At 47.9% G+C, this 288,358-nt stretch overlaps 1 protein-coding gene across 1 annotated transcript; it reads left to right on the forward strand.

Annotated features, from left to right (window-relative positions):
- The first annotated feature begins 69,292 nt into the window (after nucleotides 1–69,292).
- GALR2 (galanin receptor 2) lies at nucleotides 69,293–196,408 on the forward strand. The gene is made up of 2 exons (XM_078650829.1): nucleotides 69,293–69,633; nucleotides 195,634–196,408. The coding sequence occupies exons 1-2, from the start codon at nucleotides 69,293–69,295 to the stop codon at nucleotides 196,406–196,408; spliced, it is 1,116 nt and encodes a 371-aa protein (XP_078506955.1).
- The last annotated feature ends 91,950 nt before the right edge of the window (nucleotides 196,409–288,358 follow it).

A 288,358-nucleotide genomic window follows, 5' to 3' on the forward strand; every position in this document is an offset into this window, starting at 1 on the left:
GACGTCTGTAGACAGCTTCGAGGGGATGAAATAAACCAGCATGAATGCTGGAAAATTTGTTTTTTTTCGCCTGCGGGTATGAAAACCAGTTTGAAAAACCGGAGGGTCAGATTCTTTTAATCGTAATAGTGACTCAATTAGATTTAACGATGGAAATAGACAAATTGCCATGTCTTGCTGTATAGAAATATAATTTTAAATGATTTCACCAGGTGGGTTGAAAAATAAAATGACCAATGCTCCCAATGTGCAGAGTAGCTCCAGTGTTGTTATAAATGAGATAATTAGAATTGTCTCCCATGTCTAGCTGTCAAGATGAAGCCGGGAATTTGACACTTTTTACAGAATGGAGGGGACATAATTTATTAAAGAGAAGTCAGGGAGATATGCCTCAGGTTTCTTTTGTTGATGGTACTCTACTGGACCCGCCTTGCACCAGAGACAATTTTTTCCACATGTTGTTAAAGTCTGCGACAATTTCATAAGCAAGCTCATAATTTAAACAGTTCAGAGATTTCATTCAATCCTGACACAGCCGTGTCGAATTTTAATATGAGCATAGCTTCTCTTTCGGATAATTTCAGTTAAATATCGCCTCCTCTTGGGTCAAGTTCCACTTTGGAAATTATTGTCCAACGCACATCTCTTTCAGTATGTGACTATTTTATCCAATGGTTTACCTAAGGAGCTGTTTCCACCGACTTTCTAATTCGGGATTTATGTTGGGTGATTCGTTGGCGTATCTTTTGATTCGTTTTGCCTATATATAGCAATCCACATGGACATAGGATTCCATACACGACATATCTTGTTTTGCAATTCGTGAAAACTTCATGTTTCCAATGTATGTTTTTGTGTGAAAATAGCTACCCCTCTATAGTTTGATCGCAACAAACACATGTGCCGCATTTGTGATGTCCCTTTATTAGTAGGAGTCCCATCATGTCACTTAACGATTGTTTAGGAGGTTTTTTGATTGCTGCCCTCACAATATAGTTGGAAATTCTGCTTTCCTTTTTAAAAGCGAAAAGCGGGGCAGCGGTAAAGTTGAGATACAGCACAAGTAGAGAACGTTCAGTCCAGTCCTTTCACTGCCCAAGGCAGAGGCAGCAGCTGCAGGCCAACCCAACAAAGCAAAAACACAGCAAAGGGGCAGTACTCCTCCTGGCAGCTCTTCCAGGTCTTCTTCTTGGCAGGTTCCTTGAGTCCAGCGAGTTCTAAAGTCTTGGGGTCTGGGCCCCAATATTTATACAAGCAATACCTTTGCCTCTGAAGGCAGTGGAGCCTCGACCTAGTTCAAACCAGTTTTGGGTGCATCCTGCCAGTGAGCACCTTCTTCCTTTGTCAGTGTGGGCCAGGGTCCTCAGACACACCACAAAAGGCGGAGCCAGCATTGTAGAAGGCAGGCACAATCCTATTCAGGCCCAGGTGCTACTCCTCCCACCTATCTGTGTGCAGATAGGTCTATTCAGCCCTGTTCTGACTCACCCTGTCTCCTGGAGTCTCCCCCAGTCCCTGTCACTCACAAACCAGACAGACAACACAAGCTAGCAGAGACAGGCTGGATGGTTAGGTCAGAAAATACCCCTTTTCAAAAAGTGGTATTTTCAAACAAAGAATGTTAAAACCAACTTCACTAAAAGCTGTATTTTATCATTCTGAGTTCAGGCATACTAAACTCGAATGTCTACCATGTTCCCTAGGTCAGTTAGGATTATAGGATATTATAATCAAACTGCCCACTCTGGCCTATGGGAAACAGGTAGCCTTGCAATAGTGAAAAACGAAGTAGGCTGTAATTCACTATCAGGACATGCCACACACACCAGGGCATGCCCTACCTTTCTCATACAATGCACCCTGCCCAGGGGGGTGCATTGGGCCTACCTTAGGGGCGACTCACATGTAGAAAAGAGAAGGTTTAGGGACTTGCAAATGTGGGCACTTGCTAAGGCGACATGGGAGCCCCAGGCTGGCCGCAGGCTCTGAAATGGCAGGCCAGAGTTACACGTTATGGGCTGTCTGCGTGGGTGGCACAATCTAGTGCTGCAGCCCACCAACAGCATTTGATTTATAGGCCCTGGCACTTGCAGTGCACTTTACTAGGGACTGACACATAAATCAAATAGGCCAATCATGGAAACACCAATCCATAATACATTTTATACAAGAGCCCTTGCACTCTGCCACTGGATAGCAGTCAGGAAAGTGCACAGAATCATTACACCAGCAAAAACAGAGTAAAAAATGGGAGATCTGAAGGCCAATCATGGAAACACCAATCCATAATACATTTTATACAAGAGCCCTTGCACTCTGCCACTGGATAGCAGTCAGGAAAGTGCACAGAATCATTACACCAGCAAAAACAGAGTAAAAAATGGGAGATCTGAAAGCAAAAACTCAGGGGAAACACGCCAAAAGATGTCAAGTCTAACAATGCTTGTTGTACACCATGGTGCAGTTATCATGTTATGGGACACATCTCATAGCAGTGTAGTCAGACCCTCCAGGATTTCGCGATTTCGCGGTTTGCCGCAAAATCGGCACTCATGTAAAAATGCCGCGATTTTTACAAAAGTGGCAGCGAAATCGGCACTTTTGTAAAAATGGCGGGATTTTTACTAAAGTGCCCGCGAAATCTAGACATCCAGACCCCTTTCAAGGGGGCAGGGCGGGTCTGCGGAGGGTTGGGGGTGGGGGGGCGGGGGTGTGGAAAGAGCCATCTGGTCATCTCACGCCTCTGGAGGCAGTGGCGTTGTATAATCAGAGGTCCAGGCACAACCTCGCACAGGTCATTTGAGAGGGATTTCCATCTCCCTGGTAAGCCTGATGCACAAGGGCTCTATCTGCTGTAGCAATAGCGATGTGCATGATTGTATTGCTGTATCTTCATTGGTTGTCAAGCTAGACCTTGTACGTGTGGCCAAGGGGGGATGGGCGTTGTGTATCAGGCAAGCACGGACGCTAAACGTGATAAGTGTAACTGATTAAGCTGCGCTCATTTCACCCAGGCCTCCATTTATAAACACACACATTATGCAGGCACCTATGCAATGAATTTATACTGAATGTCAACCCATTAACCAGGGATTTTATTAATCATTTAAACAGCCCCATTTTCGGCATGGGTTATTTGGTTTAGCGGTCACTCGGGGCTCCATATTAAGTGAAATCAGTCTTCAGTTTTTCCCTTGACGGATTTTACAACTCCTATGCCTCTGCAATTTGAAATTGAACAAAGGTTGCGATATATATTAACAGGTTTAATAAACAGCTCACCACTTATAATTGTGATCCCTGCACAAAGAGGCGTTTGACTAGAGGACTCAAATTAACGGGTTAGTTGTCATAAGGCCCACGATCCGCAAGCCTGTCTATGTTATAGGATGCAATATATAAAGGAGGGGTTTCTCCTGAAATAAAACTATGCGATTATTACGCTGATCGAGGCAGCAGCCCTGACCCGCTCTTATTCGCTCATATATTGTTTTCATCTGCTGGAAGTTTAATTAGAGAAGAAAACACGACCCACATAGCAGAATTAATGTCACCAGCAGGTCAGGCTGCGCTGCCCTTTGAATATTGGTGTATTACTCCACAGGGTGACCACAACAACAGGCCAGAGTGACCTTTGGCACATGGACAGAAAGAAACAAGCCCTGCAGCCTCCAACCCTGGCTTTCCTATTCATTTTGAACAAACACTTTTACAAACCAGGAGTCAGCAATATACATAGGATCAAAGGTTACATATATATTTTTTGTATTTATTCTTAAAACTGAAGTGCTACATAAATAATGCAACCGTGCCACCGAGGAAAGCACCGTTTAAATACTAATGGAATATAGTGCTATTACTAGCTAAGATTTAGCAATACATGTATAGGATTATAGGTCAAAATAAAACACCAGGGACCAACACACACAGACCACAAACACACACAGACCACAGACAAACCAGGGACCAACACACGCAGACCACAAACACACACAGACCACAGACAAACCAGGGACCAACACACGCAGACCACAAACACACCAGGGACCAACACACACAGACCACAAACACACACAGACCACAAACACACCAGGGACCAACACACGCAGACCACAACCACACCAGGAACCAACACACACAGACCACAAACACAAAAAACTAAGATATCTGTGTTTGTTATAGTAAAAACTGCCAAATAAAATGCCGCTAAATTTCCATATTTGTGCCGCTAAATATCCATTTTTGTGCCGCTAAATTTGCTAATTCATGCCGCTATATCCTGGGGGGTCTGTGTAGTGGAAGATGAGATGTGAGACAAATATACAGTTTATGATTTTCAGTCTGCTGACAGCTTTGGTATTTCTGGTAATTACAGTAGTCTGCTATCAGCCTTAGTTGGTTACTACCGAGGTCAAAATCACACAGTTTGTTGAAGAGAGGAGCTGCAATTGATGCCAGATTTTCTAGTTTTATATTCTACAGTTCACCCACTGGGTAACCCCTTATCCCTGTCAGAACACAGAGTTCAGTCCTTCTGTGATGGGTTCAATGGCTAGGGAAAGGTAATAACCATCTCTGTAGCGGGCAGAGAAATAGGGGTAAGGATGGAAAACATTAACTTGACTGATCAGATATTGCCCTTTCCAATGCATGTATAATAAGCAATATTAATATTTAACAGCAGACGCTTTTGTTTAGGATAAATACATTTGCTCGTCTCTCAGCATGATATGTGTTTACACCGGGTCCAGTTCTGAGCAATAACAACTGATAACTTTTGGGGAAAACAAAAACTGTGAGGCGTGGCAAAACTTGATTCACCTATTCAGTATTGTCCACTTTTGAGAGCTATTCCTCAAAAAAGTGGTGAGAGAGCCACGCTCAGCCCCATCTCCATGTATACAGGCTACCTGCAGCTGCAGTTGTGTGAGTAGGAAGGTGATCGCCGCCCTGGTATCAAGAATGCCAACTTATTCACTAAGATGAAACCCACGGGCTGCACCACTCATGGCAGAAGGTGCTGCAAGTCAAAAGAAGCCCCTTGCTAAATGAGCTGCAATGCAACCTGACTCCTAGTGGATTAAATAAAATAATAAATAATGGTGTTGCCCTCCTTAACATTGGCCTATTATTACACAGACCCTTCTTGGCTCAGCTCTACATCATCCGATATGCATCCGTTGGTGCCCTGTGACTCACAACACTAATAACAGGGCAGCTCTCCTCCAAACGCTGCCACACTATCTCGCCTCTTCCTCAGTCTTATTTCTCTGCCAGAATCGTAGGGTGCAAGGAGCAGCAGGATCTTTCTGGCCAGACCAGCTCTCACCACCTGGTTCGTTTACTGTGTTGTCGTGACTGTCTTGCCATACTACTCCAACACAAGCAGAGGATGATCTTTCAAAACACTTTTAAGGCAAGGCAGCGGCATGTGTGAACAGGGCCGGCTTTAGAGCTGGCGACGCATTGTGCGACAATGTTTGTTGTCACCCCCCAATTACCACCTCCGCCACGGATTCCCTCAGCACCACCCTTTCACAGTGCCCAATTCTCCATAACCAGTGTCTCTCAGATGCATATATAGCACACTCTCTCAGATACATATATAGCCCCACTCATACCAGTGTAGGGTGTCAGAGCACTGCATCACACACACATTACACAAAGACAATCAATCATACTGTGTAACTCAGTGTATAGGAAATGTTTCATAAGACAGACGAATACAAGGTTTAGGAGCCACATGTCATTCATACTGGTAGCCAGAATAGTTTAATAATACTTGGTCTGGAGAAGCACAAACTGGGGGTTCTTTTTAATAATGAGAATAGATTTCTGCCTAAATTTATCCATTTTGCAACATTAATCTTTGCTCAAATCTATACTTTGCAGGGGGCATGCAGTTCTTTGATAAAAGTTGATAGTTCAGTGCAATTACAAAGTGCATAGAATATAAATAGGTCAATGGGTTACTGCTTTTAAAAGAGACATCATTTAGTTTCTTGCAATTGTATAATTCAACTCCTATATTAGGATTTAACCTATAAATTGCAAGTAACAAAATGATGTCTCTTTTAAAACGAGTAACCCACTGACCTATTAACATTCTATGAACTTTGTAATCTGCTCGGTACTTGTTTTCTGCAACAGGCATATTAACCCTCTGCACTACTTTATAGTGGGTCAAACCCCCAATTAAACAAAACTCCGATCTCTCTTCAGAAAGAACATTAATCACAGGATTTATCCTGACATATTTTTGTTGCCTGGAAATTGCTGGAGGAAACGAGCATGGCGCAGGTGCTTTAAAATAACAATTGTTTTTAAGTTTCAAAAAAAGTTTATTGAAATAGAGATTGCCATACATAAACTTATAATACTCTTAATGCAAAAAAAGAATAGCAATCAAGTCAAAGAAATAGCGAAATTACAATATAAAGGGAAAGAGAAAGGAAAAGAAAAAGAAAAGAAGAAGGGAAGGGGGAAAGAGAAAGAGGAAGCGGGAAAAAGAAAAAAGAGGGAAGAGCGAAAGAGGGAGAAATCACAGAACAAACTTCTAATAAAAATGCAGTAAGAATATAAAACATGTAGAAATTATACATAGGCCGGTACATAATAAAAAGAGAATATTAATGTAATATAGGAAACTGGAGGATATAACCACATTATGGGGGTTTAGAAACTTCTTCACGAGAGGGGGTATGTAATGGGTGAGATTTAGCAGATACATTCAAAAACTCAGTAACTGGTAACCATAATAAATCTCGTTTGATGGCAAGTTGAACAGCATATACATATGCTCTGTCAAGTCTATGATTGTAGCAGATACCATACCACCAAGCCTGAAAAGAGACATTTGCTGCATTCTTCCACGACTTAGTGATCTGTTGAAAAGCTACTGCTAAAAGAAGATCAATAATGGAAATATCGAAGGTGTGGGAGGACCATATATCAGCTAAACTACCTAGAAAAATGTGGGAAAGGGAAAACGGAAAGTGAGTAGAAAAAATGGAATTGATTTGATGCCAAACTTTGGACCAAAAAAGATGAATCAAAGGGCATGTAAAAAGCATGTGTTTGAGATCAGCAAATGTATGAGAACAGGACCAACAGGTGGAGGAGGTAGATGAATCAATAGCATGTAATTTGGAAGGGGTGATGAGAAGTCTGTTGTAAACAAAAAATAGCGTTTGAGTAGTGTTGGCTGCTCTAGAAGATTTCCGTAATTTATTCCATATATCATGCCATAAAGGGATATCGAAAGAAACATCCAAATCAGATTCCCAATCAAGTTCAGTTTTAGATTTATCACGGAGAGTAGAAACACTCTCCAATTTAGTATAAATTTGAGAGGCTGAAGAAGAAGATATGAGAAAGGGAATAGTAAGAGAGGAAGACAATGTAGAAGGAAGAGAAGTAGAGAAAGAATTATAACTAGATTGAAGAGTCATACACAATTGGTTATATTTGGGAAGGAAGGAATCAGGAAGAGAAAAACTAGATTGGAGAGATGAAAAAGGAAGACAAATGCCATCCTGAAAGAATTGGTGAACCCAAAAGAGGCCAAGAGAGTGCCAATCATTCCAGAAAATCTTTCTATTGTTGACCTTAATCAGAGGATTATACCAAATGGAGGACTGTAGAAAATGATCTCGGTCATCCAGACCATTGAGAAAAAGAGGAAGGACGAGTTTTCTAGAATTTTTAAGAATAGGAAGAGATAGTTTCGTGGGAATATATGGCAAAGAAATAAATTCCTTAAAAGTGAAGGGATGAAAGAAAGAGGATTCAACTGTAACCCATAGAGGAAAAGAGGAAATATCAGCAGAAGAATGCAGTAGAAAGGAAACAGAATGAGAAAGAAAAAAGGAAGTATGATAAGAAGAAAAATCTGGGAAGTTAACTCCACCTAAACATTTAGGACGTTTGAGCATGGCAAAGGACATTCTAGCTTTTTTATTTTGCCATAAGAATTTTGAGAGAATAGAGTAAAGGGATTTATAACAAGACTTAGGAAGATTAACAGGAAGATTAGAAAGAAAAAATAAAATGATTGGAACTAACATCATTTTGAAAGAGTCTAACCTACCCCACCAAGAGAGAAATAAAGGATGCCATCTAGTAGTGGAATCAGTTAAAGTAGTCTGCAAATTTTTAATATTTAAGGCAACGGTGTCTTTAATAGAAGGAGTAAACCAGAGACCAAAGTATTTTATTTTAGGTGAATTCCAATGAAAATATGAAGTCGAAAAATCAGCCTGAAAACAATATTTATTAAGAGGGAGAATTTCACATTTATCAACGTTAAGCTTATAACCTGAAACTGCTACATAGGACGATACTTCGGATAAAAAGGCTGGGACAGAGGTTTGAGGATGGGAGATAAATAAAAGAATATCATCCGCATAGGCAGACAGCTTCAACTGATATTCCCCGTACGGAAAACCAGAGATATCATTGTTTAATCTAATCCGGGATAAAAAGTGTTCTAACGCTAAAATAAAAAGAAGAGGCGAAAGAGGACAACCCTGCCGAACTCCTCTAAAAGAGGGAAGAAAGAAGAAACTAGACCGTTAGCAAAGATAAAGGATCTGGGAAAGGAATACAATAAAGATATATAAGAAATGAATTTGGGACCAAAACCAAACCAAGATAAAGTAGACAACATAAAAGACCAGTTGACTCTATCAAAAGCTTTCTCAGCATCTAGTGCGATAGCAGCCAAGGAGCGAGAAAAGGAAGGGGATTTACTAAGAACATTAAAGAAAAGGCGAGTGTTGTCCGAAAGATGGCGACCCTTTATGAAACCACATTGTTCTCGACTAATGAGTTGAGGAAGAATTTTATCCAAACGTAAAGCTAAAAGTTTTGCAAAAATTTTATAATCTAAATTAATTAAAGAAATAGGCCGGTAATTTTTGCAAAGAGTGTGATCTTTATTGTCTTTGGGAAGAAGGCAAATTAATGCTTCTTGAAACGAGCCTTCAGATCTCTGAGAGGAAATAAAGTAAGAAAATAACTGATGTAATTTAGGTAATAGAAAAGAAGAAAAATGAGAATAGAATTCGATCGAAAAATCCGTCCGGACCAGGAGCTTTGGCTCTTTTAAGAACTTGAATTGCCTCTAGTATGTCTTTAGGAAGGATATCCTTATCTAGGGGCGAAAAATCAACATCTGACACTGAAGGGGGAGGAATGGACGAAAGGTAAGTGTCAATGTTAGATGGTAAGGGAGGAGATTCAGGAGTATAAAGATTTTGATAAAACTTCGTAAATTCATCTAAAATATCTTCATCTTTATGTAAAGATACATTAGAAGAAGACAGGATTGAATCAATTTTCGTGCGCTCTTTCTTAACTTTAAGATAATTAGTGAGAACATTACCTGCTTTATTTTGTGAAGAGTAATACTTAGCACTAGATTTAAGTAAGACCAAGTTGGCAGAATTGGTAGATAATTTATTAAATGAAAGTTTCGCGTTAATGAGTTGGGTCAGAACGGAAGGTGATTTGGATGAAAAATAAGAATGTTCAAGCCGTTTAATTTGAGATGTTAAAGAGGATAAAGATTTGGAAGCAAGACGACGTTTCTTGGCAACATATGAAATAATGAACTCCCTAGAAGCAGTTTTAAACGTGTCCCAAATTAAATGAGGAGAAGTGTTGGGAGTCTCATTCTCTATAAAAAAGCGTGAAGCAAAATCTGGGAATGCAGCAGTGAAGGATGGATCTAAAAGGAGAGAATTGTTAAATCTCCATCGTCGTGTACCTTTAACAGGAGGGAGTAAATCAAGACCTAGGGATACAGGAGCATGGTTGGAAATTAAAATAGAACCAATGTCTGAGTGAGTAATATGTTGTGTCAAAGCGTTAGAAATAAAGAGATAATCAATTCTAGACTGGGAGGAGTGAACGGGAGAGAAAAATGTGTACTCTTGTAAAGTAGGATTACAAAGCCTCCAGGAATCAACTAGAGCTTGTTGAGAAATAGTGTTTGCAAATTGAGTATGAACTTGAGAGGGAGAAAAACGGGAGGAAGATTTCCTGTCAAGAAACTGGTCCATAATCATGTTGCAATCCCCACCAAGAATAAAATAATCATCAGTATATTGCATGGAGGAGGAAAGAATTTGGGGCCAAAACAATTTGTCAGGAGCAGTGGGAGCATAAATATTAAAAATAGTGAGAGGTATTTTATTAACTAATAATGACACAACCACCCACGACCTTCATTATCGGAGTTTTGAGATATAAGCTGAATATTCAAACGTTTATGACATAAAACTGAAACCCCATTACGTTTACCCGAACCAGGGGAAGCAAAAACATGGCCTACCCAGTTACGTCGCAATTTAGGGATTTCAACATCTTTAACATGAATTTACTGTAACAAAGCTATATCTGCTTTCAAATGAGCTAAATGGGAAAGAACACGTTGTCTCTTAATAGGAGACCCCAAACCTCTAACATTCCAAGAAATTATATTAATCGACATTTAAAATAAAGTGTACACAATATCGAAGATGCAAGAACAAAGAAACAATAATATGAGTATATAAGAACAACTTATCCAAAGTGAGTAGAAACAATATAAGCAAAATAGATAAGAAAAGATATTGAACATGAAGAAGAGAAGAAACTGATAAGAAAAGTTAGAAAAGACTGCAAAATCAAAAAATTGAGAAGGGAGAGAGGCCGAAAGAAGAGAAAGGGAAGGAAGAAAAAAGACAGGAGAAAAGTACAGAAGGACATATGAAAATGAAGAAAATACGCAGAGAGAAAATAGAACATAATAGCAGGAAGCAAAGAGAGAACAATATGTGAAGGATAAATAATGCAACAATAGACATACCAAAAGAAAACGGAGAGAACAGGGGTGGTGGAACCACATGAGGGAAACGGAACGTTGAACAGGAGACTCCAAAACGGGATCGCGAAAACACATACAATAAAAATACAAAAAGACTGGGGATGGAGGAACCATGAAGGAAGGAAGCAAAACTGACCGAAGACTCCACGAAGACGCGGCAAGGGGAGGAACCACCGGGCATTTGAAGAAGAAGAAATGAAAACCAAATCCTAGGGACCACAAGACCAGCAACTAAAAGAATACAAGAAAGAAAAATAACAAATATGTTAAACAAAATATGAGGTTAAGACACAGTAGCCAAATGACAAACATCTTTACAAAACTAGCAACATTAGAACAGTAGAAACAGGGGAGGTACCACAAAGAAAGGCAATAAAGCCAACAATAATCATCATGGTTGCGGAATGTCCATCGTTTCAGCATGACAGGAATCCAGGCACTGCTGCAAGCGAACAGGATCTTCATAAGATGTCGTCTTGTTGTTATAGGTGACCCTAAAGATGCAAGGATGAAATAATCCGTAGCGAGCATTTAGGGCCCGTAAAGCTGGTCTCATGTCCAAAAATCTCTTACGACGGTCTGCAGTAGCCTTGGCATAGTCTTGAGCAAAGAAAAGATTAGAGCCATTATATGAAATTTTCCCTTTTTGTTTGGCTGCATGAAGGACTCGAAGATGATCAGTATACTCCAGAAAGTACAGGATGACACCTCTAGGTTTTATGGAGGAAGAGGAGGATGATGAATGAGACGGTGGACCTAGACGGTGAGCACGCTGAATATTCAGAGGAGGTGAAGCTGGAAGGTTGAGAAGAGTGGGAAGAAAAGATTGAAAAAACAAAATTGAGTTTGACCCCTCAAGATTTTCGGCAAGGCCATAAATACGTAAGTTATTACGTCTATTTCGATTTTCCAAATTTTCAACTTGCTGTTTGAGTGCGGCAATTTCTTTCTGCATAGTAGGAACCTGAACAATGACCGTTTGAGCTGAAGCCAGGGAGTCCTCAAGATCCACCACTCTCTGCTGTGTGTGAGACCAATTATCTTCAAGATTCTGGAGGCGTAAATTAGTCTCTGACATATAGGGTTTAAGGGCTCGAATCTCCTCCAATATAAGCTCCATAGAAATGGTGTTTGACATGCCTGTAGGAGAAGGAGGATTAGCTTTAGACCTCTTGCCTGAGTTAGGATTCGGAGATGGAGAGGAAGCCTTGGAAAGGGGCTTTGTGGAGCGCGAAGTAGAAGAAATAGTAGAACCCTTGGTGGTAACAGTATCGGATTGTGAATCATCAAATGAGTCCTGCAAAACACTGAAAGGGTTATTATCCTCCAAAGGAACATGAGAAACAGAGTGTTGTTGAAGAGTAGCAGCACGGTTGGTGCGTGACGTTGCCATCATACAGAGAAGTCAATTGAAAAATGCACTGCGTCAAAAAGGAGAGACCAGCACAAGTCTGTCACAGTAAGGAGGATAACAGACAGAAAAGCTCTTGAAAGCCAGTAATGGCTCAACAAGAAACGCTTGACTCCAATTAATAAAAATAGGAAGCAGAACTAACCTCTATATGGTAGCAAAAAGAGGTCACTGTAAATATAGCAGGCTATAAATAGGCAATATGAGGTCAAAATGGGGAAAACATCAAAATCAAAATGGCGTCCGTTTCTTGAGGAGAAATAGAAACATGCTATTTAATCAACATGAGAGGCTCAGCAGCACAAAAATGTAGTATCCAACAACCAATTTCCAGAAGTCAGCAAAAAGGGGATAAAGAGGCAGTTTATTAACAAGTGAGAAAGTCCATTAGCGTAAACGCCGCAAAACCGGCAAAAGATGTACTGAAAATGGCGGCCGCGGATCAAACGCAAGCCGTCAGGAATTGGGAGGATCAAAATACCAGTAAGTAGAGCAGCTCGTGGGCTGGAAAATACATGTAGGTGCGCCGCGCACCTTCCGCCGCACTGCAGTACCGGTCCTGTGATCCAAAAGTGAAGAAACCGCCCGGCGGAGCTCCCGTTACCTCACGTCGTAACGGAGCTCTCCGGGTCAGCGGCCATCCTCCTTGGCGCCGTAGACATGCCCCCTTAAAATAACAATTAACTTGCAAACACACACCCCCTGGAAGCCAGCACCCGGTGCAGTGGCACCGGTCGCACCGCCCTAGAGCCAGCCCTGTGTCTGAACTACACAACCAATTAGGATTGCAGAAGTATGTTAAGCACCTAGGATTGGATGCGGTGCTGCCAATGCTCTAATCATAGGTCGACTTACATGTTAATAACCCCACCAGTTCCCACATGACTTCAGCATATGTTTAGCCATGGAATAGGCTTTTATGCGACCCTGACGAACTGACGTTAAGGACAAATTAAGTTGAGCGTGCCGGAAAAACTCTTCTCTTCCTGCGGTTGTGGAGTTTTCGCCGATCTCTACGCTCCAAGCAGAGCGCGGAGTGGCAACACTCAGCAAACTCCGCCGGTGGAGTGGAGTTTGTCGCTCAGCCCTAGATAAGACGCAAGCAGCGTGGTGACAACATAAATCCAAAGTCATTCTTTCAGTGTTTGTAGGGAATTCTAACTATTTTGTTCAAACCACATTATGATCTCCGAAGAAATTAGGCTTAAAGTCAATGAAGCTGGGTGGTCGTTTTGGAAAAATGTGCAAGTTGCTTGGCCTTCAGTAGCTTAGAACACTTTTCACTGATCAGAACTAGCTCTCACTAAAGAAAAGGCTGGAGATACCTGCTTTAATATAATACTAAGCCGTGTGGAGTAATAGTATATTCTTCAAAGCCAACAAATTAATTAGCAAAACGTAAATTATATTTCTTCATCAATTCCCTGAGAGATATGAATCTTCATATACAAACAACATGAAATCAGTGCTAAATCACATCTAAATTTGATCATTCTTAAACTTTTTCTGTGAAACTACTCATAATAAATAATAACAGTCTAATAGTCATCATCAAAACTTGTGCTGATCAACATTTCAAATAATAATCTTATTTTCATGTGATACAATCAACTCTTCAAGTAAAATTATTTGTAAAATCCATTATCCTCAAACAGACAACACATGGGGAGCCAACACGTGTTTTGCAGTAACAACACCGCTTCTTCAGGGCTGAAAAATAACAATTAACAACTTGAATCACAAAAATCTGTTTCATCATTGATACAACAAAAGTTAGACTAATAAATACCATAGTTAAAAAAAATAAAAGAGAAACACAAAGTTAAAATATTCATATGAAAAATAATATCATTATGTTACTATGAAGTGAAATAACATTATTCCATGGTAAAAATGTATTCAATGTTCAAGAAAAGTGAGAGATAAGAGAAACACAGTGAAACACGGAACAGATCTATGACCTTTCTAGGGTACTTAAAATCGAACTTGGCTATATCTATGGACTCTTTGTCTCTGATACAAAGGACATATGGTAAATGGCTGTGCTAAAAAACATGGGCTCTTTCTTAGTGTTTCTCTTTTTTACCTCAAAACACATGTTGGCTGTCCATTTGCTGTCTATTTGAGGATAACAGCTATTACAAATAGTTTTGCATGAGGAGTCGATTATATCATGTGAAAAAAAGATGAATAATAAATTAAGTTTTCTTTCATGGCTGCAGCACTTATTGTGCCAACCTTAGTGTTACAAGGTAAAACATGCCTCCCAAGCTGTCACAGCAAATTGGTAGAGCAGTTTTAAACTGATAACTCGACTTTGCCCTTTAAACTAATGGCAAAGACCATACCTCCTTTTTAGGTCGAGCCTAGCAGCGCGCATGCGCTGGATAGGAAAGGACCTTTAGCTATCGCTTCAGCTGTGCTGCCAAAAACGTGCACGCATTCCATTGCTTTAAAAGGGAATGCGTCACGTGTGGCGATTTCCTTTCGGGAGCGAGCTTTGGCACCATATGTTTGCAATTAACTTGCAAACATATGATGCCCCTGCTCGTTCCCGGAAGGGAAACAGGCGCAGGCCCCCTCCTGTCTTCCATCCCGCTGTTGCCTCCTTCTTGAAAGTTGTGTGAGCGTGTTTGTTTTCTTTGCTTTTTTCTTTACTTTAAGAGCGCGCACCTTGCGCGCTGTATATAATTAAATCTTCTTTATTGCTTTAAATGCATACAGTGCATTGCACAGCAGGGGCTTGGAAACAACACACCCATAAACTGGAAAGCAACGGACGAACGTCACTGACACACAGAAACTACATACTTCCAAGGACTGCCATAGATTGGTTAGTACTCGCCTGCGCACAGTGCGTTGCACAGCAGGGCTTTTAGTCACTTGATCAGGAATTCCACAAATGTGCGTCACTGACACACACTGCGATGATTGTGGCGCTAGAATGCTGCAATACGTTAAAAAAAATACTTTCACGCTGGGGCACACCCAGCAAAATACTCCCAAAACTTCGGAACCCAAAATGGTGTTTCTTTCAGAGAATATGAACTGTGTAAGCACCAGAGATCGCTGTAATAGCCCCATGCAAACTTGGCAATTCACCTTCGCCAGTGGGTGTGAAGAACTGTTGACAAAAGTACAGCAACACCCATGACACACCAAAACTGCCTGCCGGCTCCCTTGAGACAACAAGACTGACTGGCGCCTCATCGCACCCAAAGAAGGAACAGCAAAGGAGTCATGGGTCGCATAGTTTCTGAGCAAAGAGGAACTTGGTGTGTTGTCTTGCTTCATTGCTTCTTAGTATGACCTGCGGTGTGAGAGTTGTGGTTTCTGGTTTACAATTCACTTCTGCTTCACATCATTAGAACGAGGCTTGCAGTGAGGGACTATTTAATGCAATAGTAATAGTTAACCGTTCTTAGCCACAGAGAGAAATAAGACGAGAAGAAGGGCCTGAATGTAGTAATAGCTTCGAGAATAAAAGCCACCTCTGGATTCTCTCTAAGCCAGTTGTCATTTTCTTACCGGTCATGTGACCAAATATTTTTAAGTACACCTTAATTCACCACAGCTTGGCCGCATTCCCAAGCAGTGAAAGGCTTTTTAACAGCAGTTCTCAAAAATATTTGTTACCTTCTACCTGTTACAGGCACTTGTGAACTTTGTCATCATCTATTTTTAAAATGAGTTGTACAAGCAGACTCAGACTGTGGTAATTGTGACCTTCAGCAATAAATCCTTGGATCCATTTCCTCCGCCAAAGAGGAGTTCAGACCCCATTGATTCAATCTTTTATCTGTTTCCTTCTAAGGCGGGCTGTAAGATGTCGCATCCCATCTTAAGCAGAGCCCGCATAAACCAATGCGGCATGCTTTATGTTGGCCACACCAAACCGTTTGCGAGAAGCGTTCTTGATGTAGAAGCCCAAACATCGTGATGCCTGGGACGCACCTGCCCTCCACTCAAACCTTATTGGCTAAAATGTATTTCAAAGAGTTGTTTCTAGCAGTTTTTTTCCACACACAGTGTTGTAGTGACAAGCAGTTTAATGCCTACAGTGTCTTAGCTAAAGACAAGTCTGCAACATAAAACCCTACAGCCAGAGCGAGTTAAGTACTAAATACTCCTGCCACGTGATACGATGTACATTTCCCGAATGTATTTAGTGACTCGGCCAACTCAGCCGTTCATGCGCTGAAGGCTGATAACTGGAGGGCTATTCAATTAAGCAGAATTAACACTTAAGAATAACAGTGTATTGAATATCGAATGGCGTGCAGATCCCTCTGGGCCAACCCTAACGATTGTGGGCGCATACTTGAGCACACTGACATTATAATCCCAAGAGATGAGTGCGCTCCTTCTGGGAACGGGATGGGAGACGCACTTTAGAAATGGGGACGTCGACGGGAGATATACATGACAGGACATACCGCAACACTCTGCTCTGTCCTGACCCTTTCTTGCATACAGTTCCTCCCATGTGAGATGGCACCCACCAACTGGTATGTGACTTAATCGGTTTGTTGGATGTAATCCTATTTGTTTTTCGATAGACCTCAATTATTCCTGGACTTTTAATTTCTCTGGAAAAGGTGCCCTTAACCGAACATTTGCCGGAATTGTATGGTAGGCACTGTTATCTTAGCGAACTGTTGTTGTATATATATAATTGTGCATCGATGATTTCCATTCTTACCATCTAATTCTCTTTTCTTATGTACAAAGGAAGGAATAGGGAAAATACAAGCTTATCCTGTATAGAAATACTGCTTTGTTCTGTAATCTCATATAAAACCTGCAATAAAAGATATTCAAACAAAAAAAAACACTTAAGAATAACAGTGCTTAAAATCAGCAAGTAGTTGTAATATTATGTTGCGCTGTACATTGGGAAGCTTTTCTATCAATGTCCAAGCCAGACCCAGCTTGGCACCTGTAACCTACCCTGTCTCGGTCCTGGCAGGGATTTGCAGAACATCTGTTGTGCAAGCACTACTCTCTGGAGGCTTCCTCCTGGAGGATGCACGGCTTGGCTGAGAGATTTCAATTACCGTTTTTGCTTAATTCACCATCTCCATTTATGCTGATTTTCTGTTGCAGAAGAGTCCCAGTAGGTAGTAGTCAGGTGTTACCTGTGCGGTGATTGCTACTCTTGGTCACCCACTCCTCTAATGTTTCTCTACTATTGTTCAATACTACGCCAGCATCAAGGGATGGTAGTAGGTCTGCTCCTTCCTTTCTTCGTGACTGCCATACCTGAGTGGCTAGTGGTACAAGCTGCAGTGGCGAGAGTCCAACCATATGGAGGGTCATCGTCCGGGTTTTGTAGCCCTTAAATCCACAAATGCTCCCGCATTGTTGCCCAATATTTCCATTCCACGTCAAATGTCGGTAGCATGCTTTTTGACCTAGTTCCAGAGAAGAAAATATATTTGACTGAATTTGTTCTGAAAGATGTGGCATTCCTTTGACCCATACTTGTTTGACAATGTATATTCAGCAGTCAAATATTTCGATGGCTTTGTATGTGCTGCTGCCTTCAAATGAACTGGCAACATGAATTCCAATTTTCCGCATTAATGCTGTGGAGAGTTTGTAGTTTAAACTGAACAAAATCTAAATCATTCACTCCAGTAAAAACATGGAGGATTGTACTGAACTCACTTCTCTGCATGCCCACTCGCATAAGAACATCTGTTTTTCATGATAACAACAACTTGCCCTTAGGAAATGAATGTAGTCGGTAGGTAATTCCAAGCATTTTATTGTACCCTCTGCTCGGGACGAATCTAGAACTGGCTCCACAGAGGTAATTGCAGAAATCCCCTGAGGTGGAGTCGAGAATCCAAGACTTATTCTATACACGTTTATTTATGATACCGTAGAAGCCACTTGCAGAGAATGTGGAAAAACCCTCAGCAGCTGATGTCACAACTATTCCCCAATCCCAGGTTCGATATTGCAAGTGTCCTCACACTACTGTCTGGCTTTCACCAAGACCCGTGAAGTGTAGGGCCCACCTAGTAGTATTAATGGTGAGCCAGCTTGCGTTCCCCACTCACCATGGCATAGGGCACTTGATCTCTGACTGAAAAAGAACCACAATTGAATAACACGTTAACATTGTTGTATAGTGAAAATTGGAAGACATAAACTGTTCAGTTATAACTTCAGCTAAGGTTCAGAAGCAATGCATTTTTGGGAATCACTGTTTGTTTACATTCCATGCCCTTTATATATTATGTTCTTCTAGGACAAGATTGGTAAGTGTTGTCCCGTATGATTTCAGCACCATGGCCAGCCACAGAGCTGTCCTAAGTGCAGGAAGTAACAACCCATTAAATCTTTATAGTGTACTTATGAACAGTGTCTGAACAGTAAAGTCACAGTGAAATCTGTCAATTTTGGTCATGAATACATTTTACAGGTTCTTTTGAGTTACCTGAGCATCTGCCACTGATCTCTCTGGACCTACCAGATTCAGTGGAAAATATCAACCCCGGTATGCCAAGGGGTTCTTGGACTACCCAACCAACCACGTTTAGTGCCCAAAAGCCTTAAACCGCTATCTCTTGAGACACTACTCTGTCATGTAATTCAAATTGTGGATGCTTATGGAAAATAGGGTACGCTTCTAGTTTAGAATCTGTTCACCTGGAAATGTGTAAATGTATTTCTTTGACTCCGGGAATTGCAACCAAGCTGAGAAAATATCTTTAGATTCAGTGGAAAATAATCTTGCAGTCCAATAGGGTCAAGAGATGCTCTGAACTGGAAGTGTTGCGACGCAAAGGTTAGTAAAATTTCTCCCCTTTTAATAGGCTTGAAAAAGGAAGTTGCAATGACTTCTCCATGTTGCCTTAGGAACACACCTGTTGAGTCTACAATGGCGGAGACCATCTTGACTTGGGAAAAACATAGCCTTCCCAGAAATCCTCGGCGAGGGTCCGGATTCTGAGAAGATGGCCAAACCAGATGGGCCCCTGGAGAGGAGCACAGCATCCGAGTATTGCATCCGCGGGCTGGCCAATAGAGGTACGTTTTTTAGAGTTACAGCGGCCACAGGAGCAGTTACAGTTCTGCCTGCTGCACTGGAAGAGCAGTGGGAGTATTGTGTCTCACACATCCCAAGTAGAATCAATAGCAGGCGGGATGGAGGGCGCAGCAGCCCAAATCTTTCCTGTAGCTGCTGCCCAGTGCCCATTCACACTGCCATGTGAGTACTGCTTTTTGGAAGCCTCCATTGGCACTTCGCTCCGGTGCATTTGAGGTTTGGAATTTTTCAGAAGAGGTTTTGGATATAATAATTTTTCACCACAGTACCCAACATTGATTGGTGAGTTGCATGTGATTCTTTTTTGTAGCACTATTGCTTGAAGTTTAAAACATTATGGTTTATTTTAGCCACTGTAACTTTCTTGGGTTGCACCTCTCAAGCACAAGATTGCATTCATCAGATAAAATTGAGAGAGGAGTCGATTATGAAAATAACTAGTTTCTAGAAGTTTACCCGGTAGCTACTTAGAGTATCCAAAACTTGGTCAACAGTAGTCATGTGTGAGAGTTGCTCTTCAAGTGCAAGATTCATTATTTTGCTTTTAATAATGCTGTCCTTTTCTGCGTTGTAAAAAGATGTCACGTCTGGGACTAATACACACCTCTATCGAGTTTGCTGTAGCACTGTATCAGAGAGGCCTTAACTTTGAACAGGAATTGCAAAGGTGCCTGTGTGTTTGAAAAAGCAGGCTGCTCTGGAGCCAAGTGAGAAATTTTCCCTTCAGCATGTTGCTGCGCAGTCAGCTGAGAAGGAGGGGACTGCGGGCACACTGTCTGCAGATGCCGGCCTCGGCTCGCGGACAGGGCACACATTTTCTTCGGAGACAGACAAGAAGATCATCTGGTTGGCCCACTTCCAGAGCATGCTCACAAAGGTGCCTTTGACTGGGCTATTGTTATAATCCATATGTTATTTTACACATGTTACATGTTGCTACATGGTTATATCCACAATGAATTTATATGCTTTTGATAGATTGCTAAACTCCTAATATAAGGTGGGGATATGAGCTACGTATACACAGGTTAAGATATGAGGTTTATACCTGAGGGGATATTGTACTTGGTATCCTCCTCCACCCCTCCCTTTCCTACCCCTTGGTACGTTCCTTATCCCAGTGCCATTATCACCGGTGGCAATCCCGAGTAAACCATGGGACAAACTGGCGCTGGATATCATAGGCCCGATCAACAGACCAGGAATGAGTAAACACTTCATTTTCACTTTGACTGACTTCCATTCACACTGGGTGGTGACTAAAATGGTCAACGACATCACTACCGAATCCTTAATAGAGTTCTTGAGCGAAACATTCTCCAATGAAGGTATTCCTTCAGAACTGGTCACGGATAATGGAGTACAGCTCACGTCATCAGCAATGTCAGAATTCTTGGAAAAGCTCAAGATTAAACATCTTAAAACAGCACTATACTGCCCGCGGGCAAATGGCATGATCGAGAGAGTGAATAGAATGATTAAAGAGAACATCCAGTTAGCATGTGCTAATAAGGTTCCGGTAGAAAAGTCAATCAGAGAGCTATTATGGGTATTTCACACAACTCCAAACACAGTCACTGGAATATCTCTTTTCTGTTCCCTCAGAAGAAGGAAGCCAAGTACCAAATTCTTCCCTTCATGGATAGGAGGTGGAGAATGTTCTTCTCATTCGGTTGAAGAACCAAGAGAAAAAATAGAATCTCATCAAGCCAAATATAAAGAGCAGTACGATAATAGACATGGATACAAAGCACGAAATTGGGCGGTAGGAGAGTTGGTAATAATAAGGAGACCGAACATTACTGGGAATTTTGAATCCAAATACTTAAAGCCCAAAAAGATTGTTGAAGTTAAAAACAACACAGTAACATTGGAGAATGGACAGAACTGGAGCATGGACCGATTGGCAAGGTATCATGAGCCAGGAACCCCTGCACAGGAGAGCTTTAAGAAAACCACCGACCAAAGGGTACACACAAAGAGAGTTACCAAGGCTCCTAACTGGCACAAGGACTATAAGATGTATTAATGTATGTTGTAGTTTATTATATCTCATTGCAATTTTTGTTAGGAAGGAAGATGTGTTATAATCCATATGTTATTTTACACATGTTACATGTTGCTACATGGTTATATCCACAATGAATGTATATGCTTTTGATAGATTGCTAAACTCCTATTATAAGGTGGGGATATGAGCTACGTATACACAGGTTAAGATATGAGGTTTATATCCGAGGGGATATTGTACTTGGTATCCTCCTCCAACCCTCCCTGTCCTACCCCTTGGTACGTTCCTTATCCCTGGAGGCTGCTGTGGAATGTTCACAGTGATGAGACGATCTTGAGGACAGAATGAACGGGAGTGTCCTGTTATCTGTTGGCACTGTGGAGGTCGTGAATAAAGAAGGATTTATCCAGCATCTGGTTTGTTATCTTTCTAACAGCTATCATGGCGGGAAACCGCTGGACAGGTAACGCCTGGCACCTGCTTGCCCTTCAGTCACTCATAGAAAGCAGAGCCAGTCGGTCTCCCTTTAGGGAGGCTGAAGGTGGGTTTGGCCTGGTTTTTGGGGAAACTAGACCATGTGGTAGAGTAAAGCCAAGTGCGGTTCTCTTTACCAATCTATGGTCAGACAGACAACTGATTTATAAGGGAGGGGCCTCTTCATACCTGAAGGTGTACATCCGCACATAAATATGGGAAACATGTTACATACACATCATACGAATAACAGCGCAGCTTGGTTTGAAAGAAAATACTGTTGAAAGAGAATTGAAGATATTTTACATTCAATGTGTATAATTGAGCTCGGCAGTTTTACTTGAGTGGTGTACCTCCTCCCCCAAATCTTCCTTATACATTTTCTCCAACTCTTCTATGCCATCTAATATGCCTTTACTCTCTACCATCTATACATGTGCTTCATCTAAACCATTTATTGAATCTATGGCAGAGATCCCGGCAGTGACAATTGTACTGTCGTGATAGAAGCCCTCCCCCATCCTGGTATAGGAACACATGGTCACTCGTATGCTAGGAAAAGAGACCCTTCAGTACCACCTGGATCATGAAATCGTCTTTCTGCTTTTTTAAGCTACATCGCTTGTTTAAAACACTGTGATACAAAATATATGTAAAATTGTGTAGAAACAAATATTATTCTGAGGGACCACACATCAGAATGTCTTATGACACATTAGGCATTACTGTGTGCTGGTCTCAAAAGTCTCTTACCTTTGGTAATAGGCATGTGATATACTTTGTTAACTTAATTTTGGTGTGTGGGGCCAGGAGACCAAAGTTCAAATCTTGGCTTCTCCACTTTACCAAATTATGCTATTCCCTGTGCCTCAGTTTGCTAATTTGCCGAATTTGGAGCTCTTAGAAACAGGATAAATCTCAGAAAAAGTGTGATATAAAACTGAGCTTAACATTACAATTAAAAAGGAGTAATAGATAGAGTGTATTTCTCGTCATCAGTACCTAGGTTTAAGATAAAGGCAAATATTTTAATATTCAGTAGATAGTATATTTATGTATATAACTATGTATGTGTGTGTATAAAGAAATAAAGCAGTCGGCGATGCTTTAAGCGCAAAGTAAGTGCTTTCATTGACTTATCTATTTCCTCTGCGCTTCCCATCGTATGTCACACTCCACTACCCCCCACCCAGCCCTGCCATCCCACAGTGTAACCTGTGCGAGCTGCCACTGGTGACGCCACTGCTAGCCTTCAGTTTATATGGTGTGTGGAGGATTTCCACACTCCATTTTCACCACAAAAAATAGTATTTGGGGGTGAAGTGTTGAGGAAAATACTCTCATTTTCCAACATGGACATAGCCAGAACAACGAATAAAAGCGCACATTGTTAATATATCACATGGAAGACAAATCATATTTTGTGCACAGAGATGCCAGTCATTTTTAAGTCTTGCATAGGCATCGCGCATGCGCTCCTCTAGGAGGGACTTTAGCCATCGGTCTTCACTTTTTAAGCACTGCACTCGTGCTTGTGGTGGCATCCACCTTGAGGGAGCGAGCAGCGGCGTGCTACAAGCACGAGTGCAGTGCTTGAAAAGTGAAGACTGCTCTCCCAAGCGCGTGTGCATACCGCTCGCGGGCTCACCTCTTGCCCCCCCTCTCTCTCATAACCTCTTCCTCGCCAAAATCACTCCCTCCTCCTGGCACCCAACTTATTTCTCCGTTTGCCACGCTGTTATCTTCTGGCACACGCTGTTCTGGCTTGCGCTCTCTCTCACACACACTAACTCACGCATGCATGCACACTTTCGCTCACACAGATACTCTCGTTCACACATTCTCTCTCACTCGAACACTATCTCACGTCTAAATTGTGCTACCACTGTTGCAGCTTATGAGGTTGGTAACCTCTTAAACGTCCATTTATTTGGTCAACGGTTGCGTATATTTAAAAAATAACAGTTCACAATCGCACCAAAATGAGTGTGAGCCACTTAAAGCACACACAAACTTAAAGGGTGGTTTATGTTACAATAGGATGCGATATCATCTGTGCTTCTTTTCCAGTCAGATCACTTCATGTCTGATTTGAGCATTTTCAAGGGGAGCCATGCCACCTAGCATTCAAACAGCAGAAGTGTAGACGTGCTAAAGATAAGTTTTGCTTTGACTAAGCATGCAGAGGTGAACCAATGGAAGTGTTTTGCATCCCCAGCTTCCACTGCTGACGTGTTGGCCGCAGTGCTGGTGCATTTGCCCCATCCCTGCCGTCTGTATTGCTGCTGTCACCCCCGCTGCCCATGCATGTCTCTGCCTAGACTGCCAGCTGTCTAAGATTTTACACATCTTTAAAATGGTACTGGCCCCCATTCGAAATGCATTGCTGGTTTCGGGTCAGAGTGGATGGTGCTGTATTACTGGAATAGATGCAGGGTTGATTGTCAGAACAGGGATCTGCTACAAGAGAAGCAGTGTTTGTGGTGTAGGTTGCAATTGAGGCACATAACAGTCCTTTTTGGTCTGTGGGTGCCCTTCCGCCAGGCCATCATGTCAGCAGTTACTCTGATTGGGTCAGTATTTGTATGTAGTAAAAAGACCATCAGCATCAATCTCCCTTCATCCGCTCATGATAAAATCTCACATGTAAGGCACTGAAATGTCACACATAAGGGCAGAGGAAATATAAAATTGTCACACAAACTGAAAATCTTAGCAACTGTGCTTTGCTTGATCTTGGTTGCAACGTTGCTGCAAAATTCAACTCACTTGATTATAAAAATCCTGGTATCAGCATGTCACGTAACGTTACAGGATTTCATTATTACAGGCAATGATCTGCTTGTTTTTAGGAACTTATACGGTCCCAAAGGCGAGACCTATTGGCTATGCCAATGCTTGTTAATATATATAAGTCACCCCTACAGTAGGCCTATCAAGTCCTAAGGCAGAGTGCAGTATAAGAAGAAGTAGTACATATGCTTTTATATGACTTAATAGTAAAACCCCCAAATTGCCATTTTTACTATGGAAAGTTTAGTAGCCGCATTGGTGAGTACTCAGCTGTACTAATTCCTAAATAGGACCACTAAAGTTGGTCCTTTAAGGTATCAAAATAATTCTTACATTAAGCCAGGGCTCAAGTCAAAGGGGAAGCTGCCTTTGAAAAGAGCTAATAGTGGACACACACGGGAAAGGCTGCTTTTTTATTCTGGTAGACAGGTTGGTGACAGGGACAGAGAGGAAAAAACAGTTACAAAACTGGTTTTCCTTTGGGTGTGTAGCCCTCAGGAAGCCACACCTCTAGGGTTAGCTAACAAGCTCCACACACTCAGAGAGCGGTCCTGCCATCTTGGGAGAGGGCAGAATGTTGTACTCTGGGATAGCTAGATGCCACACTTCACAGCTGTCATTCATCATCAAGAGGGAAAGGACCATTGGCTAGTGACCGCTGCACACCCTGAGGGCACTTTCTGGCCATAAATATGGCACCCTGACCTCAGAACATGTCTACACTGGAGAGAGGACTAAAGATGAACTGCCCTGCTCTATCCTGAACCTGGCAAGGGAGGCTGCACCATCTGAATGACTGCACCTGCTGATTCTTTGGCTAACAAAGAGAGGACTGTGCCTGTCGTGCCTGGTGCATGGAAAGGTCGCCCCCAAGGCACAAACAGAAGAGGTGAACACCAAGAGTCAGTTGCCTGACTTCCTGTTACAGCTACAGGGCCACAAAAGTTGAAGATGTGTGCTTTGGCAAGTCAGTAGCCACGGTCTCTTGACCCCAATTGGCCGCCGCGAGGGAGACCAAGTTCCAATGCTCAAAAATTGCACCTGAGTCTAGCTGACCTGGGAAGACACTAGCCTTCACCAAAGGAAACCACTGGTTTTGTTGCAGCCCTAGCAACTGGACTTTGCTGGACTAACTATAACTTCAAGAGACATCGACCCCTGTGGCCAAAGTCACCCTACCAAGACCGTGGACCGAAGAGTAGTCCCAGGAAGCCCCCCATTGACCGCACAGCATCCTCAGTACCCTACAGCACAGCATCTTCAGCATTCTGTACCCTTTGCATCTGTACCACTCCATTGGAGTCTATGGTTGTTCGTCCATAGAGCCCTGAACTGGACTGGAGACTGTTTTGGTGACAAAGTAACTGTCCTACAACTCCTTACTGGCCCCCTTGACCTGCTACGTGCTAGAGCTGGTCACCCAAAGGGGACCGGAGTACCTGAACATAACTCCTTAAAAGTGTTACAAAGTTTTCACTAACCTCAGTAGTTACCAGTGCGTGTTTACATTTAAGGTATAAAGAAGTGATTTACGTTTTACTTAAAAATGTATAACTCCGGACACCTATGGTTGATTTTGTTCATTCTGGTGCCTAAAAATTCATAAAAATAAGATCTATTTTTGTAAATTGGTGTTGGATTTAATTTGTGATGCATGACTGTTGGAAATTGGTTTACTGGCTGGGAGGGAGGGTGAAACCTTACTCAAGCAGCTGCCACCATTTTTGTCAGGGCGAAATCACAAGCAAACCCCACATTAACTTGTGTTCAACCCTCTGGTAGCTTGCACAGAGCAGTCAGGCTTAACTTAGAGGCAATGTGTAAAGTATTTATACGACAATTCACAAAGTTATAAAGTGAAACGCAATCTAAGAAAAATCCCAAACCAATTTAGAAATATAGAGTAAAATCTAATAAATTATTTGAGACCCAAAATGACAAACTTCCAATCAGTAGAACCGGAGATATGCACTTTTAAAGATTTAAGTGAAAACAGTGCTTGGAAGCACAACGCACCTACTGTAGGTATCTGATCATGCTGGACCAGGACAAAGTCACAAGTTCAAGCTGACTATGATGGAGTGCAGGCTGGATACAAGGACCCAGTTAGGCCTACTGAACATATTATCCTAAATCCTGTTTGCAGAACGATGTGGAGTCCCACATCGGGGATACATTGTGCGGCAGAGGTGTTGCAAGGTCTTTGTGTGGAGCTGTGTCGCACAGAGGTGGTTCCGGAAAGCTGTGAGGTTGTGATGCAAGATACTGCGGCATCTTCAAGAAGGGAATCTACGAGGGGCTTGCAATACAAATTCCTGTGTCAAACATGGGTTGCGTGCCAACTGATTCCGAAGAAGTTGAGGTGCTTGAGATGCAGAGTCCTGCACCATCATTGTGGATGGCATCGACAAGAGGCGTGCAATAATAAAGCCCACATCAACGATGCGTTGCATAGCAGCAGTTCCGATGAGGCTGCAGAATGCGATGTGAAGTCCTGTGTCGGAGATGCATTGCACAGTGGTTCTGATGCAGAGTTTTGTGAGGCTATGCGTCGCTCTGCGACACTTCTGCTGGAACCACAGCTAAGCTGGCAGAACACCTTCATGCCCACTTCCAAGGGTTCAGGACGGGGTGAACCTATTTGGGAGGGTAGGACTCACAGCAGACAGAGGCCAGGTGCTGGGTTCAAGGTGGTTGGAGCCTTCTGTCCCTGAGGCTCTAGTTAGGAGGCTAGCCAACTAGTCCTTGGAGTCACTCTGGTGTTCCTGGGTTCAAAATGCAGGTCCTTACACTCAGGCAGTAGGGAAGCAGAGTAGCAGCCCTTCTTGCAAAGCAGCACAGCAGTCCTGACTCTTCAACAGGTTCAAAGGTGTACTGGAGAGTTGGGTTTTTGGGTCCTTTATTTATACCTGATACCCCCTTTGAAGCAGGAAAAGGTTCTGGAGTTCCATCCCTCTGAGGGGCCAGCATCCCTTAACTCCCTGCCTTGGCCTTAGCTTGTCTGGGGACACAAAAGAACGGGTACAAATCCTTTGTGAGTGCGCTCATGCAGAGCCTTTGTGATGTGCAAGTGTGGTAGGTGACAGCTCCTCCCCCTAATTAAGTCAGTGAGGCCCATCCTGCCAACACCTAGTCTTCCTTTTTTCTCACTGTGTAGGAGCAATACACAAAGACCAACTGCCAGCTACACCTAGTCATGTGACCCCCAGGACAGGCTGCAGGCACCAAATGGTTAGGACAAGAAAATATCAACTTTCTGAAAAAAAGGCATTTTCAATATTGTGACTTAAAATCAGACTTTACCATTAAGAGTGCGGTAAATTTGAATTCTACAGACACCAAACTCGACATTCCTACTTACACCTAATTGGAAGTTATCACTTATTAAATGTAATAAGGGAACCCAATGTTATCCAATGGGAGAGGTAGGCCTTGCAGTAGTGAAAAACAGATTCAGCAGTTTTTCACTCCCAAGACATGTAAAACTTAAAAGTACATGTCCAACTATTTGAATACACTGCACCCTGTCCTAAGAGCTGTTTAGGGCTTGCCATGGGGCAGCTTATATGTATTAAAAAGGAAGCTTTAGGCAGTGCAAAAGCTTTTTTTGCCTGACCAAAATGGCAGCTTAAACTACAATGAGAAGGTGAAACAGCCACCACAACGCAGCGGTTTCCACGAATACACTAACTACGCATGGATGTATGACGTTACAACGCGAAATATTACAACGCATTCCGTTACAACAAATTTTTTACAACGCAGGATCCATTACATCGCATGCTTTTACAACGCATGACATTACATAGCAGATGCTATTACAACGCATGCCATTACAATGTAAGTATAGGTAAGTATATTATTTTTTTTTTAAATGTAAGTAATTTAAATTTAATTAATTAAATAAATTAAATTATTTTTAAATAATTATTTAGTACATATATTACTTTAAGTTTATTTTTAAAAGAACTTTTAATAATAAAGAACTATTTTTAATAAATAATAAAAATATTAAAATTAATTTTTTTAATTAAAATAAAAGATTGTATTTTAAAACTAAACCCTAAAAAAAACCTGTACCCCAAAACCCAAACCCAGCCCTGAACCCTAAAAATACCCCTGTACCCCAAAACCCAAACCCAGCCCTGAACCCTAAAAATACCCCTGTACCCCAAAACCCAAACCCAACCCTGAAACCTAAAAATACCCCTATTCCCCAAAACCCAAACCCAGCCCTGATACCTAAAAATACCCCTGTACCCCAAAACCCAAACCCAGCCCTGAAACCTAAAAATTCCCATGTACCCCAAAACCCAAACCCAACCCTGAAACCTAAAAATACCCCTGTACCCCAAAACCCAAACCCAGCCCTGAAACCTAAAAATACTCCTGTACCCCAAAACCCAAACCCAACCCTGAAACCTAAAAATACCCCTGTACCCCAAAACCCAAACCCAACCCTGAAACCTAAAAATACCCCTGTACCCCAAAACCCAAACCCAACCCTGAAACCTAAAAATACCCCTGTTCCCCAAAACCCAAACCCAGCCCTGAAACCTAAAAATACCCCTGTACCCCAAAACCCAAACCCAACCCTGAAACCTAAAAATACCCCTGTACCCCAAAACCCAAACCCAACCCTGAAACCTAAAAATACCCCTGTACCCCAAAACCCAAACCCAACCCTGAAAACTAAAAATATCCCTGTTCCCCAAAACCCAAACCCAGCCCTGAAACCTAAATATACCCCTGTACCCCAAAACCCAAACCCAGCCCTGAAACCTAAAAATTCCCCTGTACCCCAAAACCCAAATCCAACCCTGAAACCTAAAAATACCCCTGTACCCCAAAACCCAAACCCAACCCTGAAACCTAAAAATACCCCTGTACCCCAAAACCCAAACCCAACCCTGAAACCTAAAAATACCCCTGTACCCCAAAACCCAAACCCAACCCTGAAACCTAAAAATACCCCTGTACCCCAAAACCCAAACCCAATATAAAAAAAACATAAATTAATATATTTATTTATTTTTAATATTAAATAAAATAATTAAATAATGTTAAATAAAATATAAAATAAAATTATATACTTACCTATACTTACGTTGTAATGGCATGCGTTGTAATAGCATCTGCTATGTAATGTCATGCGTTGTAAAGGCATGGGATGTAATGGATCCAGCGTTGTAAAAGTTGCGTTGTAATAGAAGTGCGTTGTAAAAGTTGCGATGTAACGGCTGTTTCCCACTACGCATGCTTTACAACGCATGCATGGTTACCACGAATAACCTTTACCACGCATTCCTTTACTACGAAATACGTAGTAAAGGAATGTGAGTTAAAGGTCGAATTAAAAAAGGGTGCTTAGAGAGATTGGGGGGTCTCCCCCCAAAAAAAGAGTGGTTTTAAAAAAGAAAAAGTAAACTCTTACCTAATAAACGCTCTTCTGTGCTTCTTGTAATTCATGAGAGCCTCTCTAACGACGTAATTACTTACGTGCATCTACGTAATTCATTGTCAAAAAAATAGAAAAAGGAACAATTAAAACAGTGTTAGAAGAAGGAGGATTCCGTCCACAGAAACTGTGAGTATATATTTTTTTATTATACTAATTTATTAGGTTAGGATTTATTAAAAACATATTTAAAGATTTTAACTAAATAATCAGCCCTGCAGTCGGTTTACCATGAAAATGCCATTATCATGCATACTTATACAACGAAAATTGTTGTAAAGGTATGCGTGGTAAAGCCATTTTCGTGGTAAACCATATGCGTGGTAATGACATTCCCGTTGTAACGCATGCGTGGCAAGGGAATGCGTTGTAACATCATACAACCAATGAGAAGCTGCAATGGTGAGCCTGGCACTTGTTTAAAAGGCTACTTAAGTGGGTGACACAACCAGTACTTCAGGCCCACTAGTAGCATTTAATATACAGGCCATGGGTATATGTAGTACCACTTTACCGGGGACTTTCAAGTAAATTAAATGTGCCTGTTGGAAGTAAGCCAATTGTACCATGTTTAAAGGAGAGAGTACAAGCACTTTGGCAGTAGGTAGCAGTGGTAAAGTGTGCAAAAGCCCAAAAAATTATTTCAGAAAGAAGGAGGGTGAAGGCAAAAAGTCTGAGGAAGACCCAGTAGAAAGGGCCAAGTCCAACAGTGACTTTCCTTAATTTTTGTGGTATTCTGAACACTTTCCCCTTGTCCCTTTGTTTAAGCCTGACTGCTAGTAGCCACAGCTACCTACAGTTGAAACTAAGGTTTGGCACACAAGCCTGACTGGACACAAGTCGATAATTGTGAGTGAATTACACAGTGAGCTCGCACAACCACACCATATAATACACTTTCCTATAACAAGTGATATACCTCTAGAATATGTCTATGCCTCAGACTCTAGGATATTGATAGAACTCTCATATTCCTGGAACTGAAACATAAGTAATATCTGTGTAATTGTCATTGTTTTATCTTGGCTTCACCTTGTTTCTTTCTCTTATAAAGGCTACAACCTTCTGTTTTGTAAATACTCACTATCTGGTGCTGATATTCATTCAGCATTGTTTCTTTAACTGTAATGTATCCAAACATTCTTCAGGATTATAAAGTTTGTGCTGAAACCAATTAATCCTTTTCCTAAGCACATACCACTACCTTAAATGCAATATATGCATCGAGAAAATATAAACAGTCTTTAAACAACATAAGGGTCCTTTTTATTCGTCACATAGCTTAGTATCAAAATATGCAATCAGGGAACACCTGACACAGAGCTTTAAACCATGCAATTTTGTTTTCAAATAAAATGAAATTCTTCGAAATACTTCTTTGTATTCATTCTCAACCTCAAACATGCTTTCAAATGGAAACCAGTCTCCAAAGTTTTCCCAAAGTCTGGTAACAAGGTTATGGCTGCTCCAACAAAGTATCTTGATTGCCAGCAAGGGCTCTCTGCTCTAAGGGAATTGATACTAGATATCTTCAAAATGGCCACCAACATGTCCAAACATCGTGGGAGTTCTGAGGGTTTATGGAAAATGTAGTTTAGTTTTCTGAGTTTGCGTTCAGGTACCCCTGCGTAGTGATGCTAAGCACATGTGAGGTTGGGGTACGGTGCTCGCCAACCAGCTGAGCATAGTCAGGTAAGGCTGCGCCACAGATCCCGAAGCTCAAACCTTTTGGAGCAATCCTCTATCTTCATTTATCAAAGTGATATTGATCATTAAGACCCAAACAATGGGAAATTGCTGCTCAGTTGCAGCCCTGTTCCCGGGAAGGCTAAAGACCACTGAATTCTTATCTTCTCATGATTTGCCTCATCGAGGTGGGTCATTAAGTGCCCATACTCTCTTCTTGGAAGCATATGTGTAACGTCTGCTTTGACAGAAGACCAGACGCAGGGGCAGGTACTTAAATAGAACGTTTATTAAGTTTACTTAACACAGCGACCTCAGCCACAGCACTAATCCCGGCGGGTGGCACTTCACATTCCCCCGAGGCGCTCAGCTTAGAACGCTGGTCGCGGTGACATTCGCATGACGTCACCGCGAGTCGTTCCAATCTAAGCAGATCTGCCGGGGGGAGGAAGTGGTGGGAGATACCACACATCCCCCTCCCTTGTGGAAAACAATGAACAAAAGAACATGGCAACCAGGAATCACAGGAGGATTACATCATTACATACTGTTCAAAATGTCCGGGTGGTCTGGTCATTCTCAAACTAGCTCTCCCACCAGGTTGGGGGTCTGACCCCCGCTTCTTAGGAGGAGGGCCACAGTTCCCCTCAGAGTCGTCCTCCCCCACTCTGCCTCCATCTGAACCTTGACTAGGTGGGTAAAACTTCACTACTCTCCCCAGGTTCCAAATCTTCCCCTCCTGGGTCTTGATGGCATTCCTGAACAATTTTGTGACCTTGGTGGGCCTACTGTACCCTGACCAACTTGCCCTGCCCGTGGGTGTCCTGATCTTAATGTCATCACCAACTTGGAACCCAGCCTCCCGTGTGGAGTTGAGCCTGTCGAATCTTTCTTTCCTCTCCCCCATTGCTCTTTCCTGCCTCATCAACCCTTCCGCTTCTTTGGAGTGGTCTGACCAACCCTTGCGCCAACCCATCCACCCTGGAGACAGTTTAGTGTTGGGAATCCTTCCTCGGAGCATTTCGAACGGGGTAACTCCCGTTGTCTGGTGCGGGGTGAACCTATATGCTTCAATGCGCCTCCATACTTCCTCCTTCCAGTTCATGCCGCTGACCTTGGCTAACTGGATGCTCTCCTTGAGGGTCCTATTGAAACGTTCCACCATGCCATTAGTCTCTGGGTGGTACAAGGCACACCGCTTGTGAGTGATTCCTCTCTCTCCCAGGAAATCCTCCATCTCTTTAGAACACAGTTGCACTCCATTATCTGTGAGTAGACTGCTGGGTAATCCTTCCTTTTCAAACAGCCCTTGAAGGAACTCGATGACGACCCTAGTTGTGATTTCACTCACCAATTTCACCTCTGGCCATCTGGAGTACAGATCCATGAGCACCAGGATATAAGGCGTGCGCACCTCTCCTGTCAAGGGACCAACGATATCTATCGCCAACTCTTCCCAGGGTCCTGATGGCGGTGGTCTGCTCACCATTGGGGGTGTCCATTGCCTCAGCACTTTGTCGCTGCTGCTACACGGGATGCAGTCTCTCACCTTCCTTTCAATCGCCAGGTCCATGCTCGGCCACCAATAGTCTTCTCTCAGCCTTTGTTTGGTCTTGGTGATGCCCAGGTGGCCATCATGAGCCAAGTCAATGAGATTCTCTCTCACCGTCGCGGGAGGTACCAACCTCGTTCCTCTGAACAGACATTCGTCGACCACAGACAACTCATCCTTTACAATCCAGAATGGCCGAAGAGCCTCCACACGTTTATCTTCATGTTTCCATCTGTCCATTACTCTCTTGCACACCTCACCCAAGACACCGTCGTCCTTTAATGCACTCTTCCATGTTTCCTCACCAATTGCTCTCTGGATGGCACAAACATTTTCCATCTGGTGATTATCCAGATCATCTTCCGTTCTGTCGTGCGTTTCATTTTCATCACCTCCTTTCACCAACCTTGATAAGCAGTCCGCCGCCAGATTGCGAGCTCCAGGGACGTACTCGACTTTGAAGGTGTACTCCTGCAGGCCAACAACCCAACGCCTGATCCTACTGGAGATCGCATCCAACCCCTTTTTGCTGAAGACTTCCACCAATGGTTTGTGGTCAGTACGAAGGATGAACGTGGTGCCCCACAGGAAGTCCCTAAATTTGCTCAACGCCCAGAACACTGCTAAGGCTTCTTTTTCGATCACGGAGTAGTTGTTTTCTGACTTTTGGAGGGATCTTGAGGCGAAAGCTATAGTTTCTTCTTCGTCTTTGCCTGCTTGTGTGAGCACCGTCCCTAGCCCCTTGGCACTTGCGTCCGTGGTGACTATTGTCATACGATTAGGTATATAGGACTTCAAACTGGGTGCTTCAGCAAGAGCATTCCTCACGTCTTCGAACTCACTCTGACACTCCCGACTCCAATTGAACACCGTCTCCTTTTTCAACAACAGTCTGATGGCATGAGTTCTCCCTGCGAGGTTCCGTATGAATTTTCCATAAAATTCTAGCATTCCCATGAAGGACCTGATCTCTTCCTTGCTCTTCGGGGGCGCCAGATTTACAATGGTGTCCTGGAGCTCTGCTTTGGGACGGATTCCGTCCGCAGTCACTTTGTGTCCCAAGAAGTCCAGTTCTGCACACCTAAACACACACTTCTCTCTCTTCACCGTCAGTCCTTGTGACCTAAACCTGGCTAGTACTTGTCTCAGTCTCTTGTCATGCTCTTCATGATCTCTGGCAAACACTAGGACGTCATCCTGGTAGCATACAACCCCAGGAATTTCCTTCAGGATGTTTCCCATGAGCCTCTGAAAGACAGCTGCCGCAGAAACCAACCCAAACGGCATTCTTTTGAACTTGTACGCGCCCATGGGTGTCACGAACGCTGTGAGTTCTTGCGACTCTTCATGAAGCTTGATTTGGAAGTACGCTGATGTAAGGTCCAGAGTGGAGAATACTCTTGCACCCTCTAACATGCTCATCATCTGGGTGATATTGGGCAGCGGGAAGCGGTCGACTATCACCTCCTTGTTCAAGGCCCTCAAGTCTATGCACAGTCGAACTGATCCATCCTTTTTCTGTGCAGCCACGATGGGTGCCAACCATTCTGTCGCTTCAACCGGTTCAATTACTCCTGCCTTGCACAATTTCTCAAGTTCAGTCTTCACTGCTTCTTGGATGGCGATAGGCAGCTTCCTGACCTTGGCTACTACTGGTCTCGCATTTTCTTTCAATCTGATCTTGTGGCAGTAGTTCTTCAGGCATCCTAGCTCTTCCTTGAACTCCGACACCAGACCCTCTTCCGGCTCCTGTATCTCCTGTATCAGGATTTGGGGATTGCTGTTCGGATTCAGGTATACTCCCAACTCCTTCTGTGCTTGCCACCCCAGGATGTTATCACCGACAGTGGACACATACACCTTGGACATTGTTGTTCTGCCTTTGTATTCAATTACGTCCCAGAAGTAACCTTTCATGGAGATGGGGCGACCCGCATATCCCCCAGGCCTCACGTCCATTCTCTTCAAGACCACCTTCCCTTTGGATAGACGTGAAAACTCTTTCGCACTGATGATAGTTATCCTTGAACAGGAATCGAATAGTGCCTCCAACTCCGTGCCTTTTACTTTTACGGTGTCTTTAGGGCTGCAGACCAGGCCTTCCTCCACTTGCACAACTATTTCGTCACAAACCGTGCTTGTCCTCTCCTTACCTTGCCTGCTGAATCCCTGTCCGCTTTTGCAATACTGCCTGAAATGGCCCCTCTTTCCGCACTTGTTGCATGTGAACTTGAGGGCGGGGCACTCCTTGTCATTGGCCATGTGACCTTGCTTCCCGCACCTGTAACAGGCACCTTTGAACGACTATCCTGGTTAGTCATCTTTATGTTCTTTGTTCGCTATCTTCTGGCCCTTGATCACAGACACAGCCTCCAACTCAGTCACAACCTCACTTACTTTGGGTTTCTCTTCGCTTCTCCTCTCGCCACTATCCTGTTTAATTTCACTGACGCACTGGAGCATGTGTTCTACCTGTTTGGCTATTATAAGGACCTCTCTTAGGGGTGGGTCATCTTTAAGCCACAATTCCTCCCGTACCCGTTCCATCCTGCATGCCAACACGAACTGGTCCCTGATCCTTTCCTCACTTGCGCCACCAAATTTGCAGGTCGCAGCTAGCTTCCTAAGGTCTGAGACAAAGTCCTCTATTGACTCCCCTTCCTTCTGTGCTCTTTTCCCAAAATGGTAGCGCTCCATTATGGTGCTAGTCTTCGGGAGATAATGTAAATCCAGTTTTTTCAAACTTATTTCTAGTTCATTAAGACCCCTCGCTTCTTGTACCCCTAGGTCTGGGAGGTGATCAAGAACTTCCTCCCCTTCTGCCCCCAGATAATAGGCCAACAGTGCCACTTTCCTCTCCAACCCAAGATTTGGGCCACACACAGTAGCGTAATTTAAGAACACCTTTTTCCACTTTTTCCACTGTATTGCAGGTTCCCCTGGGTTGGTTAAAAAGAATGGTGGGGGCGTTACGCTCTGCATGTTTACAGTAATGCTGGTCCCTCCCAAAGGTACGGTGACAGCTTAGTGGAGGGGGTGAGAGATACACAGAGGAATAGAATGAGAGGGTTTATACAGACTACCACGGTAAATACACCTCGCTTTGCCAGTCTTTGGATGGAGCACTTTACTGTACTTTCACTGTTAATTTAAACCAATCCCCACAACAACCACAGGGTGGCACTGTGGTGTGTGAGACAATCAATTCTGGGGTGAATACTAGCTTGACAACAGTCCAGTCGTCGTACAATGAAAACAGGATGTTGCTACTCTGAGGAAAATCCCTTGCCGATGATATCCTCACCACACCGGAGACTCCAAAAGGTGCTACTTCACAACACAGAGTACAAAAGAGCAACAGGGGAGGGGGCCACAGGTGAGTTGAGCATTGCACGGAGAGTGAGGGCTTCTGCTCCGATGTTGTTTTCGTTGAGGTCTGCCAGTATGCTGTGGGGGTACTCTTGATTCAGCGCGCGCTGGCACCACTAGACGTCTAGATACACAGAGACCGGCTTAGGCTAAAACGCTGAGGAGGGCTCTGTTACGCGCTGCCCTGGCAAAGTCTAAGCTGGAAGGATGCCGAAGCCTAACACGTTGTAGACTCTCCTTTCTTTGCCTCACGATGCTGGCACCTCCAATCATACTTCCTTAAAGCTCTTGCAGGCCTTTCTCGCTAAATAGTCGGCCCCCCTTATTTTCCATTTTTATTCCTCCTCCGGCGCTCCTCCCTGCTGATGCGACCTTCGATCCCCGCACAGGGAATCTTCTCACACGCGACTCTGCCAGCCGGTGCACAGTCCGTCCCACACGCACAGCCCAGCGCACAGGTGCACAGTCCGCCCTCAATCAGCTGGCTCTACTCACGGTGCGGCACTTTCTCCTAATACAGGGTTACGCTGAGGGATATCTGCGCCGAGGGATATCAGCCGTCACTCCTGCCTTGCACAATCCACCCTGCAATCTCTCCTCATCACAGGGTTTTGCCGTGAGTCGTCTGTGCCGTCGCCGGTGTCAGTCAGCCATCGCTCGAGATCCGCAGCTCTTCAGTCTGCATTCTCCGCCTTGGCCATAAACTCCATTCTAAAATACACTTTGCCACAAGCGTGTTGAGGTCGCTGTTGACCGGTTACCCTCGTCGCCAGTGTAACGTCTGCTTTGACAGAAGACCAGACGCAGGGGCAGGTACTTAAATAGAACGTTTATTAAGTTTACTTAACACAGCGACCTCAGCCACAGCACTAATCCCGGCGGGTGGCACTTCACATTCCCCCGAGGCGCTCAGCTTAGAACGCTGGTCGCGGTGACATTCGCATGATGTCACCGCGAGTCGTTCCAATCTAAGCAGATCTGCCGGGGGGAGGAAGTGGTGGGAGATACCACAATATGTCTATAACATAAAGGAGTTATCAATAGGATTGTTCCCTGCATATGTCCACAAAGTTACTTTATTAACTTGTAAGAACTAGAACGGAGCTCACCTGGCCCGTAGTAGTGGGGATCTCCCAATCTGGATAAGCTTGTACCTGGCTCTGAGAGGACAAATCTTCCCACTTTCCACCTGGTGCCCAAGATATACATTAGAAGATTGTCCTTTGTGCCTTTGAATGTGTTGATAGTCAGTTCCACCATCACAAGTATGACCGACACCATTTAAGAGCGTTATCAGTGGTCTTGTCACTGAAGACAGATCTGACATCTAATTAGGTAACACAGGATGCCTCCAAACTAGCCTGCTGCCAGTTACACTGCTAACTGCGCTTTGCTCTGCATGCATGCTCCACGTGATGTGCTTCTCCTAAGTTCCTGTACCTGCATATTTTCAGTAGCAGATGAGGATGCAGAGGTGCACAGAGTGTGGGCACTGCCTGGACAGAAATCTAATGTCTCAGTAGGATGTGCTTCAATATTCACCTGAGTAAAGTTAAAAAGTACTACATGTGCTTTGGCACTATCGGACTCTCACAAGACTTTCCGATGGTGTCAGCCATCTTGAATTCTTGAATAACTCCCTTGTGGTCCATAGCTTCCTTGCTTGCCAATTACTATACTTAGTACTACAAGCTGTATTTCACTGGTTCACTTTCACAAGGTTTCATCCATTCGGATAACAAACTCCTAACTGCACTTGTTACAAGAGTTATCCATGTGAATTGCAAAGTAATCAGTATTGCCAACTTCAATAGAGTAAAGCTGGCTCACAATTAAGGTAGTATTGTGGGCATATATTGTTCATTGCAAATGTATGGTTACCAAGGGTTAGATAAAAATGTAATGTTAAAGAATGTCATGGGTGTTACTGTCATCAATTTGTTACAAAGGCTGTGCACAAACATACGGAAAGCCATTCCTTAATATAGAAGAAAGCCAGCTCAGCAGCCTACATATGATAACCCTGAATGTGAACGCTGTTATAGCAATATTGTATTTCAGCTCAGAACCAATATCAGGTTTCATCTCAAACTAGGGAGTCGAAAATACAGAGTGTGTTAGCAGTTATGTCATGCATAATATCAGAAGGTAAACTCCACAGTCCATGTTATGGTATGTTATGTTAGGAAATGCAGATTTGTGGAGTGTACTGTCACCCGGGAGGGTATCCTGGCGTTGAGCAGGTGAGAGTCTAGGCACACCTAGGGCCTAGAGAGGATACTCTAAAAGCCAGGTCTTCAGCTTCTTGAATTTAAAAAGTGAGGATGAGGCTCTTATGTTTCACGGCAAGTCGTTCCACATTTTAGGAGCGATGTAGTCGAAGGCTCGACTGCGGGATCTGGTTTGCTGTATGCCTGGGATTTGTGCAAGTAGATGTCCAGACAAGTAAAGGTGTTTGGAATGTTTGTGAATGCAGATGCCATTGTTGAGTTATGCTGGGACATTGTTATGTAGTGCCTTGAAAGTCTGGGTGAGGAGATTGAATTGTGCTCATTTGTGAATGGGGAGCCAGTAGAGCTCCTTCAGGTGTGGTGTGATGTAAGTGCAGCATGGGAGGTTGAGAGTGATTCTGGCCACCAAGTTCTGAACAGTCTGCAGCCTTCTGGTGAGATTTTTACTGATCCAGCACAGAGGTTGTGTTCTCATAGTCCTGCTTGCCTGAGAGCAGGGTGTGCATGACCGTTTCCTGGTGCCGATTGGAATCTATTTGAAAACCTTCCTCAGCATCTTCAGGGTATGGAAGCCTGAGGCGGGGATGGCATTGACTTGGGCGGTCATGTTAAGTTTGCTGTAAATGATGATCCAGAGGTTCTTGTTATAGGTGATGGAGTGGGTGTTGGCCCTAACTCTGTTGGCCACCAGGTGGAGTACCATGGTGATGTGCTCTGGTGATGAGAGGCATTTTACAACCTATCTGCCCTAATACTCTCAATAGGAACTATTGGTGATGAATTTGTATGCAATCCAGGCTGTAAAGGAATTTCTGATTCTAATACAAAGGAGGTATTCTTAGTAAAACTGTGCCAACCCCATTATAAGGAATGATTCCTCCTTATAATAAACTCTGCATCGTTTAAAAGTGTTATTTTTATTTTTGGAAACTGAAACTCTATTGAGCTATCGTGAGGGGTGGGGCTAATTAGTTGTTTGTTATGGGAGGTCACAAGGAGGCTACTACCTTTTATGGAACAAATCTATTTTATCAGACATTTGAAAAAGCAACTCTTTAGTTGTTCACAGTCTTCTGCTTACAACTACAGGGGCCGGCGGCTACAAACAATGCTTTTCAAGGTGTACAAGAGATGCTGCAATAAGGCCAACCTCCCGATGGCAGGCTACCAATAGAATCAAGGCTAGAGAGTCCAAGCGGCCTATACCATCTGAGAATCCAGGTGGCACACAACAAGATTCTACATGCAAGAAGAAACAACGATGAAAAAAACCCACACTCCTGCCCACCCACCTCCCAGAAGCAAGAAAGGAAAAAAAAAGGGGGGCGGGGAGGCGGTTCCGTATCTTAGTGACAAGGGCTGTAGGGGAACCCTAACCTGTCTGCCCACCCATGCCCACTCCTCCTATCAGGGATCAGTGCAGTTCTCCGTAGGGGGTATCAAGTGCAGTACTTGCAGAAGTTTGGGGCAGGTGACCTCCCTGAGATCCTTCAATAATAGTGAAATGACTGGTGCCCAAAGTTCAGCATATTTCTTGCTTTTCTGAATTTAGATTAGTGAAAGCCGTTCCATTGCCAAGGTCATCCAAAACCTATGAAGCCAAGCCGAATGATCTGGAACCGTGGCAGTACCCCAGTGCAAAAGGATCACCTGATGCGCTGCAAGGAGAGCTAATGCTATTTGCCTACCACGCATTGACTGCAAAGGGAAGGTGATAGGGTTTGATAGGCCTAACAGGGTGTAAGCTGGAAAGCGGGGAATCTCAGTGTCAAAAGCCTCATCAATGTCATTTAGAACCAATGCCCAGAATCGCTGCAGCTTAGGGCAGTGCCAGAGCAGATGCGCACGGGAGCCTGACATCCCGCCGCCGCGCCAGCACTCTTCGGTGTGGCTTTTGTTCCATTGGTGTATCGTAGCCGGGGTGAGATACCAATATGCCGAAACTTTAAACGCGGACTCAGTCCCTGCTGAATTATAGGCTGTGTGATGCGCTCTATAGTTGATATTATCCCATTCCTTGTCAGTGAGGGCTCTGCCTCGGTCCGCCTCCCATCGGAGTTGCCCCTGAGTACGAGCCCCTGTCTATCGCGGCGTAAGATGCGTATACAATTCCGATATGAGGTGTTCATCGTCAGTTTTATTCGCCACCCACTGTTCATAAGGGGTAAGAGTGCGAGAGGCCTGCGTGAGGCTGGCCCGGGATGTGGCCCAGTGTCGTAGTTGTAGATAATAATATTCATCTGAGCAGGGAAGGTCAAGATCGAGGCAAATACGGCTAAACGGAATGATGCCCTTGAGATCAAAAAGATTGCCCAATCGCTTGCAGCCCACTTCTATCCATATCTGTGCGACAGCGGACTTGACACCAGGAGGGAAGTCCGGGTTGTCTACGAGGGGCGTCATCGGGGAGAGGAATGTAGTGAGAACTTTTGCCAGTGCTACTGTGTCTCAGACTTTCATGGTGGCCGCCGTGACCGGAGAGGAATATAGGCCCCAGGCGCGAAGGCTGCGAGGGAGCCAGAGTTTACACCAGATGTTCGCGCCCGCCACTGCTTGGTCCATGAAGGTCCAGTGCTTCTCAGATATTGGACGATTCCACTCTAGCACGTAACATAAATGCGCTGCCTGCAATTACCTTTGAAGGAGGCGTAGCCTCACTCCGCCCTCATCTCTGGAGCGCAGGAGTTGTGCCACAGTGAGGCGTGCATTCTTGTTTCCCCAAATAAAGTTATTGAAGTGCCAGGCGGCGGTGTCAACGGGAGGGTCTGGAAAAGATATAGGATGCATGGTAAGACCATCATCTTAATCGTTGCTATGGGTCTGAACCAGAACAGAGTGTGTTTAGTCCACTCATCCAGGGCTCTTCACGTTTGCGCCACCAGAGCAGAGTAGTTCAACTCCAGGGTGTGTGGAAGTGAGGCAGTCAGCAGGATGCCCAGGTAAGGAATAGGGTTGCAAGACCAATGCAGGGGAAGAGACCGTTGAAGGTCCTCCTCCTGTAGGTGCGGTAGGGATAGGTTCAGGACCTGTGACTTGTTTAGGTTCACTTTTAAGCCCGATATCTGGCCAAAAGTCTCAAGCTCTTCTACCAGTGCTGGAAGGGAGGTAAGTGGCTGCGCTAGAGAAAGAATGATGTTGTCGGCTTAGAGGCTAACCTTATGGTAATCGCCCCCAATTTTGAGGCCATGGCCCGGATTTTCTGTGCAAGGGGTTCCATGTATAGGGCAAATAAAAGAGGTGAAAGAGGACATCCTTGCCTGGTGCCCCGGGCACTCCTGAAAAGAGTTGAAGAGACCCCATTAGCCCTGACAAACGGACGAGGAGCTTGGTATATGCATTGTACCCAAGTGAGAAAACGAGGGCCAAACCCAAAGCTGCGGAGGGTGTCGAACAAGTATGGCCAGCTAACTCTGTTGACCGCCTTCTCCACGTCGACTGAAAAAGGCACTGCACCCACCCGAGAGTGGTAAACACTATCATTGAGATGTAGAAGGCGTTTGGTGTTGTCACTCCCCTGCCTGGTTGGGATGAATTCCGCTTGATCAGGATCAATGAGACCTGCCATGAGGGGATTCAGCCGCACCGCTAGAATGCCCGTGAACTGTTTTGTGTCTATGTTAAGTAGCGATATTGGGCGTTATGAACCGCATTGGCTTGGGTCTTTATTAGGCTTGAGGATGACAGATATAGCCGCCTCTCCCGTTGATTCTGTAATTGCGCCACTGTCTAGGAAGGAGTTAAATAGACGCATGACGCATGAGAAGGGGGGTCAATTTGTGACAAAACGTTTTATAATAATGCCCTGTCCAGATCTAAAGGCTTGAGTAGTGTCCGTTTCTTTTCCAGCGAGCGCCATACCCGTAAAGCCCCTGTGCATTTGTGTATCGCCTCTAGTTCCGCTACTTCCTGCTGCAGCGCCAGGCGGGCTTCTCTCCGTCTACGGGCCTCCGCAGAGGAAATGGCCATAAACTCTCCTCTCATTACCACTTTAAACGCATCCCACATCGCTGCTAAGGAAGTTGCACCATTGTCATTGAGTTGGAGGTAAGTCACAATCTTATCGCGTACCTCCTTCACAACAGCAGGGGAGTGTAAAAGGCCTACGCGCAGCTGCCATCTAGAAGGAGCGTGCCTAAACCCCTCAGAGCGCAGGGAGAGTGAGACATGTGCATGATCCGATAGGGAGCGCGCTGCTATTAAAGCATCCTGTACCCTTAGGAGAAGCGCATTAGAGACTAAAAATATGTCTAGTCGTGCGTAGGTTTTATATGCAGCCGAATAGTAGGAGTAGTCGCGCACGTCTACCTGGCGCAGGCGCCATACATCATGCAGGCCGTTCTCTGCTAGCCATTGCTTCCTTTCAGGGGAGAGGGCTCCTATCTGTGTATGGCGTTTCCCTGACCGGTCCTTCCCATTATCCATTACTAGGTTGGAGTCTCCCTCTACTACTAATGCTGGCTCAGGAGAGGCCAGCCCTTCCGTTATGTGCCTGCAGAGGGTGAACACTATAGGGCCCCATTGGATCCTAAATGCTAAGGCCCTCCCTTTGGGCTCATAGAAGGTAGATAGAACCTTGCCCTCAAATTTAGCCCCCAGTAGTATAGCCACCCCATTCTTTTTTGTCCCCCCGAGGACCAAAATTGGCATGGGAAGCGTCGAGAGCGCATGCGAGGGGTATCTTTAGCTACTAGATGGCTCTCGTGAAGCATACAGATATCGCCCTCTGTCTGCCCGAGGAGTGAGAGAATTGCTGGGCGCTTCGTGGGGAGGTTCAGGCCTCGGATGTTAAGGCTGATCATTTTCAGGTCCCTAGTCATCTGCACTGGTGGGAAACATGCTTGTTGGTATTCTGGGGCGTTGCGCTTGGGGTGGGCAGGTGCATGCGTGGGCCCCTACAGGGAGGCAATAGTCCCTAAGTGTGATACGGAAGATCCCCACGAAAAAAAGACAAAAACCCCAATAAGAAGACAACGTGAAATGTCCAGCCCGATCGGGTGGAGTCTCAGAGGAGGACAGTCTTCGTAAGTGGCCTACGGAAAGACCACAGAAGCTCCACAAAAGCGTGAGTCAATAAAAAAGAATAGGAGACTAAAGTCTGTCTCGTGTAAAAGATCAGGGGGAATGAGCCTTCCAGGAGTAGAATACCAGGTGGCATGCACGCCACAGAGGGAAGTCTTGGAAGTCTGGGAAAGAGGACCACTTTTGAGCCCCTACTGCTCCGTCACAGTACTACCATTCCCTTCATGTAGATTAGAATGCTTCACGGGGTGCACGATCGTTCTTGGGTCTGAGAAAGGGTAGAGAGCACAGCATTTCGTTCTTTTGCCATTTCTTCTGGGCCTAGCTTTGTGGAGGTCGAGGGTTTGCCAAAGCTCTGCCAGCAGGGAAGTTGTTTCCTTTCACGAGTTGAGGGACTATCATTTGGTGTTGGGGTTGTGTCTGCCGCAAGTCCCATTAGATCCATGGTGTCGGCTAGGGAGCGCATCTACCTCAACTTCCCTTGATGTTTAAAGATGATTTGGAAGGGGTGGCCCCACGAGTACGGTATTCCCTTATCCCGGAGATAGGATGTGACTATTTGGAATTCTCTCCGTTTGGCCAGAGTTGATGCAGCTGGGTATTGGAAGATGGCCGGAGTGTGCCCTCGAAACTGAATCGGTTCGGCCCCCCCCTGACCTTACGCAGGATCAGTTCTTTGAGCTGAAAGTCATGTACGCAAACTAGGACATTGGGCGGGGCAGCCTTGCCGCCTCTCGGCAGACCCACCCGTTGGACACGGTCCATCTTGATCTCTTGCGTGGCATCCTCGCCCAAGATTTGCTGAAAGAGACAATACATAGCCTCGCAGATCCTCTCCCTCCGCCTTCCAGGGAATTGCTCGGATGCGGATGTTATTCCTACGGGATTTGTTTTTGAGATCTTCCGCGTGTGCCTGGAGGTCTAGGTTCTGGTCCCGTAGGCGGAGGACCTCCTGCTGTAGTTGATACATATCGTCTTCTCTCGCCAATTCGTATTCTTCCAGGACGGCAACTCTTTCGCCTACTTCATCAACTTCTCGGCGCACCTCCTTGAGGTCTGATGCCAGCTGGCTCTTCAGCTACTGTATATCCTCCTTGATGGCAGAGAATAGTTCCAGCATGAAGGCCTTTGTTGCTGGGATATCTGCCTTTGTGATCGCATCTGCTTGCCCCTGATTTTTGGAGAGTCCTTGAGATACCTCTGTACTCCCGTGCTGCTTAAGCAAGAGTTCCTTGAAGGATTTCTCCTTTCTTGCGTGGGCTGTAGCCATCGTTGCACACTGATGTGTTGAAGGAGTTACAGGAGTTTGTGCCAGCTAGGAGCGTTGCCGTAGCCCTCGTTATAATATTGCACAAGGAGTCCGGGTCTGGACCTAAGGCAGTGTAGGGCAGGGCGCGTAGGGGGCCGTCGAGGCTCGTGGGCTCTTTAGGGACACTTACACAGTTGGTCTAGGCGGTCAACAGGGCACTAGGCAGGAGAGCGTCTTGGGGCGAAAGCCACACCGGGGGTGCTCCCCTTTTGCGTCTGAGCGGGTTCCTGCGTACTGTTTGGTGTGGGGGGCCAGTCATGCAATACGCCCCTAGGCCGGGCCTCCGCTGCGCCTGTGTGGGAGGGGACCGGTGCCTCACCAACACGCTGCTTTGCCAAGTTCTCCGGCCCCAGGGTCATACAAAGAAGAGCTGCGTGGGCGCGCCAGGAAGTGGAGGCTCTAGTGCCTGGGCAGTGCGCAACTCACGGGCATCATCTGTTGTGGTTGGGCGACCAGGTCCTGCCGCAGCCAGAATGGCCCGCCTGCTCCCACAGCGCAGAAGAAAGGCACCTGCTGTCTATCTCGGGGACTCCACCTTCAACCACCAGTCTTCGGGAGCTGCGCGGGCCCACCCAGGGGGCCACCCTCTGGCGCCTGGACACTGCACTGGACACCAGAGGGCCCATAGATGTTGGGCGTAGGCCGAGTCGTCCGCAGCAGCCGTGCAGCCAAGTCTCCATGCAGCAAAGGTCACTCACCCCAGGTCTTACAGGGGAGGCCAGCGTTGCATCCCACGCAGTCCAGCAGTCCCATGCAACGTAAAATGGTGGCCCAGGGCCCACTCCTCGCCGCGCCCCTGTGTCCCTGTGCGTGCGAGAGAGGGCGCACCCACAGGGGGTCCCACCCACAGGGGGTCCCAGAGCAGGACTGGCCATAGCGGGCCCGGGCAATCCCCCGGTGCGCCGCACGGGTGGAGGGCCGTTTTTGTTACAGGGCCGTTTTTGCAGCATAGCTGAAAAATCGGCCCTGTGACAAAATCGGCCGAAAACCTGCCCTGGCAAAGGGCTCGGCGGCACCCACAACCCCCCTGGGAGGGAAGGGGGGGAAGGGGGGCGACCGAGCACTTTGCCAGGGCCGGCCAGCGTCAGCCCTGACCAAAACGTGGGTGAAGGCAAAATGGTGGTCTCCCGACAAGCCGAAATCTCCGCTCGGCTCACCGTTGCACGAGGCTGTAGGCTCCCGGGTCCTCGGGCAGTGGTGTGAGCGGCTGCCAATGAGGAGCGAGGGATCCGGCGCCCTCCGGGTCCGTGCTGCAACGGTGGGGGTGGGGGCGCGGGCCGTCAATGCGGCGGTCTCACAGCCTCGGCCGCAGGTGCCCCAGCGCCATCCACAGCAATGTCCCACAGATGCGTTCAGGCGCACAGGATTCCGCTTCTGCGAGTGATGGGTGAGATCAGGAGGCGGTATGCTTCAAAGTCCCGTCGATTGCAGCGCAGGGAATGGGGCAAATACAAGGCGAATAGATTGGCAGGGCCGGAGGAGCAGAGTTCCGCGTCCTACCATGCCGCAATCTTGGCCACGGACCCCGGCCGCTACCTTTTAAATGGTGATTATATGTAACCTTGCAGCTAAAATTCTTTTTACTCTATCTCATATGTTTTTTTTAATAAAAATAAGTATGAATAAACAGAGTCTTGGAGCTTGCTGATAGTCAATATTTTGATCACTCAATTCCTAAATTATCATAGTGATAGTTTAATTTTTTGTTGCAGTTTTATATAGTGTGAACTCGACCCGAAGGGATTAGAATGCTTTTCATGAGCACTAGTTACATTACACAAGGACACATTAATTTCTGGTAGGCATGGGGAGATTAAGTGATTTGCCCAGAATGTTGAGCCGATGCCGAGACTTAGTCTGGGTCCCCGCTTCCAAAGTCGGCAGCTCCGGTCATTACACTAATCCACAACGTCACTTAATAGTGAACAATGGCACATCAAATTGCGCTATTTTACTACGAATGCATTCTACTAACCTTAAAATGAATCCAATATCACAAGTGTTCCAAAAAAACAGACTAACAGAGGAAAACTGCACTATCTTTTTAAAGAAGCTGTTAGCAACATGCAAGGAATTCTTGATTTGGAAACATCACTAGGTAGCAACCCACCTCTCAATGATAAATTCCACATTTCACAGGAAGCTGGACTCCAACTTACAGCAGGGGGCAGGAACCAGAGAGAGACTTGATGTACCTTTGTTTCCTCAAGTTTCAGTTTCCAGAAAGCTTTATAAACTGGATCTCAGTATGCTAGGGCTGACCAAATCAGAAGTAGCCCACTGATGGAAAGACAATAATCTGTTGGCTGGAAAAATTCAATGATTCTCACATGAATCCAAACTAGGATTAAATTGAAGACCTAATTCAGTTCTACTATTGCACTTTAGTTCTTTTACATCGTGTGTGCTACTGCTCAGCCTGGAAGGTGATTGGGTATACGGAATGTCAGTGTTTCAGAGTGAAGCTTGAGAATCTGAAATTTGAATTGGAGGTGGAGGAAGAGGGTGAGCAGTTAATTACCAAGCTACTGGTGGGGCATCTGTACCCTACAACTTACTTGTTAATAAAGAAGCTATGTCAATCAATTATTTATTGATTGTTTGAAAGACTGATAAAGCTATGTATGTGAAGATTGACATTTGTAGTGTCCTATGTTTAGGAACAACCACCTTAAGTGAACATTTGGTATAGACCAAGTGTGGCGCAACCAACAATATAAAATACGCATGCACTGGTTGTGGGGGCAGTCAGGGCTGGACCACCTACAAGTGTATGTCTTGTGTTTATACTGCACCCTTTACACCATGTCCCCCATTGCTGCAGGTCTCACATACTTCTAACAAACTGGCAACAAGGATCCTGATGTGCGAGAGGCAAGGTATCTTGCCAAACTACTCACTGCTGCTGTGCCACCTAAGAACCAACCACAGTGTATGGTAAACACACTGTGCTGAAGAGAAGCACTCCTACCCAAGACAGACCTGCATTTTTTTGCTGCACTGATGACCCGATAAGGCTGACACGCTTCTCGCTATCCTGTCTGTCTGACAAGAAAGCTCATCAATGCCCCTACAAGTGCATTCAGAGGAAGATATTTTCATCACCCAGACAGCACCCGCTGGGGATAGTGAAAATTGACAAAACGCCAAAAACAGCTACATGACTATTGATTGCAAAGAGCCAGTAACACAAGGTGTTTTTGAATCATCTCACAGCACTCCCCTAATGGCCTGGACTCTAAAAGACAATAGCAAATGCAACCTGCTTGCTCTACAGCACAGTTAGATAAATCGGGAAGGCATCGCACTACAAAAAAAAGTAATCATGCTGCACAGTGATGCCTGTGCCGTCCAACCGTTTGACTTGTATAGCTTATTGATGTTATGCGCACAAGACTCTTGTGGTTCTGGGGGAGGACTCTGAACAGGAACTACAACATATGCGGGGAGGAGTTAGGGTGTGCTTAATGATGAATATGAGATAATGAGAAGTGTGTGAGTGTATGCTGAGGAATAAAGGAGTATTTGACTGCTTCTCTCTTGTGGCATAATTCATTCACATGCTCCAGGGTTGGGGAAGACACTACATCTGGCAACGAGTAGGGGATAAATGCCCCAAAGAAAACAAAGCTGCTCTCCCTGAGAGTTTGCAACAGTACAGCAAACTGTTTGTGTGTGCCACATATGCCTCAAATCGATAAAAAGCAGTCTGTGACTGGTTCGTGTGGAGTCAAAACCCTGCCACTAATGGGCCAAAGAAGAAGGTGAAGGCCCTGCAGATGAGACCATTCAAAATGCCTGCCAAAAATGTTGGTGCAGCGGTTGATTGTAACGCTGCGCTGGGCCCCGAATACAGTGCAATTACTCAAACAAAGCAAAGAAAAGACAGCGCAGCCAAGTACGAGAAACAGATAATTTACTCACCATCAAATACAAGTGAAGCATTCTTAGACCCCAGATCGGGCGTGGTGGCCCAAGTTCAAGCACCACACATCATCTCGAGCTGGAGGAGAACTGCCGGTACATTACTATCTTTTAGACTAATCTTTCTTTGTTCAGATATAAGAGATTGAATTTTGGAGTTTTTTAATCTGCTGATATATTTCAGGATGTAATTCGCTGAGTAATATATTCTGTTATACAGGCTTTCAATTACAGTGATGACATACTGGTTTTTGGGAGAACACAGAAAGAATACCACAAAGGATCTTACACAAGTGTGCCAGTTGCTGGGCTGATGCAGGTCTCATTCTGAACGCTGCAAAGTGTGATTTTCAGAAAACCAAACTCACGTTTTTTGGAAATATATTCTCTGACTGCGGAATTACTCCAGTTCCAGACAAGGTGCAAGCACTGTCAGCCACTTGCCCCCACCGGGGATGCTACGGTCCTTTCTAAGCATGGCGAGTTATTGCTTGAGATACATTCTCAACTTTGCTACAGTGAGTGCCCCATTGAGAGACCTGAAAAAGTGCAGAGCACTGTTTCATTGGTCTCCGGATGCCACCAGAGTTTCAAAGACATTAAACATGCAATTGAGAATGCAACTGAAATGGCCTACTTTGACTCCAAGTTACGTACTGATCTAACAGTTGCCTTGTGGGGCTGGAGGCAATCCTTGCTCAATACAATGGCCATCCGAATGCTCAGAGACACATCGTGGCCTATGCCAGTCGTAGCCTGTCTGAAACAGAATGTGCCTATTCTCAGCCAGAAAAGGAGAGTCTGGCTGAGGTGTGGGCCTGTGAACATTTTCATGTATTCCTCTATGACAAACGGTTTACTGCCAGAACAGATCGCCAGGCATTGCTTACAGTATTTAGACACCAGAAGGCCAAGATGCACAAACCGGTGAAAGATCAAAATAGGGTAGATTTATTTTCACCAGTGCTACTATCTCATCACTATTTGACTTCAAAGACAGATGAAGTATATCTCAACTTCATGCGAGATCCAGCACTCTAGAGGCTCTGCCCATGGATAAAATAATTTCTGCCACTAATGCAGATAAAGACATGACCGTAATCAAAGAACTCATTACTACAAAATCATGGAGGAGAATTTCCTGACCCCTTGCCGATGATGTTGAATCCCAAAATTTCAAAAATGTACAGGATGAGTTAGCTGCTACACAAGAAACTGTGAGGCTCGAGAATTGTCATATGTGGAAGCCTCAGACAGCGGGTCATTGATCTGGTCCATGAAGGACACTGTGGTATTGTAGCCACCGAGATAGCCATAAAAGATGGAGTGTGGTTCTCTCGGCTAGATGAGCAAGTCGAGAAAGAACTCAAGTCGTGCCACATTTGCAATTGTTTGTCCCCCAAGGTGACACAGCACCCCGTTACAATGTTTGGCTTTCCTGCCCATGCGTGGGAGAGGGTTGCAGTTGACATTTTAGGTAATGGACATCATCTTATTATAGTCAAAGACGAATATTCACACTTTCGTTGGTGGAAGACCTACCTTCGAAAACCCATGACAAAGTCATAGAAGGACTTGATGACTTCTTTGCAATGTGAAGTATCCCCAAAATCCTCAAATCTGACAATGGCCCGCCCTTTAATAGCAATGAATTTAAAATAATTCTTGCCCAACTCAACATCAAACACCGAAAGAGTACACCCTTCTGACCCCAAGCCAATTGTGTAGTTAAAGGATTCATGGGCTCAAGAGAGTCATTCAACGAGCGTCCATGAAGGGAACTGATCTGAAACAATCTTTGTGCCAGGCCCTCCGGGCGTAACGATCAACTTCCTACTCCACAATTGGTGAGAGTCCAGCGTCCTTGCTATTTGGAAAAGCCATCAGAACAAAGCTACTGTAATGGGCACATGATTGATCAGGGAATGCTGACAACGTTCAAGACACCGACTCAGCTCGATAAAGGAAGTTAAAAGCATATGCAGATTAGCGTCACCATGCCCTGGAGACAGTATTTGACAAATTTAGGAATTTAGGAATTGACATCCATTCCTAATCCATGCCAGGTTTTGTGGAAGCCAGACTGGTCATGCTGGAAACTCCATTACCTAGAATCCCCTGCTCACTGCTTTGTCTCCACCCCTGCAGGCCAAGGATGAGTGGAGGAATTCAGCTCACCTGTGGCTGGCTGCTGCAAGCCTGCTCACACCTGATGCATGTAATTACTGTGAGCTCTTTTAAGCCCCAGCTACCTTCAGTCCAGTGTTGGTCATTGTAACTGTATACCGGTGAGACTGATCCTTGTTTCCAGTGTTTCCTGAGCTTTTTTTTTTTTCAGAACAAAATTGTATTGTGTTGTTGAAAAGATACATGGTATGCACAGCACCCCGGAAACCGAAAGAGCTGTGAGCATGAAAGTGTTAAGTACATTGCAGGCGATTCAAACAACCGTTGATGTAAAAGTAACTACCCAATATCCCCCCTCCCCACTCCCTCCCTTCCCCCACCCGAAGTCCCCCCTCCCACCCCCTGCACAGCTACCAGACTGTCCGTAAGTAAAAAGCATAACAAGAAACATTTAGTGTGTACTCCTCATCGCCCGGGGTCAATGTCCAATTGTCTGTCCTCAGGTTCCTCATGAGGCGGCGGTTCCAGCCACAACCCTCTATATTCCGCCCACCGCTTCCAAATCTTATAGTGTTTCCTGGGGCAGCCCCTGGCCTCGAAGTTTGGGCGTTCCAGTCCCATATAAAAGTCCAGTCCCCTTTTCCACACTCCCAACAGGGGGGCCCTGGGGTCCTTCCAGGCGCGGGCCACGTCTCTCTTAGCCACCGTGAGGCCCAACAATAATAAGTGGCGTTTGTAGATATTTCCCCCCACCTGTTCCAGTATATGGAGGAGGCCCAATTGTGGCGTGCGGGGGAGTGCCCAGCCCAACACCTCCGACAAACTCCCGACCAAAACCTCCGTAGACCATCACACGACCACACTGAGGGGTCGATTAGGATCGCGGACGGACTTGAGTCCGTCCGCGACCCCTGAGGAGGAGGGAACGTCCGCATGGGCTGCGGCGTTCCCTCCGATCAAATTAGGATGTGACCGCCAGGGTGGCGGTCACATCCTCTATCTCTAACATTGCGGCGGGTGCAGCTTCAAGCTGCACCCGCCGCAATGTAAAAAATCCATGCACAGCATTTGCGTGCACAAAGCGGCAGGCACCGCGCGGTGCCTGCTGCATTGTGCACGCAAATGCAGGGGGGTACCGTAGGTACCCCCCATGTGCACCCCCACCCCACCTTCACCCAGGGGGCCCGCAACGGGCCCCCGAAGTGAAGGTCCGTATGCTTTTCCACGGCGGTAAAGCCGCCGCGGAAAAGCATATATTTTCAGACATCCTAATATGCCTGGCGGTGTCTGATAGACACCGCCAGACATGTTAGTGCTTTTCCGCCGCGGTCGCCTTCCGACCGCGGCGGAAAAGCGGCGGACAGATTATCAGACCCACCAGCCATCCTGATTTGGCGGTGGGTCTTTGGAGTCTCCGCCGCGGTTTTTCCGCATCCTCCAGGCCGGCGGACACTTCCGCCGGCCCGGAGGATGCGGAAAAACCGCCATCCTAATCGGCCCCTGTATGTGGAAAAGTGCCCATCTCTCTGCCAAATCTCAAGCAATCAGGGGACGCAATCATGTCCGCTCTCCCCAGTCGTTCCCTGGTATAATAGGCCCTATGTAAATATTTAAATTGAATGAATCGCAGGCGTACCGCAATGGCCGCTCCTCTTGGGGCCTCAAGCGCCTCTCTCCAGTCTTCTTCCTCAAATGCACCCAGATCGTTCTCCCACTTGGCCCGCAGAGTGTCTAGGGAAGTTGAACAGTGTGTGACTAGTGTTTGATAGATAGATGATATCTTTTTACTTTCCAGCTCCCCCATAAATACCTTTGCTTCCAGGGGGCTAAATTCGGGCAGAGAGTCCAGGCCCCTCAGGGCGGGTGTGATGGCATGGCGGAGCTGCAAGTATCTAAAGAACTGGGCCCGGGGCATGTCATACTCTTCTTGTATCTCCTGGAACGACTTAAGAGTCGTACCCCTGACGACATGGCCTATGGCCGAGATGCCAATCGCGTCCCAGCCACGGAACCCCTGTAGGGACATCAATGCCGGTAGTTGCCCATTCCGCCACAATGGGGTTTCCCTCGTGAGCCTGTTCCACCACCCCATGCGGCAGAGTGCTCCGCGCCATATTTGAAATACTATTTGAGTGACCACTGGGAGCCTCTTCCTCTTAGCGGCCGAATACAGTATGACGTGGAGCGTGTCGGGGTCCATCAGGTACCGCTCCAGGGCATAGGCCGGATCACCTCCGTCCCCATACCACCATTCGTTCAGTATCAATAGGTGAGAGGCTTGATAATAGGACAGGATGGCTGACGTTGCTAGACCACCACAATAAGTGGATAAAAAACACGTGCGGAGTGCCACTCTCGCCACTCCCCCGGCCCAGAGAAAGTTACCAAGTGCCGAGTTTACCTGCTTGAACCACTGCGGTGGAATAGGGCACGGGTGGTTCTGTAGTTGGTACAAGAGGCGTGGGAGGGCCACCATTTTGAATATGGCCGAGCGGCCGTATACGTTCAGGGGCATGCGGGACCATGTAGTCATGACCGACCAGATGCGCTCCCACACAGGTACAACATCGCGCGTCCAGGAGACCCCATGCAGATCCGTAAGGAACACCCCCAAGTATTTGAAGCCTCCTGTCGCTGCCTGCAACGACGCCGCCCAGGACCGCAGGCCACGGCGCTCCCCCAGCACCCATAGCACTGACTTACGCTTGTTCAGGTGAAGGCCCGACACCTCTCAAAAATTCGCATGATGTCGAGGACCCGCGGCCCCGATCTGTTCAGATCCGTGAGGAAAAAGAGGACATCGTCAGCATAGAGTGCAATTCTATCAGAGGGTCCCGCTCTCCACTCGATGCCCCGCATCTGTGCGTTCATTCGGAGCCACGCTGCCAGCGGCTCCATAGCCAGAGCAAATAGATATGGCGATAGGGGGCATCCTTGCCTGGTGCCCTGACCTATAGGGAAGGAATCAGACACTGCCCCAGCCACTCTCACCGATGCCGTGAGATCTGTATACAGTAGTTGTATGTAAGACATGAAGCGGGGCCCCAGATTCAGGCGGGACAGAAGCGCTCGGAGGTAGACCCAACTTACCGAGTCAAAGGCCTTATCGATAGCGGCCAGCAGAAGAGCCGCAGGAATCCCTGCCACCCGGGCTGCTTCCACTACCACCTGTGCGTGCCTAATATTGTGTCTTGTTGCTCTACGGGGCATGAACCCGGCCTGGTCCGGGTGGACAAGATCAGTAATGTATGGGAGGAGGCGATTGGCCAGCGCTTTCGCCAATATTTTCGCTTCGGTATTCAATAACGATATTGGCCTATAGGACTCGGGATGATCTGGGGGCCTCCCTGGTTTGCAAAAGACCACTATTTCAGCGTGTCGCCAATCCCTCGGAAGACGGCCACACTCCCTGGCTGCCTCTAATGCCCTGCCATAGTACATGCCCAAATGGAGGTGAAATGTTTTGAAAAATTCGCAAGGGAACCCATTGGGTCCGGGGGCCTTGCCCACGTTTAGTTCCCCGAGTGCTGCAGCCAGCTCATCCATCGACAAAGGGAGCTCAAGGCGAGCCCGCCCCTCGTCCGAAATTGACTGTGGCTGAAGATCATCCAGGAATTTGTCAATGTCTTCTGCCGATAGGAGTTCCTGGGGGGCGTATTGGGCCTCATAATACCGTGCAAAGCTGGCTGCTAGGTCCGTCCGGGCCGTCATGGGCGCGCCCGTCTCATCCCGAAGACACGGTAGGGACTGCGCGTGAAAAGTGCTCTGGCAGAGCTTGTAATCGCCCCACTGGTATATCCTACTCTGAGTCGCTAACCACAGCTGTCGAGCCTCATCTAACAGCAAGGAGGCATACAGCTGTTGTGACAGTAGGAGTTGTCCTACGTCTTCCTCACCCCCGTTAGCGTGGCATCTGTTTTCCTGGTCACCGACGCGGTCTGCCGCTCTCACTATGTCTTCCCTGCGTGTCTTGCAGGCGGCCGCACACCAAGCAATGTCCACCCCTCGAAGCGTGGGCTTCAGTGCCTCCCAGAGGGTCATGTCATCTGTATGTGAGTTATCATTATCGCTCCAGTAGTGGGCAATAGCCTCCCTCATGTGGGACTGATAGTTTTCTTGTTGCAAATGCCACGTGGAGAGGCGCCATCTAAACTGCTGCCATCTCCTATCGAGAAGGAGATCCACCACCACCGGGGAGTGGTCCGACAGGCCACGTGGCAGTATCGTCGTGGCATTCACCCTTCCTACCCAGGCATAGGGGACAAATAAGTAGTCGATTCTAGAGAAGGACTTATGCACCGCTGAAACATATGTGTAATCACGTTGTTGGGTGTGCTGGTGTCGCCATGTGTCCACCCACCCCATCCCTCTCACCATGCCATTCAATTTAGTGGGTGTATCCGATGGCACCTCCCCCCTAGTCTGTGACGGTCCATCCGTGCATTCATCACATCATGCCAATCCCCGCCTATCACTGCCATCACATCTGGCATTTCGGCCCACACACCAAATAATTTTTCTATAAGGGCACCTTGTAGCGGGGGCAGGGTGTAAACACTCCCGAAGACTATCGTCTCAGTACCTATCTTGCCCTGCACGAAGACATATCTGCCCTGCGTATCAACCCACTGAGTCTCATGGGTATAGGACAACCTGCGATGAACCAGAATGGCTATCCCTCGAGATCCCCTCACAAATCCAGCATGAAACACTTGCTGAAAGCCATATCGCTGTAAACTAAGGGTCTTGGAACCCATAAGGTGAGTCTCTTGTAGCAGCAGTACATCAGCCCCGTCCCTCTTTCCCTGACGCAGGACTGCCCCTCTCTTTATCCTATCTAGCATCCCCCTTACATTCCAGCTCACAACACACATAGATGCTCTCTGTAGGCCTGATTAGGAGGTTTCAACCGCCATTCATGAATTGAAAATGTAATAGCCCGAGCATCTGAGCCCACACACACACATCTCGCTTCAATAGGACCCGAAAGTGTACTGTGCAAAGTAACACTTACCACCCTCCCCTATCCCCCTGCAACACACACCCAACAGACCCCCCATCCCCCACCCCGTTCCCAATCACCCCTTCAACTTCCCCACCTCCCCCCACCCCATACCTCAGTATCATTGAAGTACCTGTAGCGGTATAGATTATCTCCGACCCCCAACGGGAGGTTAGAGACCCACTATTCCAATGGATCCCCATGAACTACCCACAAAAGTCCCAGCACACCCCCGCTAAACAAACTCCTCTAAACCGAGGGGTTATGACCACCCTCCCGCCTCCGTCCCCCAACCCACGTCTCATGGTTACACAACTACTGATGTCTCTAATGTCGCAGTCAATAGTTCGCAAAGAGAGAAAGTACCACTGCCCAAGGGACGGGCGCCGGCCTCCGATCCCTCTTTAGGGCTTTGTCCGCTGCCTGCTAAGTGTCTTCGGGTCTCATGCATCCGGATCCTGAGATTCTGCAGGTACGGTCGCCTCCGCCGCACCATCGCTGGGAGGAGGGTCCTTCTTGGTGCGTGACCTCCAGTTACTCCTGCTTCGCGATCGCCGGGACTTCCTCGGGGGTACCGCCGTGGATGATGAATCTGAGTCCCGACTCGGAGGGGTGTTGACTCTGATGTGGACCATTTCATCTGTCCAGGCAAAGACTTCCTCCGGAGTATTAAAGAATTGAGTCCGGGACTGGTAGACCACACGCAGGCGGGCCGGATAGAGCAAAGCATATTGGATATTGAGGTCTCTCAACCGCGCCTTAGCCGCAGTGAATGATTGACGTTGTTGCTGGACTAGTCTGGTGTAGTCCGGGAATATTAGGATTTTGTGATTTTCAAACATCAAAGGTTCCTTCACTCGCGCTTGTCGCAGGATTGTGTCGCGGTCGTGATAATTAAGGAGTCTGGCTATCACTGGTCGCGGACGAGCTCCCTCCGGCGGCTTCTGGGTCAGTGCACGGTGCGCGCGTTCAATTATAAAACAGCGTGAAAGGGACTCTGGAGGGAGCCACCCCTCTAACCATTGGGTCAGAAAGGCTTCCATGTCTCCCTTCTCACAGCCCTCCGGAAATCCCAAGAGGCGCAGGTTGTTTCGTCGAGCCCGTCCTTCCGCGTCCTCCACTCGCAGTGCAAGTCCCTTTTGAATCACCTTCTTCTTCAGTGTCACCACATCGTCCTCCACTCCTGTAAGTCTGGTCTCAGTCTCGGTGATGCGGGCCACGGCGTTACGCAGGTCTTGACGCAGCAAGGTAACATCGGCTCCAACTGCCCCTATTTTCGCATCTAGCATGTCTCTGGATTGTGTTATCGCTGCCATGAGGGCCGCGTTGTCCAGGCCAGTTACTTGAGTGCCTCCGGACGCCCCAGCTCCTCTAGTCGGCCCAGTAAATTTATCAATCGTGCCTTGTTTCGAGGTGCCTCCATTGTTGCCGCCCCTCGTCATGGTTGCCACTGGTAATATGCACAGGGTTTAGGGCACCGCGTGGACTGCTGGTCGGTCGCCCCAATCTCCCTAGCCGCAGAGCTGTTACTGGGCCTATCCCGCTTTATGCGCCGTTGGGGAGGATGTCGCTCGCTCCCAGAGCCGCCTGCATGGTCACCAATGGCGCCGCCACTCTCCGCCCCAATGACACGGTGCCCCCTCCAAACTTGCCACAAACAGCTACTCCATGTCCGATGTGGGGGGCAGGTGCGTCTCGGCTTTGTGCAGGTGCTACTCTGGGGGCAACGTCGCCCCCCTTCAATACCTCGGGGGCCTCAAGATGCGTAGGCAGTCTCTGGTCTGCGCCGGATCGTCCGCCTCAGCCACCGGGCCCTCGGCGTCACTGCCAGCATATTTTAATCCAGGGTTTAGGATTCAGCTCCCCAGCGCCACGTGTGCGAGGCAACCAGGTTCAGGCCCAGCCGGGCGCAGTACAGTAAATTTGCGCTCGTTGCAGCGAGCGCCGCCACCTCCATCCCCGACCCGCTGGTGGGCCGGGGGGGGGGAAGACACAGGACGCTGCCCCCGAAGCGATCGCGGCACAACTGTCACCCCCGCGATCCGACACGACCGCCGAGCGAGGCCGACCCGGCCCCTCCCGCACTCCCCACAGTCCACACAGCCTCCAGCTCCCGGGTGCAGCAGCAGCGACAGCGGGTGCTCCGTGTCCTCCGTACAGCCTGGCTTACTCACTGCGGGCCTCCAGTCGTCCGGCGTAGGGTTCCGTCTTCTGCTCCCCGCCGGGCCCGGTCACGTCGCACTTCCGCCCGGATGCACTCGGGCTTGAGGTCCCGGCTTCCGCAGGTCAGGTAGGCCACTTCACCGTAGGTCTCGGATCGCCGTGGAGCGGGCGACCGATGTCCCGCAAATCACCGTCGAGGCTTCCCCGCCACCTCCGACACCAATATACAGATGGTGAGACGTCTCAGGGTTGGGGAGACTCAGGATATATGTCGGATAATTCGTCGGCGGACGGAGCTCTCTTAGGCTGCGTCTGCCATGTTCGCCGCCTCGGCCACGCCCCCCTTTTCCTGAGCTTTTGATATCCTTGTTTCCAGTGATTCCTGAGATTTAGTTAATCCTTGTTCTTGATTCCTGAGCTATAGGTATTCCTTGTGCCTGAAATAGCACTGCCTACAGTGCTGCCTTGTTTCCTGAGTTCCTGAGCTATACTTCTTCTTTGTTCCTGTTCCTGGGCTTCAGCTATTTCTTATTCCTGATTTGCACTGCTTATAGTGCTCTCTTGACTCCTTATTTCCTGAGCTGTAGCAATGTCCTGTTTCCTTGAACCAGTCCTGCCTGCAGTGCTACCTTGGCTCCTGAGCCTTAGCTCAATTCTTGTTCCTGCCCCAGCACTGCCGTCTATGCTACATTGTTTTCTGGATTCCTTTACCTGCACTATTCTAGTATACCCTCATATCCCCCTTCTGTCTATCCTTTTCCAGTCCCTGCCTTTCTTCCCATTTCCTTGGTTCCAGTTCTAGTTTGCTGTCTTTGTATTCTACTGTCTTGCCTCCGTTACCTTGCATGTTTGTTACCTGCTTTATGCCAAGTGTGCCCTGTGATTTCCTTCCTTTCCTGTTAAGCACTCCTCCTTGCTAGTGCCTTGTCTATTGTGCTTGTGTTTAGTTCTACCTCCCTTTGCTGTTACGGCCTGGCGTGTCCCAGTTTGATCGCCAGGATCCGTGGACACAACTGACTACCTAGGTGGTGTTTCTTGTTCACTGTGAGTATTGTCTTTGAGTTACATTTACAACATCACCATAGGTATAAGCTCCACAGACCCTGCCTGTGCATGCATATCCTATATGTGGGTATTTTCAGTCAGTATCTGTAACAGCAATTGTGGGCGAGAAACGTACTCAGCTTCAGTCTTGCCGTGTGGAGCTCCTGAGTGCTTTACCCCACACTCCCCTTTATTGTTAATGTTATTTCATATATATGTCTTGCACATTCATCCTGGGTGTCGTTTTTCTGAATGCTAAATTGCCTCATGAGTGTCCTTCCTTTCTGAGTCGTACCCATCTCATTCACTTGTACAGGCTTCCCCTTGGATCCCATTTTCTCCTCTGACTCGGTGTGATCCTGGGCAGCACCGTACTACTCTTTCTGTGCACTGTACGTTTTCTGCCGAGTTCCCAGCCCTTGCCCAAGCCCCTGACTATGTTATTGACATAGTCCCTGACAGTGTGGAACCTGTAAATGCATCAAACCATCGAACTGTGATCGCATGGATCCTGTAGATGCATCAACCCACCGAACTGTGATCTCATGGAACGTGAAGATGCATCAACCCACGAACTGTGATCATCGAATGCCATCTACAAATGCACCAACCCACTGAGCTCTGATCGCATGGAACCTGTAGATGCATCAACCCACTGAGCTGTGATCGCATGGAACCTGTGAATGCATCAACCCACTGAACTGCGATCACATGGAACCTGCAGATGCATCAACCCACCGAACTGTGATCGCATGGAACCTGTAGATGCATCAACAAACCGAACTGTGATCGCATGTGTTAGAATTTGGGGTCTCTGGGTGGCACAGGTATGTACTTGTGACAAGCAGGGACCCTCTCCTCTAAGTCAGGGCAAAGGACTTACTCTCAGAAATAACCCCTGCTCACCCTCTAGGCGGCGTGGCGCGAGCAGACAAGGCTAAACTCCAGAGTACATACGGCTAAGCATTTAGTATAACACACACAATAGACCATCAACTCACCACACAGAGACACAAAGCTGGTTGTTTTGTAAAAATATATGCTTTATATATAAACTCTCAAGCAGGCTTGTAAATACAGTCTTTAAAGGTTCCATTTACTCTTAGTATGCCACAGTTCTTAATATCACAATGTCCAGTCTTTAAAAAAGGATTGAATAGCTCTCCAAACCACTTCACTGTACTTCAGGCACTGTTTTTAGTGTTAATGCACTGTTCGTTTAAGATCTGGGCCCTCCTTAGCGCTCCTGTGCGCCTCGTACGATCACCGGGAAAGGAGCCTACTGAATCTCATGCATCCCGCGTGAGACGCGTACGCCGCAAGCGAGACAAACAGGGTGTATGAGTCATACCAGACTTGTGCGACTCGTACTACAAGGCGCTCTCAGCACACGCGCTGCACGGACACTGCAGTCCAGAGCGCGGGGTACGGTCAGGCGTACTGGAGGCAGGTCTTTAGAAGAGCGAGGCGGTGCGAGTCGTTGGTTGCAAACGAGACTCGCAGGCGCCCTGTTCGAGGTGCACTAGACACAGTACAAGACGTACCAGACCACAGTACGCGCCTCAGCTGTTTACTTTAACAGCCGCGGAACGTTTCAGCAGTGCGTTGATCAGTGGACAGGGAACAAAGGGAAAAGTCCGTCATTGCTGTGCGAGCTGCGGCTCGGGGCCAGAAGGTCGCGGCACTCGGACCAGACGGGTCTCAGCTTACGTTGCAAGCTACGGCTCGGTTTGGCCACAATCACGATGCTCAGGCCAGCGGGGGGCTGGTCTTTACTGTGCGAAGTGCGGCACGGCCGGGCGGAAGTCGTGTTGCTCGGGGGACACGGGTGCACAAGTTCTCTGAGTGCGTGATGAGTATTCACAGCGCACTTAACCTGCCTAGATCAGCGTTGCAGGCACAGGCAGCACAGTTCTTCCTTCCAGGGGATAGCGCCCAATGTTCCTGGGGCGCAGTTCAGGGGGCAAGTTCACCAGCAAGCCCTTGGAGATTGTCAAGATGCACAAGTTGAATTAAAAGTCCTTTAGTCTTTTCTTCCTCTCTACGTCTTGCAGCAAGGCACCCACCACAGGGCAGTCTCTCAGGAATAGAGACAGTAGTCCTCCATGCAGCTTTCCCAGGTCCTTCTCTTCAGGCAGAGTTTCTTCTTTGCGTCAACAGGATCTGATTTCTTAGGAGCAGGGCTCCTTCTTTTATACACCATTTCTTTTGTTCTCGCAGGCCAGGGGGGCCTTTGCCTAATCCAGTCAGTCTCTGAGCACTTTGCTTTCCAGGCCCTGGCTTCTTCTTTTAGTGTGCAGGGCAGGGACCTCAGACGCTCCGCAGGAGGTGGAGCCAGCATTGTGATGACAAGTACAGTCAGGAGCACTTTGTTGACAGTCTTCCCTCTTCCTGGACCAAGTGTCGGGCAGAGTCATCAGTCGCTCCCCAGGGGGTGGAGCCAGCATTGTGGTGGCAGAGCACAGCCCTATTCAGAGTCAAGGGGCACTCCCACCGCCCACTCTGGTGTAATCCCTCTATTCACCACCTGTCATCCCCAGCCCTGTCACTCACAAAACCCAGACAGCAGATACACATCCTGGCAGAGGCGGGCTGAAATGGTTAGGCAAGCAAATGCTAACTTTCTAAAAGTAGCATTTGCAAACCCAGGATATTAAAATTGACTTTACTAAAAGAAGTGTTTTATTATTCTGAGTTCAGGCATACTAAATTTGACCTTCTACCATGTTCCCTGAGCCTGCTGGGATTATAGGGTGTAATAATTCCAGCAGCCCATCTTGGCCTATGAGAACAGGTAGCCTTACAATAGTGAAAAATGAAAATGGTTGTAATTCACTATTAGGACATGCCACACACATCAGGGCTTATCCTACCTTATGCTTACAATGCACCCTGCCCTTGGGCCTACCATAGGGGTTATTCACATGAAGTAAAGGGAAGGTTTAGAGGCTGGCAAGTGTGTGCACTTGCCCAGCCAGCATGACAGTACCAGACTGCACGCAGGTTCTGCAATGGCAGACCTTAGACATATTTTAAAAGGCTGCTTCTGTGGGTGGCACAACCAGCGCTGCAGGCACACTAGCAGTATTGGTATTTACAAGCCCTGGCACTCCTGGTGTACTTTACTGGGGACTGACAGTAAATCCAATGAACCAATCATGGAAATCAATTACAAATACAGTTTACATTGGGAGCACTTGCACTGTGGCATGGATTGGCCGTGGCGCAGTGCCCTGAGCAGCGAACACCAGCAAAACATCTGAGGCACATCAGCAAAAAGTGGAAGGGAGACTGACGCCAAGGTGCCAGGTCTAACAGCATGGAACCTGTAGATGCATCAACCCATTGAACTGTGATTGCATGGAACCTGTAGAAGCCTCAACCCACCGAACTGTGATCGCATGAAGCCTGTAGATGCATCAACCCACCCAACTGTGATTGCATGGAACCTGTAGATGCATCAACCAACTGAACTGTGATCACATGGAACCTGTGAATGCATCAACCCACTGAACTTTGATCACTTGGAACCTGTAGATGCATCAACCCACTGAACTGTGATCGCATGGAACCTGTGAATGGATCAACCCACTGAACTGTGATCGCATGGAACCTGTGAATGCATCAACCCACCGAACTGTGATCGCATGGAATCTGTGAATGCATCAACCCACCGAACTGTGATCGCATGGAACCTGTAGATGCATCAACCCACTGCACTGTGATCTAAACCTGCAACCAAAAAGACACACAATTGATGGACGGAATGCAGAACAAATAAAAACATTCACCCCCAGTCAAGAGATCTGGGTTAAATCCATCATTATTTTGCTCACCATGCCACCCCAGTCTAGACCTGGCAAATCAGTCTTGACCCTGTGCCTCATGGGAACAGTCCAGCCCGAACTGCTAAGCCAGGTCCTGCCTGGACCGGAAACAAGCATCCTAGGATTGTTCTGCATGCTGTCCATCAACTGTTGTTTTTGCATTTGTCACCCGAGTGCGACGGATATGCTCAGACTTGGGTCCTGTGCTCTCCATGTCACTGGAATCAAGCTATCCTGCCTGAAGAGGGGTAAAACCCTGAAACCGGTCCTAGGATGCTTGTTTACAGTCCAGGGAGGACCTGGCTTGGCAGTTCGGGCTGGACTGTTCCCATGAGGCACAGGGTCAAGACTGATTTGCATATGGCTGGGTTCAAACTGGAATGGAATAGTGAGCAAAACAACGATGGATTTAGACCCAGATCTCTGTACTGCGGTGAATGTATGACATTGTTCTGCATACTGTCCATCAACTGTTGTTTTTGCATTTGTCACCTCAAGTGGGATTGGTATGCTCAGACATCGGTCCCGTGCTCTCCATGCCACTGGAATCAGGCTTTCCTGACTGACAGGGGGTGAAACCCCAAAACCAGTCCTGGGATGCTTGTTTCCAGTGGAGGGAGGACCTGGCTTGGCAGTTCGGGTTGGACTGTTCCCATGAGGCACAGGATCAAGACTGATTTGCATATGGCTGGGTTCAAACTGGAATGGCCTGGTGAGCAAAAAAACTATGGATTTAGGCCCAGATCTCTGTACTGGAGTGAATGTATGACAGTGTTCTGCATTCTGTCCATCAACTGTTGTTTTTGCATTTGCCACTCCGAGTGGGACAGGTATGCTCAGACGTGGGTCCTGTGCTCTCCATGCCACTGGAATCAAGCTATCCTGGCTGAAGAGCTCCTGGGTGAAGAGCTGGCTGATGAGGGGTGTCACCCTGAAACCAGTCCTAGGATGCTTGTTTCCAGTTCATGGAGGGCCTGGCTTGGCAGTTCGTACTGGACTGTTCCCATGAGGCACAGGGTCAAGACTGATTTGCATATGGCTGGGTTCAAACTGGAATGGCCTGGTGAGCAAAAAAACGATTGATTTAAGCCCACATCTCTGTACTGGGGTAAATGTATAACAGTGTTCTGCATTCTGTCAATCAACTGTTGTTTTTGCATTTGTCACTCCGAGTGGGACGGGTATGCTCACACGTGGGTCCCGTGCTCTCCGTGCCACTGGAATCAAGCTATCCTGACTGAAGAGGGGTGAAACTCTGAAACCGGTCCTAGGAGGCTTGTTTCCAGTCCTGGGAGGGCCTGGCTTGGCAGTTTTGGCTGGACTGTTCCCATGAGGCACAGGGCCAAGACTGATTTGCATATGGCTGGGCTCAAACTGGAATGCCATGGTGAGCAAAAAAACGATGAATTTAGGCCCAGGTCTCGGTACTGGGGTGAATGTATGACATTGTTCTGCATTCTGTCCATCAACTGTTGTTTTTGCATTTGTCACCTCGAGTGGGATTGGTATGCTCAGACATGGGTCCTGTGCTCTCCATGCCACTGGAATCAAGCTAACCTGACTGAAGAGGGGTGAAACTCTGAAACCGGTCCTAGGAGGCTTGTTTCCAGTCCTGGGAGGGCCTGGCTTGGCAGTTTGGGCTGGACTGTTCCCATGAGGCACAGGGTCAAGACTGATTTGCATATGGCTGGGCTCAAACTGGAATGCCATGGTGAGCAAAAAAACGATGAATTTAGGCCCAGATCTCTGTACTGGGGTAAATGTATGACATTGCTCTGCAGTCTGTCCATCAACTGTTGTTTTTGCATTTGTCACCTCGAGTGGGATTGGTATGCTCAGACATGGATCCCGTGCTCTCCATGCCACTGAAATCAAGCTATCTTAACTGAAGAGCGGTGAAGCCCTGAAACCGGTCCTAGGAGGCTTGTTTCCAGTCCTGGGAGGGCCTGTCTTGGCATTTTGGGCTGGACTGTTCCCATGAGGCACAGGGTCACGACTGATTTGCATATGGCTGGGTTCAAACTAGAGTAGCATGGTGAGCAAAAAAACGATGAATTTAGGCCCAGATCTTTGTACTGGGGTGAATGTATGACATTGTTTTGCATTCTGTCCATCAACTGTTGTTTTTGCATTTGTCATCCCGAGTGGGACAGGTATGCTCAGACGTGGGTCCCGTGCTCTCCATGCCACTGGAATCAGGCTTTCCTGACTGACAGGGGGTGACACCCCGAAACCGCTCCTAGGATGCTTGTTTCCAGTCCAGGGAGGACCTGGCTTGGCAGTTCGGGCTGGACTGTTTCCATGAGGCACAAGGTCAAGACTGATTTGCTTATGGCTGGGTTCAATGTGTAATGGCCTGGTGAGCAAAAAAACTATGGATTTAGGCCAGATCTCTGTACTGGGGTGAATGCATGACAGTGTTCTGCATTCTGTCCATCAACTGTTGTATTTGCATTTGTCACTCCGAGTGAGATGGGTATGCTCAGACGTGGGTTCCGTGCTCTCCATGCCACTGGAATCAAGCTATCCTGGCTGAAGAGGGGTGATCTCCATGCCACTGGATTCAAGCTATCCTGGTTTATGAGGGGTGAAACCCTGAAACCGGTCCTAGGATGCTTGTTTCCAGTCCAGGGAGGGCCTGGCTTGGCAGTTCGGACTGGACTGTTCCCATGAGGCACAGGGTCAAGACTGATTTGCATATGGCTGGGTTCAAACTTGAATGCCATGGTGAACAAAAAAATGTTGAATTTAGGCCCAGATTTCTGTACTGGGGTGAATGTATGACATTGTTCTGCATTCTGTCCATCAATTGTTGTTTTTTGCACGTGTCATTCCGAGTGGAACGGGAATGCTCAGACGTAGGTCCCGTGCTCTCCATGCCACTGGAATCAGGCTTTCCTGACTGACAGGGGGTATAACCCCGAAACCTGTCCTAGGATGCTTGTTTCCAGTACAGGGAGGACCTGACTTGGCAGTTCGGGCTGGACTGTTCCCATGAGGCACAGGGTCAAGACTGATTTGCTTATGGCTGGGTTCAAACTGGAATGGCCTGGTGACCAAATAAACGATGGATTTAGGCCCAGATCTCTGTACTGGGGTGAATGTATGACAGTGTTCTGCATTCTGTCCATCAACTGTTGTTTTTACATTTGCCACTCAGAGTGGGATGGGTATGCTCAGACGGGTCCCGTGATCTCCATGCCACTGGAATCAAGCTATCCTGGCTGATGAGGGGTGAAACCCTGAAACCGGTCCCAGGATGCTTTATTCCAGTCCATGGAGGACCTGGCTTGGCAGTTTGGGTTGGACTGTTCCCATGAGGCACAGGGTCAAGACTGATTTGCATATGGCTGGGTTTACACAGGAAAGGCATGGTGAGCAAAAAAAATGATGAATTTAGGCCCAGATCTGTGTACTGGGGTGAATGTATGACATTGTTCTGCATTCTGTCCATCAACTGTTGTTTTTGCTACACCTGCTACCAGCACACGGATCTCTTCAGCGGGTGCATCAACTCACTGAGTTATCCCAGTGGTATTGAAACACCCTTACAGTGCAGGGCACAAACAGATGTTCACATACGGTATATATACTAACTGAACTGTGATTAAAATCGGTCAACCGCAGACTGCCCATCGATGTCTGCAGCAGGGGCATCAACCCACTGAACTGAGGTCGAATGCCACCTGTAGATGTTTGAACCCACTGAACTGAGATCGCATACCATCTGCAGATGCATCAACCCACTGAACCATCGCAGTGGAACTGAAACCAGCCACCTGAGGTCGCACACAGATTTCTAAAGCAAGTGCATCGACTCACTGAATTATCATAATGGAATTGAAACTCTTGACACGATTTGTCGACCCGCTGAAGGACCCTGCGAGAAGGTATTTTAATTAACAAATGGAGGGATCTTAGTGTCAGCCTCTGGGCCTGGACTTGTTGACATTTTGAGAAGTTCTGTGCATGATGAGTCGCCTCTCGGCCCCAGCCCTCTGACGCGCGGGAGAGGATATATCGGGGGCCCGTTTCTATGGACACATCCACGCGTCCTCTTTTTGTGCAGTTCTTTCTTCCCTGGAAACTCGGTGGCGTTTAATTTCAGGAGTACTCGGGACAACGGGAAGACGCCTGCAGGGGTCCAGTCTGAAGAAGAACCGAGCGCCTGGAAGCCTGGGCCGTGGAAGAAGGAGCACGGAACATAAGTGTCGGCAACTTCAGCCCGCTCTGAATCCTTAGGGGGCGGGGGTCGGGCTGCAGCCTAGAGAGGGGCGTGCGCGGCCGCGGCGCTCCGGAGAGGAGCGCAAAGCACGACCAGACCGGTGGAGCCGACACTGAGGAAGAGCCGGGAACTGAGAGCAGCCGACGCCCGAGGAGCGCGGGGGCTGACCGGAGGGGCCGGGGCGACACCAGGGCACTGAGCAGGCCAGCGACCTCAGAGAGGGGCACTCACGGGGATTCTGAGTACAGGAGAGGACACTAGCCAGAGGACGACACACTGACCAGAGGAGACACCCTGACCACAGGAGAGGACACTGACCACAGGAGAGGACACTGACCACAAGAGACACCCTGACCACAGGAGAGGACACAGACCACAGGAGAGGACACACTGACCACAGGAGAGGTAATGACCACAGGAGACATACTGACCGCAGGAGACACACTGACCACAGTAGACACACTGACCGCAGGAGACACACTGACCACAGTAGACGCACTCACCACAGGAGCCACACTGACCACAGGAAAGAACACTGATCAGAGGACGACACTAACCACAGGAGCCACACTGACCACAGGAGCCACACTGACCACAGGAGACACACTGACCACAGGAGAGGACACTGACAAGAGGACGACACTGGCCACAGGAGACACACTGACCACAGGAGCCACACTGACCACAGGAGACGCACTCACCACAGAAGAGGACACTGACAGGAGGACGACACTGGCCACAGGAGCCACACTGACCACAGGAGCCACACTGACCACAGGAGAGGACACTGACCCCAGGAGACACAGTGACCAGAGGACTACATTGGCCACAGAAGAGGCCAAACTGACCACATGGGAGTGCACTGACCAGAGGACCACACCGACCACAGGAGAGACGATTACCACAAAAGAGGACACTGACCAGAGGACGACACTGGGGGCACGCGGCGGACACTGACCACCACAGATACACTGACGGCAGAGGAAGAAACTGACCACAGGGGAGGGCACGGACCCCGGAGACGAGGTCCTTAAAGAATGGCACTGTCCACAGAGGGCGCTGTCCAGAGAAGGTGGCTGCCTGCAGGCAGGACTTTGATTTCAAGTGAGAAGAGTGACCAGGACGGAGGGCCCTGCCCACAGAGACCACGGTGACATCCCAGACGCGTGGCGACCAAAGGAGGCCCTGACACCAGTAGAGGAAGAGGCCAGAGGTCATACAATAAGAGCTGACGGAGGAGCCGCGACCTCGGCCTGGAGAGTCCGAGGAACTCACTGAGAACAGATCCGGACGGACAGACGGTAGAGCCCAGAGGAGACTGACCGCAAGCGTGGACACTGGTGCACATGAACTGACCATTCCAGGGGAATCTTAGCCCAGAGGGGAAGCTGGCCACACAGGGGCCCCGCGCCAGCCCTCGTGACGACAGAGGCACTGACCAGAGAGCGTGGATCTGACGTCACTGGTATGGACCGGGCCGCAGACGAAGGCTCGAGCGAGCGTCGTGCACAGAGCACCGGCCCAGCGGTGGGCGCTGTCCCGCGCCGCCCTGCCTGTCCTTGGAGTGAATGCACCGAGCCCGGGGCGCACCGCGGCCTCTGAAACAAACTTCGGGCTGAACGTCCCACCCGGAGCGCTCTCTAGCCTCTCAAGGGTCCGAGCCATCTCTGTGGTCCTGGTGGGTGGGCGGGCACGGGTTCTTCTGCCCCGAACCCCACGCCCAACCCTGTCCGCAGGATGAACCGCTCAGCAATGCCCCTCGGAGAGAGCACCCGCCCCGAGTCCGTCATCATCCCCCTGCTCTTCTCTGCCATCTTTGTGGTGGGCACGGTGGGCAACAGCCTGGTGCTGGCGGTGCTGCTGCGCAACGGGCAGGTGCACAACACCACCAACCTGTTCATCCTGAACCTGGGCGTGGCCGACCTGGCCTTCATCGTCTTCTGCGTGCCCTTCCAGGCCACCATCTACACCCTGGATGGGTGGGTCTTCGGCCCCTTCATGTGCAAGGCCGTGCACTTCTTCATCTTCCTCACCATGCACGCCAGCAGCTTCACCCTGACCACCGTGTCCCTGGACAGGTAAGGGCCGCGCCCGAGCACTGGGCACTGGGTATCTGTGCGGGGTGGACGGCGCCCTAATACCGCGCACTGTGCCTCCGGACAGGTTAATGGCCTCGCCCGCAGTACTGGGCACTGGGGGGCTTAAGCCCCTTGCGCCACTTTTACGTCACTTTTAATATGGGGAAAGTGACGCAAAAGTGGCGCAAGGGGTTTGTAAATCTGCTCTTGGGTGTCTGTGCGGGGAGGGCGGCGCTCAGCACCAGAGGCGCAACTAGAGTCAAATTTCGGGGGGGCTAAGACATTTTTTTCGGGGTGGGGTGAATCTTTAAGCAGTAGGCAGAGTAGGGCTGCAGGGGCTCTTAGAAGGAGCGAAACAACAACAATGCCTAATTAACATGCAAATGGTCCTGCAAAGACATGTGAAGTGATCGGGTGCGGCTGTGTGTGTGCCCTGGAGCTGTCTCAGCCCGGGCTGCCACACACGACGGGGGTGGCTGAAGCCTCTTGAGTCCAATGGGCGTTCCGCGCCTGCTCAGCACTGACCACTGGGTGCCTCGGCACAGAACAGTGGCTTCCCAGTACTGACCACCGTGCCCCGAGTCGAGTATGGGCAGGGCCCTCTGCCCTGGATACTGACCGAAGTGTTCCTGGGCAGGCAAGAGTGGTCCCCCAGTTCTGACTGTAATGGCCAACAGAGCACTCCCTGTACCCGGATAGCCCTAATTATTGCCCCTCCTGGGGCATGAATATGTAAAGCCCCCAGGGACAGAAAGGGGCGCAGCATCCCTAATACTGATCATGAAGGGGAGGGAAGTTTAGGGGCCCAGTACCGAGCACGGTGCATTGAGGAGATGGATTCTTACCCCAATACTCACCACCCTGACTCTTGCAAAATATTAACTGCACCCCAGTACTGCCAGCATCGGTAGGCAAGGGTTACCAGACCACCCCCACCCCCAATACAGCATATTGCTTACATGTCATTTAAGAGCTGTGCCCCCAATACTGCCCATCCTTTAACTGCCAATTAAGGGCAGTGCACCCAATACTGCCCATCCTTTACTCGTTGAAGGGCAGTGCCCCCAATACTGCCCAACCTTTAACTGGCAGTGAAGGGCTCTTCCCGCAACACTGACCGTCATGTTCCAAACTAGTGAAGGGAAGTGCCCCCCCACATTAACCGTAGTGTTCCTTGATAGCCAGGAACCCCCTGGTACTGACCATGCTGGGGTGGTCAAGGACCTCTCCACTTGGCACCGGTTACATATACCAACCTCAACTTCAACCATCAACCTAGCCAGTACTACATTCCTAACCTCAACTCTTCACTCAACTTCACTCATAACTTAAACACCAACTTCCAATCGCAACTCCTGCCACAACCCAAAACTAACTACAAACCCAAAATTCCAAATGTAACTAATCCCAACTTAAACTCTACTCTCCACCCAGCTGAGACCATAAATCAAATCCCCAACCTCTAACCACAACTCCAGACACAGTCCAAAACCTAACGATAAGCCCCAACTTAACCCCAGCAACCTCTTACAGCCATCTTCCAACCATAGCTTCATCCACAGAACAAAACCTAAACACAAGCCCCAACTTAACCTTATCCCTCTAAAATACCCAACTTCCAACCGCAGATTCACACACAGCACAAAACATAACCACAAGCCCCAACTTCACCTCAGCAACTTCTAACAACCAGCTTCCAACCATAGCTTCATCCACAGAACAAAACCTAAACACAAGCCCCAACTTAACCTTATCCCCCTATAATACCCAACTTCCAACTGCAGATTCACCTACAGCACAAAACCTAACCACAAGCCCCAGCTTAACCTAAGCAACCTCTAACACCCAACTTCCAACAGCCGCTTCATCCACAGCACAAAACCTAACCACAAATTCCAACTTGACCTAAGCAACCTCTAACACCCAACTTCCAACTGCCGCTTCATCCACAGCACAACACCTAACCACAAGCTCCAACTTAACCTCAGCAACCTATAACACCCAACTTCCAACGCCGCTTCATCCACAGCACAAAAACGACCCACAGACCTCAACGTAACCTCAGCAATCTCTAACACCCAACTTCCAGCTGCAGCTTCATCCACAGCACAAAAACTAACCACGAATCCCAACTTAACCTCAGCATTCTCTAACACATAACTTCCAACCGCACCTTCATCCAAAGCACAAACCCTAACCACAATCCCCAACTTAACCTAAGTAACCTCTAAACACTTAGGGGCAGATTTATGAGGCTCTTGCGCCTCCTTGCGCCGCAATTGCGTCACGTAATGTGACGCAACGGCGGCGCAAACAATGCGCCCTATTTACAACGTGACGCATCTAGGAGATGCGTCACGTTGGAAACCCCTGCGCCATAAGGAGGCGTTCCTGCACGGGGGGGGGGGGCGTTCCTGCGCAGGAACGCCTCCTAAAAGTGGCTGAGTGAAATCTATGAGATTTCACTCAGTCACTTTCTACGTCAATTCCCTACGCCTGCTTGAAGCAGGCGTAAGGGTGACGCACCATACATTGAACAGGTGGCCCCTGTGCATTGCAGGAGTCATGTCGCACTTGCGACATGACTCCTGCAATGCGCCGCCCGTGCGCCGAGAGATGCGTCGCGCATCTTCACTGCCTTGCACCATGGTGCGCCGCATCATAAATGCGGCGCACCATGGGTGGCGGAGCAGTGGCGCACTGTGGCGCATGTTAACTGGCGCATCCCTGGGGATGCGCCAGTTAACATAAATCTGCCCCTTAACTTTCAGTGGCAGCTTCATCCACGGCACAAACCCTAACCACAATCCCCAACTTAACCTAAGTAACCTCTAAACACTTAACTTTCAGTGGCAGCTTCATCCACAGCACAAAACCTAACCACAAGCCCCAACTTAACCTCAACGACCTTTAGCATACAACTTCCAACCGCATCTTTACGCACAGCACAATACCTAAAGACGTGCCTCAGCAAAACCTCATGAACCACTAGCATACAACTTCTAACCACAGCTTCACACCCAACACACAACTCACCCACAACGACCAAGCCCCAAGCATAACTTCAACCTCAAATCACCAGTGAAATCCAACCTCCAGTACTGTACTGACAACATCGAGGAGGTACTGTGTGCGTGACCCTCACCACTGGATTTCTGGACAGGCTGAAAGTGGGGTCAGGGTCGAATTTCTGAACTCCATGGGGAGGGAAGTGTAGGCCTTCAAGTGCACTGACTCCGTGTCTCCAGTAAAGTACGGAGAGGGCCTTTACACACTGATAGATACTGGCGACGTCCCCAACACACTGGCAACGCTGGAAAGGTAGAGGCAGCTGCCCAAAACACTGGAAGGCAAGGGAGGCTCCCCTAAAGAAAAGCATAAACCAACATTAACGACTGCAGTGACTTCCGTACAAGCGCAGCTCCAGGCTCACTGACCATGAGGGGAGGACAGGCGCAGCTCCAGGTTCACTGACCATGAGGGGAAGACAAGCACAGCTCCAGGTTAATTGACCATGAGGGGAGGACAGGCGCAGCTCCAGGTTCACTGACCATGAGGGGAAGTCAAGCGCAGCTCAGGTTCAGTGACCATGAGGGGAGGACAAGCGCAGCTCAGGTTCACTGACCATGAGGGGAAGTCAAGCGCAGCTCCAGGTTCACTGACCATGAGGGGAAGACAAGCTCAGCTCCAGGTTCATTGACCATGAGGGGAGGACAGGCGCAGCTCCAGGTTCTCTGACCATGATGGGAAGTCAAGCGCAGCTCAGGTTCACTGACCATGAGGGGAAGTCAAGCACAGCTCCAGGTTCACTGACCATGAGGGGGGGACAGGCGCAGCTCAAGGTTCACTGACCATGAGGGGAAGACAAGTGCAGCTCCAGACTCACTGACCATGAGGGGAAGACAAGTGCAGCTCCAGACTCACTGACCATGAGGGGAAGACAAGCGCAGCTCCAGGTTCACTGACCATGAGGGGAGGACAAGCGCAGCTCCAGGTTCACTGACCATGAGGGGAAGACTAGCGCAGCTCCAGACTCACTGACCATGAGGGGAAGACAAGCTCAGCTCCAGTTTCACTGACCATGAGGGGAGGACAAGCGCAGCTCAAGGTTCACTGACCATGAGGGGAGGACAAGCGCAGCTCCTGGTTCACTGACCATGAGGGGAAGACAAGCTCAGCTCCAGGTTCACTGACCATGAGGGGAAGACAAGCTCAGCTCCAGGTTCACTGACCATGAGGGGATGACAAGCACAGCTCCAGGTTCACTTACCATGACGGGAAGACAAGCTGAGCTCCAGGTTCACTGACCATGAGGGGAAGACAAGCGCAGCTCCAGGTTTACTGACCATGAGAGGAGGACACGCGCAGCTCCAGGTTCACTGACCTTGAGGGGAAGGCAAGCTCAGCTCCAGGTTCACTTACCATGAGGGGAAGGCAAGCGCAGCTCCAGGTATACTGACCATGAGGGGAAGAAAAGGGCAGCTCTCAACTCATTGACCATGAGGGGAAGACAAGCGCAGCTCCAGGTTCACTGACCATGAGGGGAAGACAAGCGCATCTCCAGGTTCACTGACCATGACGGGAGGAGAAGTTCAGCTCCAGGTTCACTGACCATGAGGGGAGGACAAGCGCAGCTCCAGGTTCACTGACCATGAGGGGAAGACAAGCGCAGCTCCAGGTTTACTGACCATGAGAGGAGGACACGCGCAGCTCCAGGTTCACTGACCATGAGGGGAAGGCAAGCTCAGCTCCAGGTTCACTTACCATCAGGGGAAGGCAAGCGCATCTCCAGGTTCACTGACCATGACGGGAGGAGAAGTTCAGCTCCATGTTCACTGACCATGAGGGGAGGACAAGCGCAGCTCCAGGTTCACTGACCATGAAGGGAGGACAAGCGCAGCTCCAGGTTCACTGACCATGAGGGGAAGGCAAGCGCAGCTCCAGGTATACTAACCATGAGGGGAAGAAAAGGGCAGCTCTCAACTCATTGACCATGAGGGGAAGACAAGCGCAGCTCCAGGTTCACTGACCATGAGGGGAAGACAAGCGCATCTCCAGGTTCACTGACCATGACGGGAGGAGAAGTTCAGCTCCAGGTTCACTGACCATGAGGGGAGGACAAGCACAGCTCCAGGTTCACTGACCATGAGGGGAAGACAAGCGCAGCCCCAGGTTTACTGACCATGAGAGGAGGACACGCGCAGCTCCAGGTTCACTGACCATGAGGGGAAGGCAAGCTCAGCTCCAGGTTCACTTACCATGAGGGGAAGGCAAGCGCAGCTCCAGGTATACTGACCATGAGGGGAAGAAAAGGGCAGCTCTCAACTCATTGACCATGAGGGGAAGACAAGCGCAGCTCCAGGTTCACTGACCATGAGGGGAAGACAAGCGCATCTCCAGGTTCACTGACCATGACGGGAGGAGAAGTTCAGCTCCAGGTTCACTGACCATGAGGGGAAGACAAGCGCAGCTCCAGGTTCACTGACCATGAGGGGAGGACAAGCGCAGCTCCAGGTTCACTGACCATGAAGGGAGAACAAGCGCAGCTCCAGGTTCACTGACCATGAGGGGAAGACAATGACAGCTCCCGACTTACTGACCATGAGGTGAAGACAAGGGCAACTCCCTGCCTTACTGACCATGAGGGTAGGACATGCGCAGCTCTAGGTTCACTGACCATGAGGGGAGGACAAGCACCGCTACACATTTACTGACCATGAGGGGATGACAAGCACAGCTCCAGGTTCACTGACCATGACGGGAAGACAAGCTGAGCTCCAGGTTCACTGACCATGAGGGGAAGACATGCGCAGCTCCAGGTTTACTGACCATGAGAGGAGGACACGCGCAGCTCCAGGTTCACTGACCTTGAGGGGAAGGCAAGCTCAGCTCCAGGTTCACTTACCATGAGGGGAAGGCAAGCGCAGCTCCAGGTATACTGACCATGAGGGGAAGAAACGGGCAGCTCTCAACTCATTGACCATAAGGGGAAGACAAGCGCAGCTCCAGGTTCACTGACCATGAGGGGAAGACAAGCGCATCTCCAGGTTCACTGACCATGACGGGAGGAGAAGTTCAGCTCCAGGTTCACTGACCATGAGGGGAGGACAAGCGCAGCTCCAGGTTCACTGACCATGAAGGGAGGACAAGTGCAGCTCCAGGTTCACTGACCATGAGGGGAAGGCAAGCGCAGCTCCAGGTATACTGACCATGAGAGGAAGAAAAGGGCAGCTCTCAACTCATTGACCATGAGGGGAAGACAAGCGCAGCTCCAGGTTCACTGACCATGAGGGGAAGACAAGCGCATCTCCAGGTTCACTGACCATGACGGGAGGAGAAGTTCAGCTCCAGGTTCACAGACCATGAGGGGAGGACAAGCGCAGCTCCAGGTTCACTGACCATGAGGGGAAGACAAGCGCAGCTCCAGGTTTACTGACCATGAGAGGAGGACACGCGCAGCTCCAGGTTCACTGACCATGAGGGGAAGGCACGCTCAGCTCCAGGTTCACTTACCATGAGGGGAAGGCAAGCGCAGCTCCAGGTATACTGACCATGAGGGGAAGAAAAGGGCAGCTCCCAACTCATTGACCATGAGGGGAAGACAAGCGCAGCTCCAGGTTCACTGACCATGAGGGGAAGACAAGCGCATCTCCAGGTTCACTGACCATGACGGGAGGAGAAGTTCAGCTCCAGGTTCACTGACCATGAGGGGAAGACAAGCGCAGCTCCAGGTTCACTGACCATGAGGGGAGGACAAGCGCAGCTCCAGGTTCACTGACCATGAAGGGAGGACAAGCGCAGCTCCAGGTTCACTGACCATGAGGGGAAGACAATGACAGCTCCCGACTTACTGACCATGAGGTGAAGACAAGGGCAACTCCCTGCCTTACTGACCATGAGGGTAGGACATGCGCAGCTCTAGGTTCACTGACCATGAGGGGAGGACAAGCACCGCTACACATTTACTGACCATGAGGGGAGGACAAGCGCAGTCCAGACTCACTTACCATGAAGGTAGAACAAGCGCAGCTCTAGGTTCACTGACCATGAGGGGAGTACAAGCGCAGCTCCAGGTTCACTGACCATGAAGGGAGGACAATAGCAGCTCCAGGTTCAATGACCATGAAGGAGGACAAGCGGAGGTCCAGGTTCACTGACCATGAGGGGAAGACAAGCGCAGCTCAAGGTTCACTGACCACGAAGGAGGACAAGGGCAGCTCCAGACTCACTGACCATGAGGGGAAGACAAGTGCAGCTCCAGGTTTACTGACCATGAGGGTAAGACAAGGGCAGCTCTCGACTCATTGACCCTGAGGGGAAGATAAGCGCAGCTCCAGGTTCACTGACCATGAGTGGAGGACAAGCGCAGCTCAAGGTTCACTGACCATGAGGGGAGGACAAGCGCAGCTTCAGGTTTACTGACCATTAGGGGAGGACAAGCGCAGCTCCAGCTTCACTTACCATGAGAGAACAAGTGCAGCTCCAGGTTCCCTGACCATCAGGGGAGGACAAGCGCAGCCCCAGGTTCACTGACCATGAGGGGAAGACAAGCGCAGCTCAAGGTTCACTGACCACGAGGGAGGACAAGGGCAGCTCCAGACTCACTGACCATGAGGGGAAGACAAGTGCAGCTCCAGGTTTACTGACCATGAGGGTAAGACAAGGGCAGCTTTCGACTCATTGACTATGAGGGGAAGACAAGCGCAGCTCCAGGTTCACTGACTATGAGGGGAGGACAAGCGCAGCTCAAGGTTCACTGACCATGAGGGGAGGACAAGCGCAGCTTCAGGTTTACTGACCATTAGGGGAGGACAAGCGCAGCTCCAGCTTCACTTACCATGAGAGAACAAGTGCAGCTCCAGGTTCCCTGACCATCAGGGGAGGACAAGCGCAGCCCCAGGTTCACTGACCATGAGGGGAAGACAAGCGCAACTCCAGGTTCACTGATCATGAGGGGAAGACAAATTCAGCTCCAGGTTCACTGACCATGAGGGGAGGACAAGCGCAGCTCCACGTTCACTGACCATGAGGGGAAGGCAAGCTCAGCTCCAGGTTCACTGACCATGAGAGAACAAGTGCAGCTCCAGGTTCCCTGACCATCAGGGGAGGACAAGCGCAGCCCCAGGTTCACTGACCATGAGGGGAAGACAAGCGCAGCTCAAGGTTCACTGACCACGAGGGAGGACAAGGGCAGCTCCAGACTCACTGACCATGAGGGGAAGACAAGTGCAGCTCCAGGTTTACTGACCATGAGGGTAAGACAAGGGCAGCTTTCGACTCATTGACTATGAGGGGAAGACAAGCGCAGCTCCAGGTTCACTGACTATGAGGGGAGGACAAGCGCAGCTCAAGGTTCACTGACCATGAGGGGAGGACAAGCGCAGCTTCAGGTTTACTGACCATTAGGGGAGGACAAGCGCAGCTCCAGCTTCACTTACCATGAGAGAACAAGTGCAGCTCCAGGTTCCCTGACCATCAGGGGAGGACAAGCGCAGCCCCAGGTTCACTGACCATGAGGGGAAGACAAGCGCAACTCCAGGTTCACTGATCATGAGGGGAAGACAAGTTCAGCTCCAGGTTCACTGACCATGAGGGGAGGACAAGCGCAGCTCCACGTTCACTGACCATGAGGGGAAGGCAAGCTCAGCTCCAGGTTCACTGACCATGAGGGGAGGACAAGCGCAGCTCCTGGTTCACTGACCATGAGGGGAGGACAAGCGCAGCTCCAGGTTTACTGACCATGATGGGAGGACAAACGCAGTTCCAGACTCACTGACCATGAGGGGAAGACAAGCGCAGCTCCAGGTTCACTGACCATAAGGGGAAGACAAGCTCAGCTCCAGGTTCACTGACCATGAGGGAAGGACATGCGCAGCTCTAGGTTCACTGACCATGAGGGGAGGACAAGCACCGCTACACATTTACTGACCATGAGGGGAGGACAAGCGCAGTCCAGACTCACTTACCATGAGGGTAGAGCAAGCGCAGCTCTAGGTTCACTGACCATGAGGGGAGAACAAGCGCAGCTCCAGGTTCACTGACCATGAAGGGAGGACAATAGCAGCTCCAGGTTCACTGACCATGAAGGGAGGACGAAAGCAGCTCCAGGTTCACTGACCATGAGGGAGGACAAGCGCAGGTCCAGGTTCACTGACCATGAGGGGAAGACAAGCGCAGCTCAAGGTTCACTGACCACGAGGGAGGACAAGGGCAGCTCCAGACTCACTGACCATGAGCGGAAGACAAGTGCAGCTCCAGGTTCACTGACCATGAGGGGAAGACAAGGGCAGCTCTCGACTCATTGACCATGAGGGGAAGATAAGCGCAGCTCCGGGTTCACTGACCATGAGGGGAAGACAAGGGCAGCTTTCGACTCATTGACTATGAGGGGAAGACAAGCGCAGCTCCAGGTTCAGTGACCATGAGGGGAGGACAAGCGCAGCTCAAGGTTCACTGACCATGAGAGGACAAGTGCAGCTCCAGGTTCACTGACTATCAGGGGAGGACAAGCGCAGCCCCAGGTTCACTGACCATGAGGGGAGGACAAGCTCAGTTCCAGGTTCACTGACCATGAGGGGAAGACAAGCGCAACTGCAGGTTCACTGATCATGAGGGGAAGACAAGTTCAGCTCCAGGTTCACTGACCATGAGGGGAGGACAAGCGCAGCTCCACGTTCACTGACCATGAGGGGAAGGCAAGCTCAGCTCCAGGTTCACTGACCATGAGGGGAGGACAAGCGCAGCTCCTGGTTCACTGACCATGAGGGGAGGACAAGCGCAGCTCCAGGTTTACTGACCATGACGGGAGGACAAACGCAGTTCCAGACTCACTGACCATGAGGGGAAGACAAGCGCAGCTCCAGGTTCACTGACCATAAGGGGAAGACAAGCGCAGCTCCAGGTTTACTGACCATGAGGGGAAGACAAGCGTAACTCCAGGTTCACTGACCATGAGGGGAAGACAAGTGCAGCTCCCAGTTCACTGACCATGAGAGGAGGACACGCGCAGCTCCTGGTTCACTGACCATGAGGGGGAGGACAAGCGCAGCTCCAGGTTCACTGACCATGAGGGGAAGGCAAGCTCAGCTCCAGGTTCATTGACCATAAGGGGAGGACAAGCGCAGCTCCAGGTTCACTGACCATGAGGGGAAGACAAGCTCAGCTCCAGGTTCACTGACCATGAGGGGAGGACAAGCGCAGCTCAAGGTTCACTGACCATGAGAGGAGGACACGCGCAGCTCCAGGTTCACTGACCATGAGGGGAAGGCAAGGGCAGCTCTCGACTCATTGACCATGAGGGGAAGACAAGTGCAGCTCCAGGTTCACTGACCATGAGGGGAAGACAAGCGTAGCTCCAGGTTCACTGACCATGAGGGGAAGACAAACGCAGCTCCAGGTTCACTGACCATGTTATGTTATGTTATGTTATGTTAAAATGGGACTTTTATAGCGCAACGGCTACTCCAAAGGAGTGTCCCGGCGCTTTGAGCTCCAGACCATGGAAAAGAGCAAGAAACATAACAGTAACAGAACGGGGCCCAAAGAAGGGGAAGAATTATCCAGCAAACAACCAGGTTTTCAAGTCTTTCCTGAAGACAAGCAGATTTGAGGTGTTTCGCAGGGACAACGGTAACGAGTTCCATAGCTGAGGAGCAAGGAAGCTAAAAGACCGGCCGCCTAGCCGAGCCTTTTTAATGCGTGGTACCCGAGCCAAAGCCAAGGCTTCTGACCTGAGGGAACGTGCAGGTCGATAGAAGTCCAGCCTCCTCTGGAGATACTTGGCGCCATTGCCATGCAAGGCCTTATGGGCAAGAGTCATGGCCTTAAACAGTATCCTCTTCCGCACCGGAAGCCAGTGGAGGGATACAAGGAGATTAGAGGCGCTAGTGCGGCGAGGAAGGCCAAAAATGGCACGCGCAGCAGCGTTCTGGGTGACCTGCAGACGTTGGAGGAGATATTCAGGCAAGCCCAGATATAGGACATTGGCATAGTCCAATCTGGACCCTATAAGGGCCTGAACAGTGATCCTCCGATGTTGCTCCGAAAGAAGGGGAAAAAACTTGCGCAACATTCTGAGAATCCCAAAGCATGTTCCCGTAAGTGTGGAAACCTGGGATTTGAGCGAAAGCTCGTTGTCAATTTTAACTCCCAGGTTCTTAGCCCACTTAGAGGACTGTGTGGGAGGGAACATGTCGGCAGGCCACCATCCTTGCCAATCTGGTTCTGATGGGCATCCGAAGAATAGTATTTCGGATTTGTCCGAATTGCACTTAAGGCTGTTATGTGAAAACCAGCTGAAAACAGCCCCAAGGCACTCACGGACCCTTTCTGCATCGAACTCTTCGCTCTTACGACAGGTGAAAAGGAGCTGAGTGTCGTCAGCATAAGAGACGATCCGGGCCCCATAGGACTCCGCCAATGTCGCCAGAGGGGTCATAAGGATGTTAAATAGAGTGGGGCTCAAAATAGAGCCCTGAGGCACTCCGACTCCCAATGGCGGCATCTCGGCGGATCCGGGTGGGACCCAGATCGTCTGGCGGCGGTTGGCCAGAAAGGAAGAAAACCAGTTGAGCACCGTCCCCCATAGCCCGATGTCACGGAGCCTGGTGAGGAGATCCTCATGGGGGACGGTGTCAAACGCCGCCGACAGGTCTAGCATAACTAACATCACCCTGCCTCCCATGTCCAGCACCTCTTTTACGATCTCCGAGACTTCCAAGAGCGCCGTCTCGGTACTTAAGTTGGAGCGAAAGCCCGATTGGGATTCATGAAGTAAATCATTGGACTCCAGGAAGTTGGAAAGCACGCTATGCACGTGTTTCTCCAAGATCTTGGTCAGTGCTGGAAGGAGCGAGATTGGCCTGTAGTTGGAGGGTGCCTCTGGGTCAAGATTGGGCTTCTTAATCAGAGGGATGACCATGGCTTGCTTCCAGGTCTGGGGCAGAAAGCCCTCGCTCAGGGATAAATTAAGAATGGGATTGGCTATGGGGTTGATGGCATCTGCCATTTTTGCCAGAAATTTTGCCGGGCACGGATCTAATGGTGAGCCCGACTTGAGGTTCCTCATCAAGGCTAAAGATGTGGCAACCGAGAGGGGAGGAAAATCAAGCAGAGCTGGGCCTGAGGGAGTCAGAGACGCTGTCTCGATCGGCATCACAGACACATCATCTGGGGCTCTCGGCGAAAAGGAAACCTGGATTTGCCTAATTTTGGTGGTAAAGAAATTGGCAATAGTGTTAGCCCAGGTCTCCGCTGGAGCACCCTGAGTGGAGATGGACCGGGGGCTAGTGAATTCGCGCACGATTGAGAAGATCTCCTTGCAGGAATTGGCAGCATCGTCAATCCTTTTGGCAAGATACCGTTTCTTGCTCTGAAGGACTAGTTCATGGTATGACTTCATCATGGTTTTATACCGTTGTTTGGCCTCGGGCTCATACTGGACTCTCCAAGCCCGCTCCACCACTTTACATTGCCTACGGGCATGGGCTAATTCCTCCGTGAACCAGGGGGCAGAAACCCGTCGAGCAGCGGACCTGGGTGACTGTAAGGGAGCGAGCTCATTTAATCTGGCAAGAAGCCAGGATTGCAGGCTCTCCAGATCTTTCTCCAAGTCCCCAGTACAAGCCACAGGGTGGTCATCCAGAGCATGTGTGAGCATATCTGGGGACACCCGATGAAGTGCCCTATAACTGCTGCCCTGCTGTCTCGTGGCGCTAGCCGGGGAAGCCAAGGTAGAAGGTATTTCAAAATGGACAAGGAAATGGTCAGACCAAACGATTGGCAGAAGTGTTACATTCATGATAGGTATGGTGGAAAAAACCTGATCAAGTGTATGGCCTTTATCGTGGGTCGGACCAGAAAGATAAGGGGAAAGACCCAGGGTGGATGCGAGATCTAACAGTTTGATGGCATTTTGGTCATTGTGGTCGTCCATATGGAAATTAAAATCTCCCGCAAGTAAGCAATGCTCCGATCTCAGGACAAGGACCGACATGACCTGTTGGAGATCATCAAGAAAGGAACCCACTGGGCCCGGAGATCTGTAGACAATCAGGCCCTTCAGTGCTTGTTGCGGCGATAGGGATATGGTAAAAGCTAATGAGTCAGCCCCTTCGATGGTGTGAGTATGCGTGACCATGCACGAAAGAGAGTTCTTCACAACTAAGGCAACTCCTCCTCCCCTACCCTTGTCTCTATCCTGTCGATGGATGGTATAATCAGTGGGAATGGCAGCCACAATGTCCGGGTGGGAGGAATCATTGGTCCATGTCTCTGTAAGCATCAAGCAGGTGGGACTAGTCGTTGACAGGAGATCAAAGATCTCTTGAGTGTGACGATGCAACGACCTCGTATTGAGGAGTAGGCAGTGATGTTTTAAGCCACTCTCCTTAACAGGAGCAGGGGAAGGGAGTGAGCGGACAGGGTGCCAGAGACAGACAGGGCACTTATGCTTACCCCTATATCGGCCTGGAAAAACTGACAGACACGACACATTCCAATTGCGCAGCGAAAGGAGCTCCTGAGCGGAGTAGGAAAGCATAGTGGCCAGAAGTACCTGCCACGCCAAACGCCTCCGGGACGCTGACGGGCGCAGACGGGCAGGACTCTGGCACGACTCCGGCGCAGATCCGGCGCGGCCGCTGATCGCGTCCGCTGCGCGGAGGAGAGGGTGAGCTTTTTGTAGCGCTGCTAGAGCGCGAGGGTGAATAGTCCTACCCCCAAGATGGCGGCCAAAATGAGATCCCAGCCCTCGGCGTCAATACTCAGCCGAGGGCGGTCTCAGAGTCCCAGGCAAGGGAGGGGGGAAAGCGAAGCGCTTACAAGCGCTGGGAGATCAAGGGGCAGGCAGCGCTGTGCTCCTACACGCTTTTAACACAAGCGCGAGCACGAGCTGCAAAAGGCACACAATTAAAATGGCAATATTAAAATTACACGAGCAGAGTTACACAGCCAAAAGAAAAGTAAGGAGACCTCCCGGCTTTCCGCCTCAGGAGGGGAGAGGTAGGTTAGTAGCAGATGGTAATCACCTGCTAGATGATCCGCTTCCCTTTTGTAGCGCTGCTAGAGCGCAAGGGTGAATAGTCCTACCCCCAAGATGGCGGCCAAAATGAGATCCCAGCCCTCGGCGTCAATACTCAGCCGAGGGCGGTCTCAGAGTCCCAGGCAAGGGAGGGGGGGAAAGCGAAGCGCTTACAAGCGCCGGGAGATCAAGGGGCAGGCAGCGCTGTGCTCCTACACGCTTTTAACACAAGCGCGAGCACGAGCTGCAAAAGGCACACAATTAAAATGGCAATATTAAAATTACACGAGCAGAGTTACACAGCCAAAAGAAAAGTAAGGAGACCTCCCGGCTTTCCGCCTCAGGAGGGGAGAGGTAGGTTAGTAGCAGATGGTAATCCATGAGAAGAAGACAAGCGCAGCTCCAGGTTCACAGCCCATGAGGGGAGGACAAGCGCAGCTCCAGGTTCACTGACCATGAGGGGAGGACAAGCGCAGCTCCAGGTTCACTGACCATGAGGGGAGGACAAGCGCAGCTCCAGCCTCACTGACCATGAGAAGAAGACAAGCGCAGCTCCAGGTTCACTGCCCATGAGGGGAGGACAAGCGCAGCTCCAGGTTCACCTACCATGAGGGGAAGACAATGGCAGCTCCCGACTTACTGACCATGAGGTGAAGACAAGGGCAACTCCCTGCCTTACTGACCATGAGGGTAGGACATGCGCAGCTCTAGGTTCACTGACCATGAGGGGAGGAGAAGCACCGCTCCTGACTCACTGACCATGAGGGGAGGACAAGCGCAGCTCTAGGTTCACTGACCATGAGGGGAGGAGAAGCACCGCTCCTGACTCACTGACCATGAGGGGAGGACAAGCGCAGTCCAGACTCACTTACCATGAGGGTAGAACAAGCGCAGCTCTAGGTTCACTGACCATGAGGGGAGAACAAGCGCAGCTCCAGGTTTACTGACCATGAAGGGAGGACAAGAGCAGCTCCAGGTTCACTGACCATGTGTGAAGGACAATCATAGCTCCAGGTTCACTGACCATGAGGGGAAAACAAGGGCAGCTCCTGACTCACTGGCCATGAGGGGAGGACAAGTGCAGCTCCAGGTTCACTGATCACGAAGGGAGGACAATAGCAGCTCCAGGTTCACTGACCATTAAGGGAGGACAAGAGCATCTCCAGGTTCACTGACCATGAGGGAGGACAAGCGCAGATCCAGGTTCACTGACAATGAGGAGAAGACAAGTGCAGCTCAAGGTTCACTGACCATGAGGGAGGACAAGGGCAGCTCCAGACTCATTGACCATGAGGGGAAGACAAGTGCAGCTCCTGGTTCACTGACCATGAGGGGAAGACAAGGGCAGCTCTCGACTCATTGACCATGAGGGGAAGATAAGCGCAGCTCCGGGTTCACTGACCATAAGGGGAAGACAAGGGCAGCTTTCGACTCATTGACCATGAGGGGAAGACAAGCGCAGCTCCAGGTTCAGTGACCATGAGGGGAGGACAAGCGCAGCTCCAGGTTCACTGACCATGAGGGGAAGACAAGCGCAGCTCCAGGTTCACTGACCATGAGGGGAGGACAAGGGCAGCTCCAGGTTCACTGACCTTGAGGGGAGAACAAATGCAGCTCCAGACTCACTGACCATGAGGGGAAGTCAAGCTCAGCTCCAAGTTCACTGACCATGAGGGAAGGCCAAGTGCAGCTTCAGGTTCACTGACCCTTAGGGGAGGAGAAGCGCAGCTCCAGGTTCACTGACCATCAGGGGAGGACAAGGACAGCTCCAGACTCACTGACTATGAGGGTAGGAGAAGTACAGCTCTAGGTTCACTGACCATGAGGGGAAGACAATGACAGCTCCCGACTTACTGACCATGAGGTGAAGACAAGGGCAACTCCCTGCCTTACTGACCATGAGGGTAGGACATGCGCAGCTCTAGGTTCACTGACCATGAGGGGAGGACAAGCACCGCTACACATTTACTGACCATGAGGGGAGGACAAGCGCAGTCCAGACTCACTTACCATGAGGGTAGAACAAGCGCAGCTCTAGGTTCACTGACCATGAGGGGAGAACAAGCGCAGCTCCAGGTTCACTGACCATGAAAGGAGGACAATAGCAGCTCCAGGTTCAATGACCATGAAGGAGGACAAGCGGAGGTCCAGGTTCACTGACCATGAGGGAAAGACAAGCGCAGCTCAAGGTTCACTGATCACGAGGGAGGACAAGGGCAGCTCCAGACTCACTGACCATGAGGGGAAGACAAGTGCAGCTCCAGGTTCACTGACCATGAGGGTAAGACAAGGGCAGCTCTCGACTCATTGACCCTGAGGGGAAGATAAGCGCAGCTCCAGGTTCACTGACCATGAGGGGAAGACAAGCGCAGCTCCAGGTTCACTGACCATGAGGGGAGGACAAGGGCAGCTCCAGGTTCACTGACCTTGAGGGGAGAACAAATGCAGCTCCAGACTCACTGACCATGAGGGGAAGTCAAGCTCAGCTCCAAGTTCACTGACCATGGTGGAAGGCCAAGCACAGCTTCAGGTTCACTGACCCTTAGGGGAGGAGAAGCGCAGCTCCAGGTTCACTGACCATCAGGGGAGGACAAGGACAGCTCCAGACTCACTGACTATGAGGGTAGGAGAAGTACAGCTCTAGGTTCACTGACCATGAGGTGAAGACAATGACAGCTCCCGACTTACTGACCATGAGGTGAAGACAAGGGCAACTCCCTGCCTTACTGACCATGAGGGTAGGACATGCGCAGCTCTAGGTTCACTGACCATGAGGGGAGGACAAGCAACGCTACACATTTACTGACCATGAGGGGAGGACAAGCGCAGTCCAGACTCACTTACCATGAGGGTAGAACAAGCGCAGCTCTAGGTTCACTGACCATGAGGGGAGAACAAGCGCAGATCCAGGTTCACTGACCATGAAGGGAGGACAATAGCAGCTCCAGGTTCAATGACCATGAAGGAGGACAAGCGGAGGTCCAGGTTCACTGACCATGAGGGAAAGACAAGCGCAGCTCAAGGTTCACTGATCACGAGGGAGGACAAGGGCAGCTCCACACTCACTGACCATGAGGGGAAGACAAGTGCAGCTCCAGGTTCACTGACCATGAGGGTAAGACAAGGGCAGCTCTCGACTCATTGACCCTGAGGGGAAGATAAGCGCAGCTCCAGGTTCACTGACCATGAGGGGAAGACAAGGGCAGCTTTCGACTCATTGTCTATGAGGGGAAGACAAGCGCAGCTCCAGGTTCACTGACTATGAGGGGAGGACAAGCACAGCTCAAGGTTCACTGACCATGAGGGGAGGACAAGCGCAGCTTCAGGTTTACTGACCATTAGGGGAGGACAAGCGCAGCCCCAGCTTCACTTACCATGAGAGAACAAGTGCAGCTCCAGGTTCCCTGACCATCAGGGGAGGACAAGCGCAGCCCCAGGTTCACTGACCATGAGCGGAGGACAAGCGCAACTCCAGGTTCACTGATCATGAGGGGAAGACAAGCGCAACTCCAGGTTCACTGATCATGAGGGGAAGACAAGCGCATCTCCAGGTTCACTGACCATGACGGGAGGAGAAGTTCAGCTCCGGGTTCACTGACCATAAGGGGAGGACAAGCCAGCTCCAGGTTCACTGACCATGAGGGTAAGACAAAGACAGCTCCCGACTTACTGACCATGAGGTGAAGACAAGGGCAACTCCCTGCCTTACTGACCATGAGGGTAGGACATGCGCAGCTCTAGGTTCACTGACCATGAGGGGAGGACAAGCACCGCTACACATTTACTGACCATGAGGGGAGGACAAGCGCAGTCCAGACTCACTTACCATGAGGGTAGAGCAAGCGCAGCTCTAGGTTCACTGACCATGAGGGGAGAACAAGCGCAGCTCCAGGTTCACTGACCATGAAGGGAGGACAATAGCAGCTCCAGGTTCACTGACCATGAAGGGAGGACAAAAGCAGCTCCAGGTTCACTGACCATGAGGGAGGACAAGCGCAGGTCCAGGTTCACTGACCATGAGCGGAAGACAAGCGCAGCTCAAGGTTCACTGACCACGAGGGAGGACAAGGGCAGCTCCAGACTCACTGACCATGAGCGGAAGACAAGTGCAGCTCCAGGTTCACTGACCATGAGGGGAAGACAAGGGCAGCTCTCGACTCATTGACCATGAGGGGAAGATAATCGCAGCTCCGGGTTCACTGACCATGAGGGGAAGACAAGGGCAGCTTTCGACTCATTGACTATGAGGGGAAGACAAGCGCAGCTCCAGGTTCAGTGACCATGAGGGGAGGACAAGCGCAGCTCAAGGTTCACTGACCATGAGGGGAGGACAAGCTCAGATTCAGGTTTACTGATTATTAGGGGAGGACAAGCGCAGCTCCAGCTTCACTGACCATGAGAGGACAAGTGCAGCTCCAGGTTCACTGACCATCAGGGGAGGACAAGCGCAGCCCCAGGTTCACTGACCATGAGGGGAGGACAAGCTCAGCTCCAGGTTCACTGACCATGAGGGGAAGACAAGGGCAACTCCAGGTTCACTGATCATGAGGGGAAGACAAGTTCAGCTCCAGGTTCACTGACCATGAGGGGAGGACAAGCGCAGCTCCACGTTCACTGACCATGAGGGGAAGGCAAGCTCAGCTCCAGGTTCACTGACCATGAGGGGAGGACAAGCGCAGCTCCTGGTTCACTGACCATGAGGGGAGGACAAGCGCAGCTCCAGGTTTACTGACCATGACGGGAGGACAAACGCAGTTCCAGACTCACTGACCATGAGGGGAAGACAAGCGCAGCTCCAGGTTCACTGACCATAAGGGGAAGACAAGCTCAGCTCCAGGTTCACTGACCATGAGGGGAGGACAAGCGCAGCTCCAGATTCACTGACCATGAGAGGAGGACACACGCAGCTCCTGGTTCACTGACCATGAGGGGGAGGACAAGCGCAGCTCCAGGTTCACTGACCATGAGGGGAAGGCAAGCTCAGCTCCAGGTTCATTGACCATAAGGGGAGGACAAGCGCAGCTCCAGGTTCACTGACCATGAGGGGAAGACAAGCTCAGCTCCAGGTTCACTGACCATGAGGGGAGGACAAGCGCAGCTCAAGATTCACTGACCATGAGAGGAGGACACGCGCAGCTCCAGGTTCACTGACCATGAGGGGAAGGCAAGGGCAGCTCTCGACTCATTGACCAGGAGGGGAAGACAAGTGCAGCTCCAGGTTCACTGACCATGAGGGGAAGACAAGCGTAGCTCCAGGTTCACTGACCATGAGGGGAAGACAAATGCAGCTCCAGGTTCACTGACCATGAGAAGAAGACAAGCGCAGCTCCAGGTTCACAGCCCATGAGGGGAGGACAAGCGCAGCTCCAGGTTCACTGACCATGAGGGGAGGACAAGCGCAGCTCCAGGTTCACTGACCATGAGGGGAGGACAAGTGCAGCTCCAGGTCCACTGACCATCAGGGGAGGACAAGCGCAGCCCCAGGTTCACTGACCATGAGGGGAGGACAAGCTCAGCTCCAGGTTCACTGACCATGAGGGGAAGACAAGGGCAACTCCAGGTTCACTGATCATGAGGGGAAGACAAGTTCAGCTCCAGGTTCACTGACCATGAGGGGAGGACAAGCGCAGCTCCACGTTCACTGACCATGAGGGGAAGGCAAGCTCAGCTCCAGGTTCACTGACCATGATGGGAGGACAAGCGCAGCTCCTGGTTCACTGACCATGACGGGAGGACAAACGCAGTTCCAGACTCACTGACCATGAGGGGAAGACAAGCGCAGCTCCAGGTTCACTGACCATAAGGGGAAGACAAGCTCAGCTCCAGGTTCACTGACCATGAGGGGAGGACAAGCGCAGCTCCAGATTCACTGACCATGAGAGGAGGACACACGCAGCTCCTGGTTCACTGACCATGAGGGGGAGGACAAGCGCAGCTCCAGGTTCACTGACCATGAGGGGAAGGCAAGCTCAGCTCCAGGTTCATTGACCATAAGGGGAGGACAAGCGCAGCTCCAGGTTCACTGACCATGAGGGGAAGACAAGCTCAGCTCCAGGTTCACTGACCATGAGGGGAGGACAAGCGCAGCTCAAGATTCACTGACCATGAGAGGAGGACACGCGCAGCTCCAGGTTCACTGACCATGAGGGGAAGGCAAGGGCAGCTCTCGACTCATTGACCAGGAGGGGAAGACAAGTGCAGCTCCAGGTTCACTGACCATGAGGGGAAGACAAGCGTAGCTCCAGGTTCACTGACCATGAGGGGAAGACAAACGCAGCTCCAGGTTCACTGACCATGAGAAGAAGACAAGCGCAGCTCCAGGTTCACAGCCCATGAGGGGAGGACAAGCGCAGCTCCTGGTTCACTGACCATGAGGGGAGGACAAGCGCAGCTCCAGGTTCACTGACCATGAGGGGAGGACAAGCGCAGCTCCAGACTCACTGACCATGAGAAGAAGACAAGCGCAGCTCCAGGTTCAATGCCCATGAGGGGAGGACAAGTGCAGCTCCAGGTTCACCTACCATGAGGGGAAGACAATGGCAGCTCCCGACTTACTGACCATGAGGTGAAGACAAGGGCAACTCCCTGCCTTACTGACCATGAGGGTAGGACATGCGCAGCTCTAGGTTCACTGACCTTGAGGGGAGGACAAGTGCAGTCCAGACTCACTTACCATGAGGGTAGAACAAGCGCAGCTCTAGGTTCACTGACCATGAGGGGAGAACAAGTGCAGCTCCAGGTTTACTGACCATGAAGGGAGGACAAGCGCAGCTCCAGGTTCACTGACCATGAGTGGAGGACAAGCATAGCTCCAAGTTCACTGACCATGAGGGGAAAACAAGGGCAGCTCCTGACTCACTGGCCATGAGGGGAGGACAAGTGCAGCTCCAGGTTCACTGACCACGAAGGGAGGACAATAGCAGCTCCAGGTTCACTGACCATTAAGGGAGGACAAGAGCATCTCCAGGTTCACTGACCATGAGGGAGGAAAAGCGCAGATCCAGGTTCACTGACAATGAGGAGAAGACAAGCGCAGCTCAAGGTTCACTGACCATGAGGGAGGACAAGGGCAGCTCCAGACTCACTGACCATGAGGGGAAGACAACTGCAGCTCCTGGTTCACTGACCATGAGGGGAAGACAAGGGCAGCTCTCGACTCATTGACCATGAGGGGAAGATAAGCGCAGCTCCGGGTTCACTGACCATAAGGGGAAGACAAGGGCAGCTTTCGACTCATTGACCATGAGGAGAAGACAAGCGCAGCTCCAGGTTCAGTGACCATGAGGAGAGGACAAGCGCAGCTCCAGGTTCACTGACCATGAGGGGAAGACAAGCGCAGCTCCAGGTTCACTGACCATGAGGGGAGGACAAGGGCAGCTCCAGGTTCACTGACCTTGAGGGGAGAACAAATGCAGCTCCAGACTCACTGACCATGAGGGGAAGTCAAGCTCAGCTCCAAGTTCACTGACCATGAGGGAAGGCCAAGCGCAGCTTCAGGTTCACTGACCCTTAGGCGAGGAGAAGCGCAGCTCCAGGTTCACTGACCATCAGGGGAGGACAAGGACAGCTCCAGACTCAATAACTATGAGGGTAGGACAAGTACAGCTCTAGGTTCACTGACCATGAGGGGTGGACAATCACAGCTACAGACTCACTGACCATGAGGGGAGGACATTGCCAGCTCCTGATTCACTGAACATGAGGGGAAGAAAAGGGCAGCTCCCGACTCATTGACCATGAGGGGAAGACAAGGGCAGCTCCCTGCCTTACTGACCATGAGGGAAAGACAAACGCAGCTCCAGACTCACTGACCATGAGGGGAGGACAAGGCCAACTCCCGACTTACTGAACATGAGGGGAGGACAAGGGTAACTCCCTGACCTACTGACCATAAGGGGAGGACAAGCACAGCTCTAGGTTCACTGACCATTAGGGGAAGACAAGCGCAGCTCTAGACTCACTGACCATGAGGGGAGGACAAGCACAGCTCCAGGATCACTGACCATGAGGGGAGGAGAAGCGCTGCTCCAGACTCAATGACCATGAGGGGAGGACAAGCGCAGCTCCAGGTTCACAGACCATGAGGGGAAAACAAGGGCAGCTCCCGACTCATTGACCATGAGGGGAAGACAAGGGCAGCTCCGGACTCACTGACCATGAGGGGAGGACAAGGGCAACTCCCTGACTTACTGACCATGATGGGAGGACAAGCGCAGCTCGAGGTTCACTGACCATGAGGGGAGGACAAGCGCATCTCAAGGTTCACTGACCATGAGGGGAGTACAAGCACAGCTCCTGGTTCACTGACCATTAGGGGAAGACAAGCGCAGCTCTAGACTCACTGACCATGAGGGGAGGACAAGCACAGCTCCAGGATCACTGACCATGAGGGGAGGAGAAGCGCTGCTCCAGACTCAATGACCATGAGGGGAGGACAAGCGCAGCTCCAGGTTCACAGACCATGAGGGGAAAACAAGGGCAGCTCCCGACTCATTGACCATGAGGGGAAGACAAGGACAGCTCTGGACTCACTGACCATGAGGGGAGGACAAGGGCAACTCCCTGACTTACTGACCATGATGGGAGGACAAGCCCAGCTCGAGGTTCACTGACCATGAGGGGAAGGCAAGCTCAGCTCCAGGTTCATTGACCATAAGGGGAGGATAAGCGCAGCTCCAGGTTCACTGACCATGAGGGGAAGACAAGCTCAGCTCCAGGTTCAATGACCATGAGGGGAGGACAAGCGCAGCTCAAGGTTCACTGACCATGAGAGGAGGACACGCGCAGCTCCAGGTTCACTGACCATGAAGGGAGGACAAGCGCAGCTCCAGGTTCACTGACCATGAGGGGAAGGCAAGCGCAGCTCCAGGTATACTGACCATGAGGGGAAGAAAAGGGCAGCTCTCAACTCATTGACCATGAGGGGAAGACAAGCGCAGCTCCAGGTTCACTGACCATGAGGGGAAGACAAGCGCATCTCCAGGTTCACTGACCATGACGGGAGGAGAAGTTCAGCTCCAGGTTCACTGACAATGAGGGGAGGACAAGCGCAGCTCCAGGTTCACTGACCATGAGGGGAAGACAAGCGCAGCTCCAGGTTTACTGACCATGAGAGGAGGACACGCGCAGCTCAGGTTCACTGACCATGAGGGGAAGGCAAGCTCAGCTCCAGGTTCACTTACCATGAGGGGAAGGCAAGCGCAGCTCCAGGTATACTGACCATGAGGGGAAGAAAAGGGCAGCTCTCAACTCATTGACCATGAGGGGAAGACAAGCGCAGCTCCAGGTTCACTGACCATGAGGGGAAGACAAGCGCATCTCCAGGTTCACTGACCATGACGGGAGGAGATGTTCAGCTCCAGGTTCACTGACCATGAGGGGAAGACAAGCGCAGCTCCAGGTTCACTGACCATGAGGTGAGGACAAGCGCAGCTCCAGGTTCACTGACCATGAAGGGAGGACAAGCGCAGCTCCAGGTTCACTGACCATGAGGGGAAGACAATGACAGCTCCCGACTTACTGACCATGAGGTGAAGACAAGGGCAACTCCCTGCCTTACTGACCATGAGGGTAGGACATGCGCAGCTCTAGGTTCACTGACCATGAGGGGAGGACAAGCACCGCTACAATGACAGCTCCCGACTTACTGACCATGAGGTGAAGACAAGGGCAACTCCCTGCCTTACTGACCATGAGGGTAGGACATGCGCAGCTCTAGGTTCACTGACCATGAGGGGAGGACAAGCACCGCTACACATTTACTGACCATGAGGGGAGGACAAGCGCAGTCCAGACTCACTTACCATGAGGGTAGAACAAGCGCAGCTCCAGGTTCACTGACCATGAAGGGAGGACAATAGCAGCTCCAGGTTCACTGACCATGAAGTAGGACAAGCGCAGGTCCAGGTTCACTGACCATGAGGGGAAGACAAGCGCAGCTCAAGGTTCACTGACCATGAGGGAGGACAAGGGCAGCTCCAGACTCACTGACCATGAGGGGAAGACAAGTGCAGCTCCAGGTTCACTGACCATGAGGGTAAGACAAGGGCAGCTCTCGACTCATTGACCCTGAGGGGAAGATAAGCGCAGCTCCAGGTTCACTGACCATGAGGGGAAGACAAGGGCAGCTTTCGACTCATTGACTATGAGGGGAAGACAAGCGCAGCTCCAGGTTCACTGACTATGAGGGGAGGACAAGCGCAGCTCAAGGTTCACTGACAATGAGGGGAGGACAGGCGCAGCTTCAGGTTTACTGACCATTAGGGGAGGACAAGCGCAGCTCCAGCTTCACTTACCATGAGAGAACAAGTGCAGCTCCAGGTTCCCTGACCATCAGGGGAGGACAAGCGCAGCCCCAGGTTCACTGACCATGAGAGGAAGGCAAGCTCAGCTCCAGGTTCACTGACCATGAGGGGAGGACAAGCGCAGCTCCTGGTTCACTGACCATGAGGGGAGGACAAGCGCAGCTCCAGGTTTACTGACCATGACGGGAGGACAAACGCAGTTCCATACTCACTGACCATGAGGGGAAGACAAGCGCAGCTCCAGGTTCACTGACCATAAGGGGAAGACAATCGCAGCTCCAGGTTTACTGACCATGAGGGAAAGACAAGCGTAGCTCCAGGTTCACTGACCATGAGGGGAAGACAAGTGCAGCTCCAGGTTCACTGACCATGAGAGGAGGACACACGCAGCTCCTGGTTCACTGACCATGAGGGGGAGGACAAGCGCATCTCCAGGTTCACTGACCATGAGGGGAAGGCAAGCTCAGCTCCAGGTTCATTGACCATAAGGGGAGGACAAGCGCAGCTCCAGGTTCACTGACCATGAGGGGAAGACAAGCTCAGCTCCAGGTTCACTGACCATGAGGGGAGGACAAGCGCAGCTCAAGGTTCACTGACCATGAGAGGAGGACACGCACAGCTCCAGGTTCACTGACCATGAGGGGAAGGCAAGGGCAGCTCTCGACTCATTGACCATGAGGGGAAGACAAGTGCAGCTCCAGGTTCACTGACCATGAGGGGAAGACAAGCGTAGCTCCAGGTTCACTGACCATGAGGGGAAGACAAACGCAGCTCCAGGTTCACTGACCATGAGAAGAAGACAAGCGCAGCTCCAGGTTCACAGCCCATGAGGGGAGGACAAGCGCAGCTCCAGGTTCACTGACCATGAGGGGAGGACAAGCGCAGCTCCAGGTTCACTGACCATGAGGGGAGGACAAGCGCAGCTCCAGACTCACTGACCATGAGAATAAGACAAGCGCAGCTCCAGGTTCACTGCCCATGAGGGGAGGACAAGCGCAGCTCCAGGTTCACCTACCATGAGGGGAAGACAATGGCAGCTCCCGACTTACTGACCATGAGGTGAAGACAAGGGCAACTCCCTGCCTTACTGACCATGAGGGTAGGACATGCGCAGCTCTAGGTTCACTGACCATGAGGGGAGGACAAGCACCGCTCCTGACTCACTGACCATGAGGGGAGGACAAGCGCAGTCCAGACTCACTTACCATGAGGGTAGAACAAGCGCAGCTCTAGGTTCACTGACCATGAGGGGAGAACAAGCGCAGCTCCAGGTTTACTGACCATGAAGGGAGGACAAGCGCAGCTCCAGGTTCACTGACCATGAGTGGAGGACAAGCATAGCTCCAGGTTCACTGACCATGAGGGGAAAACAAGGGCAGCGCCTGACTCACTGACCATGAGGGGAAGACAAGTGCAGCTCCAGGTTCACTGACCACGAAGGGAGGACAATAGCAGCTCCAGGTTCACTGACCATTAAGGGAGGACAAGAGCATCTCCAGGTTCAATGACCATGAGGGAGGAAAAGCGCAGGTCCAGGTTCACTGACAATGAGGAGAAGACAAGCGCAGCTCAAGGTTCACTGACCATGAGGGAGGACAAGGGCAGCTCCAGACTCACTGACCGTGAGGGGAAGACAAGTGCAGCTCCTGGTTCACTGACCATGAGGGGAAGACAAGGGCAGCTCTCGACTCATTGACCATGAGTGGAAGATAAACGCAGCTCCGGGTTCACTGACCATGAGGGAAAACAAGGGCAGCTTTCGACTAATTGACCATGAGGGGAAGACAAGCGCAGCTCCAGGTTCAGTGACCATGAGGGGGGGACAAGCGCAGCTCCAGGTTCACTGACCATGAGGGGAAGACAAGCGCAGCTCCAGGTTCACTGACCATAAGGGGAGGACAAGGGCAGCTCCAGGTTCACTGACCTTGAGGGGAGAACAAATGCAGCTCCAGACTCACTGACCATGAGGGGAAGTCAAGCTCAGCTCCAAGTTCACTGACCATGAGGGAAGGCCAAGCGCAGCTTCAGGTTCACTGACCCTTAGGGGAGGAGAAGCGCAGCTCCAGGTTCACTGACCATGAGGGGAAGGCAAGCGCAGCTCCAGGTATACTGACCATGAGGGGAAGAAAAGGGCAGCTCTCAACTCATTGACCATGAGGGGAAGACAAGCGCAGCTCCAGGTTCACTGACCATGAGGGGAAGACAAGCGCATCTCCAGGTTCACTGACCATGACGGGAGGAGAAGTTCAGCTCCAGGTTCACTGACCATGAGGGGAGGACAAGCGCAGCTCCAAGTTCACTGACCATGAGGGGAAGACAAGCGCAGCTCCAGGTTTACTGACCATGAGAGGAGGACACGCGCAGCTCCAGGTTCACTGACCATGAGGGGAAGGCAAGCTCAGCTCCAGGTTCACTTACCATGAGGGGAAGTTAAGCGCATCTCCAGGTTCACTGACCATGACGGGAGGAGAAGTTCAGCTCCATGTTCACTGACCATGAGGGGAGGACAAGCGCAGCTCCAGGTTCACTGACCATGAAGGGAGGACAAGCGCAGCTCCAGGTTCACTGACCATGAGGGGAAGGCAAGCGCAGCTCCAGGTATACTAACCATGAGGGGAAGAAAAGGGCAGCTCTCAACTCATTGACCATGAGGGGAAGACAAGCGCAGCTCCAGGTTCACTGACCATGAGGGGAAGACAAGCGCATCTCCAGGTTCACTGACCATGACGGGAGGAGAAGTTCAGCTCCAGGTTCACTGACCATGAGGGGAGGACAAGCGCAGCTCCAGGTTCACTGACCATGAGGGGAAGACAAGCGCAGCCCCAGGTTTACTGACCATGAGAGGAGGACACGCGCAGCTCCTGGTTCACTGACCATGAGGGGAAGGCAAGCTCAGCTCCAGGTTCACTTACCATGAGGGGAAGGCAAGCGCAGCTCCAGGTATACTGACCATGAGGGGAAGAAAAGGGCAGCTCTCAACTCATTGACCATGAGGGGAAGACAAGCGCAGCTCCAGGTTCACTGACCATGAGGGGAAGACAAGCGCATCTCCAGGTTCACTGACCATGACGGGAGGAGAAGTTCAGCTCCAGGTTCACTGACCATGAGGGGAAGACAAGCGCAGCTCCAGGTTCACTGACCATGAGGGGAGGACAAGCGCAGCTCCAGGTTCACTGACCATGAAGGGAGAACAAGCGCAGCTCCAGGTTCACTGACCATGAGGGGAAGACAATGACAGCTCCCGACTTACTGACCATGAGGTGAAGACAAGGGCAACTCCCTGCCTTACTGACCATGAGGGTAGGACATGCGCAGCTCTAGGTTCACTGACCATGAGGGGAGGACAAGCACCGCTACACATTTACTGACCATGAGGGGATGACAAGCACAGCTCCAGGTTCACTGACCATGACGGGAAGACAAGCTGAGCTCCAGGTTCACTGACCATGAGGGGAAGACATGCGCAGCTCCAGGTTTACTGACCATGAGAGGAGGACACGCGCAGCTCCAGGTTCACTGACCATGAGGGGAAGACAAGCGCAGCTCCAGGTTCACTGACCATGAGGGGAGGACAAGGGCAGCTCCAGGTTCACTGACCTTGAGGGGAGAACAAATGCAGCTCCAGACTCACTGACCATGAGGGGAAGTCAATCTCAGCTCCAAGTTCACTGACCATGAGGGAAGGCCAAGCGCAGCTTCAGGTTCACTGACCCTTAGGGGAGGAGAAGCGCAGCTCCAGGTTCACTGACCATGAGGGGAAGGCAAGCGCAGCTCCAGGTATACTGACCATGAGGGGAAGAAAAGGGCAGCTCTCAACTCATTGACCATGAGGGGAAGACAAGCGCAGCTCCAGGTTCACTGACCATGAGGGGAAGACAAGCGCATCTCCAGGTTCACTGACCATGACGGGAGGAGAAGTTCAGCTCCAGGTTCACTGACCATGAGGGGAGGACAAGCGCAGCTCCAGGTTCACTGACCATGAGGGGAAGACAAGCGCAGCTCCAGGTTTACTGACCATGAGAGGAGGACACGCGCAGCTCCAGGTTCACTGACCATGAGGGGAAGGCAAGCTCAGCTCCAGGTTCACTTACCATGAGGGGAAGGCAAGCGCATCTCCAGGTTCACTGACCATGACGGGAGGAGAAGTTCAGCTCCATGTTCACTGACCATGAGGGGAGGACAAGCGCAGCTCCAGGTTCACTGACCATGAAGGGAGGACAAGCGCAGCTCCAGGTTCACTGACCATGAGGGGAAGGCAAGCGCAGCTCCAGGTATACTAACCATGAGGGGAAGAAAAGGGCAGCTCTCAACTCATTGACCATGAGGGGAAGACAAGCGCAGCTCCAGGTTCACTGACCATGAGGGGAAGACAAGCGCATCTCCAGGTTCACTGACCATGACGGGAGGAGAAGTTCAGCTCCAGGTTCACTGACCATGAGGGGAGGACAAGCACAGCTCCAGGTTCACTGACCATGAGGGGAAGACAAGCGCAGCCCCAGGTTTACTGACCATGAGAGGAGGACACGCGCAGCTCCTGGTTCACTGACCATGAGGGGAAGGCAAGCTCAGCTCCAGGTTCACTTACCATGAGGGGAAGGCAAGCGCAGCTCCAGGTATACTGACCATGAGGGGAAGAAAAGGGCAGCTCTCAACTCATTGACCATGAGGGGAAGACAAGCGCAGCTCCAGGTTCACTGACCATGAGGGGAAGACAAGCGCATCTCCAGGTTCACTGACCATGACGGGAGGAGAAGTTCAGCTCCAGGTTCACTGACCATGAGGGGAAGACAAGCGCAGCTCCAGGTTCACTGACCATGAGGGGAGGACAAGCGCAGCTCCAGGTTCACTGACCATGAAGGGAGAACAAGCGCAGCTCCAGGTTCACTGACCATGAGGGGAAGACAATGACAGCTCCCGACTTACTGACCATGAGGTGAAGACAAGGGCAACTCCCTGCCTTACTGACCATGAGGGTAGGACATGCGCAGCTCTAGGTTCACTGACCATGAGGGGAGGACAAGCACCGCTACACATTTACTGACCATGAGGGGATGACAAGCACAGCTCCAGGTTCACTGACCATGACGGGAAGACAAGCTGAGCTCCAGGTTCACTGACCATGAGGGGAAGACATGCGCAGCTCCAGGTTTACTGACCATGAGAGGAGGACACGCGCAGCTCCAGGTTCACTGACCATGAGGGGGAGGACAAGTGCAGCTCCAGGTTCACTGACCATGAGGGGGAGGACAAGCGCAGCTCCAGCTTCACTTACCATGAGAGAACAAGTGCAGCTCCAGGTTCCCTGACCATCAGGGGAGGACAAGCGCAGCCCCAGGTACACTGACCATGAGCGGAGGACAAGCGCAACTCCAGGTTCACTGATCATGAGGGGAAGACAAGCGCAACTCCAGGTTCACTGATCATGAGGGGAAGACAAGCGCATCTCCAGGTTCACTGACCATGACGGGAGGAGAAGTTGAGCTCCGGGTTCACTGACCATAAGGGGAGGACAAGCCAGCTCCAGGTTCACTGACCATGAGGGTAAGACAAAGACAGCTCCCGACTTACTGACCATGAGGTGAAGACAAGGGCAACTCCCTGCCCTACTGACCATGAGGGTAGGACATGCGCAGCTCTAGGTTCACTGACCATGAGGGGAGGACAAGCACCGCTACACATTTACTGACCATGAGGGGAGGACAAGCGCAGTCCAGACTCACTTACCATGAGGGTAGAGCAAGCGCAGCTCTAGGTTCACTGACCATGAGGGGAGAACAAGCGCAGCTCCAGGTTCACTGACCATGAAGGGAGGACAAAAGCAGCTCCAGGTTCACTGACCATGAGGGAGGACAAGCGCAGGTCCAGGTTGACTGACCATGAGCGGAAGACAAGCGCAGCACAAGGTTCACTGACCACGAGGGAGGACAAGGGCAGCTCCAGACTCACTGACCATGAGCGGAAGACAAGTGCAGCTCCAGGTTTACTGACCATGAGGGGAAGACAAGGGCAGCTCTCGACTCATTGACCATGAGGGGAAGATAATCGCAGCTCCGGGTTCACTGACCATGAGGGGAAGACAAGGGCAGCTTTCGACTCATTGACTATGAGGGGAAGACAAGCGCAGCTCCAGGTTCAGTGACCATGAGGGGAGGACAAGCGCAGCTCAAGGTTCACTGACCATGAGGGGAGGACAAGCTCAGATTCAGGTTTACTGATTATTAGGGGAGGACAAGCGCAGCTCCAGCTTCACTGACCATGAGAGGACAAGTGCAGCTCCAGGTTCACTGACCATCAGGGGAGGACAAGCGCAGCCCCAGGTTCACTGACCATGAGGGGAGGACAAGCTCAGCTCCAGGTTCACTGACCATGAGGGGAAGACAAGGGCAACTCCAGGTTCACTGATCATGAGGGGAAGACAAGTTCAGCTCCAGGTTCACTGACCATGAGGGGAGGACAAGCGCAGCTCCACGTTCACTGACCATGAGGGGAAGGCAAGCTCAGCTCCAGGTTCACTGACCATGAGGGGAGGACAAGCGCAGCTCCTGGTTCACTGACCATGAGGGGAGGACAAGCGCAGCTCCAGGTTTATTGACCATGACGGGAGGACAAACGCAGTTCCAGACTCACTGACCATGAGGGGAAGACAAGCGCAGCTCCAGGTTCACTGACCATAAGGGGAAGACAAGCTCAGCTCCAGGTTCACTGACCATGAGGGGAGGACAAGCGCAGCTCCAGGTTCACTGACCATGAGGGGAAGGCAAGCTCAGCTCCAGGTTCATTGACCATAAGGGGAGGACAAGCGCAGCTCCAGGTTCACTGACCATGAGGGGAAGACAAGCTCAGCTCCAGGTTCACTGACCATGAGGGGAGGACAAGCGCAGCTCAAGATTCACTGACCATGAGAGGAGGACACGCGCAGCTCCAGGTTCACTGACCATGAGGGGAAGGCAAGGGCAGCTCTCGACTCATTGACCAGGAGGGGAAGACAAGTGCAGCTCCAGGTTCACTGACCATGAGGGGAAGACAAGCGTAGCTCCAGGTTCACTGACCATGAGGGGAAGACAAACGCAGCTCCAGGTTCACTGACCATGAGAAGAAGACAAGCGCAGCTCCAGGTTCACAGCCCATGAGGGGAGGACAAGCGCAGCTCCAGGTTCACTGACCATGAGGGGAGGACAAGCGCAGCTCCAGGTTCACTGACCATGAGGGGAGGACAAGCGCAGCTCCAGACTCACTGACCATGAGAAGAAGACAAGCGCAGCTCCAGGTTCACTGCCCATGAGGGGAGGACAAGTGCAGCTCCAGGTTCACCTACCATGAGGGGAAGACAATGGCAGCTCCCGACTTACTGACCATGAGGTGAAGACAAGGGCAACTCCCTGCCTTACTGACCATGAGGGTAGGACATGCGCAGCTCTAGGTTCACTGACCTTGAGGGGAGGACAAGTGCAGTCCAGACTCACTTACCATGATGGTAGAACAAGCGCAGCTCTAGGTTCACTGACCATGAGGGGAGAACAAGTGCAGCTCCAGGTTTACTGACCATGAAGGGAGGACAAGCGCAGCTCCAGGTTCACTGACCATGAGTGGAGGACAAGCATAGCTCCAAGTTCACTGACCATGAGGGGAAAACAAGGGCAGCTCCTGACTCACTGGCCATGAGGGGAGGACAAGTGCAGCTCCAGGTTCACTGACCACGAAGGGAGGACAATAGCAGCTCCAGGTTCACTGACCATTAAGGGAGGACAAGAGCATCTCCAGGTTCACTGACCATGAGGGAGGAAAAGCGCGGATCCAGGTTCACTGACAATGAGGAGAAGACAAGCGCAGCTCAAGGTTCACTGACCATGAGGGAGGACAAGGGCAGCTCCAGACTCACTGACCATGAGGGGAAGACAAGTGCAGCTCCTGGTTCACTGACCATGAGGGGAAGACAAGGGCAGCTCCGGACTCATTGACCATGAGGGGAAGATAAGCGCAGCTCCGGGTTCACTGACCATAAGGGGAAGACAAGGGCAGCTTTCGACTCATTGACCATGAGGAGAAGACAAGCGCAGCTCCAGGTTCAGTGACCATGAGGGGAGGACAAGCGCAGCTCCAGGTTCACTGACCATGAGGGGAAGACAAGCGCAGCTCCAGGTTCACTGACCATGAGGGGAGGACAAGGGCAGCTCCAGGTTCACTGACCTTGAGGGGAGAACAAATGCAGCTCCAGACTCACTGACCATGAGGGGAAGTCAAGCTCAGCTCCAAGTTCACTGACCATGAGGGAAGGCCAAGCGCAGCTTCAGGTTCACTGACCCTTAGGGGAGGAGAAACGCAGCTCAAGGTTCACTGACCATCAGGGGAGGACAAGGACAGCTCCAGACTCACTGACTATGAGGGTAGGACAAGTACAGCTCTAGGCTCACTGACCATGAGGGGTGGACAATCACAGCTCCAGACTCACTGACCATGAGGGGAGGACATTGCCAGCTCCTGATTCACTGACCATGAGGGGAAGAAAAGGGCAGCTCCCGACTCATTGACCATGAGGGGAAGACAAGGGCAGCTCCCTGCCTTACTGACCATGAGGGAAAGACAAACGCAGCTCCAGACTCACTGACCATGAGGGGAGGACAAGGCCAACTCCCGACTTACTGACCATGAGGGGAGGACAAGGGTAACTCCCTGACCTACTGACCATAAGGGGAGGACAAGCACAGCTCTAGGTTCACTGACCATTAGGGGAAGACAAGCGCAGCTCTAGACTCACTGACCATGAGGGGAGGACAAGCACAGCTCCAGGATCACTGACCATGAGGGGAGGAGAAGCGCTGCTCCAGACTCAATGACCATGAGGGGAGGACAAGCGCAGCTCCAGGTTCACAGACCATGAGGGGAAAACAAGGGCAGCTCCCGACTCATTGACCATGAGGGGAAGACAAGGGCAGCTCCGGACTCACTGACCATGAGGGGAGGACAAGGGCAACTCCCTGACTTACTGACCATGATGGGAGGACAAGCGCAGCTCGAGGTTCACTGACCATGAGGGGAGTACAAGCACAGCTCCTGGTTCACTGACCATTAGGGGAAGACAAGCGCAGCTCTAGACTCACTGACCATGAGGGGAGGACAAGCACAGCTCCAGGATCACTGACCATGAGGGGAGGAGAAGCGCTGCTCCAGACTCAATGACCATGAGGGTAGGACAAGCGCAGCTCCAGGTTCACAGACCATGAGGGGAAAACAAGGGCAGCTCCCGACTCATTGACCATGAGGGGAAGACAAGGACAGCTCCGGACTCACTGACCATGAGGGGAGGACAAGGGCAACTCCCTGATTTACTGACCATGATGGGAGGACAAGCCCAGCTCGAGGTTCACTGACCATGAGGGGAAGGCAAGCTCAGCTCCAGGTTCATTGACCATAAGGGGAGGATAAGCGCAGCTCCAGGTTCACTGACCATGAGGGGAAGACAAGCTCAGCTCCAGGTTCAATGACCATGAGGGGAGGACAAGCGCAGCTCAAGGTTCACTGACCATGAGAGGAGGACACGCGCAGCTCCAGGTTCACTGACCATGAAGGGAGGACAAGCGCAGCTCCAGGTTCACTGACCATGAGGGGAAGGCAAGCGCAGCTCCAGGTATACTGACCATGAGGGGAAGAAAAGGGCAGCTCTCAACTCATTGACCATGAGGGGAAGACAAGCGCAGCTCCAGGTTCACTGACCATGAGGGGAAGACAAGCGCATCTCCAGGTTCACTGACCATGACGGGTTGAGAAGTTCAGCTCCAGGTTCACTGACAATGAGGGGAGGACAAGCGCAGCTCCAGGTTCACTGACCATGAGGGGAAGACAAGCGCAGCTCCAGGTTTACTGACCATGAGAGGAGGACACGCGCAGCTCCAGGTTCACTGACCATGAGGGGAAGGCAAGCTCAGCTCCAGGTTCACTTACCATGAGGGGAAGGCAAGCGCAGCTCCAGGTATACTGACCATGAGGGGAAGAAAAGGGCAGCTCTCAACTCATTGACCATGAGGGGAAGACAAGCGCAGCTCCAGGTTCACTGACCATGAGGGGAAGACAAGCGCATCTCCAGGTTCACTGACCATGACGGGAGGAGAAGTTCAGCTCCAGGTTCACTGACCATGAGGGGAAGACAAGCGCAGCTCCAGGTTCACTGACCATGAGGTGAGGACAAGCGCAGCTCCAGGTTCACTGACCATGAAGGGAGGACAAGCGCAGCTCCAGGTTCACTGACCATGAGGGGAAGACAATGACAGCTCCCGACTTACTGACCATGAGGTGAAGACAAGGGCAACTCCCTGCCTTACTGACCATGAGGGTAGGACATGCGCAGCTCTAGGTTCACTGACCATGAGGGGAGGACAAGCACCGCTACAATGACAGCTCCCGACTTACTGACCATGAGGTGAAGACAAGGGCAACTCCCTGCCTTACTGACCATGAGGGTAGGACATGCGCAGCTCTAGGTTCACTGACCATGAGGGGAGGACAAGCACCGCTACACATTTACTGACCATGAGGGGAGGACAAGCACAGTCCAGACTCACTTACCATGAGGGTAGAACAAGTGCAGCTCCAGGTTCACTGACCATGAAGGGAGGACAATAGCAGCTCCAGGTTCACTGACCATGAAGTAGGACAAGCGCAGGTCCAGGTTCACTGACCATGAGGGGAAGACAAGCGCAGCTCAAGGTTCACTGACCATGAGGGAGGACAAGGGCAGCTCCAGACTCACTGACCATGAGGGGAAGACAAGTGCAGCTCCAGGTTCACTGACCATGAGGGTAAGACAAGGGCAGCTCTCGACTCATTGACCCTGAGGGGAAGATAAGCGCAGCTCCAGGTTCACTGACCATGAGGGGAAGACAAGGGCAGCTTTCGACTCATTGACTATGAGGAGAAGACAAGCGCAGCTCCAGGTTCACTGACTATGAGGGGAGGACAAGCGCAGCTCAAGGTTCACTGACCATGAGGGGAGGATAGGCGCAGCTTCAGGTTTACTGACCATTAGGGGAGGACAAGCGCAGCTCCAGCTTCACTTACCATGAGAGAACAAGTGCAGCTCCAGGTTCCCTGACCATCAGGGGAGGACAAGCGCAGCCCCAGGTTCACTGACCATGAGAGGAGGACAAGCGCAACTCCAGGTTCACTGATCATGAGGGGAAGACTAGCGCAACTCCAGGTTCACTGACCATGAAGGGAGGACAAAAGCAGCTCCAGGTTCACTGACCATGAGGGAGGACAAGCGCAGGTCCATGTTCACTGACCATGAGGGGAAGACAAGCGCAGCTCAAGGTTCACTGACCACGAGGGAGGACAGGGGCAGCTCCAGATTCACTGACCATGAGCGGAAGACAAGTGCAGCTCCAGGTTCACTGACCATGAGGGGAAGACAAGGGCAGCTCTCGACTCATTGACCATGAGGGGAGGATAAGCGCAGCTCCGGGTTCACTGACCATGAGGGGAAGACAAGTGAAGCTTTCGACTCATTGACTATGAGGGGAAGACAAGCGCAGCTCCAGGTTCAGTGACCATGAGGGGAGGACAAGCGCAGCTCAAGGTTCACTGACCATGAGGGGAGGACAAGCGCAGCTTTAGGTTTACTGACCATTAGGGGAGGACAAGCGCAGCTCCAGCTTCACTGACCATGAGAGGACAAGTGCAGCTCCAGGTTCACTGACTATCAGGGGAGGACAAGCGCAGCCCCAGGTTCACTGACCATGAGGGGAGGACAAGCTCAGCTCCAGGTTCACTGACCATGAGGGGAAGACAAGCGCAACTCCAGGTTCACTGATCATGAGGGGAAGACAAGTTCAGCTCCAGGTTCACTGACCATGTGGGGAGGACAAGCGCAGCTCCACGTTCACTGACCATGAGGGGAAGGCAAGCTCAGCTCCAGGTTCACTGACCATGAGGGGAGGACAAGCGCAGCTCCTGGTTCACTGACCATGAGGGGAGGACAAGCGCAGCTCCAGGTTTACTGACCATGACGGGAGGACAAACGCAGTTCCAGACTCACTGACCATGAGGGGAAGACAAGCGCAGCTCCAGGTTCACTGACCATAAGGGGAAGACAAGCGCAGCTCCAGGTTTACTGACCATGAGGGGAAGACAAGCGTAGCTCCAGGTTCACTGACCATGAGGGGAAGACAAGTGCAGCTCCAGGTTCACTGACCATGACGGGAAGACAAGCTGAGCTCCAGGTTCACTGACCATGAGGGGAAGACATGCGCAGCTCCAGGTTTACTGACCATGAGAGGAGGACACGCGCAGCTCCAGGTTCACTGACCATGAGGGGGAGGACAAGTGCAGCTCCAGGTTCACTGACCATGAGGGGGAGGACAAGCGCAGCTCCAGCTTCACTTACCATGAGAGAACAAGTGCAGCTCCAGGTTCCCTGACCATCAGGGGAGGACAAGCGCAGCCCCAGGTACACTGACCATGAGCGGAGGACAAGCGCAACTCCAGGTTCACTGATCATGAGGGGAAGACAAGCGCAACTCCAGGTTCACTGATCATGAGGGGAAGACAAGCGCATCTCCAGGTTCACTGACCATGACGGGAGGAGAAGTTGAGCTCCGGGTTCACTGACCATAAGGGGAGGACAAGCCAGCTCCAGGTTCACTGACCATGAGGGTAAGACAAAGACAGCTCCCGACTTACTGACCATGAGGTGAAGACAAGGGCAACTCCCTGCCCTACTGACCATGAGGGTAGGACATGCGCAGCTCTAGGTTCACTGACCATGAGGGGAGGACAAGCACCGCTACACATTTACTGACCATGAGGGGAGGACAAGCGCAGTCCAGACTCACTTACCATGAGGGTAGAGCAAGCGCAGCTCTAGGTTCACTGACCATGAGGGGAGAACAAGCGCAGCTCCAGGTTCACTGACCATGAAGGGAGGACAAAAGCAGCTCCAGGTTCACTGACCATGAGGGAGGACAAGCGCAGGTCCAGGTTGACTGACCATGAGCGGAAGACAAGCACAGCACAAGGTTCACTGACCACGAGGGAGGACAAGGGCAGCTCCAGACTCACTGACCATGAGCGGAAGACAAGTGCAGCTCCAGGTTTACTGACCATGAGGGGAAGACAAGGGCAGCTCTCGACTCATTGACCATGAGGGGAAGATAATCGCAGCTCCGGGTTCACTGACCATGAGGGGAAGACAAGGGCAGCTTTCGACTCATTGACTATGAGGGGAAGACAAGCGCAGCTCCAGGTTCAGTGACCATGAGGGGAGGACAAGCGCAGCTCAAGGTTCACTGACCATGAGGGGAGGACAAGCTCAGATTCAGGTTTACTGATTATTAGGGGAGGACAAGCGCAGCTCCAGCTTCACTGACCATGAGAGGACAAGTGCAGCTCCAGGTTCACTGACCATCAGGGGAGGACAAGCGCAGCCCCAGGTTCACTGACCATGAGGGGAGGACAAGCTCAGCTCCAGGTTCACTGACCATGAGGGGAAGACAAGGGCAACTCCAGGTTCACTGATCATGAGGGGAAGACAAGTTCAGCTCCAGGTTCACTGACCATGAGGGGAGGACAAGCGCAGCTCCACGTTCACTGACCATGAGGGGAAGGCAAGCTCAGCTCCAGGTTCACTGACCATGAGGGGAGGACAAGCGCAGCTCCTGGTTCACTGACCATGAGGGGAGGACAAGCGCAGCTCCAGGTTTATTGACCATGACGGGAGGACAAACGCAGTTCCAGACTCACTGACCATGAGGGGAAGACAAGCGCAGCTCCAGGTTCACTGACCATAAGGGGAAGACAAGCTCAGCTCCAGGTTCACTGACCATGAGGGGAGGACAAGCGCAGCTCCAGGTTCACTGACCATGAGGGGAAGGCAAGCTCAGCTCCAGGTTCATTGACCATAAGGGGAGGACAAGCGCAGCTCCAGGTTCACTGACCATGAGGGGAAGACAAGCTCAGCTCCAGGTTCACTGACCATGAGGGGAGGACAAGCGCAGCTCAAGATTCACTGACCATGAGAGGAGGACACGCGCAGCTCCAGGTTCACTGACCATGAGGGGAAGGCAAGGGCAGCTCTCGACTCATTGACCAGGAGGGGAAGACAAGTGCAGCTCCAGGTTCACTGACCATGAGGGGAAGACAAGCGTAGCTCCAGGTTCACTGACCATGAGGGGAAGACAAACGCAGCTCCAGGTTCACTGACCATGAGAAGAAGACAAGCGCAGCTCCAGGTTCACAGCCCATGAGGGGAGGACAAGCGCAGCTCCAGGTTCACTGACCATGAGGGGAGGACAAGCGCAGCTCCAGGTTCACTGACCATGAGGGGAGGACAAGCGCAGCTCCAGACTCACTGACCATGAGAAGAAGACAAGCGCAGCTCCAGGTTCACTGCCCATGAGGGGAGGACAAGTGCAGCTCCAGGTTCACCTACCATGAGGGGAAGACAATGGCAGCTCCCGACTTACTGACCATGAGGTGAAGACAAGGGCAACTCCCTGCCTTACTGACCATGAGGGTAGGACATGCGCAGCTCTAGGTTCACTGACCTTGAGGGGAGGACAAGTGCAGTCCAGACTCACTTACCATGATGGTAGAACAAGCGCAGCTCTAGGTTCACTGACCATGAGGGGAGAACAAGTGCAGCTCCAGGTTTACTGACCATGAAGGGAGGACAAGCGCAGCTCCAGGTTCACTGACCATGAGTGGAGGACAAGCATAGCTCCAAGTTCACTGACCATGAGGGGAAAACAAGGGCAGCTCCTGACTCACTGGCCATGAGGGGAGGACAAGTGCAGCTCCAGGTTCACTGACCACGAAGGGAGGACAATAGCAGCTCCAGGTTCACTGACCATTAAGGGAGGACAAGAGCATCTCCAGGTTCACTGACCATGAGGGAGGAAAAGCGCGGATCCAGGTTCACTGACAATGAGGAGAAGACAAGCGCAGCTCAAGGTTCACTGACCATGAGGGAGGACAAGGGCAGCTCCAGACTCACTGACCATGAGGGGAAGACAAGTGCAGCTCCTGGTTCACTGACCATGAGGGGAAGACAAGGGCAGCTCCGGACTCATTGACCATGAGGGGAAGATAAGCGCAGCTCCGGGTTCACTGACCATAAGGGGAAGACAAGGGCAGCTTTCGACTCATTGACCATGAGGAGAAGACAAGCGCAGCTCCAGGTTCAGTGACCATGAGGGGAGGACAAGCGCAGCTCCAGGTTCACTGACCATGAGGGGAAGACAAGCGCAGCTCCAGGTTCACTGACCATGAGGGGAGGACAAGGGCAGCTCCAGGTTCACTGACCTTGAGGGGAGAACAAATGCAGCTCCAGACTCACTGACCATGAGGGGAAGTCAAGCTCAGCTCCAAGTTCACTGACCATGAGGGAAGGCCAAGCGCAGCTTCAGGTTCACTGACCCTTAGGGGAGGAGAAACGCAGCTCAAGGTTCACTGACCATCAGGGGAGGACAAGGACAGCTCCAGACTCACTGACTATGAGGGTAGGACAAGTACAGCTCTAGGCTCACTGACCATGAGGGGTGGACAATCACAGCTCCAGACTCACTGACCATGAGGGGAGGACATTGCCAGCTCCTGATTCACTGACCATGAGGGGAAGAAAAGGGCAGCTCCCGACTCATTGACCATGAGGGGAAGACAAGGGCAGCTCCCTGCCTTACTGACCATGAGGGAAAGACAAACGCAGCTCCAGACTCACTGACCATGAGGGGAGGACAAGGCCAACTCCCGACTTACTGACCATGAGGGGAGGACAAGGGTAACTCCCTGACCTACTGACCATAAGGGGAGGACAAGCACAGCTCTAGGTTCACTGACCATTAGGGGAAGACAAGCGCAGCTCTAGACTCACTGACCATGAGGGGAGGACAAGCACAGCTCCAGGATCACTGACCATGAGGGGAGGAGAAGCGCTGCTCCAGACTCAATGACCATGAGGGGAGGACAAGCGCAGCTCCAGGTTCACAGACCATGAGGGGAAAACAAGGGCAGCTCCCGACTCATTGACCATGAGGGGAAGACAAGGGCAGCTCCGGACTCACTGACCATGAGGGGAGGACAAGGGCAACTCCCTGACTTACTGACCATGATGGGAGGACAAGCGCAGCTCGAGGTTCACTGACCATGAGGGGAGTACAAGCACAGCTCCTGGTTCACTGACCATTAGGGGAAGACAAGCGCAGCTCTAGACTCACTGACCATGAGGGGAGGACAAGCACAGCTCCAGGATCACTGACCATGAGGGGAGGAGAAGCGCTGCTCCAGACTCAATGACCATGAGGGTAGGACAAGCGCAGCTCCAGGTTCACAGACCATGAGGGGAAAACAAGGGCAGCTCCCGACTCATTGACCATGAGGGGAAGACAAGGACAGCTCCGGACTCACTGACCATGAGGGGAGGACAAGGGCAACTCCCTGATTTACTGACCATGATGGGAGGACAAGCCCAGCTCGAGGTTCACTGACCATGAGGGGAAGGCAAGCTCAGCTCCAGGTTCATTGACCATAAGGGGAGGATAAGCGCAGCTCCAGGTTCACTGACCATGAGGGGAAGACAAGCTCAGCTCCAGGTTCAATGACCATGAGGGGAGGACAAGCGCAGCTCAAGGTTCACTGACCATGAGAGGAGGACACGCGCAGCTCCAGGTTCACTGACCATGAAGGGAGGACAAGCGCAGCTCCAGGTTCACTGACCATGAGGGGAAGGCAAGCGCAGCTCCAGGTATACTGACCATGAGGGGAAGAAAAGGGCAGCTCTCAACTCATTGACCATGAGGGGAAGACAAGCGCAGCTCCAGGTTCACTGACCATGAGGGGAAGACAAGCGCATCTCCAGGTTCACTGACCATGACGGGTTGAGAAGTTCAGCTCCAGGTTCACTGACAATGAGGGGAGGACAAGCGCAGCTCCAGGTTCACTGACCATGAGGGGAAGACAAGCGCAGCTCCAGGTTTACTGACCATGAGAGGAGGACACGCGCAGCTCCAGGTTCACTGACCATGAGGGGAAGGCAAGCTCAGCTCCAGGTTCACTTACCATGAGGGGAAGGCAAGCGCAGCTCCAGGTATACTGACCATGAGGGGAAGAAAAGGGCAGCTCTCAACTCATTGACCATGAGGGGAAGACAAGCGCAGCTCCAGGTTCACTGACCATGAGGGGAAGACAAGCGCATCTCCAGGTTCACTGACCATGACGGGAGGAGAAGTTCAGCTCCAGGTTCACTGACCATGAGGGGAAGACAAGCGCAGCTCCAGGTTCACTGACCATGAGGTGAGGACAAGCGCAGCTCCAGGTTCACTGACCATGAAGGGAGGACAAGCGCAGCTCCAGGTTCACTGACCATGAGGGGAAGACAATGACAGCTCCCGACTTACTGACCATGAGGTGAAGACAAGGGCAACTCCCTGCCTTACTGACCATGAGGGTAGGACATGCGCAGCTCTAGGTTCACTGACCATGAGGGGAGGACAAGCACCGCTACAATGACAGCTCCCGACTTACTGACCATGAGGTGAAGACAAGGGCAACTCCCTGCCTTACTGACCATGAGGGTAGGACATGCGCAGCTCTAGGTTCACTGACCATGAGGGGAGGACAAGCACCGCTACACATTTACTGACCATGAGGGGAGGACAAGCACAGTCCAGACTCACTTACCATGAGGGTAGAACAAGTGCAGCTCCAGGTTCACTGACCATGAAGGGAGGACAATAGCAGCTCCAGGTTCACTGACCATGAAGTAGGACAAGCGCAGGTCCAGGTTCACTGACCATGAGGGGAAGACAAGCGCAGCTCAAGGTTCACTGACCATGAGGGAGGACAAGGGCAGCTCCAGACTCACTGACCATGAGGGGAAGACAAGTGCAGCTCCAGGTTCACTGACCATGAGGGTAAGACAAGGGCAGCTCTCGACTCATTGACCCTGAGGGGAAGATAAGCGCAGCTCCAGGTTCACTGACTGTAGGAAGGGGGAGTCTCTGGTTGGCGCAGTGCAACACTGGCGACAAGCAGGGCCTCTCTCTTCCTCGTCAGGGCTGAGGGTTACCTTCAAGACAACCTCTGCTTACCCTCTAGGTAGTGTGGCTTAAGCAGTCTTAGGCTAATCTCTGGGGCATGTAGGGTTAAACATTTGCAATATTACACCATCACAACCAACCCACCACACAATGACACCAAACTGTATTTGTGAAAATATATCTCTTTATATAAATCTCAAGCAGGCTTGTAAATACAGTCTTGGTTACTTCTTGAAAGCAGGTTCCAGTTACTCTTTTCTCAATGTCACAGTTCTTTCTCAGCAATAAGCAATCTTTTGGGCCTTCTGCCCAGGTTCCAGCAAGGTTCAGTGTCTTGTAGCGCCTCAATGCGTGTTCCGCTGTCTCCGCTCGTCTCAGAGAGGAGAACGGGCCCGGCCGGCTAAAGCTCACGCTTCCCGCGTGGGCCTCGTCGATCTGGCACAGTGCGAGCCTTGGTTTCAGGGGCGGCTCGCGCTGGGAAGCAGGGAGCGCGGTGCGAGCTCAGGACGTAGGATGCTCACACCGCGAGGTCAAAGAACACAGTACCTTGGCTTGCTGGTAAGTCTTGGAGCGGACGGCTGTCCGGGGATCTGTCCCGCGTCGCGTTGTCTTCCTGGAGGGTGCGGCGGCCTGCGAGTCTCAGCGCAGGTAACAGGGCACCCGGGATGACGGTGCAGATGCGGGGCAGGAGTCTCCGGAGTCCGGCTCACTCGCACTGAAGGGGGTAAGCTGCAGGCAGGCGGGGCTGAGGGGGGTGCACTCCACGGAGCGCGGGGCACAATTCAGGCACGGCTCCGCAGCGAGTCACTTCCAGCTGCGGGGGCCAGGGGGTCTCAGCGCCCAAGTCACGAGGGGCACAATCTTGGCAGTGCCGGTCTTTGCGGAGCAGCCTGTACCTCGGGGGTCACACAGGCGGCGATGCTTGGACCGGGCAGGTCCTCCCTTTCCGTTGCAAGGGCGGCTCAGCGCGGACAGTCACGGCGCTCGAACCAGCGCGGGGCTGATCCTTACTTTGCGGCTGGCACACGAACAGGCCACAGTCACGGTGGTCGGGGAAGGGGCACAGCTGCACAAATTGTTTAGAGAGCGTGGCGGCAGGCACAGCGCTCTCGACTCTCCTTTCCTTGGCGCTGTAGAGACACACAGCACACGCCAGCAGCAGCTTTTCTTCAGGGGGGTAGCGCTCACTGTTCCTGGAGCGCTGGTCAGGGGGCAAGTTCACAGGCAAGCCCTTGGAGATCTTTCAGCAGAGTTTGGCACAAAGTTCAAATAAGCAAAAGTCTTTGGTAGTCTTTTCTTTCCTCTCCTTTGGCAGCAAGGCACCAGACACAGGCCAGAGTCAGCACTCCTCCTTGTAGTCCTTCCAGGTCCTTCTCTTCGGGCAGAGTTTCTCTTGTAGCACAAACAGGATCTAATTTACAAGGAGCAGGGCTCCTACTTTTATACCCAGTTTCTTTTGTTCTAGCAAGCCAGGGGGGCCTCTGCATAACTGCTCCAGTCTCTGAGTACTTGTTGTGGGTACTTATGACTTCTGCATTCAGTGTGAGGGCAGGCACATCAGCCGCTCCCCAGGGGGGCGGAGCCGGCATTGAGAGGGCAGGAGTGGCCTGAGCACTTTGTTTACAAGCTTCGGTCCTTCCTGGGCCAGGTGCAGGCTGAGTCATCAGTCGCTCCCCAGGAGGGCGGAGCCAGCATTGTGGTGGCAGGGGCACAGCCTGATGCATCATTCAGGGGAAACTCCCACCACCCATTAAGGGGTCCTCCTGCTAATCACTACCTGTCAACTCCCAGCCCTGTCACTCACACACACCAGACAGTCAGATCCACATCCAAGCAGAGGCGGGCTGAAATGGTTAGGCAAGCAAATGCTAACTTTCTAAAAGTAGCATTTGCAAACACAGGATATTAAAATAAACTTTACTAAAAGAAGTATTTTATTATTCTGAGTCCAGGCATACTAAACACGAATTCCTACCAGGTTCCCTGAGCCTGCTGGGATTATAGAGTGTAATAATTCCAGCAGCCCATCTGGCCTAGAAGGGAACAGGTAGCCTTACAATAGTGAAAAACGAATTTGGTAGTAATTCACTATTAGAACATGCCACACACATCAGGGCATGTTCTACCTTACACTACAATGCACCCTGCCCTCAGGCCTACTATAGGGGTGACTAATATGAAGTTAAGGGAAGGTTCAGGGGCTGGCAAGTGTGTGCACTTGCCCAGCCAGGGTGACAGTACCAGACTGCACGCAGGTTCTGCAATGGCAGACCCTAGACACATTTTAAGGCTGCTTCTGTGGGTGGCGCAACCAGCGCTGCAGGCCCACTAGCAGTATTGGCATTCACAAGCCCTGGCACTCCTAGTGCACTTTACTAGGGACTAACAGTAAATCCAATGAACCAATCATGGACATCAATCACATGTACACTTTTCAGTAGGGAGAGCATATGCACTTTGGCACTGGTCAGCAGTGGCAAAGTGCCCAGAGTCATTAAACCAACAAAAACAGGTCAGAGAGAGTATTGGAGGAAGGCAAAAAGTTTAGGGATGACCCTGCCAAGAGGCCCAGGTCCAACACAACCCCCTTCCAGCCAAAACGCAGGGTAGACCAATCACCACTGTGATGGGCTTCCCTGCTTAGGGCGATAGAACATGGACCTGGCCCGCAACAGCAGGGGCACACTCCAGTTCTACGCCAATCTGAACCTATTTCAAATCCTCTGTCCACACTCTCAGGGTCCACCCCGCTGATCAATGGGGCACCCTTCTCTTCCTCTGTGGACACCACCTGTGCAGCCTCTAACCTTAACTTGCTCACAGGTGTGTCCCAACAGACAGACATCAAGTCATAGCGGCCACTGACAGTAGTCAGAGATGAGACCCAGGCCTCATGCCTCTCAGGGCTCTCAAACCTCTGTGGCATTAGAGAGTGGGGGGCAGTAGCCCCAGGTGCTTGGCACCCTTTGTCCACTCTCCCTCCTGTCAGGTCAGGTATGTCATCCTGGCACTGACCCACCAGCCCCAGGTCTGTACCAGGCGGCTGTACCAAAGACTGGGGTGGCCTTTCCCACACCCGGTCCTCCTCCTTGGGGCTCTGTACCCTCCCACCTGGAGTGGTACCCCCTTCCAGAATTGTCAGGGCACCTGTGGCAGGTGACCTGCACAATTCGCCCACCAGTTCAGGGGTGCTATCCTGCAACTGGGGCACCAGGTCAGGGGGGACACCCTGCACCTGGCCCTTAAACCTAGGGTCTAAACCCTCAAGTTGACCCGGGGTCAGAGGCGAGGACTCCCTCCCTCTGCACCCCTTTCCAGAGTACTGCCCACTCCCAACCGGAGTGGTACCCCTAGAAGCGACATGGGCCAGGACACTGATTACAGTGGTCCTGCCCTCCAGGTCAGACAACACCTGACCCTGGCTTCTCAACTCAGGGACCCAACCCTGCAGTTGAACACTTGCCTGGCGCACCAGGACTTTCCGGGGAGCACGCCTGCCCCCCCTGAGGGTGGCACATAGCTCATGTGTCGTGCGACAGTCTGCCCGGCGCAGATCTCCCAACCCCTGTCCCTCTGACAGTGCGGGAAGATCCCCCAGGACAGAAGTGGTGTCCCCCTGGTCATTCACTGGGGACGCAGCCCTGCTGGCTGGCCCCTGACCCACTGGTTCTTCCACTGGGGACTCTTTCCCCCTCTCGCCCCTCTTTCTGGACTTCTGCACCCTCCCAACTGGAGTGGTACTGCCAGTCACCAGAACTACTGGAGCCCTGTTTACAGAGCCTCCACGTTCTCTAGCCACTGGGGGATCCCCCTCAGCGGGTGACTCATCCGGACAGCCTAGGCTCCCCACCTGGTGTTCCCTTAAAGAACCATCCAGGCTCTGAGACTGAGGTTGGGCACTACCGGGACAAAACCCATTCTCACTCCTTCCCCTTAAGGACAGGACGTGAGGCCCTACACCCATCTCACTACTACAGGACCTAGCTGGGCTACTCTGCGCCACTTCCACCACTCTGGGCTGGAAGATACCTGAGACACTCTCCACAGGATCACACCCCAATGCCTCTCCAGACCCTCTGGAATCCACCACAAGGTCTGCCTCCAATGTGAGCTCCCTGGGGTCAGAGAACTCACTCTCAAACAGGTGTTGGCATAGCTCTGGAAAACTGGGACTTACAATATGCTCTCCCACAATTGGATTACACAGCCCCCTAGCAGGGTTAACCAAATTATCCTTCACCTCACCATCCAGCGCCTCACACACATACTCCACACCATTCTTCTGAGACTGGCCAGACAGTAGCGAACTGTCTCTGTCACACAACCCACACTCTTCTGGGCGGTCCTTACACTCACCCACCAGGACCTCAACCATGGGGGAATCCCTCCCACCACTAGGACCATGAACTCCTACGCCAGCTACCCTATTCCCTTCAGGGACGCTGCGCACTACTGGAGCTACCTCATGCCCTTGAACCTCCTGGTGTATGTTAACCCCCTCCAAGTCAGGTGCCATATCTCTAGGTGCGTGCGCTATGCTGTCTGCACTAGATACCTGAATGTTGCTGCCACCATCTGAGCTGGACTCCACCTCCAACTCAGCAAAGCTCAATCTCTGAGCTACACACATTTCTTGTTGCTGGGCTGAAGCCCTCCTGGCCTCAAGCGCCTCGAGCTCCAAGTCAAGTTTCCTCATTCTTAAGTCATGCGCAAGCTCCATTTTCATTACTTCCAGGGCTAACCTCCTAGATTCTAGCTCCAGTTGCCCATTTATTTCCAGCTCTGCCAACTTCAATTCATGATCTCGGGTTGCCTGTCTGTCCGCCAGCTCCTCTGGCGACAGACCTCGGCCAGAAACACTGCTACCCAATGGGGAGGTTGCACCCCTACACTCTGGAGTCAGGGGTCCCTCCAGCTGCTGTTCTGCATCCTCAAATTCAAAATCCTTTCCAGGGGCATTCCTTGCCTTGACCCAGGCCCTCAGCGCCTTTTGGAACTGCTCCCTTCTGGAGAGTCCGGTCATGGAAATGTTCAAATTTTTGCAGAAGCTCCTGAGCTGTTTCCCAGTGTAGTTTTCTAGTTTCTCCCAATCACAGTCAATAGAAGAAATGGATGCTGCCTTTTCCATTTTCACTGACACAGGCATGACTTCAAAAACACATGGAGATCTCTTCTCGCAAATCATAAATCCCAAAAAAACAAAGTCTGTGGCTTAGTTACTGGACTGTCATCACTGTGCAATGGTCAATAGTTAAGGCATGAACACTGCAAATGTAAATTCGCTATCCTCACCGCTGCGTCCAATGTAGGAAGGGGGAGTCTCTGGTTGGCGCAGTGCAACACTGGCGACAAGCAGGGCCTCTCTCTTCCTCGTCAGGGCTGAGGGTTACCTTCAAGACAACCTCTGCTTACCCTCTAGGTAGTGTGGCTTAAGCAGTCTTAGGCTAATCTCTGGGGCATGTAGGGTTAAACATTTGCAATATTACACCATCACAACCAACCCACCACACAATGACACCAAACTGTATTTGTGAAAATATATCTCTTTATATAAATCTCAAGCAGGCTTGTAAATACAGTCTTGGTTACTTCTTGAAAGCAGGTTCCAGTTACTCTTTTCTCAATGTCACAGTTCTTTCTCAGCAATAAGCAATCTTTTGGGCCTTCTGCCCAGGTTCCAGCAAGGTTCAGTGTCTTGTAGCGCCTCAATGCGTGTTCCGCTGTCTCCGCTCGTCTCAGAGAGGAGAACGGGCCCGGCCGGCTAAAGCTCACGCTTCCCGCGTGGGCCTCGTCGATCTGGCACAGTGCGAGCCTTGGTTTCAGGGGCGGCTCGCGCTGGGAAGCAGGGAGCGCGGTGCGAGCTCAGGACGTAGGATGCTCACACCGCGAGGTCAAAGAACACAGTACCTTGGCTTGCTGGTAAGTCTTGGAGCGGACGGCTGTCCGGGGATCTGTCCCGCGTCGCGTTGTCTTCCTGGAGGGTGCGGCGGCCTGCGAGTCTCAGCGCAGGTAACAGGGCACCCGGGATGACGGTGCAGATGCGGGGCAGGAGTCTCCGGAGTCCGGCTCACTCGCACTGAAGGGGGTAAGCTGCAGGCAGGCGGGGCTGAGGGGGGTGCACTCCACGGAGCGCGGGGCACAATTCAGGCACGGCTCCGCAGCGAGTCACTTCCAGCTGCGGGGGCCAGGGGGTCTCAGCGCCCAAGTCACGAGGGGCACAATCTTGGCAGTGCCGGTCTTTGCGGAGCAGCCTGTACCTCGGGGGTCACACAGGCGGCGATGCTTGGACCGGGCAGGTCCTCCCTTTCCGTTGCAAGGGCGGCTCAGCGCGGACAGTCACGGCGCTCGAACCAGCGCGGGGCTGATCCTTACTTTGCGGCTGGCACACGAACAGGCCACAGTCACGGTGGTCGGGGAAGGGGCACAGCTGCACAAATTGTTTAGAGAGCGTGGCGGCAGGCACAGCGCTCTCGACTCTCCTTTCCTTGGCGCTGTAGAGACACACAGCACACGCCAGCAGCAGCTTTTCTTCAGGGGGGTAGCGCTCACTGTTCCTGGAGCGCTGGTCAGGGGGCAAGTTCACAGGCAAGCCCTTGGAGATCTTTCAGCAGAGTTTGGCACAAAGTTCAAATAAGCAAAAGTCTTTGGTAGTCTTTTCTTTCCTCTCCTTTGGCAGCAAGGCACCAGACACAGGCCAGAGTCAGCACTCCTCCTTGTAGTCCTTCCAGGTCCTTCTCTTCGGGCAGAGTTTCTCTTGTAGCACAAACAGGATCTAATTTACAAGGAGCAGGGCTCCTACTTTTATACCCAGTTTCTTTTGTTCTAGCAAGCCAGGGGGGCCTCTGCATAACTGCTCCAGTCTCTGAGTACTTGTTGTGGGTACTTATGACTTCTGCATTCAGTGTGAGGGCAGGCACATCAGCCGCTCCCCAGGGGGGCGGAGCCGGCATTGAGAGGGCAGGAGTGGCCTGAGCACTTTGTTTACAAGCTTCGGTCCTTCCTGGGCCAGGTGCAGGCTGAGTCATCAGTCGCTCCCCAGGAGGGCGGAGCCAGCATTGTGGTGGCAGGGGCACAGCCTGATGCATCATTCAGGGGAAACTCCCACCACCCATTAAGGGGTCCTCCTGCTAATCACTACCTGTCAACTCCCAGCCCTGTCACTCACACACACCAGACAGTCAGATCCACATCCAAGCAGAGGCGGGCTGAAATGGTTAGGCAAGCAAATGCTAACTTTCTAAAAGTAGCATTTGCAAACACAGGATATTAAAATAAACTTTACTAAAAGAAGTATTTTATTATTCTGAGTCCAGGCATACTAAACACGAATTCCTACCAGGTTCCCTGAGCCTGCTGGGATTATAGAGTGTAATAATTCCAGCAGCCCATCTGGCCTAGAAGGGAACAGGTAGCCTTACAATAGTGAAAAACGAATTTGGTAGTAATTCACTATTAGAACATGCCACACACATCAGGGCATGTTCTACCTTACACTACAATGCACCCTGCCCTCAGGCCTACTATAGGGGTGACTAATATGAAGTTAAGGGAAGGTTCAGGGGCTGGCAAGTGTGTGCACTTGCCCAGCCAGGGTGACAGTACCAGACTGCACGCAGGTTCTGCAATGGCAGACCCTAGACACATTTTAAGGCTGCTTCTGTGGGTGGCGCAACCAGCGCTGCAGGCCCACTAGCAGTATTGGCATTCACAAGCCCTGGCACTCCTAGTGCACTTTACTAGGGACTAACAGTAAATCCAATGAACCAATCATGGACATCAATCACATGTACACTTTTCAGTAGGGAGAGCATATGCACTTTGGCACTGGTCAGCAGTGGCAAAGTGCCCGGAGTCATTAAACCAACAAAAACAGGTCAGAGAGAGTATTGGAGGAAGGCAAAAAGTTTAGGGATGACCCTGCCAAGAGGCCCAGGTCCAACACTGACCATGAGGGGAAGACAAGGGCAGCTTTCGACTCATTGACTATGAGGAGAAGACAAGCGCAGCTCCAGGTTCACTGACTATGAGGGGAGGACAAGCGCAGCTCAAGGTTCACTGACCATGAGGGGAGGATAGGCGCAGCTTCAGGTTTACTGACCATTAGGGGAGGACAAGCGCAGCTCCAGCTTCACTTACCATGAGAGAACAAGTGCAGCTCCAGGTTCCCTGACCATCAGGGGAGGACAAGCGCAGCCCCAGGTTCACTGACCATGAGAGGAGGACAAGCGCAACTCCAGGTTCACTGATCATGAGGGGAAGACTAGCGCAACTCCAGGTTCACTGACCATGAAGGGAGGACAAAAGCAGCTCCAGGTTCACTGACCATGAGGGAGGACAAGCGCAGGTCCATGTTCACTGACCATGAGGGGAAGACAAGCGCAGCTCAAGGTTCACTGACCACGAGGGAGGACAGGGGCAGCTCCAGATTCACTGACCATGAGCGGAAGACAAGTGCAGCTCCAGGTTCACTGACCATGAGGGGAAGACAAGGGCAGCTCTCGACTCATTGACCATGAGGGGAGGATAAGCGCAGCTCCGGGTTCACTGACCATGAGGGGAAGACAAGTGAAGCTTTCGACTCATTGACTATGAGGGGAAGACAAGCGCAGCTCCAGGTTCAGTGACCATGAGGGGAGGACAAGCGCAGCTCAAGGTTCACTGACCATGAGGGGAGGACAAGCGCAGCTTTAGGTTTACTGACCATTAGGGGAGGACAAGCGCAGCTCCAGCTTCACTGACCATGAGAGGACAAGTGCAGCTCCAGGTTCACTGACTATCAGGGGAGGACAAGCGCAGCCCCAGGTTCACTGACCATGAGGGGAGGACAAGCTCAGCTCCAGGTTCACTGACCATGAGGGGAAGACAAGCGCAACTCCAGGTTCACTGATCATGAGGGGAAGACAAGTTCAGCTCCAGGTTCACTGACCATGTGGGGAGGACAAGCGCAGCTCCACGTTCACTGACCATGAGGGGAAGGCAAGCTCAGCTCCAGGTTCACTGACCATGAGGGGAGGACAAGCGCAGCTCCTGGTTCACTGACCATGAGGGGAGGACAAGCGCAGCTCCAGGTTTACTGACCATGACGGGAGGACAAACGCAGTTCCAGACTCACTGACCATGAGGGGAAGACAAGCGCAGCTCCAGGTTCACTGACCATAAGGGGAAGACAAGCGCAGCTCCAGGTTTACTGACCATGAGGGGAAGACAAGCGTAGCTCCAGGTTCACTGACCATGAGGGGAAGACAAGTGTAGCTCCAGGTTCACTGACCATGAGAGGAGGACACACGCAGCTCCTGGTTCACTGACCATGAGGGGGAGGACAAGTGCAACTCCAGGTTCACTGACCATGAGGGGAAGGCAAGCTCAGCTCCAGGTTCATTGACCATAAGGGGAGGACAAGCGCAGCTCCAGGTTCACTGACCATGAGGGGAAGACAAGCTCAGCTCCAGGTTCACTGACCATGAGGGGAGGACAAGCGCAGCTCAAGGTTCACTGACCATGAGAGGAGGACACGCGCAGCTCCAGGTTCACTGACCATGAGGGGAAGGCAAGGGCAGCTCTCGACTCATTGACCATGAGGGGAAGACAAGTGCAGCTCCAGGTTCACTGACCATGAGGGGAAGACAAGCGTAGCTCCAGGTTCACTGACCATGAGGGGAAGACAAACGCAGCTCCAGGTTCACTGACCATGAGAAGAAGACAAGCGCAGCTCCAGGTTCACAGCCCATGAGGGGAGGACAAGCGCAGCTCCAGGTTCACTGACCATGAGGGGAGGACAAGCGCAGCTCCAGTTTCACTGACCATGAGGTAGGACAAGCGCAGCTCCAGACTCACTGACCATGAGAAGAAGACAAGCGCAGCTCCAGGTTCACTGCCCATGAGGGGAGGACAAGCGCAGCTCCAGGTTCACCTACCATGAGGGGAAGACAATGGCAGCTCCCGACTTACTGACCATGAGGTGAAGACAAGGGCAACTCCCTGCCTTACTGACCATGAGGGTAGGACATGCGCAGCTCTAGGTTCACTGACCATGAGGGGAGGACAAGCACCGCTCCTGACTCACTGACCATGAGGGGAGGACAAGCGCAGTCCAGACTCACTTACCATGAGGGTAGAACAAGCGCAGCTCTAGGTTGACTGACCATTAGGGGAGAACAAGCGCAGCTCCAGGTTTACTGACCATGAAGGGAGGACAAGCGCAGCTCCAGGTTCACTGACCATGAGTGGAGGACAAGCATAGCTCCAGGTTCACTGACCATGAGGGGAAAACAAGGGCAGCGCCTGACTCACTGACCATGAGGGGAAGACAATAGCAGCTCCAGGTTCACTGACCATTAAGGGAGGACAAGAGCATCTCCAGGTTCAATGACCATGAGGGAGGAAAAGCGCAGGTCCAGGTTCACTGACAATGAGGAGAAGACAAGCGCAGCTCAAGGTTCACTGACCATGAGGGAGGACAAGGGCAGCTCCAGACTCACTGACCATGAGGGGAAGACAAGTGCAGCTCCTGGTTCACTGACCATGAGGGGAAGACAAGGGCAGCTCTCGACTCATTGACCATGAGTGGAAGATAAACGCAGCTCCGGGTTCACTGACCATGAGGGGAAGACAAGGGCAGCTTTCGACTAATTGACCATGAGGGGAAGACAAGCGCAGCTCCAGGTTCAGTGACCATGAGGGGGGGACAAGCGCAGCTCCAGGTTCACTGACCATGAGGGGAAGACAAGCGCAGCTCCAGGTTCACTGACCATGAGGGGAGGACAAGGGCAGCTCCAGGTTCACTGACCTTGAGGGGAGAACAAATGCAGCTCCAGACTCACTGACCATGAGGGGAAGTCAAGCTCAGCTCCAAGTTCACTGACCATGAGGGAAGGCCAAGCGCAGCTTCAGGTTCACTGACCCTTAGGGAAGGCCAAGCGCAGCTTCAGGTTCACTGACCCTTAGGGGAGGAGAAGCGCAGCTCCAGGTTCACTGACCATCAGGGGAGGACAAGGACAGCTCCAGACTCACTGACTATGAGGGTAGGACAAGTACAGCTCTAGGTTCACTGACCATGAGGGGTGGACAATCACAGCTCCAGACTCACTGACCATGAGGGGAGGACATTGCCAGCTCCTGATTCACTGACCATGAGGGGAAGAAAAGGGCAGCTCCCGACTCACTGACCATGAGGGGAAGACAAGGGCAGCTCCCTGCCTTACTGACCATGAGGGGAGGACAAACGCAGCTCCAGACTCACTGACCATGAGGGGAGGACAAGGGCAACTCCCGACTTACTGACCATGAGGGGAGGACAAGGGTAACTCCCTGACCTACTGACCATAAGGGGAGGACAAGCACAGCTCTAGGTTCACTGACCATGAGGGGAGGACAAGCACAGCTCCAGGATCACTGACCATGAGGGGAGGAGAAGCGCTGCTCCAGACTCAATGACCATGAGGGGAGGACAAGCGCAGCTCCAGGTTCACAGACCATGAGGGGAAAACAAGGGCAGCTCCCGACTCATTGACCATGAGGGGAAGACAAGGGCAGCTCCGGACTCACTCACCATGAGGGGAGGACAAGGGCAACTCCCTGACTTACTGACCATGATGGGAGGACAAGCGCAGCTCGAGGTTCACTGACCATGAGGGGAAGGCAAGCTCAGCTCCAGGTTCATTGACCATAAGGGGAGGACAAGCGCAGCTCCAGGTTCACTGACCATGAGGGGAAGACAAGCTCAGCTCCAGGTTCACTGACCATGAGGGGAGGACAAGCGCAGCTCAAGGTTCACTGACCATGAGAGGAGTACTCGCGCAGCTCCAGGTTCACTGACCATGAGGGGAAGTCAAGGGCAGCTCTCGACTTATTGACCATGAGGGGAAGACAAGTGCAGCTCCAGGTTCACTGACCATGAGGGGAAGACAAGCGTAGCTCCAGGTTCACTGACTATGAGGGGAAGACAAACGCAGCTCCAGGTTCACTGACCATGAGGAGAGGACAAGTGCAGATCCAGGTTCACTGACCATGAGGGGAGGATAAAGGCAGTTTCAGACTCACTGACCATGAAGGGAAGACAAGCGCATCTCCAGGTTCACTGGCCATGACTGGAGGAGAAGTTCAGCTCCAGGTTCAGTGACCATGAGGGGAGGACAAGTGCAGCTCCAGGTTCACTGACCATGAGGGGAGGACAAGCGCAGCTCCAGGTTCACTGACCATGAGGGGAGGACAAGCACAGCTCCAGACTCACTGACCATGAGAAGAAGACAAGCGCAGCTCCAGGTTCACAGCCCATGAGGGGAGGACAAGCGCAGCTCCAGGTTCACTGACCATGAGGGGAGGACAAGCGCAGCTCCAGGTTCACTGACCATGAGGGGAGGACAAGCGCAGCTCCAGACTCACTGACCATGAGAAGAAGACAAGCGCAGCTTCAGGTTCACTGCCCATGAGGGGAGGACAAGCGCAGCTCCAGGTTCACCTACCATGAGGGGAAGACAATGGCAGCTCCCGACTTACTGACCATGAGGTGAAGACAAGGGCAACTCCCTGCCTTACTGAGCATGAGGGTAGGACATGCGCAGCTCTAGGTTCACTGACCATGAGGGGAGGACAAGCACCGCTACTGACTCACTGACCATGAGGGGAGGACAAGCTCAGTCCAGACTCACTTACCATGAGGGTAGAACAAGCGCAGCTCTAGGTTCACTGACCATGAGTGGAGGACAAGCATAGCTCCAGGTTCACTGACCATGAGGGGAAAACAAGGGCAGCTCCTGACTCACTGGCCATGAGGGGAGGACAAGTGCAGCTCCAGGTTCACTGACCATGAAGGGAGGACAATAGCAGCTCCAGGTTCACTGACCATTAAGGGAGGACAAGAGCATCTCCAGGTACACTGACCATGAGGGAAGCCAAGCGCAGGTCCAGGTTCACTGACCATGAGGGAAGCCAAGCGCAGCTCAAGGTTCACTGACCATGAGGGAGGACCAGGGCAGCTCCAGACTCACTGACCATGAGGGGAAGACAAGTGCAGCTCCAGGTTCACTGACCATGAGGGGAAGACAAGGGCAGCTCTCGACTCATTGACCATGAGGGGAAGATAAGCGCAGCTCCGGGTTCACTGACCATGAGGGGAAGACAAGGGCAGCTTTCAACTCATTGACCATGAGGGGAAGACAAGCGCAGCTCCAGGTTCAGTGACCATGAGGGGAGGACAAGCGCAGCTCCAGGTTCACTGACCATGAGGGGAAGACAAGCGCAGCTCCAGGTTCACTGACCATGAGGGGAGGACAAGGGCAGCTCCAGGTTCACTGACCTTGAGGGGAGAACAAATGCAGCTCCAGACTCACTGACCATGAGGGGAAGTCAAGCTCAGCTCCAGGTTCACTGACCATGAGGGGAGGACAAGCGCAGCTCAAGGTTCACTGACCATGAGAGGAGGACTCGCGCAGCTCCAGGTTCACTGACCATGAGGGGAAATCAAGGGCAGCTCTCGACTTATTGACCATGAGGGGAAGACAAGTGCAGCTCCAGGTTCACTGACCATGAGGGGAAGACAAGCGTAGCTCCAGGTTCACTGACTATGAGGGGAAGACAAACGCAGCTCCAGGTTCACTGACCATGAGGAGAGGACAAGTGCAGATCCAGGTTCACTGACCATGAGGGGAGGATAAAGGCAGTTTCAGACTCACTGACCATGAAGGGAAGACAAGCGCATCTCCAGGTTCACTGGCCATGACTGGAGGAGAAGTTCAGCTCCAGGTTCAGTGACCATGAGGGGAGGACAAGTGCAGCTCCAGGTTCACTGACCATGAGGGGAGGACAAGCGCAGCTCCAGGTTCACTGACCATGAGGGGAGGACAAGCACAGCTCCAGACTCACTGACCATGAGAAGAAGACAAGCGCAGCTCCAGGTTCACAGCCCATGAGGGGAGGACAAGCGCAGCTCCAGGTTCACTGACCATGAGGGGAGGACAAGCGCAGCTCCAGGTTCACTGACCATGAGGGGAGGACAAGCGCAGCTCCAGACTCACTGACCATGAGAAGAAGACAAGCGCAGCTTCAGGTTCACTGCCCATGAGGGGAGGACAAGCGCAGCTCCAGGTTCACCTACCATGAGGGGAAGACAATGGCAGCTCCCGACTTACTGACCATGAGGTGAAGACAAGGGCAACTCCCTGCCTTACTGAGCATGAGGGTAGGACATGCGCAGCTCTAGGTTCACTGACCATGAGGGGAGGACAAGCACCGCTACTGACTCACTGACCATGAGGGGAGGACAAGCTCAGTCCAGACTCACTTACCATGAGGGTAGAACAAGCGCAGCTCTAGGTTCACTGACCATGAGTGGAGGACAAGCATAGCTCCAGGTTCACTGACCATGAGGGGAAAACAAGTGCAGCTCCTGACTCACTGGCCATGAGGGGAGGACAAGTGCAGCTCTAGGTTCACTGACCATGAAGGGAGGACAATAGCAGCTCCAGGTTCACTGACCATTAAGGGAGGACAAGAGCATCTCCAGGTACACTGACCATGAGGGAAGCCAAGCGCAGGTCCAGGTTCACTGACCATGAGGGAAGCCAAGCGCAGCTCAAGGTTCACTGACCATGAGGGAGGACAAGGGCAGCTCCAGACTCACTGACCATGAGGGGAAGACAAGTGCAGCTCCAGGTTCACTGACCATGAGGGGAAGACAAGGGCAGCTCTCGACTCATTGACCATGAGGGGAAGATAAGCGCAGCTCCGGGTTCACTGACCATGAGGGGAAGACAAGGGCAGCTTTCAACTCATTGACCATGAGGGGAAGACAAGCGCAGCTCCAGGTTCAGTGACCATGAGGGGAGGACAAGCGCAGCTCCAGGTTCACTGACCATGAGGGGAAGACAAGCGCAGCTCCAGGTTCACTGACCATGAGGGGAGGACAAGGGCAGCTCCAGGTTCACTGACCTTGAGGGGAGAACAAATGCAGCTCCAGACTCACTGACCATGAGGGGAAGTCAAGCTCAGCTCCAAGTTCACTGACCATGAGGGAAGGCCAAGCGCAGCTTCAGGTTCACTGACCCTTAGGGGAGGAGAAGCGCAGCTCCAGGTTCACTGACCATCAGGGGAGGACAAGGACAGCTCCAGACTCACTGACTATGAGGGTAGGACAAGTACAGCTCTAGGTTCACTGACCATGAGGGGTGGACAATCACAGCTCCAGACTCACTGACCATGAGGGGAGGACATTGCCAGCTCCTGATTCACTGACCATGAGGGGAAGAAAAGGGCAGCTCCCGACTTACTGACCATGAGGGGAAGACAAGGGCAACTCCCTGCCTTACTGAGCATGAGGGTAGGACATGCGCAGCTCTAGGTTCACTGACCATGAGGGGAGGACAAGCACCGCTGCTGACTCACTGACCATGAGGGGAGGACAAGCTCAGTCCAGACTCACTTACCATGAGGGTAGAACAAGCGCAGCTCTAGGTTCACTGACCATGAGTGGAGGACAAGCATAGCTCCAGGTTTACTGACCATGAGGGGAAAACAAGTGCAGCTCCTGACTCACTGGCCATGAGGGGAGGACAAGTGCAGCTCTAGGTTCACTGACCATGAAGGGAGGACAATAGCAGCTCCAGGTTCACTGACCATTAAGGGAGGACAAGAGCATCTCCAGGTACACTGACCATGAGGGAAGCCAAGCGCAGGTCCAGGTTCACTGACCATGAGGGAAGCCAAGCGCAGCTCAAGGTTCACTGACCATGAGGGAGGACAAGGGCAGCTCCAGACTCACTGACCATGAGGGGAAGACAAGTGCAGCTCCAGGTTCACTGACCATGAGGGGAAGACAAGGGCAGCTCTCGACTCATTGACCATGAGGGGAAGATAAGCGCAGCTCCGGGTTCACTGACCATGAGGGGAAGACAAGGGCAGCTTTCAACTCATTGACCATGAGGGGAAGACAAGCGCAGCTCCAGGTTCAGTGACCATGAGGGGAGGACAAGCGCAGCTCCAGGTTCACTGACCATGAGGGGAGGACAAGGGCAGCTCCAGGTTCACTGACCTTGAGGGGAGAACAAATGCAGCTCCAGACTCACTGACCATGAGGGGAAGTCAAGCTCAGCTCCAAGTTCACTGACCATGAGGGAAGGCCAAGCGCAGCTTCAGGTTCACTGACCCTTAGGGGAGGAGAAGCGCAGCTCCAGGTTCTCTGACCATCAGGGGAGGACAAAGACAGCTCCAGACTCACTGACTATGAGGGTAGGACAAGTACAGCTCTAGGTTCACTGACCATGAGGGGTGGACAATCACAGCTCCAGACTCACTGACCATGAGGGGAGGACATTGCCAGCTCCTGATTCACTGACCATGAGGGGAAGAAAAGGGCAGCTCCCGACTTACTGACCATGAGGGGAAGACAAGGGCAACTCCCTGCCTTACTGAGCATGAGGGTAGGACATGCGCAGCTCTAGGTTCACTGACCATGAGGGGAGGACAAGCACCGCTGCTGACTCACTGACCATGAGGGGAGGACAAGCTCAGTCCAGACTCACTTACCATGAGGGTAGAACAAGCGCAGCTCTAGGTTCACTGACCATGAGTGGAGGACAAGCATAGCTCCAGGTTTACTGACCATGAGGGGAAAACAAGTGCAGCTCCTGACTCACTGGCCATGAGGGGAGGACAAGTGCAGCTCTAGGTTCACTGACCATGAAGGGAGGACAATAGCAGCTCCAGGTTCACTGACCATTAAGGGAGGACAAGAGCATCTCCAGGTACACTGACCATGAGGGAAGCCAAGCGCAGGTCCAGGTTCACTGACCATGAGGGAAGCCAAGCGCAGCTCAAGGTTCACTGACCATGAGGGAGGACAAGGGCAGCTCCAGACTCACTGACCATGAGGGGAAGACAAGTGCAGCTCCAGGTTCACTGACCATGAGGGGAAGACAAGGGCAGCTCTCGACTCATTGACCATGAGGGGAAGATAAGCGCAGCTCCGGGTTCACTGACCATGAGGGGAAGACAAGGGCAGCTTTCAACTCATTGACCATGAGGGGAAGACAAGCGCAGCTCCAGGTTCAGTGACCATGAGGGGAGGACAAGCGCAGCTCCAGGTTCACTGACCATGAGGGGAAGACAAGCGCAGCTCCAGGTTCACTGACCATGAGGGGAGGACAAGGGCAGCTCCAGGTTCACTGACCTTGAGGGGAGAACAAATGCAGCTCCAGACTCACTGACCATGAGGGGAAGTCAAGCTCAGCTCCAAGTTCACTGACCATGAGGGAAGGCCAAGCGCAGCTTCAGGTTCACTGACCCTTAGGGGAGGAGAAGCGCAGCTCCAGGTTCACTGACCATCAGGGGAGGACAAAGACAGCTCCAGACTCACTGACTATGAGGGTAGGACAAGTACAGCTCTAGGTTCACTGACCATGAGGGGTGGACAATCACAGCTCCAGACTCACTGACCATGAGGGGAGGACATTGCCAGCTCCTGATTCACTGACCATGAGGGGAAGAAAAGGGCAGCTCCCGACTTACTGACCATGAGGGGAAGACAAGGGCAGCTCCCTGCCTTACTGACCATGAGGGGAGGACAAACGCAGCTCCAGACTCACTGACCATGAGGGGAGGACAAGGGCAACTCCGGACTTACTGACCATGAGGGGAGGACAAGGGTAACTCCCTGACCTACTGACCATAAGGGGAGGACAAGCACAGCTCTAGGTTCACTGACCATTAGGGGAAGACAAGCGCAGCTCTAGACTCACTGACCATGAGGGGAGGACAAGCACAGCTCCAGGATCACTGACCATGAGGGGAGGAGAAGCGCTGCTCCAGACTCAATGACCATGAGGGGAGGACAAGCGCACAGCTCCAGGTTCACAGACCATGAGGGGAAAACAAGGGCAGCTCCCGACTCATTGACCATGAGGGGAAGACAAGGGCAGCTCCGGACTCACTGACCATGAGGGGTGGACAAGGGCAACTCCCTGACTTACTGACCATGATGGGAGGACAAGCGCAGCTCGAGGTTCACTGACCATGAGGGGAGGACAAGCGCATCTCAAGGTTCACTGACCATGAGGGGAGGACAAGCGCAGCTCCAGGCTCACTGGCCATGAGGGGAGGACAAGCTCAGCTCCAGGTTCACTGACCATTAGGGGAAAACAAGGGCTGCTCCAGACTCACTGACCATGAGGGGAAGACAGGGCAGCTCCTGACTCACTGACCATGAGGGAAGGACAATTACAGCTCCAGGTTCACTGATCATGAGGGGATGGCAGGCGCACATCCAGGTTCACTGACCATGAGGGGAGGACAAGCGCAGCTCCAGGTTCACTGATATTGAGGGGAGTACAAGCACAGCTCCAGGTTCACTGACCATGAGGTGAAGAAAAGGGCAGCTTCCGACACACTGCCATGAGGGGAAGACACGGGCAACTCCTTGATTTACTGACCCTGAGGAGAGGACAAGTGCAGCTCCAGACTCCCTGACCATGAGGGAAAGAAAATGGGAGCTACCGACTTACTGACCATGAGGGGGAGACAAGGGCAGCTCCCGACTCACTGACCATGAGGGGAAGAAAATTGCAGCTCAAAAGTCACTGACCATGAGGGGAGGACAAGCACAGCTCCAGGTTCACTGACCATGAGGGGAAGACAAGGTCAACTCCATACTCACTGACCAATATAGGGATGTAAGGGCAGCTCCTGACTCACTAATATTCCAGAGGAGGTAGGAACATCCTCTATCGTAAACAGTCCTTAGTAGGTAAGGGGAGCATCCAAGCACTGGGGAGGTGACAGCAACCACCCCAGCACACTTCCCATCATGATAAAGCCATCCCCAACCACTTTGTCCACAGCGGACATGGTACAAGATCAGGTTCCCGCTATCATGACTGCCCTGGTGATGCAGGGACGGAGAAACAAGAGCAGCATCTCCAACACATTCACCAACCCCACAGCCTTAAAGCTCCCAACACCCAGCTCCTCACCCCTGAGAGAAGTAGGAGCATCAGCAAAGGGACTAAATGATCACTACTTGGCAGGGAGAAAAAGTCTGAGCAGTGACTGTACAAATTCAGGACAAAAACTCAGGACAAAGGGTCAAAATTCAAGACAAAAATTCAGGACAAAATGTCAATTTTATGGGCACTTCAGAGTAGGCCAATCAGTACTATAAAAGTAAGTAAATAGCAATCACAAGTGCAAGTCTAAATAGTTTTATGTTCTTAGATTTGCATAATACTTAGCAGCACTAAGAAAATATTCACATTTGATTGTTCTTCTTCAAAGATTAAACAACTAGCAAACACACACACACCATGATATTACCTGAGGCAGTGCTCTGTTGATAAAGGTGGACTACCAACTCATAGGCGGTAGTACTACTACAAGAAGCAGAAATGACTGGATGAAATTTGAGGGAGATAGAGAATATATGTGTGTGAGTGTATTGTACTGGGGTTGTTTCTGATAAAACTAGTGTCTGAGGTCAGGCAATCTACCCATCATGCTATTTGGTTTACCTCTGCATCCATCATCCTAGATTCAGTCTCGGGTGGTAGCTTCAAGGACCTGTACAAGCACTAGCAAAGCCAACACGTGAGAGCTGACAAAAAAAGAATAATAACTACTGCATTGCAAAACAATTAAAATTGATAACTTTGTGTAAACAGTGCATGGTTGAAATAAAAATTAAATGTGAAATTATAGTGTATAATTTTCAGATGTAAAATAGTCCCTCATCCATTCCAAAAGAAGCACTCGGATACACCCAAAGAGGCAAGAGAAAGAAGGTGAGACTAATACTCTTGTAGTCAAATCAAAGATACGATTGACAATATCTCGTCTCAACAGCGGAACATTCCTGAGACAAAGAAGTTACTGATTGAAGAAAGGTGAAACAATTACAGATCAAACTTAAAACATGAGCAAGATACAGAAAAGTAGGACATACAAGAATTTTACAAAATCCCACACATGTTCACTTCGATCACCAAACCAGGGATGTGCCAAAACAACGTACCACCATGCGCTCCAGAGTGCACGATTAACCTCTACTTTACCACAACCAATGGCAATAGGCACCAATCCACTTACTACAGGCCACTAACAGTAGAAGGTATATTCTACAATAACTGATGCATAGGAGATAATAACAGGTCTATTTCAAGGACAGAGAAAAATAAATTATCCCTTCCTACTAGAATTAAATCATATCAGAACCAATCTATATTTTATGTTCATCTGGGACCAAACTAAATGACACAAAAATAACTTACTAAATAGCTCTTTTTTATTGTTAATATGTTTTTGATTACTGTTCTATTTTCTCATAGACGGAAATAATTCGTTCGTCTGGTTGTCAGATGAATAACAGACAATGGCCATTAGGTTCAAGCTACAAATAGATTGTGTAACTAGTGGACATGTTGGCAAAATATCTCAGGAAGACATTCAAGAGAGCTACACTGGATGCCAGAATGAAATTCCAAAGCTGGACCTGATATTTTTAGCATAATGCAATATATGGAAGTCTTTCACTTCCCCTTTGCAAATTTGAGGCTTTTATAAAGTATTTTTGGGCAGTAAAATGGAAACAGGGTCTTAGCTAGTTTTTACCTTCCTATTTGATGCAGCTCAAATATTGCAGATGCATTACAGGAGCATTTTACAGGGAAGGGAAGTGGCTTATTCTGGCTGTGTCCCATTAGGTGAACAATCCCTTTAACAATGTGGTATCATTGTTGATGCTCACTTGGATTGTATCATAGGAAATGTAGAGAACATGTTTATGTGCCTGAATGAAGGCCTTCAAGGCTTTGCAACTGCGTCTGGGAATCAGCAGCATATTTATTTCACTGAAGCCCCCAACCTCCATCTGATAACCGCAAGCTGCAGCTCATGTAATACCAAGGTTCACAGAAAGGTTAATAATACATTTTACAGCATGTGGACTGTATGCATCAAGAGTTTCACATCCATCCATCATGCACCTCCCAAGATCCACGTACCCACCTATTTTCATCCATCCAAGCACCCATCCATCCTTTTGTGCATCCCTCAATTCACCCACCAACATCCATCCATCCAACTTTGTCTCTCCATCCCTCCATTCTAGATCCATTAATGTTTCCATATCCATTCATCCACCTATCCACCATCCATCCATCCAAGCACCCATGGTCCATCCATTTATAGACTTATCCATCCATGCATCCAGTGACATCCTACATCCACCAACCAAGAGATCCATTCATCCACTTAGATCTGTCCAACCACCCAAGCACCCACCCATCCATCCTTATGTACATATCCATTCATGCACTCACTAAAACCCATCCATTCCACCCATCTATCCACCCACCTAGATCCATTCATATAGACAGATTCATCCATCCAAGCATGCATCGTCCATCCATCTATCCATCCATCTATGCACCCAGCAAGATCCACCCAGAAAACTCCATCTATTCACCCTGCTTTAGCCATCATCCAAGCACGCGTCCATCAATTATTTTCATCTATATATCATTGCACCCACCAAGATCCATTCATTCATCAACATTGATTCTTCCATTTACCCATATTCATTCACCCATCCGCCCAAGCACCTGTCCCATTATCCATCCATAAACCCACCCATCCGTAGGTCTGTCTGTCCAGCTGTTCATTAATCCATGCAGGCACCCATGTCTATGCATTCATCTAGCTAACAATCTCTTTGTCTATCTACCCATGCATTAATCAAGATCCACCCATCCTCACAAGTAATGCTACCATCTATTCAATCATCCTCCCATTTACACCCTCTTCATCATACCCACAGTCGTCATTGATTCATCTATCGAATGACCTACTCACCCATCTCTTCCTCTGTTTATCCATCCATCCATTAGTCCTAACACCTATCCACCTCAAACAATAATAATGGAAACATCAAGATGCTCAAGTTAAATGAAAACCTGCTATGTAAGTACAAATCTTAGTGCCAAATTATATAAGAGGAATGCAGCAAAAAAAAAAGAAAATACATTCGGAAACAATAATAACAGGAACCAGAAAATGCAACACAAGCAACAGGCCAGAGCTTTTCAAATGCCCTACATTATTGTATGCTGTTAAAATACCTCAGTTCAATTCAGTGTTCATTAACCTTTGACGCTGTTCTGAAAGCCACTTCTGATATCTGCATCACGGAGCTGCCAGTTCAATTCCTTGCAGGTCCTCGTGCCAGCTCCCCCTGTGACAGTTCCCCTGTCAGCTTGCCTGCAGTCCACTCCCCTCTGCTGCCTGTCTACCTGCTGTCCTCTGTCAGCGCCTCCTCTGGCAGTTTCTTGCTCTGATTTTTTGCCCTCTGTTAGACATTTTCTGCTAGTTTCTCTGCCCTCTATTTTGCCTTTTTTGCCCACTTTTGCCTTTTCTGCTCGTTTTTCTGCCCTCTGTTTGCCTTTTCTTCTCGATCCTTCCCTGTTCTCACCATTTCCTCAAGACCTGTCGTAGGGGGAGCTGGCAACATAAACCTTGCACCCCAGGACCCAGATACCCCCAAGGGTGACAGTGCCATGCTCTACCAATGCTGATTGATTGAGAAAGCTGTAAAAAGTAGCAGTGTCCAAATTACAAACAAATGCATTCTGTTATCAGCTCAGGAACAGACAACAGCCTGACATTACGGACAATCTGCATAATTTACGGCCAGGTGGTCACCAGCCCAGAGAGTAAGATCCTTGTGTAGAACATTCTGACTCCTCCTGGGATGTCTTGACAGGCAGAGGCACGTGGACATCTTGGGAAAGGAAATCCATCTGATGCGATCAAAAGCCTTGATCTGAAAGTCTATGGGCTGAGAAAGGTCCCATGCACAGTACGGAGCTATCAAGGGTGCAACTTGATTCGAACTTCGGGGGGGGGGGGGGCTAACACTCCCAGCCATGCTGCTAATAGCAAGCACTGGACACACATGGTGCAACATTTATTTTTTGGCACCCCCTCCCCCAATCCTCCTTCTCCATGAATTCCCTTAGTACCACTCACCAGCAATGCAGCTCATCGCTCTATAGCACCTTTCTGGCAAACATTTCATTGTTTATAGCGCTACTCATAGTATACTCATACACAGTTCTATGAACTGCATAGTACACATTCTTTGTAGCATGCACATTAATCCTCTGTACTGTGTGGGTGGCAGGAGTGCTCTTGTGAGTGCACAGTGAGCGATGCAACAGTGTGAGAGTAGGGTCAGAGGAGTGACTGCTGGGAGAGTGAGATCACCATATGGTGCGGATGTAAATGCAGAGTGGGACGAATGAATGCATGGTTAGTGATGGGCTTGTTTGAGTGAGATTGCAGATTGAGCAGTGAGGGGGACAGGCGGGTGAAGTGTCACATGAGTGCGGGAGAGTAGTGTGTTTGTGTAACTGCAAGGTGAGGGACAGGGTGAACAGCGCAAGTGCATTGTGAGTGCAGAGTGATTGCTGTGAGTGCAGGGTGAGCGGGTGAATGGTGTGAGTGGATGGTGATCAGTCTGAGTGCATTGTGATCGCTGTGAGTGCAGGGTGAGTGTGCAAGTGAAGGGCGAGAATGAGGTGTAAGTTGTCTGAATGCAGGGTGCATTCCCAGAAACTTCAAGTAACTCAGCATGCTATTGACGGTGGCATAGGGTTTCAGATATAAGTTAAACTATTGCTATTATGCAGGGCTTTAAGTGGAATGAAAAAAATGGGGAGTGTAGGAAGCTGGGTTTCTGTTGCAGTAACCCTACACTATGACTTGATGTGCCCTGAGTCCCTGCCAATCAGGTTCCCAGGGCCTGTGTTCTTTCTCCAAACTGTACCTTTGTACCCCCAATCGGCACCTCTCTGGCCACAGGTAAGTTCCTTGTAAAAGGTACCATGGGTACCAAGGACACTGTGACCAGGGAAGGCATCTAAGGGCTGCAGCACATATTGTGTTACCCTTTGAGGTCCTTTACCTTCACACACTGCCATTGCAGGTTGCGTGTTTTGGTGCAGACAAAAGTAAAGAGTCAACATAGTATAGGTAAGACACCCCTCTAGCTGGGTGCACTATACCACTGGTGAGGGTACAGTTGCATGAGCACTGTACCCTTACAGTGTCTAAGTCCATTTTTAGACATTGTAAGTGCAGTAAAGCCATAAAGAGTATATGGTCTGGGAGTTTCTCATTACAACTCCACAGCACCATAATGGCTTTACTGAATTCTGGGACTTTGGTAGCAAACTTCTCAGCATAATAAACCCACACTGATGTCCGTGTGGGATTTCTTTATACAATGCACTCAGAGGGCATCTTAGAAATGCCCCCTGAAAAACGGCCAGTCTCTGGTGGGTTCCTTGACTGGTACACACCAGACTGCCTCCACAAGTTGTTTCTGGACCCCTGGCGGGGAAGCCTTCGCTCCCTGAGCCCAGAAAAAAAGCTGTTCCTGGGCAGAGGTGGTCACACCTCTCTCAGGCCAGGAAGAGCCATCTGTGTTAGGGGAGCTTCAAAGGCCTTGCTGCCTTTGTAACGTGACCCCTCAGCCTCTCCTGCTTTCAGGAAGAGGGCTCCTTCCTGTCTCCCCTCCTTTTCAGCGGGGAAGACAGGCAGAGAAAATTTGCATAACCTAGAAGGTGTGCCTACCTCTGCCAATCCCACCCTTCAGGTGGGGGAGGCGAGGTTAAGCCCATTCTTCAGTGTCCGCCATCTTGCAGTCACTCTCCAATCAGTATTAGGGATTGTGCCTACTCCCCCATGTGGAGTGAACACACCAACGGTGTAGTCACCCTAAGATCAGTAGCCCATTGGTTACTAACATTGAGACCCCTAAAACGTCCCCTAAATTTAGTATTTAGAGGGCAGCACTGAACCAAGAAGACAGATTCCCGCAACCTAAGAAGAAGTAGGACGAAAGAAGACTACCAGCAGAGGAGACTGCAGAGAAGAACTCACTTACCCAAGCCCTACCAGCCCGTCTGCAGTTTCCAGAGATCCTGCACCAAAAGTTGCCTTGCGCTGCAGTCAGCGACCTCCAGAATCCTTGGGAGCACTGGCTGCCTTTAACAAAGACTGGTTCTCCTGTGAACAGCAGCTCTGTTCAAATGAAACTCCTAAGATAGACTATGAGCCTGCTGAGAACAAAGAAACCCGACACCTGGAACCACCACTGCACCCAACACTTACGGCCCGAATCTGGGTGGCCTACCGGTCCCAGCAAAATCCACAAGTGCTCCAGAGTCCAAGTCCACTGTGGGTTGACCCCTCCAGTACTCCCCTATGTCACCTGCAGCCTCTGAACAGAGACCCCCTAACCGCGAATGGCCAGGTAAGGTGAAATTCGACCTCAAAAGACAACCCTGCATCCAGCCACCCAAGTGCCCTGTAGAAGAGAACCCGAGGTGCGCTTACGTCCCTGAGCCCTCCAACTTACCTGCACAGCTGTTGGTTCCTCCTGGAAGTCTTTCTGTACCGTTCCTGCAGCCATAAACCCAAACCAGCAATCCACATTGAAAACAACAGGGCATCTGATGCCAAAACAGCACCCTGCACCGGGCCACCCCTGTGCCGCTGTGGATGCACCTTGTGTGCTAACTCGGACCCCCCTCTGCCCATAGCCTAATACCAGGAGCTTTGCTCCCACAACCTTGTGGCCTGCTTGTGAGCAGCCACCAACCGGAGACCCATTATCCACCATTGGATAACATTGGGCCTCAGCACTCTGCACCCGCCCTCCCTAGTACTGCTGAGGGTGTTCTGAGAGTGCATCCTCGACCCTGGGGGAACCCTGGTTCTAACCCCAGAATATCAACTCCCACAAAACAGTACTTACCTGCAAACCGATAACTTCATTTCCCCCCATAGGATCGCATTGACTGCTTTTCCTTCAAAATTCTTGTGTGGAGTTGGTTTGTATGAAACATTGAAAAACTGCATATGTGTAAAAACTTAACTACTTACCTTTTGTCTAGGAAATGTCTCAGTGTGATATCTAGGCATATCACACTGATTAGCAAAAGTAACTTAGAAAGTAATCTAAAAAGTAATGTGCACAGTAAACTGTAAAGTAACTAAAAAGTAACTTCAAACTGTTGACTTACCTGTATATCAACCAACTGCTTTTGAACCTGCATTCAACTGTAAATCACTGCATAAGAATTGCAAATATTATTTCACTTACCTGCACCATGCCTGGCTTGGTTTTAGAAATAAAATAACTAAATAATATTTTTACACAAAGAAATTGGCCTGAGTTCAGTCTTTGAGTGTGTGACTTAATTTCTTGCTTGAGTGCTCTCCATGAGGAATGTGAAGAACACCAGTGCTACAGCTGCATGTGCTGTACTTGTTTTGTTTTGAATATGAGACACACTAGTACTTTAGTGGCGTGTGCTCTGCGTGCTCTGTGAGTGTAGAATATGAGCAATGCAAGTACTACTGATTTATGTGCTGCATGTGCTCTGCATGTAAAGAATGAAAGGAATGCATGAGATTCTGCTGCATGTGCTTTACATGTTCTTCTCTGAGTGATCAGTAATACTTACTGCATGTGCTGTACATGTTCTGTGTGTGCTGAAAGCAAGGAATGCCTGTACTACTGATACGGAACATGAGAACGTCTGCTGTGCGTGATGTACATGTGGTTTGAGTGAAGAACATGAGCAGAGCTGTGCCAGTATTACTGCTGCATGTGCTGTACATGGGTTGTTTACGTGAAGAATGAAAGGAACACAAGTACTTTTTCTGCCTGGGCTGCGCGCGCTCTTCCAGTGGAGAACATAAGTGATGCCAGTACTACTGCTGCATGTGCTGCACATGTTCTAGTTGACGTGATGTTGTGTATCAGGGATGCTTGCCCTTCTGCTGCATTTGCTGCATACTCTGTGTGTGAGGGAAGTCTATACTACTGCTGTACACAGTCTATGTATGGTGGGAAGCTTGAACTGCTTACCATGCCGTAGGCCTGCTGCGTGTGAGGGGTGCCTGCTATCCGTACTGTATTTGCGTTTTGTGGAAGGGGCATCTGTACCGCTGCTGTAACACTGTTTTTATTCTTTGATTGATGCCTGTTCTGTACCATTCTGTGCTGGTGTGAGATAAGTTTACTCTGCTGCCGTTCAGCCTTTCCCTGTTTTATGTATGATTAAAGATTGCACTTCTGCTGCCTGCGCTTTCTGCAGTTTGTTGTCATGAGGAAGCTTTTACTGCTACCCTCTGAACTGTTCTCGTTCTGTATGTGAAGGGAGTTTGCACTGCTGCTGCTGTCTATGTTGTTTTTATGTGTGTGGGTGTGTGATATTCCTATGCATGGTGTGTGAGGAATGCCACATTGTTGCACATATTCTGTATGTGAAGGAAGCTCACATTGATGCTCCAGATGTTGCACATGTTCTGTGTGTGAGGACAGTTCACATTGCTGCTTTCTGTGCCCTACTTCTGTGTGTGAGGGAAGTTTTAGCACTGCTATTTGTGCTATAACTGTTTTGTGTGTTTGTGGAAAGCGTGCACTGCTGCAGGTCAAGTTGCACCTTTTGTGCATGGAAGGGAATGTTGCACTGCTGTTGCCCATGCTGCTCCTGTTTTATGGGTTTGAAGAAAGCTTGCACTGTTGCAGGTCATGTTGCTCTTTTTAAAATAGAAATAATGTTACACTGCTGCTGCCCATGATGCTCTTGTTTTGTGTGTGGTGGAAGCGTACACTGCTGCTGCCCATGCTGCTCCAAAATTGTATGTTTGTGGAAAGCTTGCACTGCTGCGGGTCATGTTGAATCAGTGGTGCATGGAGGAAATGTTACACTGCTGCTGCCCATGCTGCTCCTTTTTTGTGTGTGGTGGAAGCGAACACCACTGATGCTCATGATGCTCCTGTTTGTTGTGTGGTGGAAGCGTACACTGCAGCTGTGCATGCTGTTCCTTTTTTGTGTATGGTGGAAGTGTACACTGCTGCTTCTTGTGCTGTTTCTGTTTTGTGTGTGGTGGGAGTGGACACTGCTGCTGTCCATGCTGCTCTTACTTTGTGTGATGGAAGTGTACACTGCTGCTGCCCAGGCTTCTCCTGGTTTGTGTGTGGTGGAAGTGTACATTGCAGCTGCCCTTGCTGCTCCTGTTTTGTATATGGTAGAAATGTACTCTGCCACTGCCTATGCTGGTCCTGTTTTGTGTTTGATGGAAGTGTAGACTGCTGCTGCCCAGGCTGCTCCTGTTTTGTGTTTGATGGAAGTGTAGACTGCTGCTGCCCATGCTGCTCCTGTTTAATGAGTGGTGGAAGTGTAGACTGCTGCTGCCCATGCTGCTCCTGTTTTGTGTGTGGTGGAAGTGTACACTGCTGCTGCCAATGCTGCTCCTGTTTTGTGTGTGATGGAAGTGTACACTGTTGCTGCCTATTCTGCTCCTGTTTTGTGTGTGGTGGAAGTGTACACTGCTGCTGCCCATGCTGTTCCTGTTTTGTGTGTGGTGGAAGTGTACACTGATGCTGCCTTTGCTCTATTCTGGTTTCTATGTGATGGGAACTAGCATTGCTGCTGCATGTTTTTCATCTGTTTTGTATGTACACTTAGTAAAGCTTGCAGTGCTGCTGTATGTGCTTTACCTGCATGAGGAGAAGAATTGACTTTGTCTGTCTATTATGTATGTCCAGGACCTCGCACTGCGGCTATGCTAGAGTCACCTGGGGGATAGTTACGATCTGGACATCTTGCACTGTTCCAAATTACACCATTATGCAGAAGCCATAATATACAAACAGGCCAAACAATATATTCGTTTTTTCTTAAGGCATGGAATCCGGCGGTGTGTAATTTTATTGCGGTTTGGGTTACTCCCTTTTAATTCACTGACTTCTAAATATACTCATCAAGAACAGGTTACCAGCAATTCTGATCTTTGCAATGGTGGTGTGCAAAATATGAAGCATGTATTGTCGGTATTCCCAAACCCGATACTGGTTGAGGCTAGAAGACGCTATTTAAAAACAATACAATTTAGATATAACACCGCAATCTTTTTAAAATTTGTATTGATTGTTTTATGTGTATAGTAATAGCAATCGTTTTATGTGAAATTTGTTATTCTCAGCAGAGAACTAACTCAAATAAATTAAACTTGAACTGACTTTGTCTGTCTGTTATGTGCCTGTTAAGTGTGTCCAGCACCTCGCACTGCGGCTATGCTTGATTCACCTATTCAGTATGTGTTAGGGAAACTAATTACATTTGTTCTATGGGTGATGGGAGCTTGCTCCACTTCTGCCAGTGCTTTACCTGCTCTATGTGCAGAAGGTGTTTTCACTACCAAAATACACAAACTAAATGTGAAGGGTGTGGTAGGAGATGCTCAGCACTTAGAATCTGAATGTCTCTTTCCAAAAACCCCAATTGTTTTAGGACAAAATCCCTCACCCACCCTTAGGTGCCATGCTTCGTCATCAGGTTCCTCCCTACGCTACTCGCCGCAGTGGTGTGGGCTACAACTCACCCAGCAAACGTAGAGGAGCACATGTGCGATGTACTTTAGGGTAAAGAAACACCAGTGTAAGCTGTCTGGTGCGGGTGAGAGTCAGTATAGGAGTGTATTAAAGAAAAAGAGAGGAAAATTAAAACTGCTTCTTAGTAGACTCAATATAGCTTTAATATATATCCCGATCCCGAGGAACATATTAGAAAGTGAAGACAAGGGATGGGACTTTAACCCATTTGTGATACTGAGGTCTATATGTTTCCTCTAATTGTTGGGACCCTACAAAGAGGTGTATGCATTCACCAGGACCTAATATGTAAACCGTATCACTCTTCAGGTAGAAGCGTACTCTTAAACAAAAAAAGAAAAGATACATCAGTACAGATGTTGGCACACATTCAATGTGGCTTGACCGCAGTTGTCGGTACGTGCAAACGTCGGGTATTTTAGCTTCAACGCGCCAAATCTCAGGCAGACTGAAAGCAGAGCTGAGGTAGTCCGCTGCTGACTCCAGCCGTGTGCTCGGGTCGAGGAGAGGAGTTTACACTACTGCCCCCACTAATGTACCTGTTCGGGTGCAAGCGGAGTATGCACCGAATAGAGTCACTGTCGGTGGCGTGGAGCAAAATGATGATGCCACACTAACGTTTGAACGCTACGCAGTTCAAACGTTTCTCGGATGTGACCCTCACTTCCCTCACGCCAGGGGTAGCAGTAGACTACAATGCGTCTACGGATGACGCACACCTTGTGAGCGAGTGCGGATTACATAGCTGTTGCCTGCGCTCCATCCGTTTGTCAGAAAAGCTTGTGCTAATGTGTTGGATCTACCTGTGTGAGTGAAGCGTGCAGTGCTGCGGCTAAGGGAAGCTTTCAATGCCAGCCCCACCGGAATTGTGGGGCATATTATCAAAGCGGCGATAATGGGCTTGATAATATGCCCTTGTGAATTCCCATAGAAGCTTAAGAAATTAAAAAATGTGGTGAAGGGTCCTAGGGATAATTTAATGACCTAAGCCGGATTACTCCCCCTGCAAAACATTATATAGAACAACAAATAAATCCGGTGGTCTGTTAGGTGGGGAGAGGACCAAACAAAAATATAACAACAAGAGTACTACAAAGAAATTTTAAACAGAGTTAGAAGACCCTAGCGAGAGCTAGGATTACCATCAATCACCAAAGTGATCAGTCACATCATTTGGATATCCTTCCTACCATTCACCGTATCTCTTGATCATAGAGGAAACCAATGTGAATTGTATCTCGACCAGGTCATAAAGGAAGGACGGAGAAAAGAGACAAATTCTCAACTAGTAATGATCACAAAGGGCAGGTGATAGAATATAAAGTGCAGTGCGTGAAAGTGAAACTAAAAAAGGTTTTAGAAGACAGAAACGACTTTTATTTAGATATTTCTTGTAATCCTCATTAAAAACTGTGCAAAAGCAGCTTTCTAGTTAGGTCCTGAAGAGAGCCTATGACTACAAGTCACGATGGCTGAAACATGTCGACCGTTTTTTAAAGCTGCATATATTATTTCAAGCTGCTACCGATATCCCATAGAAGCCCAGGTTCTGGTGTGCAGGACATCAAACCTACGGGAACTCACAAAGGCTTATTATCAAGCCCATTAAACTGCTGCTAAATCGGCGATAATGTTAACGCGGTTCTAAATAATATGGCCCCAAGTGCGTTGTGGGACTTTACTGTGGCTGGGTTGCACTAAAGGCGCCGTGATAGAACTGAATGCAGCAGGCATAATTTGCACACAGTGCTCACACAAGGGCCAATCTCTGGTACCGTCTTTCTAAATCCTGTTCACAGCTGTCTTAGAGTGAGGCATAAAACCTGGAACTCTGTGCTGGGCAGCTTTTTCGAGGCCTGTCCTTTCACGAAGACCTGCAGACATCTCCTGACTTTCTGTCCCAGCTAGCGGCTTGGTCTGTCAGCGCACTGCCAGGGATACTGGGACAATGTTCACAGTGGGGGTGCTGGCCAATGGCAACATCCCACTAAACTAGAGTCTTACGAGTTTGAAAACTCTTACATTATTAAACGACCTCATGTAATAAACATGTACCTAGGCGGCATACGTGTGTGTTTGAGTATGTGGAGTAGACGGGGTTCATTATATACACGCAGTTAGTCCCTCAGTTAGGATGGGAAGCCTGCAGTAAGAGCCCATCTAGCCTCTATGGTGCCTTGTCATGACTGGGCAGTTCGGTGTATTCGTCTATCTAGAGCACACATCCCAAAACAACAAATACCCAGGAAAAGGCTAGTAACCCATATATAAGTCTGCTGGATTTCCATAGTGTATGACCTACACTAGTCTAAGAATATTCAATTCCTACTTCAGAAAGCTATATTAAACACTTTAGAGCAATCACTGTGGGTCTTGCAAAGAACCAAGTTCAATTTAGAAATGTTTGTCCAGGTTAATATATGGTTGTTTTAGCTTTGTGGGCATCATACACAGGTAAAATGAATACTTTGTATTTATTATTTAAACTGTTTAATAACTTTGGGCCAGATGTAGGTGGGTAAATACCGGTCGGTAACGCCGAAATTCGGTAAATTTCACCATTACCGACCGGTATTTAGCCATTCCTAATGTAGGTAAGGAATCGGTAAATAAGAAATCGGTAAATACCGATTCCTTAATACCGATTCCTTATTGCTCTTGCATTTAAGGAATCCGTAATACCGATTCCTTAAATGCAATGTAGGAAGCACATTGAAGAGTGCTTTTGAGCCTTAAGAAATAAGTAATTACCACCAGTTTCAAGTTGGTGGTAATTACCGATTTCCCTTAAAAAAGCAATTTTTTGCTTTTTTTAAAGTGTCATGTGGCACACATCCATGCCCTTAGGGCATGTATGTGCGCCACATGTGTACAGCTGCACATTTCAGGGGTGCAACAGGGTGTCCTTTGGACACCCTGGCACCCTTGAAATACTTCCCGGTATTACCAATTCGGTAATACCGAATCGCTAATATTGAATGTCTTCACATTCATTCCTATGGGCCTCCAAGCCCAAAGAAATGAATGGGAAGGTATTCCTTATTACCGATCTCAATTACCGATTCGGTAATAAGGAATATTAAGGATTCTGTATTTTTTACCGAATCTTTACCTACATAGGAAATACTGATTCCTTAATAGCGAATCGGTAAAATTTGCTATTAAGAAATCGGTATTTCTCACTTACCTACGTCTGGCCCTTTGTTCCCAGGGCATTGTAGTATAAGGATACACAAAGGGCCTGGTTTTTAACACCTTCACTGCGGCGGCTATTCCGCCGCAGTGCTACAGGTTTTGAGCGGCCGCGCGGCGGCCGCATGCTGGTGATGGAACCGCTCCGTCACCAGCGTCGGTTGAGCTGTGCTCGTGACGGAGCGGTTCCGTCACGGCCCGCCCTGCTCAATAGAACCCTCAGCGCAGGCGCGGAATTCGTGCCGCGCATGAGCGTTCTATCGAGCTGGGCGGGCCATGACGGAACCGCTCCGTCATCAGCACAGCGCGACCGTGGCTGATGACGGAGCGGTTCCGTCATCAGCACCGAAGGGGTTAAAGTATGTGTAAGCCTCACAGAAGGCTCTAGATAAATATGTGTTAACATTTGGGAGTGTATGTCACCTTTCAGACGTCCCCTCCTTTCCCCATCTACAGTATCCAGCTAGAGTATAACTTACATTTAAATGCAAATACTTTGCAGACAGAGGAATGTAAAGACAGATTTACAGAGTAAAAGAATCGGCAGTAGGTTTGTAAGCTGTTTTCCTTAACAAACATGCATGGGGAAAAATTCAAACAGTCTCAATGTTGTCTATTTTCCTTTTGCAGCACTGCACCAACCACCACATCCCTACTACTGTGCATTGGGGGTAGAAGTGGGTAAGCCAACAAATTAACAGGGAGAGCCAAGCAGTGCTTAATTTGTTGAAATAATATGTGCCGGGGCTCTCGTATGGAGGCCACTGCAGCTTGCACCACACATTGCCCCTGCCAGCGCTGCTAATGATAGTAACAGCGCAATTACTAACCACCACACTCCTACAAGTGTGACAATTCAGACTATTTCAGGCACCCAAAGCTATAAGAATGGCTTGGGCAGCAGGTAATATAGTCATTTTTAATGTTTATTGAATTAATAATTAACTGTTGTTGTTGTCATCTCTAAATTAGGCAGACAGTGCCACCTTGTGGCAGACTTTCACTAGCGGCGGTGCTAACAATTAAGTGCCGGTGCTGAGCACTAGAAACCACTGGCTCAAATTAAGGCCTGGACAGGCCAGCGCCGAGGCAAGGGTCTGTCTTGGATCTCTAAGCATGTGCACTAGCTGAGCATTGAACATTTTTGCCATGTAAATCATACAACAAACATCACATAAATTATGCTAAAACTATTTTAAAATTTTGATGAGGCTTTATTTCTTTACTACGTGGCTGAAAAGTACTTATTAAAAGTGATAGTTTTTAAACAGGAACCATTAGTGAACTAGACAGTTGTCATGTAAACACTGTAGGTGGCTGAGATTATTATAGAGCAACAGTATAGTCTATCAAAGCAAACATGTTAGATTTTTGTACAAGTGGTGTTCTGCAGTCACATATTTGAAAGATTTATCATAGACAATAATGATGAAAAAAAGTTTTGGTGAAATAAAACATGTTCCTAAAGTCACACAATGTATGGAGGAAGCTATGATTTATGCATTTTTTCACTTTGTACAAATCAAGCTGAAAATGGATATGTTTTTTACTTTCCTTATTTTAAAGCTGTTTTTTTACCCCTTTGTGCAGTTTTTATATGGAAGGAACTAGACCTGAAGGTATTTGAGTACTTTACATGAACACTAGTTACATTACACAAGGTCATCATTCATCGCTTATAGGGATGGGAAGATTAAGTAATTTGCCCAGCTTCACAGGATGTTGAGCCCACACAAAACTCAAATCTGGTTAGCCCAGTTCTAAAATATGCGGCTCTGGCCATAATGCCACATCCAGGCAACAAGGAGGGAGGCCGGCAGGCAGAAGCCACATGAGAGCCCGGCTCCGTATGGGCTCGAGGTTCCAAAAAGACCTCGAGCTGAGCCGGAGCCAGACTTCGGGCTTGAACCTGGCTCGAGCTTTCAGTGGCTCGCCCACCTCCAGTTGGGGAGTTAGGGGCATTGTTAGCAGGCCCATACTTGGCTGTTAGCGTCTTGTAGGTCTTTCAGAGACAAATGCATCAATTTTATGTCAGGCCACTCTGCCTCTGGTCCTCACTGTGACAGATAGAAAGCCATGAGCCAGGTTTCAAGTTTCATGTTTATTTGATTGAACTCGGCTCTGACCTTTACTTATGTGGTGGATTTATGAAAATGTCAGGAAGCCGCACCTCCATATTTCATAATAACAGACTAAACTAATGCGAGACAGGAGCAGGCTTTGGGGGCGTAGGAGGGAGGTTTCTGTGGCTCTCCGGGGGTCGAATGAGCCATTGTAATTAAATAGTGGGTCATGGGAGGCGTTAGAGGTCTGTCTACCCGAGTATGTGTATCCACAAAGCAGTATTGTAAAAGGAGTGTTGGCTCCAACCTTTGCTGATTTTCCTGGCAGCCTTTAATTGGGCTCAAAACTGAGAGGAGCATTCTTAGCATGGCCCCTGTGCTAGACACAGTAAGAAGGGGCTTTGCTGCCATGACAGTTACAGTAACAAGAGATCCTGCATTGTAAACTTGCTGATAAATGTCATGTTCAGGGGTCTTACATTGGGAATTCTTACAAATCCAAACAGGAAGGGTTCTACATTGAAAACAAATACAATAGGAAGGGTTTTTTATGACAAACACTGCTCTGATAAATACAATTGGGAGGAGTTTTATTTTGTGAACACAATAAGAAGTCATATTACATTGTGAACTCTCTGACAAACACCATAGGGAGGATGTTAACAATGTTTACTACTGCGACCTTCTTCAACAAATCTCTAGTTCAGGACGGACTAGAGATGTTTAATTTTATTTTGTATATATTTGCAATTTTATGTTGATAATTTAGTTATGTGTGAACGGGAGCCCCAGTTACTGTAGAATAAACACAGTGTCACGCATCGTGCAGCATCTGCAGCAGGCCTGTGTATCATGACTCGACCCACTGAGTACTCCTGAAACCTAGGCTATTCCTCACCTAAAAATGTAATGACGGGGACAGGGGGGTATATGATGCGGGCTGAATGCTTTGTGTGTTGTGATAAGAAACAAACTGCAGAGCCCCAGTGCTGAGCTCCCTGCCTCATCCTCAGCGATGAACATGGTATGTTAATGGATAAAACACCCATTAGAACTAAGGCTTGGTGGCACAAAGAACGGATGATATCACTGGACGAGAAATGCTGAGAGTTACTGAAGAAATAGGAACGTTTGAGCTTGTTTCTGTAATCAATATGAGAAAGAATTGATTTCAGAGTAAAGGGAAGCTTTTTTTCTCAAATGGAAAGCGAGGACAAAACACTCAACATTAATTGGATTCATTTAATTACACTGGCCAGCCCCTGCCAGTGCATAAAAGCAAGTTCCCCAGCAGGACAGCTTCTGTGTGGCGCTTCCTAGTGTAGTGCCAGGAGGACTCTGTAGGCAGGCACTTCACACAGACTTCCCTGCTGGGGAAGTTGTTTTCAAGAGCACTGTCAGTGGTTCGGGCAGGGTATTTACCTTAATGCAATTATCAATAAGAACAAGCATTGGCATAGCCAATAGGTCTCGCCTTTGGGACCTTAAAAGTGCTTTGTTATCCAGCACAATATCCTTGGTGCAACAACATCAAGTGTTACATGGCTAAACACTTATAAGGTCCCAAAGGTGAGAGCTATTGGCTATGCAGCGACCAGTGTCAGAGAGATGGTGTTGAAAGCTGCGGAGGGATCCAAAAGGATCAATGCTGCAGCCTTCCCTTCATCAACTATGGTTCCAATGTTGTTGGCTGCCGAAAACCAATGTCGTTTCGGTTCCATGGTTGCTCCTGAACTCAAATATGCTATCCAAACCCAGCTTGCATATCTTGTTTCTACACGTCACTCTGGGCCCCAATGCGATTATTACAGATCCTAAGGGGCCTTCTTGCACCTGTCCCGGATGCAAAGTATCAGTGATCTACACTTTGAGGCCCTTATGCCTGCGGTTTCTGGTTCATTATGTTGCTGTACATAGTCTTGTCTGCTATACACCAATCTTGTCCCGGTTACCTGTGTATTTCTTGCAGTGTACATGCCATTTGGCCATAGTGAGATGACCAGGCATAACAGCGTCTTGAGCTCTTGTATTACAGATGGTCTTTGTTGCTGATGGTGTTACCTATAGAAGTTATATGATGGCTTTTTGCCCAAGGGTTTCACAAGATTCGCGATCTTTGTTAGCGGCGGTGATGAACTGTTACGTGGGCCGATGTTGTCGATATGTACCTTGAATTCTGCTTGAGGGAGTGCTACAAGCTGGGCAGCTCCTGTTATAATGTGCTTGTGGCCCCTGAGTGATTGGTCTTCGATTGGAGGTTGGAGAGGTGTTTCAGGCTGCACCATGTTACCAGTGACAGGCCCTAGTCCCCTACTAGACAGTTCATTGTCTTGGATTATAGACATTGGTCCTAAACATGCCTTATGAGGTTATATGATTTTATCATTCGGGGGAAATGACACATGCCCAATCATTGGTTGGAAATGGCCTTGTTACTTTAAGGAAACTTTAATTCCTGATCCATCCATTGTACTACTCATCGGGTTCAGTTGACAAGCAGTGGTAGCCTGTGGATTTTCCACTATTTCAGATGCTATCCTGGTGCTAGTAGGAAATCTTTCAATGTGAATGTGTTTTCGGCAAGATACTTCACATGTCACATTTTGTGCATCATATGATGAGTTTTCTAGATTTGTATTTTCCTATTTTGACTCGTCCAACTCTTTATCGTTTAATTTGCACGCCTTGATCAATATGTTTGTTGAGTGTTAGAACTAGCTATTTCTGGTAGGCTAAGGCTCACGCCAAAGCCAGGCAGAAACCACCATTCTAGTCAGGGCGAGGGAGTCACACGCCAAGATAACCCCTGCTCACCCCCTTGGTAGCATGGCACGAGCAGTGAGGCTAAACTTGGAGGCAATGAGTAAAGCATTTGCGCCAGCACACAACAGCAACAACATACTAGGCACACCACGAAAGGAACTCCACACAAGGTTATATGAAAATATCTTCTGTATTGTCAAAATACATCAGATAGAAATCACACATGTACATTGTGCCAACTGGCACGGGCAATATTCACAAGGGATTATTTACAAGACAGGGCCACATAGGCCACTGTCAGAATCAACACTTTTAGAAATAGAAATACTGTCAGAAATTAGAATAAAAGGATATAAAATAACAGTTATAAATCACAACCAGTAACTACTGGTAAAGGTAGGTACACACTACGCAATACTAATAACCATAGGCCTAGATCACGCATGGACACATAACCTCTCTAGTATAAACTATACTAGGCAAAACACAACCACCTAAGAATAAAATACATTTAGGGGTAGAAGCAAGAACACATTACACATGATGCCTAAAACATTCAGAGGTGTAGGGAAAAAGGTAAACACATGATGTATAAAAACACATTCAGCGGTGTAAGGAAAGAAAACACATGATGCCTAAAACATTCAGAGGTGCAGGGAAGGAAGAACACATGATGCATAAACCAACACATTCAGAGGTGTAAAATCCAGGAAGACACATGATGCATAAAAACATTCAGAGGTGCCAGGAAAGAAAACACAACTCAATAGCGCAAAGACACATGATGCCTAAAACATTCAGAGGTGCAAGGAAAAACCACACAATTGGGCAAAACCTTACATAAGCCACTACCTGTGGCAATCCCTAGGCCAACTGGCCTTGTTGGGGCTAGGACGCCCTGTAGTCCAAAAGTCAGGGGCCTAAACGGTGCAGCTGCCCACTAATTGCTGGGCAGCTGGGATAGCAATAAACCTATGGCATGGGCTCTCACCAGCCCTTGAGCAGAACTGCGCCAAAAGGTAGGAGCCACACAAGCTCTTGCACCCATACGCCCCCATGAGCCTCTCGGGGCTCGTCTGTACCTGTATTATCAGGAAGTTTCTTAATAAGAATAGTCTCAAGTCTCTTCAGTTCAGTAGTAAAATAATAATGCTACTGATTTACTTGAACAAATGCCCTTAATATGCTCTGTGAAATAATATCAGCGCGTGATTTCCCTCAAGGGTCAGTCCCTCGACCTGATTAGCCCCAGGCACTCTCAGCGCGCCTCACCGTTGATCTTTGTGCCAGCAGTACAGACTTTCTCTCTGCCCGGCCGGTTCCAGCAGCCCTCCGCCCGCTCTCAGGTCCTCGGGGAGCGGCGGGGAGCTGACTCGGCGCTCCAGCGCAGGGACACAGGCCAGGGGGCAGGGATCACACACACGGGATTCCTCAGCGAGGTCGGGTCGGTCTTTCCGGCTTCGGCCCTTCTCTCACGGCTCGCGGCTGCTTCCTGAAGGTACCGGTCCCGCCAGCCAATCCTGTCGCTGCTCCACAGACGAGCCTCCTGATGACATCACGCAGCTTCCAGGAGTCAGCCACTCGCAGCGCGGCTCCTGAAACAGGCCCCTATGACGCAGGGCACTTGCAGGACGACTCGGCCAATCGGAGCGCGGCTCTCGGGGCAGGCCTACTGTAAAGGGCCAATCAGAGCGCGGCTCTCCTCGGGGCTCGGCCAATCAGGTTGCGGCCTCTTCGTGTTTGTTTCTTCAGCTCCGGGAACCACTCGGATCAGTTTCAGGCCCCCGGGCCGCGGCGGTGAATTGCAGACAAATGAATTTAATGCGCCCAAGGACAGAAGGGCGATCTGAGTATCGCGAATCCCCCACAAGGATTCCTTCGTCCTGGAAATGCTTTTGGGCGCACTACTGTCGAAAGGTAGGGCCGAATTCGACCAAGAACCCTTCAGTATTTGCCCGGCGTTAGCCGCCTCTCATACCATTCGAGATTACCAAACAAAGAGGCAGGCGCTGGAGACAGAAGGCAGGAAACAGGAGTTTATTCCGACGGAGCAGAACACGTCAAATCAGACAACAGGGTATCTTCTCGAGGTGCTCTAAACGCATCCTTGTGGCCTGGCCTCTTATACACAGGTTTATTGCTTTATTACATAAAACACATTCTTGTTAATACTTTAATGTACGGAAAGGCATCCTCGGAATCTCCGCTCCAAACCCGTTCCCACACATATTTACAGTAAAAGTCCCACCCTGATCTCAGTAGGTGATGACTATCGCGCAGCTGGATATCCCGCCGGCTCCCGGAATGTGCGCGGCTGATCGGATCTCATGGGGTGGGGGCCTTTATCATTCATAGATTCTTTGGAGAAGGACAGCTTCCTACTGTAAGGGGCAATAAACTGTATCCGCGGGGCTAGGTGATGGCCTGGGATCGGGCGGGACAATCGGGCACAGAGGAAGGGGGTTCATCAAAGGATGCGTGATCATTAAAGGGACGGAGGGAGGTGTTAGTCGGGTACGGAATGTGGCTCCGAGGCAGGGCCGCGCTGAAGGGGTGGTTTATGGCCCAAGCATGTGAGAACGTGGGCTGTCAGCGCGCGGGGGATGCTGGCGGGGTCAGAGAGAGAGAGAGAGAAACGCGCGGGCTATCGGCAGTGGGCAGAGAGGCCATGGTGTTCAAAATGGCTGCTGCTTACGCGCACATTTGAGCTAAAAAGGGGACAAGATGGCGCCGATAATGTTTACGTCGCAATCTAAATTTTAACAGTCCTCCCTTTTCAACATATCTAGCCAGCTTGTCAATTTATGTCTATCCCCATCATATTACGGATTTCTACATCATACAAAGCTTTTATGCATTCAGCTTCAAAGTTCGGAGTCTTAGGGCACACACAGTTAGCAAATAGTGAACACAGAGGTGGCAAGCATTGAATACCCAGGCAGAGTCCGCATATTACAACGATTGGTATCAGTGCAATCATGAGCAACCTCCATCCCCAGTCTTTTACAGTATTCCGGAACCAACTCCCGCGCGACCATCCTTCTTGTTCCTGATGAACTTCTGAGGAGAGTCTGTGGAGGTGTTCGAGGGCCTTGTAAACGGAGGGTGAATTGTCTCGTATGTAGGTACAACAGCTGGACCCGATGATACGATATGCTCCTCCACGGTCCGCCAGAACCACATCCAGAACAAGACGGTTTTGAAGAGCCACCAGACGGACCGCCTGAAGCTCGGCTGTATTGTTTGTGAGGATACCAGCTGTAATGTTCATCGTTGTCTTGACTGCCTGGGATAAATGTCGAATGGCACGACTGTTCGCCATCGGACCCCAAAGTGGAACGAGTCCTTTCATTGCATCCAAGAATTGTGCTCCAGTGGAGTCGGCCTGCTCGATGTCCTTTGCTCGTCTCTGTCGGTGATGGTTTGCCGGAGCCACATAGGTTGGAGGAAGGATGAAGGCTATGTAGCAGGTACCTCCCCAGCCCTTTGGGAGCCAGGTGTAGGCTTTTGTACCACAGACGAAGTACATGTTTGGAGAGGTGACAAAAGAGGGTGGGTCGGTTGAGTACAAAGTTCTGGTGATGCGGCAAGTGCTGTGGCCCACCATTTGTGTCCCACGGCCGGTGATGCATACGAGGCCCGAGACATTGACGACAGATAGGGCCACAGTCAGGGTGGCAGCTGTTCGTTTCCGGAGGTAGGAGAAGGTGGGTCTGGCTGGATTGTTGAATATTTGCATCTCCACCCTTTCTTTGGCGGGGATATCCATGTCTCCCGGTTTTGTTCAGCCAGACTCCATGATAAAAGTGTGACATAGTTTCGCTGGAAGTGGCGTTGTCTCTGTAGCTCTCTTGCAAGAGGATCAGCCAGGCAAGGCAGGAGCCGTGAACAGAGAAAGGTGAAGGGATGAAGGGAATGGAATGTCCGGTGGCATGTGGTATCAACCCACAGATCCAGCAATTCGTGGCATTTGCGGCAAGGTTGTGTTGGTGCAGCAACTGTACGAAGGAGTTGTTCCAGAACTCCTTGCGCCTTTCTTGGATTTGAGGTGAAAGAGAGACCAGGTAGTGTTCTTTCATGGTGGTAGGCTGCGCAGTCGTTAGAAATGTCTTATGAGCCGGTGCGTTCTCTTCCACGATCCAGAAGGTAGTCATGAGGAGGAGGCAAAGGAGAAGAGTGATAAGAAGAGCAATAGTCTTTGAGCTGTGCAAACTGTCAGTTTTCGGGTTCCTGTAGCGGGTCTTCGGATGTCCGGTTGCTTCCATCATCTTCGTATCGGGCGCTTCCATCAACTTCAAGGTGCTCGGTAGTGGGCAGAACCACAGACTTCGTTTGGTTTCTCTCCTGGCAGCCTTTGTTGTGTTAGGCCGCCGCTCTGAGAATGATAACTTAGTCAGTGGTCTACTTAGCCGAAGCTCCCTCCTTTCGTCGCAGGTTATACCTTTCTCTGGATGGCACAGTGGGATCAGGGAATTTCGCCAATTCGAGTGTCTCTGTCTCAGCGTAGCAGCTCAGGGATGGTCGGTCTTTGTTCAGGAGCTCTTCTTGGGTGGTCACGTCTTCGGTCGACGTCAGGGTCGGAGAGATTTTCTTGCAATGATGTGCATGCAGCCAATTTCGCTTCCCCTCCACTCGAAGAGCTGTTCGGGTGGTGATCAAGACTTGCCAGGGGCCCGTCCAGCGAGGTTCCAGACTCTTCTCCCACTGGAAGTTCCGAATCAGGATGAAATCTCCAGGCCGGATGGCATGTCCGAGGCCCCTGGAAGCATCGGGGATGGCCTGCAGCACCTGATGATGAATAACAGACAGAGTTTTAGTTATGTTATACAGGTAGTCAGACATTAGGACGTCCGGGACGTCGTGAATAGATGTTGGTTTGGGTGCGGACCAGATACTCATGGGCCGGCCGAAAACGACCTCGTACGGGGTCAAGTGGTGTTTGGTGGGGGTGGAACGCATTGACAGCAATGCTAGGGGGAGAGCGTCTGGCCATTTTAGTCCTGTGGTAGCCACTATTTTCGCCAGTTTTAGTTTCAATGTGGCATTGTGCCGCTCGACCAGTCCAGCAGAAAACTGCGTGGAATTTCTGTCGTACCCCCAGTCCTTTCAGGATGAGCTGGATAACCTCGGCTACAAAATGGGGGCCATTGTCACTCCATAAAATACGGCAAAGGCCGTAGCGAGGGAAGAACTCTTTCAGTAGTACTTTTGCAGTGGCAATAGCAGTGTTGTCATGCGTTGGGTAGGCTTCCACCCATTTGCTAAAAGCGCACACAACAACAAGTACATACTTCAGTCCTTGACATCTCTCCAACTGGATATAGTCCATCTATAGGACTTCAAATGGATGGTTGGGGACCCCAAACCCTCCCCGGGGTACGACAGTTCCTTTCCCAGGGTTGTGTTGCAGGCAGACTAGACATTGCTGGACTAATCGTTTGAGCGAGTCTGTAATTCTATCGTTATGCCAAACTCGGGAGACAAGTTCGGCCATAGGGGCAGATCCTATGTGTGCGGGGGAATGGGCCATCGTCAGTATGGGGATCAGGTACGAGTTGGGTAGTAACCATTTGTTCGTGTCTTTTGTCCGCCAGCAGCCTTCATCATCCTTTAATCCCACCCGTGCCCATTCAGTCAATTCTTGTGGTGAGCTGGCCATTTTGATGTCCCTAATAGTTTCCCTAGCGTCCGTCCATTTTTCTGTTTGTGACCTAGTCACGTACATGCGAGTCGTCGTCCTGTTCTCAGCTGTGGTTCGGGCAGTGATGCCGGCCAGTGCATTTCCCTGTCCGATGATGTCTGTCACCTTTTTGTGTGCTTGGCATTTGATTACGGCAAGTTGTTTGGGGAGGAGAACCGCTTCAGTCAGAGCGGAGACTAGATCTCCGTGCAGGATGGGTGTACCATGAGATGTCAGAAATCCCCTCTCCTTCCATAAGAGCCCAAAATGATGAACCACCCCGAAGGCATACTGGCTGTCCATGTAAATGTTTGCTGTCGTCCCCTGTGCTAGGATACATGCTCGTGTGAGGGCAATCAGTTCTGCCGCCTGGGCAGATCGTTGCATGATGCGGGCGGTTTCAACTACAGTTCGGGCTGTGGTAACTGCATAGGCAGCTGAGGTGGTGCCGTCGGGGAGTTTAATGCAAGAGCCGTCTACCCATAGCTCTCCGTCAGGGTTTGGGAAGGCAGTGTCTCAGAGGTCAACTCTACTCCTAGTCTGTTCTTCCGTGAGGGTCACACAGTCATGTATTGGGGGCACATCGGGATCGTTTTCAGGCAGAGGCAGCAAGGTGGCTGGGTTCAGCGTGGTGCATCGTTTCAGCGTGATGTGAGGTGCGAGTAGTGTCAGTTCGTACCCAGTCAGTCACGCGCTGGTCAGGTGTTGTGTCTTTGTCTGGTTTAGGAGGGTGTCAACAGCATGAGGCACTAGTACCGTGAGGGAATTCGAGAGTACGATTCCCTCACTTTGTCGGATAGAGACAGCAGCAGCGGCTACTGCTCGAAGGCAGGCAGGCAAAGCTCTTGCTACAGGGTCAAGAGTGGCAGAGAAATAGGCACATGGTCGTTGTTTGGGGCCAATGGACTGAGTCAGGACAGACAAAGCACATCCCTCCCTTTCGTGAGTGTAGAGAGAGAAGGGCTTTGTATAATCAGGGGTTCCTAGGACGGGCGCTGAACAAAGGGCGTCTCGCAGTTCCTTGAAGGAGGATTGACATTCAGGGGTAATGGTGGTGATGTCTGAGACTACAGGGTACTGGGGTACAACCACTTTGTTGACTTCTCGTAGGTCGATGATGAACCGGTACGCTTTTTCATCTCCCTCACCCTGCTTCTTCACAATGGGTAGGATAGGGCTGTTGCAAACATTGCTAACTACTTCTTCTACCACTCCTGCATCTACCAGGGATTGGATGATTTTTACCAACGCCTTCTCGCCTTCGGGCGATATCCGATACTGCGGGAGTTTGGGGAGTACTGCGTCCTGTCGAACAGTTATGTGTACAGGGTCTATCATCATGCGTCCTACGTCCGAGTCAGTCTTTGCCCATAGGTACAGAGGTAGGGTGTCGAGCAAGGACAAGTCAGTGTCAGTGATAGAAAACATGCGTTGTGTGCGGCAAGATCTGAGCAGTGTTGGGTTGTCGTACAGAATGACTCGAACTCTGTCTTGTGAACACCTAATAGTAGCTCGAAAATGTTTCAATAAGTCAAGTCCCATAATGGCGTCGGGGGTCTGTTCGTGGAGCGCCGGGTGCGGGTGTGCGGTCTCTAGGGGGTGGATTTCTAGGAGCATTCAACTGGTAGTTCCCTCTATACTGTTCCCTTCCTATAGTAACCCCTTGCAACTGAGCAATCATTACCCTCTCTTTCAAGTCCTTTTTCTTTTTCTCAGTCGCTTGATCGTTCTCGTTCTTTTGTCGCTCATAGTATTGAGCCATCTGAAGGATAGCTGCGGGCTTGGAGGCCGCCCAACTACTCTCGCTAGTCTGTAGTTTCTGCGGACTTCTGGTGTCAGGCCTTTCACATAGTTCTGGACAAACAAATGATGTCCGGTTGCAGTGGTCATGTCCTGGCCGCTGTAATCGGAGAACACCGTTTCAAACCGGGAGAAGTATTCTGATACGTCTTCCTGGGGTTTCTGGCGACAGGCCGTTACTACTGACCAGTCCACCTTCCTTTCCGGGACTAAGGTTTTTAATTTCTGCACGATTTTATCTGGTAGGTCTAGAATGGCTTTCATAGGTTTCTGTCCCGGCTCTCGCTGTTTGTCTACATCACCGAGTTGTACCCAGGTATGTCCGAACAGCTCAAGGTGGTCGACTTTCCGGATTTGCTTCCACACATCAGCTGGCAGACATAACCCGAAAAACAAATCGATATCCGCTAGGGTCATAATCGGTGAACCCAGAGCGGTGGCTAATTCTGTATAGAAGGCTGTGGGGTTCTTTCGCAGATCAGGCAAGGACTTTCGGAAAGTCAGGATGTCTTGCCGATCCCATGGTTGGTAAACCCAGTTGTAAACTACCCTCCCTCTCGCATCTTGGTGATTAATATCGTCGTGTGTTCCCAGTCCTCGTGGGGGAACCCAATAGGGAGCGGCCTCCTTTATGGGCATCATAGTGTCAATTTTTTCTACTCTAGCTTCAGTCACTGCAGGAGTCGTGGTGTTGGTTTCTGGTTTCAGTTCCGTGAGGTGGCGGAAAACTTCAAGCGTACGCGTGAAGAGGTTCGTCACATCACACTCGTCCCCATCTCCGATATCAATTTTCCTATACAGAGTCGTTAGGTTTTCAGGGCCTTTTCCTTGGTAGCGGTCTTCGTAGGTATTAAGGGTATGGTAACAAAGGCGTACGACAAAGTGTCGCCTGTGGCTATTGGCATATGTATGGTACATATCCGTTATATAATCCTCACTTTCCTTTCGCACCACCAGTGTCTTCACGATCTTATCGATCCCAGCATCGTTCGTCCTTGCTTAATCTATTCGATCTCGCGGGGTCTTTCCTCCCCGCTTCGGGATCACCTGAAGTTGCTGCTTGTGCTGCGCTGAGTGCAAGGGATTCGGTCGGCGCAGAGGCCATGAGGACCGAGGCTCCGGCACTACTCTCGCCTGTCGTCGGGGGTTGCGGGTGCTGTGCTAAGGGTTGGGAAGGGGCGTATGGAGGGGGCATGTAGATGATCGGGGGACCTAGTAGTAAATCGTCGTTCGTTCGCTGTTTCGAAGGTAGCTCGGGGTAAAGTGTAGAGGGTGTCCTGACGGGACACTGGCCTGATGATTCGGAATCTTGTTTTAGCTTGGTTTCCTCTCTTTCTTTTATTTCTTCCTTTAATTTGTTAGCGGCCAGGTGAGCTGCCTTGCGTAATTCCTTTTCTAACCTGACCTCATTTCTTTTCTTTCGCTGTTCTGTTTCTTTGCGCCACATGCCGAAGCTATTGAGCATAGTGGGTGTTGTCTTATTGTTATAAAGGGCTGTTTCCAGCGCGTTTATTTTGTCGTTATCGAAGGACCCTATCAGTGGCCACTGACTTCCCCGATCCTTTCTCGTGTATTTATGCCACAGCTTACTATAAGCCACGGTGACTAGTCCATATTTAGTAAACATGTCCTTATTAGGGGTGCCCTCCAGTGGAGCCGGATGGTTCACCTCTAATAAGCGGTCCGGGCTGAACCAACTACCAACAAACGGGGCGAAGACAGGCATGACGGGTTACAAAGGGGACAAAAGTCTGCACTACCTATCCTTCACTATCCGCAAAGACTAAACAGAGTATTGCGACCCTGTGCTTATTTGTGAATAGAGAATAACCCAAAGAGAACCAATTCCGAACGATCAATGTTCGGATAAACAATCAATCAAATGAGGGGATAAAAATAGGCACGACGGATTACAACGGGGGCAAAAGCCTGCGTTACCTATCCTTCACTATTCACAAGGACTAAACAGAGTATTGCGACTCTGTGCTTTTTTGTAAATAGAGAATGATCCAAAGAGAACCGATTCCAAAACAGTAAATGTTTGGATAACAATCAATCAAATGGAGAGGGAAGCAGGCACGACGGATTACAATGGGGGCAAAAGCCTGCGTTACCTACCCTTCACTATCTGCAAAGACTAAACAGAGTATTGCGACTCTGTGCTTGTTTGCAGATAGAGAATCTCTCAGAAACAATCAAATGAGTAATACTAGTATTTTCAAACAATCAAACAATCAATTCGCAATTCGTCGTGTTACACGACCTTACCCGGACCGCATGGACAGTTTCTCGTCTTCCGCTTCCAGCGCCTGATCGTCCTCCGTTCTCTGTAATTGCTGTGGCACTCCTGATGGTTCCCAGTCAGGACCGTAGATCACTCGAGAGAGGTCTGCTCGGAACCGGTGAAGTTCGGATGATCGGCTGCCAGACGAGGGTCTATCGGGCAGGAGCTCTTCCCGATCGTTGCAGTCGTTCACTCTGTCGTTGGGACCTCTCTCACTGGATCCACGCATCGCTGATGGGCCCCACGTTTGGGACGCCAATTGTCGAAAGGTAGGGTCGAATTCGACCAAGAACCCTTCAGTATTTGCCCTGCGTTAGCCGCCTCTCATACCATTCGAGATTATCAAACAAAGAGGCAGGCGCTGAAGACAGAAGGCAGGAACCAGGAGTTTATTCCGACGGAGCAGAACACGTCAAATCAGACAACAGGGTATCTTCTCGAGGTGCTCTAAACGCATCCTTGAGGCCTGGCCTCTTATACACAGGTTTATTGCTTTATTACATAAAACACATTCTTGTTAATACTTTGATGTACGGCAAGGCATCCTCGGAATCTCCGCTCCAAACCCGTTCCCACACATATTTACAGTAAAAGTCCCACCCTGATCTCAGTAGGTGATGACTATCGCGCAGCTGGATATCCCGCCGGCTCCCGGAATGTGCGCGGCTGATCGGATCTCATGGGGTGGGGGCCTTTATCATTCATAGATTCTTTGGAGAAGGACAGCTTCCTACTGTAAGGGGCAATAAACTGTATCCGCGGGGCTAGGTGATGGCCTGGGATCGGGCGGGACAATCGGGCACAGAGGAAGGGGGTTCATCAAAGGATGCGTGATCATTAAAGGGACGGAGGGAGGTGTTAGTCGGGTACGGAATGTGGCTCCGAGGCAGGGCCGCGCTGAAGGGGTGGTTTATGGCCCAAGCATGTGAGAACGTGGGCTGTCAGCGCACGGGGGATGCTGGCGGGGTCAGAGAGAGAGAGAGAGAAACGCGCGGGCTATCGGCAGTGGGCAGAGAGGCCATGGTGTTCAAAATGGCTGCTGCTTACGCGCACATTTGAGCTAAAAAGGGGACAAGATGGCGCCGAAAATGTTTACGTCGCAATCTAAATTTTAACACTACCACCACATCCTACGTGCCGATGAGCACGTCGATATCCTGGCACAGCAGTGGATGGGCAGGCAATACACAGCGCGGCGCTCTCCAGCCAGACAGAGGGCAGCCAGCACTCCACACGGGCAGACGTTCGACAGTTTAAGTAAACAGCTCACGATCTCTGCAGCACACAGCAGGGCTTTGTTGTCTTCTGTAACCTTTCTGTTCCTGAGTTACCAAACAGGACGCCAGCTCTTCTCAGGCCCTTGGAGATTCAGTTTACGAGACCCAGCACACAGCAAAGTCTCTTGGTGATCAAGTAAGCAGGGTCACAGCACACAGCAAAGTCCCTCTTCTCCTCAGCTTCAGTTGGTCAGCAGAACAGGTCAGCCCTTAGAGCACACAGCAAGGCAATCTTCCTTCAGTTCTCCAGCAGTCCTTCTTCCAGCAGAGGTTCCTCTTGATTGTAGAATCTAATTTTCTGTTGTCAGGGGTCCTTCTCTTATACCCCTAAAAGTCTTTGAAGTTCTTTGAAGTCTTTGTGCAAGTGGGCCCTGAGCCTGGTCTAAACCAGTTCTTGGGTGTTGCTGGAGCCCTTGGGCTTCCTGGCTTCCTTCTTTCTTTCAGTGTCAGGGACAGATGTGACAGTTGCCCAGCGGGGAGGTGGAGCCAGCATTGTGGCAGGCAGGCACAGCCTCATTCACTCCCAGGTGCTATCTCCTCCCACTTCCCTGGCAGCAGATGCAGCCTTTCATCCACGGGCTGACTCAGACAACCTCCTGGGGGCTCCCCAGCCCCTGTCATCCTCAAACCAGACAGTCAATCCACAAGCAGGCCCAGGCACTCCTGGGCCAGGCTCACCAGCCAATCACACGCCAGCCACAGACTACACAAATATGCCAACTTCTAAAAGTGGCACTTCTAGACTAGAAACAATCATGCCGCATATACCATTGCGCAGCATTCAGTCTCACGAGTTCTCACATACCAAACTCGATCCTGCACTCCCCACACATCAGGAACTACCATGGGCATACATATTCCCCATTCATTCCTATGGTAGGGCAGGTCACTCACCACACAGACACAGAGAGCTCACGCACTTTACACTGTACCACAGTGAAAAAGTGCGCAGAGGCCTAAAATCACCAACACCAGGTCCCAGAAACAGGCTAGGAAAAAGCAAAAAGTCTCGGGGTGAACCTGCCAAAAGGGCCAGGTCCAACATTGAGTTTCTGGGGGCTAGCAAGTTGGTCTTTCTGTGGTTTTTCCTTTGCATTATTTTGAAGATTTTGTGCATTTGTTTGTGAGTTTGCCTCCTTTTCTTCATTTCTATAGATCGATCAGATCTTATCGGTGAAATGCTATGTTTTAGACAATTGTTTAATACCTTATCAGCTATATCTTCATAGTCTGCCAGCGTTCTCTGGGCCTCACTAGAGACCTGACCTTGATCCACTGGAGATGTTAAAGTTCTGTTCTATTACAGTAGGTGTCCCTCTGCTAGTTGTTTTTTTGCAAACGTTTAAGATCGAGCTGATGACTTCCAGGACCTCTGCAAGCTTAGGGCCCGATTCACAGAACTAACTTAAGACAAAATCCTAAACTTGCTACCATTTTGGTATTCACAGAAGGCACTTACTCATTTTGGTATTCACAGAAGGCACTTACTCATTTTGGTATTCACAGAAGGCACTTATTCATTTCGGTATTCACAGAAGTTAGGAGTCCTAACTTTAGGACTCCTACATGCCTTCTGTGAATACCAAAAATCTTAAAGTTAGGATTTTTCTCAGTTTAGGAGTAGTAACGTTAGGACTCCTAACTTTAGGACTCCCAAATGTCTTCTGTGAATACCTAAAGTCTCAAAGTTAGGATTTTTCTCAGTTTCTCCTAATTTTACTACTCCTAAACTGAGAAAAATCCTAACTTTAAGACTTTCGGTATTCACAGAAGGCATTTAGGAGTCCTAAAGTTAGGACTCCTAGCTTCTGTGAATACTGAAATGAGTAAGTGCCTTCTGTGAATGCCAAAATGGTAGTACGTTTAGGATTTTGTCTTAAGTTAGTTCTGTGAATCAGGCCCAGTGTAACAATCTTTAAGCGAGTTATCTCATTGGAGAATGCATTACTCTTGAGCGGTTCTTTCGCTGCGTACTCGGTTACATACATGCAGTTGCTGTGCTATATGACACATCACAAAGGATTTTTGTTGGCTCTGTCAGAAGTTGGCCTGGCATATGCTGTCCACTATTCTAGTGGGCACCTTGCACCAGTCCAAACAACCCCTTATTGATGGTGGGTAAACCCCGTCGGTGCTGATGACAAAGCCAGCTCGTCATCAGCGTTACCTGCGCTGCGCGGATGACGAGCTGGCTTTGCCATAAACAAGCCATTTTTTTTTTAGCGCTCAGCGGGAATACGCGGTAGCGCTCATGAGGTTAAAGACAACCTTATAGAAAGCTGTCCTAGTGGGAGCTGTGGAGAGCAGCCTTCAGGCTAAGTCTTGAAGGAATGTACAGCAGCTTGTTTTATCAGTCTATATTCTCGTGAATGACCAAATGAAAGGAGAACCACACCATGTATATATATGTAAAATATATGTATTTATTCTAAATTCACTCCTCTAGTCTCTTTATGAAGCTAGAGGCAAAAGTACATCAGTTAAACTTATTTAGCACACAGTAAATTAGCACAGTATACATTTAGCCCTAGGGATGTCACAAACCATATACTAAGAAAGTGGTATAAGAACCACGAGGGACATAGAGACAAGGCCTAGGGCCTGTAGAACCACTGGGGCAACTAGGAACCACCCAAGGTAGGGACGCAGGAGACCCAAGGGGGACGCTTGCAGTGTCCAAACACAGCCACAAATCACCTTTGACTTCTATGGAGAAAGTTGCGATTAGAATTTTAAAGATTGGGGACACTTGGGTGTGGACTAGGAGCAAACCCCTTGAGAACTAGCCAGTTCGAGAGTCAAGACCCACGGGCGCACTGAAGTACTTGTGTTACCTCACCCAGGGAAGCCGGGTGCATAGGTGTCTTTTCGTGTCGGGTTTCGTCGTGGTTTCCAATGGCGAGCTGCAAGGAAGTGCTGCACGCGACCAGATGAAAAGTGTCCGGAGGGATCCAAGGGTGGATCGGAGATCTGAAGAACATGAAAGCATAGGGGACAGAGTCTGGGTCACTTGTCAGTGACCAGGGAGGCAAGAAGAAGATGCCCACCGATGTCGGGTGATTTCAGGTGCAGAAGGTGAAGCTTGACTCTTCAGCCATGAGGACCACGAGGCATCAACGACAACCAGGAGCTGGATTTGAGCTGTCCCACATGGGATGTCGAGTGCTGCAGTGTCGGTATCCGGATTGGACCCAACAAGCCTTGGCAACAGCAACCCATGCAGAATGCAAAGATTGGCTTCGGTGCAGACCAGCAAAATCTGAGGGACTCACCCTTTGCAGGGGTGTCAGGGCATGTCTGGAGCAAAGGGAAGCCCAAGAACTAAAAGAGTTACCTTCGCGGGGACCCACCAGTTGACGGACCAGGGATCGTGAAGGGGCCTCGAGCAGAAATGCTAGAAGCGGGCCCACGGAACACTCGTGGATTGTAAGCCCACAATCTTTGGTGCAGATGGTGCTCAGGGCTTGGACTATGAGTAGCCCAATGCACAACTTCGGTAAAGCTAGGGAAGTAGATGCACTTGCAAATGTGCACGGTGTCCAGGAGTTGCGGTCCCACATCTCTCGTGATGGCTGCGGGTCTCAGCTTTCCTGGGATCTCATGTCCGCCTCGGAGATGTCTGGAAGTCTGTGTCTTGTGTCGCAAATCCGTCGGGAGCCTTGAAAATGCAGACTGGCAAGATGCTTCTTTGGTGCCTGTTTGAACAGGGGAGTCACTCCTTGAACCCAAGGGAGATTCTTCCGTCTTCTAGTCGAAGTAGAATTTGAAGTTCCACGATATATGTTGCAGAGTTTCGTCCAGGGTAATCTAAAGTCCTAAGGACTGGGTTTCCATACTTATACTAAGTTTAGGGGTTGGACTGACTCTAGGGACCCACCTGAGGGTGGATCCAGGAAGGGGTTGGTTACACCCCTTTCCCTTTGTCCAGTTTCACGCCAGAGCAGGGGCTGTGTGCCCCTGCAACCGGTTTGAGCTGGGGTACGCACAGGAACACCAAGTGTGCCCCAGGCACTGTCTGAAAAGCATTCACTGAATGCACCCACCCTGCCTCAATACACTAAAGCCTGTCTGGGGAGATGGTTACACCTCCCTGTGACAGGTAACCTATTGTCCAGGCATCTCCTGACGGAGTTTCATCCAGCAGCAGGAGGTCCTATTCGTGTCTGTGGCAGCAGCATCCATTTTGTGATGCTGGGGCTCTTTTAAACTATTACCGGTTAAGTAAAGGTGTACATGTCTTCTCCCTTTAGAAGGGTGGAAATCTGCCCCCGTCGCCAGAACCGCGGGGGGGGGGTGCATTCAGTGAATGCTTGTTTCATAGCGCTGCTTGGGCAGGAGCTATTAGAAACAAGTGCACCGTAGTATGTATCAACCATGCCCAGAACTTCTTCATCCAACTCAAACGAGATGCCGGACTCCTGGCTGCAGACGGCGGTGACTAATTCGGTCTGACCAAGGAAAACACTGGCTGGACACTGCCTGCCATTCTCAGTTATTCTGCTTTTTACAATTGAACTGTTTAATGTACTGGGTGTTGGCTTCTGTCTATTAAACGCCCCCCCTCCTCCCCCCACCCCTCCCAGCAATATATTCCTTATGGACGGCTGCAACAGTTACAATTTGAAGGTTGATCAGAGCGCAATCATTCCTGATGGAGGAGAGCCTGTCCCCACCTTCAGACCCTGTATGGGCTCACTTCTTGAGAAGTCTCTTTCCTGGGCAATTTCCAAGCTCTTGGGAGAGGTCATTTGCACTCTAGCTCTCTTTCATTGGCAATTGTTTGTCTTGATGCCTGATGACAAACACTCTGTATTCGCCCTGACCAATGACTGCTCATCAATCAATGCGTTTGGAAAGTAGTTAGGGATTCTATTTCATGGCGGTTGTGGTGGAAGTACCGGTGTTTGCTGTGAGAGACTTATCCTACCGCTGCATATAGCCTCTCGATGCTTCGCTTTTTACATTTTTTTCTCATTTTGTGCTTGCACCTTCGATGAATCAAAATCGGTGGGGGTAACCACAAGGGTAAGCGACTGAGCAGGACCAGTAGTCAGTGTAGTAGATGCATGCCTGATCACGTGGTGTATTGATTCAGGCAGTCATTTTCCAATACCAGAGACTGACAAAGATCTTTAGGATATAAGATCAAGTATCTCTTTTGCCGCAGACATAGCATCGCCTTCTAAATCTTCTTCTGTGGCTTTCGTAGCGGCCTTGAACCCCCTTTTATAAAACCCTTTTCGCAATATTATAAAACACTTTTGAAAATATACACCCGTGTGCTAATCCTTATCTTTCGGTTATGTAAGACATGTTAAAATAATTGTGAGTGTTATCCTTTGATACAAACATTTAGAGACAAGCAAATTTAGACAGCGTGTCCAGATAAAATTGATGAATTAAGTGAAATATCTACTGAAGTAAATCCCTTGTAGGCACTTTTACCCGCTAATACTACTTGCCCAATCCGTCAAGGGTAGATTGAGTTTCCCATTTTTGATTGAGCATGGTAAAGGAGGCTGGGCCTGCCCTGAGCGGTGCACTGCTTATCAAGCAGAAGGGACTCTTATGTTTTGTGAGCCACTTCTAAGCCCCGCCCACCTCTCATTGTTTACAGTGCTTGCTCCCAGGGCTCCTAAGGACAGTATGGTGGTAGAGCCACTATATTTCATCTGCAGTTAGTACAGGAGATGAGGCTCCCTGTAGAAAGGAAAATACATGCCTTTTGCCACTTTTTGAACTGAGTCAGGACCAAGGCAGGGGGAGGAAGTAGGTAGGCGGACGGGGAGTTAGAGAGTGAGAGGTGCCCTGACTTGGAGGTGCCTGTTAGAGGAGGCTGGGCCTGCCCTGGGCAGTGTGCGTCTTATCGAGCAGGAGGGACGCGATTACAGCCAGGCAGAACGGTGTGCCATCAGTGTTAGGAGCCTGGGCATTACTTGGCTGTGCACTCTCGGGAAGTGCCACCTCCTCCCACAGGTGGTTATGATGCTGCCATGTTTTTGAAAGTGCTGCTTCCATTTGATACTGCCAAAAAACAGAATATTGGTGCCAGAAGGACTGCCTGGATTGAGAAATTCGATGATTTCTTTGATATTTAAATACTTAAGAACCTTGCAGGTAATGGTGTGAAAGAAGTGATAAAGAAAATACAACAAACTGATGAAATATCTTGCAATCAGATTAAGGCGGTCTCAGGAATCAAGTTCAATCCAATGCCGAATGTTGACTATAAAGATACATCTTCATCCAAGCCATACAGCAAGCTGAAAAATCGATGAATGAGTTTGCTGAAAGACTTGAGGCCCTCACCAAACACTGCAAGTTTAATTAATTCAATGATGAAGACGCCATCCATCTCAGAGTCATAGATGGTTGCCTTTCCAATTCATTTAGACAATGTATGCTGCGTGAGACTCTCAGTCTGGAGAGAGTGCTCATGGCTGAGAGAGCATGCAGATCGCCAAGCTGCTAATATGGAAGCTGGAGTATCCCTGAGTGAAACAGCATTGAACATGAAAAGTAAGCAGAGGCACAGGGCCGAAGGCCCCAAAGTGTTGTTTCAGTAGAAAAAGAAATTGTGTTTCCGATAAATCATTGCCGGTGCCTCGGCTCACTCTTTCGAAGATGAAAGAATACACGTGGGCTGCCTCCACGCCATTGTAAGGTCAAGGATCATTTGTAGCAACCATGTGACACAAGAAGACGAAGGTTCAAGCACCGATTCATGTTCTTGAAGGTACTTCGTCAAGTGCATCTTTACTCAGTTTCAGTACTGCTGCAGACATGGTTCTGATTTCCATTAACTGTAACATAAATGCACATGCAGACATAGTAAGTCAGTTCCCATCATTATTTCATTGACCAGAAAGCTTAAAACTATGAAAGTGTACTTCCCATCAATGAGGACATACTCACTATTGCTCAACGACAGTGTCAAATTGCTTTTCACTTACAGGAAGCTGTTGAGAAATACCTTGAAACGCTGTTAAAATATGACATAATTGAACACTCTACTAATCCGACACTATGGGTTTCACTCATAATGATAGTGCCCAAAAAGGACAGTGGAGGTGCTGTGAGCATCTGCATTGACAAGGGCCAAGCCAACAAAACAATTGAGAGCGAACGACATATAGGTCCACACATTGCAGATAAGATCACCCAGTTGAATGGTGCCAAAGTCTTTTCTCGTCTAGATCTGAACAAGGGGTATCATCAACTCGAACTGGAGGAAAACTGAAGGTACATTACCATCTTTTTGACCTATAAGGGCTTGTTCAGATATAAAAGACCACGTTTTGGCGTGTCGTCAGTGGCAGAACATTTTCAGGATGTCATTTGCCACATAATACAACCTGCCACACATGCTTTTAACTATAGTGATGATATCCTGGTATTTTCGGCCTCTCAAAAAGAACATGACAAAGTGCTTACACATGTATGCCTCTTACTGGCTGATGCCAGTTTCACTTTGAATGCAGAAAAGTGTGAGTTTCACCAAACGAAACTCAAATGCTATGGACACATTTTTCTGAAAGAGGAATGGCATCCGGCTAAAGTACAAGCCTTGCTGTCCACTACCCCACTACAAGATGTGACAATGTTGTGATCCTTCCTTAGCATGACCTTTTACTGTTCCAGGTATATTCATGATTGTGCCCCATTGAGAAACTTGACAAAAAAGAACGCTGTGTTCAAGGGGTAGCCTGAATGCAACCGACGTTTTAAGAAAATCAAAGATGCAATTGTGAATGCAACTGAAATGGCCTATTTCTATCCAAAACTCCTTACTGAGATTGTAGTAGATGCCAGCCCAGTGGGTTTGGGTGCCATCCTGGTTCAGCACAGTGGATATGACAACGCTCAAAGGCTCATTGTGGCTTATGCGATCCAGAGTCTGTTGTAGACCAGACCGAAAGTGCTTATTCCCAACCTGAGAAAGAAAGTCTAGCGGTGTTGTGAAAACTTCCATATGTTTCTATACAGAAAACACTTCATCTTTGTCACTGACGACCAAGCATTACTTAGTATTTTTGGGAATCCGAAAACCAAAAAGTCCCCTTTCATTGAGAGGTGGGGGTTGCTAATGCAAGAGTATGAATACACTATTTTGCATAGGCCAGGGAAGCATAAAAATCCAGCTGACTACTTTTTACGAGTGCCAGTAGAGTGTCACCAGGGGCGGTTTCTCTTTTGGGACGTTAGGGCGTTGCCCCTCTGCTGGTCCCCACCCCAACGTATATGTTCATTTTAGAGTGTTCGCCTATAAGTCCTTTTAATTAAATGGTTTAGTTTTCCCGGCCACAGAGCTCTTTATTTAAGTAGACAGGCCAGGTGTATTCATGCCTGACAGGGTGGAGCTTAACTGATAGAAAGAGTGACTATAGATAAGCATCATTGACATGAAGTGCTCATGCCGAGTTGGACTGGTGCCTTGCTGTGGCCAACTCGACATGCGCACTTTAGGCTCCTACTATCTACACAGTGGTAGGGAGCTTGGGGTAATGCAGCCAAAGCTCCCGGTCTCCTAAGGAGCACTGGGTAAGTCTTCCCAAACCAATCCTGGTTCTGCTTTCATACTGTTTACTAACGAAGAGTAAGGGAACAGAATGTGGATTGCTCACGACACACACACATGAAGATGCGCGGGGTGGGAGGGTCACGGAACAATGGCAAATCACCGTATGGCTTTATTTTGAAGCCAGGCAGTGATTGGCCATGTTTTGTAGTACACAATGTTCTCAAGCCTTCACACCCAGCCCTGTTATGGTATTGCGTGCAATGGTCAGAGCAGTAGAGTCATGTCCTGCTTCTCAGCCCACTGAGTGTAATCAATTGGGTGGCAATGAGGATATTGGTATTGAAGATAAAAGTAATTTTGCCTCTCAACAATTTTATGCGTGATGCCTTTTTGTGCTTATTTTGGCTGATGAGTTGGGACTTGGGTTTATGCTTAGTGACTGAAACATCTGTTTGAAGAATATGTCGGTAAACGAGGGCCTGGCACGGGTTCATCTGCACCTGTGGATCACGAAGTGTCCCTGTGGCAAAGTAGATTCCTGCACACTCCCTGCCTATTGGAAAACAAGCCTAGTGCACAGGACGTTGATGTTTGGAAGTGTGCACAGAGACCTCCAGGTATCCCAAGCTAGTTCATTTAGTCCTGGTCGTTTCCTTGTATTCCGAATCTTGGGGCATATTACCAAGCTGAAGCGAAAAATATCGCTAAGCATTTATATCGCCGTGCTTCGCCTATTTTTATCGCTTAGGAGCCTTGCTATTATCAAGGTTTATCTCCTAAGCGATAAAAATCGGCCGAAATGCATGAATATCGCTGAAAAGTCAGCGATATTAATGCATTACAGAGCAAAAGCTCTTAGCCATGTTATCCACCTACCATTGGATAACATGGCTAAGAACTGCTCTGGGCAGGCGTTAGCTTTTGGAGATAATCGCGCTTAGCGCGATTATTTCCAAAAGTTGGTAATAGGAGTTAGCGAGGTTAGCGACTGTTTCCAGTCGCTAACATCTTGGCACGCCCACTTTGCATGTCATTAGCGCTATATATCGCTGACATGCAAAGTGGGCCCCAGAAGCTCGCTATCTCCTACTTGCTGTCGCTAACTGGTGTTAGCGACAGCTAGGTAATAGGGTGATTAAATTATCGCCGCTTTAGCGGGAAAAATTCTCGCTAAAGCGGTGATAAGGCCCTTGGTAATATGCCCCCTTGTAACTTAAAATTTCTAAATAAAAGTTTGTCTGAGGTGCGATCTCGGGCAGATCACTTTTAATTTGTTACTACACACGCCTCCATTTGTTTCATGCTAATTGTGACAGCTCATGCAGTCCTCGTTCTTTTTTTGTATTTTTCAAGTTTTTGTTCTAAATTTCTAATGAAAGAGCTAACACTCGGTGTGATCTTCAGCATTACTTGTTGTCTCGACATATACATGTTTCCCTATGGAAGAAATAGCTTGGTGTTATTGGATCTGGCTTAGGGGAGTCTTCTTCACAGGGGCATCCAAGGGGCCCCTTCCGACCATGCATCGCATTGCAGTTCGGAGTTTGCACGAAGCGGCACCCTGTGACCGTCTCCCCTTCTCATACACACCGTGGCATTTGCATGGTACTGGGGATCACATTGGGAGCCAGTCTTGATGGCCAACCTCAATAGACCTTCACATGCAGATGCCTGGACTGGACCATGTTGATGGAAGTTTAATGAATTGATCAGACAGGTCTAGTTTACTCAGATAGCCCTGATTGATGTGAGTGGGTAGTCCGTCGGGTCGTAGATCCTTCAAATGTCAGTCACAGATCTGTGTTTACTCCCTTTAGTTGTGGCTCACCATGCCAGTTTGAACCCAGCTGCGTCTAAACTAGGGTGGCGTGGTGAGCATAAAAACGATAGATTAAATCCAGATCTGTGACTGAGAGTGAAAATTTGCATTATTCAGCTTTCCGTCCATCATCTTTTCTCGTCTCAAGTGTGGCTGCATTACAGCCTGCATGGAGAATATGCGCAGATGGAGATGTTCCCGTCTGAGAGCAGAGCTACTGCGTTCAGACCAATGTGATTGGTCAGGGAAGCCTGGGTGCTTACCAATCACAATGCTTCATTGCAGCATTGTGATTGGTCAGGGGAGCCTAGCATTGCTTTCTGGTTCACCCAAATCTGATGGAGGAGAGGCAGCGATAAGGTAAGTGTTTTTTTTTTTTTAAGTCAGTCACATTAAACCTGCCAAACTGAGATCTTTGTACAAAAACATGACCTCAATGCCAGCTTTGTGTGGAGAATGAGAGAGACTCTGATACCGAACCTGGGCTGTTCGTTCACAGTACCTCAGGGTGAAGGCATTATTCATACTGAAGCCGCCGTCCTGGAAGCGGCCATATTTAAAACATTTTAAAATGGACGGCAATGGGCCACGCATCACAGCAATGGCAATGAGGGTGCATCAAAACATGAGCAAAAGAGGAGATTACAGTAATTGACAGGCTCAGTTAGAGCACAAAATAATTCACATAAAAAATTTATCTAGCTTAGAAACCAAAACCAAACATGGCCATTTGATAACTCTAACATATTTAAGCATCTGAAGCCAGGTCATATGAGAGAATTCATCTCTAACGAGCTCTTTTTTTGGAGAGTTCACTTAATCATCCCCATTTCGTAGGACCCGTTTTAAATGCCATCCTGACATAAAAACATGAAAGGATTTACCTGGTCCAGCGCGAAGGAAAAGAGGAGACACCATGGCAACGAGCATGCGCAAAAGCAGGGCAATAATCTATTGAAGGCACCAAGGGGCTTATTCGGTGCTTGAAATGGAAAAATTGAAGTGCAGGTACTCGCCAACTAAATTATTATGGGAGATATGTACAAGGAAGTGGCGGAGAGAGGCGTTAGCCTTCCTGGCTTAACGCCTCTCTCCGCCACTTCTGAAACGCAAGGCTGCTCCATATTTACAAGAATGTGGTGCAGCCTTGCGTTTCCCCCTGTGATGGCGCTCAGTTTGAAAACTTAGCGCCAACGAAGGCACCCATGCACCATATTACAAGGGTGTCTGCGTGCAGAGGAGGATTGTTTATGTGTAGGAAGGTGTCCCTTCCTGCACATAATCCTAAAATGCCATTTTGTCACTGTCATGTGTGCTGCTTCGTGCAGCACACATGAAAGTTACAAAATAGCATTTTTTATAGGATTGTTTATGCACAGCAAGGGACACCTTCCTGTACATAACAAATCCATGGCATTTTACTTTTTCCATGTGTGCTGCACAAGGCAGCGCACATGGAAAAAGCAAAAATGAGGAGAAATAATGCTTTTCTCCTCGTTTCGCCAACTTAAGACCAGGTTTTAACTGGTCTTTATTTTCGAGCTGCCTCCTATGTACGCCACCCTTGTACATAGAGGGCAGTGTCAAAATCAATGGATGTTGCGGTGGAATAAGGCCCCTTTTCACGCCGGCGTGAAAGGGGGCCTTATTTACAAGGAAGCGTTAAGCCAGTGGCTTAATGCTGTCTTGTAAATAAGGTGAAGCCCATATCGCCACCACAGCGTCTGTAAAAGTGATGTTGTGGTGGCGATAGGGGCTTGTACATATGCCCCTAAGTCTCTCTTGAGAAGTGCCGGTACTCTCCCTCACAAAATAAACAAGCATTAGAAATGCAATCGGGCTCGGATTTATTTGAGTTTGAGCTAATGGCATTGTAAATGCCAATGTATTTTTGCCATGTGTTATGGAGTGTCTGCATGTGGTGTGTAGTGGAAGTATGTTTGTTGAATTGTAATTTTACCAATGGTGGCATGCTGTGCTTTATATGAATATGTTTAAAAGTAAAGTGTACCATACTGCGATTGCTTGGTGGAAAAGTGCACTGCCGGCTGGAGGTGTGTGTGCCTGGTGGAAGGGTGCACTGACGTCTGGTGGGTGTGTGCTTGGTAAAAGCGTGCACAGATGGATGATGGTTGTTGGTGTTTGTGCATGGTGAAAGCATTAATTGACGGCTGGGGGTGTGTTTTTGTGTGTGTTGTTTTCTGTGTGCTGGTGAGTGTGTGGTGGTGAGTCTGTGGGGGTGAGCCTGGGGAGTGAGTGTGGTGGTGAGTGTGTTGTGTTGAGTGGTGACAAGTGTGTGGTGTTGAGAGACTGAGGTGTGTGGTTTGTGTGTGCGTTATGTGTGTGTGGTGTATGTGTGTGTGGTGTTTTCTGCACACTCACACACTGCCCCGTAACATTCACACACTGCTCACCCGCACACTCCCAATGTCACCCTGCATAGTCACACACTGTTTACCCTGCACACTCATTCTGCACACTCACACAATGTGCACCCTGACACACTGTCTCCGCAGTCACTCTGCACTCACTGTCACTCTGCACTCACTGTCACTCTGCACTCACTGTCACTCTGCACTCACTGTCACTCTGCACTCACTGTCACTCTGCACTCACTGTCACTCTGCTGTCACTCTGCACTCTGCTGTCACTCTGCACTCTGCTGTCACTCTGCACTCTGCTGTCACTCTGCACTCTGCAGTCACTCTGCACTCTGCTGTCACTCTGCACTCTGCAGTCACTCTGCACTCTGCAGTCACTCTGCACTCTACAGTCACTCTGCACTCTGCAGTCACTCTGCACTCTACAGTCACTCTGCACTCTACAGTCACTCTGCACTCTACAGTCACTCTGCACTCTACAGTCACTCTGCACTCTACAGTCACTCTGCACTCACTGTCACTCTGCACTCACTGTCACTCTGCTGTCACTCTGCTGTCACTCTGCACTCACTGTCACTCTGCTGTCACTCTGCACCGCCACTCTGCACTCTGCACCGCCACTCTGCACTCTGCACCGCCACTCTGCACCGCCACTCTGCACCGCCACTCTGCACCGCCACTCTGCACCGCCACTCTGCACCGCCGCACCGCCACTCTGCACCGCCACTCTGCACCGCCGCACCGCCACTCTGCACCGCCACTCTGCACCGCCACTCTGCACCCCCACTCTGCACCCCCACTCTGCACCCCCACTCTGCACCCCCACTCTGCACCGCCACTCTGCACCGCCACTCTGCACTCTGCACCGCCACTCTGCACCGCCACTCTGCACCGCCACTCTGCACTCTGCACCGCCACTCTGCACTGCCACTCTGCACCGCCACTCTGCACCGCCACTCTGCACCGCCACTCTGCACCGCCACTCTGCACCGCCACTCTGCACCGCCGCACCGCCACTCCGGCCTGGGGGGGGTCCTCCTGGTATTCCGGGCCATAGCACCGTGTGAGGAGCCGGCAGGAGACGGAAACAGTGTCAGAGAGCCATAGCACCGTGTGACCGTGTGAGGAGCCGGCAGGAGACAGACTCAGTGTCACGAGAGCCACAGCGCCGTGTGAGGAGCAGGCAGGAAACGGTCACAGAATTACGAAAGCCACAGCACCGTGTGAGGAGCCGGCAGGAGACAGACTCAGTGTCAGGAGAGCCACAGCGCCGTGTGAGGAGCAGGCAGGAAACAAACACAGAATCACGAGAGTCACTGCACCGTGTGAGGAGCCAGTGAGAGACAGACACAGAGTCACAGCACCGTGTGAGGAACCGGCAGGAGACAGACCACAGAGTCAGGAGAGCCACAGCACCGTGTGAGGAGCAGGCAGGAGACAGACACAGTGTCACGAGAGCTACAGCACCGTGTGAGGAGCCAGTAGGAGGCAGACACAGAGTCACAGCACCGTGTGAGGAGCCAGTAGGAGACAGACAGTGTCACGAGAGCTACAGCACCGTGTGAGGAGCAGGCAGGAGACAGACACCGTGTCACGATAGCCACAGCACCGTGTGAAGAGCCGGCAGGAAACAGATACAGTGTCAGGAGAGCCACAGCACTGTGTGAGGAGCAGGCAGGAGCCAGACACAGAGTCACGAGAGCCACAGCACCGTGTGAGGAGGAGCCGACAGGAGACAGACACAGTGTCACAAGAGCCGGCACTCACACACCAGCTGCAGTTTCAGGCGTCCGATCATACTCCATACAGTCCACCACTATTATATTTATATATGTACAAAATTCTCTTTTCTAGATATTTCAACTTCACTATCGTCCACAAACAATGAACTACACAGTCACAACTAAATACATTGAATTAAGATGGTATTATATGCTGTGCACAGAAGCCGAAGGAAAAATCACAACGTCGGACAAATATTCTTTTAAACGAATCGAATCCCCACGCCGCTGTTGAGTGGCTCAGGACAGGGTTTCTCCAGAACGCGTTTGGTGCACTTCACGGGACGGATCTCTTACGAACTGTGTTCACCCGACCGTTTCCGCCATTCATGTCGCAGCCAAGTTCGTATTTCTTTTAATCTTTGCGAATGAAGAACAGCGAAGTGTCCATCTCCACGTATGGACTGTGACACCTCCAGACATATGTGTGTCTAGTGTATGAAACCCTTCTGTCGCCATCCAAGGAGTTAGTGAAAGTCTTGTTCTCGGCTCCAAACTCTTCCTCTGAAGTAATTGCCGGCGCTCCTCTCACGGCTACTTTCTGTTCTTAGAGAAAGGGTCCAAGTGTCCGCTAATGATGGCCGCAGCTCTTACAACTACTTTTCGTGTGTCCGTGGGCTGGAATGAGGTTTCTCGCGCACACAGCTCACGTGCCGCAGGACTGAGCAATAAAAAATGATGTCATATTTGACACTGTGTGATTCCGGCTTGGAGCCCGCTCGAGTGCCAGAGTCTCAGGAACACTTTTTCACATTCCCGAGTGCGCTTCGAGCGGGGGAAGCCGAGGAAATGGTGAAAAAAACAAAAGGCGCTTTATTCGAAATACACATAAACATCTTTATGAGGCGTCAACCTTGCAGTGCATTGTTGCGTACCTGTCAAAAATGTATTGTATTAAAAATATATATGTATGTTTAACTTTATTGCAACACATTCTTTTTAGCGCTCTGTACCGTGCTCTGTTGCTCCAAAGCGGTGTCAATAAATTGGTAATACATTTTCCGATCCCAAAAGGATGAAAGCGCAAGGATGTAGGCTTACGGCTAGAGCGGTCGCCCTCGAAGCTGGAGAACGGGGTTCGTGTCTCGGCAACGACGCTCAACATCCGTGATTCTGGACAAATCACTTAATCTCACCGTGCCTAACAAAACAAGGAAGCTGCGCGCTGAGCGCTGCAGAATTGTGAACGCGCCCGGCCATCTGGATTCACTAACGGAGGCACCCTGACAGCTCCTAATTATAATTTATGTACTTCTTTGCGCGAGCACGAACGAAATATGCCCAAAATGGCGGAACAAAACTACATTTACCCTATCACTTCAAGCCTATTAAAACGAAAACACAAGGAAGACGAATCACTGGCCAGATGACAGAAAACCCTAAGGAATGTGTGGAATTCCTCTCGCCAAGGCCCTAGGAGATACTTCTTTTTTTTCTTCATTAACATTAGGATCTCGAAACTCCTCCCCCACTTACAGTGGGGAGGAGTCCGAGCCCTAAAAAGTGCCGGTACTCGGTACCGGGCAGTACCGGCCCATTTAAAGCACTGGTAAGCCCCTTGGGACATCTGTGTGTCACTTTTTATGTGGGGGGAAAGTGACACACCAGCTTGTAAATAAGCCCCTAAGTTTCTGCGCTACAAAATGGTGACTCTGCACCGAGCCGACTGCCTGCTTTATTTGCCCGAGAGTTGTCCAAAGTTCATAGATATAACTCATATTTTTCCAACTTAATGCATAAACTTCAAACAGAAGTAGTCTGAAACAATAAACAGAGTTTATCTTTCTCTTTTTCTATCATGTTTTCATGCATTAACTCTGAGTAATCCCGATTTAAATGTTTGAAAATTAGACACCACGAACTCAAAAAAAAAATGATCGACTTCGCATTGAGTTATCATGATATGGCCCCTGAAATCCTTCGGGGGGCATGGAAAACTGGAAGAATCTACAAAACAAACCAATATTGAATTTGGTTTCACTCCACAGCAGCAGAAGCCTCACAGTCATTCAACATGAAACTAAGTACAGGTAAGCAATGAAATCATTCTGCTGTTGCCCAGTGAAATCAATGAAAACACCTGGGCCATAATATATAATGGGCGTAATAACGTGGTATGCAGCATAAGCAGGAGCACTGGGTGCAAACAGGGACAGTGTGCCCAATCACGATCAATTAGCTTCCGCCAGTGCGGGCGAGAACTCGCAGCTGACCTGGGGGAACAGCATTCAGTGAAATACCAAATGCATGCTTGCAGTGTTTCACAGTGCAGGCAACAGCTACTGACACTTTATAGAGGGAACCCCTTTTTACTCCTCCAGAAGGCTGCCCTTATGGGGTGCACTGGATGTGCACCACTTCTTTTTGTTGCACTGGCAGTGTGCTTCTTAAGGGCCTGCTTGCCTCTGCACCCACGTCCGTAATAGGGTGCGGCCACGAAGGCAAAGTGATTCCTTCATTTGCAAGGGGCCACGCCGCCATGCAGGAGAGGGAACGCCTTTTCACGATAGCACTAGTGCTACAAATGCACCACCACTATCAGTATTACTCGAGGCCACACGAGTGTCTGCATCCCCTTCTGTAATATCACTGTGCCTTGGGGGCGCACAAAGCACGTGCATGCGCCCGTTGTTCCTCGAGCAATGCATTAAATGGCCCCTGGCACTCTCAACAGTAGCAGCAACCGATTTGTCTCTGATGCAAACAAAACAATAAAGGAAACAGTCAATTCGCTTGAAAGGATCATGCCCTCATAATCAAGTGTACAATTAAAAGATATTCTAGGACACTGATCTGGCTTGATGAGTATGTGTCTAAAAACTCCACAGGTCCCGTTACAAGGGATATGAAACTCTTGCTGTTTTTAGCAAGATATAAACTGCATCACTTAACAGCAGAAAATAAGGTTGTTCAGCAAAGATGGTAAAGTTTGCTGACAGACAGAATGGATATCGTTGCAGTGAAAAGTGGCTAATAAAGCTGTTTTTCATTGTCTCACTTTTCCTGCCCAAGTGCTATCAAAGGGAAGGGGCATGGGGAGGATTTGAAAAACAGAAGAAAAGAAATAAAAAAGCAGCTGGGGAAGTATGGGTTAAGCAAAGAACAAGCTGGGTGTTGTGGATATGAAGGAGGAAGCAGCAAGTAAGGGATTGAGCAAACACATGCACTCTTATGGAGTGCTGAAAGAAAGGGAAAACAATGTACCATGATTGTAAGTAGTGGAAAGATACTTCATCCAATCAAAAAGATTATAATAAAACCACTATGCACAGGGGGTGGCAAACACAAGAGGAAGGTATGCCATTGAATAAGAAGCAAGCAAATGAGATTGACCAGAAAGCCATAAAATGGTAAGCAATGGGCTGGCCCAAAGCCCACTGTAAATTTGGTATTTTCAATAAAATGTCATTGACAACAGTCTGCTAACAGCTGTCTCTCAGTGATTCAGCAACTGTAGTCCCTATTTCTTACATATTTGCAAAAGCAGAACAGTCAGTAATATCGTTGCGAAACTTTTGTCTGATAAAATGACTCTTTCCTGGCCTTCAAAGTGATCCCTACCCTTTTTGGGCATTTTCAAGGTAGCTGAAGTCTTCAGCCACACTAAACTTGGGCTCTGAGGGGTGGATGCATGTGTGTTAGGGGAGCGTACTGTGGAAGTCCTAGTGTCCTCCCACATCTAACAATAAAGTCAGTTTTAGGCAGTCCCTAAACCCCCAATAAACTCAGGGACAGACGGCTGGTTGGACACAGCAGAACTTTCAGCAACCAGATAGCAAACAAACACAGATTGTTTTAGCATTCTTTTTCCTCCTTCGAAGTGCGCTGCAAATGTCATATGAAAAACTCTAGCAGGTCTTGACACGCCAGAAAAATCGGACACTGTGGTGTCAATAAGAAACCCACTGTGATAGAGGCCAGTCTGGCTGAAGAGACAATAGAAGGGTGCAGGCCTGGGTGTTAGCTACATCTGCTTGTGACAGGGTAGGCCTCTATGAAGTTAATTTAGTCCTTGGGACCAGTCCTTGGGCCCAGCCCAAAGGCCGTCCTGTGAGGGACACAACAACCTCCCCACACCCATGGTCTTTAGTCTCTGTCCTGGGAGCAAGTTCACATCTCATTGACACCCACTGAAATGCTGAAATCACTAGCTGGCAGAAAGGAGAGAACAAAATGAAGATTTACCTTCCAGGAGTTGCGTGCAGGAGAAAGGTGACTTTAAAAAAGCCATCTTTAAAAAATATGTATTACTAATCCGAAGTGAATTGGAATTAAAATACATATATCAAAAAGTCCAAAAGTTACATTTGCAGCTATTTCTTAGGCAGAGATAATATTTATTAAACTTAATATTGTATCCCTATGCTTTCCTATGGAACAGGCAATCCTGTTACGTTAAAAATATCTCTGAGGTGCTGGTCACTGTAAGGACATGTTTAACAATATTTTTTACATGTCTTACTTTTTAAATGCTTTGCACACTGTTTTAATGGGCAGAAAGGCTTTCTTAGGGAAAATGTATACATATTTAAAAGGAGGGTTTTAGGTCTGTCAAAAGGGGTTACTTTTACAGCTTGAATTTGCAGTTTAAAATTGCACAGTCAGGCGTCTGGTGGCAGGCCTGCTGCCATATTTGAATTGCCTCTTTAGTGGGTGGCACAGTGAGTGCTGCAGCCCACTGATGACATTTAACTTACCAGCCCTGAGTACCCTTCGAGCACCAAATTTTAGGGACTTGTAGGTAAGTTAAATATGGCAATTAGGGGCATGCCAATGTTACCATGTTGAAGCCAGCAAAAATAGGGTTCAGTAAAAAGGCAAACAAATCAGGGTGATCTTGCATGAAGGGCACTTTCCAACAAGGTAGTTTTAGTGTTTTTGTGCACTTTGCTCCAACATCTTACACCTCTATCTCACATAGGGACCCCCTGTTCTCTTTGACCCATACTTAAAGTGTTCTTTTCTTTATGGGCGTTTGTAGCCCACACCACTGCTCAGTGATGTGGGGAGGAACCCTATTATGAAACATGTCACCTAAGAGTGGCTGAGGGTTTCCCTACTGAACAGAAGGATTTGTTAAGAAGACAGAGATGCGAACATTGGAACAATCCATCCATTGGGTTTTGTCATCATAACTACAAACCTTGGGGCATATTACCAAGGGCCTTATCGCCGCTTTAGCGGGAATTTTTCCCGCTAAAGCGGCGATAATTTTATCGCGCTATTACCTAGCTAGTAGGAGATAGCGATCATCTTGGGGCCCACTTTGCATGTCAGCGATATTTATCGATAATGACATGCAAAGGGGGCGTGCCAAGATGTTACCGACTGGAAACAGTCGCTAACATCGCTATCTCCTATTACCTACTTTTGGAAATAATCGCGCTAAGCGCGATTATCTCCAACAGCTAACCCCTGCCCAGAGCAGTTCTTAGTCATGTTATCCAATGGTAGGTGGATAACATGGCTAAGAGCATTAGCTCGGTAATGCATGAATATCGCTGATTTCTCTGCGATATTCATGCATTTCGGCTGATTTTTACCGCTTTTGAGATAAACCTTGATAATATCAAGGTATCTCAGCGGTAAAAATCATCGGAGCGCGGCGATATAATTTCAGCCGCTAACCATGCATAGCGATAATTATCGCTATTGCTTGGTAATATGCCCCCTTGTGTATTTTATGTGGATGAAACTGCCATCAACCACTAAGAATTACCCTCTACTGGGTGCAAAATGTGCTTTCGCAATAAAGGCCTTCTCCTGAGTGGAATGACCATTTCTCAGGCGCCTTGGCATACATTAGCCTTCTCCAGGGTGGGATAACCATATTCTGGGCAGAAAGCCATCTTGTGGGTAGAATGCAGCTTTCCGGGCGAAATGAACTTCACTTGGATGCATGGAAGGTTTCTCTAGTGAGTGGCAAGACGCTCTCCTGGGTGGAATATCTGCTAAAATCCCTTGGATGGAATGCCTTTGGTCTCGTTAGGATGGTTCTCTCCCAGGCATAATTGCCATCTACTATACAGAATAGACTGTATCCAATAATAATATATGAATATAATTATAGATGGGTAACTGTAAATAGCAGGGGTGTTTTTCACTGAGGGGGTTTGAGTTATATCAAATAGACAAGAGCAAATACATCTATAATTTTATATTACATGTGCCCATCCCCGTCAAATCATCTGTCTGTGCCTCCAACCTATACTTGGAGGCAGAGAAATAAAAACTGACCTTCCATCATTAACCCCACCACCCTCCGCATATACCCTTCATCTCTGCCCCCACAACAAAAAATACATTCCTGGCCTCCAGCTCTTAACTCTTCAGGATCCAGTAAAAATAATTCTCCCTCAAAAAATCGGACCTCCTGTCACTGTCACTAATATTAAACTACTGAAAGCCCTTAGGAAAGTTCCCCATTCCTACCAATCTCATCTTCCAAGACAGTTGTCCATGCACAAATCATGTTAAGACGGGACTCCTGGAACTCCCTTAATTTAGGTCTTCCAGACTATGTGATGCAAAACGAGGCTGCAAGTGGTCCAAAAAGAAGCTGCACTGCTCATCCTTAACCTTCCACTGAGTCATTCGGTATCCAGCCATCAAATAGATCTACTCTGACTTCAGGTACTTAAACTCATAATCTTCAAGTCTCTCTTCCTAGTCTTTGAGGTCATGCCAAACAGAGGTCCATCCTATATACAATCTCCTTTAGGCACCCTGCACCCTTCCAGCTGTAATAATGGTGTGTATTGCACATTTCTCTAGAGCCAGGTTTGGAGGGTGGTATTTTGCCTTTCTGCCTGCTTCCACTAGAATTCTCTTCCACTCACACTCCATAGCATCGGTACCAAAGATGTTTATAGTAAGAAGCTCAAAACCTGGCTCATAAATCCCACCTAAGCCTCCTGCTTCCTCATCGCTTCCTTCCTTTCTGCCTTTGCCCATTATCAGTGATAGGATGCCTTTTTTCAGGCGCTGCCACACTTTTTCATTCATTCGTTCCTACGACACACCTGCACCATCCTGTGCATATAATCCTCTCAACACTACCAACTTGCCCAAACTGGAAATTAAAAATCCCTGCCCTCCTGCCACCCAACCCCACCACCAACCTTCATAGGCTCTGGAACTAGGGTGCAGGGGTGGCGGAGCAGCCCCAGAAATAAACATGCAGGAAGGAGCAATAAAGATGCCTTTAGGTTTTGTGTTTATCTTGTCACATTTGTCACCCAAATGTCAGGCTATGTCTTCTTACAAATTGCTGCTTATTTGGAAACTGGTGTGTACTTTTACTTCTCCGACAGCAAAGTGGGAGGATGTTGTCAAAGTGAGCTAGGTGACAATTCTGCTGGTGTACTATTGAGAGCGCATTTCCACACAGCCATCCCAGTGTGCGATAGACAGATCAGAACCCAAAGACTCGTCAGGATATTCAACAAGCATTTACAATGCAATGGTCTCGGCATCATTAAAGGTAGAGCTATTGGCATTGCTCATGACATTTCTTTTTTTTCTTTAAATCATAAATAAATGGCATTGTCATTTACATTGCCAATACACAGCACTCTGCACTCAACAGCACACACCACTCTGCACCTGCACTCACTGCTCTGCACACTCACTCTGCACTCACTACTCTGCACTCACTACTCTGCATTCTGCACTCACTACTCTGCACTCACTACTCTGCACTCACTACTCTGCATTCTGCACTCACTACTCTGCACTCACTACTCTGCACTCACTACTCTGCACTCACTACTCTGCACTCACTACCCTGCACTCACTACTCTGCACTCACTACACGTCCCCATTTTACCTCTGAGTGGTGACCATCCTCACCAATTATGTCGTGCGCCCGTCCTCTTCTCTGCCTCTCCTCATTTTACCATATTCATTCATTCACCATTCATCCACAACCTTCTTCTCAACCATGTGTCAACAACTGCCATTGTCAGCATTTATCCGCAACAACCTACTATTAACCACTGACAGATATTCAGCTGCGAGCTGCGAGAGCTGCGGGCGGAGGGAGGGGGGAGCGGGACAGAGGAGAGCTGCGGGCGGAGGGAGAGGGGGAGCCGGACGGAGGAGAGCAGCGGGCAGAGGGAGGGGGGGAGCGGGACAGAGGAGAGCTGCGGGCGGAGGGAGAGGGGGAGCGGGACGGAGGAGAGCTGCGGGCGGAGGGAGGGGGGGAGCGGGACGGAGGAGAGCTGCGGGCGGAGGGAGGGGGGGACGAGCAGAGCAGCTCTGGAAACCACCACCGTCTTTCTCCGAGGCAAAGCAGAAATGCCTCGGAGAAAGCATGGTAATTTTCGCATTCGGGGGCATGTGTTTTGTTGTTCTGAGTGACGGGTGACGTCACTGGCGAAAGAGCAGCAAAATGTACGCCCCCAAATCCGAAAAAGACGGAGCCTATTCGGAGGGACAGCTCTCTCCTCCAATGGCTGGCCTCCGTTTAGGAAGCCAGCCAATGGGAGAGAGGCAAAAACAGAGGCGGGACAAATAGTCCACACTAAGAAACATTAAATCTCGGTACTTCCGGTTCTGCCTTCGGCAGACCGGATATTACCTCGACCTAAAAACAGTGGATACCAACAATACAAGACATTCCTATAAAACACAACTGTACTCATAGACTACAATTTCCAACCACCTAGATTCCCAAATCTCTTCCCAAATTTTTGTGATTGATCATTTAGTCTGTAAATCAGCTTTGCATGTGCAGCTACACCATCATTTCCAACCTTCAGTCCTCAAAAGCAGGAGGGATTGAGAATTTCCATTTGCTTAAGACATAAATGTTTGCAACTTCTCGCAACCTTTATGTTTGATTAAACCTTGAATATCAGACCTGTCATGTAGAGGGCGTGGCTTGCAGGGACAAGATGACGGACGTCCCTTAACGCTGTTATGCCACCCATCCCCGTTATCCGTTTTTTTCCTCTTCCCAATAACGGCATTCACGCACAAATGATGCCCTGCCGTCCTACTTAAGTACCCCCACGTGCATACTTGTTGCATGCTGGACTGGGTTGTCTTTACCGTTGCCACTGTGGTCTGGAGGCCTGCTGCCGGTGGTGTGACAGAGTGGAGGGCTGTGCCTCGCGGCTGGAGGTAGCTGGGCTGCGAACCCACTGACACCCAACACAGTTGGTGGTTGTGGGGCAGCAAGGACTGAAACAGCAGCAAGGTCCCTAGGATGCTGCTGCTGGGACATCCTACCTGCTGCTGCTGTGGACCGGGGGCCTGCAGCAAGTGGTGCAGAGGAACAAGGGAGCGCAAATTGTGGCCGGAGGCTCTGGGCCCACTGACCTTCTGACTCCTGACGTCACTTCCGACTGACTACCAGCAGGGACCGGTACAACTGTAGGGTCGTTGGAGTGCCGGCTGTGCGGCGGCCCATCTGCTGCTACGGTGATCTGGAGGCCTGCTGTGAACGACGTGGAAGGGCGGAGAGGCCGCGCATCGCAGCTGGAGGCGTCTGGCTTACGGACCTGCTTACGGACTGATGCTGCAGGCGGCTGATGGGCAGTATGGATCAAAACAGCTGTGGGGCCTCTAAGGTGCCGGCTGCGAGGTGCCTCCCAGACGTGTGGTAATTACAACTGCAGCATTACATTGAAGGAGATTCGCAGCTAATGGCTGGAATCTGAGTGTCCCGGAGAACAACGCAGTGAGTCAGCACCCACCCCGCCTGATCCTTGAAAAAGTGTGTGCTTTTGGGCTTTGGCTGTGCTTTGTCTTGTTGCCCTCATCGCACAGGGTGTAAAGTCATGGGGCCCGCCTGATAAACTGTTGGTGCCCGAAGTGCAGTTAATGCCACCCTGTGACAGAGGGGTTAGCTCTCCACACAATCCCTGGACACTGGGGACCTGGATTTCTCCCTCCGGACATTGAGAGGGCTTCTTTCCTCAGGCTTGCCAGCACACTCCCCTAATACTGAATGCTGCTCGATATGTTATTTCCCATCTGAGATTACAGCAACTCTGTTGGGGTTACATGCAACGCGTTGCGCCACAATGCGCTGGTACGAGATCATAAGTGGATCTACAAACTGTTACATGCCAGCCCCAACCTACCTGTTGCTTGTAACCGGGCGGAGCGGGACGGAGGAGAGCTGCGGGCGGAGGGAGGGGGGGAGCGGGACAGAGGAGAGCTGCGGGCGGAGGGAGGGGGGAGCGGGACAGAGGAGAGCTGCGGGCGGAGGGAGGGGGGAGCGGGACGGAGGAGAGCTGCGGGCGGAGGGAGGGGGGGAGCGGGACAGAGGAGAGTTGCGGGCGGAGGAAGGGGGGAGCGGGACGGAGGAGAGCTGCGGGCGGAGGGAGGGGGGGAAGCGGGACGGAGGAGAGCTGAGGGCGGAGGGAGGGGGGAAGAGCAGAGCAGCTCTGGAAACCACCACAGTCTTTCTCCGAGGCAAAGCAGAAATGCCTTGGAGAAAGCATGGTAATTTTCGCATTCGGGGGCGTGCGTTTTGTTGTTCTGAGTGACGGGTGACGTCACTGGCGAAAGAACAGCAAAATGTACGCCCCCAAATCCGAAAAAGACGGAGCCTATTCGGAGGGACAGCTCTCTCCTCCAATGGCTGGCCTCCGTTTAGGAAGCCAGCCAATGGGAGAGAGGCAAAAACAGAGGCGGGACATATAGTCCACACTAAGAAACATTAAATCTCGGTACTTCCGGTTCTGCCTTCGGCAGACCGGATATTACCTCGACCTAAAAAGCGCTAAGATGCCATACTAATGGCAGATTACTGCTCTCTATACAAACATACCTGTCACCCATATTTGAGAGTGTGAGTTCATTACATTCAATAGAGAATAAAGGTTTCTGAAAGGTGAACCATTGAAATCTATGGCGGCGTTTTGTTTGTCAGGAGGGTGAATAAGAATGAAAAGAGGAAAAATCCCCTCACTCAAATGAGCGGAAGTTGGCAGGTATTTACAAATGCCAAACAGTAACAACAACAGTAGGGCCTAGAGAAGAAAAACATACGCCATAGGAGCAGGAAACAACCTGCCCTCCATATGAGGGGACAGCAATGCTCAGGCTCCTACAAGTCACTCTTGCCGGTAGCGGCTAGTGGCCCTTTCATGAGTGAAACGTGCTTCCCTGCCCAAGAGGCAAAGATCTTCTAATGCATGGGAGCCTGCAATTCCTGCATAAAATCCTGTCTCTAATTTCCTTATTAAAGTCAAGTTGTGATGTCTTTCGTCAGCTGAAATAATAAAATGACGTAACTGCTCAACTTTAATAAGTTATAACAGCTGAGTAGCGACATAATAATTCCTGCTGCCTGAACGGGCCGCCAAGATGAAAGGCAGGTCACAGACATAATAACATCTGCAGCTCGAATAATGAAGTGAAAAACTGTTTTCTTTGTTCTTCTGATCTGTTTTTTTCTAAAACAAACAGATCAGCAAAAAGGAGATACTTATGGCAGCATGTTTCATTTTTACACTCTACAGGTCATTACAAATAAATAGAATCTCTTTGCATGTTTCAAGGCATTCGGAGTGACAGTATGTTAATCCGAATTATGTTAAACTAAACTAAACTAATATCTTTTTGCAACAAATTATTAAATGCTTTTTGGTTTGTTTAATTTTGCACCACTGATTGCGCTTTTTTTCTTTATTACTGCAACCATGCTATTGCTTTCATGTGCATTTTAAAGAAAACAAGGTCTGTGGGAAGGGGGAGGGTGTCAGCAAGCATTTTAATTAATAAAATACCTTCTGTCATGTGTTGAACGGATATTGTAAGTCACATTGGAGATCCATGGCCGCATAAAGCAACTCGGCTTTTGCCTTATTCCTCTAGGGGGTCAGTATCCTTTTAATGTACAACAGGGTGTACTTTATTCCATATACAATAGCCGCGGGGCTCTCGTGCCCGTGCAGACTGCTGCAGCAGCGCACAGCCTGTCATTGTCCCCGGCAGACCACACTCACCTCTCGATGACATCTTCTGGTAATTGGCTGTGTAATCGCCACCAGGCTCGAGAGACTCCAGATTAATTACTTTGGATCGGATCTGAGCTCTGAAGAAATATGAAGGGCGGGAGGGGGAGGCGAGTGGACAGTCTGACTTTTCCTGCTAGAAAAGCTTCCTGTGCTTAAAAGGCAAGAATACGAGCAGTATTACCCAGCAGAGATTAGGGTGGTAAAAAAACACACATCTGCATAACTAAATCCCAGGATTTGGCTAGACATCACTCGCGTTTCCCTTTAGAAGTGCAGACTGTCCAGGGAAGGCCCGTGGGGACATTTGAAGCACTCCCACTCCAACCCTCAGACCCCATGCGCTGCCTATTGGCTACGGTCTCACTATAGATATGTCACAACATACACACATAGATGGAAGGAGGAAGGTTGGAAAACCGCCACATAAGTGCTACCACATCCATTCAAGATTAGTGCCATTATCGGCAACACACACCACCCACACAACAACAGAGCATGCATGATGAATAAATAAATACACAACACAAATTTGTTTGGGAAAATATTGCTGCAGGTTTATTCCATACAAAAGTATGCAATATGGTGGGTTATCCATGGGCAGGCAGCTCTAACCAACCTATGCTGCCCTGACTGCCTGATGAGCCAATCACTGTGGAGAACCCACTCAGTGCTAGGCTTTATGGGGTGATCCTCCTTCCGGATCACGTGACACATTGGTCCCTTATTACTCACCCCCCTTTCAGGGCGGAGCGTAGCAAGGCAAGCCCCCGGTTGTTCAGGCCCACAACAGGCCGAAGGGCTAACGGGGCGCCAACGCGGTTTTGCAGGAACCTGCCATGAGGCTACAGGGATTTGGCTCTGGCACCCCTATTGTGCTCCTGCAGAGGTACCCTTCTGTACCCATCTGCTTCCAGATCGCCCTGTAGGTCCCACCATAGCTCTGGAGGTGGCCCCGTGGTCGCCAGAGCCCCCCACCAAAACAGCTCATTTCTCACCTACAACCTGCTTTCTAGGGCGTCCTGCGTGTCCAGTGGAACGTGTCCATGGCCACCTGTGACAAATACATCCTATGTTTGTCAACTTAACCGTAGGCATGAGCCTGGATGGCCCGTGCCTGCAGAAGCCCAAAAAACCCTTAGAACCGTGAACATGCGCTTCGCGTTGTTTATCCTGCTCCTGGAATGTTAAACTGTCTCACAAGACCTGTAGGAATGCGGGGCCTCTGATGAGAGGTCTAACCTTAACCACAGCTATGTTACTGTTGTACACAGAAAGTCCTTGAGCCAGGTGTATAAACAGGATAGGTTTATTTAAGTTAAGTTCCAGATTAAGTTCTTCAAGATAAGATAGATGGAAATGTAAAACCCCACCAGGAGCGACCTCCCTGTCGCTCAGCCTGCCTGCCATAAACTGCCACTCCAGACACAGGCCAGGCACCAAACATTCCATGATGTCACCAAGCATTCTACCACTCACACTAGCTGAGCAACAGGGAATCCCCAGCCAGGGAAAGGAGAGACATAAATCAATTATAACAGTTACCCTCCAGCTGATGTGGGCTCCAACCTTCTGCTGCCTGTGATTGCGGCCCTTTTAGCTCTGTACGTGCCTTAACACCTGTGTCCCCAATTTGTGGGCCCACAGCCCACTTGTTGGGTGACTGCACTCGTACCCAGCCTGTCTACTTTGGCTAACAGGGCCAAGCGTTTTATGCCTAACTGGGGCACCTGTAACCTGCCCATGGACCAGAGTGCACATGCTCTGTTGAGGGTGAACCAGCATATGCTTAGACCTTGCTTGCTAAATCATGGCGAACAGGGATGTCCATAACTAGGACTATGTGATAATGCTGAAGTGTGTGCTTATGTACTTGCCATGTACCCTTATCCCTTATGGGAAATCCACATGTCCTGTTCCCCCTGCGGTGAAACCCCTTGGGCCTTCCATATGTGTGCTGCCTGATGGTTAACAGTGTGAACCGTCATGAGTACGGAAGGGGTTAAATCTGGACTGAGTTTGAGGAAGCAGTAACTTGAAGCAATCCTTATTAAATTCCTTTCAGTAAAGAAAAGGCTAGCGGTCATTACAGATTACTGGCATTAAGTGCATTCAGACAGAACATGTGCAGAGAAGCCGCTACACGGCAACTGGCAGGGAATCAGTGAATATATATATATAGAAACATCGAAGAAGGCAATCGCCGAAACTCGTCTGTTGTGCGTCCTGAGTTCCTAAGAAATAAAAGCTGTATTGGAACTCCCCCCATGAGTGCTGTCATCTGTGTGGAACGGTACGATTACCCGATAGCAGTGTGGAGCGGACATATATATATATAGATATATATGTATTACCCATTGGCGGCTGTATTTCCATAGAAAATTGCTCTTTTGGTTGGCACAGTTTGAAACTTTCCAAAATGTCCTCCCTATAAAGTTTTGTGGTGATTGGTCAAGCAGGGCCGAGAAAAGGGAGGATCCCAAAATGCAAAATCCCCGTGCAATTTCTCTAGACATTTTTGAACTTCAGCCAAAACAATGGAACTGAAGTACACCAAATTCAATAGGGAGCTAGATCTTGGTCCAGAAAGCATGCTTTTTGCGATTTTGTGTAAATCCATTCAGTAGTTTTTGAGAAATTAAGGCTCAGAAATATTTGCATATCTGTAAAGTTGGGTTTGTGTTCTCTTGCAAAAGTCCCAAGAGCACATCTTAAAAGAAATAGACAGTTCTGATGGGTAAAGGGGCTTTTTTCGCCTTTGGACACCTCGTTCCTGTGAGAGTAACGGTCCTGCTGGAGGCAGAGTTCTGATTGGCTGGCCGCAACATGAAAATAAATGTTGCAGCAGCTAGGACTGTACTGAAATTGTTTTACAAAATAATATTAGGGGCAGGGTGGAGATAGCCTGCCCACTAGCCCTTGTGGCAGAGTCCCACTGGGGCGGCTAAAAAAATTGCAGTGATCCTGCAGCACTGAATTGTGCCAAATAAAAACATCAAAATGGCAGGGACATTTATTTTAATTAAAATGAACATCTGGATGGGTCAGGGCCCAGGTGCTCAAAATATATTTCATTATTTGGGGAGTGCATGAGGCCCCCCCAAGCCGATTTCGTCCCCGGGGACACCATCACCTACGGTTTGCCAAATTTTGCCGAGGGGGAGCGCACCCCCTCTCCCTGAGCTTTGCAAGACCCCAGGGACCCAATCCCCAGGGCCAGCTCCAATTATGTGTCCCGGGCAGCCCACTCCCAGAACACAGTTTCTCTTACCGCAATAGCGTGGGCAAGGGAAAAAATGGGCACGCCTACCCAGCTGGAGTTGCTACCCCCGCAGCCCCCAACAAAAAAGAAGCATCTTGATGTCCCACATGGGCACCAGGATACTCGAAATATAAAAAATTAAAAAAAGAAACAATAATAAAAGAGCGGTCGGACTACTAGCAAAGAGTACCCCATAATGTCCTATGGCATTTTAACATAATATATTTTTATGCTTGTGGTGCCCCCTAGAAAAAGAAGGAGCACCACCACCAAATATATATTTAATGTTGCAGCAGCACCCAAGCGACATTACAAAAACAACAGTGAGCCTCCTGGATCATTAAATCCATGAGCCCAGAAGAGCTTACCATATTTTATAAATCACTCCTAGCTGGAGCTCTATGCTCTTCACCTGGAGTGCAGAGCCCTCTTATGGTCAGTCTGGTGCAAAACACATTTTCCCCGTGCAATTTCCATAGGGATTTTAGACTACTGCTAGATGGAATTTCACCAAATTTGGCAGAAAGCTAGCTCTGGGTCCAGAAAGAGACCGTTTGTAATTGGTTATAAATCCGTTCAGTAGTTTTGGAGTTATTAAATAAAAAAGATTTATAGATATCTAGGGACGCTGAGGGTTTGCGGATCTGACAGATTTCATGCTGAGATCTGATTGGCTGCCAACACTTCAACCTGGAAGTGTTGGCAGCCTTCTTGGAACTCAGGATTGAGCCTGAATCCCAAAGAATCGCAGTAAAAAACAAAAGGGGGCAAGGTAGGAATAGCCTGACTCCCTAGGGCTGGTGGGGGCGTCCCACAGGGATCCCGCCGAGGGTCAATGTTTTTATTTATTTTTGCTGCGATTTGGTGGAGGACCCACACAACCACACACACGATGACTCATAGACCAATGAAACCACTCACACATCCACACAGCTACTCACATACCCACTCACAGACCCATTGAGCAACTAAAAAACACCCACTCACACACCCATACAGCCACTCACACATCCATACAGCTACTCACACACCCACTCACAGACCCACACAACCACTTACACACACTCAAAGATCCACACAACCAATCACACACATAACTATGACTCTAACTGCTGACTTTCTATGCATTTGTGTGTGTAAAATCTGAACCTAACTACAATGCCCCCTGTAATCTTTGTTTTTTTGTATTTCTGTTCCCTAACTATTATGCACCTGTAGCCTTTGGTTTTTTCAGTGAATTTCTACAGTTTTTTAATGGTACTTTTAATGGTATTTCCTAACTATATCGTCCCTGTAACCTTTGTTTTTTTCAGTGAATTTCTAAGTTTTTTTTCTAACGTCAAGTAATATTTAATTACCATACATTAATCCAGCTGCACACGGTGGGGAGATAGCTGCCGGCCCCAGCCTGTGGCCAGGCCCTGCAGCTAACCCCCTGCATGCAGCCAACCCCGCACTGTGCATGGCCCTGTGGCCAGCCCTCAAAGGCAGTCATCCCATGGGCCCCCTCTTTGGGTCACCTTTGGCACTGAGGACCCCATCCCCCGGGTTCCAGTGCATTTTTTTAAGGGAGGGTTTGGGGGGCACAGGTCACCCCTCCTTGAGCTGTCTTTAGCCCAGTGGAACTCCACAGGCCTTGCAACATATTTTAGGGGTAGGCGGACACAAGGCTCCCCTCTCCAGGCCATTTTTTTGGCCCTGGAGACCCCATGCCTCAGCACTATATTTAATGGGGAGGGGGCACACAGCCCTCTTCCACGGACCAATTTTGGACCCGGGACCCCCATTTTGGGGGGGAGTGGAGCACGTGTTCCCCTCCTTGGGCATATTTTGGCCCCAGGGACCCCCATGCCCCGGAGCCCAGCGCATTTTTTATAGGGGAGGGGGGTGTAAATGGACCCCCACCCCAGACTGTTTTTGGCCCCAGGGCTCTCATCTCCTGGAGCTCACCACTATATTTATGGGGGAGAGGGGAACGCAGCAGAATCTTTAATTCCAAGATGGCTGCCACCACTTCTTGGTTGAAGTGGTGGCAGCCAATCAAATCTCACACAAGGAAATGATGGACGGAGTGCTGAAACTTTTCAGATATTCACCCCCAGTCACAGATCTGGATTGAATCTATCTTCGTTCTTTAGCTCACTTCACCACCCCAGGTCAGACCCAGCCATATGCAAATCAGTCTTGGCTGTTCCTCATGAGACCAGTCCAGCCTGAACTGCCAAGACAGGTCTTCCCTGAACTGGAAAGAAGCATCCTGGGTCCAGTTTCGTAGTAACACCCCTCATCAGCCAGGCTAGCTTCAATTCAGTGTCAAAGTGAGCAAGGGGCCCACATCTGGGCATATCCTGCTAACTTAGGGTGAACAAAGCAAACACAAGGAGATGATTGACAAAGTGCTGAAACATTTCAGACACTCATCCCTGGCCCGAACTACCAAGCCAGGTCTTCCCTGGACCGGAAACAAGCATCCTGAGACCGATTTCGGGGTAACACCCCTCATCAGCCAGGCTAGCTTGAATCCAGTGGCAAACTGAGCAAGGGACCCACATCTGGGCATACCCTGTCAACCTAGAGTGAACAAAACAAACACAAGGAGATGTTCTTTTTGCATTTGTCGCCCTAAGTGTGAAGGGTAGGCCCAGACGTGGGTCCCGTGCTGGCTACGCCACCAGATTCAAGCTGGCCTGGCTGATGAGGGGTGTTATCCCAAAACCGGTCCCAGGATGCTAAATTCTGGTGAAGGGAAGACCAAGCCTGGCAGTTTGGGCTGGACTGTTCCCATGGGGAACAGGGTAAACACTGATTTGCATATGGCTGGGTCTAAACTGAAATGGCGTGGCGTACAAAAAAACGACGGACTTTGCCCAGATCTGTGGCTAGGGGTGAATGTTTGATTAATTCAGCATTCCGTCCCTCATCTGTTCTTTTAGCCAATCATATCTCAGTATGATAATCAACAAACAGCAGTGGTGGTTTTAATGGTAGCACATAACTTTTTGTGTATAATGGGGATCTATATACAATATTGGTGCCCCTCGAGGTTAAGAACATACACCCCACTACCTCAGGTATCAACCCACAGTGGTTCAGCTGAACCCAGTGTACATGTCATATATATAAATAAACCTCGGCACTTTGACACATTCAATAATTCATTCGTGGAAAGTTATCCTTTTCTACGATACTCAATTTAAACAAGAAGCAATGAATAGTTTGCTGTTCAATTTAATGCATGTAGTATACACAAATTTAGAAATTTTCTCAATACATTTAGTTCAGAAGCAATATTTGCAATGACATGGTATTACAAGGATGGAGGGCATATACAGTAAACCTCCTGTTGAACGGTGCATCAGCAGCCAACACGTGTTTCGTTACAAAGTAACTTTTTCAAGGCTTAAAAGTAATCCATAAAGTTTGCTCGAAATTCATAGACATCCATGGTCTTCTTATAGTATCGTAGAATAGGATAACTTTCCACAAATTAAATATTGAATAAGTCAGAGTGCCGAGGTTTATTTCTATATATAACATATCCCAGTATGAGATCTGTCGGATCCGCGGACCATCCACGCCCCTAGATATACATATTTCTTTTCTTAATTACTTAAAAACTACTGAACAGATTTACACCAAATTACAAAAAGAGATTTTTCTGGATGAAGATCTAGCTTTCTGCCACATTTGGTGTAATTCTGTTCAGTAGTTCGGCTGTGGTCTTGTTTTAAAGCCCTAAGGGGAAATTGTATGGGGAAAATGCTTTTTGGGATGCCCTCTCTTTTTAGGAATTCCCAGTTGCCTCTCAAAGCATAGAGAGTTGGCTAAAAAGAGATAATGGAAGTGATCCAATATAACCTGCAGATCTCTTTGACAGCAGAAGTGACAAACCACAGTGTGGAATCTTGTATCTTTTTTTCCTCTTATCCTATTCCTCTTGCCCTGCTTTTACCACTGACCCTTATATATTGTATGGTCCTTGGCAGGGATAATGACAGATGGAAAAAAACACTGATTCCGTTGGATGTATCATGCAAGATTGGTACCAACCTGACAGCTTCTAGCTGCTGCGTTGCATTACGGCTGTCAGCAACAGGCACTATCTGAAACCCCAACCACAGGCTGTCCCCACTCGAAAAATATACCCCCACACAATGCACTGCCCTTGGTGCACATAATGGCCCTAAATTCTGTAAGGCAAAGGTCTTGCAGCCCTGATGTGGGGTTTAACCTCACACAAGATTTGAAATCAGATTAATTGCTCCTCCACTAAGAAATGGCCATGTACCACCACCATCAGAATTGAGAAAGAGCCCTCCATTTCCAGTCCTTTCTGTGTCCTCCGCATAATCCTTCTACCCACTCAGAACACTCATACTTTCGTTTTCTGGAAGATGTAGTAGGCCATGGGACTAATACAAGTGGGTCTTTAGTCCGCATCATTCATGGTCACAACTGTAGATAAACACTGTCCCATTCAATTTAGCAGGTGCATGGCTGTGTTCACCTAATGGCAGCACAGACATTTTATTGTTCATCATGCGTTACTGCCTCCACTGGCTACCATGGAGGAGTCAGGCTTGTGATCTGAATTAAAAGCATTCTAATGCCAAGAAACAGCCATGTACCATTATTCTGAGAAACAAGAAAGCATCTGTCCAAAATTATTTGACACAAAAAAAGAAAGCATCTGTCAGTCAATCGCATTTCAAGTACAAGAATTATCATTATAAGAGCCGGTGACAATATGATGTTTTGGTGTTATCCCTCCTCTGGCAACAGGGCCATATTTGAGTCCTTTAATTTTAATATGTTGCCCATTTATTGCGCCACATCCAATAGCAGCGCAATCACGTATAAAAAAAGAGAAGAAGGTAGCTATATAGAGAAGCTGCAGTAGGCACATAAGACACTGAATTCCACAACTCTAATCCTAACAAGATAAAGGTGTAGGAGTATTGTGATGTCTCTGTAGATGATCCCCAGGGATAACAGGATGCTGATGAAGGTGTAGGTCACCACAAGTTGCTAAACAGGGCCTTTGTCTAGGTACTGAGTGGAGAAGGGAGGTCCTAATGTGCTGTATTTAAAGTCCTGAGATGCTGAGTGGGCTGTCACTGGGTGCTGAGCCAGGTGGTCCATAACTGTTGATTGAAAGGACATCGAGCGGCTGAGTGTGAGGCTTCAGATGCAAAGGCTTGATTAAATGAAAACAGAACGTCTTGAATTGTTGAGTATTGGGGTTTAGATCTCCAAGTACCACGCAGGATGAACTGAAGCTGCTGAGCATGACTTTAAGATGCTTTGTGGGGGGAGTGGGTTAAGGTGTATAGCTTGGGATGAGTGGGGTGAGGTGCACCCTGCATGCTCACTATTTATGAGTTTCTTTTGTCTCATCCCATGCACCAGGTACCTGGCAATCCGCTACCCTCTACGTTCCCGGGAGCTCCGGACACCCAAGAATGCCGTGACAGCCATTGGCCTCATCTGGTGCCTCTCCCTGGTCCTCTCAGGCCCCTACCTCAGCTACTACCAGGAGTACCGATCTGACAATGTTACTCTTTGCCACCCTGACTGGCTCGGCCCACAGCGCAAAGCCATGGACCTGTGCACTTTCGCCTTCAGCTATGTCATCCCCGTTCTTGTCCTTGGTGTCACCTACGCAAGGACCCTCCGCTACCTCTGGAAGTCAGTGGACCCGATCGAGGATATGTCAGAGTCCAAGAAGGCCAAGCGCAAGGTGACACGCATGATCATCATAGTGGCTGTGCTCTTCTGCCTCTGCTGGCTGCCCCACCATCTGGTCATTCTCTGCTTCTGGTTTGGCTACTTTCCACTCAATCACTTCACTTATGCCGTCCGCATCCTCTCTCACCTGGTGTCCTATGCCAACTCCTGTGTCAACCCCATCGTCTATGCCCTGGTCTCCAAGCACTTCCGCAAAGGCTTCCGCAAGATCTTTCACTGCCTGCTCCGTAAGAAAGTGGCCAACAAGGTGCATGTGGTCCAGGCCACCAACACAGGCGTCAGCACAGTAGATGCCGGCTCCACTGAGGTCAGCGAAGGTGGCCATGCTCGCTTGTCAAGCTGCTGCCAAATGCCTGGCCAGGACTGGGAGGGGCCTGAAAGGCTGTGGCTCCGCCAGGCTGCCCCCAACTCCTTCATGACTTTCAATGTAACATAAATTGCTCTTTTACGACAGTGGATCTGGAGTGAGGGTGGTTTGGGCATGATCTGATTCGACAGTGGATCTGAAGTGACACAGTTCGAGACTGGTTCTCCTGTGACCTGTTTGGATTGGTCCTTCTTTGAGCGCCTCAAGGGCAGTTCAAGGATGCCTTAGTTCTTTGCTAAATCTAGAATGACCCAGCTGAAGACAGTTCTGATGACTATCGATGGGGTGGACAGGCCAAAGGACAAATATTTATTTTCGTTGTGCAGGAGCACAGCCATTGGTGGTGGACTGTGACTGCAAAACCTGGAGCAGGGGCATTTCATTTCAAGGTTAGACTGTCCTTGCCAGACACATCATGGGAACAGCATCACCTGTGGACCAATCACCACGACCCAGTGTGTTTTCAACTCCATCTCTGGAGAGAAGTGGGAACGTAGCGTGTTGCTTGCAGAAGATGGGGCCAGGGTTAACTGCAATGAGGGCAGAGACTAAATAATGGCCATGGTCTTTCCAGTGCCAGAGGGAGGCCTTTGTAACCATGTAAGACTAGTCTGACTGCATCCCACACGCATTAACCAGCGCCCTCTCCTCACCCAAAACCATCTCAGATGGGGGAGTTGGTGGAGAGAGAACAGAAAGAGTGTGAGTTAGGGAGAGGGAAACAGGGTGGACAGGGGGAAAATATAAAGGGGAAAAGAAGGGGACTACATGCGAGAAAAGAGAGACTAGTGGGTGTAGGAAAAGGGGAAAGGAGTGAGATGGCGGCCCGTAAAGATGTCGAGAGTGGGATTGAGCATGAGGGAGAAGTGTGAGGAAGTAAAGGGATAAGGAAGAGCAGTACGGGAGACCAAAAATGAGAGTATGCTGAAAGGAGAGCATGAGAGGGATAGAGAAATAGACGCGGAGGCTGGTAGAAGGAAAGAACGTTGAGAAAGTGAGAAGTAGGAATAGATGGTGGAGGGACACTCCGGGGAAGGGAATAGGAAAGTGGGGAGATAATGCGAGAGAGAAACGAAGTAAACGTAATACAAAGATGGAGGAAGACGCTATAGTGGATTATAGAAGGATACTGAGGAACAGGAGAAATGGAACAAATGAGGGTTGATAGACGGCTTGAGATATGAGGATGAGGTCAGAGGATGGAGACAGAAGATACGAGGGAATGAGCTAAAGAGGACTGAAAATGAGCAATAGGAGTATAGGGCGAGAGACATTTGCCCGCTGACACCACACATGTCGTCGTCTGCATTGGTTTCCCCGAAGTAAGAGAACAGCATTATTTCCAGGTGTTGTGTATAAGCATCGAACACGTCCTTCCCGCAATCTACTGGGCCCATCCATCCTCCAAAACGCTGAACTGCGTCACACAACGTCTCTGAGATCAGAGAGTCCTCTCTTCTACTAGTGACTGGAAATTACAGATGGGGGAGTGTGCTCGTAGCTTGTCAAAATTATGGAGCAGCCCCAACAGGACATTAATATCATGAGCCGGCATCTCCTTTTTGGGGAAGACTGAAACCCTGGCTCTTCAGCAATGACGTCTGAGGAAGCAGAAGTCCTTCATGCGTTGTCACGCACGAGTGCCGCGGACACAGCCTGCCGCAGATCACCGGGACAGGAGCGCAGCCGATACAGGGCCACGGCGAGACAGGAGTGCAGACTGATCACAGCCCCCCTGGGCAGGATGCAACCTGAACTCGGATCAGCCGAGACAGACTGAGACACGGGCGCAGCCGGGACAGGGTCACGGTGAGACAGGAGTGCGGACTGATCACAGCCCCCCTGGGCAGGATGCAACCTGAACTCGGATCAGCCGAGACAGACTGAGACACGGGCGCAGCCGGGACAGGGTCACGGTGAGACAGGAGTGCGGACTGATCACAGCCCCCCTGGGCAGGATGCAACCTGAACTCGGATCACCCGAGACAGACTGAGACAGAAGCGCAGCCGGGACATGGGCCTCCCTGAGGCAGGAGTGCAGACTGATCACAGCACCCCTGGGCAGGATGCAACCTGAACTCGGATCACCTGAAACAGACTGAGACATGGGCGCAGCCGGAACATGGGCCTCCCTGAGGCAGGAGTGCAACCTGACTATGATCTCCTGGGGCGGGAATGCAGCTAGAACTCAGATCCCCTGCGACAGGACAGAGTGTAGCCACAATAGAAGCCTCCTGACCCTGAGACAGGTATTCAGCCATACTCAGATCCCTGGGAACAGGAGTGCTGCTGGCGGGCCAAGGGCCTCCCTGAGACAGGAGCACCGCCTGATCACAGCTCCTCGGGAAGACAGACTGAATGAAGGATCACCTGGGCCAGAAATGCAGCCTGCCCGGAAATCAGCTCACCCTGGGGCAGGAATACCGTTTGAACACAGATGTACAGCTATGTCAAATTAAACGCACACATTCTGTATGAAGTCGCCTCTTTTAATATCATTACCCACGCTTTTACAGTTCCCTCATTTGATTGAATTTGGAAAGTGTTTGCGGGGTCGTCGCTGCCTCTGTGGTGCTTTCTTCTTGTGGAACGCACCCCTGGGCTGGCAGCGCGCAGACTCTCGCAGGCCGCAGAGATGAAACGGCTGCGGCGCCGTACAAGGATCAAAGCGTGGCGGGCAGACCGGGGACAATACAGCAGTGAGAGTGGAACTGCGGTCTCTCTCTCTCTCTCTCTCTCTCTCTCTCTCCCTTCCTCTCTCTATTTCTCTCTCTCTCTCTCTCTCTCTCGCTCTCCCCCCCCCTCTCTCTCTCTCTCTCTTTTTCTCTCTTTCCCTTCCTTCCTCTCTCTTTCTCTCTCTCCCTCCCTCACTCCTCCTCCCCCTCTCTCTCTCTTTCTCCCTCCCTCCCTCCCCTCTCTCTCTCTCTCTCTCTCTCTCTCTCTCTGTCTCCCTCCCTCTCTCTCCCTCTCCCCCTCTCTCTCTCTCTTTTTCTCTCTTTCGTTTCCTTCCTCTCTATTTCTATCTCGCTCTCCCCTATCTCCCTCCCTGCCCGTTTCTCTCCCTCTCTTCCCCTCCCTCTCCATCCTCTCTCTTTCTCTCTTTCCTCTCTCTCTCACTCCTCTCTCTCTCCCCCTCTTTCTCTCTCTCCCTCTCCCCTCTCTCTCCCTCTCTTTCTCTCTCGCTCTCTTTGTCCCTCCCTCATCCCCTCCCGCTCTCTCTCCCTCTTTCTATCTCTCTCGTTCTCTCTCTCTCTACCCCCCTCTCTCTATATTTCTCTCTCTCTCCCACCACTCTCTCTTTCTCCCTCTTTCTATTCCTCTCTCCCTCCCGCTCTCTCTCCCTCCCCTCTCTCTCCCTCTCTCTTTCCCTCCCTCTCTCTTTCGCTCCATCCCTCCCTCTCTTAGTCTCTCTCTGTTTCTCTCTCTCCTTCTCTCTCTCCCTCTCTCTTTCTCCCTCCCTCCCCCTCTCTATCTCTCTCTCCCCCCTCTCTCCCTCTCTCTCCTCCTCTCTCTCTCTCAGGTTCAGGTTTCAAGTCTTTATTTCGATTTGGATAAATCATAAAAGACATATTATAACACACTTTAAGAATATAAATTATATGATTTTAACAAAAACTAATCCACGTACAAATATATTAATTATTAATAATTAAAATCTTGCTACAACGACAACTAAATTCAAATATAGAAAAAGCAATACATCACTAAACAAAAACTACATTCGGATAAAAAAAAAAAAAATTTGAAAAGATGTTAGATATCTTGAATAGAGAACCTGATATAATCATAAGAATTAACATTTACATTATAAAAAATGACAATTAATAGAACACCATTCCATATATAATGTACAAAAAAGTGCAGATGTGTGGCCTTATAACTGTATATTTGGGGGCTCAGTCAAACTTGTCAGGTTTTTTAACCTAATCACCCAAGCCCACCCCAGATATTTGGCTAGGCTCACAACAAACACTTCAGAGGTATTAGTCTTTAGCGCCCAAATGGCCTCTGCGGATTTTCTATAAGGTAGACGCTGGAACAGCGGTTTAAGCTATTTGGTTCGCGGCACCTGGTAGCTAGGACAAGCAAATAAAAAGTGGCCCTCTGATTCCTTCTGCCCCGGGCAGCTTTTACAAAGATCAGAAACACCAGTGGACCATTTATATGTAAAGGTATTCAGCGTCAAAGCTCCTACCCGGAACTGATGGTAACGTTTCTTGTCCAGCGTTTTAGTGATAAGATCCCAGTAAAGCTCACGGGACGGGTCCGACTTGAAAGTAAGGAACCTACCCGTGAGACTGGTAGAGCTGGAGGCAGAAACTCGTATTTGACGGAGCGAAGCCCAGTACAACGATTTAAACTCTTGTTTAGAGGGAAAAGCATTCGTTGTAGGAGCTATCCAAAGTTGTTCTAACCCCATATCCACCAAGATGAATTTTACCGCTTGAAGCCAGGGAATTTTCCCAGAGCCTCCAATTGACCTAACTTCTGCTAGTTCTTTCGCGAATAGGGACAGGTCGGGAGAAGTCCATAACCGCCTCCAAAAAGCCACCAATCTGAATCTGGCCATCTCATTGATCGGAAGGCAACCCAGATCCAAGCAAAGAGGAATGGATGGAGACGACTGGGGTAAGCCTGTCAGATTCCGTAGGAACTTGCATTGGGTTTTAAACAGGTTTAGGAGATCCATATAACCCCAGAGATTTGCGCCATATAAGATTGCGGTACTAATTTTGGCGTCGTAGATCTTGAGGGCTGGGGTAACCCGCTTGGTGATGGATCTCTTTTGCTCTTTTATTAAGCAGCCGGTTAGCCGTGCTAGCTTTAGATTTTGTACACCGACTTGATCTTTCCATCTCAGACGACTGTCTAAGGTAACACCCAGATAAGTCATAGTCTCGACTTGCTCTAGGTTAACTCCACTCAAACTCACCGAACTCCGGACTGGGTGGTTTCTTGAGAAAACCATGAATTTCGTTTTGCCCACATTCACCGTGAGATTGTTCATGGCACAGAACTCCTCGAAGCGGTCCAGTGCCCGCTGTAACCCGCTACGTGTTCTAGAGAGGAGTAAGGTGTCATCGGCAAAGATGAGCATAGGAAACCTTGTTCCAGCCAACATTGGGGCATCCGTGGGGGTATCCGAGAAAAATTTCACCACTTGGTCAATGAACAAGAGGAAGAGTGTTGGTGCCAGGACGCACCCATGACGGACACCTCTAGTTACGGGAAACAATTCCGTCACTTGTCCCTGGCCACCCCACCTCACCCTCGCATAATTGTCCTCATGGAGTTTGACTATTAGGTTAAGTAACTCCATTGGCATACCCAAATCTCTCATGACTTCCCACAATTTATCCCTTGGCACAAGATCGAAGGCGGACTTCAGATCGATAAATGCCGCAAAGATGGTACCACCACCTAGCAAGACCACTTTCCAGTAGATCAGACAAAGTCTGAACACCTGGTCAATGGTGCTTATTCCCGATCTGAAGCCTGCCTGCATGGGGGATAGTATGCCCTCAAGTTCAATCCAGCCCTGAACCCTGCCCAGGACCATACACGCAATAAATGTTTGTATTGAATCGATCAAACTGATCGGGCGGTAGTTCCCCGGGTTAGATCTGTCGCCTTTTTTAAATATTGGTATTATCTCGGCCCCCTTCCAAGATTTTGGGATTCTTGCTCCTTTAGCTAAGGAGTTAGCAATATTAATTATATAGGGCAGCCACAAGGCGAGGTTTGCTTTGAACAAATCAGCGGGGATGAGGTCCATACCGGGTGCTTTTCCTCGCAAGGTCAGGCCTAGTGCTAGCTCAACCTCTGTTTCTGAAAAGGTGAGATTCTCCCCGTGATTATATGTCGAGGAAGCCTCTCCCAGTGTTTGTAGAGGTGTACGGTTTTCAACACTGAATTGGGCTGAGTAAAAAGTTACCCACTCTTCTGGAAGAACATGGTTTGCGGGGGTACGCGATTCACAATCCTTCCCCCACTTAACTAGATTCCAGAACTTTATGGGATTGTTCGAGGTGGAGGCATCCAAGAGATCCGACCAGTACTTGTCTTCCCATTCCCGTTTTGCCTCCCACTGTACTTTCCTGTATCGCAGCCTAGCCGCTTTAACTGTACTCATTTCTCGCGATTTAATTGCTTTAATAAGATGTGTATGAGCCTCCCTGCACTTTTTGTTATACCATTTCTGGTGGTGGGGGTTAACTTTTATAGGACCCTTCCGACATGGGAGAGAGAGTAAGGACTTTAACTGGTCAAAACAATTGGTGTGGAGATTAATAACATTATTAGCCAACTCCAGACTACCCCCCAACAAATCAGTTTCCAACATTTCATTAAGAACATTTTTGACCACAGTGTTAACATTATCCTGTATGGTTTCATCCTCCATGACCCTGGACCATTTTAACCTCCTCCTATCGTTGGTTAACAAGACATCCCCTATCCATGAAATGCTAGGCTCCTCCAGTCTCTTTATGCCTGGCAGTTTTAATTGGAGTGACAAAGGGTTATGATCACTTTCTGGGCGCAGTATAACTTCCATGTCCACTAGTAGGGGCCAATATTCCAACTTTAACAAAATATAATCAATACGGCTTCGCCTTAGGCCGTTATCAAAGGTACAATTGACTCCTTTATCCGATCTTGTGCGCCCATTACTAGCCCGAAATCCCCGATTTAAACAAAAAGCCATCCAGTTCACTGCCGCCTCTGTCGCTTTGACAGGTCTATCAACCATCAGGTCAGGAATGTCCCAAGCAGCGTCCTCAGATGACCCCCAGCTGTCCCCCAGGTCATACAGTGGCTCGAAAGTGCAGTTTAAAACACCTGCTAAAAGGATAACATTACCACTAGCCATTTCAGCAAGCTTATGGTCTAATACATTCAACAAGGCAGGGCTACGGCCGCCAGGTTGCCCTCGAGCATATATTAAACACAATCAGATTCTGATGTTTGGCCTTGCTCAGCTTAATTATGAGAAGATCCGGGTTCTGTACAGATAGCTCTATGAGATGGAATCCCAATGACTGCTTTACCCAGATCAGTAAACCCCCCGATGCACGCCCTTTCCCCCCTTTAATCGCAGGTTTGAAGAAATTAACATAGCCCAACCTGAAGGTTGGGTCAGGTGCCCACGATTCCTGGAGTAGGATGATGTCAAATTTGTCCACAAACTCCAACCAGTCCTCGGAGAGCATACGAGCCTTGATCCCAGCAATGTTCCAGGATAGAATGTTTAAATTTTCTGAAGCAGAAACCACAGGGGGAGATAACAGAACTGGAACTACAGGAGGAACCTGTTCACCCCCGCTTCCCCTCCAGTTCTCCATAATCCTAAAATTATCCGTGAAGTCCCCACACTTCATTGCCTCTAACTTATCTTTGGATGATAATATAGTAGTCTCCGTTGTGGCTAAATCCCCCATAGTTACATCTATATTAAGCATAGGATGTACAGTCTCACTATTCCACCTCACCGACTTATGGCCAGCAGTTTCAACCGGGATGCTCAAACAGGATGATGTATGATGTCAATCTACAGCCTCAAGGTCCGATAAGGGACCAAAGTGGTTGAAGAGGAATGGACGTGGCTGGGCTTGGGGGGTCATTTCCAAAGGATATCTCCTAGGTGGTGGTTGATCGAAGATAAAGCTTGGTCGAGTGAGGCTTTGTCTATGTGGATAAAAATATGATAGACCCAGTGTTTGGACATCCCCCTGTCTAGCAAACCTAGGTTCTCTTCGAATAGTGTCCACCACCCAGGGATCCTTAAACGAAATTAGGATGCAATCTCCCTCCAGATCCTTGGTACCATGGCCCACCCAGTCTACTCTCCTTACCAGAAGTATTTCAGTTGGTGAGGAAGGAGGTAAGGGTCGGTTTTTATTTAGCCAGAACGTCACCTTGTTTCGAAGGTCCCCATGCGACTCCTTGCTACCTGGTTTTAAAGGGGCAACACCAGTAAGTACTATTGTGTAACGTGATGCCTCCATGGGAAGATCAGCGCGTGGGGTGGTATGCCTAGTGTATTTCTCCACCCTTGAGTTGGTATTACTGCGCTGACTAGATGTATGCCTGTGAGATGGATGTCGGGGGGGAATAGAGTTAGGTTTTACCTGTGGGGGTGGTTTAATGCTTTGGTGTCCGACATGATTATGTTTGTCGGTAGCCTTCGGCTTGGAGGCATGTGGTAAGGAACTCTCGGTTGCCTTAATTGATGTGGTTTTTACCTGCCCCCCCCTGTAGGCCTATTAGTATCTACCCCTGTTGCTTTGATACTGGTGTCATTACTAGAGGGGGTCTTATTTACACTAGATGTTTTTTGGGCTATCTGTGTGTTAGTGTCTCCCACAAAGCTTGGGCCAGTTAGTTTTTGTAACATGGCCAGGTTTGTATTCACTGCTGCCTCCATTGTGTCTATTTTTGTGGTCATTAACCTAGTCCGTTCCAGGACGGGTAATAGGAGAGATTTAATCATAGCCTCTATTTTTGCTAACAAGATCTCATCACTATTAAGACACGTTGGACAGGGGTTGGAAGTCCCCAGGGAAGTAAGAGAAGGGCACTAGACCTTAGAAAATAAAGAAGAAGTGTGTGTATCTGATGGATGCACAGGGGCCTGGCTTTCATTATCTGTTATGTCTTTTAGTTTTGACATCTTACATTCTCTCCCCCCGAAAGGCTCGAAACTTGCTTTCTCATTCTAGATGTTGTATCAGTGATCGGAGAATGTGTAGCAACAACAATATTAGAGGCGTTAAGGGGTGACTGACTAGAATGCTGACTAGGTTCCAAATCCACACTAACCTGCGATCTGTCCCCCATACTAACTTGGGAGTCGTCTAGGTTATATGCATCTTCATCCAATAAGCGAACAGGAGGATTCTCCCCCCCGGTGTCTAGATGAACAATTGCCTCGGTGGTAATGGAGTGTATACAATTGAATGCTGCATGTGCTACGGGGCTGGTGGTAGTGGCTAAGCCGCCCAGCGAGGAGCGCTTGTCGCTAACAAGATCAAGCGAGAGTCTTTTTTCCACCATCGCAATTTCTTTCTCCAATATCCCCGTGGCTCGTGTAATAAAAGCGTCCAGCGGGCCCGAAACAACTCCCTTGGATGTTTGGATTTGGACTGAGCGTTCTTTACCTGATCTTAAGGGCATGGCTATATGTTATGAGACCGGCTACAACAACGTGAGAGCTACCTCACTAGACCGCAAAAATAAACTATTTAGGTAGTTTAATATGCCTCACGACCAGTTTGTAGTTCTTATGTCCATATCCAAAATACCAGGGTATTGTAACACTGAATAATCCGCCTACCTTTATTGCGTCCAGTACGACCAGGGGGGGCGGGCCGAGGCCGTACTCTGCCGTACTCGAACGGCCTCAAACGGCCCGCTCTTAGCCCGGTCTTTGCCCCGAGCTGCGTCCCGCGCTGCGGGAGATCCGTTCCTATATATAGTGAGAGAGTGTTATGGGCGGTGGGCCGGGCCAACAGGGAGAGCGGACCGGAAGCTGTTACACGGTCACGCAGGGACTCCTGGGTAATGGAGTCCCTGCAACGCTCGCAGCCCTGCAGCCCTCAGCCCGAGTCCTGCACAGTTCTGCTCCCAGTACAAAGAAATATTCCAGCTGCTGCCCCTCTCGGATTTCGGCGAGGTCCGGTGGCCGGTCAAGAAGTGCTGGTGGTAAGGAAAGCGCCTCCTGGCAGTTGCGCTGCGTTTAAGAAATGGTGTCCCAAGGATGCTAGGGCAGAAAGGGATTTAAAAAGCCCTCCAGTGGGCGGTGGGCGGGCCAACGGGGAGAGCGGACCGGAAGCTGTTACACGGTCACGCAGGGACTCCTGGGTAATGGAGTCCCTGCAACGCTCGCAGCCTTGCAGCCCTCAGCCCGAGTCCTGCACAGTTCTGCTCCCAGTACAAAGAAATATTCCAGCTGCTGCCCCTCTCGGATTTCGGCGAGGTCTGGTGGCCGGTCAAGAAGTGCTGGTGGTAAGGAAAGCGCCTCCTGGCAGTTGCGCTGCGTTTAAGAAATGGTATCCCAAGGATGCTAGGGCAGAAAGGGATTTAAAAAGCCCTCCAGTGGGCGGTGGGCGGGCCAACAGGGAGAGCGGACCGGAAGCTGTTACACGGTCACGCAGGGACTCCTGGGTAATGGAGTCCCTGCAACGCTCGCAGCCCTGCAGCCCTCAGCCCGAGTCCTGCACAGTTCTGCTCCCAGTACAAAGAAATATTCCAGCTGCTGCCCCTCTCGGATTTCGGCGAGGTCCGGTGGCCGGTCAAGAAGTGCTGGTGGTAAGGAAAGCGCCTCCTGGCAGTTGCGCTGCGTTTAAGAAATGGTGTCCCCCGTTTAAGAAATCTCTCTCTCTCTCTCTCTCTCTCTCCCTCTTTCTATCCTTCCCTCTCCCTCTCTCGTTCCCTCCATTCCTCTCTCCCTCTCTCTCTTTCTCTCTCTCTCCCTCTAGACCTACAGAGCTTGCATCTACAGTGACAATACACTTGACACCACAAGAATATGGTTTTAAAGCTGGAGCATTCTTAATCATTTCTTTTACATTTTTAAATGCTTCTTCATGAACCAAAGACCAAACAAATTTCTCATTCTTTCTGGTCAAACATCTGAGTGGTTCAACCACCAATGCATAACCATGCAAAAAGCGTGCATAGTACTCACTAAGCCCTAAAAAGGATCTTAGTGAGTCCTTATCAACAGGTGCCAGTGCATGCATCATTGAATCGATAAGATTCTGTTTAGGTTTAATTCCTTCCTTAGTAATTGAGTGCCCTAAATATTCTAATTCTTTGACTAAAAAATTGCACTTATCTTTAGATACAGTCATCCCTCTTTTACTCAAGATGCCTAATACTTTGTCCAGAATTTTATTATGTTCAACTTCTCCTTTCCCAAATATGAGAATATCATCTTGAAACGCCTGCACCCCTTTGATGACTCCAAAGAATGAGTCCATTAGCTTCTGAAATACACTAGCTGCAGAAGCTAATCCAAATGGGAGTCTCATATATTTGAAGGCACCAAAGGGAGTTACAAACGTAGTAAGATCTTGTGACTTATCCGACAAAAGAACCTGAAGATAGGCTGATTTTAAGTCAATAAGCGAAAAATGTGTTGAATCACCTATAGCCATCAGCATCTCCTGAATAAGAGGCAATGGGTGGCAATCCACCAAAATGTTCTTATTCAGTGAACGCAAATCAGTACACACGCGCAACTTTCCATTTTTCCTCTTAGCCAAAACGACGGCTGAAACCTACTCTGATGAGTTTGCTGGTTTAATTACTCCATCTTTACACAAACTATCCAAATGTTCCTTCAATTCTTGTCTCACGCTTAATGGTACATTTCTGACCTTGTGTATCACAGGTGATGCACCATTCTTCAATTTAATTTCATTCTCAACACCCTTCACACAACCAATTCTATCTTCAAAAATGTCCTTATACTTCTTTAAAATAGAATCTAAATCATTAGAATTTAGAGATTCATTGCATACATCAACTGAAGCAATAGGAATATCACCAAGAATTATGGGTGTATCACTTCCAGGTTTCAACATGATACCCATTTTACCTAAATCACGCCAACCAATAATATCTCTACCTTTCTTTGCCACATATACTTTCGTTGTTATTGACCTTCCTAAAAGCTCTACAATACCAGTAAAATAACCCAACATGTCAATGAGCTGTCCACCAAAAGCTTTTGGATTTACATCCGCAACCAAAAGTTCATTCTGAAAAGGATTATTACCATAAGTTGTTTAGTCTAAAATGGTTATTGGCGACCCTGAATCTGCCATCACTTCCAATTTTACACCTTCAATTACAGCTTCACCTAAAGGTGCTTTAAAAGTAATGTCAGAATCAATTATATTGACATTTATGACAAGATTACTAATTTCATATTCCATGTCATCTATTACATTTACACTAGTTTGCGAAACATTTCTATTCTTAAAAATGGTTTTACATGCACTTTCTAAATGTCCAATTTTTTTACATTTAGTACATTTTTTCCCTTGTGCAGGACAATTTGGATTATTTCCAATGTGACTCTTTGACTCTTTGACCTACAACGATAACATATTAGATTTCTTTTTATTGAAAAATTTCCTTTTTCTCTTCTATTGTCTTGTACTCAAGTCTTATTGGTAACCGAACATATAGCTTCAGTATTATCTGATCCAGATATAACTTTCGTCGAAACTGAAGATCTTTCTATTCCAACTGCAATGTCAATTACCTCACTCAATGTTGGATTCCTGCATGCTAAAAGACGTTCCTGTACTTTTTTTGAGAAACAATGAAATACCAATTGGTCTCTTAAATATATATCAAGCATGTCTCCAAAGTCACACTTGGAAGCTAAAATGCGTAAATTTGAAACATAGTCTTCAATACTTTCTTCTGCTGTTTCCTTTTATTAAAACTATGCCTCTCCACCATAATGTTAGGCTGTTCATGAAACCTTTTTTCCAACCTTTTTACTGCCTCCGTATAATCATCCCAAGGAATGAACTGTCCTGGTGGTGGTTCACTTTCAGGTATGTTGTCAAAATGTCCCTACCTGCATCTCCTAATAAACCATATAGAACAGCTTTTCTTCTTTCTTTAGAATAATCTTTACCATCTATGGCAATTAGATAGCTTTCAAAAGATTTACGCCACTGCTGCCACTTAACTGGTGGTTTACCTGCATTTTGTAAAAATGGATTAATTTGATATGGCTGTATTTAGTAAGCCATGGTCAGTTAAACGCTAAATGTATTCCTTTTTCCACTTTTTTAAAAATGTATTCCAAAATAAACTTGCTCAAAATATGGTAAAATTTTGCTGAAATCCTTAAATAGTGCTCTCCTTTCCTTCCGATTAATTAATAAAAGAGCTTTACCAAATTCGATCAAATTTATAACTCCAAACCTCTCCTCGATCTTTAAACAGCTGCTGCTTCGTGTTTTAAATTTTTTTCCCCACAAAATGGCCGCTGCGTAGGGTCACGTCTATTGACCTTGCGTGATGACGTCAATTACACGCTCCTCAAGCTTCGCGCACACAGCTCAGTGCAGAAGCATTCACGCGCTGAAATCCTTGACACGCTCCTTTCCTTAGCTGCAGTCACGTGATGTTCTGGAACGCCAGACTCTTTTCAAACGCTGCAGCCAACTTCTTCCAGCCGATCACATACAAATTAGGTAAAGTAATCTTACCAAAAGTATTCTTCTGTTGAAGACTGTAGAAGTTGTTGAAATTTTCTTCTTAAATAAATTTCTTACTTGCTTCACGGTGGGTTTTTACCAATCAACTGCCAACATTTAAAAAAAAAAAATTCGGATCCCAATCCATCGTTGCCATATTTATGTTGTAATCATGACAACATAATCAATTAGATTTGGTAAAATCGGGGTTTATTCTGAAGTTGAAATAATGAGATAAAACCCACATGAAGAGACGTCAGGATGCGATGCTGTCGTGTCCAGTAATCAGAACATAATGAGACGACAGCAACGCATCAGTAATAGAATACAGAACACTTAGAATGTCAGGGAAGAATGGCAAAGTAATTAAAGCAACAGATACACCACTCCCCCACCCCTCTTCTCTCTCTCGCGCGCACTCGTTCTCACAGGGACCTTCCAAGGCTGCCACCTAATCTATTTCTATCAATGAAAATGGGCCCTCCCAGCTAGAAACTGGATAGTTAAAGAGAGGCTTAAATGGACTGCAGAGGGCCCACACACCTCCAGACCCTGGTGTCACTGCACTTGCTGCACGAACGATAGCCAGGCCCCTGCTTTTTCACAACCTCTCGATTCCATCAATACCCTCGCCCTTCTCCCTGCCAACTCACTCTCCTACCGCTTCCATTTCACTCCTCCCACCTCGCAGCTTTTCTCTGCTGGATTTGGAGTCAACTGAGGCCCTGGCGAAAATGTTCCAACCTTCAGGGGCCTCTGGCTAGAGTTAGGCCTGGTGGCTTTCATAATTGGGCCAGCGTAGCCTGTAGTTTGCCAACTTTGCCAGGAAATGCCAGGGTGGCAGATTGGCAGAATGACCCTTCCATACCCACTCCTGTCTGGCAGGCCTTTTCCCAGAACTTTGCAGTGGATAGGGAGCGCGTGGCTGACACTGACGTTGCCTTGCGTGAGCTTTCGTCGGTTTGTCATTGGACAGACTCTATAGCTTCCTTTGACCACCATTGGTAGCAGAGACAAGCACTTTATGGATTAGGCAGAACATTAAACCCCCCACTCTAGTGGAGAAGCGTGGCTCAGTGGTTAGAGGCGGCAGACCCGGAAGCTGAGATCGGCCGTGGACCAGGGTTCGATTCCCCTCCTCGGCGGGTCTCGGGCTCAAAATTCCACGGACTCGACAATTCTCGCTCCGGTGCCTACTCTACTCACGGGGTCACACTCTGCGACTCTGGGCAATAGCTTGCTTAATCTCCACTACGGCCCCTCGCGGCGGGATGCCTGGCTTTCACCTTGTGGATACCCTGCCGGGGTATCTCACAGGGGAATACCAGGACGGGTTCCCTAAGCAAGCGCCTTGATACCTTCGGGTGATACGTGCGCTATATAAGTCGCAATACATTTACATTTACTCTGTACCAAATCTCTTACCACATCAAGTGAGCAAAGCGAGTTACCTGGCCCTCCCTAGACCAGTCCCTTCACCCTTACACCGACTCTTCTACCCTTTCATCCTCCCACCCTTCCATTAATGCTTTCACTTTTCCATCTTTCATCGTTCCATCATCCTTTCACCCATCCATCTTTTCACCTTTCCACTCATCCACCCATCCACTCACCGACCCATTTGACAATTTTGTTCACACATCCATCCATCGATCCATTCTTCCATTCTTGCAGCCTTTCATCCTTCCATCCTTCCAACCATCAAACCTTTCACCCTATGTTCCATTGTTCTTTTCACCCCACCTTCCTTCTTTTCACTTTTCCCTTTCATTCCTTTCACATTTCTTTCCTTCCATCTTTTCACCCTATCTTCTTTTACCCAGTTTTCCTGTCTAGTTTTTTATCTACTATCATTCTTTGATACCTTCCTCTTTCCTATGCGCTCTACTTGTTGCTCTCCATCCTTTTTTATATGTTTTCATTATTTCGTTCTAACTCTTTTAATGACCTTGGCTCACTTAGTCTCCTTGACCCCAAATTCTCAGCACTTTCCTGGTAGTCCTCTAGAGTTGTTTTATGATCTTTTCTCTGCAGACCTGCCGACAGAAGATACCAATATAAAATGAATCACCATGTCATGGGACCAGGTAACCAGGTAACCAGGTGCAGTGCTACCTCCACTTAAGCTTCTAAAAATGGAGGTTCACGATGCAGCTGAAACAAGTAAGCCCGAGGGATGGCATCAAATACAGTATTGGATTATAGCTGCATTTATGTAGTGTTTCGAACTATCAACAAGGTGCCAAGGCACACGTGAGGGATGGTAGGGCACTAGTCTGTGGGAAGTGCTCGATTGGATTTCCCGGTGGCCTATGTGGGAAGCATTTTGGCATCATGATTTAGTTTTCAAACTCAATCAATCAATCAATCAATCAGGGGGTTTATATAGCGCTGGGGGGGAGGGGTCACGGCTCCGGTTCAGTCGAAGAGCCAGGTCTTGAGGACCTTCTTGAAAGTGTGCAGGGTGGGGGTGCGTCTAATGTTCACAGGGAGCTCGTTCCAGGTTTTCGCTGGGATGTAGGAAAAGGCTCTCCTGCCGGTCCTCTTTCTGGGGATGCAGGGAACCTCTGCCAGGGCGAGGTCGGCTGAGCGGAGGTTCCTCTTGGGTACGTGGAAGGAAAGTCTTACTTTGAGGTAATTGGGTCCGATATTGTTGAGGGATTTGTAGGTATGGGTGAGGAGTTTGAATGTGACCCTATTTTCGACGGGGAGCCAGTGAAGGCCTTGTAGGTGTTATGTCATGTGCTCGTGGCGCGGTGTCCCGAGGACGTGTCTGGCTGCGGCGTTCTGGATGGTTTGGAGTTTGTGTAGAAGAGTTTTGTTGATTCAGGCGTAGAGGGCGTTGCCGTAGTCCAATCTGCTGGTTATGAGCGCGTGGGTGACGGTCCTTCTGCAGTCGGGGGGGATCCATTTGAAGGTCTTACGGAGGATGCAAAGGCAGTTGAAGCTGGTGGAGGCGACAGCGTTGATCTGGCAGTTCATGGAGAGGGAGGAGTCAAGGATGATGCCGAGGGTTCGAGCATGGTCTGTAGGGGTGGGTGGGCTCCAGAGAGCAGAGGGCCACCAGGTGTTGTCCCAGGCAGTGGTGGAGGGTCCGAGGATGAGGACCTCAGTTTTCTCTGAGTTTAGCTTCAGGTAGCTGTTCTTCATCCAGGCTGCCACGTTCTTCATTCCTTCCTGGAAGCAGGGTCTGGTGTCTTTGGGATTCTTTGTGAGTGAGAGGATGAGTTGGGTGTTGTCAGTGTAGGATACGATGTTGAGCCCATGCTGTCTGATGATGGCGGCGAGGGGGCCATGTAGATGTTGAAGAGCGTGGGGCTGAGAGATAATCCCTGGAGTACTCCGCAGCTGATTTCCGTGGGTTTGGAGAGGAAGGGAGGAAGTCGGATCCTCTGGGGTCTGTCGGAGAGAAAGGATCAGATCCAGTCAAGGGTGGTTCCTTGTATTCCCGTGAAGTCTGGCAGTGAGCGTGCGATGTGAGACGGTGTTGAAAGCTGCAGAGAGGTCTAGAAAGATGAGGGCCGCGGTGTGTCCCTGATCCAGTAGCATGCGGATGTTGTCGGTGGCGGCGAGGAGGGCGGTCTCGGTGCTGTGGTTGCTGCAGAATCCAGACTGGGAGGCATCCAGGATGGAGTTCTTTTCTATGAAGCTGGTCAGCTAGTTGTTTACAATTCTCTCAGTGACTTTGGCCGCAAAGGGGATGAGAGATGGGCCGGTAGTTTTTCAGGTCCATAGGATCGGCCGTTGGTTTTTTGAGGAGGGGTTTTACATCTGCCCGTTTCCAATCGTCTGGGCAGATGCCTGACCTGAGGGAGGCGTTGATGGTTCCTCCCAGTTCGGGTGCGATGGCGGGGTGGGCCTGTGGAATATGCAAGGTCCAGGACCTGCCCTGTGCCCTGGAGTGGCACACCAAGCATGCCCCTTAGTAGTTAGTGGACTTCTTTCGTTATCCTGGATGTAGCACATAAAGCTGTGGTGACAGCATACTGTGCTTTATAAATCTTTAGTATGTGTGGATCATGTACAGTGAGCCTGTGACATGTATGGTAGTATATGTGTGTGAGTCTGAGTAGTGAAGCCAATAGGATCCATTTTGGATGCCCCTGACTGTAGTACGGCACAAGGTGGTGGGCGAGGATGGCTTCCCCAGACAGTGGAAGTATGTAGCCTTCGTTAATATGGCTGGAGGGTGAAGACACGGACACTGAAGTGAGGAGGACGGAGATAGGGCTACGTTTAGAAAGTCCCTGAAGACTTTTTTAGCAAGGAGCTGTCCATTAGTTCCTCCGAAGCACTGCCATTTGGTAAAAAGCATGGGTGATGGCTTGTACTGCAGTTTCTATTGTTCAAGATGCTGGAGTTTCTAGGTCAGGCCTGCCCTTTAATTTGTCTTTGGTTACTGTTTCAGGAAGGCTGATGACAGCCAAGCACAGATATGCAGAAAACACACATTTAGTTCACTGTGCCCCTATTGTGGGAGCCAATGCTACCCACTTTGAGAATTATCACTTTGCAAAAAGACTGCATCTGGAGAATAGCCTGAGTAGGCCAATTGAAAGAGAACCAACCCAAACCACAGTGGATCTACATTCCCTGTCTGTAAAACGTGTATAAATGTAGAAAAGTGAGACCCAAACATGTATAGTAGTATAACTCTAGGTGTGTGAGTCTGAGTAGTGAAGCCAGTGGAATCCACTTGATGGTGGTTGAGGATAGCTTCCTCAGACCGTGGAAGCATATAACCAGCATTCATGTGGTTGGAGGAACTGGCTAGTTCTTCCTGAGACTTGACATTTGGTTGATAGCAGGGGATGGGATAGTACTGAAGTTTTGATTGTTCAAGATGAGTTAGTTTCTCGGTCTGCTCTTATGTTTGTCTCTGGCTTCTGCTTCAGTAAGGTTGATGACAGCAAGGAATAGAAATGCATAAAACACATTTATTTCATTATGCCTCACTGCTATCTGCTGTGAGAAAAAAAACTTTAGACAAAGGCTGTGTCTGGAGAGTAGCCTGACTAGGACACTTGAAAAAGAACCAGTACAAACCACTTCTGAATCTTGAGACGGTGGATCCACATTCCAGGCTTGGAAAATGTGTGTAAATGTATACCCCACTTTGTTCTTCTTGACCAAGGGAGGGAGTGTTCTCACGGTACTCAGAGCTGCCATGTAACGAGAGCTGGAGTCTGCCTGACAGTCAGTCTTCCAGAAGTGAGGGAACTTCACCTGTATTTAACACTTTCTACTTGAGCAGATGATGGCCTGCCTAAAGAGCCTAGAAGCTTCTCTGGCTGCTGAAATAATAAAGGAATTTGCCGTGTCCTGCAGCAGTAGAGACTATCCAGGAGGGGAGGCCAGAGTGTTTCTAGTGTGGGGAATCGCAGAGAAAAACTGATGACCCAATACCTGGATGTGAGATGGTCTCCTGGCCTCTGTGCACAGTTAAAGTGAGTTGTACCAAGTTTGCACCAGAAAGTGTCACCCAGCAGGCCTCACCCAGCAGTCTCACCCAGCAGGCCCAGCAGGTACCAGGTGGGTTTGATCACCTGGTACTGCTGCAGTTGATGAGCAGCAAAGGATTGTATCACTGCTTAAAGGAAAGTCCGATCTTCACTAGCTTCCTGAAGATATCACTAAACGTAGATTCAACCTGGAGTCCACAACTACTTCTGCTAAGTTTCTGCCAGGACCGAGCAAAAGAACTGCCATTGCTCAGCCGGGCGCTGCTGCGAAGACTTGGCTTCAATAATCCATCCTGCAATGCTGTCTGAAAGGCTGCCATCCACAACAAAGAGTCCACTCTGCAAAAGTGGGAAGGTGCAACCACATCTGCTGCATGCAATGTTGAGTGCAAGTTGCAGGTAATCCACAAGTCTTGGCCCTGTGCAGGGGGCAAGTGACACGAATGCACATGGGCTGGTCTGCTGCACCCCTTAGAAACTATTGTTTGATGCTAATGGGACAATACGCTGTTGAACTGAGCTGGAAACTTAAAACAATGAGAACATTTGTGCTAACTGCACCCTAGACTAATCCAGCTCAAATGCACAGAAGGGTGGGGACAGTAACAGTGCTAAATCTTGGCCATAACAGGAGAGAGGATGAGTACATGGAAGGGAAGGGTTGTAATAATTCACTAATAAAATACAGCATTCTGCAACCTTGTATGTTATAGCCATTGAAGTTTACCACATGTAGTTGCACTGTGAGATTATAAGTTCTTTCTCTTTCATAAAAATAGCACTCTGCTGGACATTACCTTATTGTGTCTGTTGATTGATTGATTGAGGAGTTCTGAGCTCTTGCTAGCATACACTGCCTCCCTGAGAAATCTGCGACTGCTGGTCCTCGCCAGCTTGAGAGTCAAGGCTAGAAAGGGTTTTACTTGGACCAGTTTGCAAAGCCATCATATGACGGGACTATGGACACCGATGGACACTAGTGGCATAAACCTCCAACACCCAGGTTTGTGCGCAGTAGCCTGAGTCTGCTCTGCGACCCACCCAAAAGGGGCCTAACATCCTGTCCTGATGCAGCGCCTGGGCCTGAAGTGGTGGAAGAAGATTGATGTATGGAATCAGTTTCCATTCATGTATCACTGGGCCTGATCGAGTAAGTCTCTGGAGAGGTCGGTCACTCAGGTGCTAGAAATCAAGGTCAATTATATCAAACTGCAAACATATCAACTTCAGAATATAAACTACTAACGTACCGTCAAGGGAGACATACGTAGGGCAGTATAGATTTAACTCCATGTTTAATCATCTTGAAGATATGTTGGTAGTCGTTATTCTAGAGTGGGCGTAAGTGCATGTTGATATTACAATCTTGATGTTTTGGTAGAACAAGGCCTCCGATCAGCTTTGTGGGTGGTAAGTTCATTCTCCATGATTTTCAGACCGGGGTTCAAGTTTTAGTCCAAATCCATGACTGACAGCCTCTTTTCATAGTTTCATTGTTGCTGTGACATGTATCTCCAGAGTCTGTCTTGAGCAAGATTCTATTTACATCATCTTAGGGGTCTCAGCGGTGTCCTCTAACATAGCATTGGACTATGCTCTATGACACTGATTGGTAATGAACATTTACTTCTCATATAGGTGATATCACCTAGCTGTCATGTGAGTATGTTTTGTATTACCTAAGCATTGAGCCGTCACTTTTCATTTTCTTGTAGCACCCTGGTTGCATGTAAAAATCTATAATGTAAAATACAGGATTCTCTCTTGCTGCTTATAAAACCCTAAAATGGGAAAATACTATATTCTATATATCATTTGTCAAATATGCTATCATCAACTGAACGTAATAGTTCCAAGTTCAGCAATTATTATTTACTAACCAGCATGAAAATCTTCCTAATTACAAATTCATGGGGACTTTTTTCCTTTGTAGTAGATTTCGCCGCTGTGTTTTATATACAGCATGCACGCGACACAGATGAATGTTATCTGCTCTCTGTCATCCCTTCGAGGGAGCGCGAGTCATGCACTCAATACAATCTTCCTTGCAAGCGCAGCCAAGTAACTGCTCTTTAGAGATGACCCAGGACAGACAGACAAACAGAGGAGGACCTTCCTTGAGAGGACTGGTCCCAGGCGTCCAGTCTCTCACGAGTCCATTCAGGAGCAATGAGGTACGGCCCACGTGTATGCCCTAGTCTGAATCACCCATTAAAATGGTCATTAGAGCATGTCCAGAAGAGACTTAGGTATGGTCTACAGGAGTGCGCTGGTTAGAAACAGCCACTGAAAATGTTTTTCAGGGCAGTTCCCAAGTGATTGGGAGTACCTAACATGCATGTCTAGGGTTAACTTCTTCTTAATCAGTGCTCTTTGGTGGACTATCCAAGGGCGATATAGGGTAAATCCTGAGGTAAGCAGTTAATATGGATCTCCAAGGTTCCAAGTCACCTTTTGCTGTGATGGCCCACAAAAGGGAACGCTGGATGAAAGCCCAAAAAATATTATTTCAAGTCGTCAGTCTGAGAGGCAGTGACGAGATGCCCTGCACTTCTAGTTAATGTTCAAATTTGTCCGCATTGAGAATATGCCCAGGTATATTTCAGGCTGGGCTTGCGGGGTTCCTCTTTGTCTCTTCTCAATACTAGTATGTTGTCTAGGAAAAATAAAATCCTTTTAATTTTCCCAAACAGATTAAACATAAGGCTTTGGAATGGTGCCGCCACTGACACAAAGCCGAACAGCATTCTTTTAAACTGGAAGCACCGTACCTGAGTAATGAACATTGTGTATTTCTTTTTCTCTTTATTAAGAGGTATTTGGTGGTAGGCGGCAGATAAATCCAGGGTGGAAAATACTCACCTACCCTACGTCATAGTCAGCATTTCTCTGATCCTGATGCCCAACTCCAGTTCGGGTGTAGGAACACTCACCTGTCTTTGTCAAAGAGCACACTTTGCTCAAGATGGAGTGTGGTTATAGGTGCCGTCTTTAGGTCTATAACTGAGAGGGAAACAGAGGAAAACTTTAAATGATAATACTGAAAACCTGGTGATGTTACTAATAATAACACAATGTGGAATGACCTAAAATATAAGGCCTCCACTTACATTGTTTTTGGGCCTCATGAAAGCCATGGACCCTAACGGGTTGTTCCAAGCCAAAACATGTCAATCAGACCAGTAGGTGTCAATGAGCATTGACTCATCTACTCAACACCACTTCATTTTTAGACTTATCCCTATCCTATTTTTATTTTCCCAATAAAGGCTTACCTACAGGATAGGAGATAATTTTAACTCACTTACCACTGTCAACATCCAGACAGTCTCCCTACTGGTGGAGTTTTGGACGTCACTCGGATAACAGGACACTCAAATGACAGACCCTAAGATGGCGCTATCCACCAAACCACACTAAGCGGAGATTATATACACCGCTATCTGTGAACGTGGGGTTCAGGGTCTCAGAGACAGAAATTTCTGAGACTCTTGTATAGAGACAGATGTGGTTCATTCCCCCCTTTTTGAGTGAATACCAATAATGAACTAACGTCAGCGTTCTGGGGCAGTATCTATATAGGTACCGAGCACCTCATTTCCGCCGCGGATAACAACGTTTTTATTTCATAGCTGCAAAATCGTCCCTGTAACAAAATCGACAAAAAAAGTCCCCAGCAAAGAGCTTGGCGGCACCCACAACCCCCTGGGGGTGGGAGGGGGGGCGGCCGAGAACTTTGCCAGGGCCGGTTTTGGTTTCCAGTCCGGACCTGGGCACCACAAGGCTAGAAATTGGTTAGTTTATTTGGGAACACAACGAAAAAGTGAGAAAAAAGGGTACACTGGCCAAGTTCAAAAAATGGTTTAAAAAAATTCAGTCAAAAATTGACTGTGGTGAGCTTGTATGGATCTGTGGTGATGGCAAGGAGAATAAGGAGCTGAGGTCAGCGCGCTGGGACAGCATCTATATAGGTACTGCTCACATCATTTCCGGCATGGATGATGCCGACACCACACAGAGCCGAACAATGCCACCTTGCGGCGCTGAAAGGGATTGCGAAAAAAATTCAGAATCCAGTCTGACGCCTGGGGAATATTCTAAGGTAACGAATCTGCAGCTAGAAGTCCCTCTCAGAAGTCCCTCATTTTCCCTATCTGTATCTGTCATATGAGGCATGGTGGAAATGAGCATGAATAACAGGCACCACATGCAAGAGGTGTGGCGCCGCGGCCAGGGCGACTGACTCCGGAATCTGGGGATCACGGTTCGATCCCCGGCTCCGGCAGCAGATTAGCCCAGCACCATGTGACTCTGGGCAATAGCTTGCTTAATCTTCCCGACGGCCCCCAGCGCCTAGAGACCCTTACGGGTGATTGTGCGCTTTACAAATGTGGATTATTATGCACGGAAAAAGTTCCCTGAACACCAGGGACATTTACTTTTTTGCTCAGAAAAAACAAAGTCACGCTTTTGGGAGCTTGTTTTCCTTAAACTAAAAATCTTACCAACTGGGCAAGAAGTCTGGAATAGCTGGAGATGTCAGAGAAGTGCAGAGAAGTCAGAGAGCGCTTCGACTTCTTGGACTTCTTCTTATGGAACTAACCTGAAGAAGTCCGATATTGCGATGATTACTGGCGCGCGCCACTTAAAGAGTAGTCCCGAGACCTCCCTCGTGAATGGGAAGTGTAGCAGCGCAGAGTCACATGGCGAGTGGCCACAAGCTTCATGGTCCACTCACAGATGGCCATCTGATTCATGGTCCTGCAATCCATACAGGCCGTGGATTCATGGCCCCACTATAGGCACCACAGAAACACCAAGCGGTGGTCTGTCACATACAGGCGATAGGCAGGTACCACAAGGCTTGAGGACTGGTTGTTTTTTTGAGGGCATGACAAAAAAATTGTATTTTTTTCCCCAGATGAAATGGTCAAAAAAATTCAGTTAAAAATTTACTGAGGGGAGCTTATCCGGACCCACGCTGATGGCACAGAAAATTAGGACGTGAGGTCAGCGTGGTAGGGCTGCACCTATATAGGCACCAGGCACATAATTTCTGGTGTGAATTATGCTTACGCCGCCAGCACCACAGGAAGCCAGCCGATGTCACGTACCGGCATGCAAGGAGATAGCTCAAAAGTTTCCAGATCCAGTTGGTGCCTGGGGAGTATTCTAAGACAAGGAATTTGCAGCTAGAAGTCTCTATTAGATGCCACTCATTTTCTCTGTATATGTCTGTTATGTGAGGCATGGCGCAAATAGTCATGAAAAACATCCACCAAATGCAGGGAAAAAACTCCATGATCACTGGGACCATTTACTTTTTTCTGAAGAAAAAACAAGTCCAGCTTTTGGGAGTTTGTTTTCCTAGAACAAAAAAAGCTTGCCAAACTTAAACCTTAAACATGGTGCCTGCTTGGTGAACTTGACAACAGAGAGATCGCCCTACAAACAGGTGAGGACCTTTAAACACAGCAGGTGTTCTCAGTCAGGGTCATGACCTCCACCTCCCTTGCGAAACAGTCGGAACAATGCTACTTTTTTCATCGTGCGTACCTTTTGGTACTTCCTGCCTCCATCCAAAAGATACATATTTATATAATATTCATTTTGGTTTTGTGAAGCACTTAGGGGCAGATCTACAAGCCCATTGCGCCACAGGTGCGTAACCTTTTGTAAAGCACCAGCAGTGCATTTTGCTGTCCCATATTTACAAGATCATGAAAAGCCACCTTGCGTGACTTTTTCTGTACTTATAAACACGCCCCTTTACATGCAGCACTTTGCGTGAAAGGGGCATTTAATAGGTGTTGCTGTGGGTGTTCCCACGCAACATCCATGGAACCTGACACATTTCCAGATTTACAAGAAATCGTAAATCTGGAAATGCGTCTGAATGCTACACCTCCCCAGGGGAGGCGTAGGGAGGCGCATTCTGCAGCACGCATAGAAAGAGGAAATCACCTCTGCTGATTGTTTATGTACAGGAAGGTGTCCCTTTCTGCACATAAACAATCATTAAAACAATGACGTTTTGAAAGTTCTATGTGTGCTAATGAAGCACACATAGAAGTTGTAAAATGCCATTTCTGATTGTTAATGTGCAGGAAGTAAACCCTTCCTGCACATAAACAATAATCCTTGTGATGCAGGCATCCTTGCACCGTGGTGCAAGGGTCCCTGTGTCGCACATGGCAGCAGTTTGTGCGCCAGTGCAGGGGGAAGCACAGAAATGTGACATATTGTTGTAAATATGTTGCATCCCTGTGCTTTGAAACGAACGCAGCGCGGCGCAGCAAAATGACTTGCTGCACTGCGCTGCATTAGTTTCTTGTAAATGTGCCCCTCAATATTCCCCCATGGTTTGTATACAGTGCTTGATCACCTTCTGATTACTGTAGTGGGTTAATGCGTATATGTAGGCAAGGGTTAAAAAGGTGCACAAGTAAGAGATTGAAATATTTCTGGGTTATTATTAGCAATATGTTTGAATGGCAGATACACTCAGTTTGGGCTGGATTATGCCCATTCTCTAACTCTATACGGTCGCAGATCAGTTTATGAACAATGTAATTTTCATTACTCTGAGTAAGACTCCTCCTTGTCCTAGTCCTTGAGCAAAGACCGGTGACAGGGTCATTCTGTCTTCCATGTCTAAAAATCAAAAGATCATATTTAGCGCCACCCTAGGCCCACCTCCTGTTGTATTACCAAGTGAAAAAAAACTGAAATGGAAGTGCAACACAGGGGGGAGAGAAGTGAACTAGGATGAGGAGGACACCTAACTGGGGTAAGGAAGATTACCAGTAAGAACATAGTTCATTACCCCCTCTTGGAGTCCACGTCGTCTCAGTCCTAAACAATGAGGAATTCACAAGCAATAAATTTGCACCAAAATTGTTAATGCAGAAATAAATGTATTCTATTTAAACAATTACTGCATTGCTGAAGAGAGAACCGCAAACCCAAAGTTACCATTTACACAATCAGAAAGATTAAGGCGGAGGTGCTTAATTACTGTGTGATTTTAAGACCAGGTGGCCAGTCTGCAAATTTCCAAAAAGGGAACACCACTTGCCGCAGCCCAAGAGGTTGATACAGCCCTCGAGGAGCACCCTTGGATGATCTCTGGTAAAGACTGACCCTCAGAGATGTGGGATTACTAAAGGTATTAGACCAGTCCAGATAAATCATCAAACCATGCGTTACATCCAGGAAAGAAGGAATATCATTATCCTCCTGAAACACTGGCAAAACTATTTCCTGAGTCAAATGAAAAAACTAGGAAACTTAAGGTCCAATCTCAGGACAACCTGATCAGAGAAAAATTGGGATATTGGTGTGAAATTGTTAAGGCACCCAGGCCACTTAATCTCAAGGCTGAAGCTATTGCAACCAGCAGGAGAGTCTTTGCGGACAACAACAAAAGGATTGCCTGCTCTAGCGGCTCAAAAGGGGACATTTGAACGCCCTTGATGACTATGGAGAAATCCCAAGAAGGGAACAGAGCATGCAGTGGAGGTCTTTTTAGCCTAAAACTCTTCAAGAGCTGTGCGACAAATGAAGAAACCAGAGAAAGGTGCCCATAAAATTGATGAAATACCTAATCATTTCCCATTGAGAATTAAGGGTAGATAGTGCCAACCTCTTCAAAAATTCATGTCAAGGAAAATAAAAAATCTAACCTGGCTTCCAGGATGAGACAGTAGTATGGGGAGAACTGCAGAGGGGTTGACTGACTGGTAGGTGAAAAAGTCTCCCTTTGGATAGAACCAGAAGAAACGAAAACAAGGGGTGTCCTGGCCTACAAGCAAATATGAGGATCACCTTGACTGACTCCCCTCGAACATTCTGATGAACCCTTGGCAGCAGGGGGAATAAGAGGAAAAGCATTCAACAATCCAGACGCCATGGAACTGACATGACCTCCATGCCCAGTCCTACGGAGACAGTACTTCCGTGCAAAGTAGTGAACACATCACATTGATCGGTGAGGAAAGCAGATCCAGCCATGGTGTGTTAAACCTGTGGCACATTTGATTGAACTGTTGAGTTGACAGATGATACCTCGCTGTTAACGGTTCATTTATGTCTCAGGCTGTGTGCCCAAAATTTCAACTCTCCTGCGATGTAAACCCCCTCTATAGCCAGTAGGTGACTCTCTGGCCAAAGAAAAATCAGAGATGACAACTGATTGAGTCAGTCGCTTCTCTTGCCTCCCTGCTTATTCTAGTAGAATCTGGCTACTTTGTTCTCCGTTCTGACTGCCATGTTCATTCCCTTCAATTGTGCCTGAAACACATGGAGGACTTTCCATATTGCACATACTTCCCTTGAATTGGAGGACTGACTGTTCTCCAAGGGAAGACCATGGGTCTTTCTGTTCCTGATTTCACAGAACCCCTCACCCCCAGCCCCAATGGCATCCGTGATCAAGAGGATCACACGTGGCTATTATACCTAGATCCCCTTCTCCAAATTTTTTCTCCTCCAACCACCATGCCAGATCTTGGATTATCTTGAGAGTCACAGAACCCATTGCTTGTAATCTGAAAAGCTCGGGGACCAATACGCAAGAATTTGATTGACCACAGGTTTTAGGTGGAAACATGGGGGGGGATTGAGAAAAAAAAGAGAAAAAAAAGAACTCCTATCTTGCCACACCATCCGGCCTTTCTCATTTCTGTCAGTATATTTTTACCGGGCGGGTGTAAGGTTTCATGGAGGCATTTGTCCTATGTTTCCTTGGAGCGCCCATTTTCTCCTCTACCCTCTAGTACCGCACACAGGTCTTTCCTTCCGCTTCAGCACATTTAGGGAGATCGCTTAGTCAAGTTTTCACTCTGGAAGTTTTGAGGGATTTCCAGGTTATTGCTGTTTCTCCATTTTGTCAGAACATATGCTAATTCTACAAATTTCGTTGCATATTAATTTTTTTTGTGGCGCGTCGGAGCACCCCCAGCAGACAGGTGAGTGAATCCACCATTAGCGGTTAACCCGTTATTTCCGCTGTCAACGTTAATATGTCGGCCCAAATGTTCTTATTTCCAGACAGGCCCACACCATAAGGTAGAAGCATGCTTCAGCACATGTGCATGGAGGGCAGTGAGGAGTTACTTCCGGGTACAGATGGTGAATCGTTTGGGGGTGAGATAAGTTTGATGTAGATAATTAGAGTGTATTTGAGGCGCAAATTTCTTTAACCTCTTCCATGCGTTGGACGGCCCCTGGCCTTCTGGCGTCACAGTGGGCGCGTGCGGAGGACGGCTGGGGGCCGTGTGAGCACCACAGGAGAATTCTGGCCACAGCGAAGCGGATATACCCCTTTAACTCTTGCTAATGCTATATTCCATTGCTTATCCATCATTTTTTATCCAATAATGTTTGCAATACCCTACATTTCAGTGTAACTACTGTTCAGCATGTACCATGCTCAAGCAATAATGTCAATATTTCAGCTATGTCTGGTTCTTTCCAGTCTGGTTACCATTGACCACTATAGGCTCCACTAGCATATTGTAAGTCAGGAATTGCCCCTCCTTCCCCCAAAGTCATATTGGGTTGCTATATATTGATACGTTTTCAACAACATATGGCATACTGATCCCCCACAGCGAACACTCTCGTATTATGATGGTCCAGAATCTTACTGAAGTTCGGATGCACCCATTCTGAAATGGTCAGGTAATAAGGAGGGATGTCCCCTGTGGTTGTATATATTTATGCCAGCTGTATTTGGCGACTCTGGATATTTACCTCCAGGATGTCGATCTAGGCAGTAACCGTTCAATGATCTCTTGGCCCCTTATATCTCGCCTTATATGCGGCCTCTCCAGAATAGTAGCCTGAGCTATCCATCACATTGGCCATTGTAATTGTGCAGCTGCATGGTATAGTTCATAAGGCGGGGTACCCACCCCTCCCTTTATCATTTGGTTAAATACTGTGCAAATATACGTCCCCGACCTCCCATATCAAATCAAACAGTATTCTGTTTATACCTGTGTAAAAAATGCTTGGGTAATGGGAGTGCTGATATAGTGATACATTATTGAGTAATCTAGGCAGGATGAACATCTTGGCAATGGCCACCCTGCGAAGTGGAGAAAGTGGTAGGCTTTTCCAGAAGGTTAGCAATTGTCTCGCTCCTGTCAGTGCCACTCCCAGATTGCCCTGTATTTTATCCACATCCGAGTGGTATACATTCACTTCAAGATAGAGGAGAATGTCAGTATTACATTTAGGGCCTACCTTTGGTAATAGCTCACATTCAGTCACTGATAATCGCTTAAGCGGGAATAGGCACGTTTTGGCCCAGTTCAACTTCAGACCAGAATGGGCGCCAAATTCATCTAACAGTGCCAATATCTGTTGGAAATCCCTTCGTACATCCCGTAAATATAGCATCGTCAGCATATAATGACACAGTTTCCACCGCTTGGCACCCCTCAGCACAGCCCTTTACATCTAAAAAGCTCTGCTGGGGGTTCCATTGCCAGAGCAGGTATAATTGGGGAAAGTGGGCAGCCCTGTTGTGTACCTCTGTTAACTTCAAACACATCTGAGATCTCACGTCCCTTATGGACCCTTGCCCTTGGACTGGACCATATAAGATATGTCCACCACATTATGTCCCTGTTCAGCCCCATTCATTCTAGTGCCTCCATGATATAGGGCCATCCCAGTGTAGCATATGTTTTTTCAGTGTGTAAGGACATCGCTACCTGTAAGTGATCATCTTGGAGAGCTTCTATCATTAGGCGGACCAAGTGCCTTAGATTTGAATCCGTATTTCCGCCTGGTATAAAACCATTTAGTCTGGGTGGGCTAGGGTGGGTAAGCACAAAACTAATCTATTTGCAATGAGTTTCCCTATAGTTCTATAATATTTTTTCAATAGTGATAGTGGTCTGTTGGATCCTACTTCCAGTGGGTCGCAGCCTGATTTGTGTAGTATTTCTCTCAGTGCTTCTTAGTGGATGCTGGGAGCATTCCCATTTCTCCTGCAGCACGGTCCAACTGCACTAATTTGGGGGCTAGTGTGGCCCTGTACATGGAGTAAAATTCTATTTGTTGTAGTCAGTCATTTCCTGGGGCTTTATTGCATGCCAATTTGTCAATGACGTTTCGAATCTTCTCTATCGTGAGTTGCTTATCCAGCTCTTGTTGCTGTACAAGGTCAATCTTTGGGATAGGAATCCCTGCTGTTACTCTGGAGAGAGGAACGGTACATCACTGCTGGTGTGGTGTACAGTGTGTTTAGGATGTCACCTTGGGGGTGCAGATTGCGCTCAGTGGCATCCCACCTATCTCCATCCTAAGGAGCCACGCTGGTATTCACTGGGGTCACGAATTGTGGTCAGTGGTATCCTACCTGTATCTGTTCTAAGGAACCATGCTAACACTCGTCCCGCTTTGCTGCTATCTACGTGTTGTTTGGTTATCTATTCCTTTTAGTCCACTGTGCCTAATCTGACTGCTACGGTTTTGTGCTCCTTCCTTCCTAAGGTCTTTTAGGTACTTGACGTCGTCCTGGCTGCCACCTGTCCCTTGTCCTGCAGCCATCTCCTCTCTAATGCCGCGTTCTAATTTGCATAATTGTGCTTGGATGGTAGGTCACACCCCATAATTAGTTGTGATACGCAGCCCACAAATTACTGCCTTAAACGCATCCCATACCAACCACCTGTTAGACGCTGATCCCTAATTTTCCTCAAAGTATTGATTTATGTGTGTCCCGATGGTCTCACAAAATGCGGGGTCAAGCAACGCTGAAACACTTGTGTTTGCAGTCTCCCTGTGGGTATTCCGGCCAAAGTTCTACCCCAGTGTATCCACATTTTAATTGGGTTAGGATCAGATAATGTGCGCCCTAAATCATCAGTGGTAAGTATATATGGACCATTGTCTTATTGCAGAGCACAGATCTCCTGGGGTGTGTAAGTGATGTACTTGAGAGTAATGCAAATAATCTGTCTCCTGAGGGAGCATATTGTGCTATATGTCATCTAATTGTCTTTGTCTCACCCATGTTTGAAGGAAATTTGCAGTCCTAGTACTAGCCGTGACTTGAAGTGGCGAGGACGATGTATCATTGTTACATCACGCACACAATTAAAATTGCCACCCAAATGCTGGGCACCACTAGATCGTGTACCAACGTGGGAGTGAACTATCAAAGAATTATGAGTATTTTGCATTTGGGACGTATAATGCCACTAAGGCAAGTTGCCTTCCTTCCAATTAACCTTCCACTACCACATCACCCTCGGGCAATATCCAAATGAGTGCCCCTCTCGCGTTTGCGGTGTAGATAGTGCTAACTATTTAGCCCCTCCAACGTTTTGAAAGGCAGGACTGTTCTGGCACTGCCATGTGGGTTTCATGCTAGAATGCTATGTTGATCTGTCTATGTTTCAAATATGTGTGCACCTCGCATCAAAATCCCAACATACAACAAAAAAAAACATGGGCGGCACATCCTTCTCTGTTCAAGCATTTAAACTATGGAACTCATTGCCCCCAAACATAAGATCCACGGATAACTATCTTATCTTCAGAAGACTACTCAAGAGTTGGCTCTTTCCTACATAACCACCATAGTCAGAAATGCAAAGCATATCCCGGTGTATATAAACATTTCATTTGATTATATGTATATATTTAGATATGTGTATTTCTTTGTACAAAAATATTTATGTTTTAAATATATATATATTCTTTAGGTCTGCTTAACAAATGTACATGTTACTTCTGGTTAAATATATATATATATAGATGATTCAATACGTAACATGTATATAAAGTCACTGCATAGTTTTCAAATAAGTTATTTGATTAGATACTTATGGTTCACCGTTTATGTTTCTATCGTAATATGTAAATATTATCATAACTATTTAATCTATTCATTATTGAAATATTGAAAACATATTACAAAATAAAATATACAAATAAATTAGCTTAAAGTACAACAACACTTAAAAGTCTAAGTTTATTAAATACAACCAGGGGCGTGTCGCCCCACTGCGTTCTAGCAGTGCGAGAAGCAGAAACTTAAAATGTTATTATAAATCTCGATTTATGTTTCTGCTTCTCGCGCTGCGAGAAAACAGAAGTCTTTAGTTGGGGGTGGGCGGGCGGTTGGGCAGTCCTCCTCTAGGGCAGGGGAGGAGTGGCTTGCCCACTGTTGCGGTCGCTGACTGTTTGGTTAGCCCTCTGGGGCTGACCAAACCAGTCATGCGCACTCTCCCTTTTCTCCATGTAGGCTGCATGCAGCCTACATGGAGAAAATGGCCTCCCCATAGACACCTGTGTGGTCGGCGTCCCGGCCAATCACAACGTTGCCATTGCAGTGTTGTGATTGGCTTAGGGGAGGGGAGGGAGGCTGCCTGCTTCCTGTATGGAGCAGAGAAGTAGTGACGACGTAGGATGACACAGGACTGGACCGGGCCGGTGAAGTTAAGTTAACCTTTTTTTTTTTCTTTTTTTTTTTTTAGCACCATTTTTTTTTGTTGAATTTTTTTATTGAAAATTAACAAGTTAACCTTTTTTATTATATATTTAAAAGTACCCCCCTCCCCACGCGAACCCCCATGCCAGCCACCTGCGAGTCATGCCAGCCGTGACTGAATACAACTTAAATCTTGATATATTACCTTGCTTATACATATATACCCTCTATGTACTTATGTAACTATATATTTATTTCTTTACTCTAAAAGTAAAAAAAAAAAAAACTTTGAGTCTCTCCAATGCACTACCCTATGCTTCACCCTATATCTCTCTCAGTATTTCCTCTACCTCCACTCTCTAACTCATCCCAAACCTCATTCGATTACTATGATCTTCAAAATAACCCTTTCTAAATTCTTCCCACATCTAGTCCTCCATAGACTAATCCCAAAACTAATTAACTCATATTGCCTTATACTAATTCACCATTCATCATTTTTGGGTTCCAGAGTAGCGTGCGACTTGCCAAAAAGTGCTTCAATGCCTTGTCAGTGGTAGTAAGCACTATATAAGTACAATTACAATATCTTACAATATATTTAATGTTTGGGGATCACCATCCCCCTCACAATCCGTGTTAATACATTATATCTTAACAGTGTTTCAGAGTGTCATATCACCGTGATGTGTTGCATTATGTCCCCTTCATCATCCCCTGGTCTCCCACCACCCCCAGTAAATAAGCCGCCACACACACTGTCCATCACACCCTTAAACTTCAGTTATTACCACAACTCCCCTCCCCATGTCATGGCCAGAGCTGGTTCATGACCACACATGAAAAATGAACAACAAACTTAGTAAGTGTTCCATCTCAGTTCTCAGGTGTGCCAAACGTCCACCGTCTTGTGAGTCTGTGCCATTCACTCTCTCTGGTTCAGCACCCCTAATTTGTTGTCACCTTTTTCCTCCTTCCTAACTTCCCAGATATCTCCCTTCAACACCCAGGTTGATATAACATGACACTAATAAAAGGATATGGGTTCATCACTTTCAAATTACATGTCCAGATGTCATTGGGGTAATGTCCTGGCCCAGATTGAATTCCTTGACAATGTCTGCTATAGTTTTGTCTATGGAGCTTCTTGGTGAGTTTGTAGTGTTTCCGGATGCTCTTGCCTCTGGGCTGTTGTGAAGTTCCAGTTCAGCTACTGCCTTCCCATGTTCTCGCACTGCCTGCGTCTTTGTAGGTATGTCCCTTGCTCCTCGGCATTGCCATCACCTGGATCGTTCTGTGTAGGTGAGGCCAGAACAGGTAATAGCAGTGGGGCGGGGCGCTGGGGGGGGGGGGGGGAAGAGGACAGACAATGGGATAGAGAAAGTAAAATACAATTTAAATAAAACCACTTACCTTGAGCTTGCCACTCCCCCACTGCCCGTTCAGGCCCCACAGCCTGCCCCTCCCTGCGCCACTGCTGTTACCTGTGCTTGCCATGCCTGGTTATGTGCGTCCTCCTCCTTAGTTTCTAGCCATTCCCAGATGGCCTTGGGTGTCTGCAAGAAAATAGTCCCATCTGTGTCAGAGACCCGTATTTTGACCCGTGGCTCCCCACTGCTTTAAGAGCAGTGCAGAGGAAAAATAAAATGATAATACCGAGATGTTATTATCATTGTATTTTTCCATTCCTAGGTGCCCAGAGGAGCGGGGCTGGCCAGGTGAGGAGTGGTGAGCACACTCAAAGTGGGCATGAATGTTTGACAGGCTGTCTGCAGCCGGCCCAACATTTAGGCGCACTTTGCATGTTCCCCACAAGGCTGCATTACACAGCCTGGTGGAGAACATGCACAGGCTCTCAGTCCCTGTCTGAATGCTGAACCACAGCGCTCAGACCAATCACAATGCTGCAATGCAGTGTTGTGATTGGCTTAGGGGAACTTAGGGGTACCAATCACAATGCTGCATTGCAGCGTTGTCATTTTCTTAGGGAGCCTGGGAGCCCGGGTGCTTCCTTTTAATGAGAAGTGGCGGTGGCTGACGACACGACCAGCAGGTACGTTTTCTCTATTTTTTTATTTTCTACCTCCCACCGTTCCCCCCCACCATGCCCTACCAGCCACCACTGGTACAAGAGTGAGAATTTTAGTTCAAGTTGCCGAACTTTCCTTTTTATAGCCATAAACAAACCTCTTTGTCTTTGTATATCAGCCATATTCTCTGAATGTTAACATTCTGTATAAACCAAGGCCCTTTATTCCTTGCCGCCTGCAGTATGTGATCTTGATCTCTATAGTTGAAGAGATGTGCCAGTACTGGTTTCAGTGGGGCCTCGGTAGGAAGAGGTTTGACCGGTAATCTATGTGCATGTTCGATCAAAGAGAAATTGGATCCTTTGCCAGCCAAAACCTCTGTAAGCAGCCAGTTCTCCAGAAATAGCTCCATACTACGTCCTATCAAACCTTCCAGAACGACAACAATTCATATATTATTGCGTCTTGATCATCCTTCTGCTTCTTCCGATTTGACACTTGGAAAGTGACCTCCTCCTGGAGAGCCGTGACCTGTTTCTTGAAGCCATCTATCATGGGGCAGATTGAGGCCAGCGTGGATTCATTATTCTCGACTCTGTCCTTCAATTTAGTGTGATCTGCCCTTAGGATTCCAATGTCAATTGATATAGCGTCTATTTTCCTGGGAGGTCTCAATGTCCTGGATGGCTTGAAGTAATTTTTCAAATTTACTGATTTTGGAGAGAATCTCCGGTGTGCCTTAACATGGTTCTCTTACCGGACTGATATGAGTCACTGCAGAGTCACCAGCCGAGTTGCCACTCTTTGAACAGGCGTTCTTTGCCAATGGTGTTGTGAACTCCGTTATTTGGGGGTATTTGTGTATCTCCATTTTAGGGTTTTTACCAGTGTCTCTTCCCCCCTCCTTCCTACTCTCTTGCAGGTAGGCAGCACTCTAGAGTGTGGACTGCCCCCTGAACTGGTATACTGTAGTTTGAATTCCCTGCACTCCCTGTGTCAGTTATCAACTTCAAAGGGTTTGTAATTAGAAGGGGAGGCCGATGGTGCAATTGTGCTGTTGCTGGGCGCAATAACCAAAACACAGTCCACGGTTCCAGTCTCTACCTTCATGTTATTCTGGGCCTATCTGTACATGCAACCGTCATGCTGCCAGCCCTGCTGGTCCTATGCCATTAGTAGGTCAGTCTCAAATTATTTCTTCCAGCCCATTAGTGGAGCAGCCGGATGTCGTAGCATGCAGTGTGGCCCAAGGGATTGGCTCTTTTACTGTTGATGCACTCCTGTCCCTGTAGTGCCTGCTGTATGCGCAGCCCATCGATGTGCGCCTTTGCAGTCCTGGATTACAGCCACCCACACCAAGGGTCCCGCCAGTTATCAGGAGGGGCGGAGCTAAAGCCCCAAGCATCTACATTAGCCCTGCTACCGGGCCACCCGGGTGCATGTGTCCACAGCCCACCCTGGGGTTTAGTCCATGCGCCTATGTCTCACAGGGTCTTCACTGTCAACAGCAAGAGCCACGATCCGCTCGGTCCCGTACTGTCCAGTTCACCTCATAGTAAGGCCGGCATGGTCCCGGATACTCCACTAGTTCTGCTCCTCATGGGCCACCAAACTCTGGTCACTGTAGAAGGGCCCTTCTACCGTTTACGGATGGTGCCTCCGCCCGATCGCCTAGCAGGGTGTGGGCCAGATTCCTCTACCAGTGCTGCTCCTGGTCGTGGCAGCCTGGATTGTCATCCTCTCTGCTGCTCGTCACACTTTCCCCTCTGGGGAGGGGGAGTGGGTGCTGGGTAATACGTCTAATCCCCTGACTTTTTGCCTCGTGACCTCCCGTTTTGCTCACTTCATTTTTGCTGGCTTTACAATTCTGGGCACCTTACCACTGCTAACCAGTGCTAAAGTGCATATGCTCTGTACTCTAAACATGGTAACATTGGTTTATCCACAATTGGCATATTGAATTTACTTGTAGGTTCCGAGTAAAGTGCACTATGTGTGCCCAGGGCCTTTAAATTAAATACGACTAGTGGGCCTGCAGCACAGATTGTCCCATCCACTCAGTAGCCCTTTAAAGCATGGCTCAGGCCTGCCATTGCAGAGCCTTTGTGTGCAGTTTTAAACTGCCATTTTGACCTTGCAAGTTAACCTACTTCTCAGGCCCAAACCTTCTCTTTTATTACATGTAAGTCACACGCCAAAGGGCAGAGTGCAGTGTATTTAAAAGGTAGGACATGTACTGTTGAGTTTGGCATGTCCTGGTAGTGAAAAACTGCTAAATGTGTTTTTCAGTACTGCAATCTCTCCTCTAGATTAACATGGGGATTGCATTAAAACATCTTTTAAGTGCAACTTCCCATTGTTAGCAGATAGAAAATTGGAGGTTGCTGTCTCAGGACTCACAATTTAAAAACACATCCTTCAATAAGGTTGGCTTTTAGATTGCCGGTCTAAAAATGACACTTTTAGAAAGATGGGATTTTTGTACTTTAACTGTCCTGTGCCTCTGCCTGTCTCTGAATATACGCCTGGATCAGGGGATTTGTGAATTCCCTCTAGACTGTCACACAAAGGGAGCTGGAGTGTGACATTTGCATTCTGATGGCATATCACCAGGCTGAGGGAGATTCCAGCAGTAGATTAGGAATAGGGCAGTACCTGTCCACACACAAAGGGTACTCCCCTTTAGCGCATCTGGAGCCAGGGAAGGAATGGCAGGGACCTTGTGAGGTTCAAAGGCCTCTTTTGTTGTTTTCCCCACTTCAAAGACACATTTTGGTATAAGTACTGGACCTCTGACACCCACAAGGTAGTTCACTTTGGGATCCTGAGGAGACTCTACCATTACGAGGAGCTAACACTTTGCCACTTGCTTTGCTGTGTTGGTCTGCTGAAACCAAACACCTCCTGCAATCCAGCCTCTGTGGTTGTGCCTGTTAACTTCACTTTGCCACAAGCTGTGCTCCCTACATTGCTGTGGCGGCTATGTCTACAAAGTCACTGGCTCATAAGCTGCACTCCCTGCAGTGAGATTGCTGCTCCTTATATGGTGGCACCTCAGTGCCGAGAATTAGCTTGTCGGCATTTGCGGGTGTGTTGTCTGGGAAACTCGGAAGCTTCACTTAAGGGTAGCCCGCTTCACATGAAGGCTATTTACGGCGTCACCACCCCTCCCAGAAGACCAAAACAGCGGGAAGGTGGCAATGCCACCTTCAGAGATCCCCAAGGTGCTTCAGTTGTGACCTGACACGAGCCTTGCAGGTCACCTCCCAGCCTGGGAAAACTACCATGTAGCTGGACGAGTACCACCATGACGATCGATGGCCCAGCTGGTTGCAAAAGGTATGGGGGACAGAGTATCTCAAACATTGACTGTGGTCACTCCCTGTTTATCCCAGCCCAAGTGTGCCACATTTGCTCCCTGTGGGGGTTCCAGACCTCGTATTTCTGGGCCAGAACTGAGAGGCACACTTCCCTGCTCCGCGCTAGCATTGCTAGCACTCGACCCACTGTGAGTAGGTGTATAAAACCAGATTGTCTTCCTCAGTTGCCACGCGCTTGGACTATTAGCCACTGAATTATTTCCTGCATGCTGATGACGAGCCCCTCCATAAGGGAGGGTCTAAAAATGCATTGCTAGCCCTGTGGATTGATTGAACGTACAGCGTACCTATTTTTAGGGGTGACTGAATAGCAATCGTTTTTGCTTCATTTATTTAAAAAGTACTTATTGGATTTTTGTCAAATTGGTCACATTTCAACCAGATAAAAGAGATCTTTATTTTTCTAAAAATGGTGTGGAATCCTTTTGTGGTGTATTCACTGTGTTACTGTACCTAATGTGCTGCACAAATGTTTTACACATTGCCTCTTTGATAAGCCTGCCTGCTCTGCGCCAAGTTACCAAAGGGTTAGCACAGGTTATCTTATGTGTGTAAGAAACAAAGGAGGGGTAGAACTGTTATTTAACCAGGTCCAGCATACATGTCCCAAGTAACAAGAGAGCAAAACCAGTATGCAGTTCCTCACAGTGAGTGCAGGGTTTTTAAGTGCTTAATGCGTAATGATCAAATGCATCTGCAAAGTCAGGATGGTGTGGAGAGGAAACCTTTCCTTCGGAAAAAGACCCTCACACACCCAGCCAGCTAGGTGTCTTGCTTCATCATCGGGTCTGCTCCTTATCGGGTCGGTGATGCAATACCCGATCAGGCACCCGTGATGGGGCCTACTTGGCGGAGGTCTTTTTTCTTTTCATGCCGGTGGGTGAGGTGCGTTTGAGGGCTCTAGTTGAGTGTAGGTGTAAGTGGAGTGTGAGTGAAGTTTAATAAAATAGGGTAGGAGATCCACAAAAAACAATTTTAATGACTGTGGCCCCTATCCTAGTTAAAATGATATACAAAAAAGATGCGTATCTTCTCTCTAAGGATGTGGACTGTACGTGCTTGTGAATTGAGGTGAATTGCTCTCTGTCTTATGTGTGTATCTGACTTATCCTGACTAGATAGCCAACCACTGTAAAGATGGGCACTTTCTATTCGCCCATCTTTGCTCTTCCGTGTGGGGTGCCTCAGGGATCCTCGCTGAGTCCGACACTATTCAATATATATGTGTTGGACTTGGCGAGGGTCATTAAGGCACATGGGCTGAGTTTAACCACCTATGCTGATGACACCCAGCTGGTGCTGGCTGTGCATAAGGATGGGGCAGCAGTTGCCTCCAGATTCCAGGAGGGTATGCTGGCTATCAGCTCCTGGATGTCGAGCAATTGTTTAAAATTAAACTCAGAGAAGACCGAGGTCATGACCTTTGGCAGCCTCTCCCCTGGTTGGTCTTCCATCTGGCGGCCAAACGAAATGGGTCCCCCACCAGAACCGGTTGCCAGGGTCAGAAACCTCGGAGTTATGTTCGACAACAAACTCCTGTTTCACCATCATGTCAACACAGTGGTGTCCTCATCCTTTCATACCTTAAGAAAAATCAAGAAACTACTTCCATATCTCCCAGCATCTGCAGGAAAAACCCTTATCACTACCCTCATCATCTCCAAGATGGATTACTGTAACGCCCTTCTCCTCAATGCTCAAGAAAAGGTCCTCAATAAACTCCAATCTATCCAAAATGCGGCAGCCAGAGTTCTACTCGGCATCCCTAGATATAATTCCATCACCGCGGCCATACGCCATCTTCATTGGCTGCGTGTCAGAAGCCGGATTAAATTCAAAGCGCTCTGTATAGCTTACAAAGCCATTCATAACATAGGACCTCGGTTCCTAGAGAACGCTTTTCTTATCTATACCCCCAGCAGACCCCTCCGTTCATCCTCAACCTGCCTCCTACCAATCCCACGTACAAAAACCTCCTCTTGGGGAGACGGACGTTTCCTAGTTGCCACCCCTAGGCTTTGGAATACTCTTCCTCTCTCCATCAAAACTAGCCCCACTCTCACAGTCTTCAGGAAACAACTGAAAACCTGGCTTTTTAATCAATGATTCCTCTCCAGCGCCTTCTTGCCCGAATCATAATCTTATGCGCCGAGACACCTCAGGGTATTTGCGCGCAATACAAATCACCTAAACATAAACATAAACCAGAAACCCCATTTCTAACAGAGGGTTAGTATGGGCCTGTAGGATATGTGTAGGTCATTGACCTCTGTGGAGCGAGCTCACTACGTGTCCAACTCGGTCACCATCTTGGCCTTCTTCTCAAATCCCAGCTTATCCCTGATGGGTTTCAGGACGTCTTCCAATGAGGATGGTAGAATATATCTTCCTATAGGATTGATAGAGCAAGATTTCGCATCGCGACTTGCTCAAGTCAAGAACCTCGAAATCTGTTATAATCCGTAATCCAAATTGTACGTTTTACTAATCTCCTTTATTTTTGATATGCGTATGTATTAGTGAAGCTTGCCTATGTGTTCTACTAATACAAATAACCCTTGTACCTAAAATGGCCGCTGCTTGAATTTTCGCTTCTGCGCATGCGTTAGTCACACTCACGTGACTCTACGTAGATGTAGTTCTGGAGGGAAAGGGTGCGCATGCGTAATGGCTATAAGATGGCCGCTTAATGTGATAACGAGGTGAAGCTCGTGCTGTTGCTCATCGTGTTGTTATGTGTAGCACTTACCCTTAATAGCATAGTATATTTTTATAATAATAATCCTGAAGTACGAAATCATGATATGTAATGCATTCATTTATTTCTATGTTTTAATTTGTTTTCGTCTACTTTTCATGTATCATGGGACACGGGGGGTCCGAATGGGTCGAGAGCCATCTTGAAGGTCCTTTCTGCGCATGAGCGCAAACGCCCGGGTGAAGTAGCCTTGAACAGTGGAACTCAGCCAGCTGGCAGCCACAGTCGAGATGCTCATGAGAAACTGACCTGCAACCCAGCAAGATGGAGTTAAATGTTCTAAAACTGTTACAATGATATTGTTCCTATTGTATTCTGCATATTCTCTCATGGGAACCCCAATCTTGCTAGGCGGTACCCTAGAATGCAAATTAGGCCTTAGAAAAGTCTGTTCTGATTGGTGTGTTAACCCATCCTACTTTAGGACCAATCGAAATTGGGGATTCTGACACTTTGCAACAATTGGGGGGTGGTACACTGACCCAAAAGAGTATATCTAGCCTAGGTTCACTTAGGGAATTTGTCCGACTTGTCCGAATAGCTGACCTGTCACTGACCCAACGCACTCAATAGGTGACTGAATACAGAGAGCTGCGGAGCACTCTGTCCGAATTTGACCATAGACTCTAAGGTTTTACTAAACCTTAAGTGCTGGCGGAGCACTTTGCTGGGGAGTTCGCTAACCCAATCGGGGTTCTGACTGATAGCTGCAGAGAGGGTGGAGCGCAGGCGTTGCTTCCGAACTGCGGGTGCTGGTCGTGCCTTGGTGGTCCTGTCCTGATCCTAATCTGGTTTTCCTGTCCTGTCCTGGGGTGTCCAGTCTGCACCTGCTGTCCCGTTGATGTCTGTCCTTCCTGGGGGTATTTCCTGCCCTTAACTGACCAGTGGCCAGGGTTGGTTTTCACACCAGTCTAGGTAAATATACTGCTGCAAACTCTAAACTGCACCTTTCTATTTCTCTGTCTTTGCTTCAATAAAGACATACCTTTGCACATGATAATTTTCCATACTTTCCGCAACCATTGCATATCCTAAAGTCATTTTGCATTTAAGTTCATAGCGTGTTCCTATGTTACCCTACCTTTTAGAAATCATTTTCTCCATTGCAGTTTGCAATTTTCTGATGTGGTCTATAATTTTTCTCCTATAGAACTGACTGAAGTAAAATTTCTAGAGTTATAGTGTATTCCACTTTTACTCTTATTTAGTTGTTTTAGGATTCCTAATTTCCCATTCATATTCATGAAATATGTTTTCCGTAGTATAAATGTATACTTACATAAACTTGCCCCTTTAAAGATGTCTATTCTTAAGTTCCATTTATAGCATATTCCCTGTTGCACTATCATTTAGAAAACCTAAATGTTTACCCTTACTTTGTTCCTTTATGGATATGTGATTTTCGTCATCTTGATTATTGACTGCCTTTTTACTGTGAACCTTATAATTTCCGAAACTGATTTCTAGATAAAATTCTTAAAACTTCCCAGTTGTCCGTGGTCATTTTATGAATATCAAAGCTATTTAAATTAGGTTTTGTATTTTGCTGCCTTTCCTTTTACAGCTAGCTCCCTGACCCATCGTGGTCATAGGTACCCGTAACGGTGGATGGTAAGTCGGGTACTCTAGGAACAAATCGAAGGGACTCATGGTTATTGGTAGTAGATTGTAAGGTCATCTGATCAATGTATATGGTGAATTGAAGTATATGGGCCCGAAAACCAAAGTGGTGTAATTATTGGTCGGGTGACCTGCGATCTCTATCAGGATCATTCTCCTGATCACCATCATCATCCAATTTAGTTCTCTTACAATCAGGTTCAGCCTTTGTGGAATCCACTGCCTCTTTAATAAGAGGCTGCAGGTCTGCCTTTGAAATATGCAAACCCTTCTCTGTATCATCATCTGGAGCAGGTTGCACCTTATACTGTTTGCAATAAACCTTCCTTGTCTCCATACCTGATTGCTCAGTCTATTGCAGGTTGGTATGATAAAACCACACATGCAATTATATTGCATGAGTTAACGCGGTATTTACCATGACCGCGTCTTTACCACACACGCCTTTACAACAAATTTCACTGTAAAGGCATGTTTGGCAAAGGCATATGCGTGGTAAAGATTACACCCCAGCCTGCCACCCTGAGCCCTAAAACCCGGCCCCCTCCCTAAAAACAATACCGACCGCAGCCCTAAAAACCCTCCAGCCCCCACCCTGAGCCCTGAAACCGGCCACCAGCCCTAAAACTACCCCAACCCCACCCCTAAAACACACAAGCACCCGCCCTGAGCCCTAAAACCCACCGCCCCTGCCCTGAAAACTGCCATAACCCCAGCCTAAAAACAGAAAACGCTTGCCTTGTAATAGGATGTGTGGTTCAGACCACGTTGTTAATACTGTTTCCTCTACTGCAGCCATGGAACACGCTAGAGCTCAGCCCACTTCCTTTTTTATTTGTTTCCCTGGCAACCAAAACTCATCTTGCAAAAGTTGGGAGCTGAGGTAAATGACCCCGTCATCTCCCGCTGCTTGACGCATCAGGAATTGCACCGACATGAGTTCAGGACTGCTTGAAATAGAGCGCCCCCTAGCCCGATCACTGGCACCCCACAAAGCCTCGCCGCACCAGCTTAGCACATGGCCGCAGAGCATGCAGGGAAATGGCATGAGGAAATGACACCACTCTCCTCAGTAGCACTGAGTAACAAACCAGCCCAAACAGTAGAGCTTTGTGAAGTTGCCCACTACTTCTGATTATGCATGTTTTATGGTGTATGTACTTTGACCTGCCGAGAAGACATTAAAAGCTACAGCAATATAGCAATGTTGTGGGGAAAGAGTGCTTGTACATCCTCCATTGCCCATTATTTCACCCCCGCCAATAGTTTTTAAGGGGTTAGAGTTCTACCACTTCCACTTGGCTACCTAGAGGCTGCTTAGATTCAATGGGTGATCACTCAGTTCTGCCCAAAGTTCTAGAATCACAAGCGTCCTCAACAGAAAACAAACATTGTTTCCAGAGTATCAAGAGTGAATGATCTACAGATTTCTCCTCTTGCAGTAATCCTACCCCTGAGACAGTGCAAATTAGATGATCCTACCACGTCCAAACTAAAATTACTTTAGGACTCATTCGGGAATGCCCGTAGACCTCCATATGTATGATGCTATCGCTTTCCACAGCCCAGTAGGAATACCAGCTATTTGTGGATTTATGGGAACAAGCATTTACATCTCTTAATCAAACAAGCTACTCTAATCAAATAGTTACTGAGCATAGCCCATTATGACATTCAGCTCTCTTTAATTATTACTTGAAAATATCAGATGTTCTGTTCAAACCACAGCAAAATATTTATTTATTTGATTCAGCAATGAGTGACTGAATAATTAGAGACTATGGGCTATTACAAAAGCCTTCTGTATTTCGGGATTGCCTCTCTGTTTAAACAATCTTTACTAATTAAAAACTGGACCTAACCAGTCACGAAGGTCATGTGGGAATAGTCCTGCTTCACGTCATCAATTGCTGATACCCCATGCTCCACAAGTCTTGCGACCAGCACCTTCTTGAAATATGTTCTTGGAAGTCCACGGCTCCAGCTGTTTGGACACGGAAGAGTCATTGAAGTGTGTCAGACAAATTGATGGACAGTTTTGGCAAATCTTTGATATCATAATCATCCCTAGATAGAGAGATATGTAATGAGTGTTTGAGGCCCCTTGAAAACAGATAACCAGATATACATTACACTTAAAGGCTCATTCCCTTCCTGTAGCAAGAAGTGACAGGTCTGTATTGGTAACAGTAACTTATGCTCTGTACAAGTCATTGTAAATGCTGGTTCGAATTATTGATTACTGCAGAGGAAACGACACGTTTAAAAAAAAACATCACTAAAGCCACCCTGAACGCCAACTGGCTTTTATGATTTCCATGAAATATCAATTAAGAATATTTTTTCAGCCTTTTGCAAAAATTTTAAAGGATGTGCTAGACCTGTGCATAACTAAATGAATAGAGGATATGTCCCCTCTTGAATGCCTTCTGTTTGAGAGTGCCTCGGAATAGGCTGACCGAAGGTTTAAATAATCCTAACTAATCTATTATATGCTCTCTGTGCACCAGGGGCGCAACTAGACCAGCTTGCTAAGAGTGAGGCCTGAAGGTGCGTCGTTCCTGTCGCCGCGTGATAGGGCTGGGCGCGGAGGAACGAGGATCCGACATCGGATCCGAGAGACTAAGTCTGGGCGCACACTCAACGAGGTATTTGCGGCATTGCTGGCATTATTAGAGGCTATGGCGATGTTTATTCATCTTAAGCAGCCGGATCGCAAAATGGCAGCTCCGCGCTAAACACAGAGCTTTGCTTTACAGGTTTAAACATTGGTGACCTGCTACCGCTATGCTAGTTAAGAGCTAAAATAGTAATGCCTGCAACTCACAATATATTTTGGCGTTTTACATCCAAATGGCACTTTAAGATGATTTTCGGATGAACGGTGCCTGACTTTAAAATGGCGACCGAGTAAGACATCGATTACAGATAATAACGAGAAGCGTCCGACTGTTCACACTGCGGAAGTACAGAGCCCTAAAGAATATTGCAGCACTGATAAAAAGATGAATGCGCGTCCAATGCCTCAAAATCCAGAATGTAGGAGCGGAGACAGTATAAGTCAGACATGTTTCTGGTTACTCCATGTCCCCACCACTAATGTTCTGTGTTCATCACCTTCTGTTCACTTGTCGCTCAATGCCCTTATCTCCATTGCTGCCTGACCATAATAAGGATGACCTGCAACTGAGTTATGGTAACAAAACCACCTATTTTCCAAGGGAATGAACCCTAACGAGATCTCCAGTTTAGACATTTACCCCCCACCAACACCTTGACAAATAGTTTTGATGGAACTTTTAATGATGCCTCCTGGGCGGAAACCAGAACTTGTTTTTATTTGCCACGGTGCCCAAGCAACCTTGGATGATGCCCGGTGGAGCTGTCTCTTGCAGCTAAAGAGGAGTTTGGCTCTGGTTCACCCCTTGGCCGGCACCTACCCAGCCGGACATTGAACATTGTTTTCCTCGCCTCCTCGTTGTGTTTACAATTTGCATTCTTTTCACCTGTTCGCCTTCTCCCCTCTACCTTTTCACCCGCCATAAGATGGGCCTACTTGTTAATAAGTAGTAACTGATGTAACCATGTAACAATGTTTCTAATGCAATGGCCTATCTCATGTAAAGCGCTCTGTTACCTTCGGGTCTAGCCAGCACTTTATAAAACTCTTCAAACTTTCCCTCTTTCATTCTTTGTCTTCCTTCCCGGCTCCTATCTCCCTCACCTGAATCTCTCCCCTTGCCTCGTTTTTAACGCATGCAACTGTGCCCCAGCTACCGGTCACTATGCTCTGAAACTGTGTATCTTGTAACTATTGTTAGCCATGTGCCCTTTACCAAAGCGCTCCCTCTCCCCTTGTTGGGGAGGGATCCAGCATTTATTCCCTGGAGTCTCAGAGACCCCTCTGAGAGACTCCACATGTTCAGGGGAGTTCACACATAGCAGAGTTGTGGGAATGGCGCCCCTTGCCAAAGCACTCCTGTTCCCTATGTTGGGGAGGGATCCAGTATTTATGCCCTTGGGGACCCCTCTGAGGGAGCCCACAGCGTTTTGGGAGCCACACACAGCGGAGGTGTGGGAACAACACCCTTTCTACTGGGATCACTGCACACCGGACGTTGGACACTGATTTTCCGTGTCTCCCTGGTTAAGTTGCCTTCTCCCTCTGCCACCTCTTTCCTCTCTTTCATTCTTGGTCTCCCACTCCTGCTCCTATCCTCTCTCCCCAGAATCTATCCCCTTGCCTGCTTTTTCCTTTAAGTATTAGTTTATAACGCATGCAACTGCGCTCCAGCAACTGGTATCTATAATCTGAAACTGTGTATCTTGCAACGTTGTAACTTGTAACTATGCTTTGAAACAATGCTTGTCCTCATGTAAAGCACTCTGATACCTCCGGGTCTAGCCAGCGCTATATAAAACTTTTCAAATAAAATAAAAAAAAAATAAAAAAAATAAATAGAAGGGCCATCTGGCTAGAGTGCCTAAATCTGGCCAGAATGCTCAAGGCTCATTAAACATGTGCTTCTAATTATAACCATCCCTTCCTCCATAGCTATACAGTTTTACAACCAACACTTTTTTAGAACAGCTACTGTTAAGATTTTGGTGTAGGGATACTGGGGGTGGGGTGGGGAAGCATAATCTCTGGGAAAATATATTGTCAAGTAGAATAATAAATTAATAGTTCACTATGCATATTTACCTTGACGATAAAGTAATAGTTGCCTTTTCATAATTATTACACAAACATAAGTGGATTATTTACTACAATGGTAATGATAGTGTGGCCTTTGGAAGGAGACCTCAACTTATGTATGGAATTCTTGAGTCCTATGCAGCTTTATTACCTGTAATCTGAGGAAATGATTGGTTGTCCCCTTTTCTGCCATTAGACCTTGGGCCTTCTGTCAAACTCGAGTGTAGCCTTGTGAGGTGGACAGTTTAGGTACTGATGCTGTTGGCTTACTCATGTGACCTCTCCAAGGTATTGATTCAGGGTCGATTCACACCGTTCATACTTGCCAACAGACGTCTTCCAAGTGCGAGATTCCTGTTGTTTTGAGCCAAAAACGGCTCTGCCGCCTTGAGTTCAGTGTTAGTCAATTGGGAAAAAATGTCCATGATTTTTGTTTCAAATTCACTCTCTTTATTGTTTCCAAACCCAGCAAGTACCAATAGCGAGGGGTGCAGTTTCCACGCTGAATTCCACATGTATTACAGTTTACCCCATGTATGTTCTCCCTCTGTAATTGTCAGCATATTTAGCCTGCCAAAATTTATCAGGGGGAAATTGAGGGGGTGCAATGTTTACCACAAATGTGTGAATTCCTCTCTCTATACAGAGTGCTATTGCTGCAGGGAGAGGAATGTAACAGGACCAAAGTGTTAAATAGCTCTGAGATTCTCCTACGGCTTCGGTGCTCCCAGCTGTAGACTGAGGGCCATTTGTATCATCAAACTATTTGGCATTTCCTAAATAGCGAATTTTAAGGAATCGCTATTTAGGAATTGCAAAATGGTATGTATGAAAAAAATCGCTTTTTATTTGCGATTCCTTAAGCTTCCTTATTTGCGAATTCGCATTTTGCAAATTCGCAATTAAGGAATAATTTCCAATGCATTCCTATGGGCCAGGAGGCCCATAGGAATGAATGCAAAATAATTCTCAAATTGCGAATTCGCAATTTGCTAATCGCAATTTGAGAATTATTGCAAGGGTGCAGGGGTGTCTCAAAGACACCCTGCTGCACCCCTGAAAAGAACATGTGTGTGCATATGGCGCACATACATGCCCTATGGGCATGTGTGTGCATCACATGCCACCTTTAAAAATGCCAAATTGTGCATTTCTGGAAGAATTCGCAAGTTACCATCAACTAAAAGTTGGTGGTAATTTGCGAATTCTTAAACAAAATTCGCAAGCCAAAATTGCTACATACATAGCATTTAAGGAATCGCAAATTTGCGATTCCCTAAATGCTATGGAAAAATAAGGAATCGCACAAGTTTGCAATTCCTTATTTTGGGAATGTTTCATACATTCCAAAACATGCAAAACGGCCGTTTGCGAGTCGCAAAGGCCGAAATTCTGCGAATTTCGGCCTTTGCAATTCAAAAACGGCTTGATACATATGGCCCTAACACCGTTCATAGAATTCAATGTAAAGTGATGACATCGTCCTTATATCTGAGTGACAGACCACCGCTGGCCAGAGAAGGTTTCTCGCATACCTCTGCGCTCCATGCTCAGCTTTAAGTGCAGTTGGAAGTTAGCCAATAAGATTTGAGTGCACCTCCAAGCCTCACACATAACACAAAGCCCTTCCCACAGAGATCACTCTAGAAAGCAGAACACTTTCAGTCATGTCTAACACACTCATGGGCATATTACCAACGATTAGCGATATTTATCGCTAACGAGGCTTAGCAACAAATGTTTTACCGCTAAGCATCGCCGGAAATTATCGCAGAGATAACTTGCTATTAGCAAGGTTTATCTCGTAAGTGATCAAAATCCTCGCGCTAACTGCCAGATGAGAGATTATCGCTGGAAAACCAACGATAATCTCTCGAAGTTTGGCGTTAGCTTGATGATAGGGGCTCACAAACTTAGCCATGATATCCACCTTCCATAGGATATCATGGCTAAGTCAGGAAAATACCAGGTGTAAAAAAAGCAGCGCAAACTGCGGTTAGCGCTGCTTTTTTTATCACTAACAGGGTTAGCGAAATCCTTGATAATAGGAGAAATGTCGCTTAACAACATTTCTCCTATTATTTTTCTCTGAAACGCCCCCTTTGCATCTCATTAGAGATGCAAGGGGAAGCGTAGAGAAAAAGGGTGCTAACATGCGAATTTGCGTGTTAGCACACTTTTGCTGATAGGGAGATAATTTTATCTCCGCTTTCTTGGATTTTAAAGCCATAAAAGCGGAGATAAATCCCTTGATAATATGCCCCAATGTGTCTGCTCACTTACTCGAACCGAAGGAAAGTACTTTGGGCCTCGAAAAGTGTATGAAAGCCTTATTTATACCAGTGGCTTCACAATGAAAAACAAGAAAACTTGCCTCGCTCACACCCCCTGTAAAAGTGTCCCGCTCTCCATGGCTCACGTAGGCAGGCGCGAGAGCCCCATTTCACATTTTGTACATGTGTTCTTCCGGCTCAAGTGCTCTGTTTACATCACTGTGGGTCAAAGCAGTAGGCAGAGTCCTGGGGTCCTGTGGTTCATCTAGGCCTGGCGCCCGGAGGCATGTGCCATCACCAGGGAGACCAGTGAAGGGCGATATAAAAAACATCACAAAAAAGTGGCACTTGTTCAAAGAGGGGGAGCACAGAGGTAACGGAAAAAATACTTAGTCAGTCAAAGAGAGGCGCACTAGGGCAGACAAAGATAAGTGGAACAGAAATACCCACCACCCCCACTCGAAGTTCAGCGAGAGAAAGAGAAGAGAGACCAGAAGAAAAAGACTTTAAAGCACGGAAGACAGAGCGACAGGTCTGTACGAAGTGTTCTTACAATTGCAAAGTTTGTCCTCTGCAAACTGGCAGGCTTTGCAACTACAAGTAACCAGCTCATCATGTACTAATGTGGCATTGTAAGTTACAAAAGACATTGTGGTGTTAGAACGGCCGCAATTTATTCACATCGGAAGCTGGTACATAAGTTATCACAATTGCATCGGTAATTAATATGTTCAGCTCTGTACAGTCTAAGGTTCTACAGCACAATTGGTTCACAGTATAATCTTATCTTTATTGTATTTCAAAACATAATACACACAATCCTCAATGCATTATCCTGTAAATCAAAAGTCTTTTGACTGGGTGTCATAAATCACTGCCATGACTAATCCTGGGTGGAGCTGGCGGAGTGCAACTACGCGGAGGTCCGCGGAGTTGGGGGAAAACTCAGTGGAACTCCGCTCTGCCTCCAGCCCCCTGAATAAAATAATAGTGATAACTTAATTTAAAAAAAATAAAGTCACTTACCTGCATTGCGACATCCCCGGGCTGCCCTCCTCGCCGGGAAGCTGCAATTCCTAGGTAGTTCCGGAAGTTGCAGCATGCCCCAGACAGTAGCTGTCTGAGATGGCCCCAATGATGAAGCATGTCACCTAGGGGCAACCCTTGGTGAGTGAGGAGACTCAAGAAGAGGGCGTTGTTTCGCACATTTAGCGGTAGACCTTCTCTTTGGTTCGGTTCTCTGATCTGTCATTTACAGATTTGTTAATAACTATATATTTTTTTTACCTTGTAGGTACCCGCTCTTGACTTTCATGCAGCTGCGACGCCCGTATTATCTAGTGGGCATTATCTGGTGTATTAGCTTGCCAAGGGCCCAAACAATTACCATGGCATGCCGACCGCTTCATGTGTCGCCCTTTTGGCCACCTTCATGGCCTCCTCCTCTTCTCCTTTTTGAGGGTTTCAAATGTAAACTTGTTTTGGGCCGCTCCTCTGCCCCTTGGTTTTGGCATGCTTTTTTTGCACCATCTGCTAGCGTGCCCTTTTGGGAGCCGTCCATGAGTGGGGGGTTAGCTGCCGTCCCTCTAAGGTCGGCTGTGACTCCTGGTACGGTAGGACAACCCCCCTCAGCTGTGAGAGCATCCCACTGGCCCTCCCGCTGTTCAATTCTCCCATCAATTATGGACACCAAGACTTTTGTGGTGCTGGTACGGTGGCAGTTTATTCACATCGAAAGCTGGTACATAAGTTATCATGAGTACATCAGTCATTAATATGCTCAGCTCTGTACAGCCTACAGTTCACAATTGGTCCAAAGTATAATTTTATTTTTATTCCATATCAAAACATAAAACGCATAACCCGCAGTGCATTATCCTGGAAATCAAAAGTCTCTTGACTGGGTGTCATAAATCACGCTTTGTCAGCTGCCGTGACAACTCACCTTCCGTTGTTTATTTTTGGTACAGTGAGCCACAGCTTCGAAGTTTCCCTTGCTACCGAATGTCTGACATTTGTGGCCCTGTGGCCATGGCTGGGCTGCAAGTGCCATGTCCGCACAGTGCTATCGTTTTCATACCCCTTTTGTGTGCCCCCAAGTGTCCCTGTCGAAAGGGACCCCAAGGACCGTGTCCATGCAATTGTCCTTTATATCACTTTTATCTGCCCTTGAGTGTCCCTGCTGTGAGGCATCGCAAAGACCTATTTCGGGCAATTGTTCTTTTGTGTCCTTGTGTGAATATATGTTTTGTTGACCCTTATAGCTACCCACCACGCTGGACGTGTTTATTTCAGCCTCTGACAGCTCCACCCAAGACTAAGAGAAACCCAGTAGCTCTAATGCGTCCACAATATCCAGGAGGAACAAATTGATCCCCACACTAGACAGGTGGATCTTGTCTGCGTAATAGCCTGGCATCCTTAGGTTGATGAGGCATTGCCTCACATACTCATGCCTCTGCAGAATTTGCTCATTGTTATGTTCAGCTTCCCCCTCGATCTCTCCACTGCTCCCTGGCACGCTGCACCTCACCACTCGTATTGTGTGATGATCTCTGCCTGTAGTATGTTGGCCAGGCACACCAACCTTGATCGGGTTGGCAGGTCAGCCCAGATGGCTTCCAACAGGGGTTTCCACCCCATTGCAGTGAAATCTTTGCCCCCAAGTGAACCATCAGCGTGGCGGGGTTCCAGTGAGCCCTCTGCGTGTTCTGCACCGCAGGGAGGGGCTGGCTCCATTTTATGCCTGGCTTACTCAGACTGTGGTATTGTGCAGCCATACACCGTCATACATCTTCCGGGTGACAGCCCATTGCTGTGCCCTCGTGCTATATGAATGTCCCACTATCCATACTGTCCATTCTTTTGCTCCAGGGCCCAAACAATTACCATGGAATGCCGACCGCTTTCTTTGTTCACCCTTTTGGCCACCTTCATGGCCACAGCCCCTTTCCCTGATTGGGGATTTCAAACGTAGACTTATTTGGGCCACTTCTCTGCCCCTTTTTTTTTACACCCTTCTTTCGCACCATCTGCTTCTGTGCCCTTCGGGAGCGGCTCACGGGGGAGGGGGGTGAGCCGCCATCCCTTTAGGGTCGGCTGCACCCACCGGTCCAACAGGACTTATTGGCTGCCAAGAGCAGTTTGTATGCATAGCAAAATTGAAGTTGCCTGTGAGTGTAGCGTGCACTGTGTGAGTGGTAGGTGGACACTGGAAGAAGCAGACAGACCTCACCTCACTACTTGTGATCCCTTAGGTGGATACCTAGTATCATCTTTCTATGCTACTTGGGTGTGTTGTGAATGCAGTACAGGAGTTTCCTGAGTGAGTGATAACATGTATGATGTGGGAGTGTTCTGTTACAGTGAGGCTTCCACCAGGACTCAGTAGAAGGTGGGCTGAGCCAGGAAGAACATTACCTGCTAATGTATTGTGGACTTGAGATCCTCTTAAGGATATTATCCAGCTGTACATAACTAATACATCCTTTTACAAGTACCTGCCAATGTGTGGGCAGTGATCTTTACGATTTGTCTAAAACTAGCATAGCCACTGTCTACCTACATGTACCTCTTTCTATATGTATCTATCTGTGTCTCATTGGCAGCCTTCCTGTGTTTCTGCTTGCCTTGAACTGTCTCTCTCTTTCTGTGTTTTTCTGCCACTTTCTGTTTATCTTCTTTGTTTAATTGTTGTCTTTGTATATTGTATCCTGTTGTAGTGTTTCCTTTGTTTCTTTCTTTCTTTCTATAGGGATTCTACCTTGATGTCGCAGTATCCTAAATGGGTGTTTGACAGGGCTGAAGCTTGAGTCTGGGGGTTGTTTTTGCGTACTTTTGTACAATATAACTGATGACGAGGGTAGTATCCAGATAGAAGTATCCTGACGAGGTGCACTGGATGACAAGGCAACGACCCTGTAAATGTTTATTGATGGTGAACACAGCAAAGGGAAAATTGACGCAGTATGAAGAAAAAAAAGTCAACCCAGGACAGCCATCCGAGTTATTGGTGTCAGGTGCTGGCGAAGGTAACATCCAATTGGCAAGCAGGTTTGGAATTAGGGGACATTGATAAGCAAAGTCCGCTACATTCAGGTTGGTTCGAGTGGCACTGTGAGTGCAAATCAAGTAGCAGTGTTGAGCTTCGGCCGCGAGCAGCACTTGCGCCCTGCTGTGAGATGGGTGAAAGCTGACATTGCGTCTTTACTGTAAAGGGTAGCGCATTGTGACATTGGCGTGGCAGCGTGGTGCTTACCTTGCTTACCATGTACAGAAATGGTGGGGACATGATGCAGGACCATCTGGCCTAAGGAGCCTTGAAGAAGGGGGTTGATCATGTACTATAGAAACACTGATGCTGAATAAAGGCTGACGGCCTCTAACATTAACACTGAAAAAGGACTAACAGTCCTAACTGAGAAACTATAACAATTACCTGGCACATAGTGGCACTTGAGATGACCCTTTGAAGTTGCACTTCTTATGTGCATCTCCCAGGTACAGCAAGTCACCCTAGTGAGATAGGAAGTGGAGTGTTAGGGCAGGACAATGGGGACCACTTTATGTAAGTTTCTTATTTTTGGCAGCTGTGACACAAGCGTGACTGCAGTGACTACTTTATTTATTTAAGTTTGTTATTTTAAAAGGTGGTTTTCCTCATATATTAGCCATGTCAACTCAAAATATATCAGTTCCCCCTACATTTCCACCAGATCCGAGCACTCCCATTATGGCATGGGAAGATTGGAGGAATGCCTATGAAAGTCTATTGGTGGGTATGTGTTCGTAGACAAGAAAACATTTGCTTTATTGAAATATTATCTATGAGTGAAAGGTAGGAAAGTGTTGAAAACTCTACTCATGTGTGAAAAAGAAGAAGCGGGTGAAGCTGGATCAGATGCTGATGAAACTATATGTGATATCTTAAAAAAATTCCTAATCCCCCTTGAAACAAGATTGACATCCATAGAAAACCAGTTACTTGAGGTTGAAAAAAGTATAATAGCCCTAACAAGGCTCAGTATAGTGGGACCAACTCCTAACCGCACCTCAGGTGCTGCTCCGACCTCATTGGCTATGCTGGCCCCAAACGTGACCAACCCTAAGTCCCCGGCAAAGGGTAAGAGTGCTAATAATCCAAAAGTAATGGCCTCGAACCATGCACCCACCGGCCAACCAGACCAAGGAACCTCATGCCAGGGTACAAAAGTTACTAAACGCGACCAGCAGAATCCAAAGGAGACTCAGAAAGGGGAAAAAGTGAGGGGAGGATATATTAATTTACCACCGGACGCTAGTCCCTTTGTTGTTGTGTTGACGGGGGTTCCTGAAATAAATAACCATCATGAGGAAACCTTCTGGTCACTCAAAAATAAAGTTTCTTACTAGCTGAATGAAAAAAGACCCATACCCCACCACACTAAGAGTAAAATCCTGATGGTTGGTAGGACACCATGGATAGGCCCCACAAATAAATCTATCGTGGGTGATTGCGTTATTGTAACATTTGAAGATCCACGTACTGTAAATCATATTTGTGCGTGGAACTCCCTTAGTGGACCCCTTGGAATTGATACCAGACCACTCTCCTTCTTCTATCCACCAAATAAGTGCATTGACGGGGGAGGGAGGTGGACTCTGGTCAATTATCACGCCCAGGGTGGGTCCAGTGGCGAGAGACAGGGTTATCAAAGACGATGGATAGGTGCCCCAACATATAATAGATTCAGCTGTTTGGAAGCAGTGGATTGACTGAGGCCTACGATGGATTGCAAAACTAGCACTATCGGTCCATCTTGCACATGTAGCCCCATGCCTGTTCATAATATTAGGGAAAGTTTCTTAGAAGAGGCAAAGAAGGTGATTGCTGAAGGAAATGAGCAGGGAGGGAGAAACGACACCCATATTATTGTAAAAAAAGGAATACATTGTACATATACAGACAATATACATGGAGAGCAAGACATATTGCATGTTGTAGAGAACTCACCGATGGTGAATACAACGGAAGTGACCGTCCCAAATCCAAGGCGATTAAATTTTGAAATAGCATCGATAAGGAGTCGCAGTGAGGCAATCCTCAGACTAATATCTTGGAATATAGCTGGTGTAGCTAAAAATTTGAGGGACCCTGATTGGGCAGAGTATATTGACTCTAGCTATTTTTGCCTACTACAAGAAACATGGGCAGTAGATACACCACATCGGGTGGGCTTCAAAACATATGGGATTGGAGCAGTACCATCTATAAGGGGTAGGCCATCAGGTGGCCTTATTACTTGGGTTAAAGTAACACTAAGGATCAGGGTCGAAGTTATAGATACTGGTTCTTTAGATTTATTAGCTTTAAAAATTACTAATGATGCAGGGAAACTACTATATTTAATTAATGTTTACAACAGACCCGCATCTACATCTAAGGAATCGCTTACCCTAACAAAGTTGGACTGTTTTTTGGGTAGTTTAGCTGGCAAGGAAGCGACTATCATAGCCGGTGACTTAAACTGTAATTTCGAACCAGTTAAAGGGCTTAGTGAGATTTTTGAGGAGGAAGATCAAGCAAACAATATTCCCCCACTGGAAAACATCCCATCTGTAAATAGTACAACTTTGGCAGTACAATTAGTAAAGCCGACTGCGGAACATGGACTTAGGGCCTGCAATGGCCGCCTTCCGTCGGACGTCTAAAAAAACCCGACCTTCTCTAGGAACAACAGTAAAAGTAATTTAGATTTTATTATTATTTCGTTGTCCATTTGGCACCACATGGTTGACCTTGAGGTGAAGGATAGGACAGAAAGTGATCACTACCCTTTGGATCTATTGATAGAAGAAGGTTTGTTTCTAGAGGATGGGACTGCAAAATCACATGAGCTTTATAATCCCATAAGTGACGAGGTCCTGGTTAGTAATAATAGGCGCACATTGAAGTGGTCTCATATATTAGAGCACGGCGACATCCTTGCAGCAATATATTCACAGCTAGTTGGGTATTTTGAAGCCTTCACGGGCTCCTCTACCGAGAACAATAGCCCTGAACAATTTATTGCTCTCCATAACACATTTTTCAAGGCATTGAAAGCACTAATGACAAAAATGCCAAAAAAGAGCCATCAAAATCTGAGTAATATGTCTCATAGCAAACCTTGGTACGACAAGCTTTGTAGGGTATCCAAGGGGAAACTCCTGTTGGTGATTAAAACTAAAACACCAGCAGGTGTTAGAATTCGTAGGGAAAATTACAAGAGAGTACAAGCGGCATTAAAGAAGTTGTGGGAGGAGGGCAGCTGGGCTGATATGTTAGAAGCTGCAAAAACAAAGGACACAATAGGGTTTTGGCAGCTAGTCGCGAATGGGAACCATGTAGGGAGGGTTGTTAATGACGTCTACCTTGATGAGATGACGTGGGTTAACCACTTTTCCACCCTATATAAAAAATATGATGGGAATCCCAGTGAGACTAATGGTGAAGCACCAAGGCATATTGCCCCTATTGATCCTCTGGACTTCACAATTGAAGAAACAGAGGTAGCAATAAACTCTGTGAAGAGTGGCAAGGCGCCAGGGTTAGATAACATTCCTGGGGATCTTTATAAACACGATACAAAGGTATGGGCACCCTATATAAATTATTTATGCAACACGCTGTTGCGTAGCAAAGATTTCCCTAATAGCTAGCGGGGAGCCGAGATTGTCTTAATTTTTAAAAAAGGCGATAGGTCGAACCCTTCGAACTATCGACCAATCAGCCTAATGGACATTCTCCAGAAAATGTACTCAAGGCATATTTTAAATCGTGTAAACGAGTGGTTAGAAGACAAGATGGTCCTTACAAAGTTCCAGGCCGGGTTTAGGAGTAAAGTGAGCACCATCAACCAAGTCTTCAGGCTCTGCTGCCTCTACTGGAAATACGTCCATATTAAAAAGGGCCATTTGTATGTCGCCTTTGTAGACCTTAAAGCGGCATTCGACTTAGTGCCCGAGAACTGCTTTGGAGGTCCCTTCATAATGCTGGACTACCTGATTGTCTGCTAACTCAGATAGTCGAGTTGCATGCTAGGAACTTTGCCAAAGTAAGGTGGGGCCCGAATGGTGAACTCACTAAGAATATACCAATTGAGTGTGGCGTCCGCCAAGGCTGCGTTTTGGCCCCGACATTATTTTCGCTTTTTGTGAATGACATTCCCGAACATCTAGATGGCTGCTTGAATGACTAGCCGAAACTGAATGGAGAGAGGGTGCCTGCATTACTTTTCGCGGATGATACCATTCTAATTTCGCAAACTAAGAAAGGTCTCCAGGCACTGCTCCATTCATTCAGTGACTACTGCAGCAAGAAAGGGTTAGAAATTAATGCAAAAAAACCAAAATGCATGACTCTGAATCCTATTAAAACTGATAAAGGATCTTTATTTCTAAATAGCCAAAGGTTGGAATTAGTTGAATCCTTTACTTATCTGGGGGTTTTGCTTGACTCTAAATTCACGTGGAACCCACAGATTGAAAAAAGCAAAGTAATATTTGCACAGAATACAAAACCCATTCTTACTAAGCATAATTTAAGTACTAGTAAATCGGTTTCACCAGCTGTAGAGCTTTTTAAACACAAAGTACAACCGGCAGCTCCTTATGGTGCTGAAATTTGGGGTCCGATGTCAAAGGATGCTTTTTACATTCTGGACAACAAATTTATGCGTAGCATAGTAAGGGCCCCAAAACGCACGCCCTTGGTTCCCCTTCAACTAGACCTGGACCTCAAGAGGACCGATCATTATACTATTGTACGACCGCTGATGTTCTGGGTCAGATTATGGCAGACTCCAGAACTGCATGATTATAGGAATGGGTTAAAAGAGTTACTGTGCTTAGATGTATCCAACTCCAATGCCTGGCTAAAACATATCAGAATGTGGTTCACTAAAATAGGTCTTCCTCAATTTTGGAAAAGCCCTGAAAGGTTGCCTACGAATTCAAAAAATGTGGTAAAAAAGGCGTTCAGGGGCTTTATAAACAACCAAGTATTTAATAGCAATAATGGTGGGTCATTAGTTAGTACCTTCTTAACCTTCAAGGATGTACCCCTATTTGAGAGTTTTCTTGATGAAATTGAGCCCCCACTTGCTAAAACCCTTTTCATGAAATTTAGATATGGCAACCTCAAGACTAATTCAACTCTTGCACGTTGGTCAAGGAAAAATGCTAATGACATTCCAACTGCAGGAGATTTATGCACTATGTGCGAGGGCAACAATAAGGAGGACGACATGCATATCCTTTTCTTCTGCCCAGCATATACGCTGGCCAGAAGAAAGTGGATTAAACCTCTGTGCAATCTTTTAGGAATTAGGTCATGTATGATGGCACTTAGAATAATTAAATCTGATACATCACAAACTATTGTATTCAGTGCCAGCAGATACCTTTATTCCATCTATTTTGTTCGTAGGAAAAAAGGCTTAAAGTTGTAAAAGTTATGGAGTGTTTTCATGTATTTTAAGAGTTGGCTGAGCTGACTGAATTAGACAGCCATGATTGTAATAATTTTATGATTTTTAACTCACTAATTTTATACATGACAATTATCATCGTTATTATTGTGTGTAAAATGGATTTTAGATTGTTTTAAAATGAAATGATTACTGTTGAAATCTTTTATGGCAAATAATTGCCGAAATAAAGAAATAAATATGTGATGAATTTCTGAAGTCTATGAAAGCTTTGGAGGAGAATTTTGAAAAGAAAAGTTTGATGGCGGAAAGGTACAAATCCTTTCCATGTGCCTAATTAGAGGGAGAGCCTATTGAACAGAATGTGCAGGGTTATGAAATTAGAGTTAATAATAAGAGATCAGATTATCAATAGAACAAATAACCTAAAAATTCAGTAAAAACTCTTGGGTCTAAAGGATCCGTCATTAGAAAGTCGATTAGCATAGCGAGAAGTATGCAAAACACATCCCACTATGTTAAAGAATTGAGTAAGGGCAAAATAGAGAATATGGAAGAACATAGTGAAACTTGTGTGGTCAGAAATAAATGTAGTTCAAGTAAAAAATAAGCAATTTCACAGGTCGGCTGTGAAAAGAAAAACTTGTTACAGGTGTGGAAGTGTGAGACATCTGGCAGAGTCAAATATGTGCTCAGCTACTGAAGCTAGATGTTTTAAATGTAAAAAAACAAGTTCATATTTTAAGGGTATGCAGGATAGAAGCTGGGGAATGGTAAAAGCAGTTTAAATGTGGTGGATTTTCGTAAGAAAACAGTGTATGAACCTGAATCCGGCGCTGAAGAGTGTGATGTGGAGGTGATGGTGGTTTGTAACGTGAACATGCAGGATGATGACAGGAAAAGTAAGGACAGCAGGTATTGTCCTCCAAACTGTATCTTGAAAGTGAACGGATGTGATGTGAACATGTGGGCTATTACTGGTTCCAGTCACTCTATCGGACAAGGCAACATGGAAGTGTTTGTGAGAATGTGTGCGGACTCTTTCGGATGTAGAGCCGGCGGGATATTGTGGAGAAAAACTGCCTGTTATGGGGTATTTTGTGGCAGAATTAAAGCTACAGGGCAGGTCAGTGAATGGAAGAGTTTATGTAGTTGAGAACGGGAGGATGCTTTTGGTGTTGAAAGCGCAACATGCATTGGGAATTATATAGGATCCACACTCCTGGATCAGGTTTTGCTTACAAAAGATGGAGTGGTCCGGAAATGGAGTGAGAAGTTTTCCAAGTTGTTTGCCGAGATGCTTGTTTGTGTGACTTTGAACATCGCATTGTGTTGAAAAGTGGAGCTGTGCCAAAAGTACACAAGGTGCGCAACGTACCGATAGCCTTGTGTGAACAGTTAAAGGAGGAGCTAACTAGATTGTGTGAGACAGTGGTGATTGACCCCACTGAAGCATTGGAATGGCTGCATCCCATGGTGTTGGACAGTAAAATCAATGGTAAAATGACAATATGTGGAGACCTTTGAAACCTCAACAACAGTAGTTGGGTGGATAGACGTCCGTTGCCATGCACTGATGAGATATTGATGAGCGTGAAAGAGGCAAAATATTTTACAACTCTAGATTTGTCAAGAAAGTATCACCAGGTTGTGTTGCATAATCAATCTAAACATTTGACAACTTTTATTACCCATGAAGGCACATTTCAATTCATCTGCATGCCTTTCGGACTGGCATCAGTCTTAGCGGCTTTTCAGAGAGTTAATCAAGGGATTTTGAATGGCATTAATGAATGTCTTATTCTTCCAGGATGATGTGTTGATTTGGGGTATGGATATGGAAAAGCATGATGTGATGTTGGAAAAAGTGTTTAAAAAGTTGGAAAATGCAAGGTTGACAATCAGCCTGGAAAAATGTAAATTTGAAGCAGGTGAGGTAGAATACCTGGGATCGCATTTCGAATACCCATCTCTCTTGCTGCCTGCCACTGCCTCTGCCTGTCAGATTCTTTTACTCCCTCTCTCTTTCCCCTTCACAATCTCTCTCTTTCTCACTCTTTTGCTGCATGCCTTTTTTTCTTTTTGTCTGTCTTTCTCTCCCTAACTATACCCCCCCACTCCTGAACTCGCAGGTCTGTGTTTTTTATTGGGAATATATTTAATTTAATTTCTAAATTGCAATAGAATGTCAGATAACATATCAAACCATCAAACTGTAATAAAACAGAGCAAATCTGTTATGGCGGCATCGTCACATTTCGCCTGTTTTCTCCCACCCATCCCTCTCATACATTGTGCATCATATAGGTTACACCATTCCAACATATTTTCTCTTCATCATATCTCCAGTCCGGGGGCCAGTCCCCCCATGTGTTTTAAGGCAGTCAACTGAGTGGGGGTGTATCTATCCAGTGACCCCTGAGGTACATGTCTAGTTCTCACCCCAGGTCTGTTTTTGACTGCCTCAACCCTATGTCCTAATCGTAAGCTCTTTTTACCTCTTGGCATAACATCCCCTCTCAATTTCAGCAATCTACCAATTCAAAAGTTCAAAACACGCAAAAAAAAAACCAAAGCATACACATCCTGAACAATCCCACTTCAAACTCTGAACAACATAATTCAAAATCTACACAAATGTCTCTTAGCACCCTGCATGTAATCGGCTAGCTACAGCCTACTGGTAGATCTCACCAATCGATCTTTAGCATAGCCCACTTAGATCCTCATGCCCAATTCCCTGGCAGATCGGTTGTAACCACAAAAGAATTTCATGTAAAATGCAATGCCTGCCGATTTACCAGCAATTGTTACTGCCAACAGATTACTCCCAATTAACAACATAATGACATGAATCACATCATCCCTTTTGCCCTGCAATTCTGAAATAGAATCTGTGCACTGCATTGTTAAAAAATTATTTCCAAGCCTGTGCATACCCTCTCCACGCTGAGGGCGCTAATGATTTTTAGTTCTAGCACCCATATTTTCCCAAAGCTCATTGGGAATTGTAGTATTCTCCAAGCCTGATCCCTGTGTCCGACCATGCCATTTCTGCCACTGTCAATGAGATAAAGTATCAGTTATGTTTTTATCCACATCTAGCCCTCGTCTAACTCGAAACAGAACATTATGATGTAAACAACACTGCACAAACATATTCAATAACTCTACCATACTGGCACCCTTAGCTTTTTGACTGTTCACAATCCCACTACTGTCTGATCATCAGTGTTGAAACTCACTCTCTTGTTTGCTAGCTCTTTGCCACACAGTACCAGTGCCACAGTAATGGAGAACATTTAAACAAAGCAATACTCCTGCCCTTCTTCAACCAGTGTTCAGTCCACTGCGGTGAACACAATGTCCTGTCCCATGTAAAAAAGAAACAACTCTGCCTATGCGACTAGACAAGCAAAACTCAAACGGCCTAGCAGTACTTGCACCTTCCTTAGTTCCATCCTCTTTGCATCTGCTTCCTCTGCTGCCTTGAAAAGCTACAACATCTCAATCATTTTAATTGCCCACCTTGCATATACAGTTACCATGTCTAATTTGAAGGTTTCAAACTGAATTGGGTCATTCTGGGTGCCAGTGAGACTCACACAAAACTGACCTCTTGGACTAAAAAAACAAGAAATCCTCAAGGTACTAAGTAACCTGACCAAGAAGATTTTAGATGAAAATGCATAATGCAAGAGTGAAGTCTCAAACAAAGTCTCACAAATTCTCAAAGTCTCAAAAAGAGTAAAAGTCTCAAACAAGAAACAGGAAATGGAGAAGCCCATTAGTAGAACTATTTCCACACCCATTTACAGGAAATTACAGGGATGTGCTGTCAAAAGCATAACAGCTGAATTTCTGTCACACTTGGCTAAGTCCTTCCCCTCTCCACTCTGCCTCACCAGCCTGATAGCATTACCAACCACAGCATACTGTGTATTAGCTTGTGCAATAAAATCATTCACTGACCTGCTCTTCGACCACAAGTGATGAATCAAACATACTTCCCATACAAATTTTTGGGGAACTTCTCCTGAAAGAGACATGATCAACTTTGGCAAAGACCAATTCTGAAAGGGGCATGCACCTCACCTCTTGACTCCTTCCCCAGTTTATCTCGTAACACTTGAGGTTGTGCATTCAAACTTTAAAAATTATTCACCCATCTCCATTCCCTGGGACCCTGAAAATCAAATAAAAAACCATCAGTATATCTGCGTTCCAAAATTATTGGGGCCTCTCTATACAGATGTGTCAAACATGCACATGATTTTTGAAAATCAATTGGCATAGGAGCCATTTGCCTCGGGCCGTAGCTGTTTACCCTTACTCTTTCCTTGCTGTCACTATCCCCCTGCAGCAACCTGCCCAAAACACTGATCAATGAGATGCTTTCCATCATACTTTTAGTTTTCATGTATGAAATAACACAATGCCCTGATGCAAACTCCCGTATTAAACCCCCAGCCTACTCTCCCATTGACACTTTATCCACTGGTAATCTCCCCCACCCCAAAATGGGTGGAATGTCTAAGAAAGTATTGGTACTATATTGGCAAACCACTAGCTGTGTGCCTGGCGGGCACAGGCCATGTAAGAGCCATCCATTGGAGCCAAAGCTTGCTATCTAGTTCCCCTGTTAGTTATCAGGGGGCATGCTCAGTCTTGCCCTAAACTCTTCATCATATTCCCTTCAGACTAAGCCTCCAAAATCAAACTGGGTTTTCCTAATTATGTCAACGTATATTGGTGTATTTAAAGAGTGCCACCCGTCTTACAGGATCATAATAGACGTTTATAAATATTAAAAAGATAGATGTCCAGGTATATTAACTGGCAATCTGGTGTGGTGTGCCAATTCTCATTCTTCCTCTTAGAGGCTTTTTTTGCCTTTACCACCCTATGTCGTAGTTTATTCACATCTATAAACTTCCCGTTCCCTATCTCTTATCCCATGGTAGCAAAAAAATCTGCCCCTAGTTGCATTATAATTATTGTGGTTACTCCCAGAATCTGTGCCCTCTTCTTTCAACTTTGTCCTTTGTCTTCATCAATTTAACTCCTTTCTCATTCTTAACCTTCAATTTCTCCTCTTTTGCAAAGCCCCAACAGTATCCTTTACAGAAACGTCATAATGTTTCCTCTCAATATTCTTAGAGGCCTCTGTGCTAACTGCCATGTCTGAATCCCTCGCTCTGCTTGTCCCTAAATAAGCCTTCTCCCACACCTAGGGCCACACGTATCAAGCTTTTTTCCAGTCGCGAACAGGCCGATTCACAGAATTGGCCTGTTTGCAACACCAAAAAAAGCATTTTGGCATGCATCAAACCTAAACCATGATTTGGTAGCACATTACCCAATTGCAATTTTGGTTTGCTACCAATTACCAATTCGGTATTTGGAGGGTCGTCCCTTCCAAATACCCAATCGGAATGGTATGTATTAATGTTTTGTAACTGAATTCCGGTCGCAAAACATTGCTAATTTACAGACTACCGAAGTGTAGTGGCAATGCATTCGGAAATGGGATAGGGTTCAGTTGGGACCCCTTTCCATTTGAGAATGTAAAAAGAAGTTTGTTTAAGAGAAGGTAGTGGTCCATAGGACCCCTGGATCTTAAACATTTAAAACTGGAAAAAAAGAAACTTTCCTATTTAAAGGCATCCGGTTTTCCTTTAACCGCATCGCTGCTAGTGAGTTTCTCCTGCTGTGCTGGACAGCAATAAAAACGGGTGTGGTCATGACGAGCTCAGCTCGTCATGAGCACAGGAGCACTGTGCTGCATGACGAGCTGAGCTCGTCATGAGCATGGAAGGGGTTAAGGAAAATGAGTTGCAAAAAAATAAATAATAACACTGCTTTATTTCAAATCAATCACAGACATGGTGATCTGCTGACCTCAGCAAGTCACCATCCTTGTGATGGCGTTGATTTCTAAAGTTGCACAAATTGTGACCTACCCCATTAACATTCATGAGGTGGGTCAATTTGCGACTCACTAGGAATCACTAAATGAAACACCATTAGTTTCATACATGAGAAATACGTGATTTCCTAATTGCGATTCACAGAAAATCGCAATTAGGTAATTGTTATTCCTAATATGGATACATTTGGCCCCTTTTGACTTAAACTATCTCACACCTTATTTATCTGAGTTCCCTTTCAAGTCCCAGGGCAATCGCAATTCCTATATAGCTTGCATTACATTGTTTCCTTTTGCAGCGGACTGTTCTTTGCTGCCTGATGGCCTTCTTCTTCTTGGTCCTTGGTCAATGCATTCTCGCTCCTTTCTTGTGCCGTTTTAATCTAAAGCTCATCAACAGTCCTTCTGTCGTCACACAATATTCCCATTCCCAACATCTTCCATTAATTACGATCTCCTATGCTCTTGTAGCACCCCTACCAGGCCAAACCTCTGATCGCACTGCTGCAGAAAGTCTGCCAAAGTTCCCCCTAACCCCCAAACCACAGCTGACTTATGCTTATCCTATCCTCCAGGACCCAGCGCAAATTGTTCTCAAAACACAGTAGGTTGAAAATGTCCCTGAACTCCCCCCGATCCAGGGTACCCATTGGCTGCAAGAAGGAAAAGCTCAAAGCAAATCACTTAAACCAAGAGCCCTGGAGTAAGAGTACCCATTCCAGGCTCACACTGGATACGTGGAGACAGAAGGACATCAATGGCATCAAGTACCAGAGCGAGAGAGAAGGCACTATGGTCCAGCTGCAACCCATGCAAGTTTCAGTGTCTGAATCAACCATTGCCATGGTGATATTATGGAGCACCACCACCTCCACCTTCCAAACAGAGAGCAGTAACGTTTCCCTGCTCCCATACTGTAAAAGACGCAGGCTCTTGAGCATAGGTGTGTTTGCAACATTAGGCTCAAGCTACAACCTAGAACAACTTTAGAGTGAAATGCTAAGTACTTTTGGTCTTTTGCTATTTTCTGGTACCATTGCAGACATACAAAAAATCAAAAGGGGAAGGATCACTTGTCCTGCATAACCTGGGTATGCAATATTTTAACGTGTCCCAATTAAAAAAAAACCCTCATACACGTGTCTATTGGATGGAAAGGGCGGTATATCTTGGTTCTCCGCCTATTGAACACGTGTATGCATCATAATCGGGTTAGTGATTGTGCAGCCTCCACCCGGAGGAATACCCCTGGTTAAAAACAGTAGTGATCAGTGATATATTTGAAAGGGTAATTTCTGTAAAATACTCGTACAGCCAGAATTTAATTTTAATAGGTCTGGATTCGAGTTAGTTAAAAATATATCTGTTGTGCGTTTCTATGAGTAATTAGGACTCTCACACACTGTAATGAACTGGTGTATTTAAAATGGCCATTTTAAGTACACCAGTTCATTACAGTGGAGGCTGCACAATCACTAACCCGATGATGATGCAGACACGTGTTCAATAGGCGTAGAACCAAGATATACCGCCCTTTCCATCCAATAGACACGTGTATGAGTTTTTTTTTAAATTGTGACACGTTAAAATATTGCATACCCAGGGTATGCAGGACAAGTGATCCTTTCCCATTTGATTTTTTGTATAGTAAGTTTAAGGAAGCTGAATGGATCACACCTTCCTTCTCCCTCCTTTCTTGATGATTCACCATTGCAGACATGCCCAAGTCTTTTTGGATTGATAATTTATATTCCATAATAATGTATGGATGGCCTTTTTTCTGTGAACCTGATTCTTTTCTTGCCTTTCTCCTGCTATTGCAGTGTCTCCCGGCTGAACCTTCTCCACTGCAGTTGCACTATGGAAGAGTTGGGGTGCCCCCTCCTTTTAAAAAATGTGGGAGAGTGCAGTGCTCCGATACAAGAATTGATGGCCTCAATTTGTAAAAATGAATAAATGTATGCAGGTACTCATATGTTTTTTAAAGGATCCCGCAGCCAAGGCTGCTGAATACCATTGCTTCCCAGGCTTGATTCCAACTCAGGCTTCTTTTTTCCACTAACCTATTCTTCATGTCTCTTTATCTCACTCTTGCAGGTTGTTTTTCATCCCTCTTTTCTTCCTTTTGTCTATTTTCCTATTTCTCCTTTCCTCCTTTTTTCTTCATTTCTGACTTTCTTTCTTTCTAGCTCTTGGTTAAAGTCTGATGATGAAAAATAATTTCCAACCGCCCATGATTAGTTTTGTGCAGATCACTGGCAACAGCACAAATTAAGCACTGATGAAGATAACAACCAAAATGAATTGAGGAATAGTAGAAGCAACTCTACTTATTTGGCGCCCGCCCCGCCTAGTCTGTTATAGACACATTTATATTAAAGCCACAAAGCATGTATTGTGATTGAAGAAATTGGGGTATAATCCCAAAGGTAAATTTACATGTGAGTAAATCTACATTTGTAAATTTACTATTACACTTCATGGTATATTAACGGCTTTAGGTATTCACAATTTCCAAATGTAAAGTTACTGCAAATTGTAGACTTACATATCTCCGCCTTCAGTTCAGGGGTGGAGTCTGCATAAACCTAAGATATGACCACAAAGGTACTAATAGTAACTTTAAGACCAAAGTGTCAAAAAGGTTTATTGCATAATTAATTAAAATCATTACAATTTCCACATGTTAATGTTAAGATACAAAAAAATGCTTACTAAAAAGATTAGACTTTTCCTTTGTTAAAATGATGTAACACAGTTTTAAAAAGGGGTTTCTTCTGGGGAAACTCCCACCGGCGTTAGGAGGTCAGAATGTTATTACATGTTTGTGCCAGGATTACCAGTCATTGGGATCAAGGCAGCGTTAATTAACCCACTTCTTTCACCCTGTCCTTGTTCCACAAGACTCAGGCGTTTTTTCACTTCTGCCAGGAATTTTATTCCCGGCATGCCAAAATAATTGAACTCCCTCCCAGCCAACAAGTTACCGCTTGCCTGCAGGTGCGGATTTTTAACTCGTTGCAGATCTGTTTTAGTAATCGACGACGTTGTTCCAGGAGAGCCGGACAGACGCACAACAAGTGAGCTAGTGATTCTGTTTTGTAGCCACAGAGTCTACAACTCTCGGTCTGGTGGTTACCTTTCCAGGATGGTACTAAGTCCTTCGAAATGTGCATGCCCATCCTATAGGCTGTAAAGGCTCTTTTTGTGTGCACATTGAAGTGAGAGGTTAAGTATGCATGCGGTCGTCCAGCTTTGAAGGAGTTGATTATGGTCCAACCATGTCGCCACTTGAGAAGTGACGCTTTGTCATCTTGGAAAGATTTCATCCTTGCTGCCTTGTTGGCTAATCTACTTATGGTTGCTTTATCCGTCACAGACTCCCATGCTCCTTCCAGCCCCAGCTCTATTACGCAGGTTTTCAAATGTTTTCCCCAAGGGCACAGGGTTCCCTTCACTCCTTGATTTTTTATGGCTTCCCAGTTTAACCAATCCATTGAATCCAGATCTGCAGATCTTAACTTGTGACACAGTTTTATGAAGCCGCTCATGCTCCTATATTTCTGGTTTTGCAGACCGAATTCCAGCCTTACTTGCGGGGATGAAGCACTCTTTGGAAGATTAAAAACTGCTTTATAGATTTTGGTTTGGAGCTCATTTAGTAGGTCTATTTCCTTGCCACACCAGGTAACGAGACCGTAAGGCAATGATGGTAAGATTTGTGCCGACATGACCTTCAGGAGGTGATTGTAGTTCGGGCAATTCATTTTTGTTTTTAGCAACCGGTAAGCAAAGATTAGACTTTGAGCTTTTGCGCGTATTGCAGTTATATGCTCCGTTTGTTTTGCTCCCTGGGATATTGTTACTCCGAGGTATTTATACGAACCTTGTTCGTTCACCTTCGTCCTGTTGAACGTCCATGTGTAGCTAAGTTTTTTTGGGTCTACTAAACGGACCACTTTGGTTTTTTCTTTGTTTAAGTCCAGACCTTCTTGTCTCAAGTACACTGATAAGATGTTTAGAGCTCTTTGTAGACCAACTGGGGTTTTGCTCAGCAGGACTATGTCATCTGCGTATTGCAGACAGGGAATTCTACGGTTTGCCAATGAAGGAGGATGCACTTCATCTGTGTCCAGCACTATTGCGAGATCGGAAAGGAAAAGGTTAAAAAGGGTGGGCGCTAAAACACAGCCTTGTTTTAGGCCTTGGTAGGTTGGTATGTTCCTAGTTGTGTAAGCTCCATTTCCCTATTTAACCTTTGCCCAGGTATCTTCATGCAAGACTTTTATTGCCTGTATTAATTTTATTGGCGTCCCCCAAAGCTGCAATTTACCCCATAGACGCTCTTGGTTAACTCTGTCGAAGGCAGATTTGATGTCAACAAAACAGGCGTATAATCGTGCGCCCTTTACTGCTGTTCCGTCCGTTAATAGTGACAGGAAAGTTAAGTTGGTAATTGTCCCCATATTCCGCCTAAATCCTGTCTGGAACCAAGGGATTCTGTGAGATTCATCGAGCCAGTCTTGCAGCTTTAGGAGGATACAAGAGGCGTAGAGTTTTGCTTCAACGTCTATCAGCGATATTAGTCTGTAATTTGTTGGGTTGCATGGTCGCCATGTTTAAATATTGGATGTATCACGTTTCCCTTCCATGATGCAGGTACCTGTGTGTCCTGATAGATTTGGTTAAACAGTGGCGTTAGGATTTCTGCCCAGAATTCCGGGTCATGTTTAAAGATGGCGTTGGGCAGTCCATTCGGGCCTGGTGCTCCTTCAGCCTTTAGCCTTGAGATGATTTTACAGAGTTCCCCTCTAGTTGTTAATTCTGGGACTGTCATCTCCTCTTTTGAGCAGTCCTTTATCACCGGTCCTACTGTACCTGTGTTGTAAGTTCCCAACTGGCCATTCTCTACTGTATTTGTTACCCATATGTAGTTTGGGAGGCCTGCTGTTGTTATACTGTAAAGGGATTGCACGTGTTGAGACCAAGAGTCGGCTCCTACTCCCGCTTCCTGGTAGAGTTTTTGTCCTTTATTTAGGTCGTTAATGATGCCCCAAAATTCTCGACTGTTGGGGTGTTTTCCTGCACTTCGAAATCTATACCATAGCTTCTCCTTGTAGGTAGATTTTGCGATGTTTAGAGACTTCCTATAAGCGCTTCTGGCTTCTGTCAGATCCCCTTTGTTGGTTTGTAACCCCAGTTTTTTTTACCGCGCTAAAACTCGGACCACATTTGCTAACCTCCTTTTTTTTATTCTTAATTCGTTGGAAAACCAGGGCTCCTTTTTAAGGGCAGACTTACTCGGTACACCTGAAGTTGCTGGAAATTTGTAAAGAAGGTCCTGGACCAATAGCTCCCAATTTTTTACCAGATCCTCCTGTTTTTCCGGCCCTAACTCGGATTTTCGAGCAGTTGCGGCAAGCTGGATCTTTTCCAGCATTTCTCCTCGCCATTTTAGTTTCTTTAAATTGAATTTAGAGGCTTGGTGGAGCAGACTTGATATTTTCGGTGCCACGTTGGGTGCAGTGTTATTTGGGGGAAGTGGTCGCTTTCTGACCGTTGGACGATTTTGAAGGTCTTAATGTCTGGAATTAAGTTGTCACTTACTATTGTGTAGTCTATTTTTTGGTGGACCCTTCCACTCAGGTACGTAATACCTGCCGGCCTATCCCCCGTCGTATTGCCGTTTAAAATCGTCAGACCCAGGACTTTTGGATCGAAGGCTAACCTGAGGCCTCCTTTGGGCTGTCGCATGATTCCTTTTGCCCTATCTTTGCCGATAAGATCACAGTTGAAGTCCCCTGAAATTAATAGTGGACATCCTAGGTAGGTTTTTTGCATCGTTCTAATCAGCGACGCCAGGCACATTTGTTTTTCTTGTTGTAACTTCCGATCCGGGTGTATATAGACATTGAGGATTATGGTTTGCCACTGTTTGGGCCCAGCTGACATGGATTCAGTGATTCTGGTCACTTGTACCCAGTTGAGGCCTACATCCAGTGTTTCTGAAGACCAGTTGGATTTTTGAGTGATGTGAGTTGATAGACCACCCCGGGGGTGCCCAAAGTTTGAGTGTCTTTCTGCCGGGATGTGGTGGGTCTTAAAGCCTGATATTACACTTGGTGCTAATTTCCATGTCTCCTGAATCAGGATTATGTCTTGGTTGGAAAAAAAGAATTGTGTTTCGTGGTCCAGCTCCATTTCTTGGAATCCATGTACGTTCCATGTGCATACTGAGATTTTTGTTGAGATTATTTTGGCACTCTGCGTTTCCTCCCTCCTACATGGAGATGATAAGAAATGTTTCTCCGTGTTAGGGTCCCTTTTTACACAGGAACATTGGGACCCAGGACCAATCTGTTTTGTCCCGATCGTGCTGCCTGGTCGGTTGGTTGGAATCTATCGAGATTACCCCTTCCGCTACGCTTGCAGTGGCTGGAGAGGTAGCACGTGCTCCTAAAAGACAGGAGAACGGAGGACGTTTTTTTTCCATTACCCTTTGATTCGTTGTAGGTGTTTATTTGTAGCGGAAATGGATATCTTGGGCTTGTGTTTCTTACAAGCGAGATTCCCCATGTTTCAAAGTGATCTTTTGTGGAGAATATCTTCTCCGCGAAGGCTTTTGAGGCCCACGTTGTGACGGTGACTTCAGATTCTGTATAATGGAGGATTCTTTTGAATTCAACTGTCAGAAGGTCCTGTGATGTTATCTCATTTAACTCCTCTATTTCCTGGAATAATTTTAGTAGGTTGCCTCGGTTTAAGAAGTCCTGTGGCCCCTTTGATGGATATTCCGGGATAAATGTTAGATTGTGGAGTGTCGTTTCAGAATGATGACGGATTTCTTTGAAATCTTTAGGCTGTTGAGGCTTCGTAATTTCGTTGAGTTTGGGAATTGTAGAGATGTGGTCTCGCTCCCGGTCCGTATTAGCTGACGATGTCAGATTAGTTGGACTTTGGTTTGGACCTGGATTGTGATGCCCCTTTGCAGAAGAGTTTTGCCGAGTTTGTAGTAGGGCACAGGTGCGCTGCTTTTCCGAAACCGTAACGCACATACGGGTAGGTACAGTTTTTAGCTGTGGTCCTTGAGTTTCTCCTGACTTTTTATTTAGGGCGGATTCCGGTTTCTGGCGGCTGGGCTGTGTTCCGGTGGACTTCGGACTGTTATAATCAGCCGGTTTTGACAGACCTTGTACCTCTATGTAGTCTCCCGTGTTTTCTCTGGGCCTTATTTGCACTGGGCCTCCCTTTTCGGTGATCCGGGTAAAATCGGCGATTCCTTCCTTGTGAATCTGGATGTTCTTTGATACTGGTGTTTTTTCAGTTGGGGCGCCAAGATCTTCGGCTAGTACCAAGTTCATTGTGCTATGTTGGTTAACATATGTTATTGTTGCGCTCTGCCTAGGTTTGTCCTCCCTCGAGGGAATTTGGGACTCTCGATTCACTGGCATTTGCGTTAGACCAACCTTGCCGTCTTGGGGCATGGTGGGAGAGACGGAATTGGAGTCCTGAGCGGTGTTTGCGTTAAAGATCGGAAACAGCTTCCCTGGGTCTGAAGTTTGTTGCTGCTTATACTTTAATCTGGCTTTCCTGGCCTTTTTCTTTTGTCTCTTGGTTGCTGTTTTTTCCTCCTTAGCGACAATTATTTCCTCTTCAACTAAAATTTGGAGGGGCAATGCTGGTTCCTGGTCTTGTGCTGATCTTTCTAGCCCCACTTCCCTCGAGATGTATTCTAAGTCATTTAAGTAATTACTGGTTGAGAGCTCCTTTATGATTGACCTGTGGGGGAAGTGTGATTTTTCCGGGGTAAGGTTTCTGATTTTTTCAACTGAATTATGAGGGTGTCTTACCTCCCGTAAAATGTCCATCAGAATTGCAGGCAGACTTGCTAGTTTTTCAATTATTGAGCCACAACCGCTGCAAAGCTGTTGTTTATTAAACTCTGATTGCGCCTCTAGTTTCCCCTGATTTTTTAATAGTGAGGTAAGTGCGTCCATTTTTGAGTTTAAGCCCGCAATGTGGCCTGCCACTAGAGTGATGAGGTCGATTTGCACCTCCATTTTATTCGATTGAAGGTTCAGAACTTTTATGGCTTGATCTAAAGAGCTTAGTAAGGTCTTGATCCAAATAGTCGACTGATCTCCTTGAGTCTTATTTGTAACTTTCGTATCAATGTCCAGTGAGCTGCCCGACGAGATGGTTATTGGTGCAGTTTGATATACATAAGGGTCGTTTATTGTCATATTGTTACTGTCATTTATGGTGAGGTTTTGCTGGTTTCTTTTTTCTACTGGCCCTCGGGGAGTAGACATCGCCAGACCTAGACTCGGGTGTAGGTTTTTCGGACTTGGCTCAGATCGTAATGCTCTGCCTTGGGTTTCTAGGTACATTGATATCCTTTCCGTCAGTTCTTACAATTCAGAATCGTTTGACAAAAACAATGGTTTGTGCCACGGGTCACTATCGCACGGGGATTCAGCGTGTAAGTTGTCCTGGCTTGTTGAGCCCTCCTTGGGTCTAGTCGGACCTTTGGGATCAATTACTTCCACCACATTGGTAAGTGTTGTGCTGTCAGTTGTTTTCCGGCTGTAGTCCTTTGTGGTGGCGTCCGTCAAGGTGTGCTTTTGAGCTTCTGTATGGTCGTATTCCCCTGCGTGGGGGTTTAGATGGTGTACTTGTGCGGTAATTGTCAGTTTGCTACCCTTGGGTGAGGGACCCTTGGATTGTATACAGGGATTTGGCCCGTCGCTCATGCTTGGCTTGTTTTTGTCCAGAGAGGGTAGAACGTTGGTTGGGGAAATTGGGTTTGGTAAATTGTTGGCTTCGGCTGTTGACGAGTAGATCGCTGCAATTGGATCTTTTAACTAGAAGAATTTTAGGAGCCCCGACTTTCTTGCAAATTTTGACGTTGATTCAGGGGTGGGCGCTGAGACCAACCTCTCCCTTTGGTCGGCTTGAGCCCCCAAAGATGTGTCGGCTACGTTTGACTTCTTCGAAATTTTCGGGGGATTCTTGTTTTCCACCGGTCGTCGAGTTCTCCCTGACCTCATTGTCCCCTGGTTAGGGCTCTTAGCCCACTTCTCCGTTCGGCATGACTTTTTGTAGGTGAGTACGCTTTGCTCTCGTACTTTGTCTTGATCTCCCTCTGCCTGCGTATGTACTCTGCGAGTACCCCCCTGCCCTGTCCCCGGCAGGAGTTTGCTGTCTGGATGCCTCTGTTTTAGTACACCACAGGTTCGGGTGGCTGAGTGGGTGGGTCCACTTGTCCTCCGGATCTGACTTCGGCGTTGGCGTTGGCTCCGAAGCTCTCTGTCCCCCCAGCTGTCCTCCCAGCGCCTTTCCACAGCTTCCGACTACAGGGTACAGGATCGGCTTTTGGCCCCCCCCCTGGGAGTTTTTTCAGGGGGCCAGGTGAACTGGACAAGGCTGGCTTGGTTGGACAGTCTCCCCTTCCACCTTCCGCTCACACCTGCCTCCAGCCTCCGGCGAGTCAGCAAGCGCCGACTAACACCCTCTCACACCCGCCTGCAGCTCGCCTGCTCCGCAATCTCACCCGCCCTCCTCGACTCCTCAGCTCCTGCTCACTGGTTACTGGCTGTGGTCAGCTGTGATCGGGGTGCCACTGCCTCTGGACTGCCGGTGCTCTCGCTCTCATACCTCTGCACTGCTTCTTGCACCCCGGCTTTGGTGAGCACAACGGGGTTGCACTGGATGGCGACGTGGTGGGATGGGATGGGATAGCAAGGTGGCAAGACAAGTGGCACGCTCCCGTCCCCGGATGGTGGAGGAACGGCATTTTCTGGTGATACTGGTGTTCTGTGGCTCACTGGCTCCCTCCTTTGGTCAACGGACCGCTGCACTCGGGCCGCTCCCACGGGAACCGAACTCCACTGCCACCGCCGAGACCCGGGAGCCGCTCCGGGAAGACAGCTGATGCTCGGCTGTAGCTACCAGGGTTACAATGGGGCGGGCCGGCCGGCGGGCCGGCGGCACCGGAAGCGCAGATGCAGGCTGCTGGCTGCGGATTCGTGGACCTCGCAGCCTCCGGACTTCGCGGACACCAAAGCACCAAAGCTTCCACAAAGCGTCTCCTTTCCGCACATGCGCAAACACACCACTTTAATACCACATTTTATGTTCTGCACACTTGACCTCTGCAACTGGGGCACCAAGCTCTGCATGCGGCAGGGAGACATTCGCATGGAATGGAATAGTAGAATTATATACACCTGACACAGATTCCATTCCACCAACATAAAAACTGCACTCACCATAGGATCTGCTTTTTTTGTCTTTTAGCTCCTGCAGCCACCATTCTGCCTGACCTCACTTCTTAAAAGGAAAGGGCATTTTACTGAGGAGGAGGTGGAGTTAACCTTTGTAGTTAAATATGTGGCCAAACATTTAAAAAAAAATCATAGACACCCTCTGTGGAGCACAGAAAGCAGCCTTTTCGCAGGAGGTGACATTATGAGCCTGATTCAGAAAGGTAAATGTGGTAATGAAGAAAGATGCTTTGTAGTCCATGTAAGTATTAAGAAGGTTTATTCAGGGTAAGTTGTTATGATGTAAAGTAGAGCCCCACCAGGAGCAGCCTTTCTGCTGCTCAGCCCATCCACCAACTGACACTCTCCACATCCAAGCATCCTCACATTCCATTACATCACCATGCACACCAACATTCCACAGCACATTCACACTGGCTGAGCAGCAGGTAAAACACATCTCCTTTTCTTGATACAAATGGCAAAGAATCTCAAAAAAGAATAATAATAAAAATAGTGCATGCAAAGGATGAAAATAAACTATTACATGCAACACAGAGACATCAGAACAAATGCAAGCAAATAATCATTGTAGAAAAGTGCTGATGCAAAAGCATGCAGATAAAAGATGGAAACATATCATGCATGTGTACAACAAATGATAAGATAAAGATAATAAAAGGGGATATACACACCAAGGAAACGTACCCACTACCACACCAGAAAACACAAACTAAACCCTGATACCAAAAACAAGCTTGTTGGCCAGGCCAACAAGAATGTGGTACGAAAGAATACCAACTGCGGGGCGTGGTAGGGAACCAATCAAACAAGAGCAATAAAAAATAAAACAAAAATGTGGAAAATCATTCTACACCAAACAAACAGCATAAACGCTGCCTAAGAGGTCCGTAGGTCGCACGCTACTCCACCATTCCAGCGTGTATACCCCAAGAGCATTATGGTTAATGCAGTTTTCTTGAAAGCGGGTGCGCTTTTCAAAAGAATCGAAGTGTAATTGCAAGGTTGCAGGCCAACTCTGGACACCGGTGTTTCAGGATTATTGTCCTTCATCAGCAGAGTGTAGGGCGGTTTAAAGGGGTTGCTGTGCAGGCTGCCAAAGTGTTCTCAGGTATGGTACCTCTCCAGGCGCGTAGGGCGTTACCTCAGCTCGTCAGCTGAAAGGCTCAAGGGAGCCGTGTTAAATAAGAGGTCCGTAGGTCGCACGCTACTCCACCATTCCAGCGTGTATACCCCAAGAGCATTATGGTTAATGCAGTTTTCTTGAAAGCATAAACGCTGCCCTCCACCCTCAACCGTAGTGAGGGTGGTACGCGTGAAACACAACTCCACACGAAACATATGGCATGAACATTGCCCTACACCCAGACCCGAAGTTAGGATGGTATGTGTGGAAAACACTTCACACGGAACATGTAAAAGTGTACTGGCTGAGCAGCAGGCATAACAGTAAAACGTACACTTTTGTGTAGGTTTACACTTGTAGTACCTTTATTACTTTTGGTTTTCACAAACTACAAGTGTATTTTTTCTGCAACTAACGTCTAGTAAAATTACTAGTAGTAAAATTACACTTGCAGTTTGTGAATACCAAAACAATGGTTAACGTTTTACAAAGTGTACAATAGGGCATGATGCACAAAGGTAAACTTACACTTTTGTGAAAGTTTACACTTGCTGCAGTACCTTTTACTACTTTTGGGTAGTCACAAACTGCAAGTGTAATTTTACCAGTAGTGCATTTACTAGTAGTAAAATTACTCTTGTAGTTTGTGAATATCAGAACCGTAGTAAAGTACAAACTTTGAGTACAATTTTACTGCTAGTTAGATTTCACTCCGTTTGTGAATACCAAAATAGCAGTAAAGTTGCTACAGCAAGTTTAAACTCACACAAAAGTTTAAGTTTACCTTTGTGAATCAGGCCAATGAGTTTGAAAGATTTTTCTGAATAACATTAAAAAAATTACTATAACATACAATGCATTGGTCAGCAAATATTGTAAAAAAATCAAGAAAGACTTTAATTTGCACTTTTTTTCTTATTTTATATCTAACTCAAATAGATATTTTTTTCATAAAATCTAACTTTAGGGAAACCTATTAATTGTCATTGGAAATGGGCATAAATAAATAAAAATGGAATCTTAATCCAGAGGTATTTTCAAACTTGGAAGGGGTGGGCAAATATTAAAAACATGCCAGAAAATGTCAAGGGAAGCACTCTATATACACATGTGATCACTTAAAAAGTCACTAAAAGAGTTCAAAAACCAGTCTACTATACTAATCTTTAATACAGTTAAACGGCCAAAGCCAGAGGGAGTGTCTGAGTAATATTCCTGACTTGGGAGCAAAAGCTCCTGCCCATCCTCACTTTCTGTCTTCACCATAAAATATGTGACATCCTCCTATGAAGAGGACGTTAAATGGCTTGCTGTAGCAGTGTGATGAATATGTTAGCAAGTGTGCAGTCAAATCAAATTGAATTTCACAAGAGAATAATGATAATGGGAATTATGAACTACCCCAAATGGAGGAATCAATGTCTTTCTCAAAGGCTTCTTCTCCTCCAAATGATGAAGCTGTTACAGAGTCAAAGAGGCCAGAATTCCAAGAAGGGAGCGTTAGAGAATCCAAGCTACACGCCACACTTAGTGAACGCCAGAACACTGTTCAGCCACAACGTGCATGCGTGGAAAGCACACTGTGCACATCAACTGATTTTATGAGGGAGATAGTGTTTCAGCTTCACACTTAATCAGTGACAGAGAATTGTGTCTAATATTGACTATACTAACTGCATTCTGCTGGCTCATTAGCACAAGAAAGAATTTTCAGTGAAAGAGATTAGTGTCTAAGTATAGCAGCTGCTGATCTTAAAATATATTGAGGAAATACCGAATGAGGAACACTGCATAAACTTTCGGATTTATGGTGAGTTCATTTGAAGCATTGTAACTGACAATTTAATTTGGAGCATGGAGTATCTCTGATATATATATATATATATATATATATATATATATATATATATATATATATATTTCACGCTCGTGGGGATGTCCAACAAAACGAGAGGCACTCAGGCACACAAGAGCTTTTCCCCATTAGCTTTTCTTTGGTCAACAATAGCTCTCGCCAGTCAATTCAGCATCGGGCACGCGTTTCGGGTGTCTCCCTTCTTTGGCGGCATTGCAGTCCGTGAACACCATTGGAGCCCCACCTTCTCTATTATGCTCGATTGCATGCCCTGATTGGCTGCTCAATTATGAGTCTATACGTTGCATTGTGGATGGTGAAGTCCTTCTTAAAATGGTGCCCAATAATTAATGCAGTTTATCAGCTTCCAATGAGCCCCGGAGACAGCACATTGTAAAATCCTCCTTATGTGCCCCACACTGGAGCCACTTACTTCGTGACTTCGTGGCCTTTAAGTTTTCCCAAGTGGTGCCCCTCAGCGGCAGGACGGCCGCTTTAAACATTCACGCTCGTGGGGATGTCCAACAAAATGAGAGGCACTCAGGCACACAAGAGCTTTTCCCCATTAGCTTTTATTTGGTCAACAATAGCTCTCGCCAGTCAATTCAGCATCGGGCTGCACATCCGGACGCGTTTCGGCGAGAGCTATTGTTGACCAAATAAAAGCTAATGGGGAAAAGCTCTTGTGTGCCTGAGTGCCTCTCGTTTTGTTGGACATCCCCACGAGCGTGAATATATATATCATATATATATATATATATATATATATATATATATATATATATATATATATATATATATATATATATATATATATATATATATATACATTTTCGCTCCGTCCTTCGGACTTTCCCAAGTACTTTGGAATGTTTGGAACAGGAAGAATTAAGATTTGACTGCTTGAGCGGAAGTGGGTTCAAAGCCAGGTCCCGGTTCTTGCCTCAAATACATAATGACAAAATTGATGTCTTTGAAACTGGAGTAATTGAGGAATTTAAGAAATTAGAGAAAATGAGTAAACCAAGACAGGATAATCTTTCACGCCAACAACGACAAGCCTTAAGTGACTTACAAAACAACAGGGATGTTGTGATAAAGATGTCAGATAAAGGTGGCAATGTCGTGGTATGGCCGGTTGAAATGTATTTATCTGAGGGCAAGAGACAACTTGATGATCAGGAGAATTACACAATCAGTAATAGATTGTGTTATGAGGATAGCAATTTAAACTATCAAATCCAATTGTCAAAATGGAAACAAGAGGGTCTTTTGTCTGAAGATGAATTTAAATTCCTCAAATGCGATCATCCTAAATTGGCAGCATTATACTTACTCCCAAAGCTACACAAGAACGCCCAGAATCCCCCGGGTAGGCCTATTGTGTCTTCCATGGGAAGTACTTATGAAAGCACCTCTAAGTACATTGACCACTTTCTACGTCCGTATGTACAAAAGTTACCATCGTACTTACAGGATACCCGAGATTTTCTGAATGTCATTGATCCAGTTGTGTGGGAGGACGGTATGTGTCTGATGACACTTGATGTCAACAGCCTTTACACGTGCATACCCCATGATCTGGCATTAGCCGCGAATGAACACTTTTTAAAGCAACGTGATGTAAAATATTTGCTGCATACGAAAATGCTCGTAGACATGATGCATAGATGCCTGACGAACAATTATTTTTTGTTCAATCACGTGGTCTATTGCCAGGCCCGGGGGACCGCGATGGGAACCTGCTTCGCCCCCAGCTACGCAGGACTGTTCCTGGGCTGGTGGGAGGAGCAGGTGGCCAAGAACAACTCGGCATTTTCCCACAATGTGGTTCTGTGGGCCAGGTACATAGACGACGTGTTTTGCCTCTGGAAAGGTACGAAAGAGGCGGCACTACAGTTTGTTGATGATCTGAATGCAAACAGTTGTAATTTGAAATTTACTTGCTTGATCGACCAACAGTCGGTAGAGTTTTTGGATGTAGTGGTATTTGTTGACAAGGACAAACTCAGAAGCAGGCTGTATCGTAAACCAACTGCAGGGAACAGCTTGCTCCATGCTTCCAGCTGCCACCCCAAAAATGTGATCAGCAGTATACCCTTTGGCGAACTATTGAGAGCAAAACGGAACTGCGGCACTCCCATAGATTTCGCCAGAGAGATGACATGCATGAAACAACGATTCATTGAGAGAGGTTATTCAACCAAAATTATAGAGCAGGCGTGTGCTAAAATCAAGAATGTAGCCAGAAGTGACCTCTTGAACCCCATACCTTCCAAAGACCTTGAGCAAGAGAATGGCCCAATCAGATACATTACTTCATATTCTGATCAATCCTGGCAGGTGAGACGTAGTCTCAAAAAATATTGGCACGTCCTTAATCTCGACCCAGTACTTAAGAAAGCGGTCGGAAGTCAACCACAGATCACTTTCAGAAAATGCACTGCATTGAAAGATGTTTTATGCAGTAGCACTGTAAGAGACAAGAAAGAAAAAACTGGTGTCAGAGGCTTCTTCACCTGCAATACATGCAAGGCTTGTAAGAATAGTGTTAATAGGAAAGAAATTGTTCTCTCAGAACACTATCAAGCTTTTAAAATACAAAAGCATTTGTCGTGCAAATCTGACTACTGTGTTTATGCACTACGTTGTCCGTGCCCCTTAGTATATATTGGGAGCACAATAAATGAAGTGAAGAAAAGGGTGTTGGAACATACAAGGGCCATCACTAATGAGGATAAGAACTATCCAATTGCCAAGCACTTCAAAGATTTCCACAACAAAAATGTCAGATTTCTGCAATTTTGTGCATTAGACAGGATTCCTAAATCAGAAAGGGGCGGCAACAGACTGAAACAGTTGCGCCAACTTGAATCACGTATGATCATAAAATATCAAACGGTCCAACCTTGGGGTCTTAATAAGGATGAAGAACTCTCTGTCCATCTAGGTTAAATCCTGGATATGTGTCTGCACATCCCAATCAATATTGCCCTCAAATTATATAAATCAATATGAGAACTAAATTGAAATAATCAGGGCTCCAATATATTTGCCGAAACACTGTTGAGAAAAGATATTGTAACAATTGAAGCTTTTTTAATCAGTTTTTATTCACTTTTAGTGATTATGGTTTTTCCTTTCTATTTGTAGGAGACTACTCTATAAACAGATGAGAACAAGCCTTGGGGGTTGCCTTAGGAATTGGAGTCTTTGCAAGTTTTCAACTATAAAGCAGATGATAAACCCTTTTTTTGATGCTGTAACAAAATGGATAAAATTTAGTGCAATGTTGCCTGTATGATTAATGTAATCTGAACCGGATGTTCGTCTGGCATTAGTAGCACATGCCCACTTGGGCGGAAGTTCACTGATTTCGCAATCAGTATGGACCATTAAGTGTGTTCCAGGCATTATGAATTCATGCCCACTTGGGCAAAACACATTTTTTGGAGTTTATTAATAGCATGGATAACCATGTTTTCAACTAAGAAATACAAATTGTATTGTTTGCTTAAATGTCAACATTGACACTTTATATTCTTTATATGTGGACTATAACATCTCAAATGCTGGGTATCACTAAATTGAGTATGTATCAGTTTAAACTTGAAGCCTGTTGTGAATATTCAACTATGGCCGCCTCCATTGTTCAACAAACCTGAAGTTATGATGAAGTAGTCCTACTTTTATGTTTTGCACTTATTTTGCTTTTTCACTTTAAAAACTCAAAATGTAATGACTGAATTCACCCGTGACCAAGGTGCGGCTGCACCGAAACGCGTCGGGCGTTTGAGCCATTTTGCTGAAATAAATCTATCACGCTTATGGAGATTGTGGCTCGAGTTTCCTTCTTTTATACCTAGAAAGTTGGTTTGACGAATATATATATTATATATACATTTTCGCTCCGTCCTTCGGACTTCCCCAAGGAAAATCCACACTCGCGGGGGACGTTACAAAGAAGATTTATTCTTTCAAAGACCAGCAGCAGCAGACGCGTTTCGGCGAGATGCCTTTTTCGATGTTGCCGGCACCACAGAAACGCCATGTTTATCAACGTTCCTACTGTCATCAAATCAGTGAAAGGACTAACGGCAATGCTCTTACATTAGTGCCATCTTAAAACAGTCTAATCCTGAACTACATGTATATACGTAGTTATGATTCAATACTCAATCGAAGTTTCACTTGTAATCCATAAATGTAAATCTTTGGTCATTAACAAAATTTATATTTTTGTCATCGGTATTTTACAATTCATAACAGTATGTCACATGTATCATACATGTCCTTCGTAATGCGCATACCTTCTCTCAGTATTTGCTATTGTGCCGTGTATCGGCTCGCAACGCTCTCGTATAGAATTAACAAGAAACGACTCTATGTAAACACATTACATGGTTTGTCTTATACTTCGTCCTAGCCTTGACCTTGTATTAAACAATTGACTACAAGCGTTTGTCATAAAGCCGTGGATCGGCTAATATCCTTTTATTGTAAACACAAATCATCTATAATAGCCAATCTTTACTCTCATTTATACACATCCTAATTCCTAAGAGGCTGCATTAATAGTACGTATTTGTCCTTATTTCTCTTTTGCTTCAATTTTATCGCGGTTTAGAGAGTACCAAACAAACTCATTATTCTATCCAGTTAGCCAACTTGATAGATGTCACAGCTAAGTGACATAAAGTCAATACAAAGCAGATTAAGCAAATAAACAGATAAACAAAATACAGACAGCAAGTAATAAACAGCAGGAATACAGTGATCGAAACATTTGGCAGTTACATTAACAGTAATCACTTCATGTTCATATACCTATATGTACTGCTAATTCTTCTCCACTGTTTAGGCCTTATGGATGTTTCGTAAGTAAATCAATTATATACCGGGACTCCAATCTGCGCAATTTACGGACTCTGTCCCCCCTCTTACATTTCCAGGGACAAAATCTAGGCCGAAAAACTGCAGTTGTTTGTGATCACTATGATGTTTTTCTGCAAAGTGTCACGCCACAAGGTACGCCTGATCTACTTTATCAATAGCCCTCAGATGTTCTAGGATCCTGATCTTTAATTGATTCCGAATGGTTACCCCTTATTCAGCGGAAGCAAATCATTTGAAAAAGATGCTAAAAAAGAACTAGCACATTTTAAAAACAGACAGCACTATGCACTTTGGAGGTGCATTTGCAGATTGGTGGAGAAAGGGGGCATGGCCTCTGACAACTTCTCAGCAATTTTGCTGTGTGGGACTTACTGGAGGTAACAGGAGGGGTAGATGACCCTCCTGTTACTTCCAATAAGTCCCACACAACGGGATTGCTAAGAGGTCTTTGGAGACCAAGCCCCCTTTCTCCTCCACTCTGCAAAAATGGTTCCTGGTACACTAATGGATGGGGGATAAAGTCCCCTTTACTCCTGAGGGACCTTGGGGGCCAAGAAGCCCTCCTGGTACCTCCTTTGAGTCCTACACAGCGGCAATCCTGAGAGCTTGTCGGAGGCCCCATCACCTTTCTCTACCACTTTGCAAACGTGACTACTACTTAAAATAACCATAGAAATTCACAGAAATACCAAAGGTTACAGGGACATTATAGTTAAGAATTAGCATTAAAAAAAAACTAGAAATTCACTGAAAAAACATAGTTTACAGGGACGTTATAGTTATGAAATGAATTTTTTTTAAACGTATACCGTAAATTCACTGCAAAAAACAAAGGTTACAGGGATGTTATTGTTAGGCTCAGGTTTCACTTGAACAGAACCAATGAAATTCCGCTGTTATAGTTAGTGAGTTAACTATAACTCTCGGCCCCACAATACACTGCTTATGACCTCACATATTACATCACTCATGACATGGTTAGTGACATCACTGATGATCTCTCAAATGATCTCACCGATGACATAATCCACAGAATCTCTGACTCACCCACTCAAAACCCAATAGAACCTTTCATATACCCACTCCAACTTCCACACAACCATTCACATACCCATTCCATTACTTACACAGTCACTCACTGATTCATAGATCAACATACACATCCACTCATTCACCCGTACAGCCACTCATGCACCCACTCACTCACTAATATAGCCATTGACGTATCTGCTCATACACTCGTACAACCAATCACACACTGAGTCAGTCAATCATGGAGCTGCTCACACACCTACTCACTCACCCATACAGGCAATCACACAGTCATTTACTCACCCACTCACTCACTTACTCATAAGACATACTCAATCCGGCAGCTCAAAATGACAGCAGCAGCATGTCTGTTGTATTCGGGAGGTGCCTGGCTCCTAACGCTTAGCAGCGCCACCACGCAAGTGAAACATCATACGTTTAGACCGATTTGTCATTTTGATTCAGTTTATGCTTTGTACTGCTACTTCCTATTCATTTAAATATTGTTTATTTTATTAGTATTTGCCTACCAGCAGGGGAGCCTGTGATAGGCAACAAGGGGTTGCTGGACCCCCGATTTGCATTTTGTTCCTCCCTCGCTGTTTTAGTTTTTACCGCTCCATCTCTAGTGGTGAGTGGCCTCGCCTTATCTTTAGAGAAAACCTATTCCATTAACTGCACATCCTTCCCCCATAACTAGGACTATGAAGCATTTACATTTAAACTAAACTTAAATGCAAAAAATACTTTTAATGGAATCCTCGTTTACCATCCTCCAACAACCAAAACCAAATTTAAAAAATTCATTAGCTCGTGTTTTGAATCTAGAATCTGTTACAAAAATGTCACTTTCCTTATTGATTTTAATTATCATCTAGAAGATTCTTTTGACAAAGAGGCCAGTCATCTTATAGACATTATGTCCAGTTTCGGCCTGAAACAAATTGTGAACTTTCCTTCCCACACACCCGAACATACATTGGGCGGAATCTTCACAGACTATCCATCTCTTGCTTTCTACATAGCTCTCCCTCTCCCGTGGTCTGACCACTGAGCCTTAATATTTGACATTATATTTGAAAGCTCTAGCCCTATTGCTCCTCTTCTATCACAGAAAACCGTTAGACCCTGGCAAAAAATAGTCCCTGAAAAACTCAATAACATCTTCTTATCTTCACCTCCAGCAACAGGGATCAAACCAGATGACATGGTTATCAACTATCATTCGTGCCTAATAAATGCTACAACTCTTTTAGCCCCGCCAGCTAGATGCCTAAATAATAGAAGAAGTCCCTTTGAACCCTGGTATTCAATTAATCTTAAAACACAAAAAAAGTGTGTCGGAACTTGGAACAAAAATGGAGGAGGCACTACTAAGCCTCTGACATACTGGAATACAGCAAGGCACTGTGCAAATACAAGTTCATGATACTAGAAGAAAAATTGACCTATTTTGACAAAATAATTGAACGGGAAAAAAATTCGTATCAAATCCACCCACCTCAGACAATCTTAATAATCATCAATCCTTCTGTGATATGCTTGCATTAACCTTTCAATCGAAACTGTTAAATGTCTATTCAGCTTTTACCTCTGGGATGCCAGGCACAACTGAGGTCATAAGTCAATGTCATCCAATTGAAAATCTAAATACATTTTCTCCACTTACCACTGAAAAAGTACTCCCTCTAATTCTTAGTACCAAATCTGGGTCACCTGACGACCCCTGTCCTCCAAAAATTCTTCAAGTCACAATGACAATTACTGTTCAGCTGTCCCCCATTTACAATGAAGTTGTATTGTATTGTATTGTAATTGCATTTATATAGCGCTTACTACCCCTGACGAGGCGTCAAAGCGCTTTTTCGGCGGGTAGCACGCTACTCCGGGACCCACAGAGGATTAGTGCTGAATTAGTATAGTGAAACATGAAAGTACATTTTAAGTGGTGGATAGGTTAATCAGTTATTTGCATTTGGAATGATAGCAGAAGGATAGAGTAGGACAAAGGTTTGTATTTATTTATCGCTCGCTTGTTGACGCATGCTATTCAGGGAGCCTATAGAGGATTAGTGGTGAATTAATATGGTGAAAAATGAAAGTAATTTGAGTGGTGGATATTAGTCAGTTATTTGGAGTGAAAAGGATAGCGGATGGATAAAAGGGGAAGAAAGATTTACATTCATATAGCATTTGTTACCCCTGATGGGCGTCGAAGCGCTTTTCTGGCGAGTAGCACGCCACTCCGGAACCCATAAAGGATTAGTGTTGAAAATTAGTATAGTATAAATATGAAGTAATTTGAGTAGTAGATATGTTATTCAGTTATTTGGGCAGTATATTAGTATAGTTGAATATGGAATATGGAATTTGAGAAGTGAAAAGTGAAACATGTTAGTCTGTTAATTTTTATTGAAAAAGGATAGTGGAGGGATAAAAGAGTGAAAGATTTTTTTTTTTAAAGTCTTAGCAATAGAAAGAGGCTTTTGGATGAGTAAAAGGGAGTTTTTGAGGGAATGAGTCAGAGGGGAGAGTTTAGAAAGGTTTGTTTTAGGGGATCGGTGTAGTAAAAAAGAGGTCTTAGATGATGCAAGGAGGGGTAGAGCAGGAGAGAGTCTAGAAAGATCCAAGTACATGGAAGGTACATAGATGTACAATGGAAGTATGTACATGTAGACCAAAAATGATTTTTATTTATTGATGATTATTATTATTATTATTATTATTATTTTCTTCTCTTAACAACATAATTGTTTTACATGTTTTATAAAGTAATACACAAAGATAGGTACATATCTATAGTGAAAACTAATGCTTATATACAGAGGGATATGCTGTAAATTTATATTTCCGTAAGCTGCTTATGTGGGGAAGAGCCAGATCTTGAGTAGTTTTCTGAAGATAAGGTGGTTGTCGGTGGATCTTATGTTGGTGGGTAAAGAGTTCCATAGTTTGGCTGCTTGAACAGAGAAGGATGTGCCACCCATTGTTTTTTTCTTGTATGGTGGGATTTTGAGGTGAGATGCTCCTTTAGAGCGTAGGTTCCTTTGTTGAAAGTGTTTGGTGATTTTATTCCTGATGAAGAGTGGTCCTATTCCATGTATTGCTTTGTGGGTAATACAAAGCAGCTTGAACGTGGATCTTCTGGCAACCGGTAACCAATGCAGGGCTTTCAAGGCAGGGAAGATGTGGTCTCGTGGTTTGATATGCAAGAGTAGTCTTGCAGCCGAGTTCTGAATCCGTTGTAGTCTTTTCATGGTCGTTAAAGGTGATCCATGGTAGAGGCTATTGGCGTAATCGAGTTTGGATAGAACAAGGGAGATGGTAGCTTGGACCTTGTGTGGAAATCCCAAATGAGGGAAAATTTGTTGCAGCATTTTTATAGTAGCAAAGCTTGATCTTGCTAGTTTATTTACTTGGACATTCATCAACAGCTTGGAGTCCATGGTCATTCCAAGGTTTCTTACTTCCTTCGATACTTTAGGCAGTGATCCCAGTTCATCAGGCCATGCGGCAAGCGGGTTGTAATTTTTCCAATGGCCACACGTGAGTATTTCAGTTTTTGAAGCATTCAATTTGAGATGGCTCCAAGTCATCCACTGATCCACGGCTCTGAGACAGCTGAAAATTGGTGATTTTCCAAGGTCTTTGGGGCATTCCAGTTGAAGGAGTATTTGCATGTCATCTGCATAGTTGTAGCACGTGAGGTGAAATTTATTGATCAGTACTGGTAAAGACTTCATGTAGATGTTGAAAAGCATGGGCGAGATGATAGAACCTTGAGGGACCCCTGCTTTTGTGGAGTACGGTTTGGACGAGAAAGGTGGGGTGTGGATGACATTAGTTCTGTTTCGAAGGTAGGACGCGATCCAGTCCAGAGCAGTTCCCTCTATGCCGGCTTCATAAAGTCTTTGTTTCAGAGTGTCATGGTCAACCGTGTCAAAGGCAGCTGAGAGGTCCAAGAGGAGTAGCGCAGCAACCCCGTTGCGGTCAACTGTATTCTTTAGGTCATCCCAGATGGCAAGGAGGGAAGATTCAGTGCCTCTTCCCGGACGGAATCCTGTTTGGAAATCTGAAAGTATGTCATTCTCTTCAATGAATTGGGACATCTGGGCGAACGCTGCTCTTTCTATCAGTTTGCCCAGGAAAGGTCCATTTGTAATGTGTCTGTAGTTGTCGGGGTTCAGCGGGTCCAAGTTTGTTTTCTTCAGTAAAGGGCGTATGTATGACTTTTTGAGTTCTTCTGGAAATATTTCAGTAGTTAAGGAATCGTTGATGATTCTTCTTACTGGAATGGCAGCAGAGGTTGTTAAAAGAATTGTCTTGAAAGTTTGTGGCGGACAGGGGTCAGAAGGGCTGCCGGCAGGCCTGCTTGCTTTGACCAGGTCCATAAATTTATCGTGTGAGATGTGTTGGAAGGAACGGAGAGGCTTGATTAGAGCATTCTTGGATAGTTGTTTTGTACAAGGGTTAGTGCTGGTGCTCTGTTTCTGTTGTAAGTACGAGTCCAACGTGTCTGCTTTGTCCTTGTAATGATTTGCCAGTTTGTCTGTGAAATCTTGAGTAACAGGATGAGTTCCTTCTAGGCAATTTGGTTTTCGAAATTCATTGAGTATTTTATAGAATTCTTTATTTGCACATTTAGCGTTTTGAATTCTGTCTGAATAGTACCTTTTCTTAGCTTTTTTGATAGCCGACTTATATAATCTGTTAATTTTTTGTAGGTGAAGTTTGTCTTGTTTGGCGTTTGTTTTGAGCCAGGTACGTTGCAGCTTTCTAATTTGTTGTTTTATGTTTTTTATTTCGATGTTTCTCCAAGGCGCTTTTTTCCTTTTGTTCTGTTGTGTGGTTTTGAGTGGTATCAGGATGTCAAAAGCTTCCTGTAGCCACTCATATAGATTCTGAACAGAATGGTTTCCAGATTTATACTGGATGTTAGTTGTGTTTCCAAGTGTTCCAAATTGAGTTTGTTCCACGGCCGATAGGTGGATGGATGTAAGGTAGTTTTAGGTGAGTCGCTTAGTGTTGTTTTATGTTGGAAAGCAAGCAAGTGGTGGTCTGACCATGTGACTGGAGTTATAGTTTGAAAGGTAACTAGTTCAGTATTAGCAAAAATGACATCTAGGATATGTCCAGCGATGTGTGTCGGATTGAGGACAATCTGATGCAGGTTCAATGCGTCTAGGCCAGTGATTATTGTTTTTGGATGGGTCATATTGGTTTTATCAAACCAAATGTTAAGGTCACCCAGAATGCATAGGTTGGAGTGTATTGTTATCAGATTTGAAACTGTGTCTAGAAGTGCGTCTGGGAATGTTGCCTTGCTAGGTGGAGGTCTGTAAAGGAGCAGGAAGTTACAGGTGGAAGACGGTGTAGGATTGCATCCTGTTAGAAGAGCCTCACAATTCTTTATGGAGATGTTGTAAACTTTAGTGATATGTATTGTTTGCCTGAATACAACAGCTAGACCACCTCCTTTTTTGGCTATACAATTTTGGGTGAATATTTGATAGCCTAGAGGAATGGCTTCATGCAGGACTGGAGCCATATCCTCTCCCAACCATGATTCGGTTATGAATAGTATGTCTGGTTTTGCATCGGTGAGAAGGTCGTAGATGTGATGCTTGTTTTTAGAGAGGGATCGAGCATTTATTAGTAGACAGTGTAGATAGTGGCCTTTGGTGATAGTGGGACTTTGTTTTGTAGAAGAGTGATCAGTATTGTGTGGGTGTGTAGCAGGTGTGTTTTTAGTGCTGGTATTAGCTGTATTAGGATAGCAATCGTGTAGCTGTTCTGTATCGTGTTCCTCATCCAGCATGCTAAGAAGGCATTTTGATGGGTCTGCATGTGTATGTGTTGGAGATGGTGTTCGAGAATGAGTTGGAGTGCTCTGTTGCTTTTGTGGTGTAACATTGTTGTGCGGTAGACTTGGGGAAGCAAAGTTGTGAGGTGTGGCATGTTGCTTATATTTGTTGCGTATGTTGAAGGCGGAAGGTGAATGAGTCAGGGGAGGTGGTGCAGCATGTGGGTCATGTCGTAATGTTTTAAATTGTCCAATGGATGAGAGGCGGTTAGAAGAGAGGTGCTGTATTGCTGTATCTGTGTTAGGTGTGGTGGAAGAGTGAAAGCTTGGCATTGGAGTTTGTTCCTTTGTGTGGTTTGAAAGATGGGTATATGTTTGTATTTTGTGATGGTACGTATTATGAGGTGTTGCGCTTTGAAGATCTTGTTGTGCTGGTGTGTGTGATATGTTTTGCTTTTGAGGTGTGGTGAAAAGGGGTGCTGATGTATATGTTTCATGCACCTGATTTGGTTGTGTAGTATTGTTTGTGAGAGGAAGGTGTGACGTAGAGGGGGTGGTGATGTGTTTATGTGTAAAGTGTATGTTGTGTGTAGGAAGGACTGAAGTAGAGGTGAGATTGTTTATCTTAGACTGGTTTGTTTCAAGAGTTACAAAGTGTGTTGGTGTGCAGTGTGTGTGTTGTGTGTTAGTGTTATTATGGTAGAAGGGAGAGGAGGGTGTTTGTTGGACAACTGATGGAAGAATCATTATATGTTTGTTAGTGATAAAAGGTGGACTGTTAGGTGTAATTACAGCAGGGAGAGTGTGTCTGAGTGGGATGTAGTTATTTATGGTGTTGATTGGCATTGTGTTAGTGATGAGTGTATTGGTTAGTGGTATAGGATAGAGTTGTGTACTGTTTGTGGGTGGTGGTGGTGGATATGTGTGGTAGTTGGGATAGTAGGGTGTGTAGATGTGGTTTGGTTGGGTTTGTAGTGCAAGCTGGTACATCAATCTGTGCATAGTGTTGTGCGTGGTGTATATTTGGTGTGAGTGTATTGCTCTGTTTGTGGTTGTGGATGGTGTGGGCTGGGTATTGTTAAATGAGAAAAAGGGCAGCATTTCTGGCCATAGTCCCGACCAGGCTCGAACAGGCCCAAACAGGCAACTACCCTTGTTCTCTCCGCCCTTAACAGGCCCAAACAGGCAACTACCCTTGTCCTCTCCGCCCTTAACAGGCCCAAACAGGCAACTACCCTTGTCCTCTACACCCTTAGCCTCGACGCCCGGGCTGAGACGCCCTAAGCCTGGCCTGTTTTGTAGCCCTAGTAATCAGGTGACCCCTTCAGCCAATGGGAACCCTAGCCCTAACACTATCCAATCACAACACTAGCCCTAGCATCTAGAACCAATAGGAGACCAGGACCTTGCAGCCAATCTTAACCCTAGTCCAAGCACCCAATCAGTTCAAAAACCCTGATCTCTACGTCCAATAAAGGCCTTAGCCCTACCACTAGTCCCAACCCAAGTCAAAGCAGCCACTGGTACAGGTAGTCCTAGTCCCTACTTCCATTAGAAAGCCTAACCCTACTCTTAGTCCCACAACTGGTCCAACAACCAATCACACCAGAAGCCCTAATCACTACTTCCAATTAAAGCTCTAACCCTAGCCCTAGCCCCACCCTACTCCCAACAACCAATAACATAGGAAGCCCTAGTCCCTACTTCCAATAGAAATCCTAACCCTAGCCCTAGTCCCAACCCTGCAATGATTGATTCACAGACAGAGAAACCAATCAGAACCCTCAAATACCCAACCAATGAGAACATTAACCCTAACCCAATAGAAACACCAGATACAACCACCAATCAGTGTACACATGTGCCACCACTAGCACACCATATAAGGTCCCAGCAACCTCAGACAAGGTTTGCTGGCCAGGGAGTTGGAAGCCGCTTGCTCCTGTTCAGAATCTCCTAGGAGACAGACAGGCTCAATCCACAACTTTGGACTTCAGCAGGTAAAAGCTTCACTAACTCGAAATACTGATTGAATAAAGCTTTACTCCCTCTGCTGGCCAAAAAACAAAGTGCACAGGCCCCAGTAAATACAGTGTTAACAGCTCACAGAAGCACCCTCTGATGTAGAAAATCCCTGTTGCTGGGGGGGGGGGGGAGGGGGAGGCAGGGGGGCTGGCCTCACTGGCTTGTGAACACACAATGGAGGCTGGGCGTGCACTGTTTGAGCACACAGGCCTAAGCACAGAGCAAAGGAGAAATTTGGAGGGAAAACAGATTTGTCACCAGGGAATGAGAGGGACAAACTACAGAAGTTGGACTGCAAATCCCACAATTCAACACACTAAATGAAGGCAATCATGGGCAGGGAAAACCACACATTTAAAACACAACACAGGTGATAAAATATGCAATTACAGGCAGGCTAAAACTACAATTTTTAACTGTAACAACCACAGGCATAGACAGTAAACACAGAAAGTGAAAATCGTTTTTTAAACAACTTTTTGACTTGGGAAGAGACAGCACTAGTCTGTCTCCTTACCACTTCCTGGACTCTGCTCACTGCAATCTGGGCCACATGTAGGCTGCAACTCACAAGATGGAGGAGAATGATTTGGGGTGCACCCAGCAAGGCCTTCAGGGGCCTGGGCAGGTGTGAGAGGAGGGCTCAGACTTGCCTGGTAGCTGATTAGCCAATGGTCTGCTGTCCTGGGGGTGGGTTTCCGGGCACCTGCTTGCTCC

The sequence above is a fragment of the Lissotriton helveticus genome, chromosome 7, assembly GCF_964261635.1.
Source record: "Lissotriton helveticus chromosome 7, aLisHel1.1, whole genome shotgun sequence".
Taxonomy (NCBI): Eukaryota; Metazoa; Chordata; class Amphibia; order Caudata; family Salamandridae; genus Lissotriton; species Lissotriton helveticus.

What these genes read in the sequence shown, in the direction of transcription:
- GALR2 (XM_078650829.1), top strand. Translation starts at nt 69,293, where the DNA reads ATGAACCGCTCAGCAATGCCCCTCGGAGAGAGCACCCGCCCCGAGTCC. An exon ending in ACCACCGTGTCCCTGGACAG is followed by an intron (nt 69,634 to 195,633) that starts GTAAGGGCCGCG and finishes CCCATGCACCAG; the next exon opens with GTACCTGGCAATCCGCTACC.